Source organism: Rhopalosiphum maidis, chromosome 1 (genome assembly GCF_003676215.2).
Source record: "Rhopalosiphum maidis isolate BTI-1 chromosome 1, ASM367621v3, whole genome shotgun sequence".
In the NCBI taxonomy this organism is placed as follows: Eukaryota; Metazoa; Arthropoda; class Insecta; order Hemiptera; family Aphididae; genus Rhopalosiphum; species Rhopalosiphum maidis.
Genome location: NC_040877.1, coordinates 30,285,892 through 30,543,117, shown reverse-complemented (window position 1 = coordinate 30,543,117; position 257,226 = coordinate 30,285,892). Strand labels below are relative to the sequence as shown.

The 257,226-nt window shown below is 28.7% G+C and overlaps 9 protein-coding genes across 12 annotated transcripts in view; 4 read left to right on the top strand and 5 right to left on the bottom strand.

Annotated features, from left to right (window-relative positions):
* The first annotated feature begins 20,826 nt into the window (after window positions 1-20,826).
* LOC113549161 (F-box/LRR-repeat protein 14) lies at window positions 20,827-24,550 on the top strand. Its single transcript, XM_026950340.1, has one exon. The coding sequence runs from the start codon at window positions 21,600-21,602 to the stop codon at window positions 23,001-23,003; it is 1,404 nt and encodes a 467-aa protein (XP_026806141.1). The 5' UTR covers window positions 20,827-21,599; the 3' UTR covers window positions 23,004-24,550.
* Window positions 24,551-68,695: 44,145 nt separating this feature from the next.
* LOC113548795 (myosin-2 heavy chain-like) lies at window positions 68,696-104,109 on the bottom strand. Its single transcript, XM_026949865.1, is given in 21 exon segments — window positions 68,696-69,982; window positions 70,092-70,245; window positions 73,864-74,012; window positions 74,729-74,962; window positions 76,381-76,483; window positions 76,546-76,739; window positions 76,797-77,054; window positions 77,338-79,540; window positions 79,614-79,753; window positions 80,025-80,213; window positions 80,360-80,512; window positions 80,623-81,579; window positions 81,862-82,029; window positions 83,822-83,989; window positions 85,288-85,548; window positions 85,944-86,083; window positions 87,175-87,271; window positions 87,363-87,512; window positions 102,608-102,768; window positions 102,771-102,951; window positions 102,953-104,109. Coding segments are annotated over 21 exon segments (6,708 nt in total). The 5' UTR covers window positions 103,544-104,109; the 3' UTR covers window positions 68,696-69,925.
* A 1,410-nt stretch (window positions 104,110-105,519) lies between these two features.
* LOC113560632 lies at window positions 105,520-115,304 on the top strand. Its single transcript, XM_026966633.1, has 5 exons — window positions 105,520-105,630; window positions 112,780-112,930; window positions 113,735-113,856; window positions 114,062-114,146; window positions 115,017-115,304. Exons 2-5 carry the CDS (start codon window positions 112,832-112,834, stop codon window positions 115,302-115,304), a joined length of 594 nt encoding a protein of 197 aa, XP_026822434.1. The 5' UTR covers window positions 105,520-105,630; window positions 112,780-112,831.
* A 17,490-nt stretch (window positions 115,305-132,794) lies between these two features.
* LOC113559834 (protein Wnt-2) lies at window positions 132,795-197,008 on the bottom strand. Of its 2 annotated transcripts, XM_026965615.1 has the most exons (6): window positions 196,371-197,008; window positions 175,092-175,319; window positions 168,411-168,631; window positions 138,192-138,475; window positions 134,087-134,477; window positions 132,795-133,376 (listed from the first exon to the last, which is right to left on the bottom strand). In XM_026965615.1, the coding sequence occupies exons 2-6, from the start codon at window positions 175,127-175,129 to the stop codon at window positions 133,225-133,227; spliced, it is 1,086 nt and encodes a 361-aa protein (XP_026821416.1). In that variant the 5' UTR covers window positions 175,130-175,319; window positions 196,371-197,008; the 3' UTR covers window positions 132,795-133,224. The 2 variants fall into 2 exon arrangements, with proteins under 2 accessions (XP_026821416.1, XP_026821407.1); XM_026965606.1 differs by lacking the exon at window positions 175,092-175,319 and having other exon boundaries at window positions 132,797-133,376.
* Window positions 197,009-211,998: 14,990 nt separating this feature from the next.
* LOC113560860 (UDP-xylose and UDP-N-acetylglucosamine transporter) lies at window positions 211,999-217,690 on the top strand. The gene is made up of 8 exons (XM_026966969.1): window positions 211,999-212,075; window positions 212,150-212,263; window positions 212,846-212,948; window positions 214,209-214,340; window positions 214,407-214,476; window positions 214,593-214,702; window positions 215,980-216,125; window positions 217,306-217,690. Exons 1-8 carry the CDS (start codon window positions 211,999-212,001, stop codon window positions 217,553-217,555), a joined length of 1,002 nt encoding a protein of 333 aa, XP_026822770.1. The 3' UTR covers window positions 217,556-217,690.
* Window positions 217,691-217,816: 126 nt separating this feature from the next.
* LOC113560859 (proton-coupled amino acid transporter-like protein CG1139) lies at window positions 217,817-227,124 on the bottom strand. The gene is made up of 9 exons (XM_026966968.1): window positions 226,499-227,124; window positions 221,689-221,830; window positions 221,424-221,574; window positions 220,067-220,191; window positions 219,874-219,958; window positions 218,751-219,023; window positions 218,464-218,642; window positions 218,216-218,388; window positions 217,817-218,131 (listed from the first exon to the last, which is right to left on the bottom strand). Exons 2-9 carry the CDS (start codon window positions 221,817-221,819, stop codon window positions 217,872-217,874), a joined length of 1,377 nt encoding a protein of 458 aa, XP_026822769.1. The 5' UTR covers window positions 221,820-221,830; window positions 226,499-227,124; the 3' UTR covers window positions 217,817-217,871.
* An 18,328-nt stretch (window positions 227,125-245,452) lies between these two features.
* LOC113560929 (muskelin) lies at window positions 245,453-252,120 on the bottom strand. 3 transcript variants are annotated; one of them, XM_026967060.1, is made up of 15 exons: window positions 251,780-252,119; window positions 250,197-250,266; window positions 249,968-250,110; window positions 249,695-249,896; window positions 249,435-249,627; window positions 249,127-249,374; window positions 248,938-249,051; window positions 248,700-248,866; window positions 248,436-248,625; window positions 248,162-248,356; window positions 248,017-248,096; window positions 246,523-246,613; window positions 246,259-246,398; window positions 246,098-246,200; window positions 245,453-245,820 (listed from the first exon to the last, which is right to left on the bottom strand). In XM_026967060.1, the coding sequence occupies exons 1-15, from the start codon at window positions 251,869-251,871 to the stop codon at window positions 245,656-245,658; spliced, it is 2,193 nt and encodes a 730-aa protein (XP_026822861.1). In that variant the 5' UTR covers window positions 251,872-252,119; the 3' UTR covers window positions 245,453-245,655. The 3 variants fall into 3 exon arrangements, with proteins under 3 accessions (XP_026822861.1, XP_026822860.1, XP_026822862.1); XM_026967059.1 differs by having other exon boundaries at window positions 246,502-246,613; window positions 251,780-252,118; XM_026967061.1 differs by lacking the exons at window positions 245,453-245,820; window positions 246,098-246,200 and having other exon boundaries at window positions 246,259-246,455; window positions 251,780-252,120.
* A 171-nt stretch (window positions 252,121-252,291) lies between these two features.
* Window positions 252,292-256,464, top strand: LOC113558302 (actin-related protein 3). The gene is made up of 8 exons (XM_026963772.1): window positions 252,292-252,513; window positions 252,642-252,822; window positions 252,893-253,049; window positions 253,484-253,641; window positions 255,154-255,471; window positions 255,527-255,745; window positions 255,804-255,887; window positions 255,978-256,464. The coding sequence occupies exons 1-8, from the start codon at window positions 252,470-252,472 to the stop codon at window positions 256,071-256,073; spliced, it is 1,257 nt and encodes a 418-aa protein (XP_026819573.1). The 5' UTR covers window positions 252,292-252,469; the 3' UTR covers window positions 256,074-256,464.
* A 252-nt stretch (window positions 256,465-256,716) lies between these two features.
* Window positions 256,717-257,226, bottom strand: part of LOC113560562 (armadillo repeat-containing protein 8-like) — a 2,572-nt gene continuing 2,062 nt past the window's right edge. The window contains exon 3 of the mRNA XM_026966505.1: window positions 256,717-257,226. This exon is cut by the window's right edge and continues 579 nt beyond it. Within this exon, the coding sequence (XP_026822306.1) occupies window positions 256,870-257,226 (357 nt within the window). The 3' untranslated portion in view covers window positions 256,717-256,869.

Below are 257,226 nucleotides of genomic sequence, written 5' to 3'. Positions count from 1 at the left end.
TATAACTTATAAGTAACTATAACAATTATAATTTAATTACATATTCCAAAAACTGAATATTTTTTTTTTATTGTAATAGAAAATGTCTTAAAAATAAAAATATAATAACTCTATAAATATACATTTTATATGTTATTAGTAATAACTTAGGTGAAAGTATATTAATGTTTGCAACAAATACATTAAAATTATTTGATACTATACTAAACACTTACAAGTTACAACTATACTAGCCTATAGCCATCTAATAATAACGATATTTTTTTAATTTTAATGATGTACTAATATACAATACATTATGCATAAAATACCCAAGTGTGTGTGTGTGAGTGTGTATTGTATACACATACATATAATTTACTAGAAAATAATATAATTAAATGGGTATGATAAAGAGTAAAAATAAAAATTTAACTGGATTGTTTTGTGGTTTATTTTAATCATGCAATACAACAAGCATATTTATAATCGAATTTCATTATGTTAATAATAATAATAATATTTCTATAAAAACGAGAAAATCTATCGAATATTCATAAAAGTTTTTCTTTTATAAATTTTAATAATGTAATTGTCAATACTATTTTAGTACCGACGATTTAAGTTATTAGTTTTCAATTTATGTCTGTGGGGCCGCATATAAACGAGGAAAATATTCATTTAATTTATTAATTAATTTCATATAATATATTCAACGTGATTACGTAATCATTAACCCTAATAAAATAACTTCTACCAAGTTAAAATAAGATATTTGTATTGTAAATATAGACTTGTGACATAGAAGTTGAAGCATTTATTTTTAATTATTTATACAAATATAACGTTGATATGAGTATAATTCAGGGTATATATTGATTAAACATAGGTATATATTTGTATAGTATAATAGCTGACACTTTATACAATTACACTATACATTTTAATCAGTAATGGAATTATATATTTTTCATAATTTATGATTATGAATAATGATTATTGTGAAAGTGTCATCATATAATATTTTTATACTTAAAGCATATTTTTAGAATAACTGTAATTAATAAAATATCATGTATATATCGAACATGTAAGTATTAAATAATTATTTAAGATTGTAAAAAATAGTTAATGCTCTTTAGATTAATATATTATAATTTAAAATATAAATATATATATATAATATTTTATTTTAATTTATTTAAACATAGTTAAAAACAAAAATCAAGAATAGTTATAACATAGATACTTGTATATTTTGTTATTTAACACGTATTTTGATGTAATTATGTTTATATTTTATAAATTATTCAATTTTCACAAGAAATACATTTATAATACCATAAGAATAAACATAAATCATAAATAATAATTTGTGTTTACGTCGTGTGTGATTGAAAATAAATTATTGTAAAATTACTTAATTTACTTGATTAAAAAAAAAAATGTATAAGTATTCTAAAACTGTTTTCATAAGATTAACAAATATTATTAGGTATTACAATAAAAACCATTTATTCACTGTTATTATTGTATATTTTAAATTTTTAAATAAATGTTGATTCTAGATTAAAATATATAAATAAAATTTAGATAAAAAAATCAAATCAAACATAAAAGTTATTAAAAATTTACTTAATTCTATGAACTATGACGAATACCTAACTTATGAATATTCAAATTAATTTTTGTAAATTAAATTTATGGTTCATTTTAAGATCCTTAACATATTTTACATCTTTATAGGGAAACTAAAAATTCAAATACACTGTAAATGAGTTTCGTTGTCTTAAATTTAAATAAGAATTATGAGCTAAAACATAGGTATAAATGGTTTTTAAGTACTTTTTAACTTTCTTAAAGTTTAATATCAAAAACTAGCAGAGGTAAAAAAATAAAATATTGTGCACGCAATAAAGTTTAAAACATGGAATGTATTGTTTGCTAAAAGGAGTAGGTGTGAGTGAAATTAAATTCAAATTGAACTCCTGCAAAGGAATTCCAAAAGTATGCTCTTCGTTTAGTTCCACTTGTTCTAGCAAAGTATCCTTTTGAAAAATTCCTAAAATAACACGTGCAAGTAAATTGAACTCCCTCCTAAATTTATGTTTAGAAATTACATTAATTTAAATAAAAATGTGCTCAAAATACGAACTCGTTGTAACTTGTAAACCCAATGAAGTTTAAAATGCCAATTTAAAATCGAAACATTGACCTTTTACAAAAACTTCTGAAAAATATTAAAATAAATAAAAACGTGCTTTTTTGACTTTAAAAACAAAGTATTGATATTTAAAATAACATTTCAATTCTTATATACTAATTTATTTTATTTTTTAAATCAATATTAACATACATATTATGTAACATTATTTGATATATTATTATAAATCATTATTGTCGTTTCATCTTACAGCAATGGTATAGTGCATCACCTAATCTTAAAAATTATGACCTCTACATATCGTAAAGACTAAATTTCTTTAAATTACAATATAATAATATTATAATCATAAGTACTTGATCTAACCCAGTCTTGCATAAGTAAATTATAAATATGGTATGAATAATTCCCTCTGCAGTCTGCCACCCATGTTATAAAATATCAATCTATTTTTTTCTTTTTAATAATAGAGTAATTTGTGCTTGTACACCAATACAGTTAGAAGCAAAAAGATCCATAAACAAATATAATAATAATATTAACCTGTGGGATATTTTGGCTAATTTTTCAAGGGGTGTTCAAAAATTCAAAATATATCTCGAAATTTATCGTTGTATCTAACAAAATTAATATAATTAATTATGTAATTTGGTAATAAGTATTTTAATAGTCATGAGTAAAATATTAATACATTTGGGATATTTTTATTGTAAGTCGGATTATGGAGGATACCACTCCAAAATACACAACTGATATTATTAACTATATAAGTAATAATCAACTATGTTTACGAATTATTTTGTTTTTAGTTACTAAAATACATTTTGTGGTTAAAAAGTTTGTTATATTTAGACAACTCAGCGTTTTTAATATAAATAACTATTTAATTAAAGCAATAGAAGTAGGAAACTGTAAGTAGAAATCGCAGAGTAGATCAATTCTATAGATCAAAAGTCCATTTGCAGGTATTATATCATGTACGTGTATTATGGATAGATTTATTATGTATATAAGATGTCTAAGGTTCGCATCATCAAGCATGTGTCCAATATTAATATAGGGTGTATACATTTGGAGTATATAGTATATAATTATATACTTAATTTTTGAACTTTGGATAATTTTATAGAAATAGCTTTTAGATAATTAATAATCAAATACTTCATCATTGTAATAATTTGAAGAGAATCCTATAAGTTGTTTTATTATAATATGTACAATAATACAATAAATAGTAAAATTTACTCGTAAATATTAATATGAAACGTTGAAAACTGTGAAAAACGTGAAACTTTCAAAGAATATAAATATAAATTGAATAAATAAATTATATAATTCATTTTAAATCATGCAACTTTAATAAAGAATATTACTAAAAAATACTTTCCTTCCGACATAGTTATAAATAATGCTTTTAGTAAAGTGTATATCGATAACAAATAATATTTAACTATTCATTTAAACATATTTATCGAAAAATGTGTATTAGTATTTTTTGGTCATAACGACTAACACTCAAAGTATTAAACTATTATCATAAAATACAATAGACTATAGTTTAGTGTAATACTAGATAAAATAGTTAATAAATAAATAAATTCTTTCAAATAAATATAGTTGGAAGTTTTTTTTTTTCAGTTAGAAACGTATGAATCTAAACCAGAATCACAAATATTATTTATTTAGTTTGTATACAGTCCATCAAAAAATGTAATGTTTTACCTAAATATTATGATGCAAGCGTGTTCAATTATGACTTTTAAATTGTTTCTGGGAATTTTTTAAAGAAACACAAAACTATATAAGCCGAAAAATCAATTTTATGTTACGAACGGTTAGCAACATATTAATGTTGTGGAATTAACACACATACCAATAATATTATATTATATAATACTATATATATGCATATGAATAAAATTATAAATTCATCATTAAATTCACATGAATTACAAACTTTCGGGGGATTAGCGTTAAAATGTATAAAATAATATGCATGAAAATGGTATATTAATTAAAAAAACTTAATAGGTTTTTCACAAAATCACGCCCGATTATCAATTGTTGAAACGTACATACTGGGTATACCATATATTATAATGCAATATACTACCTCTATAGCATTTATACGGCTTCAGTTTATGATGGTATTTTTATATTTATTTTTGTTTTATTCGCTAAACTTTAAGCTGTATAAGAATTCAGAGCCATAATAATTAAGGGTATACACCCCGTGAGCAATTAAAAGTTAGTAACGCGCTTGAATGGTCTTGGAGAAATGTGCGTTTTAAATCCCCTTACCAAAAGACTTACACGCGAGCGATAGGGTTTTATATTGACATGGGGGTAAAACGGTATTTGTATGCATAAAAAGAGAAATATATTACAAACGTTATATTATACTACTATAATGCATTAATGTACATTGTGTATACTACATGTGTTCACTAACGTAAATGGCAGGTGCAGTGGGGGTGAGGATTCTCAGACCACCCCTTTTCTGATAAAAACAACGCCAGTTTTGAAAAAAAAAATTAATTTTTTTAAATCAACGTTGTGTATTGTAATTAAAAAGAAATCAGCCACGCGTGCTTTTGTCTGTTATTTTTTCTTGTTTTGTTTTTAAACGAAGCAACACATGGTTCTACCAAATAAATATGTGTGTGTGAGTGTATGTGTATAATATAATATATTATATACTTATATATATATATATATGTATGTATAATATAGGTACGCGTTACGGATAAACGACTTCAACGTACTGCAGTACAATCGTACGTAATGTTTGTTTGGTTACGTGTATTGTGTATATATAATGTATACTCTTGTGCATTAAAAATAATAAACTTCGAAACAAAATCATGCGTTTAACAAAAAAAAAAACTCCCGACTCACGAGGTCATCCAGTCATTGGTTCGTTTTCACGTGGTTGACTAATAGTGTTTTCGTATCGCTGCACCTTTACGCCCGGTTCTCAGTTGGTTCATATTTTTAAATTGTTTTTACAATTCTTCGTATACACGACCACTGTAACTTATTCAACAACACAACTTAGATTTTACAATAATTATTGATATTTTACACCAAATAATCAGACTTCTATGAATATTACGATGCCGGTATTTTTTCCTTATAAATGTGTATATTATACTGATTATTTGTATAAAATATGGAAATGTTTTTTTTAAATTTATAATCTTATGAACAAAAAATTTTAAATTTCTGAAAAAAATAAATAAACTTTTTAAATCCTAATATACGTTAGGTTAACGTTAGGAAAACGATATATGTATATTATGCTAACTGTAGAGAACCGAAGTCTTTATAATATATTCTCTATATGCTGTATAAAATACTTTCAGCACTTCACATTTTTTTTCTGTAGTAATTTACAGAAAAAAAAAATTTATTTACCATTGTGACTAACAAATTATCGATGATCAACATATAACTATAACTGAAATAAATGTTATTATTTTTAAAACGCTTTTAATTCAAACTACATACATATATTACTAAAAAATAAATATTCTAAAATTATGTATAAATTAAGAGCTTAAATTATTATAGTTTATATTTTTATAACTAATATCCCATTATAGGTATAAATTAATACATAAGAAATAATTTAAAAATAATGACCATAAAAACCAGAATGCATCTTGAGAAATTATCAATCTTTTTATAAATATGAATAATCAATAAATTTTCTTCTATCCTTATAAATGGCTTCCCTTGTGAATTCTCTAGGTTTCTTATATTCTTGTACAAGGACAATATAGTATTTTTCATAATTCATTGCCATTTCTCTAGAGAATCCCTATATAAACATATCGTATATTTAGGGCATGATTGTGAGTTTTGTTCTACAAATAAAAGTTTGATATTCTATGTCAAATAGTTCTATACATTTTTTTACACTACTGAAATTATATATGTATTTGTTATTGATAATTTTGATAAATGTATATAATATGTAACGAGTGTCCGAGTGAAGAATGTAGAATAATATGTATTTTGATGGTAGAGTAATCGAATTTCCACATACATTTAAAATACATATTTTATTACTATTCAAGAATTTATCAATAAATTATGTATTACTCACATGCACAAACAGTAGATCTTAGTTTAAGAATAATATAAATAAAATACATTATTTGAACGTTTTATTGAAATTTTATTTTAAAATGTTTTTAAGGGTATAAAAGTTTATATTTTATCAGAATAGAAATACCATATGAACCCATATTTATTGAAGCATTAAATTTATAAACTATAAAATCTTATCATACTATATTTAATCCCCGTGAATAAAATTATAAAACTAAACAATTTTATATAATGTATAAAATAAAATGTATTTATTTTTAAATCAATTTTAAATTTTACTTAAGCAAATAATATTTATGTAGTCTTCCATATTGATTATCTTATGACTTCAATAAAATATCAGTAATATATTTATCGTAAAATGTACAATTTTCACTTAAAGTAAAATTTCAAAAACTTGAATTAGATTACTAATTTTATTGAGTATAATTTGACTGCTTGAATTAGTTTAATATAATATTATGAAAACTCTATATGCAGTTTATTGTATAATGATGAGAAATGGATTGACATGCATATTTTATGTTTGATCTATAGATATAAACTACTTGAAAATAATAATAAAAAATATGTGTCGAACTAAAATTCTGAAAGTACAATTATTAATTTTCAAAAATATTTCAAATCATGTTTCCTTTACTAAAAGAAACTAGTTTAAAACTGTTATACGGTTAACCAAATAGTTATGCATGACAGACTAAGCAGAAAAATCTTACATTGATCGAACCCTAAGACTTGTGCAATAGAAAGTAATCATACAAGCGAGTAACGATTGTAATTAGACTCAGTGCCATATAGAATAAAAAAAAATAACATTATTGGGAAATCAAAAGGAGCTGCAAAATATTATACTAGTACTTCACATGTAAAGTATAAAATATGATGCTAATTTATTTTAAGCTCATTCGAAATATTGTAATAGTTCATAATTGCATTTTGTATTCAACTTTTTAACCATTAAATATATTAATTAAGAAGTATAGATTATTTTGAGTTCCATAAATTCAAAGAAATTAAATACTTTGAACTAAAATACTTACATGTAATTGTATATGTATGTGAGCTAAAAATTATTGAGTAAGGTTCTTTTAAAAAAAATCTTAATAAGTTTATGAAAAAGGGAAATAATAAATTAACAATTTTATGTCTTTCAAAGTGAGAAGGAAAAATAATATAAGAAATTGAAATTCTATTCGCCGAACCAACGCCCCAGCATTACAGATTATATATTGCGTGATAAATATTGAATCTTAGATGAGATTTTAAATTACATTATAAATACATATTTTTTATTTAAAAGAAAACAAATAAAGCACGCACGGCCTATAAAAATGTATTTTTAATCATATTAACAGCCAAAAACTTTGTACCAGGTGGTCCAGGTGTATTTTTTGATAATATAATTTTAATGGATAATCTTATAATTAGGAAATATTTTAGTGAAGGTATATTATATATGCATTTATACATAATTATATATAGGAATTAAATTATTGCTGTAAAACTACTTTCAAAAATTATTATGCGTCTTTTTAACAGACTATAATATAGTACCAGCCTACCTACTAGTATTTTCCATTCATGTTTTATATACATGTTATTTTAACACTTTCACAATACACTAATATAATATCATATTTTATTATCTGATAATAATTCATTGATTAATAAGAAATAATTACTATACTTTTTTTTTTTTTTTGACTCATTAAAGTAGGATTTTATTGAATGACTGTAAAAGCTTAATTAGTGTTAAAGGAGTATTTTGATTTTTATTTTCTTAAAAATTAAATAATATTAATAAGTTGTTATATGTAATACATAATAATATTATATAATATATACTTATAAAATAAATAGTAATTTAAAAGTATTTGTAGATATTTTCAGCTGACCATACATTTTACATTATAAATTAATTCTGATAATCTAATTTATTTAAAATTTAGAACTTCAAATTAAATATTTCATACATATAATAAATTATACATACAAGTTATGCACGACATAATATTATATTGTACAAAATAAAAATATTGATACAATAAATTATTATTTTTAAACAAATCGAAAAAAAATTGTACGTAATTAACAGTGGTATGTTATATGTTACGAGCATACATAGTTGTCACCAAACTTATTTTGGTAAAACTGTAACATCTTAAATACTATATAATATTCAATATAAATATTATCGTTTAAATATAATTAAAAATAATTAAATATGCATGAATATTTAAGTAAGTGTAATAATATTATTAGGTATAATTTTCATTTTATGAATTATACAATTTAGTACATTTAATCTTATAAATATAACGAAAATATATTTTTGAGGTGCTACTATATACATGATTAATTACTATCCTTCCACCTGCAATAGTATACCAATTAGATAAGGTGTATAAGGTGTAATCGTGTAGATAAAATCCGATAACAACGATAAATTTACTACGTGTGGTCAATAATAATCGTAATAAAATTTTACGACGTAAGTTACTCCGATATTGCCCAAATGAAGTTGGTCACAATTAGGTTTATATCAGGGAAAAAGTCGAAATACGACATTTTGCCCAAGTTTCATGGGCAATTCGTGTTTTACACAAACATTTCTGAGCTTTTCCCGTAATTAATATATTATACAAAACAGATATTTTTACAGAATATGTAAAAATGCATTAATGTATATAAATCAATCAATCAAAAATAAAAAGAAAAAACTGTTAAACAGTTAGGCCATTACTTTTTAATTTCGCTCTACACAAAATTTTAGTCCCCAGATATATGTCAGACCCAAAAACAACTATTTAATATATAATATCTAGGTCTACTAAATTTTTATTTAAAAAAGCTTTTTTAATTATTAGTTATTAACGAATTAATATCTGATATGATATTCAAAAACATTATATTGAATAATCTTTTTGAACAAAATGAATACTTAACAACAATTCTAAGAAATTTCTATTTTATAAAATTTAATTGTTTAATTATTTAGGGGAAAAGTTTTAACTTGTAGTATAAAAATCAATTATTTAGTAAAACATACTCTAGGTTTGTAATTTATATTGTAATATTTGAGTAGATATAATTTAAAAAAAAAAGAAATAATGAAAAGTTATTAACTAATCTTATTCTTATTACTAGGACCCGGATTTAAATGCCCTAATAATTTTCAAAAAATAATCAAAAATCATTTCATTTCAAAATTGTTAAAATATATAAAATCAAACAAATATAATATATTAAATTGAGTTTAATTTTTAATAATTTTTTTTTTATTTTACAATTCTAAGTCTTATGATGAATTTTGATACTTTTAGAATCAAGAAAGCCGAATGGTAATTAAGATATAGGTACTAGGTATGGGTAAAAAGTGAGGGACGTTAAGAAGATAACATTTTGTAAATGTAAATATGAAGAGGTTTAAAATAATGAGTTTATAATAGACTAATATTGGGGAACCGATAAAAGGCAGATCCCTGATAATAGTATACACTATATAGTATATAGGATAAGATCAAAAAAAAAACATGAATTTATAATCATATAATCAACTATATAATTGTTCATTCGATTTTGTATAAATAATATGTATATTGTACCTATATACTGCATAATGATAACTGTATAAATTATATTTTATTTAATTATGTAATAAAGACCAATCGAGTACCTGTCATTAAATAAACAAATTGCTGTATGATTTTAAATGATTTTAAGTAAGGGTCTAACTAATAAAATCAAGAGCCTTACATAATATGATTTAAATCATATTTACAGTTAAAATCTTAAAATAACATTTAGATATAAAATAAATTTAAAAAAATGTATTTCTTACCTTTTAATTTAATTTTCAATTATTAGTGTAGTACTGAATATTTTTATAATTGTACTAATTTATAATAATATACCTATAGGTACAATTAAATAATTTATTGTTAAAATGGTTCTGAAAAAAATATAAATATTTTTTTTATTATATCGGAACTAAATCTGTTAATTTTATGTAAACAATGTCAATATTAAAAGAACTATTATTACATGTAAAAAAATTATCATTAGAGGATTACTATATAAATATATATTTTTATATTTGAATAATAATGTGTCTTAATATTAAATCTTTATTGTAAATTATTGAACTACTATTTATATTTATAACACTGTATTTGATTGCTTAAACGTTGTATCATCTTAATTTATTTATGTTAAAACTTTGTTTCATTTTTTCGTTCTTTGTTTTTTTTTCTCTTATTATTATTATATTTTTTGAAAGTAAAATTGTTCCTCAATCTTCCTTTCAATAGCACTAGACAAATAAATAATTAATGTACCTAATATAATAAGAAATTACTTAATTGTATTATTTTATCTGTAAATGTTATAACTCCCTACCTCCAACACAAGTTTTAGGTAGGTAATCAAAACTGTATTTGTTTAACTTGTTAATTTGTTATTTGTAACCATTTCTTTTGATTTCTAAAAAAAAAAAAAAATTAGAATTTATAGTTTCTTGTATATATATATATATATATATATATGTTATTTTGTTTTTTGTTATGATTCGTTCAATCATAACAATAAAATAAATAAATCAGAATATTGAAAAGATAGGCCGGTTTTACTGTATAGTGAATTTTGAGAAGGTCACTGTGGTAAATGTTTTAAATTCAAATTCAATGATAAAAATAAAATTAATTGATTTTCTTTTAAATTCAATTTTTGAAAATTTACATTATTAACATATATTTTAGTTATACTTTTTCATTATTATATAAAATTAAACAAACATAAATGTATAAAGCTAAAGGCTATAAGTATCTGAACCTGACAGAAAATGAAACTTGTGTACATTAAACAATTGTAAAAACTATGGACCTATTCAGACTAATCAAATACAGAATATGTCGTACCTTTTGACTATCTACAATTTATATGGTTAGGGAAACAAGAATTATGCGGGATAAACATTCCTCTTCTTCCTTCATGGTTTTCGGCCTTCAAGACCATACCTTACAGCATATTGGCCTACAGCTTTCCCTTTCTAACGAGAACTCCTTCCAGTCCTATTCTGTTTTTACTTTTTTCACGTCTTCTTTTAGCCTGTTTTTCCATATTAACCTTGGACTCCCAATGGCCGTTTTCCCTGTGGAGCATTTATTTACAGATAATCATTATTATGGAAAACGAAAAACATTTAATAATTACAGAGTAAAATAATTTCAAGTCTTGAATCACTCAAATAAAAAATAATATTATACGTATTACACATTCGACCAGTATGTGTATTAAAGACTGCAATGGCGCACTGTTTAATTGTTCATATAAATTCGAGGTAATAACATGATAAAGTAGTCTGCAATAAAACTACAGCTCATACAAATTAATGTTTCCAATACAAAAAATCTGTTCATTGCACAATAGTATTTAGCACGCATCAACGTTAATTATAATCAATTAATTAACGGCTTTATTATACATGGTTTATTGTAGTTATATATGGTACAATCAATAGTAAACACTCAACAATTTTATTAGTTATTGTCGTTATAACATTGAGTAGTATCGATTAATAGGCCAAAATATTTTTTTGAACATACACTATTGAAAAATCTTTTTGAATGATAGTCAACTATATATTATGTAAGTTTCTCACGTGTTACTAACGATGTCAAGTGATGATTATTTCTTAGGCATTACAAATTATTATAAAATATATAATATATTAGTTATTGCTATTAAATCATACGTATTGTCACACCAAACTAAATATCACTCAATAGTCGGTCAACGCCCAATAATATATTTTGTGAAGTTGATATAGGTAAATTACTGAGTATTACCTAATATTACTATAATTATAGACGTAACTAGCTCTTTAAGTAGTGGGGAGCTGGAGTCCTACAAATATTTTATAGCAAACATTTTTTATATTTATTTATTGTTTCTATTAATGTTTACAGCTGACTCTTGAATTATTATTCGTTTATATTATGAAACATTATATTTTTTACATTGAGAACAAAAATTAAGTTAATACTAATATGTTTATAGGCACATTTGCCAAAAAGTTCTGGAGGGGCTTTAAGAAATTTTGGGAGACTGAAGCCCAACCAAGCCCCCTCCCTAGTTACGCCTATAATATATAGTATACATATATTACTAAATTATATTATACATATAGTAATGTGTAAAAAAATATACCCACAGTTTACTAAGATACATAAATGCTGCAATAATTAGTTTAATTTTATATTCTAAATTCTAAATAATTTTTATATAAAATAAACGTTGAATAAAAATATTGAACATAAAAACGTATAATTTCCTATTTACAAAAGATCGAGTACGATATTACAATACCAACTAATTACATTAAAGAATTATTTGACACAACTCGTATACACTAATGGACTAAATACTGAGTGGATAAATGATGATAAATTGTTGATTAAATTATAAAAATGTTTAAAAAAACAACATTTTGTATCAATATTCAGTCATTTTTAATTTTATCTATAATTACTAATTAGTAAATATAATTATTGAATTCTAAAATTATTATTTTCTTTTTTCACAGGATCACGTACAATATTTTTACATTATTTTCTACAATAAAATAATTAACCGGCTACACAGCTTTAACAAATAGAACAACCAGACCGATATAGGTAATAAATTTTATGTAAATACGATATAGGTTAGATATTGGTTTTTTTTTAAATAAAAAAAAAATCAACTTTATCAACGTTAGCCATTTATAAATGTATTTACATTCAGCAAGTAAATCGCTGGACACTAAAATAATAACACAATATAATGCAAATTTTTAAGATCAGATTAAATCACTGACATTAGGTCACACGATCTTGTCCGGCCGAACAAATCCTATGCTTTAGGTAAAGTTATAAATTTTTCGAAGTAATTCGTAATTTTAAAAAAAAAACATTATTTCTGGAAAAAAAATTAATTGTTTTTAAATGTAACAGAAAGGAATTTTTTTTTAAAGTACTCTGTAAGAAATGTAGGTCGTTATGTGCCATATCATTTCGTAATAACAACATATGTAGTATGTACATAGACGCCGAAACTTTTGCCAAGAATGTCAACCATAATAAACATCAGTTCACAATAATAATAATTACGCAATTTATTTACAATTGCAACGAATGTGTATGTGTGTGCGTGTGTATGCACCTATACATAAGTATTCACAATTAATCGAGTTCACAAAAACAATAAGTTATCTGCAGTCATGCGAATAGAGTTTTTTCCCGCATAATATAAATTAAATTAAAGTAACAATAAAACAATGAATAAATAAACTATTACCGCATCCACTCTGGATATCTTCAACAATACTGAATGGAATGGAACCATTCGTGATTGTCAACGTATCTACTATAGGTATATTATATGATATATCCAACATGTATAGGTACGTATGATCATATAATATATTGTATTATTGTATTTTTGTTATGGAATTCTTCTAGATTAAATATGTAGGTAGAACGGTTGTAAATTTATAGTTTGTGCCTATAGTTTTTAATTTTTTAGAATAAATAGGTATTATAAAATATAAAAATTGTATAATAACATGACAGACAATGAATGATAATTTACTAGTAAGTCAGTAATAATAATATTAATAAATTGAGATCAATAACGACAAACTAGTAACAATTTTAACAAACAAAAATCACAACACTAGGGTTTTTTGTGTATAATTATCAAAAATAATACCATACCATATTGTATAAAATAACTCTATACGACATGTTTAATACCACATATTTGATACACGTATATTACTATAAATAAAGACGTATCATATGCCACAGAGACATTTAAATACAATCCGAAGTAACAATAATTTCGAAACTAAATCGGATACACCACCGTATATTTAATACAGCCTCTATTTTAACTATGTGTGTACATGGTGGTAGAAAGAAACTAATTTTTTTTTTACTGTCATGTTAAAATAATATTATACTTGAAACATTAGTTACCCCGAGAACTCGATGTATAATTGGATCGAATATGTGGTACCTGAAGAATTTTCTGAAACTAACGAAATGTAAGTCGACTTATGGTATATAATGATGAAAGCAAAGAATATCTATAAATAACAATAAATCAAAGAAACCGAAGACAGATAATACTAAGACAGTAAGATGCGATGCATTAACAATATTGGAATTTTGTGCGGTCTGCGGATCATAGTACAATATAATAATATACTATATTATATTATTACATCACATCCTAATTTTATTTTGTGTAAAACGCCCTCTTACTGACGTAAAATATTACTACTGAAGTCAATATAACATACTAGAAAATCCATTAGAAGAACTAATATTATTTCAGCGAACAATAACATTTTTAAAAATATTTCTTCTACTTGATTTCAAGCCATATAATTTTTTTTTAATTTCCGAACGACTTTAAAAAGTTCATATTGCTATTTAATAAACTAAAATAAAATAAACGTATATACATTATAAGTACTTATACCATCTTACTATAATACTGTAATAGTATGTATTGTAATTTTGTCTTTGGACATTCTATTATAATGTAACAGTAATAAAAACACCGAAAGTCCAAATAAACACTTATATATAGCCTATAATTCAAGGTCGAGTCGTTAGAGTCATTTTTTTATACTATTATTGACATTTTATAGAATAATATCAACTACCTATCTACCTATACTATTATAAACTGTAAACGCTATTCAGTAATTATTTTTCACATATTATTAGTAAAATTTGGTACTTAAACTAATATATACGCTACGGTAGCTTTTTTGCAATTGCTACTTATGTGTAACCGGTTTATTATATTCCTAATAGTTTAAAATTAATTGTATTTAATGTTTAAACATTATTCATAAAAAGGGTACCTACAAATGTTGATTAATATCTGTAAATTATATACGCATTGAGTAACTTTAAATAATGCTGCTTATTAGTGGTTAAATAAGTAATGCAGTCAAAAAAATATTACCACTGCCGTTGTTGAACGCACTTGTCTATTATTTTGACCTTGTGAGAATGTAAATTTGTTTAAAGGAATGTGTATTATACATTTATACAAATTCTATTTAATTAATTCAGGTCAAAAATATTATTATTGTTATTAATTTTTCTAGAAAATTTTTTATCTTATTACTATTAGTTATAACAATTACTTATTTATTACCTATTAAATGATTAATAGAATATATACTAATATATGATCTAAGGTACATGTCATGTTACAACACGTTCAATTATGAAATTTGAAAGTGCTTTTTTTGCTTTTTTCAATGATTTTTAGTCTTTTTGATTATTTTTACTTTTTGTACCAGTTTTTCTACTTTTTCTAGTTTTTTCAAAAAATCCCTCGGAAAATCTATGATCAATAAGGCAAAATGTCTTAAAAGTGAAATTTAATTTTTTAATAATATAAAGATTTATTTATTTTTTTTTGATTTTTTAATTAGAAACTTTTCCTAATCATTTTGTTTCAATATTTTTTATAATCTTTAATTATATTATTTTTAGTACAGTTAAAAATTATGTCTAGTACCTATATTTTATCATGTAAAAAGAAACTTTTTTTTTTTGGTTAAATATTTTTGCTCAAATTTAAATTTTTTAAATGCTTATTTGAGTGCTTATATATAATGATATTTTTAAGCGCTTTTTTAAGGGTTTATTTTAATGATTTTAAGTGCAATAAGTCCCTAGCCCTGATTATTACTAATAAAGTAAAATTATTAGATATTAACTATCTTGTAAGTATAATTGTGTATTATATTTATATAGGACATAAGTACTTAACACATATCACTTCCCTGAGCCTTCATTATAAATCAATCTAGTTCAATTTATTAATTAAAAATCATTTTTAGTTCATTACACATTTAAATACTACAGACTACAGCACGCATTATAGATAAATTAATAAAATCATACTTCATAAATTAATTAGTTTATAATTTCACGATATTTATATTATGTATTACTGTATTAGGTTTATGATTATTGATTATTTACAAAAATAGTTTTTGTAAAGAACTTATAGTTCCTTCTTATAGTTTCTTTACCAATAGTAATAAACCCACAAAGCAATATTTCACATTTAAAATTGATATGATGAATCATGAATATCCATTTAAAATAATATTCAGATAGTTTAATAAGAAAATATTAAGTTTCAAAGTACTACTTAAACTATAATTGGTTATTTATTAACTTTTTAAGACGAATTTAAAAAAATGAATATTATTATAAACTGTTATTTACATATTTATTCAATTATTCATTTTGATGTAAATTATATAGTGTTACGATAAAATAATGAACTAACATTGATAATAACAGTCATTATATAATATTAATACTATTGTTACATTACTATAATAACTATAGTAATAGGTACTCACTACCCATACATTAAACGGTAGATTTTTCAGATTATTATTACCCAGTATTATACATTTAATAGACATAATTTACAATTATTATTTTTTGGTAGTTAATGTGTATATTGCAATTATAGTGATTTTATATATAATTTAAGAACATAAAATAAATTATAATTTTTAAATTTAAATATGTATAATTTATATTTTAGTAGTACTTACCAAAATGAAATATTTTTATATTTTTTAAATTTTAATCAAAATGAGTTTAAAGTTTAACGTTAATAATGTTTTTTTTATCATTATTGTATATATATATATTGGTTAAAAAAAATGTTAAGGATTTATCAGTATTTTAGAGATTTAATTTTAGATTTTGAACGGAGCGATGAATGCATTGGTTTTATATTGACGTTTTTTTCTTAGTTCAAGTAACACTTTTTACAGTGAAATAACCAATCTTAAACTTTGACTGGTTTCTCGTACAAAAACAGTCCAAATGTAAAAAATTCTGAATTATTTTTTATACAATAAGTATGATAGGGAAAAGTGAAAAAAATACGAAATTTTTACTCAAAACAAGTTTTTGGCAAGATCGATTTTGTTTATTATTTAATATTTTTAATTAAAAAATGAATAACCGTAACCTTTAAATTTTCAATATTTATTAATATTAGCAATTACTACAGAGATAACATAAAATGATTAAAATATTTTGATTCTTTTTGTTTTGTCTTTTTTTTTTTTATGTAATATAATTTATATTATAATGATTTTTCTTAAGGTGATTTTTAAAACTGTTATTAATCAAAAAATAAAAAAAATTTTCTTCACAGAATGACATTTTTAAAAATATTTTTACAAATTTTAAGCTACTTTAAAAAATTAAAATTTATTTTACGATAAAAGTATTATGATTCGATTAATAAGCTTGAAAATATAATATAAGATTCTATACAAGTTATTTGCATAGAAATTTAAAAGTATCGTAAATACAAAAGCACAATTTTTTTTTATAAATATTTCAAATTAAAATCTCAACGGAATTTTGATATTTAAACGTAAAAATAAATAACGGTTTAATTATAATTTTGTTGTAACTTGCAGTAATTTAAAATTGTTCGTTGCTATACACGAATATTATCATACACACAATTAAATTTTCAAAATATTTTAATAATAAAAATAATATTTTAAATATTTAAATCTATTATATAAAACCTATTTGCCACAGCAACATTTATTTTGTCCTTCTATATCCCACACAATACAGGAACAAAGACACAACGTATTTCTACGATTACGACTTTCTAGTTCAAGATAGGGCAAAAACACTTATTGTAATATATTTTATAAAGAAGAATATTTCCTATGAATTGACCGGATAGATTTTTAATATTTATTATTTTAGTAAGTTATTTATGCTTAAGAAATTATTTTAAATAAAAACGTGTTTATATTTATAAAAAATGTAAACTTTAAAAATCTATCCGTTCAATGCACATTGCACAGAGAATATTATTATTTTTTATAAATTATAATATAATAGGTGTATTTGCCCTATCCTGAACCAGAGAGTCGTAATCGTGGAAATACGTAATAGCTTTGTTCCTATACTGAGTGGGAGATTGTCAGATAGACAGAAAAAATAAATGTTGCTGTGGCGGTCCCTTAACGGTACGTCGCCACGTCGGTATAGCGACTTAAAGTTATAACTTACAACTTATTAGTTAATAACAGCGCAAGTAATATTATATGAAATAGTATTATTATATCGCCTGTCGTGTAATATAATAATATGTGAATTTTATTTTGGTAAAAATTAGTTCATCATATCATATAAGTGTATAACTAATAGAAAAATAAATTACTAATTAGTAATAATAAATAATAATATAATTAATTAACCATATAGAAATATAGGCTGACTTCTATGCTCAGAATCGTTTTTCGAGCCTATTCAATAATTATTATGGATATGAATATATCCATTGAACTATTAAACCACATAAAGTGACAATTTCGAGCCTTCGAGGTACACTCAACACTTACTATTTTGGATTTTATACAATATGTTTAAAAACTACGCAACAAACAACTACATAACAAAAAAACAAAAAACTCAAAGTTATATGATATACCTATATAAAACATATAGAGGAAACTTGATTTCACGGATAATGTGTCTGTTGACTAACCTAACCCTGCAACATTTTTAAAACTTTATAATCATATAATATATTCCTAATTTATAACAATTAAATAATAAATAATATAATAATTTATATTTTCATTTGTGGATATATCTAAAATTATGAACACTTTAAAATGTCTTATAATTGGTTTTAATTTATAATTACTTTAATTTCAATGACCTGAAAATTTAATAGGTACCTTTAGGTACTATTAAATATTATACATGCTGTTTTAATGCAAGTTTAAAACTTATTTCTACAGGTCGTAAGAGCATTTAACGTTTAAAAATTAGTAATCAGAGGTACATCGTTTTATTTTTATGAATATTCTATAAACTACAAAAAAATTATTGTTTTTTTATTAAATTTCTTATATACCTAATATTTACTATTCAGTATCAGTATTACTATCCCGTTCGATTGGTTGCCGTCGTTGACACTAGTTGTATCCAGGCGCGGATCCATGGAGGGGGGGCAAGGGGTGATCCCCCAGTTGACTCTGCCACACTGGTGAATTCTAGGATGTCTGTTTTCGACAGCCGATAAAATACGATACGTGCATGGCATCAACCCCCCCCCCCTCATCGTAAATATATTTTGGATCCGCGCCTGGTTGTACCTTTATACCTATTTAACTTAACTTGAATGTTTATAATATAAATACGTGCGATTGTATTTAGGTAGACACTATAATAATATAATTATGAAATTTAGAAATCTCGATTATGAATAGGCACTGCAGTGGTATTACCTGTTTATCACGTAAAAAATACATTATATCGACGAAATATAGTGTTGATAAGTAACGGCTGAAAACCAGGAACGAATATCAATTTTCAGGAGTTTTATACGTAGATAAACGAGTCGTGTATTTCAAACGACGGAGTAGAAAACTGTAACCGTTGCACAAGCTATATTATAATATTATATATGTACAAGCAGCTGTGCAATGTTCCCATTACAAAACTACACCTATAATATTCGCGTATACATAATTTACAATGCGGGTACAGGTTGTTTCGCTTGGATCCTACTCATACTACCTGTAATTTACTGCAGGCACCGCCGTACACGGTATTCTGGAATACATTATAACATATTTATGTTATTATCATTGTGTACCTATATACATGATATTATTACGTCGTTTGGTCATGTCGATTTTTAGTAAAAATATCGATTTTTCGGGCAACCGCATAGATTATTTTTTAAAACTGTCGATTTGGTTATCGTCTACTCGCGGGTAGCGGACAATTGGAATCTTTTGCGCGGTGTGTCTGCAGTCTGTGCCCAACACATCGACATATATCGTCTAAGATTGTCGGGCACTATTGTACTATCTATATGCCTATTGATGTCTCTATCGCCATCGCGAATTCCACGACTAATATTTCGCTATTTCTCACGATTATAAACACACACACACACTACCCGTCGTAAATTTGTAAGCCGCGAGACCTCTTCACCGCGACGACGGCAATCGCCGCCACTCATTCGTACGACCAGTCATGTGGGACCCGATGAGGGAAACCGTGACGGGGCTCACAACTATTGTACCCCTCCCCCCTCCGCTCTTCGCGCAACTCGGCTAACAGGAGACCCAACTCGACCCGTCCGTAGGAATTCGCTGGAACGCAGACGACACTCGTCGGTGCGCCGCCGACAAACTACACGTCATACGCGGCTGTAGCACACGAGAGCAAGTCGAATACGGTAAAAAGACCAAAGACGCGCGCGCGGCAGTGGCCGACGTAGTGATGTCCGGACGAAGCGGTCACAAAAGTGGTAAAGGCTGAAAGACGACGTCACGGCGACGACGAGAATGTCGAGAGACGCGCGGTTGTCGTCGGATGGCAGCACCGGCGGTGCCGGCGACTCTGGCCGAACGGGGCCGACGCTGCGTCGGCGTCTCTCTCACCCACCAATCCGCTACACCACTCTCACACGCTCGCTACCAATCCCGCTTCCCACTCGTTCTCTCGCGCTCTCGTTCTCTATCCCACTCGTTTTCTCGCACGCTCGTTCCCCGTCCCTCGCACACGCTCGCTCGTTTCTCGTCACTCTCTCGCTCGTCCGCGGTCGCTGGTCCCCTCCACTATTCGAGCGAACACAAACACCCCGCGCCCGCTCCGCACCATATGACGACGACGTGACGGTCACCCCCCACCGCCGAGACCGTTCGTTTGAAATATCGCCACACATACACACACACACACACACACACGCTCGCGCGCGCGCACACACCCAACACACACATACGCGCACGCACACACACGCAGCGTAGTACACGGTTTTTTTTTGTCCGACCCGTTCCCCCGTTACCGCCGTCAGTACGGTATACGCTCTCGTGACGTGCGTAACCACGATACGATAAACGTTCACATTTTATCTCGCGATACGGTCGCATTCTGATTGTGTGCGCGATCGCGATTGTAGGTTTATCAATATTTTTTTTTTTCCTTTCCGTATTGATAAGTCTCAGTAGCGAACAGTATCGTTGTTCTTGCGTTTTTCTCCTCACGCCGTTCGTTCGCTCCGCCATGAAGTGCGTTGCCGCCGCCGTCGTCTACGCCGATTTCGCGATGCGTTGCTGACGCGGCCCCTCAGAGTTCGCGGAAGGAACGCGAGCCAACGCCGTCGGTGCGCGCCGCGGCACACGCACCGCCGACGGTGACGACAACGCGTGAGACCTAACACCACCGCAGTGCACGCGCGACACGCCATGTCGGCGGGGCCGTACGGGACCATCATGGACGAGCTGGGCGGCTTCACGGAGGTGCCCATCTCGTACAGGCACATCTCGCGGTTCCAGCCGTACCGAGTGCAACCGTACCAGGCGCACGTACAGCCCGTGGCCGCGCGCAAGGTCAAGTCGTCGACGACAGTGGAACGGCGGACCATGGCCGGCGGATGTCAGTACGACGAGAACCGGCCCACGCACGTGCACCGGCTATACCCCGAAATACTGGCGTTGATCTTCAGCTACCTGGACGTGCCGGACAAGGGCCGTGCCGCTCAGGTGTGCACCGCGTGGCGCGAGGCCGCTTGGTACAAGTCGGTGTGGCGTGGCGTCGAGGCCAAGATCGACATGTGCCGGTCGTCGCATCCCATGTACGAGAGCCTCAAGCAGCGCGGCATCAAGCGCATCCAAGTGCTGTCCGTCTCACGGTACAAGTGTCTGCGCGAGATCGTCCAAAACGTGCCCAACCTGGTGTCGCTGAACATGAGCGGCTGTTACCACATCAAGGACGAGGACCTGCACCAGATGTTCCTCGAACACCACCCGAACATCACCGAACTCAACCTGTCGCTGTGCAAGCAGCTCACCGACGGCGGTCTCATACGCATCGCCGACACTTTGCGCGGCCTCACCCGACTCGAAATCCAGGGCTGCTCGTACATCACCAACAAGGGTTTCTCGCACATCGCGCGCAAACTCAAGAAACTCAAGTATCTCAACTTGCGGTCGTGCTGGCACCTGTCCGACGTCGGTCTGTCGCACATCAGCGGCGCCAGCAAGGACTCGACCGACGGCAACGCGCAACTCGAGTTCCTGGGACTACAAGACTGCCAGCACATCACCGATGAGGGCCTCAAGTATGTATCTGAGGGATTGCGCTCCCTGCGCAGTCTCAACCTGAGCTTCTGCGTCAACATCACAGACACCGGTCTCAACTATGTGTCGCGCATGAACACTCTGGACGAGCTGAACTTGAGTGCGTGCGACAACATCTCCGATATTGGCATCGGTTACCTGTCCGAAGGTTGTACCAAGTTGGGCAGCCTCAACGTGTCGTTCTGTGATAAGATCGGCGACCAGGCACTTCTCCATGTCTCCCACGGGCTATACGGCCTGCACACCCTGTCCTTAGGTTCATGCCAAATATCTGATGATGGCATACTGTACATATCGAAATCGCTTCGCAACCTCGAAGTGCTCAATATTGGCCAGTGCAACTCAGTCACTGACAAGGGTCTGGAGCATTTGTCAGATTCGTGCAAACTGTTGCGGTCCATAGATCTGTACGGGTGCACAAAGATCACCAAAGAAGCCAAAGAGAAGATTCTAAAAATGCCCAACATCAGGAGGGATACAGTCAATGAAGACTTGTGGCAGCTTAGATGACCGAAGGAATATTTTGTTTTTTAACATTTCAATATGTGATATATATTTATAATTTAGGTAAGTTAGTAACATATTATGTTTTGTTGAGAATATCGGGTTCTGCCATCATTTCTATTTGACAACATCTAATTCATATATTATTAGGTATTATTATTATTATCATGATTATTAATTATTATTATTATCATTATTATTATTATTATTATTACCTATATTAATAAACATTACATACCTAATTGAGAAATTTGTCATGCTTTCTTGCAGTTTTTATGTTTTAATGACATTATTTTTCCTTATGAATGAAATTTAAGCATTTTACTTGAACTTGAATCATGTAAAATCTTGAATTCATTTAACAAAATGTATTATCACTATTATTATTTTGAAAAGCTATAAATCATAAAATCATTGTTAGTTAAATATTCTCATAGGTCAGGTTCCTTTTCAACTTCATTTAGTTAATTCTGTATTACAAATTGTACAATCGTTATTTCATTATGTTTTTATCTTAATCTTGACCTTCGATAACACTCTCCAAAGCTGACAGATTTTGCAATTAAACCATCCATCGTTGTTGGCTTGTCTATTATTTTTTTTTATTATAGGTACTATTCATTTTACATTTGAACTAGGTACCTGACTCATCTTATTTTGTTATAATTCAGATACTAGTTTCACCCTGTTCCGTTCAATTACTTACATTTTGTACATCAATGTGATAATTTAGTTTAATGCTCATCATGTAATAAAAAAAAAATATATTATATAAATAATATAACAAGGTAGAAATCTACTAAGTATTTTATTATTATAATAATATTTTTTTACCCGTTTATTATATTTTTCTTTGTAATTAAAATTATAACCAATATTTTTGTTTTGTTTATATTTTTATTATTATTATTATTCTTTTTTATTATTATATATAAGCTCAACAGAGATCAGACAATCTATATATTTGAACGTACTTATAAAGAAAAAAAATTACCAATACATTGTTTAGGTCTCTCTTCTTTTTATATATAATGTTATTTTGTTTAACCGCACGTCCACTATTTGTTGAATAAAAATGCTTTTAATTGTTTGTATAATGTTAAATCTATAAACGATAAAAAAAGAAAAAACATCAACTTAAGACTTACCTATGTTTGTTTTTTCGTTGCGAATGAAATTTAGACTAAACGTTTTTTTGCTCAATGTGTGAAGCCAAACGGATTGGTTATTATTATTATTATTATTATTATTATTATTATTATTATTATTATTATGATTACCTATTATTAATTTTTAATTGTGACTTGTGTTCGCGAAAAACTATACATATAGGTAGGTAGGTAAAAATAAAAAATATAAAACAACGTAACATTACGAGCCTTGACATTATTCCTAGTTACCACTCACTAGGTGACCTAGATGGAATCCAGATGATTAAAACACTGTAGACTATTGTCATTATGAAAAAAATTTGTATATAAAATATTTTTGTTAAAAAATTGATATATATTTAAGAACAAAAATTATACCTATTAACCATGGTTTTTATTTAATTGTTTTTGTGTTTTTTTTTTTTTTACCCAAAAATCGATCTTAAATGTCGCTATGTTTAAGTCTAGAAATTAAGAAATACTGTGCAGAGAACAATAGCTGCTGGGTTCATAAGTAACCTATATGTATAAATAGCCAGTTTAGGTAGGTATACCGGTACGTCATTTTAGTTCTGCCAAATGTGGCGAATTGTCAAGTATAATATTATATTGTATTCATAAAGGTACAAAAAGTGTTGCACTTGTTTTGTTAAACGCGGAGTTGCTTGACAAAGAATTAATTACTCTTATTATTATTAAGTCTAATACTTATACAAAAATTAATACGAATGTCTGAACGTGTTTTCAAAGTACAGTATTCGTGGATATGAAAATTTTTAATTAATTACGAAAAATTCGTGTTACGCGAGTATCATTTTTTATAATTTTTTTATTATTATTATCGAGCATAAGTTACGGATTATTATTTTTCCATACAAAAAAAACAACCCTTCATATTATTATGGAATATGGATCATATTTATATTCAATTAATTATGGTTCGTTCATTGGTATTTTTTTATATATACACCCCGATGGCTGATGTAGCGATAAATTGGTAAACTGCTGCAGTTATATTATTGGACACGATTTCTTTTCTCGCATCACACAGGTAATTTCAAAAACATCTTTGGTTATTTATGTTCAATTATAAAACGGTATAGTATAAAATACGTCACCATGAGTCAGTCTGACAAGAAAAACAACCGGACATCGATGTGAAATACAACTACATGTGATATTATGTTTTTCGCATTTGAAAAAAATGTATACTATACATTTTTTTCATTTTAAGGAAAATGGGCCCGGTGTCGGGTAACCGAATAAGAGTCATACTTGTTAGGAATGTCATGGTTCTCGCGGTGCCCTCCTATATGTATATTCTGTGTTATAATATCATTTAGGCGGATAGAATAATATAATATTATGCAATTATAGCTGCAAGAATTCAAAGAAATAGAAAATTGTTCGTATAATTTCCGTACCTACAGACGACCTTATTCTTTCACGTCATCAATCTACACGCGTTACTATTGTAATGGTCGCGTATAGGTAAAGTATTAGAAACATGAAACATGTGAGTAATTACTAAACGGAGCTCGTGGATTTTTCCGATATGAAATGCAATGACCGTCGATTTCGTTTGGAAATTTGTATCATCCCCGAACGCATGCACGTCCGTCAATACAAATTAACATATTAGACGTACAAAAACAACAAAAATAAAACGACGAAAAATTATTTTTCAAAACTATTTAGCATCACGCAAGCCTTTGTCGTTGTTTTTTTCTAAAAGATTTATTAAATAATTTATATTATTCCATAATAATACATAAACACACAGACGCACACAAGCGCGCGCGCACACAACAATAATGGTACTCCTATTATGCGTAATTATAATGATTAAAATAATGGGAGACCGGTGGTGGTAGGTATATGTATGTGTGTGTGTGTGTGTGTGTGTGTGGCAGGTTGAAACGGTCTTTGTGTGTAGGGTAGGAATGGGTGGGGTCGGCACGTTGCGGCGGTGGAGTGGTTTCCACGGCGGGCGGATAGGGAAGATTATAGTTGCGGTGCAGCTGCTTCTGCCAGCAGGTATGTACGTTTTTCTGTCTGTACCCACCGCCTCCTTGTGCGCTTGTGTGTGTGCGTGTGTGATGTGCGTTTCGTGTTGCACGCCAATTCGGGCGGACCACTTGTCAACGTTTGACAGGCTCCGCCGCCGCCGCCACGCCGTTGCATGCGCTGCGACGGCGGCTGGTCGTTTTTAGGTACATATAAAATATTGTGCGTGTGTGCCGACCGTGTCGCCGTCCCTCCGCACGTCGAAGAGGGGAGACTCGGGGTCGCTAGCACCACATATTATTATTATCGTTATTATATACGAATGGAAAGAAATCCTTACGACTTACGAGTTGTACGGCCGACCCTCAGTTGTCGTCTCGGCAGCCGCCCCCGGGCCGTACCACCGGAGGGAGAGAAAATAACATACCTGTTTCAGACACAATAACGTAAACACATCGCAGCGCGCCCGCGGACTAAGAGAGATTTCTCTGTCTCGCCCGAGTAATACGGTCGGACATATATAAGACAATGTAATATAGCCTATATATATATAGGCGCGTAAGATAATCCCCGAACAAGTGATAGTAACTGCACTTTCTGCACTTGCCCATACTTGATCGCAAGTCATGCGTAGGTATGTATAGGTTCGCTATTCGCCGTGACTCAACAGAGTTATTTGTTTTTGGGGGAGAACAATAATTTATTTGTCGACTATCGCGTTTCTTGTGCGGAATAGAGGTCGGACCAGTGCTAAGAGGACCCGCAAAACAATTATTACACCAGCTCGCCGAGGTGTTCAATGGAAGTTTCTTATTTCTTAAATCGTCAACCGAAAAATAGGGTCGAACGTATTGCAATAACGACGCAATGCGGTCTTCCGAGGTTACGTGGCTACGTCCGTCATGTTATTATTATTATAATTATAATATAATGTAAGCTTACACTGTTTTTTTGCACCGGTCCTGGACCGCACATAGGTGCTCACTGTAGTATATCTTTTATACACTGATATTTTCGATGTTTATAGTCTGCGGACTGTGGTGTGCCGGTGTAGTAGCTTACCGCAGATCCGATTCGGTCACACTACTACAATATTGTATAGGTAGTAACTAGTAAGTATACCTTGTTTGTTATGTAATGTATTATATTATAATATTTAAATGTTACCATATTAGACATTAGTCTGTGTAGGTATACACAGGGGAGGCTGAGAGGGTTGCAACTCTCCCTCCCCCGAAATATCAAGAAAATTTAAAAATTATTTCAATTTTTAATGGTCTATGAAAATCACAACAAAAATTGATCAGCCTCCTCGAAAAAAAATCCTGGCTACGCCACTGGGTATACACTATATTATAATGTAGCTTACAGCTAGGTGATCTCAGCTGTAGATCCGTCGACAATTTTGTAACGTCCGAAGTATAGGTACCTATACCCGCGAATACGAAAATGTGTCCAATTGATGCGAGTGTCTATACCTCGATAAATGTCGCCAAAATGTATAAATGTATGTAACCAGTACACGGCTTTAAATATTACATATATACCTATATAATATATATAACGCATCTATACCTACGAGTAACTGGTAAATTGTATTCAATTGAACGAACACAATATGGCATTCAAATGCGAAAACACTTGCGTATATGCCATAAAGTATCTACAATAGTGTATGACACGAATCGATTCAATTTTTTTCCCGGTATTTAGGTAATCCCTTTTGAATAACAGAATACGTTTAAAAATACGAATGGTTGTATACAATTTGAAAATGACAAAAGATCAAACACGCCATCACCGCCACTCTTTGCTTACCAGAGACGTTGTTTTCAATCTACTGCAGCTCTATTATTATTTTTATAACCGTATATTATAAAAAATACTCATTAACAACACGATTAATTAGTCGTGAAAAAGTCTGTAAAAAAATATTTCATTACGAGTTAACATTTAACTGTTTGTCTGCATAAGTATAATATTATATTGTGATGTATCGATATATTATGCCCATGTTATTTAGGTTTAATACTAATAATACTATAATATGAATTTATTGTTTCGTGTCAAATTATACATACCTATTTTACAACACGCCTAAACATAAACACACGTATACTGTATAGTTTAACGTTACACGTAAGAAATCGTATCACTGTATCAATAGAGACTAGAGAATAGTATCTAAAAGCTGATAAATCCTTTTTTTATTTCCTGCAACAATTTGTAGTCGGTATTACATTTTACGATGCTTTTAACTCAAAATTCTCTGTATCTAATCATATAACCAACAATAAGAAACATTCTTTTGTACGGTGTTATCTAAAAACAGTTAGAGTAAATAAAATGATAACAAAAAATGCATTTTACACTAGTTAATATATGTATACATTAGACTCGTAGACATATAATAATAGCTAAGTATTATAGCGAGGTGTGTGATAACTGATAATAAACATAACGGTGAGACAAAGTTGTTTATTCAGTTAAAACGCTTTTAAAATATCGTGATATTTCATAATATGATAAATCTATTGTGAAACTACTGAAACTTAATTTTAAGTTATGCATAGATACGACTTGGTTCTTTGATCATCATTGATTTTCATTTAACGCATTTTTTTGTATAATTATTGTTTTTTTTCTGTATTGTAAGTATGAATAAACCTGTTTCCCCGGTGTTATATAAATTCAAAATTTGCTGATGAATAATACCTTACACGGTTACATCCTATATTATAATATAATAAGTAACAACTAATAATAGCATAAGAAATAAACACTTATTTTCATCATATTATATGTGCATAACATAACTATAATGTGTTTAACCATAGTACATTAATACTACGTCATAGTATAAAAAGTATGAGCTGTATTATATTATTTATATTTAATGGTGTTTATTTTATTCACCATTTATCTATAACCATCATTTTGTATTACATTTAACTATAAAAATTAAAATAATATATTAACGAAGGATCAACGTAATTTAGTTTACGCAGACAATTGTCGAGAAATGTATTCTATGTATATTACAATATAAGGCTTGTTAAATATATTTACATTGTTTTCTTTAGTTTTTTGATATGAACATGACAACATCCAATATTATAGAATAATTCGGAGGCGGAGTAAAAACTACACTTATCAACATTCAACTAGTTTTTAGTGTTTTTACTTTTACGTCTTCTTTATTATATATGTTAAATTTGGTAAAAACAGTTTTTATCAAATTATATTAAACCCTATTAGCGACATTACAATATTAAATAATTTTTTGAAAAGTATTAAGTAAAATAATAACAAGAACGTATTTTATGATTTTAAACACATGTTTAAAAGAAAGCTAAAATTTCATTTGTCATATTTTGATTATCAAAAATTTCAGGTCACTTGACGAAGAATTCAAATTTTCAGTGATTTACTTAAGTCTTTATTCTATCAAATATTATATCTTATGTAATATGTTATTGATCGTTGTACGTATAATATCTTGTTAGATTAGTTAAAACATAATATTATTTTTGGAGATCATAAATCATATAATTTTCCTGACAAAATTATTAACCAAAAACTTTAAAAACATCAATTGAAATAATATTTATTTTTACTATCAGCGTCGTGTTGATTTTACATTAAAATGGTGTTAAAATGTCTGCAATATTTTTTTTTAAAAAAACTTTAATAAACGTTTCGCATAAAAAAAATATAAATAATAAATTGTGTAATATATAAAAACAATTTTGAAAATTTTCTAAGAGTTAATGGAATTCAAAACGACGTTACATCTCTCTTGGGAAATAGTATAAAATCGATACACGAGCTTTTGGAAGCAGATATAGCTGTTATAAACTCTACGATGCATTGCTTGGTCGATGTTTAAAAGTCTGAAAATTTTACTTAGCCCAGATATGTAAGCTTTTCTTGTAAAACACTTAATTTTAGTTTTCATTTATACGAATGTATTAAAATGCATTATATTATATTCTGTAAACGAATGTAATAATAAATTTAAATAACAGAAAATAATTATTCAAGTACACTATTAAAAAGAATTTAATTAAAACCGTGAATACGTGAAGTATTTTCGCTTAAAACTCTATAAAAATGTCTATAAAACATCAATTCTTTGATTTAATTTATTTTGATTATTTTCACAATGAATAAAATAAACAAAGTTTTAACTTGTTCAAATAAGTGAATCCAGCAAACTAAGTATTAATTTCAAATGTGTTTAGTAGCATACAAGCAGATTATAAAATGTATGGTTTTGAAGTTTTAACATAAAGTTTATAAAATTGAATATATTTGATATTTCGTTAATTGAATTTATATTGGTCAATTTGTATTCTATTGTTTGTGCAATAATGTGCACGCATTTATTAATATTTGCTTATTGTTATTGATTTTCAGTATTAAATAATTGCTGTTAGTATATATATAACCACACGGTTCATACGGCATACAGGCCATATTTGGTACATATAATTGGCCATTTGGGAACACGAAGGAATGGATTACGGCTTGATATGATGAATATCAAATGGCCCTTTCCAGTGCTTCGCGTAACCTTCCAAAACTTTTCGTCAAATACTTAGTCATATTATACAGGGTTGTTCAAGGGTTATATAACAAAAGTAAAAGGAATTATCTAAGAGTCTGATAATAATATAATGGTCATATATATATATATCGTCTACCATTCTTGTGTGACGTAAATATATATGAGATGCCACGTCTCCGTTTTCATCAATCAGAATTACTTAGCATTTGAGTAAAGTTTTAACTCATAAGCTGATTTTCCTTTGAAACAGGACTGTTCAAAACAATTATTTAATTTCAACAAACGGCCATACGGTGGCGGCTGTTTGTATAACAACTTTTCAGTGTACTGTAGCTGCCTAACGGACGTTATCCATGTGAGACCACGTATTATAGTTGCCCCAGAAAAACCGGCTTCGCGGAAATCCGGAACTGATTATATCTGTTGTGAATATTTTAAAATTATTTAAATAGCTTTGTGGAAATAATGTCGCATAAAAAAAAAAGAATAAACAAAAAACGGACAAAGCAAAAACTACGCTTAAAATGTACATTTGTTTAAAAGTCAACTGCTACAGCGTGCTGTGGACATTGATATTCGATTCATATGTTCATCGAAACAATTTCCATTCTTGTGATAATGTTATATTATAATAATTAATAATATATAGTTAGGTTAGGTTCAAGGACTCAAGGTGGTCTTAGGATTGATCTACAGCGAGCTTATGTAAAAGCTTATTCGCTTATGTCGCCTTGTTCTAATTTTAATGATTTGAACCTGATGGTGTACACGCGACCGTAAATCCGCAATGTCATACTCGACGATGGCGTTTATCATGAAGTGTGTTTTGTCGTCGTCTAAAACGTCTTTCCAATAGTCACACCGGAACCGGTCGTCCCGGTCCAGACAACGGTGACGACGATCAGTTGGCACTGCAGCAGGTAGCAGTGAGTTTTGCGTTTAGCGCATTAGCGTGCAAGGAAATTGGCATTCGTTTTATATCCGGTTCGTGTTTAAAAATGTTATTAAAAAATAAGCTACCCACAATATTGCAATAATAATATATATGTATATATCGTCGTAGTACGACGTTTCTTGCGTGTTAAAAATCTCCCAAGTCCGAACCTCATACATAATATGACGTGGGCCCCAGCGAAAGGGATATGGGAAGGAAGGGATGACGAAGCGACGGACTCTTTAGAACTAGAATGTCGGTATAAAATTATATTATACAATACGTACATGTGCAGGATATGCGAGTCATAAATATATAAATATATATATATATATAAGTATGCGTATACAAAAGGGCTCTAAAGATATGCAATGGGTGGCACCCCGTCGTGTTGGAGGGCTATAGTGCACACTCTCTCACACACACACACACACACACACACACACACACACACACACACACACACACACACAAATACACCCGTTCACGCACACGTGTGTATAGTCGGTATAGGGGTTACCAAACGGGCGTGCTCACACACACACAGACGCACTCACATACGCGGCGCGTTATATTATCGAAACCTACTATTATATCGACCGAGCCGGAGGATTATCAGTCTCTCTGCCCCCGTTCTCCACCCCATTTTAAGAATTTTTAATGCCCTCACCGAAAAGCGCCTGCACTCCGTCACCGGCTGACCCTTGTGTGTTCAGAGTGGTTCCCAAAATGTACGATTTGTTGCACCGATCGTGACGGGTCCCCCTTCCCCTTCAAGGACGACGACATAACGCTGATGACGATGACACTCGTGAGAACGACACACACGACTGTAATATAGGCGACAATTGTCGTTTAAGTTTATTTCAAGTTTCCCGAGTATGTACCTATGTTTTTTTTTTCGTTTCATATGTTCAAAGGAACCGCAAGACCTTTGAACCGGTTTACTGGATAGGTTTTAAAAAAATACATATTACTATATATTATTTATAGGTCGTATAATATATAGTTATTGAACACTGAAAATATATACCGTTATTATTATGACTTACGAAGTTACGAACAATACACCTATATTATATTATTATAATATGGGATACGGGTATTATGTAAGCGATAGGATTATAAACGGCCGGTTAAGACGTGAAATGTAGACAAAACATAAAAAGAAAACGGATTAATGTTGGCATTTTACAACGGTCTCATACGCCTAATAGTTTTTTTTCATTTGAATATTATTGCATTTTTAATCATATTTAAGTATTAGTTTAGTTTTATCTTATTGTTTGTTTACGGTTTTAGACACAATATAAGAACATTGAGGTTAGGTACTATATTTTTACGAATAGATCAATGACGAGTTAAAAAATATTCTTGATAACAGTGTATTAAAATTTAAAAAGAAAAATAAAAGAAAGAAAAGAAATAATGAAATATTTTACACTAATGAATTCATAATTAATGTAAACCGATTAATTTAATAATTGTATTTATTTATTGCAAATTTTTATTTTGTAAGACTGTAAATATTCATTTCCGTTTCTCACTATTATATTTCAATACATTATTATATTTTAATTCACTAGAAAATTAACTAGAAATTAGAATCATTTATCTACTGCTGGTTAGGTTAATATATTTAATTTTAACAAAAATAAAGATATTTCTGACAATATGTAGTACAATTATGAGACGAGCAATTTTATTATTTAAATATTATTAAGTCAAAATAAAAATTGTCCTTGATTAGTTGATAATGTAATTATATATTTGTTTTATGTTAATACAAATTTATTACATAAAAAAATTGTGGCAATAGGTACCATAAAACTAGTATAGAATATAAAAATACAGATTATCTATAACTGTTACGAATGCATACATATTATATATTTTACTTTAATCCTTACAAAAAATAATAAATGCAGGATGATATCTAATATAATTATATAACTTATTTAATATTGTGTTGCGTGACTAATAGCAACTTGACTATGGTTTAAAGCATATTTTGTAACGGGTTTTAAGTTCAACTATAATCTTAGACATTAAGACGGTGTAAGTACTGAGCATTATACACAGCTATATTTTAAACACAGTATTATATAGGTGCATACTTATAATATTATTCTCTTTTTTTTTTGAGAAGCAGAAGGAAATTTTATAAACAAACTTGTTATCAAAGATATGATTTGAAAAATTCACTTTAATTTTCTCTAAAATGCTTATATCTACGTTTATATTTACGTTAAATAATACATGGTTGTTCCGTTGTTAAATACTTAAATATTATATATGTATAGTTAGTAGTTATATGTAATATATATATAAAGATACCGACATTATGCATGTTTTTTTAATCATAAAAACAGCAAAACCGTAGGTAACCTACATACATGTTCAGTTGCATGTTAACAACTGCTATACGTTATAAAATAATACATGTGTAGTGTGTATCTATATACGGTATATACTTTGATAAATTGCTCGTGCATTTTAATACTCCGCCATATACCTCTTACACAGGTAACTTGCCATTAATTATCATTTTTTTCACGTGTATAAAAATTCTTGCTCAAAAAAAATTATTATCAATATTTACGTTATGCATACACAGGGTAAAATAACAGATTTCTTCATGAATCTTTACTTAGTTTTAATTTAATTAACAAGCTAACTTAAAAATTGTAGTCTAATATAATTCATAAATTTGAAGTATTTTAAGTAAATACTGCATTACGATTGAACATCATGACAAAGAAATCATTTACCTATATTATAGTTGTATATACTCATTAAACAGTATACATACGCGATATGCCTTAACCTTACAATATGAGGTTTTTTTATTTAATTATGATGTGTATATACTATATAATATATCTTACATTTATTTTAGATTCTAATAATTGGAGCGATGAGGTGGAGTGTTTACAGGGTAGGCCGACTAGGCCCGGGCCTGCCCAATTTTTATTTGACTATTTGGTTTTTGTTATCACAAATAAAAATTTCAGTATTCATATTTATTATTGAATATTATTATCATAGCCATGTTGCATGTGATAGGACCAATCTTCCCTAATAGTTATAAATACACACACTCAAAGACATATTTAGGGTGAGGTGAAGGGGGGCAATCACCCTGGGCGCCAAATTGTAAGCCTCTTAAAGGAGCGCCGCACTAGAAATTACATTTTAAGTTTTTTATAAGGGGAAAAAAGACGATAATAATATATTTTTGCATCTAGGACGCCAAAATTGCAAATACGCTTCTGTACACATTACAGAACAAAACAAGCCTACCCAATTATTTTGTGCTGGACACGCCACTGGGCCACTGGATCGAGAATGTATTAATTTTACAATGATGTGTGTTTTATTTCTATCTATGATCACCTTTTAGGGCACTAAAAATACGTCGATTTTCAACTTTAGAAATGGTTTTGGATAGAAAATTATATCTAAAAATTATCGAATATTGTGATTGTATAGATTTCAAAATCTCGAATATGTACAAATTATTTTGTAGTTAGAAAATTATAAATTTTTTTTCTTCTTTTATCTAATATTTGAAAACTTAAAACAATAAGATTCCTTATTAATTTTTTATGACTATTTAAAGTTTAAATTTTTATGACATTGAAATATTCACCTGTATAACTATTTCTTCTCAAAATGATTTTTGTTTTCTGTTATAATTCAAAAACAAATAACTGTGGATACTTAACATCTTCAACAGATGTTATATCTGTATGAAAAAATACACATGCATAATTTATTCTTGTATACATTTGAAGTTAAATTTTATTCAAAATTCGTTAAAATTACGAAAATTGTTAAACTACAAATATTTTGTAGTAAAAAAAATTATAAAATCTTTATCTTTTATAGCTATAAGATTTGAAAATATAATAAAATATTCCCTATAAGTAGTTCATACTGAACCTAACAATTTAAAAAATACTTAAATTACGACTTTATAGTATAAGGTATAAAAATAAATATAAACTTGAAAGAATTATTAGTATTAAGACTACAATTGAAAGAATAAGGTCTTAATATAGAATAATATTTATGTATCTAGCGTAGTAAATACAATACATATATTATAAATAATTAATTAAATACTAAACTTAAAGAAAAGTGAAGTACTTATATAGTTATATTATACATGTGAGCTTATGAGGTATAATCAGCATTTATTATTGATGAATACATTTTTTCTATGAATCTTTTTCTCTTGTTTAATATAATATGAATCTTACATAATAATAAAAAATTAGGTAAATATATTACATAGGTTTTATAATACTGAAATATACAGAGGTAGTATAAACTAAATGGTATACACCTATCATTTCATTAAAAAAAAAGTAGTATTTAAACCTTATATTTACTCGAATATTTGATAATTTAAGAAGATGACTAAAATATAGTTTTATATGATGATTATAGGTGTTTTTTGTTATACCACTGCAGATCAAGGCATAGTTGTATATAGCAGGTGTCCGAGACGCCAAGAACGTATATCATCTACTTCCTTAGGGGGATCACAATGGGCTCATTTTATGTCTGGTTAACATTTTAGAAAAGTACTACGAGGGGTGACTTACATTTTTACATTTTCTCTGTATACTACAATATACGTATTATATATTTTACACCCCATTGTTTTTTTTTTTTTTTACTATACGCGTAGGTACAGTATTTAAATAATTAATACATCATGCAATATATTTATACTTTAATGATTAATTAATATAATAAATATACATGACGTATTACAGTTTTATAAAAAATCAATTATTTGTGAGTAACGAGTGAGTTCTTGTAAAATAAAATTATTTTTATTATTTTATTCTAGTTAAAAGTTAGAACTGTGTGATATAGTAATATATAATTACTATAGTTTTGCAGTTATTAACAGTTTTACAGAATTTCTCTGCATATATAATATACAATAGATGCAAATTAAAAGTAATAATTCAACAAGTGTACAAATCTGCACATAGGTAAATCATTTTATTACTTATTACCTATAGTTATATTTTTATAATTCAATTATAATAATATAAAACGGATAATAATCCATTTTAAAGATGTAAACGTGCTGATATATTAAATGCTTACCCATTTTATTAATATATTATTATGTTTTTATTTTTATACTTTTATCCTCGAAACAGTGAAATAGCAGCAGTTTTAAGCAATATAATAATTGTGAAAATGCAATAAATAGTGCCTAAAAATCAAATACCTGATAATATTAATATGTATTTGATATATTGGTATATTGAATTATTATTATTATTTAACATGTTTGTTGTATAATATTTATTAATATTTCACTATATTTGACGATTTATCGTAATTATATTATGATAAAATATACACACTTTTATATTTTAAATTTTAATACATACATAGTATAAATATATAATAGTATTCATAATTCATAGTTTATGTAGTACATACGAGCGTTTATAGTTAGAAAATTAAAAATAAATACACCATCGTACTATTTCCAAATCCGTAATTGTATATATATATATAATATATGTACAGTGTATATTAAATGTATAAAACACACGCTGGAACAGTTGAAGCTGGAAAAAGTCAGACGATTAAAATTGTTTACATTAAGAATACGTGAGATCGTAAAATTAACTTTTTCAAGGAGAAGTTATGAGGAAGCGTATATTATATAGTGAAACAGATGTCGATAAAAATGCGTTACTAAAACAAATACAAACGTTTTATCGCGAAAAAATATGTATCAAATAGTAATCATAGCTTCTGCCAATTTTTTATTTTATGATTTGAAATATTTTGCAATGTTTTACGCTAGAAACGCTATAGTAAAAAGAGTGTATAATATAGTAGTAGTCGCAGTACCAGTAGTAAAGAAATCGATAACTCGCTACGAACATGGGGTCCAAAAGTATTCGTTCTTTTTTTTTAAGCGGAATGAAATTTGCCAAGACCGCCAACAAAAACCTATGCGATTTTTTGTCTTTTCTTTTTGGTTAACTCAAAGAAATAGAAACACAGCGTTTTTCTGTTGGTGGCATTGGTGGTTTGAAAAATCCATTACGTTGCGCAGCGTTGCATATCGTAAGTTATGCACCTCAATCGGTATTTCAGGTCGACCCGGGCCTGCAACCAGCCAACAAGAGGAAACAAAAACGGGTTTCCATTCGGTCGATTTGCCCAAGAATAATTGGAAAACGATCGTTTTGTTCTGTTTTTTCTTCCATCCTCCCTTTCTAACACCAGTTTTCCATTTTTCAAACACAAAAGGCAGTACAATGAAACACATTTTTGGACGAAAACCACTGATGGATGCTATGTGGAGGAGTCAGTTGTGTTAGTGATCCAGTTGAAAAACTGTTTTTGTGTAGATATTGTATAATAAACACCTGATATACCGCATGGTGCAATGGTTAAGTCAGTATATTATTTAAACACTCCAGCCTATTACGTATACATATTGTACACGTGTTTTGTTCTATCCGCGTTACACACTTAATTTATATCATATTACTCGAAAACGCTGATAAAGTAAAGACATTCTCTACGACTCCAGGAATCTTTTTTGTGACCTTTGTGATTAAAAGACTCGATGGGAGTGTAGGGTAACAGAGATTATTAGGTATACTAAAGAGGTTGCCCGGGGCTTTTGTAAAGAAATATTCGCTCTCCTGAATAACACTCTGTTTGTACGAGCGTTTCGTATCAAATTTAATTTTTATATTACATTAAAGTTAAAAATATATCTTAATTTCGGAATAATTCATTTCACATGTGTTTTAAATATATTTCATGTGATATTTAACAGCTTGTGAAATATTGTTTTGAGTCATTCGACATAATGACCTAGAGAGTTAATTGTTCTATTAAAATTAAAATTAGTTAAAATTATTATTTTTAGTTAAAAATAAATCCTATTGGTTAATGGATATTGCAATATAATTTTAGTAAAATTATTATATTTATACTTTTATTTTTGAACCTATTGTTGAATAATCATACATAACATGGTTAGTGGTTACTTATTCGTATATTCACTACAGAAATTAATGAAAAAAAATACTTAATTTATATTTCATTTCAGTAATGATATTTTTAAATTGTTATTGAAATTTGAACTGAATCTTAAATAAGATAATCATTTTTAACGTGAAAAAATATTTAGGTTCGGCACTTCCTAAATATACTCCATCTTAAAAAATACAATTTATTATTTTCTTAGTTATTAATTTATTATCCTATTTTTCTTCTTAAGGCAGTTAATAAAATATAGTAAATAATATGTCATATTTGTATATGATAGTGTACTACAATATGTATATTTATATTGCTTATAAATTATAAGTTATAATTTTGGTAGTTTGGTCTTTGACTATTTTTTTAGTAGATTCTATCATGCATACAATTTTGATAACGCTTATCAGACTGTTACAATTACATTATTATATTAGAATATGGCTTACGTTTCTGGTTAATATAACTACAATTGAGCACCTATTTGTTTCTTTATCATTTAACATTCACTATCCGTGTGAACTGTCAATAGGTCATAATAGTGAATACCAAGAACTTATACATTTATAGTTTATTCGATTACATGCAGGCGCTATAAATTGTTTATTTGGGGTGTTTCATGAGAACTTATACAGTTATGAATAAGCGTCAAGCGTGTGATGAATTTACATGCCACACTTAACATACTTAATATAAATTTATGTATATATAGAAAGATATATACATTACAATTTTTTTTTTTTTGTTAAATTCTTAGTATAATTTTAATTAAATAGTCTAGATATTTTACCGTTGACATTATACTTATTATGTATTATTAAGCATAAAATTGTATATTCATATTTTGTACAATGAGTTTTGGAAGGAATAGCAATACCTATAAGCATAAAAATGCGCTCAACTGTTTTTTGACTCGTACAAATATTTTTAAACTCCGAAAATTTTACTCCCAAATTACATTACTGTTATTACCGAAAATAATATCAAAAATCACATTAGGCAAATAAAGACACCGAATAAAGTTTTTAAAAAGATTTTTTGATTGGTCAGTCAGAAATATCGTAATATAATATGTACCTACGTAGTATATTAAATATATAATACATGTAATATCAATTATTAAGTCCATAATTTAAGACTTAAGTCACATTATATATATTGTGATAGTATAATATTCAAAACAATATTTTGTTTTAACACATTTAAGAAAACTGATACCCTACCTAAAAAATGAAAATACCTACTTATTTTAACTTCTAAATAGGTACGTGTAAATATAAATAGTAATAATAAAACTAAAAATTTTAATGTTATATTTTTATTTTTTATATTTAAGAAATAAAAATTATTTTTATTCATTATTCATTACTTCATTTGGTATAGATATTAATAATATGTTTTGTATAATAGATCTTGTTCAAGGTGATTACATTCCGCACGTTTGCTTATTTCAACGGCCAACCAGCAAACAGTTTATATCTAAACGCTATGCATTAAAACAAAAAAATACAAACATTTTTAAGTTATACAACGCATATTTTATTATGCACTAAATATTTGTTATAATAGACTACATAACTATTAATTATATATAATAACTTACTATTTTAGCTTTTATTTATAGCCTACAGGTGTTATTCAAAAAAAGTTTGATTGTATTTACTTATTGGCTGATGCTATACATGTCGTTTTCCGTTGCGTTTCATTCGCCACATTTCCCGTCGCGTTTTTCACTGCATCAGCTATACACGGGGCGTATTCGTCATAGTACTACAACTCGTAAATTATATACAATTATGGTATAAACGTATCGTTTTCCTTCACATATATCCCAACTTAAAAACATATAAAATTAGGATTTAGTATTTTTATAATTTTGGCGAATGTCTGGAAAAATTTGGGGTGGTCGCCGTATTCGATTATATTACATTTATTACAGCAAATAAAAATATACAAAAACAATTTTACAATGAATCCGTCAGAAAACGCCATGAAATACGTGATTAATATGATAAATTAAAATTGTTCTTACACTTTGCCATTATTTATTTATTTAATTTTTGAACAAGAAAATATTAAATAATCTAAATGACCAACATCGATCCTATATTTTTTTAATAATATAGTATAAATTATCCTAATCTGATTTATAGGATTTTTTATAGTACATTACACATAAAAATATTGTAAAGTGTAAATATACTTATTTAAAATCGTGAAAAAAATTTGTATTGAGTTTTAATATTTTATTGATTTTATAGATATAATTTAATTTTTTTATTTTTATTTAATTTAATTTTTGTAATTAAAAATTTTTTTATGTATAAGCATATTAAATATTACATAACTTATAAATTATACCAATCAATTATTAATAATTTTAGTATTTGACGTTTATATTTTTAAGAATATACTTCGTCACCTAAAAAGTAAAATCATTAAAAATTCATTTAGTAAATTAATTAACTGTAAAATATTAAGTATCGTACTAAAATATAGATTTAGTTTATAGATTATAACCAGTTATAGATATTATTCATTTATCATTTACATATTTTTCGATCTACATTATTAAAGTTCGTATGCACCAACCCCACGAAGCCGTACTCGTCATCGTGTCGACGATGCATATACGAACTTAAACAATACTGCGTATATACCGTATTCAGCAGATACCTACTTATACGTCATATTCTATTTTATTTAATATTGTATCAAAATATATTGCTATATTTTCTGATTATTATTTTGGTAATAGAATAAATAATACCATGCTACTCGCTATGTATACGTATACATATATATTAAATACAATATCAAGACTAAGTCTTATACATTTTTCAAAATAACAAATAAATAATTAGTTATAACTTTATAAGTAGTAACTAGTAAGTAGGTATGGTGTTATTATGGTAATATTATATTTTTTTTAATTTAAATTTAATTAATTTTATGTAATATGGATGTAATATAACATTTTATATAATTAAAAATCATTAATAACTATATGTAATGATTTTTTTCTCTGAACCTATTTAGGTAATAGGTATTATCTTGCTACTATTGAGAATTTGATTTTTACTTTAGTTAATATTTTAATAAATTAAAAATGATCTTTATTATAAGTCACTTTAGAACTATTATTGATTTAGGTGTAAATGTAAAGTATCAATAGAGAATTACAGTTAAACGTTTTATGGATTTGAAGTTATTTAAAATTTAAAATGATATAAATTGTATTTACATTTATAGATACATATATTAATTCCCTCGTTTTTATAATTTTTGTAAAAAATGTGTATTTTTTTATACTGTTAAAATGATTCAGTGTTATAGTCCCCTGTAAAAAAAAAAACTAAACTCTGAAATCTAAATTATAATTAGGAAATATTAATCCAGCTAATCCAGGTATAAGAAATTGATTTAATAAATAAATGCTGTCTTTAAAAACTGACTGGTTGGAACCCTTAGTACTATGTATCATACAAAGGCCGAAGGGTCATTCATGCTGACCCGTTCTATAGTAGTATTTCTGCTTTGTGTGTTGTGCTCTATTGATCCAGAACAATTCGATGGAAATTTTGTCAGCCATAATCCTAGTTCCTAGTTAAAAGTTTAATATCATTCAAATATATTATAAAATAAATCTAAATAATTTATCTAAAGCTGTATCGAATGTAGCTATATCTATCGGATATCGATTATGAGTATTACATAACTGTATTAGTATATAATATTATAGTACTTATTAATAATATGTTTTACTACATTTTAATGGGGATTAAAAAATATAAAAAACACAAAATAAACGTTTTATGAGTCAGTATATTAGTATATATTACATCTCATAACTATATGACATATATGTATTCCAATACTAAAATATACCTGAGCGGTAATATAAACATGTTACATAAATATAATTTTCAACATATTATACAGATGCATGAATTATTGAATTGATATTTTATAATAAATTACGATATTGAACAATGTATATAATCAAATTAGTCTGTTGTTAAAATATTTTGTATATTTGTATAAATATATACTACCACGATATAAAATAATATACCTATAGAAATATTAATATTTATAAAATTTACGATTTTATTAGAATAATAAAGGTTTATTATCGACTTTAAGTAGAACAATTTACAAATGTACCAACATCTTAAAACCTACTTTCCTTACAAATTCCACAGAAATACATTATTTTTCATTTAGTTATACCTACTCAATATCTATAAATATATTCACTTTACCAATTTACCATTCTATTATGATTTTATTTGATTTCTTTAACTTCCCAATAATAATATTGTTTTTCCCTGTTATATTTATTATTTAATTTAGGTTTAGGTTAGGTCCATGCATTTTATTAGAATCTATAATAAGTTAACGTTAAATTTAATATAACATAATATTACGTTTTCTTGCATTTCTATAGAGGGCATTACATAAACGAAATTTTATTTATTCTCAAAATAATTATTAAATATAATATTATTAATTATTATTGTAAAGTAAACCAAACAGAATGTTATATCCGTCAATAATTAAATTTCGAATATTTATTTATAATATGTAGGTACTTATATATACCTAATGATATAATAATGAATAAAGATTTATTATTAGTTATTAGTTATTAGTTTATTACAATACTACCCATCTAATGTTACTACAATAATGGTTTATTATTGTTTTATAGTCTGTCGAATTATAATAAATTATATAGTAGGTTTTCCAACCTATTAGCATAGATTATCGTTTGCGATAGACTGAATAGTCAAATAATAAAAACATAAATCGAAATACAAAACAAATATCTACGTATTGCTGTATGATTTAAGCATGTTTCAATGTTTGAATACGTATATATTATATAAAATTGTAATATTGTTAAAAAAACGGAGAAAATATCAGAAATTAAATAGTTAATAGTAAATACAGTAGTTTTCTTTGTTGTTTTACAAATTATTTATAAACTATGTCGACAAGGTCTGAAGAATTGGTTTTCAATGTATTTTTATTATTATGACGTAAGTGAAGACTGAAGAGTTGCGAAACGTTTGACTAACGTTGCAGAAAGAGAACTTTACCACCGATCACAGTTTTCGAAATGCAAGGTACCCATTTGAAGACGCACAGCGGCAGCGTTTGTATATAATAGGCAAAACAGCAGTGAGTTATGTATATAAGTAATAGTATCGCATCAAATAAAACATTCTATTGTTAAAAATTGTACCCTTTGTGTAAAAGTGTGAATAAGTAATTAAACAATGTATATATCGTCTGATAGTTGACGGCGATAAAAAAATATCTTGTAGAATACAAGAAGAAACAGATTTTCTACAATTATTCTGTATTCATATAGAATCGACAAATATTCTCAGTAGTGTAATATTTTTTTGGTTTGAACTTTTTTACATTGTCGACAGTAAAATATGCGAATTTTAATATAATGTAAATAGAATGATTTTTGTACTCATACTGTTCCGGGTAAAAGAAAGCACTTAATTTTACGTTGACGAAATGTTTTTCTAAGTTTTTGAAAGAATCGGAATGGCATACTCGGCGTTTTATATAGTTTCTCTCGATAACAATTTTTTCCCCTTTGCATCATCTATGTGCGCATAATTTCAAGGAAAACCCCATTTTTTCGGCCTCCACGTGCAACGCGATTGCATGTATTATCCTAATCGTGTTGTGTGTGTGCCAGCGGTCGAGGACGAATGCTAATGTTATATTGCATTCAAAATTAAAATATATTTTTATATCTGTGGTGCAGTGTAATTATATTTTACAAAAATTGAAAATGTTACGATAGAAAAACGTAAAAAACGAAATGAAAAATCGTTTCGAATGGCGACGATGATCAGATGATTGAATAAGAGTGAAAAAGAGAGAAATAACGATGCAGTAATGCAGTATGCACAGTGGCACACCGCACTACAATATACCTATAGTATATCATGACGTCTCGTACAACGTCGTGCAACGCGGTCCATAATAATATAATAATGGTAAAATATAATACCAATAATAATAGTAATACCAATGTATAATATATAAATACACAATATTATATTATTATAACCGAGGAACGTGGTGCGTGTTTGGCGGCGACGGTGAAACGGCAACGTCGCGACTGCGTTCCTCGCCCGGTCCGTCGGGAGCGCGCGGCGTTGCCGGATCGCTCACATACACACGCCGCCGCGACTCCTTCGACTTGTCAAACTGTCAAGTTTCGGTGGGGCTTCCTAGACCCCGCGCCCGCCGATGGGAATATTGCTGGCGTGGCGCGGCGAGCACCAGTTAGGGAGGGAGTCGGCGGCGGCGGCGGTATGCATGCCGTATAGAGTCGGTGGCCTGCGGGCTTCGGGTCTTTGATTAACGGAGGGTCTGCTGTTCTGCTGCCGCGACTGTTTATGTGTGTGTGTGTGTGTGTGTGTGTCAGTGTGTGTCGGTGTGAGTGTGTATTACGGAGGGGAACGCATGTGTGTCTGTGTGTGTGTCCGCACACACAAAAACGACGCGCCTGCAACACGCACACATGTACACGAAGTCTGCTCCGTTTGATTGTGGGTGGGGGAGGGTATACAACAGGTTTTGGAAAAAAAAATATATATGTACATAAAACATAATAATATATATGTATATGTATATATTATATGTGGTACACAAATTATGTACAGGTACAAAGATGGAAAAAATTACTCATCCCGAGATGAAATATGAAAATTATTCTGGTCCAGTTTTTATTTTTTTTTTTTAAACTTATATTTTTACAATATTTTAACCGTGCGAGCAATGTAAAATGAGAGGGCCCTATATAAAAAAAAATAGTAAAAATAATACGTGGAATTCCTTCGGAGAAGAGAAGACTAGGTTTATTTTTTATTTTAGTATTTATATATATTTTTTTGTTTCGTTTTACGGGGAGTAGGTGTCTTTGGGAATTTGAACGAAATGAAAAAGAGGAAATAACTCAGAGATTTCGGTATCCGGCAAAAACTCAGAGACCTAAACCTAAATACAAAAATGCAGACGTGTATACTTAAAATATACTATTTCTAAATGCCAAATCCAAACTAATTTTTAATGTTCGTGCTATATAGTTAGACAGTTGGACGTGTACGTGCAGGTACGTCTACAAAGAAGACAATGTTATTAAAAACATTTATAAAAATAAATAATGAATTTAAATATATAATTATACATTATTAAAGAAATCAAGATTAAAACTTAAGTTGAAAATTGATATTTTAAATTATTGTCAAGTTCGCGATAAACTAAGAGTATCACAAGTATTCTAACATTTTATGTATAATGTAATATTACGCATACCAGCGTATAATACATTTATATAAGTTATATCAATAATAAGATCACTTTTAACATACGCATATATCAAATACAAATTAAAAAGTTGCACACAATACAAAATAAAATTCTCAGAATAGCTGAAATTAATAGCTCTTGCTGGCCCACGCGTGTAATAACAAATAAGGAACTCACGACACTGGAGTTCTGCAAAATACTGTACTTGGATAATATTGGATCAAAGACTAATTAAATAAATTGAAAATCCTAACTCCATCTCAGGAGTTCTTCACTTTAAAATTGGGGAAAAACGAAAAACAGCCAATTGAAACCACGCCTCCTTCAAGATGTCCCGATTTCTCCTTCATCGTTTGAATAAACACAATGTAGCTTATTTATATATTTATTCAAACTATAGAGTATAGGCCAATACTTTTTTGTGCACTAAATTTAATTACATTATAATATATACTTTTCTGCACTAAATTAAATTTAAAATTACATTAAAAAAAATTAATTTTTGTTGAAACAATTAAATGTATAAACGAAATACATTTATGGATATACACTATACGTGCCTTTAAAATATTTATCAATACCAAAAAATTGACGATCACTTCGCTTGAAATATATAACTTATCTAATGTTTCATACATGAACAATTACATTTTAAATACATTTTAGTACTAAATGGTTTAATGTTTAATGGTACAAATAACATTTTTTAATTTTAACTCGGAGATTAGAAAACAAAAAGTAACATTACATTAAAAATGATTAATCGAAAACTATACAAAAAAGAATATTATTAATTAAAATGTAATGATTTATCAACTAAATGTTTAAATTGGAATCTTTTTATTTTTAATCTTCCACTATACCTCGTGCGTGGCCTAACAAGCACACTAAAAATCATTAGAAATGGCCAATAGGAGGTACGGTTTGCACTCTTAATAATTAGTAAGTAAATGTAAGGTAAAATATAATCAATTTTTATCCTGATTATTTTAAATTAATATACTGTTATAAAGTTAAATAAAAAACTAATGATTATATTATAACTATTATTGTCTTACTTAAGTGAAGAATTTAAAAACCATTGAAGAAATTACATTTGTATAAGTAATTTAAACAGAGATAAATTTATGTATAGAAATCAAGTATCGAAATGTGCTGTTATATTTTAAAATTATTTAAAAAAATGATTATAGATAATATTCATTAACACAATATGATTAAAGTATTTCCCACAAACTTCTTTTATAGGCATTTATATCATTATAATATTTTTTCTAAAAATATTATAATATCATACACTACTAAATAAAGGAGATTGGAGATCCGTTTGGTAATACAATTATTACAGTTTGATTTTTAAATAAGATACAAGATACAACTTGTGCTATTTGTTTCGGAATTTTATTAATATTTGAATACCAGCTATTGCGTTGTGCAATTGGCTATAATATTGGTTTATACAATTAACTGTATAACTAGATTATAGCAAATATTCAAGCCAAAACGACTATAAAAGATAAATCTATTTTTAACAATTTACTAATAATCTACCCGTGTCACATTTCAAAATAATAGACAAAAACTAACAAAAAATCCAACATTATTCAAAATCTTATTGTAATGCAAAAGCAATAATCATAGAGCTTTTAAATATTCATCAAATATTTAAACTAGCATTTTCTAACCTTTAAATAATTTTTAAAATATGTTTAATAAAATATTATTATATACAAATTAGAATAATTTAATATAGAAATATTAAATATTTCTTATCGAATTTCAAAAAATCTATTTCTTATTTTCTAAGTCGAAAAGCTTGGTAAAATAATAAAAGGTTTTTTTAAGTTAAAATTACAGCAATTACAACAGTTCATAAATCTAGCCATAAAAATTGATCAAATTGATCAAATACACGAAGTTATGTTTGGTTATTAAAAGTTCATAATTTATTTAATTTTAACACCTAAGGCTTAAAAATATAGTAAAACATTAAAACATTTAAATATTTCTCATAACTTGTTCTTACAGCAGTTAAAAATATTGAAAATTCTAATAAGTACTCAGTCTTATTCAAATTTTGATGAAATTAGATATTTAAACGAGCAATAACAATTTTAGTTATCTACGTAACTATTGTTTAGGATGTTTAATAAACAATATAACTACAAGTTATTACAATTAATAAGGATTTACATGTAGGTACTTAGTGATAAATATTGGTACCTAACTAATATAGATATTAAAAATATACTGAATGACGTTCCCTTAAGTTTCTTTAATTGTTTATAAAAAAAAGTGATTATATGTTTATATATGATGGGTATGAGTCTATATTATTTTATACTTTTGATAAGAAATGAAAATCGATTGGCACTATCACACCCGTTTATATTTATTTAAAAAAATCATGAAACTATATGTTTCAAACTAAACAATAGTATATCGATGTGCTACTGAAATATTATTGTACATTTTTAATATAGGTATTTGGTTACTAATATTTGTCTATTCCATTTACAACTTAGTACAACTAGGTATACATCTACAGATTTCAGGATATTTAAAATAATACAAATAAACTATATAGTATGTTATTGTTCATTATTGTGCTATTGTTATGATTATTATCTGTAGATAATTTTGATATATTGTTATTTGTTACTTATTCACAATTAGTGTTGTTAATTCCGAATTAATCAATAAAGTTTATCAATAAATATGCGAATACATTTATCAATATTTATTATTTTAATCAATTTTTAAATATTTCAAATAAAAGATAATTTTATAATAATATCTAAGTATTACTGTACTAGTATCTAAAATATACTAAACTATTTACTAAATTTATTAAAAAAAAAGAATATCATTAAAAAATTAAAATATATTACATTTTATACATTATATTTAAAATATACTTTATAGCTTAAACAATACAATTGAATCTCAACATGAGTGCTATATCAAATTACACGATGGGATTTAATATAAATGTTAAAATGTGTATAAATATTCATAAATAACATTAAATTATCTGCACAGAATTAAAACATAGATTTATACATGTTAAAATACTTTTTACATACATTCACCATGTTTAAAGTAGAAACAGAACATTACTATTATAATAACTCACGTACAAAATGTCATGTTAGAGAATTTATTAGTAAAATAAAGGCCTCGTAGATAACGAATTATTATACATGTAACTTTTCTTTCCTAAGACAATAATGATAAGTTAATGTGTGTTTATTTATTTATTAAAAGTAAAAAAAGCATAAAATGACAATTTATACACCTATATATTTTAGTATTGTTCAGAGAAAAAACTTGTAATTATTTGATGTTATGATCTATGCTAGTGAACTGAACAATGTTTTCTTAATGTTTTATAATAACTTTTTATAGCTTATGTATGTGATATGATTTATTTTCATCGTTATGCAGTGATCACTAATGTAGATCATACCTAACCTAACCTTAGACCTATCATAGTTATTAATTAATATTGGTTTAAAAAAAATAGTTTTATTTTTCACATTTCAGATTACGTTTATTGTATAATATTATATCATTTTTACCTAAAATAAAGAATCGTTTTTTACATTTAGGTAAAATTACCTAACTTATAATGAATATTTTTCTTTCAGATTGATACAATAATTATATTTTGTTTTATTGTATTTAGAATATAGCCTATAATAGTTATAATTACTTAATATTACATTTAAGAACATGTCAATTATTATTTTAGTAACATCTTAAGTTGTCTTTTGTTTAAGTTCATACATGAATGGATGGCATGCTAAATTTTTTGAATTCAACCATAAATTATTAGGTACATACGAAAAATAATTCTATGCAGCGTGCCAGTTTATATCTATTTTTAAGGATATTTTCAAATTTTTTATTTTTAATCCTGTAATGTCTAGAAAACGCAATGTGTTATTTCAATATGAAATTTTCAAGTATCTACAGTTATTCATTCTTGAAATGCAATATAAAAAACAAAAAAACAAAATCAATTGGTTCGAAAACTGCAATTCCGTAAATATTCTTGTTTTCCCGTTAGTATTGGAAATTTTCTAGTTACAATTTGATCCAATTTACTACCAGAAACCACCAACAACCACCCTCATTTTTAGAACTGAAGTATTTTATTGTACCAAAGGCGATGGCAGACTAAAAAAAAAAAAAAATTAAAAAATAACACACGTCACTGTCAAGCTATTAACCACTAAGTACATTCACCGATTCGTTCAGTACCTATATGTACAAATTAAAACAACAGATAATGAAAATGGTATGTAATATACTTACTATAAATTATCACATTTAATCTTGATTGAATATTATAAATATCACAGTAATTATAAAAATTGACGGTCAATAACTATATTTCATAACTATAATATTTATTAGTTAGAATTTATTATTAGATTAAGTTAAAATAGGATATTTAGCTAAATCTAATATTCCAATAGATATATTTTTTATACTTGATATAAAAAGCCGTTGTAGCGTAGTTATGTTTAGTTCATTGACATTTCAGTCGCTTTCTATACACCGATATCCATAATAGTATTTACTACACTATGGATGAGTATTGGCGAATGATCTTGCGCTATGATCTAAACTCAAAAAATTATAATGTGCAATATCATTGAATCGTATTTGACAGTTCACATCCAAACGCTGACAAATGTGTAAGTCAATAAGTCCCATGTTGAATTTTGAACTTTGATGTGACATGTGAAAGTGACTTTCAACCACATGTAGCTTGACAAAATATTGTAATAAATATATTTCACTCAAATAATGACGAAATGTATAAAGTAGAAAAATCCATAAAGTATTATCTATCGTGTATTATTTTACGCCTAAACATATTTTATTAATTAAAAGCATTATATTATTTTAATTATTATAACAATTATATATATTCTAAAATTTATACCTATTTTAATAAGAATATAAGATTATATTCTGCCTCAATTATTCCATTACTATTATCACAAAAAAACATCAAGTTTATAATATATATTATACATTTCACAAATTAAATATAATGATTAAATCCTTTACATAACTGTAAAGAAAAATTGTAAAAGCTTACATTTTAAAGAAATAAGAATTGCTACTATAGTTACATCAACAGGTACGTATACTTGATCGTTTCTACTTATAAAACATGATAAATTAACATAATTTATATACTTTTTATAATAATGTATTTATCTTTTATGTAACGGGTATGCTATGTTTGCTTTGATGTAATTTTTGTTTTTATAAGACTTCGTATTGGAAATTGATTTTGTTGTAGTTGGGGTTACATTCTCAGAATACTGTAAATAATAGCTAAATATATTTTTGTATTTTAGATTTTGAACCGAACGATGATTGTATTGATTTTATAATAATATATTATGTTTTAAAAGTGTGTCTTACATCAATTTTAGGAGCAGTAAAAATATTTATTAACCAATTTTCAACTTTTAAGGCAGTTTTTAGTAGAAAATGAATCAAATCCAATTTAATGTGTACAATTTTATTTATTGTTATATTTTGTAAGTTAAAATGTTAACAAAATTAGAAATTTTAGCGATAAATAACGATTTTAGTTATTTTTTTTTGAAACTAAAAATTATATTCGTAGGGGCAAGAAAAAAATGAATTTATTTTCATGTTATTTGGTGTTTAATACATTCTTTTTTAGAGTATACTTTCTTTCCGAGAAACTTATTGTAAATTGTTTAATAAATTTAAAATAATTAATTTTTTTTTAGTTATTTAAACCTGAGTAGTTCAATGCATATACACGTATGTCGTATACGTATACAGCTGATATTATACATAAGTACGATATCAGGCGGTGCTCAGGTTATAATATTCTCCATAAAATTAGAAGTTTTTGGAATATCCAACTCAAATATTATTTACAACAGTAATACCATTTAGTACGCTTTCTTCCTCTGCGGCACGCCTTCTGCAAACATTTGTTGTGTTATTACTATAATGAATTAAATTCTAAACTCACTAATCTTAAATTTCTTCAATGAAAGTATGTATTTAACTATAAAATACTAGATACTTTTGGCTGCATTGTTGAAGAATAATATAACTCATAGAAATCCTTAAATATCACTAAATAAGCAAAAATATTTGAAATTTAAACTTTCAGTGTTCTGATATACATTTATATTTCATTTACATAGTTAGGTACAACCGTGCTAGACAAATATGCAAAATGTGCAAAAACTAGAAGTCATTGGCTTTATTTGACTAGCTGTTATACTATAAAATTGTATAGTATTGTAAATGTGAGCAAGTATTTTGTTTATGTATTTCATAAGTAGGCATATTGTTTGTATAATAATTTGTATAGATTAACTAGAAATAATATTAATTATCATACATTTGTTACAAATCGAAGAGGTAAATCTTTTTATGTGTTTTTAAAAAATATGAAATCTAAATAATAAATAAATATTCGTTTCATTTTTTTTTCAGATTCATCAATTTTTGGAGAATTTAGCTTCCAGGAATTTTAAGAATGTTCATTATAAATTTTATTTTGTTCTTTCATACATTTAATTTAAATTGTTTTTTATATTCATTTTGAAACTAAGAAGAACGTCATTGTTTTAAACTTATTATAAATAACTTTTATTGTTAAAATATTTTATTTCCTTCTTTTTATTTTATTTTACATAATATGTTATATTCGTATGTATAAACTCGTAATAAATTAGTATGTGAGGAGTAGTGAGTCAGTGAGCACTATTATAGTAAAATAGTTTATTTAATTTTTTGTTGCTTCTTTTTTACTTTTAATTTTTGTTTGTATTTTAAAAATTAAATTGTTCAACTGTAGTTTGAATCTACACTACGCCATTGTTTTAAAAATATTTCATAATACCTACCATGAACACACCTGCCGTCCTCGAACATTTTTTTTAATAGGTGAAAGCATGGTTAGAAAAACAAATTAAATTTATATTTATAAATTTAAATAATAATTTTCATATAGAATCAGTAAAATAACATTTCAAAAATAAGAAAAAAAATATAAGATATGTAGGTCGAAATTAAATTTAAGCAATAGTTAGTTCATAGTGCATATATATGCATGTATAAATTTTTTTTGCAATGCGCACTTAACGTTTAATATACTGTTTATTATTTTTGAATACGAATTATTTTTTATACTTGACTTGGCATATATATTTCACGCGTGGGTATTGGTCCCTGTGGGAAACTACCCCTTTTACGGAATTTAGGGTGGTTGAATTTTTTTGAGGGAGGAACAATTGAACATACATGCAAAACGTATAGAGGGCGACGACTGCCTAGGCGGGAAAATGACATTTGAGCTCTCATGATAATTCGGAGTACTATACAGAAGGGAATGAAATCGTAGGTACTTTCAACCATACTAAGGGGTTGGAAAAATTGTATGTATATATAGGTACGTTTGTAGAAAATATATTGGATTGTTTTTCAGTTTATTATTATTATTATTAATTAGTTTACTTAAGTATTTATAACATGTTTTTATTAATTATGCTTATTACAATATATATTTTTATAATTTATGTTGCAGCAAATATAATGGTTAATTACTAAATTATTTAGCTAAATATATATATATATATATATATTTCAAATAATATTCCTTTACAGTAATCAAGTTCATCTTTTTAGTTTGATACCACATATAATAAAGATAAAATATAAAAGTTATTTTCGAAGCAAATATATAATATATATTTTACGTATACTGCTGGTTCACCGCTGTCTCAGAGATAGGGCTCACGGAGATCCGATATAAACAGAAAATTTCAAACGATTCATCACTCAACGGGTGGCCGTTGTAAAATATAAAATAAGGTTGGACTTTGGACGGCATACAACGCCTGATTCGGTACTAAAATTACATTTAAAAAGATTTTTTAGTCCAATGATGCAGCTTTGCTGCTCCACCCAATTACTATAGATGTATTGGCCATTAATATCCTTTTGAAAAAACCGAGGAAATAATATTAGTTATTACCAATAGATAGTTATAACTAAAAATGATTTATAATAGACTCGGTTCTAATAACGAATATATAATATTGTATAATGACAGATTATAATCCTTGATGCGAATATTGCGAATAGATTGTAAACAAAATGTAGTTTATGTAATTATGTTGTTATTGCTATGAATATTTTATTAGATTAGCATAATAATTATTCATTGATTAGGTAGCCATTATATAAAATGAAGTGAATTTTATTTTATTATTATATTTATATTACGTGATCGAGTAAATTAAGATTCAAATGTTTTTTTTCTGTATCTAATTAGACTTAAATACCATTGCATTTATTTTGCACTAGTATCATTGGATTCATCGACACTATAGTTTACAACAGTGAATTGAACACTTGTCGTCCCTGAAATCTTATGATCTACATTGGATACCCAATAACAGATGGACGATGTTTTGCTCGCATTGCAGCATAGACTCACCGAGGACGCGGAAATAATCGTAGTTACCCGTTTGTATATATTGTATACAGTTTATGTTTGCCATAATGTGAATCGTAAAGATATCACTGAGATTCAGACGCCCACCTGGAGTCTTTTTAAAACTAACCAACAGATAACAATCGTGGTCACTGATCGCATATATCGTTGTAATTATAAGTGACAACATTTTAAACTATTCGGTTACTGTGTGGTACATAATACTAAACGATATACTCGTAAAGTCGTAACTGTGATGATATACGCCATACGCGTCGTCGATTTGAGGAAAGCACAGTCATTGTCAGCTTTTTTCTTCATGTACGTTCTAGCTGCAGTCCTCCCTCCCCCGTCGATGTTATCCATTAGGCGTTAGTATAATATTATACAATTAAAAAGCTGGGGGTATATAATCCGTAATTCCGTACTGATTTTAAACGATTTTGCGCTGTACCAAAAGTTCGCTGTCCTTTCACAAAGTTGTGTGATATTTTCACATCGTGCGGTGTGCATATATTTATGAGTATTTTAATTTTGTACAATTGTTGTACTTTTTTTTTTAAATCGGTTTCATGATTTCAGGAACCCACGAACCAAATTATACCGACACGCTTAAAGATCTGAAATATTCCCCTAACTATAACACAAGAGCTTATAAGATTATAAATTGTCTTAATAGTTTATTCCCCCATCATACTGCAGGACTTGGTCGACCGTTCCATGACATACTGCCGCATTTTCCACACTGTCATGTAGACAGAATTACATCTATTAATTATGTATAATATCTTTATTCTATTTTGTCGCCTATTCAAGGAGTTATAATTATTTTTATTTATCTTTAAAATTCCCCGAATGAAAAAGGATTATGTTTAGGTTATGCAATTTCATATACATAAATATGAATAAAACTTTAGAATTTTTTACTTTTGTTTAAGTGTCTGTCATATTGTTCTCAAAAATAACTTGATTCTTGATTAATTTATTTCAATAATCTTTAGTAATTGACAATTGTCAACAAAGTATATTTAAATATTTAATAAATTCTAATTTCTGATATTATTATAAAAAAGTAAAAATTAATAAACAGAAATTGCTAAATCAATTTATTTTTTATGCAATAAGGAAAATTTTAATATTCCAAACTTTTTGTTAAATTTATATTTAAAAAAGCACTGTACTAAAAGTACTGCTTTAAAATATTAGGTTTAAAATGGGATGTGTAGATTGTAGGTATATAATGTACCTATACTGGTGGAATCAATGGATCTATATTTCTCTGATTTACGTATTATTACATCAATACAAAAATTAAATTACTTTTTAATCCAACAATTTTTGTATAACTGTTAATGATAATTAAATTGAATATAGTTTATAAAATAAATCAGTTTTTTTTTGATTTATTTTGAACAATTTTATGAATTCAAAATTTTACTGTTGAATAAATAGGTATAATAAAAACGAGAGAAATTGCAGAAAGGTATTAAAAATTATCAAATTCCACAATCCACATTTATAACAACGAATTATATTTTTAGAACATATCAAAATCCTGATACAGATTTATAAGATATACATTCCGATCTTGATTTTTTTCCATATTATAACTTTTAATTAGTGAATAGAGAAAATAAATGGAGGTAGCTATATACAAAGTTTATGTCAATAGATATTTCGTTGGCGTTCCTAATATTACGATAACCATGAATAATTAACAAAAACAGTCGTATGAATAGTGTTTTATTTTTATTTTTCCTCTATTCTTCTTAAAATCTAAAAATTATTTTAAAAGGTTTCATTAGTAGTCAAGTAGTATATAATAGCCATAAAAATACATACTTTGAACCAAATTACTATTTTTATCTGCTAAAAATATTAAATGTACCTAACATAATTATAAATAATTATGCTGTACTAGTACGATTTTACAATACATTTTTAATTTACCTACTAAAATATATAAAATTACATAGCTATTTATATTTAGGTAAAAATACCTAAATCAAGAGACGTGACTGTGCATAATAATAACTGAAAACAATTGTTTTTGACAATTTTATTATTCCCGATCCTGATATTTTCAGAAATTCCCAGAAACTGTATATTATTTCCCGGAATTATTCCAACGAATATCCGGGAGCATCAACTTTTGTTCTACTACGTGTTGATGACAAATGTATTTAATGGTTTTATCTTTACATATGTCCATATAAAGTGTAAGCTGCATCCATTCCCCGAGTTGTAAGTCAGCCAAAATGATTTTGATCAAAATTTGTTCGCGTCAATATGTGATGTAGTTAGTCGATGTCATTTTATTTAGAAGGACCACAATACCATATGAAAAAAAATAGTCGAATGGATATCTAAATCTAATAACCATATATCATACAAATATAATAAATATATTATATATATATATAAGTATACACATAGTAATATATATTGTTTATGTAATATAAAATACAACATCCACTTCGATGGCTAAACAATTGCAGTTTTTACGATGTATCGCCGTTTGTCTTTTTCGTATTGGCTTTTCTTTCTCACTCTCTCTCTCTCTCTCTCTTCTGCAATCTCAATCCTGCCTGGTTTCTTTGTTTCTGTTGCAAGTGTGCGTACTTACTTTCAAGATATCGTATTGTACCGACCCCGCGAATATAAGAATATCAGCCAGAGACGATAAAAACAAACAAATTCAATAACGATATGTTTGCCGCTCTTATGGTCCAATAATATTCGACGTGACAATGTTCAGCCAATAACGATGAAACGTTGTGCGAGCGTACACTATAGCATTGAATACACAGCAGGAGGCTTGGGCGTCAGCGATTGTTTAGGGGGAGGAGCAACCAATATTATTTTTTACAAATACAAATTTATACTCCAATAATATTACGGTTTTTATTTAGATAAATGTATATTCATTGTTTATATAAATAAAATAATAGAAATATTACATAATAACATAGTATTATAGTTATAAGAATTGATAAAAAAAAATTTTTTTTTTTTTAAATTGATATAAAATTAATATGAATTTTTAAAAAAATCATAAATTGAAAACTGATTTTGATACTATTTAATATTCATGTTTTAAATGGTAAGATTATACACTATAATTTATACTATTATTATGAGTTATGACCATTGCTCTGACATATTAAACAGTAAATATACTGTATAGGTATAGTCTATAGAAAAAAAGTCAAGGGGACATCTGCCACAACTTGACCCCCCTACGGATGCATATTACAACAGGTATATAAAGTATAAATAAGTTGTAGGCCGCCTATATACAGGTTTATTATAGAGTATAGCTTCGTATTTACCTATATTATGTTTTTACAATAATATGATGTAGATCGATGTTTGGGGGCTTGACGCTTAATAAAATTAATTTTTACTGCTACATAAAATTAATTTTATTTATTATTTAGTCTTTTAAATGTTTTAAGACTAATTTTTTTCTTTAAGAATTTATTAGATCAATTATGATTGATTTATTTAGTGAACTTAATTCACACAAAATTCTCTTTCTTATAAAAATAAAACTAATCAATATGTGCTCATGTATCATGTCAATACTGTTAAAAGTAATAAAATATATTCTATAAAAATGACAAAAACACACTTAACGTCTTGCCAGTGGAACTACTGGAACTAACACCAAAACTGTAAGTATAGGTAAGTTAAACATACTTAAATCTTATATAGTTAATAGTAGTTATATTGAAATAATATATTTGTTAACTGTTATAAATTTATAATGTCTACAAGATTCTGAAGGTAGAGATGGATAGCCTACGATTACACAATAATGTTTTTTTTTTTAATTTACTTTTACTTTCATTTTTGAGGGTGGGTTATGGTAAAAATTAGATACAGTTAGTATATTAAAGAGGTCAATATTAGAAATTACCAGTATCCTAAAAATAACTGTGAAAAACAAACAAAAAATTAAAATTAAAGAAAAATTGGAATTTTTATCCAAAACCTTTTTTTAAAAAAAAAATCAATTTTTAAAGAACTTAAAACTGAATAACCTTAAATACTTAAAATGTTCACAACATTTTTATGAAAAATTTTCTTATAAATAATATTATTTTTAAAATATTTTGATTTTTTTCAAACTTTTACAGATTTAAACATATTTTTTTTTTTATAAATGTTGATAAAAAGTTCTTTGTAAGATTAAAATTTTCTTATTATATCTAAGATTCGAAAATTTAATGTTATATTCTTTTTAAGTATTCTTCCTATAACAATAAAAAATGTTTACTGGAAAATCACATTCATTTTTTTTCGAGTGTTTTTCAAATTTATATGACATTAACTATTAACCTGTAAAATTAATTATTCTCCTCAAACAATTTATAATATTTTGTTGAATACGTAGATATTTGAAATGTTTGCAAAATGTTTAAAATTATAAAATTTTAAAAATAGGAAAGTAGAGTCTATTTGAGTTATTCATAGATATTTTTAATTTGTTTTAGTTTTATCACTATAAATGTTGATCAAAAAATGTTCTCCTTGTCTAGAAGCAAAATTTTAAAATGTAATATTAAAAGATCTCATTTACTTCTTTTTTTATAGCAAATATTTAAAATGCATAAGAATTATTCATTTTTTAAATTACTTTAAGTTCAAATTTTGACGAAATTTATCAAAATCATGACAATGTACAAATTGTTTTGTAGTTAAAAATTTGTATACATTTTATACACCTAGATTATAGCATAATGTAGTAAATATTGATAAATACAGTTGGTAAGAAGTATATAATTTAAACATTAGAGACACACCCGAGGATATATAAATTTAAGAGGACTGTATAGAACTTTTGAAAGTGGTGTAGATATTATGAAAATAATTGTGAATGATTATTATAGTCTAGAATTTTACAAACAAGATATCTTAGGAAAAAATACCTATTATAAAAAATGTCTAAACTTTAAAAAATACATGACAACAAATAACATTTCCAAATCGAGTACGATTTAAATTTAAATTAATACTTTTATTTGAAAATCGGTTTACATATTACGTTTTAATTAGTTTAATTCATTAATAAATAAATAAAAATGTAAATTACATAAATATATACTATTGATGTTTGATGATACAACAATAATTATAGATTTTTTTAAATGTGAAAAAAATTAAATGTAGCATTATTGAAGTATAAGATACATTTAACTATAATTAGCGTATGTTGTAAACGATTTTTAATAACGCGTATTTTTAAATGTTGTCTTATGTAATTTTTGATGCTATGGTAGTCAAGCGTACATAATGAATAATATTATACCTATTCCATAATAATTTTATTTTATATTACGTTCAAATTTTGTTAATAATCATTTTAATAATTAAATTTTTAAGAAGTATTAAATATCAGCAAAATGTTATACTACAATAGTTCTAAATATATATATAATTTTATATCATAATATTATTAGTATCTATTTAAATATTTAAATAATGTTATATACTACATATTATATTTATATATTAAATTACTTACATTATTTATGAATGAAGTATGAACAATTTTTGAATATTTATTTCACTTTAACATATATGATTTGATTATTCTTTTTTTTAACATATATTTTTATAATTATTTGGATTTGACTGTAATATATAGTATAATATCGTAAAATTTATAATTTCTCATTTAAAATACTTCAATGTACATACAATAATCATTTAGGATTTGACCGAATTAATTTATAATGTAACTTAGAAATTATTAAGATGAATTGGTAAAATTTTAGGGTTTATTGGTTAAATCTATGTTTTTCCAGTGTTCGTTCTTTTACCAGAACATATTTACTAGAAACCATTCAATTAATATAAAATCAAAAATATTGATAATATAAGTATATAACGCATATAATATCTGGTTAATACGTATAATACCTATCATTATCATAAATATTATTATCATCATCATCATCATCATCATTATTATAGGCATTATAAATTTGTTTAGTATATTCTAGTATATTAATTGTTGTTAAAATACAAATTATATAGGTAATTATATAATTATATATAATTGTTTAAATTTATAATATCTATGTATAATGCGTAGGTATTCATATTGCAACTTTTTTGGCCAAAATTAATATTATTAGTATACTGCAATTGCAAGTCTGCAGTAAAGATAATAATTGAATATGTTTTATTTACATGGTAAGTATAGTGTTATTAAATTTATACTTTATAGACAATAGTAATACTAGAACGCGGATATTTATTTTTATACTTTTAATATATTTAGGAATGTTTAAACTCTAGGTAGGCATTGAATTATTATTTCTGAAAACCAATCTAAGTTTGTTGAACGTTTTTATAAAACTAGTATAAAACAATTTAAGTATCTAACTTTTTACCCGACGTGAATGGTTAGAAATATATATTAATTTATTTGAAATCAATAAATGTTTTTTTTTATTATGTTGAACAATAGTTTATCGCAGAATTTGATTTTACTACTAATAAACCAAATGTTATACTGGCTATTTATGTAGTAGACAGTAATAGGTAGCTAGTAGTTACTCAATAGATTTTCTATTATTTTTTTTAAATTTTAAAGTATTGAAGTATATTTTTTATTTTTAATATATTATTTATAAAACACATACTGTAGCTTATTTTTATTATTGTATTGTGAAGGTATTATGAAGTTTCAAATATCATGCTTATTTATTAGATGAGTTATCCGATAACGTATTGTTTGTTCAAATGTTTGTAAAGCTTAATAAAGTAAATTTAAAAATATGTTTTATTTAAATGTATTTGTATAAAATACCTTCAAGTATGGTAATTGCAAGTTAAAAGTATAAATATTTATATTGATTTAAATTTACTAAGTACTTTATAATCGTCTTATAAATCACATTTTAATATTAAAATAGTTAAATTTTCTTTATTTTAGTACAATATGTTTTATATAGTATACCTATTGTAGTATAGTATATCAATAATAGTGTACCTATTACATGTTAGTAGGTTAGTATAGCGGTAGCAATATAATTCGAGGAACGGAAGAGACGAAGTTCTTGAGCTTTGACTCTCGTAGGTGTAAGTGTAAATATATAAACGAGTACCTATTATTAATAAATAAAAATATATTTTTTCTAGTGGTTCAAAAACTCGAATGAATAATAAATAAACTATATACTTGTATTTTAATATTATGTGTTATCAATTGTTAGGACACGTTATGAATATATTTTTTTAAAGTCACGTAAAGTATGCCGACGCGCACATTTGAGGTTTTCCAATTGAAATCACATAAAACAATTCTCTTGTAGGTAAGTAAATCAACAACAATACAACATAAACGTGCATTCGCTTCAATTGTCAATGTTTGCTTTTCATTATTTCGAGGAATATATGCGTGTGCTGTAATATTTTTATATTTCTCTTTTAAGTTTTCTACAGAATATATTATTGTAATATATGTTATATAGAAATTATGTGTTATGTATATTGCATAAATGCATAATACGTAATAAACATATTATAATTTCAGCTCAGAACAGGCATATTTATTAAAATTTCACTCTTTACTAGGCAAACATTTAATTATGGTCTAAACCGTTATAAGCTTGTGCCTATAAATTAATGGTACAGTAAACTTATTTTTTTTTTAAATACCACTGCAATGCGATGCTTTTAGCTTTTGCATACGTTATAACGTGAATTGTTTTGTTTTTACGCCTTTGAGTGTGATTTCTCCCCCCTTGTTTCATCCCTCTATTTTAAGCGCATCCCTATTCTACATTTTTATACTTGGCAGGAGTTTACTTCCACTAAGACACCCTTTTTCCCCGAATAACCATTAAAGATGCCTCGTTCATTTTTAGTACTAGTCAAGTCAAAAGAATCTAAATGTGAATTTTGAATTTAAATTTGAATATATTTATATTTTCATTTTGTCTTCAATGAACATTTATGATCATATGATCCATAGGGATCTAATAAATTATGTATATTATTATCTTTTCATTTTGAGAGAATATTAATTCCTTGCAAGGATATTATCTGTAGGACTTACTGTTATATTATCGCATAGTAAATAGTAAATATTACGAAGTTTTTGATAAATAATCATATTATTAACAATACCATTTAGATAAAAATCAACACTTATCACGAAAAGTATAATTGTTTGATATGATTTTAGTTTATATAATATGATGTTTATTTTTAACCGTTGTAGACTCTTATTCTTATATGAATCGATTAAAATTTTCGATTAAATGAATACTTCCAACTACTGTAGCTTAATAGTATTCATTATTTCTGTTCTATGTTTATATACCTAACTGTAGCGAATGTAATAGGTATAAACTAATTAGTAATTAGCAATAACTAATAACTTATTAGTACCTAATAATTAATAAGATGGATGTAGAACTCTTTGATTAAAATTGTTTTTTGTTTAAACTGAAATTAACATATAGTTAAAATAATAAAAAATTAATACTTTAACGTTCTTCACCATAGCAATATTTTAAGTATGTAAGTTTTTAAATTGTATGTTATTAGATTTACTAACAATCGGGTTAGGAGTTAACTTAAAATACTACTATTTCCACCACTCCGTAGTGTTGCGAACAATTATCGAGATAGTACCTAATATGGTATTTTATTTTTATATTAATACGTCTGTTTGTTTTTCCATTTTATATTAAATTTAGTGATAGTGATGGCTCGTAGTAAAATAAAATATCAATTTCACTTATTTAAATTACTTATTGTAATTAATTTTAGAAAATATTTTATATTTATAAATCCACCAGATTTTTAGAATTCATCCGTCGTTGTTTATATTTATCAAAAATTCAATTTCTTATAGAAAATGTATAGCAAAAATTATTTTAATTTAATTTTAAATCGTATCAAAATATTATATTTTGAAATTTTGAATAAAAGGTATGAACATAGACAAAATTTCTCCAAAAAGGTGTATGATAAAAGAAGCCACAGTGACAGGCTGTTGTGTTTTTATGAGGATGTCAGCGTGTATTTGTTATCTCTCTCTAATCCACACACAACATAGCAAATTTCACGTTCACAATAATGACTACAACCATATAAATTTTTTATATTAGAGTTGAATTGCCTCTTAAAAAATTTAAAGTTAATAATATTATCTAGGGTATCTCATAAGCATTTTATTATATTTTAATTTTAAAACGATTTATGAGTTTTTTAAGATATATAAACAATTTACAATTTTAAAATACTCATAACTCGCTTTAAAATTAAAATATAATAAAACGCTTATGAGATGCCTTAGATAATGTCCTTAACTTTAAATTTTATAAGAGGTCATTTCACTCTAATTTAAAAAATGTATGGTTATAGTCATTACTCGTATTGTTTGCTATGTTGTGTGTGAATCAGAGAGAGAAAACAAATGGTGTGCTAACATCCTCTTAAAAACATACATATACACTTGATATACTTCGTAATTTGGTCTCATTAACAAAAAGGTAAGTTAAATAAAGAATTTATTAGACATTTATAATTATAGCTGAATTCTGTCGCATAATACACCTGATTGAGTCGGATAAGACTGGTCACTGGTATACTCTGTCCATCGAGAGAACACTGTATTGCCTGATGACAAGGTGTCGCGTACTCGTGTGGGAATTCATAGTTTGGTGTATTCTTTAGCAGTATAGAGACATAGAGTATAGCCAGTATCCACAGGTGATTTTGAATTTTTACTATTGTTTTCTTATCTACGTGATAAGGTATTATTTTTCAAATTCAATAAGGTTATATTTTGTTGAGCCAAAATAATAGGTATACATTTTGATCCGTTAGACTAAGTGTAATACCTATACATTTAGTGGCAGTAGTTCCAAATGGATTTTTGAGAGAAAATCCGATTTATTAAAACTCACCTTTGTTAATTTAATATTTATTAATTAAATCTATTTTTATATTTAATTTAATAAACTGATTTTTTTTATAATTTTTTTTTATAGGTTTAGGTTATTTGATTTGTGATAAAATACGATCGTATATAATAGTTGTAATATATACAACTATAGGCTATAGTAATTATAAGCAAGGCCGTGGAGAGGGCCCTACGCACAATTTGGGCCCTTCTCATATGAGGTATTAAACTTACCACTGGCATCCAGTGACGTCCTTTGAAATGTATATACCAAAAAGAAAATGTAAAAATATTAAAAAAATATGAATCATGATACTATGTAAGTGTTGTTACACAAATTTCGAGACTTAAAAATATATTAATATAATATGTTTTTATTATTCATATAAACATTTGTTATTTTATTGTTATGTTGGTTTAAGTTTTGTGGTATAAGATATTTAAAAACAAAAGTCATATTGTAACTAACACATATAATGTGGTATAAAGTAAATATTATATAAAGTTTCATTTTTATAGTTTTAAAAAATAGCTTTTCTAGCTTTTTTGTTTGCAAAAGTATCAATTATACTATTATAATCCAGCTGTCTAGCAAGAATAGGTTCCATTACAACATAGACGTAAGTAGTCCTTTAAGTTAGGGGGGGAGCAAATTCCAAAAAATGTTTTATAGCAAAATTTTTTAAATTTGATTATTTTTTATTGTTTCTATTGGTGTTTACAACTGATTTGAATAATTATTCGTTTATATGAAATATTATATTTTTTTATATTGTGGGCAACAATAAAGTTGATACTAATATGTTTGTATGCTCATACATTTACTCAAAAATTCTTGGGGGGGGGGGGCTGAAGCTCACCCAAGCCTCCTCCCTAGTTACGCATATGCATAGCAAGTGTGCCCAAACCTAATATTGTAGTGTTTCAATTCACTTAATTGTCGCTGTTATTAATCACTATACAACATATGCTATAATTATTTGGGTAAATTATTGACACGATTCATATCCGTGGTTTATAAATAGCTCAACACCGTGACCGAGACGTATTGAACTTGGTCAGGCCCCGGACGTTTTTTGAAGTCCGGGCCCTTGGGCTACAGCCCCGGCTGCCCCCTCTTGTCGTGCCTGATTATAAGTACATACATTAATAGATTATTTTATACTATTAATTCTATACCTATTACAAAAATGTTCTTGCAAGAGAAACTTACACTAATCTACACTCACACATTCATGAGAGCACATGTAGTTGCATTCCTTGCCTCCTTGGTCATCTATTTGGGCGCCACTGATCTTATAGGTTTATATGCAGTTTTATAAAGTAGGTACTTGAGTAAAAGAATTCAAATACTTTTTAAATACTCAAATACGTATTCTAAATACATTTGAAAAAAGTACCCGCGTACAGTATTTGGATATTTTTTTGTAAGTATTTGTATTTAAATTCAAATACCATTTTTAAATACTTTTTTCATCTTATTTTATGTACAGGGACGCTCAAATTCAATTTTAAATTGTACAACATTTTTATTTGTAGATTGTTCATTATTGTGAATTGGTTTATTGTTATACTTTTAGAGGCCTTAACTATTCCTTTAACTGAATGTGTACAGTCCGTCGATTTCATAATAAAATTGTAAACATCTTAACTTGAATAGTCGAATTACCTATATATTACACATTCAAATTCTACATTAAAAACAAAAAAGTATTTGAAACTTTAAAAGTATCTATAAACATTTTTAAAAAGTATTTGTATCTGTATCTGTACTTGAATACTTTTTAAAAGTATCTTTTACAAGATTGTTTATATGAAACGAAAATCAAAATTATTATGAAAATGTTAAAACGAGGCAATTATGCAAGTGTTATCGAAAATAAGCGAAAACAAGTTAGAAGTAGATACAAACTTCTAAAAACATATATTATTTTAAAGAAGAAATTAACTACAATGTAAGTGATAAGACAAGTTTTGATTATAATATTGTAGTAAATTTTAAACGTTCATTAGAACTACATATTATAATAAAAGGGACGATTGTAAAAATAATACAAAATTAGTCATTTCTTATTTTGTAAGTATAATTATTTAATAATTTGTGTGTTGTGTTAATACTGCCGTTATCAGTTTTATGTTAGAGTGCAATATATATCTGAAAGTTTTCGAATACATTGAGGTTCAAAAAGAATTGTGCCCTTGCAGGAAATCTTACAATATAATGTGTTTGCGAAACAGGCCATTGTTTATTGTCTTAACAGTACATCAGTTTGATTCGCTTCAAAGTCGAAACTCTGTTCTATTCACGGCAACTGAAATACGGAATCGTATCGATTTATGTATTATAATAATAATACACCACCCAGCACCCTATATGTGCGACTTATTCGATCTGATAAACTATCGCGATAATAACGCAATGCAAGTAATGTAACAACTGCTGGTTAGGTATTGGCGGAAGTATGCGACGGGAACCGTCGTCAAACACGTGTAATACAATAGAATATATTATATTATTATATAGGGTAGTCGATTTCGGAAAATTGGTTTTGAGATCTTCGAGATGATGAAAAATAAAATCGTTTGGGGTGAACAATTTTATTGCGCGTTCACACACTGCTGGCGGCGAGAAAACGACGCACAGACGGAGAAAAAACAACGAAATCGTTGAATTGGAAAAGAAATCCTTCGCGTAACATACTTTATAGTACATACAAGGAGCGTGTGTCGGCGCACACGCGGACACAGTATTAATGATTTTTGTTTCGGTTTCTACTCATTTTTTTTTTCGCGTATGCAGACAAATAGACAATGCACTACGCGCCACTACGATACTGCATATAGGTACGCGTATATTATGTTATAAATAATATATTGTACACGCAGATACACGCACAGAATCGTCGACTCCAACACCATCACTTCCTTTGCTTTGTATTCGGGTCCGTGGATAATATATAACATTCTTGAATACGCGTACCTACCTGCAACACCCGAAATGCATACAAGTGTGTGTGTGTGTGTGTGTGTGTGTCTGTGTGCGCGTATACGTATATTATGCTGTGTCCGCGACCAATATAATATATAATAATAGTTATAATAATAATGTATGATGGAAGACTACACCACCCCCGCACGACACCGCGGTCGGTTCTTTTTGTGTGATTTTTGCACGAAAAACGCATCGCCGGCTCCATTATGCGGAGTACAAGAAAGGAGAGGACGGAGACGACGACGATAATAATGTAATATATTATAATAATATAATGGATCGGCGGTGTGGGACGCGGGCACCATTGGCAGGCAGATAATATATAATATACCCCAAATACACACACACACATACACACACATACAATATAATAACGAGACACGACCCTGCTGTTGCAGCCAGTCGTCGTCATCGTGGGAAAGCAAAATATACAGGACGTAATATACGGGTGGAAAAAATTTGAAATAAAAATCGTTTAATTTTTTAACTTTATTCATATGAACACAATTCCATATTTTTATGATATAACAATGATTCATAAAATTTTAACCATAACATATAATATTTAACATAATCGCACATAGTCTCCCTACTATAATACCTATATAATATTTTGTATAATATAATATTGTGTATAATATAAATTATTATTGGTTATTTTTTTTTCGCCGTAAGTCCCAAACGCGCGCATCTCCCACAGTGGTCATTACAATTTCGTTATTATACTGACAATGTACACGAAAGGCCGATACGCAATACGAGATGGATTTTTCATTTGCAAACGAATTGTCTTGTGGTTTTTGCGTCAGGCAATAATAAACGAATAACAGAGCGGTGCGCGGGCGCCCGCTGCACTCGTCGGTGGATAACACACATCTCACCTACGTAAATATTGCTTGCACGCGAGGCGTGTGTGTGACTGAGCGAACGTGTATCATTTGTGTTGGTCTAAATATTATCGCTATACGTCTGTAACCTACGAAAAAAAAAATAGCCTCACGACGATTCTATAACAACTATAAATATATGTTTAATGCGTATATAATATATATACGTTTCAATAATACACATTTCTTTATTCGTGCTGGTTCGACAAAACGACACTATATATATATACTGTATTATTAATAAAGGTGGACAAATTAAAAAAGAAAAGTACAAACAATCGATTGAATATGAATTACACTTCTTAGATTTTTTTTATTGATTTTTTTTTTTTTTTTGTAGAACACAAGAGTAGGATAAAAAGGCCAAGCGATGGAATATTATACTCGAATGAATCTGTGTATGACAAGGTCGGGAGTGTTTTTACGCGATAAGTTATTATTTAGTAGTATTATATTTTATTATATATTATTAATTATATTCATTAAGCTAACCGTATTATTTATAGTATAAGAAATAGTTTTAATAATTTGCATACAAAATTATTCTTAACATTGTGGCTTATGTATCATAATATTATATTATTTTGTGCTTGTTTTTGTTAAAAAAAAAAAGATTTTATTCGATTTCGTTTAGCGAAAAACAGCAACAATTTGTAATAATTAATATAATTTTTGTTTGTATTTACAATCCTTAAACGCACAAATAGATTGTGTAATAAAAGACGACGATCTGCGCGTGTAAAATTAGAAAAAGAAACGATCAAGTGTACGATTATTAGCAATTTCCACGAGTCATTCGTTAAGTATATCAACAACAACGTCCAAATTTATAAATTCAATAATATTAACGCATTCATAATAACATTGTTAAATAGACGATTAAAAACACGGTGAAACGTAGGAAACATCATATAATTCGTGGACGTTTCCATAAAAAAGATCCGCTTCAATACTGAGTATAGATGTCTTCGCGAGGGACGTTTTTTGCGCAAATCGCGGGCAGGTAAGTTTTACAGGTATTATAAAATATGTATATAAGTATATCTGTTAGTCGATTTTTTGCAGGACCTAATCGCCATAACAATATTAAAAATTAATTGTTTTTCGGTAAAAAAAAAAAAAAATACCACGGAATAAAATCGCGACCGATAAAAATCATTTTTCACTTAATGGCTATAGTAATAATTTATCTGAAACACGGTTCGTTACGGTCGAGAATCAAAATGCACGTTAATAAATATTATTAAACATAATTTTAACTTTTTCGAAAGTGATGCATAGTGAAAAATAGAAAAAAGTATAAAAAAAATATACATAATATTATATACTAATATTTGATATAATAGTTCAATTCTAAAAAGTATTGTATTTAAGTAGACATTTAAAAATGATAATTATAAATAGGAACTAATGCGGGACAGGTTTATAGTTTTTGGATAGACTAGTCTGAAATTAGGTAGGTAAACAAAGATAGTTTATCAACCAAACCTAATATTCATAGTAGACTAACCTAAACGACAACATTATAATTCATAACAATTACGTATATTTCAATAATTGTTGCTTTTCGCGTTCGCTGTCTCCTGGAGTTCAATGGCCGTTTCGGTCTGAAACAAAAATAATATATAGTTACATATACTGTTTTTTTGTAAAGAAAACGCGTCGACCAGGTGCATATTATTATTTTTGTTTTTTTTTTTAATTATTTAAACTCACTTCTTCGTGTAGACGTTTTATCAGTCGGGCCTTGTCGGCTTTTAATTTGTCGATCACATCAGTCTGTTTGACCGTATAGCGACGTATATCATTGAATTCTAATAGCGCTAGATGTGCATCTTTTTCACTTATGGCGGATTCCAAGGCTTCTTGTCTGAAAAATGAAAATGTTCAATGTAATAATAATAATAATATAACATATCAGATTGAGTTTAGACAAAACCTAATTATTAGAAGGTCATTTTTTAACATGTATGTGCTTTGAAGAAGTCAACACAGACATATATAAGGTGTTTTATTCGTCTATTTGGAAATATAATAATACTATACATAAGAATTCCGACGGTTGTAAATTCCACCCGAAACGAATAGGTAAAAATAAGGTCTATAGCTAGTAAATTCCTCCTGAGAAAATATACAGGTACAAAAAGTAATATGTAAATTCCACCCAAAAAAAAAAAAAATAAATAAATATTTTTTCAATTGTGGTATAAAAAGGTACTTATAATGTTCAAACATTAGGATTAAATGTAGAGTATAAAACCAAAATCTTGACCATTGAAAATTGAATAGGTAATTAAATTTTTTGAATTAGTTTAGATCCCCAGTTGGTTTTTTTTATTACTTTGAAGTATTTTTAATAAGTTTTAAGCCAAATGACCATAGATTAACACATTTTCAGATTATTTATTAAATAATTATATAAATAATGACACAGTTTTTTCTCCAAATATGTGGGCTACTGCTACAGCAGATTTAAACAAACCAATTAAAATTTGTGAATAATTTCATAAACTTAGTAAATTCAATTAGAAAATTACATACAAATAAAAAGTATAAATTAACAACATAAGTATGAAAAATCAAAATCAAAATATATAATATATGCTAAATATATTTAAAAAATATAAAAACAACGAAATATTTAAAAATGAATATAATATATGGAAAAAGTGGTTTATTATTATGGGAATTTTAACAAAAAAAAATTTGTAATAATAATAACTGAATGATTATTAGTCTGATAAAATTTTGACTCATCTTTATTATTATTATTAATATTATTTAATTATACACGCACACAACTACTATGATTTTTACGATTTTTATTAATTATGTATGACATATGTGATAATTATTGACTTGAAATTTATATTCGTTTAAATACTTAAAATGATTAATCTATGTTACGGCTATTATTATTATTATTGATATCATATCAATAATAATATTAATGATATATGAATATAATACTTATTTTATAATTTGTGTTTTAACTTAGAGTAATAAATGAATTATATTAAGAACTATAAAACTACTATTTTGTAGAAAATACACGGTTTTGATTGTAAAATACAAAATAAACTAATTTAAAACTTTTGAATTTCACCAATAAGAACTCATTATATATACATAATATTATGTGCTTATTAACTATAGATTTTCGCGGATGGAATTTATATGCGCCCAAGTATTCAGTTTACATCACAGATTGTATGAATCTTACGGTTTATTCAAAAGTATTATTTTACCAAGTTAAAAATTAGGTGCGGACATATGCCTAACGGCTAATAAAATTGACTTGTAGCAAGTTTTGAAATAATATCAAAACACTACTATTGCTATATATTATTATATTCTTAAAATAAAACTTCCCAATCGGCTGGCGTTAAACAATAGATAATTTATCTACCGATTCGGCCATCTGAATAATGATATTGTAACGAACATAACACCTATAAATAATTTATCATTCTTATTATCCGACGATATCGACCAAGCGAACGATGATGGTAATAATAATACTACATGTTTCTCACAACCCGAGTGCTAAAACAATATTCTACGTCTGCAAGGTCTATACCGCCGTGCCGCCCGCGTATTTGGCCGAGTTGCATTATTTCTGATGTACAACGACAGTACGTATTAGGTGCGTATACGGCGACTTTATTATTATTATATTTATTATAGCACTCTATTGTCGCGTCGCAGCACGCGATCGTTGGAGATACGTGGCCGCCGAACAATGGCGAAGGGTCACGGTTACAGAATATTCCGGACATTCCGTCACCACACGTCCGACTTACGTTATTTCTCTTTTTATTATTTATTTTTGTGATTTACCGATAAGGTCAACGATAACGTCGTCGCCCCGACGAGTGTGTTGCACAGTCGCACCAGGACCACTATATACAGAATCGTCAAAGACTGTTCTATAAAGATTCGGATCTGTATATCGATAGGTATATAGTAGTCGTCCGAGTATGTCCTACGTCCGGAGACCTTCAAAGTCTTTGACTTTTAAACGTCGAAATATTATCCTTTTATAAATGTATAGTATAGAGAAAAGTGTGTCAATGTTTCGAATAAAAAATTCATTAAAACGTCAAAATTGCCAATTAAACATTCATCATTTTTTAGTAAGAGGGCGGATAATAATCGTTGAACGGCAATTACTAAGTAATATTCACTTTTCGTTAAAATCCAACCACGAACGGTATATGACCCTTCAAAATCGTACACTGTATCGCGTGTGTCTCATCGTTCCCATTTTTGTTATAAGTATAGGTACTTATAAAGTATAAGGCATACCTAGGTATACCTTTAAGAGGATATGCTTACAATTAATGTAAGACATAGCAAAAACTGTTATGCACAAGAAAGAACCGAGAAGGTTACAGTCTCAATTAAGAATGGAAATTTTCACTACAGCATACAAAAAGGAGAACTTTGGTTGTGAAATATAGTTTTTTTTTTTCGATATCGGAACTAAAAAAAAGTTATTTAAGTTTGAAAAACACAAAAATAATAGATATTGAAACAATAAGAACTTTTTTTTAGTATTTTAGTAATTAATAATATTTCGGTGGGTATACTTAGGTATATCGTAAACCCATCTCACCATTTTAATAGTTGAGTTTTGGATTATTTTTCGAATTTGCAGTTGTATCATCAATAATAATGGACAAATGCGGTAGGTTGGGTATTAGGCACTATCAGTCTCACGACGATGAATCTATGTTAAATCTCGGTTCCGATATGCGCGAAGGGTACCCAAGGGATATTCTCACCAATTCACGTGTGCACTGTTTTCAAGATCGATAGTGCCGGTTGCGAGTCGTATTTTCATTATATGCATGTGTGTGCGAGTGTCAGATTTCATTGCAAGCTATGCATGCAGCTACAGTAATAATAGTAATAATGAATTTTATTATTATGACCGCATTATATTATACGCTTGTATACACCTACTACAGGATACGATAAAATCTAAACCACTGTATGGCAAGCTCTTAGACTTTAAAATTAACGTTTTTTTTTTTATTTTTTGAGTATAGTACCGAAAAAATGTAATGTGTAGTAAATATATATTATTATATATATAAATATAAATATGGATTTTTTAATAAATACTATTATAATTTGATGAATAGATTTTATGAAACCGTTAAATTAAAATAAAATGATTTATCGTTTTTTTTTTTAATCTTACATATAAGAAACGTTAACATATTTTGTTTTTTTTACATTTTTCATGTACTACATTGTTTATATTAAAGAGTGAGATAAAAAGAAAGGCGTCAGTAAAATTTAGTAAAATTAGTATACTGGCTCTAATAAATACTAAATAATATTCTTTTACTATTTTTACATTTTTGAGCTATTTTTAACTAATTATTTATTTCATACAAGCTACAACTATTAATTTTGTAGATTGTCTTATGTACATTAAAACATTGAGGACAAATATTTTTTTGTTTTACTCAATTACCTCAACTGTGATAACTCTTGAAGTTTCTTTCGTCTTTCAGATTGGAGACTGAATAGCTGTTCTTCTAACGCCTCCAGTCTTTTGTACAGCCCACGACAATTTTTGCATTGGTTTTCTGCCAAAGACAATCGCTCTTCCAATCCACAGACCTATTTAAGACAAACAGCCGTTATTATTTGTCCATGTATTTTTAACTTATTATGATTGCTATATAAAGACAATCTTTTTAAAAAATATTTATAAAACCTACTGTTTAATTAGGATTGAATAAAAAAATAATTATCGTTTCAGAGAAAGTGTCATTGCACTATTTAAAAAAATTAAATAAAAATATTTTGTTAAATTTAACAAAAGTATAATATTATATTATAATATTACATTTTGTTTATGTCTAATACACCGTAATAATCCGTCACGCCGTAATACACTTGTAATAGGCAACTAAATATACTCAAACAAATATGACGTGTTAGAAAACCATCATATTATAAAATGCAACATTCATAGTTATTTAAATCTACTTCATAATTGTATTATTTGGACTCGAGTGATTTAAATGAAAAATACGATCGTTATTATACCATTTTCTCATAGTTGTATTTTATTGCACATAAAACACTATTTGGGTCTATTTATCGACAATTATTATTTTAGCTATAGACGTATTATCTATTACGATAATATCATTTAAAATGTGTTATAATTATTTCTTGTGTTTGATAATATTGTTTTTAACAATTTGCTCAAAATTGAAAATTGAGAAAAACAATAAGTATAGGTACCTTAAAAATAATAGGAAAATTTTTAATTTTATTATAAATGGACCACTTCGTGATTGTCTGTGATAATTTATTGTAGTTAATACCTGATCCTGAATGTCCTTTCGTTTGATCTGCTCTTGGAATAAGTCTTCCTCGCGTTCTGATATGATCGTTACGCTCTCTTTTAGCGCTTCCTGAAGTTCTTCAATGTGATCGTTTTTAAGTTGTATTACGTCCAGCAATTCTTCTAGTTCTTCAGCGAACTTACGTTCTAATTCACATTTAACGTGTTCAAAGTTACCGAGTAGCGTTCCGGCATCCTCTGGTATATCTATATTCTACGGGAATGGACGTATGGGGATTGGAGTAATAATAACAAAAAAATAAATATAGAAAAACAAAACAATGGTAACTACAAAAATAAGAGTTCAACAGCTGGCCCATCTTCTAAAAACAATTATCCGGATTATAACACTTTCTTTCCGTTGGATTAAATAAATATTTACATTATTATAATATTATAATATAATTATTAAGTATGAAATTAGTTCAATATTAAAACCGCAGTAGCGAATTCAACGAGGTAATATTTATGTATGTACAATTTTTGTGATATAAATAAAAATAAAAACACAAAAAAATAAAATGAAACGAAAACAATTATTTCATAATAGTTAGTAAATAAATTAGTTTTTTCAAACTTAACTAAATTGTGACAGCACAAACGGTTTACTTTTTATAATTGAAATAAGTCTTATAATGAGATATGATTTAAGTAAAAAATAAAACAAATTAAAAAAATAATTATTTGTTTTTTTTTTTTTTTGGTTTTATTGGAATAGTCCTTTTAAAAAGGTTGCTGGGCCAGGCTGTATACGCAAAAGTAAATAAAACAAAAAAATTAAAACAAAACAAGTGGAAAGATCAAGGAAAGATAAGATAAATAATTTTGGGTTAGTACAATTGTTATCATGTTAGTTAGAATATTTAAATTATTGTAAAACGACGCCATACGAGTTATTATAGTTAATGTGTGTCTATGAGTATATTTAGAATATATTATGTACTTTTCATCCCTACATTTTATGTAGGTTATTTTGTATTTTATACTTGATTTGTATTAATAAAAGCAAGAAAATGAAATAAATTTTTAAAGATGTTTTGAAAAATGTAAGTTTTAGTGCTTATTAATTTTTGAATGGTTTGTGTTTGATATGATTAAAAGTGTTCTAATTAATATTGTTTTATTAATTTTTAAATAAACATTATTTTATTGTAAAAATAAATTTGCTTTCTTTTTTAAAAGTTCTTACCATAATACGTAAAAAAATATATATTATATATATATGTATAAATATTTTGAATTTTTATTTGCCAGCTTACATTATAGATGTGATATTAATGAAAGAAAATAAGTTTTATGATTTGGTTATCGTGTAAACTTTTATTTATTTTAAAAGAATAGTTTTTATTAATAATTGTATACTTTAATTAAAATTTAAGAAAAAAAGTTGCGGTTTTGTACAAATTAAAAAATTACCATGGTAAGTAATATAATATCCGTTTACTTTTATTTCCAATAAATTCAATAGTACCTATCTTAAAAAGTTATTAGTTTCATTAGTTGTATAGATTTTAGTGGTAATAAAATGTAATTTTAAACTTAAGACAAATGGCCATTTTATTAGTAAAAGCATTTATTATGGCCATCATCTTACAAATGGCGTCGTTTTCAAATTAGCTTATTCGACGTTACCTCTTCGTCTTTTTTAGGCTGTCTTGAAGTGTGTGATTGCTGCTGCTGCTGTTGAGATGACGGATGTGGAACTCTCATCTTAGGTTGTGCATTTTTCAACGCTCTAAAAATGTTTGAATACATTTAAATATGATCACGAAATAAAAATGCGTGTAATGTACGTACTCTTGCAATTCTCTGATTTGTTTTTCTTTCGCATTTTGTTCTTCCTGGCCCATTTGCACTACTTGTAACAGCCTTTCCATGTCTGTCTGCGATCTACTCGCTTCGTCCTTAGATTTTTCCAATTCTTTTTGTAAGCTTTCAATTTGGCTTTGCAGTCTTTTAATTACATCACTGTCACCGGCTTGCGATTTGCCCTGAAATATTATCATTTTAAAAATTAAAAATTACCTTGAGACAGTAATACAACTTACTTTGTTTATTTGAGATTCCAACAGATCCAAATTTTCTTTTCGTTTCTTTAACTTAGCGTCCAACTCCGCTACGTGTTTTTCTTTTTCTTCTAACTGTCTCGATCTGCCATCGACACTTTTTCTAAGTTCTTCAAGTTGTCGACGTTGTGCTTCTAATTGTCTTTTCTGTTCCTCTAATTGTGCTTTTAACGAGTTTGTTTCTTCGCTCGACTTTGATGCTATTACATGAGCTTTTTTCTGGGCTTCTTGTAATTCAAGCTAATAATAATAATAATTAAAAATGCATTAATAAGTATAAAATAATATAAATTATAAAATATAAAATAGCAGTAATAAATGGGGAAAAAAATAATAACGAAGAAGAGTAAAAAGTTTATTAAAACAAAAATAATAATAAATAGGTACATTCAAATATAATAATAATAATAATAATAATAATAATAATAATCATTATTCATTTTTCATTTTTCTAGTAAATTATAAAATTGTATGATTGGGTTGAAAATAATAGTACAAGGTAGATATAAACCAGTTGGCCAACCTGCTTCTTCTCAAGTTCGTTTCGAATCTGTTGATTTTGATGTGATACTTTATCTTTTTCCAAAGCAAGATTTTTGAGCTCACTCTGAGTATGATCTAGTTCGTCCAAGAGTTTTCTTACGTCTTCTTTCAGTGCATTATCGTTCGACGTTGCAGATATTTGAAGTTGTTTTTCTAATGTTGCAACTTTAGCAGTATATTCGTCTGTTTTTCGTTTACTCTCTGTCTGAAGGGCTTGTAGTTGTTTTTTGAGTTCGGCCATAGCAGTTTCTTTAGTGTTTATCTGTTGTTGTGCTGACTGTAATTTCTTTTGGAGTTCTTCAGTCATCATGCGTTGCGCATCCATCGATTTCTGTAAATTAGATCTTTCACTATCGACACCTTGGTCACGCTCTCTTAACGCCACTTGCATTTGTTGTATTGCCTGCTGAAGAGTTTTCGTTTCTTGTTCTTTGATTGCTAAGTTTTGTCTACAAGTATCCAACTCTTTATCTTTTGTTCTTATTAGATCTCTTAGACGGGAAGAGTCTTGCTCGTTGTTCTGTTTGGCACTCGTGTCTTGATTTCTGAGCTCAGCCTTTAATCGTTTAACTTCATCCTTTTCTATTTCCAAACTTCTTTCAGACGCTTGCAACTTGTCTTGGCATTGTAACAACACTGACTGAGACTTCTTTAACATGTTTATTAACTCATCTCTTTCAGAAGTTACTTTTTTCAAGTCACCGTCAAGTTTGGACATTTGTTTTTGTGATTCTTCCAAACGTCTCTCACTATTTTTCATCTGTTTCAAAAGCTCTTCTCTCTCTGTTAGTATAATACTAGAGCTATCTAGTCGCGATTTCCATTCTTGTAATTGTTTTTCTTTAACTTCGAGTTTTTCTTTAAGAATTTCTTTTTCTCTCAACGCTTGATTCAGATCTTGTTGGACCTTAACAATATTTTCTTTTACATGAAGTTCAGAATTAGATAAAGACATTTGCTGTTGTTCTAATGCTCGTTTGACTTGATGTAGCTCAGTCTCTAATTTTAATTTATCTTCAGAAATCCTATGACATTTTGCTTGACTTTGTTCAAGGCGGTCTCGCAATCGATCTTCAGACATCGTACGGTCGAAATCTCCAAAGTCTTTACATGTACTTTGTGACCTTCCTAACACTGGTTTATCTCTCATAAACCTATCGTAATCTCTTTCTGGTTTGAATTGTATTAATTCAGCTTCAACTCGAACTAAATCGGTTTTCAATTTCTCATTTTCTTTCTTAAGTTTATCTACATCCATTTGGGTTCTATAAAGTTCCATTTCAGTTTTCTCTTGTGACTGTTTTGTTTTTGCATAACGGTCTTTAGTTCTTTCTAGATCAAAACTATTTTGCTCTCCAACTGTAGCGATTTCTATCCTTAATTTGTCATTATCTGTTACTAGTTTGTCACATTTCATTTGTAACTTTTCGTGATCCAATATAAACTTTTCGTTTTCTTTTTTAAATTTAGAATATTCTGATTTACTCTTTTCTAATTCCAAGTTTATATCATGTATTTTATCTTCTAATTTTTTACACGTTGACTGCAGTTTCTCTGATTTTTCCATTTCTTGGGTATATTTAGTTCTAAACACTTCTAATTCTTCTTTCATTCTTTCTTGTTGCCTAACTGAATATCTTTCAGCTTCATCTCTAAAAGTAGATGCCTGTGTTTTATACAATTCAATATCCGATTGTGATTTTTTGTAATCTATCATTAGTTTGTTATACTTTTCGGATATTTTTTCCAATTCAATTGAAAGTTTATTTACATCCTTTTGTTGGTCTTCGAGTAACACTTGCGTTTTAGAAACTTGTGAATGAGCTCTTTCCATTTCGTATGCGTTATTCATAGCTTCTGTCTGTAATTTATCTCTTTCTGCTGACAGCCTTCTTACGTCCATTTGTAATTTGTCACACCGTTCTTTCATTATGTCCAAGTTATTCATTAAGTGATCTTTTTCGTCTTTGAATTTGTCTTCTACGTCTTTAGTTCTTTCTAATTGTATTATTAGTCTGTCATACGATTCCTGTAACTCTTGTATTTCTGATTTGGATTTTCTTTGATCATCCCTAGCTTTCATTGCATGTAGCTGTAGTTTTTCCATTTCTAATTTAACATCATCTCTTTCATTCTCGACAGTTTCTAAAGATTTCTTTACTTGATATAATTCGTTTTGTATTCTATTAAAAAAAAAAAAATATGGAAATAGTATTATTTTTTATAAATGTATAACTATTACTATATAATTGTTACCTATCGTATTTTTCCATAACTCTATCCAATTCGTCTTTAGCACTATTTTTGTCTTGTACTGCTTCATACATTGCTTTCTGACACTTTTCTACTTTTTCTTTTTGCAAATCTACTTCATTCATAGCATCTTCCTTTTCAAGCTGAAAATAGAAAATAAAATAAAAATTGGAACAGTTGATGATAATAATAGCTATTAAAAAATGCAAATTAACTAAAAATCAATTTTTACATACATCTAAATTTTTATACATTTTTAAATTAATTAAAATTTACTGGTATATGGATTAATTTAATTTAAACCAGGAACAGAAATGTTTTAATTCATTTGATTTTTTGATTGACTTTTAGTTTGAAAAGTTGTGTATAAAAGGGTTTGATTAATATTGATTTCTTATTATACTAAATAAGTACCTGTGTTTTTTTAAACATCGATTGTGCCTTCTCAAATCTTTCTTCAGTGAGATCAAGTTCAGCTTGGATTTTTTCTTTTTCCCTTTGGTACTTCATAATTTGTGAATGGAACAGATCAGCGTCATTTTTATTTTTCTCACTGTCGTCTAACAGTTGATTTTTCTCTTTTTGCAATCTAGCTACCATCGACTAAAATAAGACAGAAAATATACAAAATAATTTAAAATAATAAAATAATAATAATAATAATAATTATATAATATGATATTATTATTTTTTATTATTATATTATTATTTTTATAATATATTTATTTAATTTACTACATCGCATTTACTTGGCTGATTTCGTATTTAGCCTTTAAGTTTTCGAACTCGCTTTGAATAGTTTCCTTGTCTTTTTGTAAACGCGCTGCTTGTCCAAGTGCTTTGTCTAGTTGTGTTTGAACATTAGTAAGTTCAAACGTATTTTGTTCCTTTTCAATATGCCACTAGATGCAATATAAATAATTAATATTGATTTATTTACATGTCTAATATTTATTAAAAAAATACATATAAAAAAGTTATTATTGAATGTGTATTATTTATTTTGGATTACCTTCCTAAGTTCATTCGTTGTTTTATTTAGCATATCTTGCACACGATCGGTTTCCCTTTGTGCATCGTCTAACATCATTTGTAATTTCTCTTGTTGAAGTTGTGCTTTTCCTAGTGTGCTCTGAGATCGTTCCAAATCTTCTTTAGTTTTTTCTAACTCTACTAAGGCCTTTTCTCTTTCTGCAAGGATTCTAGTTACACTTGATTGATTGCGCTCGTATTCATCCTTGACATTATTTATGTCACCTTGAGATTTTTCTAGTTTTGTTACTAACCTATATATTTCGCCTTGAGACATCTCATGTTTTTCCTGTAATGCCTTGATTTCACCCATTAGTTTATCATTATCAGCTCGAGTTATGCGGAGGTCAGCTTGTGCTGCTCTCAAATCTGCGAGCGCTTTGTCGGCTCTGTCTTGTACTCTGTCCATTTCTTGTGATTTAGTCAGCGTGCTTCTACCGAATGTCGTTTGTGATAACTCCAAATCTTGTCGTAGTTGGGCATTTTCTAGTTCTAATCTGGCGAACTTTTGTCTTGTATACTCCCAATCCGCTCCACTTCTATTCACTTCACTTGACGCTTTTTCTAATTCAGCCTTTGATTTTCCCAGTTCGCTTTGTGATTGTTCCAATCGTTCTTCTAAACGACTTTTCTCAGAATTTGCTCTATTTAATCGAGTGTGAATCTTTTCGACTTCGCTTTCTAGTGCATGAAGTTTTAATTTGAAATCAGCAATATCCCTTTCATGTAAGTCCCTTTCTTCTTGTCTATCTTGTTCAGCTCGATCTCTCTGTTCTCGTAATTGGTTCATTTGTTTTTCTTTGTCACCTATTGCCTCTTCTAAACTTGTAACCGCACCTTCAGATGAGCATTGATGCGCTTGAAGTGATGCTAGTCTTGTTCTAGCCATTTCTACTTGGTTGTCTTTCTCTTTCAATAAATCTTCTAAATTTTCAATCTAAAATGTTATATATAAAAATAAGTTGTAGTAATTGTAGTAATCATAAGCGTTTTAACAAATCTACTCACAATAATACAGTGGTGAATATAATAAGCCGAACAAAATAAACCTTTGCACTTTAATATGTAACAAAAAACTAATAACGAAGAAATAATAAAAAATACATACAACAAATAATAATACTTTTAATAATAATACTGATTTGTGATAACTAAATACAAATTATACTAAAAAATAAATAAAAAATGCATAATAAAAAAAATATAAATCTTTACATACTTTTCTTTGCAAAACGTTAATTTTTCTATCCTTAATATCAACGTGATCTTTGAGTTCATTGATTTCATTGGTCACTCTATTTTTTTCCTGAGTAGCTTGCAAAGCAGTTTGTGTTTTTTTCTCAATTATACGGTTTTTTTCTTCAAGTCGTGAACGTAATTCTTCAACCTGTTAAAATTTAAATAATGTAATTATAAACGCTTTGAATAAATATATTTATCTCTGAAACCTACTAAAATATTGTTTACGAATAATCAAGTTTATGTAGTGAAATTTTTAGTCTAATTCCTACCATGATATTATTATATACTCTAAAACGACTATAGTAATGCTTGTCGTAATATTATTTTGTGTTGTAACTTTAATATAATATAATAATTTTGCACAGTGCAATAAAAATTGTATGAGAAGTAAACAGAGATAGAAATAGAGTAGTACAATCATGCATAAAATAAAACCATTACAAATTCAGATTAAAAGAAAACCGATAAAACTGAAACGAAATTGAAAATATACAAAATAATTCATTAAAAAGTCACTCATTTTTAATTTTATTTATTATTTAAGTACAATTTTTTTTTTTACATTATTTAATAGCTAATATAATTATTTTTTTCGTATTATTCTTATTAAAACTCATAGTATCGACAAATTAAGACCACGTTTGATTTTTAAATCGTATAATTTATTTTTTGGTATCCGGTGAATTAATCGCAAAAAATTGATCACCGATGAATAGATCGCAAATACAATTTTGGTTACCAAGATAATTGATCGTCGAATAAACATTTTTAGTTTTTTAGTTATTTTATTACCCTAAGTATATTTCCGAATTAAATTTTTATTTTATTTCTATTCTTATTTATTCATTTTTAAATAACAGACAGTTAATCAAATTTACATTATTATAATATTTGTAAATAAAATGTTTATTTGTAAAAAAAAAATTTAAAATTAATTCAAATAAAAATTATACATTATATTAATACATATTTTATTATTTTATATTTTTAATTATTAGTTAATAATTGCACATACAATAAGGTATTTAATAATAATGTAAATTAATTAAATTTAAAAAAACATAATTTTATTTTAAAGTTGAAGTTGAAAATTATGAGCTACTTCTTTTAAAAAGTCTAGTTTATTCTTCGTATAATAGTTGTTACATATTTTTATAATTCTTTCTGCGTTGCCTTTGAACTTCCGTTTAACACCCATAGTATTTCAATTCGCCGGCGACCAATTGTTCGCGACCAATTCATCAGAATCCTAGTATTTTTATTTAAAAATCAAATACAAAATATTTTTTGTCGTTATCGAAATTTTATAATATTATATTTAGTTGAGAATTTTTATGTTAAATAATACGTTTGTACAATGAATCATAATAATTTGATCTTAAACTTATTTTTTTGTTGTAGAACTAATGAATAATAAGTTTTAAAACTTGTATGATTTTATATTTTTTCAAATGATTAAATAATGAATTATATTGTGTTTGATATTGAATAAATTATGTATTGATATTCGATACATCTATATGTACTCATAAAATACTTTGTACAATGATTCAAGTAAAATACATAAGTTACATCGTTTATAAATCAAAATCTATTGTGGTTTTTAATTACAACAAAATAAGAAAAATATAATTTATAATGTACAAAGTAGATATAAACATAATTAAAAATATTTGGCAATTTGAAAAATTAGAATTTCAACTATTAACAAATGTAATATGAAATACCTAAAGTTGTATTATTGATAAAATAATATATAGTTAACCCTGGATATTTTGTACAACGTGATGCTGTATGTAGTTTTAGATGCCCGGTTTACCTTATAAATATAACTATATAGTTTTTGATTTATTTCTTCTTTTTCACTTTATTCTATAGTCAGCTTAGTATGCATTTGGAAAATAACCCAAATGAGAAATTGATTTGATAACACTTACGTCCGCTTGTAACATTGTGTAATGTTCTTCTTTTGCACTCAACGACTCTTTCAGCACTCCGATATGTCGCTGGTAGTCGGTGTGTTGTTCTTCCAAAGTTTTCATTTTGGCACTCATGGCCACAATCTCTTGATCACGTCTTTGGATTTCCGACCGGAACTCTTCTAACTGTACACGATACCAATATCACATTATGCAACTACAGCGGGTTGTCATATCCTCTCAATGTCACTCAAATTAACGCATTAGATAATATTTTGTTTTAGCACACACCATTATACGGGGAATTTCTATTATAGTATTATAATGGTAATGACTTCAGGATGTGAACATCGATGAAAATGTTTTATTCATTTTAATCATGCATGGATACTAAATAAAAATTGAGTGAACTTTAAATACGTCATGTTATGAAAGGTCAGGTTATCTAACATGCTTTTGATAGCGGTGTTGATTATTTTTTACGTGAATATTATGCTTTACATTATACTGTGATGAATACGATTTTATTCTCAATAAATTATGTAAAGTACCTACACAATGTATATTTGTATATTATTATTTTGTTAAAAGAATTATCGTGTTTTTCTATGGTGTTTTTAAATATACACATTTTCAGATCAGTTATCAAACATTTTGAATATATTTTATCCAACAACATATACTAATAAAATGCATTTACGTTAATAAATGTCATGTCATTATATTTGTTCATAGCATTTTTTTAAAGTTATTATTATTTGTATTATTATCATTTAATACTCAACTATGAGTTGGGATACATGTTAGATTTTTTTTTCTTTTTAATAATCTATTCAAAACAATAATTAGGTACTGATATAAGTTTTCCAAAAGTTATAAAAATAAATATGATTTATAAATTTTTATTAATTACTGAATAAACTTGAACAATAAATGAGTTTATTTAATTTATATTATTATTAATTATTTATATTGATATAGCTATATTTGTATATATTATAATATAATATATCGTTGTATATACATTATATTTATACAATGTTATCTATTATTAGTTTTTTACGTTAAACAGGTCCATTATTGTTATTAGATTGTTCTTACCTTTTACCCGATGAAGTATAGCACGTTAATAAAGAAGCAACAATCTAAATCTACTTATGTGCTTTACAAATAATAAATGTTATTGTTATCCAGTCTGTTTATAGTTTAAGTCACCTATCCTACTACCCATCCATTATTATACACCATACACGTTTTTTAATCGGTGACTTTGGGAGGAGGAACACAACATCTTAAGTCCAAAAAGCATTCCAAGGGTGGTTTGAAAAGATAAAAAATAGTTCAAATATTCAAACCAAGAACGTCACATTATATTGCTGATGAACCAAGAAGTTGAAAAGTGCATGACATACAAATGGTGAAAAACAAGCGGGGTCAAGAGATGTCCGCCGAAGTCGCATGCGGTCAGTCCGTTGGCTACTCACTTGGTGCTTGAACGCTGGCGTCGTCGCGTACTGAACGCCCCTGTCTAGCGCGTGCCCCGGTGACCCGGCGTACAATCGCATCCTATCCAGCTCTTGTTCAAGGAGACCGACTTCTTTTTCCAATGTCGCTATGCGAGCATCCTTTGTCTCCAAAATAGCCGTCAGCGTGCCACTGGAAGCCACCCCCACGTTTTGTGTCTGGTACGCTTTTTCTAACTCCATTTGCAGTGCTTTTAGATTGTCATTGGTAGCCTTTAGGTCCTGTGTTGTCGAATCACAAACAAAAAAATACGTGTTTCACAAAAAAGGGTTTTGGCTCAGAGTGGGTATACATAATTGTATCTAACCACCATTCGTCCCCTATCGAAAAAAAGAAATGTCTATTTCAAATGTCCTCATGCAAGTCCTCGGACTGTTGGACAAACCACCATTATCGGAGGGACGTATATTGTAGTAGGTGACTGGTATCGAGAACAGGAGCCCATTTACGAAACACGGTCTGGCATGCAAGACCCAATAAGAATCAATTTATTCTTACAAAAAATACATAAAAACTATACGAAAAATTGAAAACAATTTCTCGAAAGTATTCGTAGTCATTTGTACGTTTGGGTCGTTTTTTTGCAGTGTGAGTGTGTGTCTGTGTGTGTACTCACGCGCTTCGTACTGTTGAGTTCCTGATCCCGATTCCTGATAACAGACTGGAAGTGGTGGACAAGGTTTTCATTCTCTAACAGTCGTGCCTCTAAATCAACTTGACGGGCCTCTAATTCAATCGCCTCTACCACTTTACCACCTACAAACATCCAAAGCAATTACATATAAAGCCATCGAATTACACACTAAAAACAAAAAAAAAAAAAAAATAATAATAATAATAATAACTACTTTGAGGTTTTGTCTTTGAGGGGTGTTTTATAAAATAAAAATAATTATAAAATGCGTTTATAGTGCGAATCTACTACGAGTTCTTGGGCTGGTAACTCTAAATGTTATGACAATGTTATCACATATTTTATGATGATGACTTTTTTTTTTTTGATTCGAGATAAGTGAAGCAGGAGAGACGAGACATAAAGACGCAAAACATTTTGGCACAGTTCTTTCGGAAAAAAACGTAAGCGTATGATTTTGTCCATGTATTGTTATATACAACTTGTTTCATATACATTTATTAAACCGATTCAGTGCGTTAGACCTTGGAGGCCTAATAAGTTGTCCCGTCTTAGTCTCATCGTGTGAATAAAATAATTACAAACAATAAGTGCGTACATATTATTATGTATTAATGAAAACCATATTAGAGTTGCCAACCGATCCGAACAAATAAACGTACAGCGAACATTACAACAACAACATAAAAATAAATAAAACGTCTATTAACACAACTGCAGCAAGCTTGGTAAATTATTATTAAAGTAATAATTGAATATAATAGGCGTTTCGTGTGGTATATTATACTATATAATAATTTTGGAAGTAGTGCATGTATGTATATATATATATAATATATATGTGTTTGGTGTGCTTAAGAGAGAAAAAGAGAGAATATTTTTTATGAGAAGATACAACAAGGCAAAACACACTGAATTGGCTGTTAACTGAAAGTTCTGATTGCGAACGTTTGAAACGACCTGCTTTTGTGCCATCAACTGCATTTGCTGAAATAACTGTCTCTCCTCCTCCTTGCCTGCTAAAACAAACGCATCTTACATTTTGTCGTTAAATGTTTTATTTGTTTAATAAAAAAAAGAATAAAAATATCAAGTGCCATTTATGTTGTGTTGTTATTATTATCACAATTTTTTTTTTGTTTTTGGACGTTGAGCTGTTTTCAAGTGAACAGTCTTAACAACATAGTAATGCATACAACATATTACTACTCACCAACGCCTTTGTTCTGGAGCATATCCAAAAGCTTCTTTATACTATCGTCTCTAGACTGTAAGGTTTGCTTTTGTGTCTCTATCCTGAGCTCTAATTCCTGCAGACCGAAATTAATATCATTATAGGGAGACTCGTCGCCGGTTGTCCGGACAACAAAAAGGGCTGCGTCCCGTGTTTATAATAGCTACCTTAATAGTCTCTCTGAGGATGGCCACTTCTCGGGTCAAGTGGTCGTTTTCGTTCAACAACAATTCTACTTGCTGCTGTAGTTCCATATTTGGCCCACGCATTCGCATTCTCAACTCTTCTTCCAGCTGACGCACCAACATCGATTGTTTCTAAAACGAAAAGTAAAAAGCGTGTGTTAAGGCGGTCGTACAATAGCAATAATCGATATTACATATTATGCAATTGTCATCCGTACACTCGTATTGACTATTGTACGCGTCAGTTATTTGAGCGTATCACTCAAGCGCGTTTGTGTAGAAAATTATAATCATCTAATTTTATAAAGGAAACTATAATATACTACGCCCAATAAACCTTCTTCGAACGTTTGTCATAAGTAGCTGCACTATATAGTCGTTGTCTTTTCGATACAACACACTTTCAATGGATGTCTAATCCGATTTACATGACGCGTAATCCCCGGTATACAGTTTTATAATTGCCGGTGGAAATCCGGATTTTAAACCACGGTTGCGGTACTTTGCGTTTATAAGACTTTTACTGCCCGTGCCCGGCGAGCCATTAGTATGCCATAATAGTGTGTCGCACCATTTACCGGCGTTCACATCGTTTTCAACGCGATTTGATACAAAAATACGGTACGGTACGGTATGTGTGAGGGTTGTTTTTTTCGTCGAGACGTTTTATCCTGAATATAACATGCACATATTGCGTTAACGATGTTTACATAGTATTTTAATACTCCGCATAGGAAGAATTGTAATTTATTTTATCGCATTATGATATCAATCTCTAATATGGGAAAAAAAAACACGATACGTATTATTGTGAGCTGGTCGGAGAAGACGATGCGTTCCGCGTGTGTGAGAACTAATTCGACTTGGACGCACTTGACTAATTTGCATCTATAGCTATTATACGGTAGCGTGCAGCAGTCCGCAGAAGTCTAATAATTATTTCATTTTTAATTTCACATTGTTTGCGCGTTTGACCGGCGAAAAGTTCAAGGAAACAATATTGTTATATTTGCACGAGTCTCTCGCGGTACATCGTGAAATAATAATTATAGGAAACGCACTTAAACAGCACATACGCGCACACATCATTCGATCGAAATGAATACGAAGTTATTACATTATGGACGACAGACGATAATAATATTGTATTATCCCTAGTCCACTGCACTCACCGTCGTTCGCCGTGCGGAATAGTTGCAGTCGCTCATCGCCAAAAGACAACAATAATGATCGTTAAAAGTTTGCCCGTGTTCGCAATGATGGTATAATATTATTATCACAGCGAAATGTCGTGTTATCGTCATAGTTTAGTTTGCGAGTACATTATACGACGGTGCGACGACAACGCTGCGATGTTTCCGCTACTCATCGTCGTCGGCAAACGCGTATAGAATACATAATAAAATAAAAAAAAAGGGCTACGATTTATATTTATTGGTTTTTTTTTTCTTGTTCGACGAATCGGTTCGATAGTAAGTTTATATTGATACTCGTGATGCATATTTCAAGTACATACCTATATTATTGCATATTTTTACTATAAACACAATAAATGCATATTTTATGGTATAATATTTAAACAAAATTACTGTAAAAATCGTATATTTTTATTGCATATTTTTTCAAAAACAAAATCATATTTTACTATTCTATGCTGCATATTAATCCTAGCCCTCTATAATAAGACTAATAAGTAACAACGTAGTATATACTGCAGCGTATCGGCGTATACAACGCGTCTTGCCCGCAGTTAAAATAATTGCTCGATTATTAATGGGCCCATCCTCGATATTCGGGCGCGCCTGTTAATATTATTCTTTTTTATGTCGACCGCGGTTTTCTACGGCCGGCCAGTCGTATCGTTCCTTATTTCGTCGTACTGGCGTGCGTCCGGACGAATTATTATTTACTGGTCTTGCGGCGGCGTGGGGGGGGGCGAGGGGGATCGTTGACGGTTGTGCGTGGGAGCGGCAGAGCGAGAAATAACGCCGAACAAAAATTAACTTTTACATATTGTGTTAACAAACACATCGAAAAGAGTTTAACGCGTAAAGTGCAATTTGACATTTTGACATGTGTTTATTCATTCGTATATGCGCGTGTATACCGCACAGCAGTGAACACGGGAAACGCCTGTGCTCGGGACACGTCGTATTCGCGCAAACGTCTTCCCAAATGCGGACGGATGTTTTTTCGACGGCTTTGTTATTACGTTTTTATTTTCAAACGCTGCGCGCCACGTGTACGCAATACATTTGCGAGTCGTACGGAACCGGGTCAAAAGTAGTACGATAAAAAAAAAAAAATCTATACCACTCGGAGGAGAGTAAAATGTAAACGACATGCACAGACTGCGCGCGCGTACGCAGAGATGCGATATATTATTATACAGCGATGCGCATACGATTATTCCCGTACGTCCTACGTTGGCTCTCCGCCGACGGCGATAATGACGAACGAAATACACCACCTCTTTATCATATCGTTGCATGTCGTGTGGTGTGTTGTAATTTTCCAAAATCGCGACGAGTTCCGTCCTCTTTGAAAAAAGGCAATTTTTGTCCCAAAAAAATCTAAAAATTTGCAGTCACACGTATCGTCCGAAGCGTAACGTCGTCGACGACGATGGCCAAGTAATTTTGTCTATAGAGCTGCGGTTTGTAATATATTCCACTTTGTCGGTTGTATACCGTTCGGAAAACGGCGTTAATTAACAACACACACTCGTCAATCGTCCGGCGGTGAATATATCGAATTAATAGACGGCCCGATGGATGGACGAATTAGAAGTTAAAACGTCAAAATTCGGGGTTAAAGTGGCCGTACGTTCGTCCCGCTTTTGTTTGTACACGAGTCCCCGTTAATTGCCTATTAATGCGCGTCTGGTTAATTTATGGCAGCTTCCGTCGCCGCCAACCGACCGTTGTTCACGGTGAGCGGCTGTGGGGATATTCCAAACGCGATTCCTGTATTGTATACGCTGTTTCGCCTCCGTCCCGTTGAATAATAATATTTAATAATGATAATGCTCAACTAGGGGACTAGGTGTAAGCCCGGGCTACCTGAATTGCGGTCTGCAACAGTATAATATATATTGTGTTCGTGGTCTGTACGTATAAAATTATATTATATGACGTTAATAATAAGGAAATGGATGGGACCTGCCTATATAACTTATCCGAGGAAGTAAAGAACGAGTGTACTTGAAAAGAACGCAAGATACCACACAATGGTTATACCTGTGGCACTGTGGCAGTGTGGTTATATTGTATTAAGCGGGTTCACATAGCTACATAACTTCCGAAACTCGAATTCGACCTACCCTTGGACATTTTCCAGTAGATAATAGTTAATGAACTATATATACTACGAATACTGTGGCCGAGCAGAATACGATAAAAGGCACACGATACGACAGGCGACATGGATGTGACCTGGTTTTAAGTAGAAATTGCTAGTGATAAAATTGATAGTAATTTTAATGGGTAAGGTTCATCTATTTGTTTATTATCTATGAAATATATTATACCTATAATAGGACATTGCTATCGATTGCATCTGAGAAAACTTTTTATGTACTCCTATAGAAGCTATTATGAAAAATTAATGAATAATTACGATCGTTAGAACACAGCTCTCTCTGCCTATTTGTCATTGTTTCTCTCTCTCTCTCGAAAAAAAAAAATAATAAAAATAATAATTTATAAAACAGCTAATATGTAAACGGAATAAAGATCTTTATTTCATGTTTATATAAATAGTGAAATCCGTTTTATTCGTTTCGATATGAACAAATACGATTTTAATTCAAAAAGTTTTTTGTTTATTCTATACTTTTGAAATAACATTATAAAATGTAATATACCTGCGAAGAAAAATCAGAGAATGTGTTATGCGTATCACATAATCACATATAGCGTATATTGTATACTTCAGTGTAGTATATTGCATTAGCCCACTTCATATATAATTATATTATTGTTACACATACACTTGGCTTTAAATGTCATGTGTGATTATGTTATCATGTGTATTGTGCAAGTTCCTATTAATTAAAAATCCCAACTGTATATTTTCACAAACAAACAAATAAATAATAATATAAGAACTTGTTATGGCTACAATTATTTCTGTATTTAATAATTTATATGTAATGCGTTAAAAATAAAATTATAAAAATCCTTTTATGTATATGATAATTATTAAGTATTAAGTGTATAGTTAAGCGTATAACACATTTAAATTATTACGAAAACGTTTAGAAAACGCCATACTATTATATTTTCTTCCGTCCTACAAACTTAGAAAATTTGTATTTAGCAAAACCGATTTCGTTGTGTTATTTTTATTATTATTCAATTGACTCATTGTCTAACTTAAAATTAAGAATATCAACCATCTGTGTGTTTCGTTATTTTTACATTTCGATTTTTATTCGAGTTATGGTTATATCAGCTATTGAAAAAGCTCATAATGTGTAGTTTTTGTTACTTTTTTTTATTTACTATGTTGCGGTTAGAAGGTGTATGTATACTTTTACTACCTTAATAAAAATATATTTTCATTGCAGATGGTATTGGTTGTAATAATACGCTATTAAGGAACAATACTGCAAGGATACATTGTTATTTATAATTTATATTATATACGGGTAATTGATTTTATACAAAAAAGAGGTTCCATTTAAAATCTGAGGCCCCTATTAATAACGGATTCTATGATATGTATAGAAAACTGCCTGTGGTACCTAACGGTCACTATTTTTATATTTTTATATTTTCTATGTGGGTAACCTAACATATACTGTATTGTAGTAAATATATTAATTTTATTAATACGTATTAATAATACAATGCAATTACTGTAACGATGAAACAGTGATCAAAAAGTCATATTGTCATCTTATTAAGACCGACATCTTCGCAAACGCAGCGTCATTATCGATACGCCATACGCGTTATTAAAACGATGCGTTATGATTATCGGGAGTTGGGAAGTATAGAATGGATTTAATCGTTTATAACATGAATATAATAATAATAATTAGGTAATATAGAGTTTTAGAGTGGATTTAATAATTTGATATTTGACGACTGCGCATAAATATATCTACTATATATAGCAACTATGTTATCCACGTGAGCATAAACTGGAGGGTTGAAACAGTGACTACCCCCCAACCTAACCCTGAAAAAATAAAAAAAGGACAAAAATGCTCCCTCAACTTGTTAAAAATTAATTTAAAAATAAAGCGACTTACAGTGATTATAACTAGCCAACTAGGTATATAATATCATAATTTAAACCGTATCTTTTTGTGTTGTACATAATATAAAAAATATTGACGATTAAATTATTACAATTCAATATCAATCAGTTTACCTATAGGTACTTGTGATTAGTGAGTACTAATAAAATAGTAATGTTGCTAAGAATTAATAACAATATATACGTATATAACTACATGAGTTTGATCCTCCTCACTTTCTATTATTACAATTGAGTAATCGAGTTACACTAACACTTATCGATTTTCGTTTTTTCGTTGCACGAATAAAATTTAATTATTATTTGTTTTCGAGAACCTCAGAAAAAAAATCCATTTTCTACAACTAATTTATTATAATATAACGTCACGTACTTTTTAAACGAACAACTATTGATAATTTATTCGCATTTTGATGCAAACCATAATCAAACCGACGACAAAAAGTATAAAATGTCGTATACTCGTATTATATATATATATATATATATGTATAAGTACGTGACGCATTTTAGCATGCGCTAAAACGACCATTGTGTAAAGAGAATAAAAATATGTTTTAATGCGTTCCGAGGAGCTTTGCCGATGACGGCGTGTCTGTTGGATCGTCTGTCGAGTATACGTATTAATCATTATACACATATTATATATATATATAAATATAATGTATATGTATAAATATATAGGTACGCGTGCCTATACATTATTATACAAAACAATGCGAAACGGTGTAAACGCCACGATTGGACCAAACCCCAACAAATAGATTTTAAAACACGAATAAAAACTTTGTTTATACGTCTTGTACGTGTACAGTGTACATTTAAATATTTAAATAAAATACAGTATAATATATATATATATATTATGTTATTTTCAGTTTTACCCAATTTTGGCCATCGTGCACTGAAATTTTAACAACGATAATTCACGTATTCGTGTATTTGTTGGTCGCCCTTAGTTGATAAATTTCAGACGACCCGGGAATGGTCGACGAGTTAGTATATAAATATATTTTTTTTCATAAATATTTTTATGAAAATATATATTACTTAACTAACGAATTTTTATCGTTTTTATAATCACTGTATATAATATGATAATTATCGAGCAAACATTTCGGACATTAAGTTTTATAATTTGGAATTTAATATATTTGGTAAAATTACTATAGTTCTATGTCTTCTGCATATACAGTACACTCATTTAATATTGTGGTCTTCTCGAACTATGTGTTGGTTTGCACTAAATTGTTAATGTAAATGTTAAAACCATTATTTAATATTTAATGTTATGTGTGACCGAGTGGAGAACATTATTTGGCCATTCATTATTTTTTTTCACGTCACATTATACACGAGAAATATTACTGCTGTGGCATAATTATGATGAAAAGATGTGATCGAGCCTTTTTCAAATAATAGTTCATGTTTGATACTGGCAATTCAATTACACAGAAATTATATACAGTGGTTGTTTAATGATAATTTTTATTTTTATGGAATAAAAATTTGATATAAGCTAATTAATAATAATGAGTTGATCTAATAATAAATTTCAAATTTCAAAAATTGTTAGCCAAGTTTTTTCTTTTAAAGCCACGCGTATTGCGTATTTATAATATATTATAATAACATCACAACCATTATGTATACAAGAAATTTAAAATATAATATATTCGCTGTTAATAAATGTTTGTAGTTTTGTGCAAATAATTATATTAATTAAATTTTAATTAACTCTAAAAATAAATTCAAATATTTAGAGACATATCCTGATAGAGGGGGTACGGTGGAAAGCGTATAAGGCTCTAGTATTTTACGGGACAAATTCGAAAGTATTTACTATAATATCTCTCCATAAAAAAAATCTAAATTATTAATGTCTGCAATAACGTGGTAACAGGGTCGCTGAATAATTCTGCATTTTTCTTTATAGACTTTTAAATTTATCTTTATAAGACATTATTACTTTTTTTATTTGTCTTAGAATTTTAGATTATCGGACGCCGTTTGTAGTTGGCGTCGAATCGTGCAAAAGAATCGGGAAAAAGACGGCGGTGGTCCACTGCAGTGGTGCGACCTTTTTTTGGCCACTGCGCGCACATACACACATATACACAAACACGCATTTTATACACAATACTATCTTCCCGCACACATAATATAATCGATAGGCCAACGTCGCCGCTGTCTAAGGCGTGTGGCTTTTAAAGGCAAAACCGCACCAACCCTGTTGTTTGATGCCCTGCCAGCCCTCTTTTCGTGGCGTACGGTTCGCTGTTGTGCGTACCAACGTAAAACAACCCTTACACTGTTATGCATGTGTGTGTACAGAGTGAATTACTATTTTTAACGTCTAGGGAGTAGAACATAAAATATATAAGAGGTAATAAATCGCGTACCTATTATCAAGAAAAAATAATTTGTGTAGTTTTAAACTTATACGCATTCATATATTTCTAAAAATAATTTCTACGAGTAATCGTGTAAATAATATATTTTCATACTTGACCAATATATATATATATATATATATAATTGAATTATGTAGAAACATAGAAAAATTTCGTATTTAAATAGACACCATAATAATATATAATTGATTATTACAATTCTATAGTGAAAAGCTAAACGTTCGTTCAAAATGTAACGTGAATATTACGTTCCATTTTTTTTTTATCAGCTATTTAACTATTATATATCCGAACTTTAGTGACGAGCGACTGCGATTTTTGTATTGAACTTCTTTTAAATCTATATAATAAATTATTATTATATAATAAAATATATGCGTATTGAAATATACGTATAACCAGCTACAATAAATAATCGAAATTTTTTAGCGATATAACGCGAACAGTTTACCGACACAATATTTTACGCGTTTTATATAGGGTTGATTATATATGTATGTGTATATACGGTTTAAATAAATGGGATAAACTAGGTCAAATGGGGTAGGCAGTGTCAATAACTTTGGACGACTTATAAAAGAGGGGTCCCTGAAAACGACTACTCGGCAGTCGGCATACACGGTATTCTACCTATATGTGTATAAAATATATATTAATACGTATTATACAAACATATAAATATGCACGTTATTTACATTTCTAAATTTCTGTTTAATGTTTCGAGTATTAAACGTCGTGTATATTGTATACATATATAATATAATATGATAAACTATAATATTAGTGTCCAATTAAATTGTAATAATACAAATTCAATTAATAATATTTATTCAAATACAATATATTAATATATTTTAAATTGTTATACATAACAACGTTAATCGTTAAAAAGTAATAACACGATAATGATAAAAATGTTCTTTAAAAATATATCCGTATCGAAATTTGAATTAAGTATAGAGCGGATTTTGTAGCAAACATATTTTTAAAAAAGCATTTATTGTTCCCAAAAATTCATTTAGAGATTTAACCTAACCTCGGTAAATAGAAAAAAAATTTATTTTTCATAAATTAAAACGGCTACCTTGATAAATCTACAATAAATTGCACTATTCCGATAATTATTAGATCAGCCATCTATATATTATTTCGATTACCAACGAAAATCAAACCTATTTCTGTCGATTACATATTACCTAATATGGCTTATGTATGTAATATAATTTATTTATTTCAGCCTATATTTTCATGAACATTATTCAAAAATTATGCAAAAAAAATATATTTATAGGAAAAAAAGCAAAATAAAGTTTGCTCATCGTTATACTCCTACTATAAGAATTATACGAATCGAATTCATATCTATGCGAGAATATAATATACTCCCGCCAAAAAAAAAAAAAAAAATTGGTACAAAATTCAAGTCTTAGTGATCAGATAGTGATGACTGATGATAGTCCTATTGGATACAAGAATGATATAATCTCCAGTTATCATGTATTTTAGTATCTTTCGTCGGTAATTCTCGACAATCGCCTGCACCGTACTTTCGGAAACGGGTATACGAACTGGAACTGTCCACATAGCTGCTGCACATGTTAACAATATAATCACGACGGATATCCTGCAACACGCGGAAGATTGGACGAAATCCCGTTTCCGTTTCGACGCTATTTATCTCGATCGCCCGTGAGTATCATCTCGTACCTATATTGGATATAGAGGAAGGGGACAGTCCATAATAGAGCTGCATGTGTGGTAAAATGCAATTTCCGGCTTCGGCGGGGACGTGTGCGCGAAGCGTGTTAGACAGAAGTCTAAAACATCCGTCACTGGCCTACACGCCCTTCGTAGGCGCCATCTGACAACGTGCCCCGAAAAGAAGTTCATTTTTATACGCGTTTCCGAAACAGCGTTACTGATTGTAGACGGGAAGTAGGTAGTGAAAATAGAAACAGACAAGACGACGAAAACGAAACGATATACAAACATTATATATATATATATATACTCGTATATTATAGTTATTATACATTGTTATTTATTCATGTTGTAGTAATATGAATGTTATTAGTTATTACCTATCGTACAATGTGAACCAATATTTCGTAACAATTATAATTAAACGTGCATTGCACGCAAAACACGTCCAAAACGGTTTATTGTCGTTACGATTCGGTGTCGTCCCAGTTTTCGAACGTTTATTTATTTTTTTTTATCTCTTTGCAGTGTATTTATTACAATTTTTTTTATACCGACTTGTCGTGTGATCGAAAGGTGTGCTACCTAACTGCGCCAGTATACACGTTGGGTCGTTTACGACCATTAATCATTCTACGTTGCGGGGGGAGGATATCCACACTAACGGAATCAGCCTCGACCCAGGCGGTAGAACTTTTGCAACGGGGCGAGGAAAGGGACCCGCGGTGCATTATCAACGCGGTACATTGTATTGTAATCATTTTTTTTATTATTTTTTTTTATTTTAATCAATACTTTGGCCCGTTGGGTGGCTTGTGATGAAAACGTAGTTATCCGAAAAATCTGCGTTTGAAATGTAATATTATAATGATTACATTAACTTTCGCATGGGAGTAGATCACAATTACATCAATTTTATAGCTCATACAACGAGTTTGAGCACCTACGACTTTTTGACGCGTATAAACCACGAAATAAAAATATTTCAAATCGATACGTTCTGTTCCAACCCACTGTATTATATTTTGTGTATATTTTAGAGATAAGTCGAACTTTAATTTTCACAAACTTAATCTTTATTATCTTCTCAAAATGAACAAATGAACTGAAATATATTCGAACTTTTAAAAAAGTAACCATATTTTGATAAGAACATAACTTACCAAAAGTGAACATTTTTTTTCCACAGGGCACCAAAAAATAACCCACCTCCAGTTTTTAAAGCTATAGGAATATTAAAGCTATAGGTATTACTTAGGGGTTTTTTAAAATTGGAAAATTTGGTCTTTTGCCTAATTATTTTTTTCTAAAAAGTATCTAAGAAAATTAAAGCAGTTATAATCATTTGTTGTGGTGGACTATTTTATGGCATTATTTTTTATTTTTGGCTGTGGGTGTTACTTTGATAAGGGATGTATAAAATACCGTTTGAATTATTAAATTTTTTAAGCAATCGGTAAAAAAAGTTGTCATTTTCCGAGTGTTGTCCGTTTGCGATCATTAACCTTATTTTTTCAATTCGTTTGTGTACAAATGCACAACTCGAAGCGCACGCAATTTTTTAATACCTATCTATACGCATTTAAATGATCCAAACGTATAACTCGTTTGCGTACATAATAACTATAGTAAAAGTCCACCAAAGTTCAAAAAAACTTACAAAAAGTGCTGCCAACTTGTGCTTATTTACATCACGCGTTCAACTATAAAATCACATATAGAAATATACAAAAGGTAACTCAAAACGTAGTCGAATCATCGCCGGAAAAAATTGTAACTTGATTATATTCGTTCCAATTAATACGTAAATCTTGGCAAAATATTTAAGATAACCCATTTCATTATATTACATTAGGTTCTGCTAGTAACAATATTAGTCTAAATTTGGAATGAGATTTAATAGTTATGCCCTGCAAACGAGTATTACCGTCATTACCCGAACCCTGCCATAAAGACTCGTAGTAAGAGTTACCTATTACATTTTATACAAATACAAATTATACAAATTTAATTTTTTACACAAATTAATTACAATGTTGCAGTGTGTGTCTATAATGTATAATGTACCATAGGTACTTACACCGACACGCCGTCGGTTGTACTTATGGCTTGCGTCGATCAAAGGATTTAGGTCGGTATTCGTATATCTGTTTTCTGTTTCATGATGCATATGGATAGAATGATTCAGATGTGTTTACTTTAATATCCCAAACATATAGCTAATCAATAAAATGTTGTGTAGTTTAAGTGTGTGCCGATCAATTTGATATTATCATGTTTTATTTTCTTATATTTTTTTAGGACATACATCAGTATTTAATTTAACGTGTCTATCTAATATCTTTTTACAAAATATAAATAAAAACAAAGACCATTGACTAATAAAATTATACATAGAAACTATATATTAATACTGTAAGTTTAATTACAAATTAAAATTGACCATATCACAATTTTTTTTTTCGAGTTGTTAGTGTTTTTACATAATAAGTATATAAACTAAGTATTAAATAACATCAGTAAGTTATTGTTTGTTATTTTATTATTATACGAATTACTATGTTATATTTATAGTTTGATCACTTTTATAATTAATATATTACGTTTAAGATTTTACTCGTACTTTATCGTGGTGGTAGGTCATGAAAATTTAATATGCCTCCGACAAGTTCCTGTTTCCATTGACCCACCCTTTATGAGAGCTACCCCTCAGTAAAATATATTATAGCCAACATAAATATCGTTTGGGCACTTGCGACACGTGCAGTGTCATGTAGCAGTATTATTATATAATATTATAAAAAAAAAAAAATCTCGAGTTAATATGCGATATTTTAATAAATTGGCTTCTCGTCGGGTATATGATTGGAACGATATACGTGGCACTCAATCTTACTGTAAGTGTTTATCATAATACTCGTATAACGACTGAGTAACAAATCATTTTTACTAAGTTATTTTGAATTTTTAGTGTATATAATATTATATACAAGTGACTTAAATGTACATCCACCTCATCGATTGGTGATGTATAGTAGTGACATACCTAAAATGTGTTGGCTTATGTGCTGTACGTACCGTGGGGGGGCACAGATTTTACGATTTTCGTTATAATAAAGTGTCTGTCATGTGACTCAAAATGTCCTTACTGTTTTGACGTTCTCCACTGTCCTGTTCGCGTAAAAATTTAAAACCTGCAGGCCGAGAGACCAAGGGAGATTTTTGAGAACACACCACCGTTGGGATGTTGTGGATTTCGTTGCGTTTAAACTTTAAAGGTATACCTATTTTGAAAACCAACGAGAGTTGAATAATAGAATTGTGTCGTTCGTTTTGTATGACGATGGAAATAATAATAACATGTATGCCGACGCATGCATATCAATGCTTATATACGCACAACCATAATAATATATAGCAATTCTATTATGTCGTATCGCTTAGAATTTCATTCAAAACTTTACGGGACGTGATTGTCATATCGTACAAAATAATAACATCCATACACGGTGTATACCTATACGTCGAGGGATGTCCGGACAATCGACCCCTAGCACGGTCTGCGGCCGTAACACCTGCTCTGCAAATATATCTCGACATGTTTTTTTCACGATACGTATTATATTATACATTATATTGTGATGTTATTATTACTGTATCTCCGCGATCACGCGCGTTGCATTATTCAGCCGAGTACGGCCAGATTATTGTAACGTTCTATATCGCGTTATACTGCAGGAGGAATACCATTTCACCCCCTTCGGCGGGTTGTTGTGCGGCACCCTTAACAGATGCCTACTTAATCTCGTCGAGTTATACTGCGAAAGTGGAAATAATAGTAGTAAGTGTAATATATATATGCGATGACCGAGCGTCTTTTTTTTTTTTACTTTTTTGCTTTTCCGTTCGTCGAAAGCCGATTGTCGATTTGCACCAAGTCGTTCCGCGTATTTTTCGAAACGTTTATTCGGATTTTAACTGTTGTAAAACGAATGTTATTCGCGATGTAAACGTATAATGTTATTGTGTTTCGTATCGATTATGATCTTCTGCAAATTACTTGTTTTCGTGAATGTCAACGCGACGATAACATCGGTTCGTAAATGGTAAATACAATAATTAAACGGTTAAAATTACAACTTATTATAATACCATTTAATATGAGTATTACATAACATAAATGATTTGGTCATGTTGTACGCCCATTTTATACTTAGTCAGTTTTTCCACACCCACAACTCACGCGCAGTCACATGACGTGCCATAAAATATACCAGACAGGACAACGTACCAGACGATTATTTTTTTTACGCGTTTGTGCAGACCAAATAATTAAAATTTGGATCGAACGACAACATCGCATAATTTTATCGAGTTGCGCATAATGCTTCTGCATACCTTACATCTGTTGAAGGAATAGCGTGCAGGTTTAACCGGTTTACGACGATTGTCGAGTTGACAAGTCCGCGATCGCTTGTCGCGGTCATGTCGTTAACATGTCAACAAAGGTCAAGGTACGCATTTACGATGGGAAAAAAACGATTTTTGTTTTTTTGCTACTATAATATGATAGGTATAATAACGAGAAGACGTGTAGTGCAAGCACGTGTAAACGTGCCGAACAAATTATAATACACGGTCGGCTGAAGAATAAAGTGGTATTAAAAAAAAGGGGGAAAACTTTATCATAAGCACAAAGTGCCAAAGTAGTACTAAATAATTCGGAACATTTTCCGGAGAACGTGGAAAAAAAGCTGATTGACACTTTGTATAAGTTGTTAAACAGATCGAAAATAATAAATTTAACGCGAACAAACACGTTTTCTTGTAAAATAAATATTAATAGAGTACACGGTGAAGACGAACCTACCCCCGACCTTTACACGTACAAGCGACCAACACGCCTGTCACCAAACATAATGATAGCGTTACGTGTAAGCGTAGTGATATCGAGTTTGAAAAGTTTTGGCTGTACATAGGTGGTATACGCGGTGCGCGAAATAATAAATTATGCTCGGATGAAAAATGTCGACAACTGCCTGCGCGCGCGTTTAATATTCACGTCAGTGATATCCGCGTGGCGGGGGTGTGGGGGGGGAGAGGAGGATTTAGTGGCGTATTGCTGTATTATTGTGCGCGAGTAATCGTGTGCTTTTAAAACAAGACCGGTTAAGACGGTACGGCTTATTTTCCGACCCTCGTGGGTGTGCCTGGTTGCAAGAATTATGGGGGTACGGGCCGCGTGTGTTCAAATGGCCCGCAGTAATCCGAACGTTTCGGCAAAAATTCGTTACGATGGCGGCGCGAGAAGGAAACGACACTCGTCATCCCACCACACACCACCGCCACGAAGACGTGGACAGGTAGGGAGCGCCTAGGTGATTTTTTTCGGTTGATGGTTTTTTTTCCTCTTCTCCGTCGATCAATCTATTTCATTGTTTACCTTTTTTTCCTCTCATCTATTATTTCGTTCAATTTTCGTAGGATGTAGTACAAAAAAAAAAAAAAAGAAAGAGAATAAACCAAATACCTCGTCGGGGCTGTACACCGATTACCGGTGACGCCGTCATACGCATAGTATAATATAGTCTCTACAAATCGATCTAGCCCGGCCCCATATAATACCTATGCAACACACACGCCACGTGCCGAGTGTATTCGTTCCGCCGGGGCGTCGTGTCAAGACACCTAAATGACGTCCCGAGTTTGTTCGCAATCCGCTACTCACACCCCCACGCATCCCACCAATCAAATATTAAAAGAGTGCATAATGTCTATATGTATTGTTATTTGTGATAACGTCCGATCGGATGCCGGAAAATATGACGCTATCACAGTCCTCACCTGGTTCTCCGAGTGAAGCAGTTTCAGTTGGTCATTGATCAGCGAATACTTGGCCGACTCCTCTTTGCGCAGGGCCCGTTCCTTCTTCAGCTCCGGGCTCCAGAACGTTTTGATGCTGTGCATGCTGGACCCGAGTTTCTGGTTGGTCAGCTCGAGTTCTTCTTGAGGTTCGACAGTTCGCGATGCAGGTCGGTGTTCTGGTGCTGGAGTTCGCCCAGGAAGTGTCCGGTGTCGCGCGCGTTGGACATGAAGTGTCCGCCACCGACGCCACCGCCGCTGATACCACCGCCTGGCGACTGTCTGGCCCTGGTCGACACCGCGCCGTACGGATCGTCGTCCAGCGACTGAAAAACCACCTCCATAACCGCGGTCCCTGTCGAACGACCTGTAGTCGCGGTCGTAGCAGTATTGGCCGCCGGAGTCGGATAGTATGCCACCGCCGCCGGTGTTCCGGTCCAGCGACTGGTATCTTGACGGCGGCATGACGCCCATCCGGTCGACGGGACGACTGGCGCTCCGGGACCGGTGGGACGCGCCGCCGGCCGGTCCCATGGCCCGTCCCCGGTCGTCGAGCAGCACCGGACTGTTCAGGTCGTCGTCTCGGTAGTACGACGACGAGACGCCGCCGCCGCCGCCACCTCCGATGCCCAGACCTCCGCCCCCGATGCCGGTCTGATGAGCGCCGCTGCCACCACCGCCGATTCCGCCTCCGCCGTGGTGGTCGGGCGACCCGGCGCCCGGTCTGACCGTTCTCCGGCCGACCGGGCTGTTCCGCTGGCCGCCACCGCCACCTCCGCCCGCCCCTGTAGGATACGTCCTGGACGGCGACCGGTCGACCGTTGGAAGTTCAGTGGCTATGCGCCGGGTGCCGCGTGGTGAACGCGTTCCCGTGGCGCCTAACGACGATCCAGGCCCGTACGGTTCCCTGGCCGACATTCCGGGTCACCGTCCACTGGTAGGCGTGTATCCGGGTCGGGCCTACTGCTGGCTACCACTCTCGCGGGTCGATGCAGGTGATGCTGTTGGTGCTTCCGCTGCCGATGGTCGATAGCTAAAAACACACGCTGGAGCGCACCGTTACGCGCGGCGAACCATCGTGTGCAGCGAACGTCCTCTCGCCCGCTCACTCGTACTCGGCAAACTAACAGCCCTGCGAACTTTAACGTCGACGACCGTTGTAATGGTAATAATAATAATAATAATGATAATAGTAATAGTAATAGTAGCGGTAGTAGGCAGTGGCAGTAATATGAATACGCGTATTACAGAGCCGGCGGACGAACGGACACGCGCGCTAATCGGTACGGCGAACACTCGCGGCCCAAGGGGCGGCGTGGTAGGGGCGTCGTACGCGCACCGCGACACTGTACAACATTCGGAGCGCACGCGCACCACCACCGCGGACGACGTAACACGCACACAACACACACGCGCGCGCACCGACACAGAACACACTCGGCACACGGGCGGCGCGGCAACGGACGACACACTGAACGCGTTCGAGGCCAGCTGCTGCTCCCTGATCAATGAAGACCCCTTCGAGCCGCCGCGCCGCCACGACCCCCCTCTAACCGCGGTATAATACGCCGCCTGCGCGTTACCATTAACGTCATCGGCCGCCGCCGCGGAGTGTATACAGAGTGCGCGCGACGGGGCGAGTAGGCCAACGCTGAATTCGGCCGCGCGCGCACCGCAATGCGCGCTTTTTCCCGCACGGTTACGCCGTCGCTACACACTCGGGGGTCCCGGACGACCCCGCCGCCGCCGAGCGGTTTTTTTTTTTTTTTTGAGCGTAATTTTTTGTTTTTGTTAATAGGACTGTTTTGCAGGCGCGAGTAGGATTTTCGTCCGCCGATCGCCTCGCCCGACCACACATAATACTCAGTGCGCCGACCGCGACCGATTTTCGTCGTCGTCGCCGTCGCCGTCTTCGTGCACGAGAAACGGCAAAATGTTCCCCTTAACCCCGCGCCCACAGGCCGTGTGTATGTGTGTGCGCGTTTGTTTACCCGGGTCGACCGACGGCGCGGCGATGAGAGTCGGAAATCAATACGCGCCGGCAACGAGTGCGGCTCGTGTGTGGGTGTGTGTGGGTTGGGCTTTTATACATATCGATATATTATAATATCATCACATCATATATGTGTGTGTGTGTGTGTATAGTAATAATTATTATAATAGGCGTATAATATTATAATACACACACACACATATATATATAATAGTACGTGTTACGCGCATATAACTATGTGCCTCGGCCGCGGGACGTGTGTCGCGATGGGACGGGGATTGGTGGGCGCGGGGTGTGTCGTGAGCACGGTTTGTTTATTTGTTTTTTTTTTTTGATTAATAAGCGATCGGTTATTATTTTTGTGCGCGCACGTGTTCGGAACAGCGGTCTTTTTTTTTGGATTTAAATATCCACCTCGACCGTCAGATTAAAAGCTTCGAAACTTTTACGTTCGGTTTTACGGCGTGCGCCTCTATACACCGCACACGTACGTAACGGGGTTACTTTTCGTTTTATAATCACGCGGTAATGCGATTTACACTGTGTGGTCGGCAATCAGTGCGTGAACGATGTACAAGTGCGACATTAGTAACTGTGGCCGTGCGCGTTATATGCGTGACCGCGCGCGTGCACCGGTGCCGTCATATAACGTACAGCCGTTTACGGAACACCGATAGAGTAGATTACACTTATAGATAGGTGCGCTATTATAATATTGTTATGCACCTGTGCCGCTGCAGCACCGCTGTATAAGCGCACCTATTTCGCGCAATAGTGCAACGGTAGCCCCGCACGGAGTTGTCCGGCCACCGACGACGGACTCACCGCAGTCTTTGGCCCCCGAAATCACTTATTGCACAGGACAAGCGATATTCACCCTCCCGAAAAAAACCGTATAAAACCGTAATAATACGTCAAACTGTCTGCGTGACACGCGCTATACCAGTGTCGAATTCAGAAGTTGTTTCAGCGGAGGGGTTTTAAAATAAAAAAAACATATTTATGTGATGTGGTATGTACGTTTGCACGTGTTAAATTTATGCGAGTGATTTGTAATAGGAGAACGTTAGGATTAAATAATAATAATAATAAAAAAAAAAAACACTGCTCATAAGTGTAGGACGATCGCTCTTTCGTTCCAACCGCCCCCGCCCCTTCGTGACCATATTTTTTGCGTTGTTCTATCATTTTGTGACTTATCGACATAGACATCGATGTGATTTACAGGTTCCGACATTCAGAGCACTCGCTGCTCACAGATAACGCAGAAGATTTTTGGGAATTATATTTTCTGTTACCGTAGCTTTGAACCGAGACGATTTTTTTTTAAAAATGAGCATCGTATTAATTTTACAATTTTTCGTTGTATCATCCAGAATTATACCAACAATTTTACGCTCTGTTTTTCGATCAATCCCTCCCGGTCCTCGTTTTTTATTGTGTTACATCTATAAATATTTAGAGTTCTAGACATTTTTCAGTGTTGATCTATGCGATAACGCAGATTTACAACCCGATTACTGTCTCCGTTACATCGGCTCTGTTGTTTACACTGAACAGCACGGGTCCCGAAATTTTAACAATGTGACCTGGACACTAAGTCGGGCACTCCAGTGTTTTGTCCATTACGTCCTAGCTAAATCGTTTGCAAATAATAAATATACTAATATCCGTACCATATCCTGCAGGAAGATTAATCGATAATCCTTCTTCACAAATAATAGCTTTGCAGTTCGCTCTAAATAGCTTTCTCTAAACGTTTATTGAACATAAATATATACGGAACATACGAGATAAAAGAGTCTTCGTAGCTTCAGATCGATCACAATCGAAACACCCTGAATCGGGTCAAATTAGGAAGTATAAGTAGTTTTTAATTCACTATCTATTGAGTTTGTCGCACAATAGTAAGTAATTACCGTATAACGCCACATTAAAATACCGTAGCACAATTTTTGAGGAAATCAAAACCACTATTTTTTTTTGAAATTCAAATAATCAATCAAAAAAAGGTTGAAAACAATGTAATTGTATCTGAAGAATGATTATTTTATAGTTATTATATTTGAATACATAACCCCGAGTTATATACATTTTTATATACTATTCCATGGTGCTAATAATAATCAGCTAACAACAGTTATGTATAATAAACATTATAATAAACGCAACACTCCTTAATCTTTCTAATTTGTGTTCAGCAATTTATGTTTACTTTCATTATTTTGTGCGCTTAAAATATGAACGAAAAAAATTGAACGTAGTGATCGTTATCTTAACTATAAAAAGTATATATAAATTACTAAAGGAAGATAAATATAAAAACATATTGTAATAAAATTAATTTTTTTATTGTACAAAAAAAAAATGTAATTTTTTATTTTTATAAATTTATTTTTTAAACACTAGTTGTCAATTAGACAGATATAAAATAACAATTATTGCTGCTCCATGGCCAGGGCAACATAATATTAATATTTAAAATTTGAAAATCATTTTATTATACGATATTCTTTTTATATAAAAGCCAAAAATGTATGAAATTCAGCCACTAAGGAACGTACAGTTTTCTCTAATAAATATAGTTTGTACTCCATAGTATATACTCCTCTGAAAATAAATCTCTTTTGTGCCATTGCACCTGCCCATATATAGTCCATAGTGGTCTTGATAGATCTGCAGCTGTGTTATTCGAACAGCAGTTGAAATAAAAATGACGATTTGATGCACGTCGAATTTGCAACTGTTCATTAAAAGCGATGTATTATAAAGTTTAAGATTTGACATAAAATTATTTACTATTTCTTCAATTATTGACTTTTATTATATAACATTTTATGTATTGTGATGATGATTTATACATATAATAGCATAAAATATAAATAACGTATAGGTAATTCTAGATTACTGGCAAGTCATATATTATATGTGTTAATCTTGATTAAAATTCAATTTGATAAAGTGTACAGAATGTTCTCCTTTAATTTGATTACAATTTAATGCAGTTGTAATAGCGCGTTTATACAGTTTAGATTTCTCGCACATAATCTAAATGGTAATATAAGTTTGTTTGTGTTTCATGACATTCCAAATACTTTTAAATTTATATTATTTTAAATTAAAATATCTTATGTATAGTATTTCCAAATTTGGGGTATACGTATTTGTGTAATTACCAATGAGGTATCTACGTATTTATACGATTGTACGTCATTAAATAAACTGAAAACACAATGCTATTATAACTATTAATTGCAGTTTGTGACACGTTACGCATTTTTATAACCTTTGTGTTAGATTATTGTTATTGACAGCTCGCATTTTTTTAAATAAAACATTTACTTAAGGTATGATTATAACCAAAGTCCAATGTCCAATTATAAAACATTCTATTATAATATTATGTAATAGCTATACTGTCAATACAAAACAAACATTTACTGTAAATCACGAATTCACGAATCATATTTAAGGCAATTAAATTAATTATGTCTTTAATATTAAGACTTGTTTCAAGTTGTATATCCAATTACTTTTCATAGCCTAAGTCTTGGTTATAGCTATATAACGCTTAGATTAATAGCAGTTGACACATCTGCAAAATGTAAAAACTAAATGGATATTTTTAATTAGAACTTACAGGCATTAAAATCTATCGTTTGAATAACAGAATAAATGCGTATAAATTGCATTCGGTTTAATTTGATCTAATCAGTGATCTAAATTTAATAGATTGCTTAGTATCACCAATTACTAAGTATTCGACGATAATTTTATTCAAAACTGAATATTCAACAAAAATATATTATAGGTTCATTCATTGTTTATTGGCAAAACGGTTACTTTAACGTATTTATTTTTTTTTTTAATTTAAAATAAGATATCCCTTATAGTTTATTTACCATTTTAATCCATGGACATTATTCTAAGCGATACAGTTTTATTTTTATATAACTCGATGGCTATAATATAATAACAATGCAAGGATGATGTATAATACAAAGTAATTAAGTAGACTAATAGAAATAATCAAGACAGATAATTTTATAATAATATACGAAAATTAACTACCTAGTAACATCGAATGAATGTTGGGCAGATTAGGATTTAAAGATTGAAGTGAAGTTAACCTGTTGATTTTGTAATGAATTATGGAAACTTTTAGCGTTGGTACCTACTTAAGAGATGTGGTCTTGAATTTTTTTTAATTTGGTTGAAATTTAAAGTCTTAGTAAATATTTTTATTTTGTATGAACCATGGGTGGCATTTTTTATTATTCTTGGCACTTAATTTCAAACATTTAATTTTTTTTAAATTAATCAGTGTTTCCACTTTTATATTCTATAGTTTAAAATATTTAGCATATCATAATAGATTTGACGAGTTTAACGTATACGACTTTCTTCGTACACAATAGTCCAATTATTATGCATTTAAATATTATTAAGTAAAATGGTTTTATATTTCATATTATTAAGTAAAACGAACATTAATCGTACTACTGTGGATAGTGAATATAGAGGTCAAATATTGATAAAACGAAATTACGAAGGTATATACATAAATAAAATAAGATAAGAGTGGTTAAGACCGCAAAAGAATTTAATAAAAAAATCCTCTCTACGTTATTTTTCTTGCTTTTGTAACATAAAAGTTATTCAAAAACACTTGGCACATGAACGATACAAAAATCTACTATCAACCGAACTTTCCCCTTGTGCTTTTTCCTGTAAATATTCTAGAGCTTAAATTTAAAAAAGGTGAACTAGAGGGTACCGTTCTGCTACACAGTAAGTGTCGAGTAGTTCACTGTAATGAGTGTATTAAATTGTAATTCAATAATATTTCATTACATGCAAAAAACGATTCTAAACAGAGACGGTTGACCGTATATATATCAATAAACATATTTAATGATATGTTATTTGATATTGCCATTAGAATAATTTAGTTTATTTTATTAGTATAATACAGTAGGTTGAATTAATTTTTGTCAAAAACATTGCATTTGAAAATGTCATTGTTTGTACAAAATATAATACTGTGAGTTAAAAGTCTCAAGTACCCATGAACAATTTTCTTAAATTACAACAAAATCATTATTTTTTGTTTAAAATGTTTAACAATTTAATTTCGTACAAATTTGAATTTAGAATGTCTAAAAAGAATCAAAATAGATATTTAGAGAATTCTACTATGTGTAGAATATGATAATACATTATTTGGTAAACATTTCGAATATCTACGATTATTATTATTATTTTTTTTTAAATTAAAATATAATATTATAATAGTTCGAAGCAGAACATTTATTTAATGGATGAATAAGTAATATCGTAAAAAAAGTTCAGACGTTCATAAAAAATGTTTTTTTTATATTTTTACATATCTATAAAAATAAGTTATGTGGGATCTTATATTACATTTTCCAGCTTATTGACGGAGCGAAAAATTTTTTATTGATGCTTGTAGGTATGTGATTTCCTGTAATTTTTTTATATTATAGAAGAGAAAAGATTATAAGGAATCATGTATTACTTTTATAAATTTATGGCATAAAACAAATATTACAAAATTAGAAAATAATTTGCAAATATTCACAAATTTAACGAATTTTGATTAAAAGTTTATATAAAATAATGTGGCTTTGTTTCAATATTTTTTAATTGGTTAAAGCAGCGATTTTTTAACCGTTATAGAATAACATAAGAATACCATGTACCTATTTAATTTTTAATTTTTTTGCCCCATCAGATTTTTTATAGACATTTTAAGAAAAAAAATCAAAAAAATTGGAAATGTCAAATACCTTTAAGTAGCTTAAAAAGAGTCAAAATATTTTGAAAATTATAGGTAAAATGTGTGTAAAATACATAAATACTTGATGAAAATTTTAAGTATCTTTGGTAATATTTCGGTTTTAAGTTGCACAAAAAAAAACAAAATCGATTTCATTGAAAACTGGTTTTACATAAACATTCTAATAATAATTATAATTTTTACAAAACTTTTTTTGTTAGTTTTTCTTGGTTATTTTGAAAAATATTTAGAATTTCTTAAATTTGTGTTCTCAAAAATATAAACTAAATACATTTTTTTTTTTTTTAAACATCCTCAAAGTTAAACATCGAAGTATGTTTTAACTAATTATCGTGTATATATAGACATACACAAAAAAAAATACTCTTATCATTGTAAAATCAATACATTCATCGCTCAGCTCAATATCTAAAACATATATCGCTTTTATGCTTCTAGGTACATACGTCATATACGTATAATATTTTACTGTTAACGGCATTATATTTTTTAACTTTTTTAATTGTTCGCTTATGTTTATAGATAAAACAAAAATAAAACTGTAAACACCAATAAAATTTAACAAAAACTTGAGAATACTTTAATTATACAAGAATAAAGTTATATAATATTTTAACTAACCCATTTATAAAAACAGCAGTACAATATTTTGGAAAATATAAACTACTATTAATATTAGTTAGCCAACTTTAAGGGGTTTATATCTATATATAAGGTTAAAAAAATGAATACAATTGAAATTATGGTCAGTGTCAAGGTTGCTTAGCGTAAAATACGCAAACGATATTTGTAGTATGTTTTTTTCATATTGCTCAAAATATATATAATGCCTATTAATAATTTTTAACTATGTTTAGTGAGATACTTTGATTTTGGTATTAGAATTTTTTGTTTTTTTGTTTTATTTTTTTAAATATGTTTCTGTTTAACGTTATAAAAAACGTTTTAATGTTTTGAAATATTCATCGCCAACAAGACCCACTCGAACCAATTATACATTCCTTGTTTCACTCAGAATTTTAAATAACATTTATTATTTATTCATCGAATCGTCATCAAGAGAATAATTATTATTCATTTTACACGTGCATGTGTATTCACGGCAAAAGTCGAAATCGGCAAAACCGCGAACTGTTCACAACCGTTTTAGGTACTTGGGCAAAATGTCATATTTCAACATATTATATTATAGTATACAAGTATATTATTACACAGTAGTGTTGTGAAACTATGTTTTGGGGCGATGTGTGATTTATTGTTATGCTTCAAAGTAGGTCATTGTAGTTTAAAAATAAAAATGAAGAAATGCCATGTACTACTGATCGTATATTAATTTAAACAGTAAATTATTGTTATTAATAATTAACCTGCAGATACGTTTAATTTAATAATATTCAATTCATATAATTAATAATTATACTTTCGTATGAAACAAATCTTTCGGCTCACTATATAGTTTGTGGCTACAAACATAGTGTCTGATGGTATTATACTAGAGCCCCGTAAGATCGGTGTCGAGGCGACGGTGTTTCGTTCCTAGGAAACGTACAGTTATCGTTTAGCACTATATATTATACGACTGCAGTTAGCAGATATCTCTCTCATCACCTAGTGCTGAATGCGCGTGAAACCTTTATAATATTATACGCGTTTTAATACGCATTATCCCGTGTACCACTAAATATAGCTATTATACCTGTGTATTCCATACATATTATTTTAAACCGTCCGTTGGAAAATGTCGGATGGAGACGTGGATACGAGCAGCAGCGCCGATACGTCGTTCGAGTCGAGTATGGTAAGCAAACCACCGACTTCAACATTAGCATTGGACTTGCCGTCTACATTACAACCGTCGTCTAGCGCGCTGATGTTTAATTTCATTAACTACGATCCGTCTTGCAACCGTAACAGTTCCAATCTCACGTAAGACCCCGTGGAATGTAATATATTATTATATAATATATTTTATTAAAATTCAATGCAATGGCCAGTATAATGCTGCCTAACGTCTACAATGACTTAAACAGTGTTGGTAAACTATGAAGTATGAGAGTTGGCCACCATCGGCACAATCGTTTTATTTAGAATACAGTTTTCTTTTTTTTTTTAATTTCTTTAAATTAAACAATAAAACACATTATTACCATTATTCATACGTTTTTAAAAACTGTAAAAGGTTAACTTAATTGTCTTTTTGTTAAATAAATTATAATAAATAAATGTTTTATAGAGTATAATATTATACTATTTTATAATGTTTTTAGTCTTCTGGTGGTGCTCATTTTTCGATGTATCGTCTCAGTACTTATTTTTCATAATATGTAATATTTTTTACAGATCATATTCGTCGTTCACTTATTTCGTTTGTCGTTCTCTCGGGCTCGGGTCCATGTGCATGCCGTACGCGTTTAAGCAGGTGGGCGTGGTCACCGGCTTGTTGTTGAGCTTTATCGCCGGATTGACATTTACATACTCCTTTATCCTCTTGGTAAGCGCACAAATATTTTCGTTAGAACTAACACGAAAAGCTATACATACGTAAGACATGTGTATATATTGTGTGACGTGTGCATGTACTGCGAAATAGGGAAAAACCGATTTCGTTTCTTCGAGTTAATAGTGGCCGCGTAATCAAAGTCGGTTACCCGGTTGTAACAATGCAAAGGTTTCGTGATAAATCAACTTCGTTTTTTATGCAAACATAATCCTTTTTATGCTTACACACGATCATGTATAATACATAGGTATACGCTCGTAGATAAATGTTCGCGATTTTAAACGTCGAGGACGTAACTCGAGGTTTAAATTGTATATACCTGAGCATACGGTAGCATTAATCAAATACAATTATTTTAATCAAATGCATATATTATTGAATGATACATACGGTTAATGTACTTAAATAATACCTATACCGTTATAGCGCTACAATGTCGTACTTCATAAAAACTGCTACGTAGGTACAATATAGAATAGAACACGCGATTATAGCCAGTAGAGACATTTATTATTTGTACGTACTTGTTACACGCACGGTACGGTAATCAGTAATTTTCATATAGAGAATAATTATCATCTCCAATGTTTGTATTTATACCTATTACACAAACGTAATAGTTGTATATATTATATATGTCGTGTCGTTGTCTTTTCTGATTATAAATCTCATCACAGATCGAATTGTTTCAACGGTCCTCCGAAGAAGCTTTATATTATTATGTATAGGTCTTGTGTAAAGGCGATAGATCTTCTGACAAAAGTCAAAATTTCTTATTTTAAATGTATTTTAAAGTGCCGTCTTAGGTATAAAATATGTCAAATACACCGAGTGTCGACAGTGCCGTTTCAAAACATGATCGAGTACGGCTTGGAACATGGCCCGAGAGTAATCAGACATTTTTCAACATTTTTCAGGTGAATATTATTATATATTATAATGCATGCGATGATTATTTTTATCATTTAATACACTCAAAATGCTGTTTGTTTATATACAGTTTGTAGAACAAATCAACGAATGAGACGTACATAAATATTATATTACATGTATACATAGGTTTTTTAACTAATGACTTAATTGCTTATACTGTTGTACATTGTTTTGTTTATATACCAAAAGGTTTATGTTTATCGTCATGAACCTGACGTTGAATTTCGGAAAGAGTTGTCTGTACACGAAATTCGCGTCGTTGGCAATTCAAGAGGTACCTTACCTAGATGCACTAATATGTATTTATGTTACCGTCAATGCAGACATTATTAAAAATGGCTAGTCAAAAAATATGTTACCTGGGTATACGTTAGTCAATATCTATTTGTAATGTATATATTTTATAACTTTGACTTGATAAATCAGTACAGTGTACAGTTATTTTAACATTTCCGATTGTCACGCATATAATGCTAACTGTGCTATCTGTTGTGAAGTATCAAGTTTGAATTATTGAATTTTAGAAAGACGACGTTTGTCCATTTACTGCTGAGGATAATTATAGTGTTATGGAATTTCAGATATTCCAACATTACCACAGAATAAAATTCAAATCTAAATTAATAAGTAGATACTTATCGTCCAGCTTAGTGAGTGCACACTCAAAAATAACACACCATTATGCCATACCGTGCATTAATAAATTATTATTATTGTATAAATTCTCCTGAAATTACAATAATACATTTTTAAAATACAGTTAATTATTTTTAAATCATTGTACCCACCATGGATTTTTTTTTCTGTTAAATAATTAATTTGCGAAAGGTGAACTGTTAACTTATTATTAGTTTATACAGTTCTGTTTTATTTTATTTTTGATTACAACATATTTATAGTTAATCACGAAAAATATTATTTTTATGTGATGTTATCTACCTTAGTTAGGAGTTAAGACGTTAAGACGACTAGCCAAAGATGCATCTAAAAAACCGTTGGGAGTTTACAAAGCTTAACTATTTTTAATAATGTCTGAATATTATTACTTATGTTACTTAATATAAATATATATATACTTTGCAATACTTCTATATGATGAAAAACTCAAAAAAAAAATCGGACACGTTACTTCTATGTTATGCAGTTGTTTACCGAAATGGGACTTGCCGTGAATCTTTTGAGTGTTTCTCTGAGCTACGAAGTCGTGTGCTTGTCGTTCCTGCTATTACCGTATACCGAACATATGAAACCGATATACATCCTTAGCCGTATTGTATGTACTGTTTTACTGTGCTTCACCTGCTACATTATATTCAAATCGGACATGCATATTGACAGTCAAACGTTGAGTTGTGGCGATTGGACGGACGTTTTCCAACTCTTTGGAACCCTTTTGTTCTCTATCATACCTGTTGTCCAGGTAGATATATAAGCAAATATTTAATTCTTATATTAAAATTGAAATATATTAAGACTGTAATTTAACTTTTTTAAATTGGTATCATATTTTATTAGCCAAAAATAATAAATATTTTTAAAGTTTGTTATCACCATATTTATTTATCTTTTGTTATTTTTTAGAAAGTTTGATTAGAATACTATTCACTATTGTAGGTGTACAAAATTAAATATTATTATTATATTAGTAAATCAATGATTATAGATTTTGTTCGGTCAAAAGAACAATTTCAAAATGAATTTATATTTAACCGGATTTGTATTTTATTTGACCTATTTGAAATTTTGCTTGATACTATATATATGCAGCATGATAATTTTCCATGATTATAATTATCATTTTTAAACATTGTAATCAAAAAACTAATGTAAATATTTTAATAAAATAAACAATAATATAGTAAATAACAATAACGGCTTTAATAATCATTATATATAATTTTTTTTTATGATATTTTTATTAATTAATATTTTTAAAAGAAAAAAAATGTAATTATATGCTTATTTTATTCCTAATCCAGTATCATTATCCAAATAACTAATTGGTTTAGGTGTTTAGAATCGAAGACGGATTGATCAAACCAGTGAATTTCGTCAGGCCATTGAATCTTTTGAACATGTCAATGGTTGTAATGACAAACGTGTATATTGTAATTGGACTGTGTGCATATTTGGATAATCAAGACATACCAATAGTTATTGGAAATTCAGTATCTATATTGAAAATCATACCAGCTATCAGGTGACAAAATATTGGATAGGCGTAGGTAACTAATAATATATTATAATTTACGCTCATGACGAGAATTTAAGTTGTTAAACGTATATTATAATTACTATTATGATTGAGTGGGAGAGGCGTTATCGAGGCACGGTTTAAATGGGTAAAACATGTCGTTAATAATAACGTAATAACATATTTTAGACAAATGTCGACAATTCAAATTGTTTATTAATCAACAAGTATTCTACGTAAGAATGGGTAATGATAACAGTATATTTATTTGTGTATACAATAGGTGCCGGACTATCGTCAAGTCGTGCGTCGCTGCAAATATCATATTTTTTCACAGAGAATTGTGTTTAGAGTCGGTGATGTTGTGGTCGTCGTCCATCAAGGTGACGAAAGCTAAAAGTCATAAAAAAAAGCAACAACAGCCGTTTACCGCATACTTGTCACCGCCCTTATTTGCGGGACTGATGGCCGTCTCCAAAATCTTATACACGGTCTGCTCGTTTTTGGGTATGATCATCATGTCAATATGTCGTATTATATATATATATATATATTAAATACTCAAAATATAGCACGCACAGCAGGAAACCACGATCGCCGAAAACGCCATCATAATCCGCTCGATAAGCGTTAACAATTAACAATTAGTCTGTCACACATGTTATATGTAATTACATGGTTCTCGCGAGAAGTTCATATGATTTAACCAAATCGACTAGGGTCGACGGCGTTTCTTTTAATCGACATTTAGACGTTTGGTTATTTTGGTATTCTCGATATTTAGCTATTTCCGATTAATACACACACTTTTAATCATAGTATTCCAATAGAATTAAAGTAGTATATGAAGTAATAGTATGAAATATCAACAATTCTTTGTAAAAAAAAAAAAACAATTTTATTTTGACGTATATGCGTTCACTGTATGGGCGGGAAAAGGTTGGTAATCAAATGAAAAGTAAGAAGTTAAATGTCCTGTATTGTTATTAATACCGATTATAATGTAATATAATAACTAATATAATAACCACGACCGTATATAATTTGGTTTTATTTTACGTTCGTGTGCATAGGTATTAAACATTAATTTTGCTTAAACAGACTTTCCGAGGTCTGGCACACACACACACACACACGTGCGTGCGCGCGCACGCCCCACTCGTACACACATGACTTGTAATATTATAATATGTATTATTATTATTTATCACAATATAAAACCCATTTAGATATTATACCGACTACCACCGGACACTGATTTTTCCGCAGTTACCACGTCAGTGCCGTCGCCGGCGACCAGCAGCTTCCAAGCGACGGTGGCGCTCGTCGGCTACCTGGGTAACGCGTGCAACATGCTGGTCTACCCGTACGCCGTCGAGCTGTGCGTGACGTACGCCCTGCACGGTATGTCGGCCAGGCCGTACGTGATCGCCAAGGACGTGTGTTTCGTCGTCGTCGGTTTGTCGGTGTTCGCGTGCGGTACGTACGCGGTCACGGCGCGTTTAATTCGCGACGGTGACTGAAAACGGACGTAGTTGACACCCTATAATATAATATTATTCACATGACGATTATTATTCCTCGTCTACATATTATATTTTCATTATTTCACCACCCGAATAAAGATTTTTAGCGTGACTACACGATAAGAAACAGAATAAAACAGAATTTCAAAGGTTTCCATATAAATACGAGTGCGTGTGATAGTATATTATATTATCTTGTTATATATATATAAATACACATTACACGCGTAAAGCTATTACTCTCGGTTGAGTGGCCTAGCCTTAGCTTAAGAATCTTATACTAAGTAAATTTATGGTCGTCGGTGCTTTAGGTGTCTTGATTGTAGTGGTGGAATTGCAGCCGGATTAATGTGTTGCGGTTCAGCCTTTACTCGCGTTTAAAGGAAAACTTGGTAATATCGTCCTCGACAGAGCGCATCCTGGCGGATAAAGTAATCGTACCCCGGTATGGCGATACAATATAGTATGAAGAACTACGATGTTTTGACAATGCTTAACAGTGTCAATGTTGCACTTTGTCGCACAGTTGTATTCCATAAGTCCATATAGGCCCTATATATTAAAATCACTCAATCCGTACAATAGCCGTCTCCTCGTAATAATTATAAGTTATTTCTTAGTGTCAATTTTTAAGATTTTATAATGGATATACATCTACTTAATATACAGTTATTATTTTGGCATTCTACTATACATTAATTATGTGCATACAATTATTATTTAGAGAAGCACTTAACCTTTTTGGTTTATACAATATATAATATGTATTACTCTTCGATGGTATAAGATATACAGAGATGCTGATATTCCTAATTAAAAATAAAATCCTGGATGAATACTGGGTAAATGTAACAAAGAAATTGATTGAGAATCCCGGGTTTGAAAAGGATGTTTAACTGCAATATTATTAAAATGTAAAAAGGTATCTAATCAAATGAACTACTGCAAGCTTTATGTTGAAAGTTATATATAGTACACGAATAAACTATATTGATTATTAATAATAAGATATATTTATCAATATAACGTACATTGCGGCGTTTACCCGTGAATACTTAAGTGGCTTTATTTTTGGGTAATGATCCGATTAATGAGTGAGCAAAGTAAATAAAAATAACTATAATGTCAACACTGTGTTAACAATGTTATTAAAATCATACTTTATTATCTACGCGCACATAAAAGTTATACCGTATGCATATAAATATTACAAACTGTTATGTAACTGCGTATGTGAAGAATAAGTTGTTGGTTGTTGCTTGTACTGGGGGTTGAATTTAGGTCAATACTCAATTGAGGGCCCGAGAGCGCGAAAGTTCTTTGGCGTTCTGAAATATACAATATTATTTTTAGTTATTACATTTAGTTCTACTTCGTTTGTAAGTAATTGCCAGTTTTATCGATTCACGTTCAATTGTTTGAATTACATTGATATTTTTATAATTATTTTTATTAATTTTTCAATTTAAACGAAATAATGCTATACTTACACTTTTTAAGCTTTCGTTTTATTTTTTTTTCCTTTTAATATGAACAAATAGCAGTGCCGAAACTACCTACGTTACAACATTATATCGCCTATATAGCCTCAAAATTATGGGTAGGTAATAGATACGTTTAAAATATCGATATTTCCGATTTTGTACACAAAGGCACAAAGACATTTTGATTAAAGTACAGACAATTTTAAGAATTTAAAAGTATGGTCTTAAAAAATATTTAAAAATTTAAACAAACCAGATATTGAATAACTACGTTATTGTAGAAGAAAAAGGGCATGAACATACTTTGTGAATTACTATTTACTAATAATATTATGTTTATTCGTTAAATCGTAAGACATGATATTATGCAAAAGGGATATTATTTCCTTGTTATCATTATTATTATTTGGGCACAGATGTTGTAGTACTAAAAAAGTAGTACAATTGATTGCAGTATTACGCTTAAAATATTAAAAGTTTCACTAAAAAATAACGTTTTGTTATAAATGTTTTAAATTTACTGTTATAATCTAAAATTTTACCAAAAATATATAATAAATCCTTGTACTCCAGGGTTAATGTACGTGTTCATTCTTATTGTTACTCGTATTCTATTTTTTTTTTAAATCCATATTGAATCATATTATATGAATTGTGAAATTGTATATCATTATAGTCAGCTATTTTTCGATATTTAAATTTGTTTGACAAATACAATAACAAATCTTGATTGAAAATTCGAATACTTATGTTCAAATTTAAAATTTAAATTAAAACGAAAAGATAGGTATAATATTCACCATTGCATATGAAAAATATACGCGTAAGCGACGGAGTAAATAAACCTCATTGTATGAATATGATTTACACCGAAACGTAAATAAAAATGAAAATAAAATACCATAATTTAATATAATGGAATATTCTTGATTTAGACTCTAGGAAACTATCTAATATAATTATCTTAAGTCACACGGTTAAATGATCTAATGAAAAATAATAATATTTTGTAATCGTATTAACCTATAATTATTGCACGTGAAATCACTTCGGCTGACGCTCATATAAGTTATACAAAAATCGCGAGAGGAGAAAATATATAATGCGCGTTGTACCGTACCCGTACCGTATCGACGTGGATAAGTGGCGTGCCCACTAATACGAAAACTCGTTACGACAAAAGGATTTCGTTTGCAACAAGTTTTCTCGACTTTGCTTTATCGGTAAGTATTCTTTTGTGCCGGAGTATCTATAAACGAGTTATGATTTTGTTGGTTACAAGGGTGAAAACGAATATCGTATCATAATAAGCATTCATGTATACTCGCGTAAATGCGCAATTCAAAAGATGAGTTGTAATGCTGCGACGATGGTGAAAAACTGACGACTTGGGTGGAATTTAGGTGGTTATTTCTATTTTATAAACGGTAACGTCACAAATTTGCGTTCAGCAATTTCGTTTTTTGGTTGTCAGGTATAGATTTAATTTTAATAGTGAATTGAGTTATTATAAAAATATAAACTATGATCGGACTAAAGATAAAATCATTATGTACCTCATTGATTTCTCGTTGGTTTTATAAAATATTTTATTCTTTTTAATAATATTTTATTTATTGATAATACATTTATGTATTATCATATATGCATTTTCATATGTTTTAATGAAATTGTCAATAAGAACTAGTCGATCTAAACTTACCGTGTTAAAAACAACAAAATAATTTATTCATAAGAATATTAATATTTAAATAAATATTTTTAAAAATGCAAGCTGATGAAAAAAATTCGTTCAGAATCGTTTCATGTATGCAATGATTTTTAATGATTTAACGTTAAATTCAAATTAGCACATCCATAACAATGATCATTCAATCACTATATACACGTCGTTTTATTTTATAATTAATATTTTATGCCCCCACATAGGTATTATATTGATTGGTGTAAAAAAAATATACTAATTATTCATCAATAATAATAATATTATACTTTCGAAACCATTGTAGTATTTTGCGAATGAGCGAAATTATTAAACGATATTTAAAGGTGTAAAAATTTGTAAGCACAAAAAATGTATGTCAAACTTGCGGTTTTACGTAAGTTTTCACTAACAAAAATAATGATTTCCCCCCTTTTTTTTAGTTTTCTGCACACGTGTGTACTCAGCACGCAACTTCTGTTATTATATTTTTCACAAACGCATAATCATTTTGACCGATCGGCCACTTTTTACAGTTATATGAATATATTTTAAGTTATTTATTGACCAGATTCGGCGTGTATAATAACCATTATAATATCGTACTCGTTCCAAATCGAACGTATTTATAATGAATCACATTATTATAATTATGGTATTTACTATTCAATAGTTATTACCTACTTATTAGTAAAAACTAATAAGTCATTATCTATAACTATATATATCTTATTTTTACAAATAAAAGTTCGATTTCATTAATACACGACTAATTTATTTGGTTTGAATATGGCAAAAAAGTTTTTTTTAATTTTTATATAAAATAATCATATTCTCGTGCATCATGAAACTACCACTTTTTTTTTTATGAATTAATTTATCACGACCCATACGTACAGATCACACTTAGATTGTCAAGCTTTGAAATATTAAACTAGTGACTGTGATATTTTTACTTTATCATGTTGTTTCATATTTAGAAATTGTTAATCGTTGGTCATATTGTATTGTTATATTTCATGAGCTGTTTTTAAAAAGTTTTATAGTAATGTCCAAACTTTTGTTCATTTTGGTTCATAATATAAGTACCTGTTATACTTATTATATATTTACATTGTTCTTCTTACGTCAACATTATTGTAACAACATAACGAACATTATTCAAAATGCTGAAAAAATCATCAGTAAAATGTAAACTTATTATTATTTTGTTTTATAATCACATTATACATTATATTTTGATTTTAATATTTAGATTTTAGGTGTTCGGTATCAGATTCATTAATTTGCAGATGCCAGATTATTATTAGTTTTTGAACCATTACATATATTTAAATTTATATTTCACAATGTATATTTTTTATAAAGCTATGTGAGAAATTATTTACAAAATTTGAATTTGATATTTTATCATTAGTTGCCTTGCAATGTGTATACAAATGAACAATCATATTATTTTATTAGCAGTTAGCACATATTTAAAAAAATATTTCGCAAACGTAATTTTAATATATAAATTAAGGTAAAGAGTAATTAGGATGGCCCCAGGTAAATATTTGTGAGCGGTCACGGTATGTACTGGTGGAATCAATGTTGGGTGTAGTCCGCGCGTTTAGGTGAATCGACCTTAAATCGTTAAAACAAAATTCCCTACTTTTTGGATAAACATTTACAGAGGGACATGTACCGTTTTGACAAAAACAACAGCACACGGTACATTGTTCTTGACGTTATTGTGAAAAAATGTTACTTTAATTTTAACAAAATTATGAAATATTTGATTCGCTATTTAAAGTTTTCGCGATGGCGACATTTCAGTTTTTAATATTATCAATTATATTTTACTACAGTAGCTGTAACTATAAAACACTTTGAGTGTAAAAAAAAGGTTTGCGACTTAAGATAGTCTAAGCAGTAATGCATACTTGTAATAAAATATAGGTATTACAATTTATAATTAAAAAACAAAAAACCAGCTAAATATGAAATTGTAATATGATTTATTAAGGACAAATTCGTTTGGGTACATTTACCAAAAATATAATTAGAACGAATTAGTAATTTACGCATTCTCGAGTAGGTAGGATTTTATGTAATATACGAGTATAAACATAATATGCTTGGGTACATTTATTCTCGCTATTATTTTATAAAGTCCATTAGCACACGACCTGGTAGCTGAAAGACAACATCATTAATGGGTGGTTGACTGTTAATCGTAGTTCGAAAATGTTCATATAATTTGTCTATTTGTAAACATATTATGTTCATATGTTAGGCTTTGAAGATAAGTTTAAGTTTTGAGCTGGCAGTATGCGACAAAAATATATACTTCAATGTACTAAGTAATTATTCTGCTAACTGACCAATCAACGTTATGTATATTTCTATAATTTAGTATGCTTGTTATAGAAATAAGCAAAATGGGATAAGAACGAATGAAGTTGCACTTAAATATTAACACGAAAACAGTATATATTTGTATAATATCAGTTAAACGACAAATAAATTAATTGAAATTATTGATTATGAAAGATTTTTATTTGTGTAAAAACTGTAATATAACATATTTAATTGCTATACATTATATAAATGAAGCATACTTTCACAAATCCTTTGAAAATATAATATAGAAAAGAGCAGATTGATAATTAAGGGAGGATGAGGGATCCCTCCTAACGCCTAATAAGTTTACAGTTTTCTACAAAAAAAAAAAATTTGTTAGCCCCCCCCCCCCACTACCCCAAGATAAATTTTTAATTATTCTGAAATATGCTCAGTGCGACCCATTATTTTGTTAAAATAAATAAATTAATACTATATATAGATATTATATTATTATTTGTTATGGTCTCACGGAATAGATCTCTGTAATGTTTAAAAATGTGTAAAATTTGAATTCAATAATAAATTGTAGTACACGTTATGTACTCGATACTTAATTTATATACCTTTCCTTGTTGTACCAGTCGGTGCTGTATTCTCCTGTAAAATTTTTAAACAATTTCTTGAAATATTATATAATACTTATTTAGTATTTTTAGCATATGCAGGTAGATGCATTAACTATAAACATGTTCATATTGTTCGTGTAACTTTATACAAACGAATCTTCTATTAAGTATACATAATAATATTATATATTAACGATTTTATTAGTCATTATTTCGTTAATTAGTTATTAAAAAACTAAAAGTTATTTTAGTTAATATTAGTTACATAAGATACGTTATTTTGGTATTATATCCTCCACAATATAAAAAAGAAACACTAATTTTTTAAATACACAGAGAAATCTTATTAACATTGCTTCAGTGACGTTTTTTTCGTCGATTGAGGAGGCCATCTTATTGTTGTAAATGTGTTGTATACACGTCTTGAATTTTGAATTGCAAATTAACTTAATTGGAATATTATCGGACACTGTGGCCAATAAATTCGAAAATCTTCCAGACAAACGAGTACAGCGTCATTTATTAATAGCCAGTGATGAGTATCTTCGTTCATCAATTCTAATCGGCTGACATTAGGATTCCTTGGTCCCGTCTATTTTTCCAAACACTGCTTTTATTATTATTTATTGATATATTATATTATTATTTAGTAGTATTTTAATAATTTAACGAGGATTTCGAATATTTCGATTCATATATTGTACCCGTTTTAAACTTGTATGTGATATTTTTTATTTTATTTTTACAATACAATATTATATTTAATTTTTAATTTATCTCTATGGGCACATTTTTCCATTAAAAAAAAATTACAATGAGGAACAAGTGTACATATTATTATCATTATGATGTTATTTAATAACTAATAATTATTTTATAATTTAATTAATACTACTAATGTTTAATAAAATAATATTATGTATATTATTTTACCATGTTCTTAACCATTATATTTACTCCATATATTAAAATAAGTTATACATAAAATTGAATTTATATGACTTATAATAACATGTATGTCACCCCCATTCCATTTGAATAAACGCTTTTTATTGCTTTTGTGTATTGTTAATGTGATTTTGATATTTTCTTTCCAACTGTTATAAAATAAACCGACTTTTTAGTTTTTATAAGAACTTTTATTATTACTTGTTTTTTTGAATTAGAAAACAGATTATCATATTTATCTATGTATCAAATTAGAACTCGTAACTGTTCATTAATTTCAAGTGATATTTACTATAAATCACTTTTAAATATTACATAACCAGTACCCCAGGAAGGGGAGGTGAAGGGGATAGATCCCCAAGTCTTATTTTACTAATTAACATCCATGGCCCACCTTGCAATTTGGATAAGCATGGACTAATTGCGTCTAAAATAAAGTTTTTGCTTAGGGTCAGCTGTATACCAATTGTGCTTGTAATCAAATTTTCCTACTTTCAGATTTAAAAATATTGTTGTTCGATCTAACGCCATCAACATTAACATAAACAATCTACATACTAAAATGTTATTTTTATAATTATTGATTAATTGATTAGATACTGGTTATAATAATATATTTTATAACAGTATCGGTAATTTTATGAAACGTTATTATTATTACGTACATTTGATCACGCAAGTAAAGTAATTTGTTAAATGTGAAGAAACAAATTATTTGTTTATTTATATTATGTTATGTATTAATACTCACAGTAAAAAAAAATCGTCAAGTGTATTCATTTATTATATAATAATCACTAACCAATACGTTTTCTGAAAGTATTGTAAAATATTTTGAGCGCAATTCATCTATCTACCCTAAAATGTATAGCAAAATAATTGCAATATAAAAAAATACTTTTAAACGCGATTAGTAAACTGCCTTGCCCTTCCCAATAAAGAATCCTAAGAATATCATTGTTTATGAGAGCAAACATAAAATATAAATACTGAAAGTTTTAGCAAAATTTTATAATGTAGGATAAAGCGTATCAACCAGCTAAAAATTAAATTATTATTATTTGTCAATATCACTATAGTCTAGAATTGATTTTATTATTTTTCCGTTCCGGCAATATTTAAAATAGATTATACTTAATCAAAATGCTTAATCACTTGTCTTACGATTAAATACTTAACTAATAATTAGTTCCTATTCATTATAATTTATGGTTGTTTATAAGAATGTTTTTAATAAAATCAAATATCTTAAAACAATAAATACCATTAAAATAAAACATAGCATTATACAGTTAAAATAAATGTTGTAGGTTGGAAATCGAAGATATGCCATCCACGTTAGTAAATTATTTAGTAGTTTATACTGTTTAAAAATAAAAATGTTTTTTTTTTTTTTGTAATTGCATTAGAATAAGGACTAAGGAGTTTATAAATATTTGTCTTGTTTCACATCCGCTTCACTCTCACTATTAAAAGAAAGGAATTGTTGCTAACATGTGTTTCCGACAAAAATCAGTTTTCTCTGGAGACAATAATAACGATCAAAGAATATTTTTAAGCTATCGCAATGTCTAAGTTTATAAGGGAAACGTGTTTCAAAAATATGAAATTAGCTACGGGTCTCGGGTGGGAAACACGTGTAACATAATTTACATAAAGATAAATCATAATATTATAGATATAGGTAAATAGTGACAGCCCACGTTGTTCGGTTTTTTGTTCGTCAACGGTGGTGTTAGTTGAGTTTTCGTGAAACCCATTATATGGAGATACTGAACGCCATTGTGGAACCCTCATCATTGCGTGAATACAAATTAATCAAAAATTGAAGATTTAATAAAAAAAATAAGTCAAGTGCGCCTGCGGGGGATGCCATTATAAGTTGCAGAAGCGACGCCTTAGTATGAGTCAAACAAAAAATGAAGTATAGTTAAAAGTGTTATTCAAATTTGTAGTAGTAAGATTAACTAAGCATATTGTAATATAATTAACAAATTAATGTTTAAACAAACATTATATATAACGATGTCGTACAAATAAAATATGATATATATCTATAGATGTGTAAATTATTATCAAACGTGTTATAATTTTCTTTATCTATGTTATTGGAAATCATGTTTGAGACAATATGAATTAATTCCTTATAAAGTCTTTTACATATGGCGTTTAGTATTATACTCTTGTTAGTTTTAACAATAACAATATTATATAATATACATAAATATATAGATTACACAAATGATTATTTACGATGTAAAAATAAATACGTTTTTTTATTTTTTGTAGATAAAAATTAAAAATTTTGGTTATTTAGATACACGTTAATTTTAAATATTAAGCGAAGCAATGAATGTATTGGTTTTACAATGATGCGTATATTTTTTATCATTATTACTTTTTTTTTAATTCATCACTTTACGGTCTTTGTGGGGTAGTAAAAGTGCTTTGATTTTCATCTTTTAGAACCGGTGTTAATACTTTATTAGAAGCAGTCAAACGTAAAAAAATTCCTAGCATTTTTTTAATAATCGAATAAAGATAATCGAGAAAAAGAAGGAAGAACGTGCATTTTTACATTACTCCAGTTTTTGACATTTTTGCTATGATTTCTTTAGTTTGTTTTAATACAAAAATAAATAACTATAGATACTTAGAATATTCACCAAATATTTATGTTAGCATTTTCTACACACGTTATACATTTTTAAATATGTTGTCTCTTTTTGAACTATTTATAAACATTTAAAAATTGAAAAGTTGTTCTTAAATCTGTATTAAAAATACATTGTCACATTTTTTTCATGTAATGACATAATTTATTTTAAGCAAAAGTTTTATTAACGGTAAAGTGTAGGTATTAATTTAAAAGAGCTAATAAAAATAATATAAAATAGTATAAATATAATACTATATTACTATGAGTGATGTCTACAATATTTTCGGTAAAAATAAATCAACATACTGTAAAAATAATGGTTAAACTTTAAATAAATTATGGTGGATATTTTGTGAAATGTATTTTTTAATATCATTAATGAAAAAAACAACTTATTTTTCGTAAAGGAAATTTCATGATATTATAAATTGTTTGAATTATATTTTGACCTTAAAATTTTATCTAGCTTCAAAAAATAATATATAACAATCAAATAATATAGTAATACAAAAATAAAACACCCAGTACCATTTATACTTATTAAATTATTAGTTATTGATTATTACTTATTATATGTTCAGTGTCTACTAAATTATTAGGCTATTTTTTTTCTCAAATAAGCATTATAGTGGAATAATTAAAAATAATCCAACGTAACACAGATATTATTATTAACGCTTATTTTTACTTAGCTTTTTTATGGTATTTAGTCTCTAACATATCTATGATAATAATGTACTGAATAATATTTACATAACATTTGTTCTTATCGCATTACAATAAATGACTAAAATTAAATGAAATGAGTGTTTTTGAAACTATGTAGGTGTAATCATATTAGTTAAAATCCGTTTTTGACTATGCGTACTTTATGTATATTAATTGTAATTGCATGATATACGTATATCCGTATATAATATTATACTTATGTCGGCTTATTAACGATCTTGTCTTCACTCATAAGATTTATCAAAGTCCTCGAGTTGTAACTTTAATCTACGAGTATTGAATACTCAAGTGTTTCTATCGAGTTTGAGGTCTTAAAATCACGTGACATGGCAGTATACGAAAGAATTAAGGACATGAGACGACCGATGCGGTAAAATAAAATCCACTTGTTAGTTTTTTCCCAGTCATCGTTAACCCTTATACTCATTAAATTAATTCCGTGTAATTTTATTAACTCTGTTAATTACTCGTCAAAATTATATAAGCATTTACAAAAATGAAAAACTGGAAATAAACTAGTGGAGCAAAACAAAACAAATATTAAAATAAATAAAAAATAATTTTGTAATAATTAACAAATCATACACCTATGTGTGTTTTAATTAAGAATACTGAATAATTTGGTTTTGCAAATTCAATATACTTATTTTTCATATTTAAAAGTGTTTCTTTCACATATTATCGATTTTAACGTTTATAACTTTAAAGTACCAAGGCTTAAAAATAAAAATTATAAAAAAATATTTTAAGTTTAAATAATTTAATTAAAATCGTCTTCTTATTTTATGTTATGGACTATGATAACTAAAATTTTGGTATGTTAAAGTTGTATACGTATTTTTAAATTATATTCTCAAAAAAATTTTAACTAAATAATAACATGACAGTAGTATGTATTTATATGTTCACAGCGGTTTTGAGCAGGGAGATTTTAGAAGTTTAAGCAAGAGTTGCCGGGTAAAATTATTTTTTTCCCCTGTAACACAAAACTATAATAAGTTTTGTATATCCTTACACACTTTCAAAAAAAAAAAAAAATTGTTTTAAATTGAATGAGTACACAGTTTGGTAAAAATAAAAAATAATTTATTAATATCTATTATTTCATTAAATATTATGTAACCAATTTAAAACAATTATTTTTTTAAAAAAAGTTTGTATTAGGATATAAAGAATTTATTATAATTTGTGTTACACAGAAAAAAATTGGCTTGAGCAGTATACTCCCGCTTGAAATTTAAAAATCTCCCGCTCGAAAAGTGCTGTGAACTGAACATACATTATAGTTTTTGAAAATCAGTGTTTTTTAGTTTTACAGTGAAAAAAAATTGGCTTGAGCAGAAAACTCTTGCTTAAAAGTGCTGTGAACATATATTTACATACTACTCATGATTTTTACTTATTTATATTTATTTGATTGATTATTAATTTTTAAAGTTGTCCTTGATTGTGGTGTATGTTCCTTCATTCCAAAAAATCTAGACACGCCTTTACTTATAAATACGTATATATATAAAACATATACAGTGTTTAGACCAAAAATGAATAAAAATACACATATGGATACACATAAAATTTATTTTAGTCTATTAGAAAGGAAATCATATTAACATTGGACCTCAGTTATTATGGATAATAATAACAGCAATACTATAATATTAAAATAGTATACCTATATGTGTTCCAGTTATATTACATTCAAATGACGCGTTAAACTTATTTAGAATATTTGGATTAGTGTCCAAACAAAAGAGTGTATACAAAATTATGTGATTTTATTCTATTCTTTATACAGTTTACTGTTTGATCTTAAATGGCTAAATGTATTTATCTATTCATTGACATTAAATCTTTTATGTCGGTACAGCATTTTGTTCAGATATCAATATCATAATTTATAGGTATTGCTTACTTAACAAAAATAATTAAACTGTGATACTTAAATAAAATACACAAGGGTTTTAGTGCATTAATAGACCCATTAGACTTATTGTTACGGAAAACGCCTTTTGTATTTTCATCTTTATTTTTTCTTGATATACGATAATATAATATGCTTGCCAATAAAAGCACTGCGGAAAAGATCTTCTGTATATATATATATATAAATAATCAGTGGGGTATATTTGAGGGTAGGTCCTAGGGCTTAACGGCCCCATATAAAAAAAAGTTCACTATACCATTTACGGTATTGATTATAACTTACGACTAAAACCCAATATATAATAATATTACTTTTTAACCTATCGTACTTATATTTGTGTAGAAAACAAATAACGATTGGTATGAATATTAAAAAATATATTTTATACAGATAGAAAAAAAATAGTGAGTACAATATCGTATAAGATCAATTGTTATAAATTAAATCGACTTTATTATTACTTATAATTAGTTGCTTGATTGTTTTTGAATTTGATATTTTCGTTAATGGACACACACTGCAGAGACAACCACCGCCACTCAGTCGCTCACCATACCCGCGCTCCAGATTGTAATATACATGACGTGTGTTGTAAATATTAATACATACATGTTGTATAATATCAAAGCTAATATTATAAACAATATTCACGATCACGAAATATATAATGTTCCAATAACCATCAATCGCATCAAGTATCGCCAAAATATTAATTATTTAATAAATAATATGTAACAATAATTCATCGTGGGAAGAGTACTCGTTTAAATATGCATGTAATCGTGTATTTCATATAATTGTATACTATTTGTATATCATATTATTGTATCTTGTGGTTTCTATTAAGGTATGTTTATATTAAATGTTCATGGTCGGTGTTATTTGGTGGTGTATTTTGCACGTCATATCAGACATCCGCATTATAATATACACAATAAAAATCATAATTGCGCTGCTCTCTACCCAAAATCGTTTAACATTAAATACGTTTCTTTTACGCTTTATAACATCTTGTAATATATTATGATTCGTTTAGATTATAACGGTGAAATCTGTATACATTATATATTACTTTGCTATTTATGTAGGGAAAAATATACAAAAACACGATGATAAAAAACTAAAAAGTACATATTGAAAAATAAAAAGAATGTTTGGTATCGCAATGTAAATAAAGTATGTTACACACTGTCACACTGATCAGATGTGTATCTGTGTATTTTATAATCATGGTGATCATTTATTTATATTTTACTATTTTAGCATTTAGCATAAGGATTTAAAATATTATTTCTTATGATAACTTATCCTTAAATTTGCCTAAAAAAAAATTCGGTTTCTGATGAGAGATGGGAAGATATAAGCACAAAAAATATATTTATTGATATTACGCCACTGCTCATAAGTAATGTGTTGGTTATTTAATATTGTTGTTTAAATATCATAATAATATACTTTTACGTCGTTAACACCCTACTACCTATATTTATTATAATATGTAGATATTTAATCATCCTCATTTTTTATGAATATAGATATTCCTACGATCTGCTTTAAAAATCCTTCCAACCTTGAAATAACCAGACGTACATTAATTCATAGGCAAAAGTTGTGATTTCTAACTCCTTGATTGAAAACAAAGAGAATAATTCAATAGGTTAAAGAGGTAATAGATTATACTAAATATAAATTAATAATTTCTGGTTTTTAATTATTATTTATCGCCCAAATGACTACGCATGATACACTTGGTTTACACGAAGGTATAGGTCAATTGGTGCATCCAATATACATTTTCTTTTTTCATAAAAGATCTTAATTAATATTTTATGCAACTTATTCTAAACACTAATGTAATATATATATATATATAAGAATAAAAGTTGAGTGGATTTTTCTTAGTAAAAAATTATAAATATAAATATATATACCTTATAGTCTTATAGGTATATTTTTTCAATTGAATAGTATTTATTAGTAATATATATAAATTAAAATTGAACAAATATTTGTTTTTAAATATTTGATTTATATTTTATAAAAATATATTATTTAAAAAAATAATTAGAATAGGTACGTATATTTAAATATGTATTTTAAAAAGTGTTTGGAATATTATCTGAATCTAAAAATATAATTAAATATTTTCAACGGAATAAAAGTATTTGAATAAACAAGACTTAGGCTGAGTGAAGTCCTTTGACGCTCGTCAAGTACAGCCAGCACTTAACCCACGGGCTACGGTGTGGCATGTGTATATTGTGTAGTGAATTAACAAATATCTCATCAATTTTCGGAATAGAATTTAAATTGTATGAATGAAAATGATTTAAGTTCATATATTGTGTGAATTAATTTAATCTGCAAATTATTCAAACTTTTGGCATGATCATACATTATTTTAAAGTTACATTTGCTTCAAATGTTGTGTTTTGTTCAAATAGGAATATTGTGGAATTAATTACATACTTAGTTAAAATAAATATGATAAAAAAATTTTTGTTGAAGGGCAATTTTTTTTTTTATATTCACTTTATGAGCTACAAAGAATTTATTTGAATATAATATAAAGAATTAAAAAATGCAATATTAACTATAATAAATAAATTAGTTCCAATTTTAGAACTACATTTTTATTTCTCAACTATTGAATATCGACTGGTTTTTATTTTTTTAATGAAAATTAATTAAGTAGTTTATACATTTATTAGAGTTGTTAAGGTGAGGAAAAACATGTTAATTTTATATGATAAAATGGACTATATACGTTAATTAATTAATTGCTTGAATGAAACCAGTAAATAAGGGAAATTGACGATTTTATGAAATTAGTTCAATTTTTTTATTAGTTATTACTAGTTTATACGTTAAAAGAATTTATCCCAATTTATTTGTACCTCACTACATTGGCTGCTTAAAAAATCAACAGCTATCGGTCAGGCGGTCAATTCCGATGGTTAGAGGGAAAAAATGACTCGCTCGGTCACACGACTGCACAGTGCATATTATATTATTGTACACAACTGGAACGGTAATTTTATTTGTAAAATTTCAAATTATAATATATACCTATAAATTATTATAATATTGTGTTGTAATATAAATTAAAATATCGTATAAAATATTATTGGAACATGTGGACGATACAAAAAAAAATAAAAAAAATACGATAAGTTTATAAACAGCGTAACAATTACACGTTATATTATATAATTTACATAATGCGAGCACGTCATTTACAACTGTATTCTTCGGTCCGTTCCACGCACGTGTCGCACTTGACGTAACAGCACCAATAGAACGTGCACCGGCACTGTTTGGTCCTGGTGAACTGGTGCGTGTTGTACCCGCGTCCGCAACACATCAGGTCACAGCCGTCCGTGCCTATAGAAATTCGAACGATATGATTACACACGAAACAAATAATAATAATAATCGATACAGTGACTGACAGATTGAGCTCAGTGCGTTGGAAGAATAGTATTCGAGTGTGAGAGGACAATGTCAATAAACATATATATATATATATATATTTTAATTGCACAATGGTAAATCTATAATATGTTAACAGTTGGTCACATATAAGTTCAAATTCCTTCTGCCAACTACCAATACAAATTACATTGGCCAAATAACGTCCATTTCCTTTGAAAAGTGACATTAGCTCTTGTGCTTTGTGGTGCAAAGCCACAGGGTTATGAATTTATAACATAATATAACAGAAAAATGGGATAACGTCTTCATAGTATTTACTTTTTCTCGACGAGAAACTTAACATAAAAAAAAAATTTTCCGGCACTTTTTTTTACACGGACTGGTCAGTGTCGCGCTGATAATTTGAATTGCAGAAAACACCTTTCAACGTATATATTATATAAGTGGTATTATATATACATTAAACAATCTATTAAACGTATTTATTTATTATTGCAGAATAGGGATATAAGTCTCATAATGTCAACGCCAATCGACAAAATAACAGGTATGAGATAAGTATATAAATAATATTACAATACCGTACGCAACGCTCAATCATTTAGTCAAATATTCGATAAAAGTAACTGTGCAATCTTTTATAGTTATTCTAGGCTCACCCTCAGAAGTCCGGTTACAGGAACGGCCGTACGTGCCAAGCGACCCGGTGCCAAAGTCTCGGTCGCAGTAGTTTGGTGACTGTTCCAGGTAGACGAGTTCGGTGATCTTCGGCTCCTCTTCGTCTGCTGACCCAGTCGCCGCTGACCTGGCTGACCTGAGCCTGAGCCTTAGTCGTCTTGACGACCGTTTGCCGGAAGCTCTCTGTGGATTACCACCGCTGACAGCGGTTGTAGTCCCGGCAGCCTGGACGCTACGTGCCTTCCGGTACTTTCGCATAAGAGCTTTGCCGACTTCCCGGAAGTGTGGCAAACTGTGCCAGCATGTCTTCATCGTACAACTCCCGGACACCCCATGACACTTGCAGTCTGTGTTCAACAACATCTTGACAATCTGCGAACAAATAATATGATAGCGGACCACGTAAATATATATACTCTCCGTGGACGATCGTATAACAAGAATGATACGGTTTAACGATTGATTATTTTAAGTATGTTCGATTAAGGTTCGTTCGTTGAAACATCGGAAAAACAATACGATATAATATTATGTTTTAATCTAAGTCCTAACTCCTAAGAATCTGCGCGATAAGTAGCCAAGTAGATCATCATTTATTATGGATGTTATTCGCATACATCAGTTTCACATAGATTATAAAATAAATACAATTAAGTAATGCTGATAATAAAAGAAATTTACTTTAGTTTATTAACTCGTACATTAACTTTATAGTGAAAGTATACTATTGTTTTTATTAATATTAAAAGTGATTATTCATAAAATATTGAATGATGAAATATATAAGCACATCACGTAAATAAAATAAATGTAATACATTTAAAAATAAATGCTACAAAATATCGGTAATTTTTATGGAATGAAATAAATTTAAAAAAATATAACGAAGTTATAAAAAAAAAATGCTAACTATTTTATTTATTTTTAGATTCGAGCAATATTTTTAATTCTTTAGAATATTATACTATTATAGTTGGTATGTTGTAATTTGAATAGTAAACATAATACATATGTCATATAGTACGTACAGTTATTAAAACGCTAAGCATTGATAAATGTGTTATACAAATAATTTAATAATAAAAAAAAATTGGAGAGTATACTTAAAAAAAATTATATACCTTATATGTACAAATGTATTATACATTTTTAATTTAAAAAGATCAATTATTTTTGCATTATTAAAAGCGAAAAACAAAATTGTTTTTTTTTTGTCAGGATAGTCTGTTCGTGTTAAATGTATGTAAGTGATAAAATCATTAAAATTACAATTACGTAAACCTGCAGATTTTCAAATAAACAAATATTTTACGAAATCCTGTAAATAAACATATAACTGAAATAATCAAGTATACGTATTCAAGATTTATAGTAATAAGAAAAACCAAAAGATTTAAAATACATTACGGGTATTCGCTTAAATAAATTATTACTAAAAACGAAGTTCTTGTACTTGAAAGCAATTCACTAAGAAATGTTTTACTAGCTATAATAATACTTTTGTTGTCCTCAGTCCCCGGTTTGCTCTTAATTTATTACAAACAGAAATAGCATCGTAGCATTCGTAGCTGTATGCCATAACGTGGTATTATAATAAACGTGATGGTGTGTGTATGTACTATATAATATTATACAGGCAATTTTTTATTAAACACACGCACTATTTTAAAAAACTATTAATGTTTTTGAAAAACATTTTTTTTTACATGATTTCCGATCAAAATAAAACAACATTTTTTAACTATAAGCGGTTTGGATACTTCGCTCACCTAAGTTTTAAATACTTATAATTTATAAACTACTTGTTAAAATGTCGATGTTTGTGTATCGAAATACTTCGAAAGATATTATGCTTTGTAATATAAAATTAAAAATGTTTGTTATCGTTCAAAAAAGTAAAAAAGCTTAGAAAAATTATAACGATAAATAATATTTAAAAAATATATATTCTTTTAATATTGTTTAATTTCAACTTTAAATTTACAAAAGTTAATAGATTTTTGAATAATGAGTATTATTTTATAAAAGAATCATCCAGTATATTATTTTACATTACAGCGTCATGGTATTATACACATTGTGCGTACAGTGTAGGTAATAATGGAGGTTTTTGTGCGGCTTATACTTTTACGTAAGTATTATAATGGTAATAATAACTTCGTTTGTAAAATAGCCTTGGTAACTTGGCATATATTAACCACGGCTGGGAAAGTTAAAAAATAAATTTTAAACTAGCTAATTTTATTTTGATTTTCGTATTTTCGTATTAATAAACATTATATAATAAAAAAAACCCAAAATCTATAAAATTTTAATTTTTATGTCTTTAAAGTTGATGACTATAGTTTTAAATAGTTCAGTTTACAACACTAAATATACTAATAAATTAAAAATCATAAATTCGGTAAATCCTTATTCGCATAATAATATTACCTATAAATTAGAGTGGAACGATCTCGGAGTGTTTATATTTGTTTAAAATATCAACCTATTTAACGTAATCGCAGTGTTCAATTCTAAACGAATTAATTATTAATATTAACAAGTACACATATAAATAATACTATACAATTATATCTAGTTTGAGCTAAGAAAATAATTATTATTACATATTGGAATGACCAAAGTTAAGTTGTCAACTTATTGTATAATAGAATAAACCATCATTAACGATAGAATTATATAATCCTCTAGGCTAGAGTATCGACATAGAGTATCATTATTATTATTGTTCGAGTCATTATATCGTTGTCTGCAGATTTGACATCCAACCTAATCTAAACGTAACCAATTATTATTACATTATCTGCACGTATACAGATTACAGGATGGTTTACTTTATACAGGTAGACATATATACCTCTAACATAACTCTCACAACACTAGACAAGAATTTAATTTCACTCTTATTTCCTACCTAGCCACATATTAGTGTATACAAGTTTTTATCTCTTTTCAATGTACACGCGTTGTTACGTTCAAATTTGAGTATATTATTCATTGTTATTTGTTACATATTATAGTTGTATGTACTCTAATTTCTACATCTCCCTCCATTCATAGGTATTATAAAGTTATTAAAGTTAATTTATATTTTTAGAATATAATACTTTAATGGTTCTTAAAAATTATGACATAACTACTATAAGATTTAAAACTGTTATAAACTCTATGTCTTAATGACTTATAAATAACTATAGAAACACTATTTCACAACATCGATGTACTCAAATAGCCTATACAGAACGCCGTGTGATCACAATCATGATAATATTATTGACAATGCGTATATATAAAAAAAATGTCTATTCTTGGACGTTCTATATTATAAAGAATCATTCTGTTATTTAGTTGATTTTATTGCTATCTTTACATAATTAAAAAATCAGAAAACATATATGTATTTTATTAAAATAGAAAATTTATTTTGCATATGACATGTTTTATATAATGAAAAAATAAGAAACTTTATTATATTATATACCTAGGTTATTTTATCGATAAAAATGTATCTATCAATTTTAAAAACTCAATAATTATTTATCTATTTATTTAAATATTTTAATTGAATAGTTTAAAAAGCAAGTGTGATATTTAAATGGGGTAATTTTAGTTTTACATATGGCTTATAACTTATAATGTCCAATAAATATAATTAGTTAATATTCAAAAATAGATTACATAGATCGAACTTGAAAATATGATTTTAGAATATTGGTATACGATTATTATAATATTAAATAGCAGAGACAAAGTTTAAAAAAATTATATTTTTACTATGTGATTAATATGATTTATTTAATATGATTAATACACGATCGTCAAAATCTGATTTACAAATTTGGACATCATTTTAGATACCTATATGAACGCCACGAGTAAAATGAACTCAATATAACACCAACAAACGAAAAAAAATTATATCAGGCGAAAACATGCACTGAACTTACTGCCTTGGAATATTTGTAGCAAGCCACAGAGCCAGTAATCCGACGTTAAGTTGTAACAGAAAATCAATACTGTCGTTATACGATATTATCGTAATTACTATAATATTATTGATATTGTATATTTAATAATATATACCTTTCTGCCGGCCTTGTTGTTGTGCAAGTTCATCAGACTCCGAGAATCGCCAGCGTCCGATTCCTGGGCGTCCAGGAACTTGCGGGCGAATCCCATGCCGAAGCCCAAGTCCACGCTGCACCCACCCCATTTCCACGTGGAAGATGTCGGCCCGTCGTCCAAGGCACTCGGGTAGTGCGCGTCGCACCCGCATATGGATATGTTGCCCCGGCTGCACGCGTCCATCAGCGCGTACGTCACACCGGCACTGATCACAGCGTACATGTACGCCGCTTCTCGGCTTGCTACGAACAAACAAAAGATGAAGTGAGTAAATAGATACTACGAAGATAAAAAATAATAATACTAAGATACAGTAAACAATTAGGAGGTAGGTATTATTATTAATAAATAAAAAATAAGACATTTTTTAGTGCATTAGTATGAGTGAGTGTAATTATGACAATGGTCGACTACTCGTCTATTTTATTATTTTCTCACACTTCGATTTGGTACCCGAACTAAAGGAGACATTCGAAATTGCACCTTAAGCTTACGTATATTTTACATATAGCCATACGCCACGGCCCGTATTTAATTTGACTATAACATATAAGTTTATTTGTGATTAGTCTCAGAAGGTAAACAGAGGAGAACTTTAGATGATAGTATTAGTATACTGTATTAAGTATTAGTACGTGACTAGGACACAACGACGGCTTTATTCAGCTGTCAGATGACAAAAATCGATAACTTCAAAGATTTTAAGACGTTTAAAAGTTACATAATTGATGTCTAAAATCCAAATAATTCAATATCAGGGTAGATCTACTATGTTGTAGTTTTGTTTTGATTAAACTCTCCTCAGCTAAATCAGTAAAAAGTTATGTATGCCATTATTTTCACCATTAAACAGATAATTTTTATTTCTTTCTTGTCGACGTGTTTAAACCACAATGATTCACATATATTAATCGACGCACTTGGTTATTTAAATAGTATAATAAGTTATAAACTATGTATATTAACCAAATATAATTTTCAGACTTATCAGTAAACATAATTGGTACCTTAACTGCAATTTTTTCTTAATATATTTGTTCTCGTAAAAAATATATGTCAATGAATCAAAACGTGTAAATTTAGATAGATTTCTTGAATTTAAAAGTCTAAGTTCTAGCGGTAAAGAGGTGACTACTGACTAGTGATTTATGAATAAAAGCAAAAAATAAATATCCGGTGAATGTTTGATGTGAATAAGTTTAAGTAGATAACATAAATCATTCATATTAAATTTAAAATTTTGTGGAAGTCTTGTACGTATAACACTGCAAAAGCACAGATTTATACATTTAAATTAAATATCCTTTCCATAGTTACGTTTAAACACGTACCATGGTCTGACAAATGAGAAAATGTGTGTTTTAAACTTAATTAAACAAGTGGTTTATTTTTATTTACAATATTTCATTTCGAAATTGAATTTTCATAAATTATATATGGGTATCTATAGTATCTAATATTTTATGTTCAATAGGTTTGCACATTGCATAAATAACATAAAATATACAATTTATTTCCATTTGTATTAAAGAGATTTTTACTCGCATTATTTATATACAACATGCATAGCATCCATGATGAATTGTTTGTAGACTGGTTCTTTTTTTTTTTTATTGAAATGTGAAAATGTGTTTGTGTTAACACACATAACAAACATCCATATGAAACTCATATGACTGATCAACCAATCGATTAGATATGTTAAACTTTGCATCAGCGTTAAAAATACATTAAAAAATATAGGTGTATTGTGCTATTTTAAATTATAAAATGTATAGGAACTAGTATTTAATACTAGTAGTTTATATATCTTAAAATTGTACTACAAAATTACTAATAAAATCAATAATCACCTAGTGTTTCAGACTTTAGAGTTGGAATATTTATTTCGTTAAAATATTAAACATTTATGGAGACATTAAATAAAGTATCCATTTTTTCAGTAAACAATGAGTTTCGTGTTCATTATTATTATCGTACTTAAATCATTTTTCCTTTGATGTTTGTTATAAAGAGTTCTTCTTTCTCGTATTCCCTATAGAGATCGATAATACAAATTTCAAAGGTCTTAAAAGAGATCATTTCCACGGCAACTCAACACTATTGTTGGTTATTTTTGAAAATAATATTTTCAAATTTATGTGAACTAAAGAAATAAACAAGAATAAAAAAATGATCATCAGTTCGAGAAAAAAAATATAATGCCTTATATCAAGGTCGTATAATGTATTACTCGCCATTCGATGAAATTTAAGTCCAATACAATTTCAGATTTCAAGTCTTAAATAAACCAATTTATATTCAAAACGCATAGGTGATAATAGTATAGTACCAAAGGAAAAAACCATTCCAAATTTTAAGTCCAAGTTAACGATTTACAATTAGATTTAAGAATGAAGAAAAAAACGTGCTCAATAATGGGAAATAATCAAATTTTTTTTGTCCATTATTTTATTTTTGTAAAATGTAAAAGCTTTGAAGTTATGATTAATCCTATAAATTATAACGCAAAATATTTGCAATTTTTGCTTATGAAATATATTTCGATAATTGAAATATCACGTGTCGCAAACAATATTTGTTAAAATATTGTTTTTCTAACAACTCTCAGAACAAAGTGTTTTTTAATCTTTTTCTCACAGGTTAAGTACCCGAATTAACAGGAAACTGTAATATCCATAAAAACATTAAAAATAGTCCAACACCTAAAATCCGTATAACCTAAATGATTTTTTTTTTTTTTTTTTTTTTTTTTTTTTTAATCTAAAACTCGAATAAATTATTTTGGTTAAACCAAAACTCAAATTATTTTATTATTTTAAAAATTATCAATCAGTTTAGACAATTTAGTTATTAAATATTTCTCGTTATAAACATATTTTAACAAAGTTTCGTTCCATCCATGTATTCAGCTGTAGTAATATCAGAAATATTTTATTAAATAAAATAATATTTAAAGGAATATCCTATAATCTAAAATGCTCAAGTACCAACAACATTTTTAAATTAAGTTTTTCCAGAACTTTTTAACATTCGTATCAACCTAAGTTATTATTCCAATATTCCAAATGATAATGGTTATGAGCACCCAACGAGTGTTTATTATTTTATTTCTACGTTTGAACAGCCGATTACATCCAGCATGAAAAACCTTAAAATTATAATTCAAGCATATCTTTAATACACTTAAATAATTGTAATATTATTATAAGACAAACGAGAATCGTAATAAACTAATATGTTTCATTACATATTGTTACCAAACGTTTTAGACTGCCACAACAAGACCAATAACAATCGATCATCATTATCAGTGTACCATATTTAAGTGACCCGCGTTGAACAATAACAGTATTGTACATAATGTACGTAATTTGTGTATATTAAATATTACGTATAATATAATGTTATGTTTATATAGTAGCACTATATAATACTAGTTATCTAGTATTCAAACGTTATAATAGTAGTTTCGTATAACATTATAGCAATGATACGACATTTCGTGCAGCAAATTACTAGTTGTACAACATTCAATGTATAAATTACAGGGGTTTTGCTGATGAAAAAACGCTATTCGAGTTCTTCGATTTAAATTGGATTACGCACCGTGACATCATTATCGGTGTGTCTCAAAGTTCTAAGACAGACACACGTTCTGGATAAATTGTTGATACATACAACACATATCTAGGATATATACATATACTACGAAAAAGAAACCACAAATATACTAAAACGAATATAATATAGACTATACGATACGACAGGGCAAGTAAAAAATCGTAATAATAATATGATATACCAAAACTTAGCGTATTTCTCTACGAGTAAAAACAATTCAACTTCTATGTATGTTTCATGCATGAACTTATAAGTTGTATTATACCTTTACCAAAAAAAGTTTGTTCGAAAATGATATCGGACACGTATAATATATAAATGTGTTTATGGTGCGATGCGAGAGGATTTGACAACTGCTGGCATTCCGGCGTTCCCGTGGCGTATTTAGATCGTAGCCACAGATCAGAGCCAAGGCTCGGAAATCAAAGTTAATGCTCAAGTTGAAACAGCATACGTCCCTTAACATTAAATTTTAAAAAAGGTTGTCAAGTTTACTCAGATGAAAGCTCTCAGAGTTAAATTTTAAGTACCTAGATATTATTTTATTATATAGGTACAGTGTTATTTCTTTTAATATTTTCGTAGTAAAAATACATATCACTATATATTTTATAGCAGGGGTAGCCAACATGTTTTGGTCACGATCTACTAAAAATGAACTTCTCCTTTGAGGATCGACTTCCATAGAAAATTTTTTATCATTGAATAATTATAATTATACTTACTATAATTACTTGCATAAAGTGAATATATAAACATACAACAAGTATTATAAACGAATTACTAATTACTAGTAATAATATAATAATAAATAATAATTTCTAAAATCTTCGTGTTAATTAATTTTCGTGCGCGTGGCCCTATAATAAATTTTAACATTGACTTTGAAATTGTCCGCGATCGACCGTTTGGCCGCCCCTGTTATATAGTATATAATAAAATAATTAATTTAATAATTTAATCATGTATAAATTAATTTATGTGTATGTAAAGAAGTGGCCTATGCCACTGATGTAAGTTATATGTACAACAAGTTCCACGCGACGTCACCGTCACGGTCGTTTAGCAATAAGCCAATAACATTATAAGTATTGAAACGATTGGACTAAAAAATTATAAATGATTAGAGTGCATGTGATGTACGCGCAAAAAGCAGGGAGGATCGCATTATTACGATTAATGTTAATACGTTATAAAACACGGTTTAGCCGCGAGTCGTCGCTCAAAGCTCGTGTAACGTACATTTAGCATACCTAATATAATGACGTTCGAAGACGAGATTTCAAAGGTTGCGTATAAAATATACGTAATATATTGTCGATAGTTCAGAAGTTCAACCAATCGAATTTTGAGGACGGATACATCCCCAATAATTAACACTCGTATACACGCATGTACATTGAGACCGCTTGTTTCGATAATGCGCAGTCTGCGTGGCCCGTCGTTTTGCGATTTTAGCACATTCGTTTAGACCGTTTACTGTTTAGTCATAATTTTTCGACCCAAATTTACGATTAGAGACAATAAACAAGACGTTTAACATATCCACGTGCCGTTTTCAAACATACGTCGTGGGATGGCGATAACCTATTGCCGGGTGCTCGATTAATTTAAAATCACATCCCAACGGCAATCAATTATGCGAAACTCTCCGTTGCGGACACAACACTCTAATAAAATGGGTTTATAATGTACTATATTATATACATATAGTTTATACGTTTCTTATATTATACACTATACGGATTTCCAGACTCGGTATGAGTTGATTTATGGACAGCGCGCACGCCGACTTCTAAAACATAATATAATACGTAACGATTTCGAAACGAATCCCAAGTCTAAGGTTTCTATGTTGTTCAGACCTTATTATTGTGCCATAATTATTGTTATTAATATTTACAAGTGCACAAGTTCCATCATCAATCAAGAGATACGAACAAATGTTTTTTTTTTTTTTTACTACCATAAACGTTTTTATCATAATGCTACTGCGGCAGGCTGCGGTTTTATCCGCATACGACCTAATAATTTAATAATTTAATAATAATATATCGGTCGAGATTGATCCAGCGGAATTTTCGACCGTTCTGGCTTGCGCATATTGTAATCGTAGAGTTGTATTATTACTGAGCTTTACGCGCCCAACGGAATGCAGTTGGGAAAAATTAAATTAACGAACATCGTTGAAAAACCACACTACACACCGTACCGCGTGGTACAGAATAATAATATGAAGTGCGATTATTTCGAATATTCTCTCTCTTTCTCTCTATCTATCTATCTATCTATCTACGGTGAGTCGACCTGACCAAAATTCTTTTTCAAATGGAATTCTGAGTTTTTTTTTCATATTATGTACACCTACATCGCAGCGGCCGCCGCCGCGGTCAGCGCGCGCGCCCGATCGATAAAATAGGACACGCCGCCGCGGAAGCAACATTTTACCGCGTAAATACAATATCATCGCTGCCCCGCAACGGCAAGATGTCGTCGTTTTTCAAAGTTTTTGGAGACTCTGACGATGAAATATGGAATATTGATTTGGTCTGGATATATAAACACACATTTTTGGTATTCTTTTTATCCATTTCTCGTGGCCCCACGCCCGCATTAATACCATAGTTGAATTACCAAAATTATACTGCAGTTCTATATTATAGGTACACCGTTTCAATTAACAATAAATAATTTTATGGCAGTAACCGTTCGCATTATTAATATCAGTTTTTCCATTCATAGTTCACGGATATTGTCTGTTTTTTTTATTATGATTAATGCAAATGAATAATAATGTTAAAATTGTATTTAAAAAAAAATATAACGAAAAATCTGAAATGATTTATTATATTATAATTATTTTTTAGCAGCAGCTGTACAGCAGTGACTTTCGTTTATATACTGTTAGTATAACAAACAACTTATGCGTTATATGAAGAAATCATTACAATTATTTACAATAATATTGACCATAAATTCTAAAGTATAACGACGAACGTAATTAAAACTTGAATGTCGTTTGTATTGTAGTAGTCATAAATTTTAAACTTTATGTATACATAACATTATGTATACCTATTGGTACATTTAATAATAAATTGTCGTATCACAATAATATGAATCAAATATAAAGTATACTTTTTTGTATTCCCACGAGTAAAAACCAATTATTCTGTTATTACTTATGAGTGAGAATAAGGCTATATCGTTGTACCAAACTCAGAAACTCCAATATCGCTCAACTCCCACCACATCCACCGTTGAATTTCCATATACCGAACACTCATCGCTATCGCACGTTATTAATTATCGTTTTTAATATTCAACAGACGTTTTAGTAGTGCTATGTTGAATTTCCTAATATTATAATAAATATTATCAATTCACTGCGTTTTGTGTACACGTATGATGTGTAATCGCGGTTATCGTCGAAAGTGCTCTGACCGGTGGAGGGCCCACACGATTCGAGTCTTATATATAGATGAACGTACCTACACTATTAATGATCGGACACATTCGTGAGTAGCCGCATATAATAATATATCGTTATGATCACAACATTTGAGTATTCGACTGGCGATCTCGAAGCGATATATTCAATGGTTTACGGTTTCGGTAAGACACTTAAAAGTAATCGTTTTCGTCGTGTACGCGTTCTATTTTAAACGTACGCGCCATGCTCGATACGGATTAATCTGTCCGAAAACGATAGCCGCGCGGCAGTGTATTCGTTATAATAATTAATATTATAACACTACTGATCACAACGTTATTATCGACTCTCGGCCTAAGAGTGCTCCCGTTCCGCGTTCGGGACGCAACCGAACGTACTGCACTCGTTTGACCGGAAACATCGCTTTATCGACGTCTGTTATTTATACTATTTAGTTGCACGGCGTGTCGATTATTTGATGCGTTAATAACCACTAGAACAGTGCTGATTTTTAACAAAAAACACAATTACCAATAATTGATCATAATAATATAACGGTGTTATCGTAATGTTAACTATTTCTCGATTCGATAGGAAAAAATGTATACATGTGTATAAATGTATGCAAGATATTATATTTACGTGTGTATCATAAATATATATATACATGTATTTGACCATGTGTATTGAGCAACAGCTGATGCGGCGCTTATCGCTTATTGGTTGTTGGTAGAGAGGGATATTTTACATTTTAAGTGTATGCTGAACGTGAGCAAATATTTGCAATCCTTTTCTTGCGCGCGTAACGTACTTACAACTCTGCTCGTTCTCATATTACCTATATAGTATATAGTATATGTGCTTATCCGTTGTCAAAAAGTTTACATTTCGACTACTGTTCCGTACGCCCTGCAAGGAAAGTATTTGATGTATGTAAAAATCAAGTCACGCTGTATCAAAATGTGTACCAACGTTCGTGCAGGGGCGTAATTAAGGGGGAATAGATTACCGTCAGAGCCTTGTTTTACTAATATCTTTCAATATTTATGATTTAATAGTAATTCAACTATAATATTATAAATAAATGTGTTCTTAAAAGTGTTTAGAATATTTTTTTTTTTTTGTGACACGAATTTTACAGTTTTCTACTAAAAAATTACAATTTCCCCCTTCCCTCAGGAAAATTCCTAATCATGCCACTGCGTCCGTGTGCAGTGTGCACACCATAATGACAAGACGTGAAAGGTGTAACCAATCTAAAATATAGCCATAAAATTCATACAACGTGATGGTACATATTATTAATATATTATGCAGGAAATTCGGATTATCTATTTTCTAGGTATAGTATAAGGGACGTTATTTTAGTTTTTTCTTGGTGTGCCAGCTTCTAGGCATGCGAATTTTAACATTTCACAGTTCCGTATAATGTAATATAAAATTTAAGGTATGTAAATATCCTCTCCTTTTCTTTTCTAATCCTAATATTTTATGATTTTATATTGATAATATATTTTTTTTTAAAAGAATATATTTAAAACTCATATTCCTATCATAATAATATGGTATATGCATTAAGTTATATAATTTAATTATGACGGTGTATTGGATTATTAATGGAATGCCAATTAACAATATCTTGAATTTTAGTGATGCTGTCGTACACCTTTCGCTTTATGCACAAATGACGCCCCTGCTGTACCGAACTCTTAACACAATAAGTACTTTCGTCTCGCTGCAAGTGTGTATACGGCCGCGTACTGTGCACTTTGTGCGAATTTCCAGTATTATTTTTTGAGTGGCTGGTACCATTTACGGGCTGTCGGTTTCATCGATTTGGGTGAACGCTATTCGCTTGAATATTTTTTCGTATACGAAACGAGAGAAAAAAGTCATTGCTTTGACAAATATGCTAATTTTAACGTAAAGTTTATGGTAATTATTATTATTATTATTATTATTTGCAGGTAAACAAAAGCCGTCCAGTTTTAAGATTCCTATGTTTTTAAATTGTTATCTTATATATTTATACACAATATAATGTAAATTAAATAAAATATATTATACACTTATTCACTAAGTATCGTGATTACTCACTTTTTTCTTTATAATAATGCAGTTATTCAAAATTTGATTTTAGAAACGTTTAAACATAGGTACTCAAAGACCATATTCTCGAATTATTGAGATTTGTTGTACCATTTAAGAAAGTGTACTGTGATATCCGTTCCCAATTTCTGTTTTTCAATTGAGAACAACCCATTTTAACTTAAAAATTATTCAATAGATCATTTTTTATTAAGTAGCTTCTGAATTATTAAACATTATGTAATATGTACTAAGAATAATTTATATACTTATACACAAAATAAAATATATTATTTTATAATATTTATTTGTTTATATTTATTAATAAATAGTTATATAACACATACGATAAAATAAAATGAATATATTGTATTGTTTTTTTTAAATTTATTTTAAAATTATAGTAGGAAAACTGTATTCATTTTTTATTAGCATTTTACAATTATTTATAATAGCTTTCTAAATAATATTTCATAAAAATGACTAAACAAATTTGTATTTAGATACATCGACATTTTCAAAAAAAAAGTATTTGCTGAAGAATTTAAAACAAATAATGGTGGTTTTCATTTGAAAAACAGAATTTTACAACGCCACATCTAGAATAGTTCTTAAACAGTACAAAAATGCTCAAGTATTTGAAAATAATATAGTATTATTAACTCTTGAGTAAATTTAAACATTCTAAACAATCAGATTTTGAATTACTACAGTCTACAATTATTGTAGAGAAAATTAGGTAGGAGGCTAGCATACATGGTGAATCGTTCCGTTTATAAGTAATACATTTGTAATAGTTATTGATCGCGCGTATACATACAATTAGTTTTTTATAGATCCCGCTAAGCATATTTTAATATGGTCGGGATAAGGTTTTTGCAGTTGCGCATACTGAACGGAACGAAAAACAATTGAAATGTTTTCATTCTTAAACTATATGTATACTGTATTGTAACTACTCGTATATTACAAAAAAAAAATCTGAACTCATCGCGGGCGATGTCTTGCCCACTGTGCTTATAGTGCGCCATATAGTGCGCCTTTGTCGATGTGCCTGGTCCATTTATATCACCGTCAATATTATCTGTTTGAAGAGCGGCGAAGAGAGAGTTAAAGAGAGAGTGAATAAGACAGAGAGAATAGAAAAATAAAAAGATTTGGACGGATGTTAAAGCCGAGTACCTACGTATAATATAATATTATAGTTCTGAACGCGTATCGTGGATTGCAGCTGTACTTATATTATTATTATTATATATGATATAGTTTCAGTAATGCAATAATATTTGTTCGCAGCAGACTACGCGTACGCGTATGGCAAATACCCACACACTGATTTTATATATAAATATATATAGCAATGCGAGAATACTTGGAATTCGCCGCTAATGCAATATTAAATAGTTTTATCGTGAAAGTTCTACTAGCTGTAAACGTCAAGTTATATACCAATTCTTAAACCAATCATAATGAACATCGGCATTCCCTAACGCATAGTTATTTAGAACAAAACAGACTGCGTACTTATGAGTTATGAAAAAATTGACTATTTTGCTTTTCATCGTGTAACTTTATGAATTTAATATGATAGTGTAATTGTTTTAATTTTAAGAGTTAGCCCTTATTGTTGGATAAAAATAATATTTAAAAAAAATAACTTCAACACTAAAGCGACTAACTTATATTGTTATCATTTTGAGTTTCGAGTTTAATATGGACACAAATACACAATATGGTGCATAAATAATAATTATATTTTATTATAATTTAAATACTTGACAGTTTAGGTATTAATGTGTTATGCATTAAAATATTAAATACAATTTCGCATTTGAATGGATAAATTAATACTACCTGTATAATGTGTAAGTACTTATATTATATTTATATTAAACGACTATTGAGACTTGGGTACTTAATTTTATCAGAGCTTTAAATAAACACATAATATAATATATTTTGCACTTACACGGTTGCATGTATATCAATATTGAACTCCCAAATTGGTTCTTAACGAGTATACAAGAAAGAAATCACATTTTTATCAACTTAGAATTTAAAACTACACACGGTTTTTATGGTAAATCATATTTTCATCCGATGATTCGACGATGGTGTTATGTATTTACTGTTATATTGTAAAACGTTAAATAATTCGTAAAAATTAATCATACGATTCAAATGTCTAAAATCGGATTGTTATAATATTGTATTGATAATATGTGATTGTGATTGTTCATGGATTTTGGTTAAAATATTTCAATGGTATACATAATACATATTGTATAAAAATATAAAAATCACGATTAAATATTTTTTAATGCTTTTGAAAGTACGGTGGCGTGAAATAATTTATATGCAATAATTAATGTACGTATTTACGAATGTAATTAACGGTGGTGTCCCGGCGTTATTAGTATGCAGATAAACTATTAAAATAAATGCATAAAAAAAAACGGCTATAGGAATTTGCAACCGATGGGTGTATTATAAATATATTATATATGCATTATATAAACCGATATTTGAACCATATTATAATAGTTGATTCTACGTTTAAATTAATTAATTTATACGTAGGTATGTTTAGGCGTTTACGAAGAGTATGTATATACTGTCTAGTTAATAAAATTCAGTATAGTTTAGTTTTTACATGGTCGATGCCGATAAATAATCGAATCATGTCAACGCCATTAGTTATATAATTGTAAATGTGAACAAAATATATTATACTCTATAGTATATATTAAATATACCAGACATAGTTACTAAACATTATGACATTATATATTGTTTGAAAAGTAAATTGAGCATTTTATTTAGTGTTATATCGTCGAAAATACGTATACAGCTGCAAGTTAGTACCTGTCAGGTATAACAAATTGTTAACCTAACCGCTCATAGATTAGTTCAAATGATGATACACTACAAGAATACAGAAAATACAGAAACGTGTACTCGTAAACATGCAATAAAAAAAACAAAGTATTTATTTTATAATATCGCCATAATATTATTATTGTATTCGTGTAATGGTTTTTTCTTATTACGCTGATTTTATCCTCAATGACATTGTGCAATTATTCGTTTAAAGTTTTAAACTAAACCTTTAATCGTATAAATAATAATAATAAAAAAAAAAACATAAATTATGAATGTGGAAATGTAGAATTTATGTTATAAAAAAAAAAAAAAATGTTTCTGTTACAATATATTAATAATCAAAATAAGACGAATACGAATACAGAGACTGCAGATGGGACTCGTTATGCTCACTTCAACGCAGAATTTATTATATTGGTGTGTTGCGTGCAGTCATTCAGTTTAAGAACATTGAACAATGATAAATTATAGCATTCACTGCTATAAACGATTTTGAGTGGTATACATTTAACTGGGTTAAAACCACATTCAATGATACTTCTTCACAACCGTTCAACGGTTGGCGGTATTTTTTTTTATATATACGTTTGGAAAACTATACTGAAAAAATGGAAAAATAGAAAAATTATCACTCCGTATTAGTGACTGTAGGCTTGATACTCACGAGCCACGAAAAAGTAAAAATTAAAAATAAAAACCGTTCCACCGAAAGACAATCGTTTTTGCGCGAAACCGACAGCCGAATAATTATCGTTCTACAAAGTCAAACATTCAAAGATTTTTAAGAATATATTTTACAAAATGCTAAATACTGCTGTGCGTAAATTCATCAACCTCGGTACACTGAGCACTATGCATGACATATTATATTGACGTACAAACGCACAACATACCGTATAGGATATTATCTTATTGTGGATCGGGAACGTTATTACATTGTGTACTAAATACTAATATATTATTATCGAATATCGGTCGGAGGTCTGTTTCGTATGCGCTTAGAATCACAACAGTTTGTCGTTCGTTATTGTGGAAACGTACGCGGCTTTAACGGACGTTATTATTGTGTACACAGCGTATCACGATTATACATCTTTAACCGAGTTAAAAGCATAAGTGCGTTAAAACGGTTACAATTCGACCGCATCATCGCGCCGTCCGTCCCGTAGTGGTAATAATAACGTAATGATAATTGAGACAAAACAAATGGCCTTCTCCCTCCCCACCCCCACCCCCGACACTTTCTCTGCCATCCCCCGCATCTGGACGTGTATACTGCCGTACAGTGTATATAATGCACAATAACAATATAATATATAGTCATGCCCCGCGTCTTGAAAACACACGTCCGCGTCGTCTCTTTTTCGATCGGAGACGATAAATTTGGAATTTTATTGCGGCCTAGTTATAATAGCGGTTATATATATATATATATATATCACGTGTACACGCACGAGCGTGCGACCCCGCGGAGAGGATATTACGCTCTCGCGCGGCCGTTCCGTAAAGAGATAATAATATTATAGCTGCCACTATTGCGCGCGGCGGACACGATGATGCGGGAGACGCGCGCGGGGAACGCTACGCGGACGGTCCAGACTTTCAATTACCGCGTAGATAATGAAAAACCAGTTATACACTACTATGCCATGCGCATATACATAAAATAATAATAATACAATACACGCATCGAATGTGTGTAATTGCGTTTTTGTTTTGTTTTTCGTTACTTATCTCTCTTTGTGCGGGAGACGATGACGCGCCCGACAGAGAGAGAGAGAGAGAGAGCGAAAGAGATTATGATACTATAGCTGATGCCAGCCGGGGGGCCCTCGCGCGCGACGTTCTAAGTGCTCTCGTCCACAGTCCATACAATATCATGCTGTCGTCGTCCAGCCGACTTCCGAGTGCAGTACATAATATCCTTTATAATGTACGACTCGGCTGCTCGTGTTTAATATCAATGTAATCGCCATTATTATAATATATTAATTCGCGTGCGGATTGGAATTTTTTGTCGCATACTCGACGTTTTTATCCATATCGTTTGACTTGATGATTTTGGTCCGCGAACTCGTCCTGCAGCACTGCAATATGACCAATGAGCGAATACTACGCCGAGGGCTCGAGTACAACAGTTGTCTCGCCGGCAGCTTGAACAGACGCCCCGTCGCACCAGCGAAGTCCTAGGGCCTACCGGGTGGCCGACCTTGTAGGTTATATTATGCTCGAAACCGTCCCAGGCAGTCGGTACAAATCCAAGCTCGAACTTTGTCTCCATCTCGTTGACGATTTCTGCCACGGTACGATTAAGAAGCGGTTTATTAGGTCATGCGTACAATTCTAATATGATGTTATAGGTTTTTATATTATACCGATAAAATAAACAGTAAAGTTCTGTGGCGGTTTCCCAAACTGTGAAACGGACTTCCCTTTGTAGACGGCATTACGTATTTAGAATAAAAGATACATAATAAATATGTAAATAATACAGTTACATTGTCAAGTTAATTCAATTAACTAATTATTAGTGAAACAATTAGTAATTTATTTAGAGCTCTTAGCGCACTATGGATGGATGGGATTTCAGATAATTAAATTGCGTTATTCTAGATACATTTGTCTAGTAATTTAATAATGTGTTCTGGACTACGTGTCCGTGGTCTGAAACTTTAAGCTATCCAGATTCTATGACCTATATTAAGTATGATACTTTACCATTAGATCGGAATTTACTAATACATAATATTATTTTTTATTACAACATTATAGATTATTATTGTCATTTTCTGTACTTTTTCCAATTTCCATATCGAATAACTCAAGACTTATAATTTTAAACATTTGGTAGGTAAATATGTTTGAGAATAATGGATAGTTGCAGGAATTTGTGGTAAAACAGAAACTTTAGAAACTTTTTCGCCGAACATTCCAGATAAAAAAAGTAAACTCTTCTTGGTACAATAGGAAATAATATATTAACGTTGACTCCGGTTTGCATTATACCCGACAAATTAATAACTATTGTACATCAAAATTATACGGTTAAGGCTGCCGGACCCATCTAATTATTAGGCGGAAAAAATGTATAGGCGATTTCCAGTTACGTGGCGCGATGGCCGTGTACAATGAGTCTTATGGAAAAAGAATAAAACCATATAAACAATTAAAACAATTTTACAAAAAATTTATTCACATCTCGTAAAACTGTTTGATTTAATCTTTTTTTTTAAAAAAAAAAGAGAAAAACTTAACTTCGGGTAACATTAGGCTTAGATTTTATAATTACCTTTAAAGTTTTAAATAATATCAGAAAAATATATTTCAAAATACTCTAAAAAGTACGACAATATATAGTTAGACTCAAACACAACATCTGAGTTTAGAGTTTTTCGAAATCGGTGTGTATAACCTACATAAAGTCATCATATTTCAAATATAAAAACAGATATTATTAAAATCTGACTATTTTATAAGGAGCGTGAGGCAAGTTTTTATATAAGTGATCTGTCCGTTCCGATATCTATTTTACTATGGTGTATAATTTTGCACGTCTGACCACAGAAATACGCATATTCAAACTATTAACGGCCTTTGAAGGATCAGCTAAATATAATAATAAGAAATAGCTGATAAAAATGGCATGACATTATTTGAAATCTTACTTAGCCAAATTCATTTGACGTTAATTAATAAATCATTCATTTCGAGGATTATCATATATATTATAGCAACCAGCCACAAAAAATAATAATACTATTTAAATATTTTTCAATTGTTTTATAACTTTTTTTAATTTTTCTAAGGTAACTAACTTCACTATTTATTATTTATAATTGTTAACCTCTTGTTAACGTCTTTAAAAATATATTTTATGAATTCAAGATTGTTATAAATTATCTAAATAAACTATAAAAGTAAAAGTACTTAGGTATATTCTTGGAATTAAATAATTTCCGATTTTATGGTAATTGGTAGACGGTAGTCTCGTGATAATCAGGAAGTACTTAGTATAGTTGTATTTATACAAAGTAAAACAAATATTTGAATATTCCTGATTTCAAAATTAAAATACGAGAACATAAATTATTATCAAAAGTATGCAGCGTTGCAGCTGATATGGATTTGATTGTTATTATACTATGTCCGTAATTTATTTTGATACATTTTAATCTGTCTACAAAAGTACTTAACAAACATTGAAATATCGTGTCGTAAAAATAATATTCGATATAATTAAAACTTTCATGTTTTTTGAAAATTAATCTATGCAATAAAATTAAACCAATAACGGCTTCCTTTGATTAACAGATAATTTCTTGTAAAATCATTAGTATATTTCCGAATACCGATTTTATGTTTAATTAATGTTAATATTAATTAAATGGTTCTTTTAATTGGATCAATTATAATAACACTTGTATTAATATCGTCTATATTTTATGACTGCGATGAGTTATAAAGCTTGAAATTAAATAACCTTTTTGGGCTTTTAATGTTTTTGAGTAAAGCAATATCATCATATATTATTTCAGAATTTATATTTCAACAAAAGTAAACCCATTTATACAATTATGCATATTATATAATGCATATCAATTAAAAATTACACTCGCTGTGCTTATACGTCACTAAAATTATTAATTTCACTGTTACACTAATACTTTTATAGAATATATCCACAGCGGAAGTAATGTAATTAAATTTTGTTTTATGAATATATCATTTTGTTCAATGTAAAAGTTTAATGAATGGTTACGAATTATGATAGTCTTGAACTTACCGTCTCGAAGAATATTACTCATTGAACTTTTTAACCATAGAAAATGATGATATAAAACACTTGAGTAGTTGAGTATATACCACAGCCAGCCATTAAAACTTATTCCAACTCAAAACACTAAGTTTTGAAACGTGTACTGATATGGCCACTAGCTAGTAATGGAAATTATTTTTATTGACATCTAGATCATGTGTGAGAAAATAACGATACAAATTTCTTTTACAAAATTTTATAATTTTATAAAAAATGTTTGAATCAATAATAAGTCATTGAAATTTAAAAAAAATTCTTTGAGATCAATTAGGTTTATCGAAAAATAAACTAGATTTTTTTTGAGCAACTATACAATTTACGAGCTTTTAGCGCTTTCCAAAAATCACTGAAAACCCCTCAAAAAAGAAACTTTAGGTGTTTTTCATTACGTTTTCTCGAGAAACAAATACACACTCACTCTGTATATAATATGTATTTTCCCTCGCAACAATACGAAATACTTTGCTGGCTGTTTGTTCGGATAACATCGGCTGTGACTGTCAAATCGACTGCGTTACGATAACGAAATAACGATTTACTGACAAGTAAAATAATATGATTCAATAAAGTATCGTGTCTATATATACACACACAAACGACGTGCGTATAATATATTATGTACATACATATGAGGCCTATTATATTATAGTGTTTGATTTCATATACGAACATACGAAAATGTAGGTCATCGCGTCTGGATGGTATAGTTGCATATTATAATTATTATACATAATGTCGTGTTATACTAAAAGCCAAACGACTTTTAAGATGACGTTGTCGGATGGAATCAAATAACGATGCAACGGCTTTCACGTACTCGTGACTCTTAGTATATAGTAATGATATAAGCGACGTACATCTACATGTTATATAATAGTATGGGACGCTTAAGTTATTATTTATATAAATGTCGTGGCGCGTCGGCGGGCGAGTTTTCGAAGCGTTTTATTCGTTAACGCCGGCGAGTACGCGTGCAGTTTCGTGTCACTTCTTCGGACTACGGGTGTCCGCAATCGGGATTTCATTAGACGCGCGTGTATCGTAACGACCGAGCTTCCCACCTCCCCCCCCTCCGTGAGCATCGGTCGTGTATATGATGGCGTTTACGGTGTCGGTCGATATAATACAGTGTCCCGCCAGTCTATGACCCTGCACACCACTACAATCTGCAGATACGCGTGATAAATATATTTAAGTCAACCACAGTGTTTAGCGTTTAATCGATAATCGCATTTAAATCATTCTTTTAAACGGCATGTCATAATTACCGCGGTTAATGTAATTTTTTACTTTTTATATTAAATTTAAACACAAAATCGTAATCGCATTTAGTTGAATAAAATATAACTCTTGTAAATATAAATATCGTGCACATAATATTATTATCTACAAATCTAGATAAGGTTCGACAATTGACTGTAGGTTGCGCGAAACGATGTACATAATGCGTACTACGGTAATTTAAATATGGAAATAATGATAATCAACGAATTTAAAAAATCATTCCTATAGAACGGTGATTGGTCCGTGATAATATTTTTTTAGTTTTTAGATTCTTAGCGGAGCGATGAATGTGTTGATTTTTCAATGTTATGTGTGCTTTTTATGTGAAGTCGAAAAAAAAATGCATCAGTTTTCAACTTTAAGGGTGATTTTGGTTAGCAAATTGATTCTTATATTTTATACATACAATAATATTTTTAGCAAAAACGCATTTAATTCGCTATTTTATTAATGGTAAAATAAATTACTTTACCTAATATAAAGTAATATCAAAAACATAACATGAAATATACTTAGAGATGGACCGTTTCTGATCAGAACCGTTTTTCGCACGCAATATGATATATCTTTGAATTCTAATTTAATATAACAGCGGCCCACTCAAACTTACCGTACAGCAGAGAGGTAACTACGTGCCACAATTTTATTTTATTTTAAAAATCTAATAAAATAAATAATAAAATATAGGTGATGAATATTAGTATTATATGTATAAATGGGAAATAGTCGTTAAGCAGTAACCTATTTTAATTGTATTTTTTAAGACTATATATTATTTTTTTTAAAGTTACCTATTATAATGTTTGAAAATATTAACTATTAACTATAAATTGTAAAGGTATATCTAATAACTAACTGAACTAACTCGAAAATATGTCTAAACATAATATATAATATGTTCAAATAAAAACAAATATATAAATGCAATTTAACAAAATATTAAAATTTATAATTTATTTTTAAAATAATAATTATATACAAGTGAATTTTATTTTGTTATTGATAAAGTACATTTTATTGAATTAAAATCTAAGCTTAGTAATACACAAATTTCATAATTTTTAAGTGGATTATCTTTACGCTAATTATATTTATATTTATATTGCATGTACAGCCTGTTTGGAAACCTCAACTGCATAAAAACTTATTTGTTTATGAGCACTCCTATAAATTGTATTATTAGTGGCCACAGAAATTTTATAACTAAAGAAAAACAACATCTTTCTAAAACCAATAAATATTTCTACTTCCTTATTTTTTTGGTCAAAGTTATATATTACGTATTTATAGAATATGTATATATTTAAACAAGACAATATATAAGTCCTATATATATTGATTATTCATATGTTTTGACTGGTTATTTAGAAATTATATAAGTGTAAAAACTAAACTATTATGATTTTACAATTTTTAATAGATAAATAACATCATATAAATTATTAAAGTCGAGTTGAGTATGACATATTTTACGAATACGCTTCTTTAAAATGTTTGGACTTAGCGTACGTTTTATAATAGACACGTACTAGGTAGGTATATCGCTTATGTAATTATTATATTATTATACCATAGTCAATAAATTAAAGTCAACGACCAACCACATTTCACGAGACTCGATACGCGGTCACTCTCACAGTTGATATCCTATTGATTGATGTGATTTGATTTGTTTGATGTGGTTGCCACTTGCCACTCGAGTCCACAATTATTTGATATACTTATATACATCGTGTATGTGACGACGGTAATGAAGTCGAATCAAGCAATACATTTGGTAAAAATTAACAACGCGTGGGGAGAAAAATATCACGGAAATCAAATGATTGCAAATTCGTTCGTAAACGGTTGAGTTCTGACCCGAGGTGTAAAAATTCAAACAAAGTTAGCTCGCATACACGTACGCAAACTGATTAGTTATCAGTTTATTATTACGCTTACTGTGTAAATATTGATATAGTATATGTATAATATAGACTTCAACAATCTAATCAAAATACACATACCGATAGTTTGGACAAGGATAAATTAATTTCGACGGAAACCTGTTGAACACGATTTTCTAGACGAAACTCCAATACTATAATATATAACCTATGACGGTACTTAGGTTAGTATCTATGTACCGATGTATGCTTAAATATACATATATACATTGCAAACGTGGTGTTTTGTTTTGTTTAATTGAAAATATTGCCATTATCGTTTGTCGGGTCAATTTTTTTCCTCTTTCAGCCAACGCGGTTAAGCCATTCTCTGCAGTGGATATCGCGAGCGATCAAGACTTTAGACAATGCTTATTGTTGTACATGTTATTATTATTACTATTATTACGTGCGGCTTATATTATATAGCTCGTGTTTATCCCGCACACACCATACCTCGTGTATACTAAATAAATGGGTACACAAACGCGAATATATTATAAGTATATATGATTTTATTATTATTATTATAGATATAAAGAACAAAATATTCTTTAGCGACGGTCCAATTAAAAAAACACGCGATCCACGTGCAATTCGTGTATCCAATACACCTACCTATATTACACAACAACACAAGCAAGTATAATATAATGTATTGTTTAGAACACATGTCGTTTATAAAATTATTTAATATGGTTTCACGACAACGGACGGATGCTAATATAAAAATCGTAAACGCCGAGACAAACGGATCGCTGATCGGGCGCTGTCAATATTATCAAAACAATTAAGATGTACATAATAGCTATATACTATACGGTGCTCAAAATTTAGTAAGTAAAGTAGACTCACTTAGAGTTTTAATTTTACATAAATATTAATGTACATTTTGGTGTGTTTAGAATGAATACCCCCAAAACATATGCATGTCAACATCATAGCAGAATCAAGTCAATTTTTCCAATTTTTATTTTTTAATAAAATGATAAATAATAATCATACCTTATCTATAAATTCCAAATTAAAATACCGAATTGTATATAAAAAAAAATACATGGCATTTTTAAGGTCATTTTTGTGGAAAAATAAATTTTTTTTAGGGAATTCATGGCTATTTTTTAGAGCGTATTTGTATGGTTTGAAGTGCATCTAAATCCGGGCCCTAGTCATAGGTAATAAATATATGCACCGTTGTTTTAGGACTAAAACGTCCCGTGTTCAACTTTCGTCTTTCGTCTCGACAAATCCGCACAGTATCTAATTTTGTCGGTCACAATAATGCGTGTAATACGCATTATAATATAGCTGACAGCTGTGTATGTAGTATAATATGCAATAAACGCGATTAATACTATGCAACGATTGTGCACAACAATACTGAATGATGAACAAAACGGATGGCATTGTATTATGGGAGTCCAATAAAGAAGTTCACTAAACTTATTGTTGCGTTAATAAAAATACTTTGAATAGTTTTATATCAGACTTGTAGATTAATAATAGGAACGTTTGATGAGATTGAATTAAAACGAAAAGGGATGTGAGGGAAAAGCCGTATAATATCAAACAACTGTATTTGTATTGTTTATGTTCATGACAACATTTTGATATAGAACGAATGAAAAATAATAATAATATAGTAAAATAAACTTTTAGTTGAACCGTCCACTGTTATTGTTCAACAAATTATGGAGTTCCACGGGAATAATATCTCCATCGAACACTAGTGCTCTACTTATAGTCAATTTTGAACGGTCGATACGCCAACAAGACGAGCTGCAGAAGGTAAGCTACGGTCACAGGTCCGCGGCAATCTGTAGCAGATAAAATACGTCGTAATCGAAACGGTTAGAAGTTCAGCCGTGATTTCACTTCCAGGAAACTCTGTCCGCAGATTCCATTCGAGAAAAGAGAAACAAAAATCTTAATACAACAAAGAAAAAAAAAAAACAATAACACAAAACAGCGGTCTGGAACGAAAACGAATTTTAATAGCACGCGTGTATTATGGGTATAAAATATATAACACCTGTGAGGGAAAAAAAAACCGAGTCGAAAAAAAAGAGAATATACGAATAAAAATTACGTGAAAAAAATGTATATATAGGTACCAACAGAAGTTTATGGGCCTTCCCGCTTCATCGTAGCACACGGTGGGAGAAGACTATAATATGTAATAATATAATATAATATAATATATATAGCACGCACGAGAATCGAACGCAGAGACGCGCAATCGACAGAAGTGCTAATGGATAAGCCGCGACTTTTATGACAACCATTAAAAACACATATACATCTATATATATATATATGTGTGTGTATACACGACTCCGTATAATTCCGTTGTAATAGCACACGAGACCCATCGATATTGTATACATGTATCGTATACTAATTTAGCACCGTAAAATACCACGTGTACCTCTATGCGCGTATATATATATAGATATAATAATAAATAACACTAATATTATAAATCTAAGACGTACCTGCGCCGAAATTCAAACGGCGGAGGACAGCACATTTTAGTGTCCGTACTACACCAACGCCGCCGCTGCTCGTCGCGGTGAACACCGACCCAGCATAAAATATTATTAGGCATAACAGTGCACGTATACGTATATCATTATGTATTATATACCATATACATAATATTACGGGCCACAGGTATTTATTTTATACTTAACCGTACTAGCGAAACGCGGGTAGGAGGTGTTAATACGACGCAACACACTCGTAAATGACCAGTCGCGTCGAGTGTTTTCTCGGCGGAATTAGGTTGGTAAATATTGGTCGAAAAACTCGAAAACCATTGTGTCGTTTCGAGAGTCCCGCGTGGAGTAGAGGAGTAGGTAGGTACAATATAATATCATCAAGTGCTGTACGCGTGTGCTGTGTGCGCTGTAGTATGTGCATGATTGTATATAGACAGACACTCGTGACGTGATACATAATACGTCCTTCATTACGACGACGAGGTGTCTTATAAACGAATGTGTGAATATTTGTAGCCGGCAGATCGTCACTAGGCGGAAATACTGCCGTTCATACAAATTTCATAAATATATAGTACATACTAAAAAAATGTTTAAAAACCAACGCCAATACATACATAGATATTTTCCGATCGATAAAAAAAAATTTAGGTTATATAACCACTCCGACCGTATATGATGACATATATTAATACACATATTATAATCATTGATAAAATGGTCTTGTCGTGATGAGAAACGTGTAGAGCTGGTTATTTTTTTGACAAACTTATTGTAGACAATTTTTATATACGATTTTTTTTATACCGTCATTGAAAGAATTTTCTAAAATGGTAAAAATATTTTTTTTTCTAAACAAGTCTCTAATTAATAGATGGCAACGAGAACAATCTCCCAGGAGTCTCGTAGATGAATTGTCCAATATGATTAAATACAATTTTTTTATTGCGTAGTCACTGTATTCGTCATAACCAATCATAATAGATACATTTTAAGACAAACTTAAGAGATAAAAATGTATGTAAAAATAGTATGTATAAGTATCGCAATACCATTTACCGATCGTTACTAAACCGTACTTTCGATATTTGTCTGCTTTAAAAATATTAATATTTAATACTATTTTTTCCATAAAAGATGGCGAGGGTCGATGATGTTATATAATCATTTTCATTGTATCAAATATTTTGATCATTAACATCATTTTAGTCACTAAGTAATAATTAATTATTCCAGATATAAGCATACGTACATTTTTATACAATTACTTAACTATTATATTAAAAATAATAAATAATTATGTTGAATGTAATGTCTAAAAAAAAATCAGAATTATAATATATTCAGATATTCTATATGCATTATTAAAGGAAAGTGAACAATGAGTAAACTAATGGTGACTCGTGTCTCATAATATTTCAATAAATGATAATACTATAGTCTTTGGATAAAGTAATAAGGATTAATAATAATAGAGTACAAAATAATATATTGTAAAATGGGTATTTAAGCCGAATTCGTTTCACACACTATTAAAACTGCAGGTAAGATTAGGTTTACTATTTGTAAAAGTATTATGAGACCCTGTGGATTTTGTTCTTAATACAAACCAAACTTTATTAATGCTACGATTAAGGTTCATACAATTACGGAAAAACTTAACGACTTTTAAAATTTTTTGTAGTAAAAATAAATCTGCAGATAACTGCAATTAAGAAGTAAATATATAGTAAAATTAAAAAGGCCTACGTTATACCTGCAAAATATCGACGATTACTATTCGGATAATAATATTTTTATGATTTACGTAATTTGTATTTGACCACATTATTTTATCATGAGGGGTTTGTATGAAACTGTGTAATATAATTATGGGATAATAATTATTATTTATTGCAATAAACAGATTTCTAATTTCCGAATAAACACACTTTATTAACGATTGGATACTCGATATCGCGTATAATGTGTTTATTTTGTTAAAAACAATTTTATATTTTGTTTACACAACGACTAGAGAATTATTTTGTCATTTTAGAATTTATATTTAAATATCTAAAAACACATACACTTTTCTTAATAATTGTTCATTTCATCCTCTATTTTGTGTAGATATAGCTAGTCTGTTTATAATTTACACAATGCTGTTATTGACACGAATTTTACATTTTAACCTAATGAAGTTATTAAATAGTAAATAATAATAATTAACATATTATATTACATAATATTCGTCCCAATAATACAATGAAAAAAAAAATAACAATTTATGAATGATATGATAAATAATAATATGAGCGGTGGAACCAACGAGAAATAACTTAAAGTGAAAATTAATAATTGGGATAATTTATTATCAGATACAAATAATTTATTTCTGTATTTTAGTTGGTAAAATATGATAATATTATAAGTTATTATTTAAATTTATATTTTTTGTTTAAGAGCATATTTTCAATAAACATTAATAGTTAAGTTATTTTATTCATCCTACGTTTTCTATATTCTACTTTTTTTTTCATTTATGGCAATCTATATGCGCATGAAAGTGTAAACATAAATTACATAAATACAGACCATTAAAAAGTAATATCATAAAGAAGATATATATCTAACGACATTCGAAACTTTCAAATGCTTCTATATTTAGAGCAAATGACACTTGAGTTATAATTCTTTCGTCAAAATCGTTTAAATACACAAGATATACGACTATTAAGTTGATACATCGTAAACCAATTCTAATTTAAAAAATAAAATGTATTAAATCGTAAATAATAAATTTAAAGAGAATCGAATTTATATTAAATTATTTTAACCTATTCTCCTCCGGGGGAGTTAAGTATATTGGCTTGACAATAATCTCGTGTCCTTTTCTACGGATATTTTTAAGAAATTCAACTTGTGATAGTAAAAAAGCTTAAAATTTCTCAGGCAGTACTTAATATTATATTAAATACACAACAGTAAAATACACATTATACTGTAAAAAGGTATTTTTTCGAACTGCAATATAGGTGTTTTCGATGAAATTATAATAACGAAAAAATAACTGTAATAGTACGAGTATAATGGAACGTTTACAATTTTAATTTTAAGTTATATCTTAAAAATTGTTGGGTAAAATAAGCTCTACTCGGAATTCATTTTTTTAATATAATATAATTTATCACTATTTCCAAGTATAAAGAATAAAGATATCAAACTCTTGGGAACATCAACCAACCCACGTCACACCCTACAGCATATTAGGAGCTATCAGTACCATGATCAGCACTCTTCACTAGTAAAATATTGCTGAGTGTCAAAAATTTATTAAACATTCTTTTTCTATGTCCAACATTTTCATCGTGATATAATTATGATAATATTGTATAAGCATTGAATAATTTGTAAAATTTGTAATATAAAGTGTATATTATACAATGTCTATTACAGGTTAGTAAATAATATAATATACGTATTGTGAAGTATAAATAATTAACTTTTAATCTAACTGGGAATTGAGTTTTCTAAAAAAGTTAAAATACCGAAGAATATAAAATCCCGGTATTTCAAATAACGATTTTTATGAAACGTTTACAAAGACAACTCAATTTACGTTTATTATAAATATTTTATTAGTATACCCACTTAATCATTTCGAGAACAACAACTAAAGCAAAAACAATTATCTATGTATATAAAAAAAAATATTGATGGGTTTTTAAAATTTATTTTTAACTGAAAAATAAGCAAACTATGTTTAGACAAACTTAAAACATGCCAATTTTTTTAATAGTATAATAAACTTATTAATAATATTATATTCATTAAATTAAATATTTCATGAATACAACATATAATATCAACAGTTATAAATTAAAGTTCATTTCGGAGAGGTATTATTTTTATTATTATTGCATCGACAATCGGTATAACAATCGCAAATTTAAGTACATTTCTAATAATATATTGTTCCCAAATATAATTATACTAATCATAAAATGATATAGACTATTTTAAGGTGAAAGATCATTTTGCATTTCATTTTAAAACTTTATAAAGCCTATTAAAATTCATATAGCTACTTATAGGCTATAGGTAATTTATATGTTGTTGTTTTAAATATTTTATGAAAATTTTATATAATATTTATTCATTTATTTAAAAAAATATTAGATATTTCTACTTTCTAGTAATAAAATAAATAACTTACAATTAATAAAAACAATATACTAAAAACGTATTATATGATTATATTATAAACTGTTACTTGCAATTATATACCTGTAAATCATAGTAAATGCTTATGTAAATCATAGAAGTAGGTTTAATTTACTTCTAATATTTAAATACATTCGGAATGATATTTATTTTAATTGCAATAAAGATAATATTTGAAAAAATAGTTAAATTATTTATATCTAAACGTTTTATTATTCTAACATTCGTGTTTAAGCTATTATATTATAGGATATGTTAATCAGTGTTGTTGTAATTAATACAGATGATATGTTTATCGCATATTTATCATACAAACCATGGATGATTCTGGCTACTTAAACCAATAATTCCGTTTGACTTCACTTTTTAATATATTTATAAAATGTATTTATTAACTGATCACTATATTATGGTACCGTTTAATCATAATGAAATTATATCAAGTGACACGCAATAGTTGTTTTTAACTATGAATAATGTATCTACTCGAGTAAGTTTTCGATATTCGTAAATAATTGACCACTGAACGTGAATCGGTGCGTATTTTTTGATAAATATTATGTTATAATGAGTATAGTGACAAGCGTTATCAAATTAAATACAAATAAAAATGTTTCCGAAAACATTTAAGAAAATGACTGTTCGGTGATAGAATATTGCACACATTATATATGTATAGTGGTATATTTGAATATCTTGAAACGATGTACTTAAACATCCTTACCCGACCACCACAGCGTATTTATTTTAATAAGACGAATAACAGAGATTATTATGTAACGTCTTTAATCTTTATAATTATGATTATAAATTCAACAAATAACAATGAATAACGTACCTATGATGTGTGTTTATGTAACAAAAAACATAATATTATTTTAATAAGCGTCGTATAATATAAATTATTGCTTAATTTTACCAGCTGCTTAGGAATTTGTTTGTGGGTTGTTTTCACAGAATATTTAAGGGAATATTCGTTAACTTTAGAAGTCGTTTCAAAGTATGCAATGTTTAAACTGATAACACTAAAGTATTATGAAATTTCTACCTCCTTGGTGTATTAAATGCGCAAAGAAAATATTGCATTTAACCTTGTACGGGTGACTGAAGGAGAAAATATTTAGCGTCTTGGAATATTATTATTTTATTTTTACTAATTTTTATTTTCAAAAAAGATTTGCATAGTCTGCGTTTCCACCGCATAATACATATTTTTAGAAATACGTGTTAGAAAGACATAAAAAACAATAATAAATTATCACCGTCTTGCATACAGAATCTTTTACAAACACTATTACGAGATACTAATAAACTATACTGTGATCTATGTTTAATTGTATACGTGCACACGCTGCCTATATGTACATAGTATTGCGTAAATACAAATGATTTTATTTCTGGTCGAATTTTAATCACAAACGCATACATAATGATGTACGTTGTATAAATACAATATTAAAGTAAAGTGTCGTTTAGCCGAAACAACAACTTTATTCGCAAAAATATACGTAGCCACGTAGGTGATGGGAACGATTTGGTTGCACTACAATAAGATTTTTTTCCAATATTGACAGATTCCAAACAAGTACATCGATGACGAATGATAATATGATAATAATATATAGTATAGACACGTGTGTGTGTCCTCACCTAGCTATAATGTTTCCTACTTTTATTTTGTAGAGGGAATTTCTGCGTGTGGACAACGATAACGCCCCCTCACACACACTACACACAAAACTTAAACCTAGAATATCGTTGAATATTAAACCGCTTATTATCTGTATATACTCTATACCTATACGTAACAGTAATATCGGCCATAGTTTTGTGTAAAATAATATAAAAATAATGATTTACATAAAAATATTTATGATAATCATTAATTAATTTTGATATTTTTCCGGAATTGCTCAAAGGTATTATTATTATTATTTATTATTATTATTTCTATTATTTATATGTTTATTGGCAGTTGCCGACACACTCCTCTTTACATAAATCAGACACCTCTCACACTCGTTTTTATCATGTTGTTTTTGTTGTTGTTGTTATTATTAGTTTCTCGAACGCGAACCGGTAAGTGTTTAACATTAAACAAGGCTTAAGTATGTTATTTTTTTAATTTTCTAATTTTTAAATGCAACGATACGCATACAATCTGCAAGATAAGCCAAACTATTATAGGTACATATAAACAAAGTAATCACGGCGCGTCATTGCGTCAAACACACTGTTCACGATACACCTTATATAATGTAGACTAATATTATTGTAGTACTATATTGAAACGATGTTGGGATGATGCATGTACAAGTTGATATTTTTCGTTTATATTTTTTCCACAAAAATTTTTATACTTCATTTTTAACTTTTTAAGCAACGCCACATTACGTTTAATACGTTTTTATTTTGTCACATCAATCTATTATCTATATAACGTCAATCCAAAACAAAATATATTCCGAGTGCATCAATAAATAAAGTCATCTTAATGTACGACGATATTAAAATATACGGTATTCATTAAAATTACTTATTCTGAGTAAATACATATAAAAGTGTACACTCGTATGTAAATAAACATATCATATTGTATAGTTATATATACCATATACAATATACTTATATAGTGTAGGAGGTGTATTATAGGTACCAATGTAATATAATATTACAACCTACTCGTCGTATTATAAAACAGGGGATAAATATATATACGATGGGCTCGTGGCGGAACGTCGAAATATTTACATTTCAAAGATACAACAGCCCCGTTAATCTCTTTTAACCTATATAAACAAACGCCGACCTCATCTACAGTCCACTGCTTACGCATATTATAATATACAATATTATATACCTACATATATTAATAGTATAATCGATAACCACTCTTCACGGCGTACCAAGACGTAATGTAATGTTTGTATATTATAATATAATCCAGAGACCTGGTAATCACTATGATCTCGGTATACACACGATATTGTTGTGCTATAATATATTTGACGAATAAACAGTGACAACAGGTATGTATTGTAAGTCTCAATGAATCGATAATAATATTCTGCAGGCTGAAGAGGGTATACTATCGAAACCGATTTCAGTGTAGGTACTTTGGCGGTTTTTTTTTTAGCGCAGCAGCGTATTATGAAATACTGGAAACATATTTATATTTTAGCACTTTTTTACATTTTTCTTTGAATATTATTATTTATTTATATTTAAAAATCCACTGTGCTTTTTAAGATGTAGCCTGGTTCACGATAAAACAATCACTGTATAAGTAATATGTGTGTCAATTTTGTTTTAAATAATAGTGTATAGATAAGACACACGCACACACACACACACACACACACACACACACACACACACACACACACACACATACACATTATAACTCATTAGGCTTACCGGTGATTTGTAAGTGTCCAAACGGGTTGCCTTTTGACGGTCCCGTACAGTTCCACCGATGTGTACTAAACTGTTGTTGGCATTCTTGTTTGGCCATCCGTATGCCGTGACCGACGGCAGCCATCGCGTCAGGTGCAGCGGCGCAAATCCTCCGTTGACCTGCCGTCAGTCCGACTATCTTGTTGCAAATCACTTGGGCACCAAACGCGCTTGCCAATACCCTGCAATCATAAACACTTAATAACTTCCAAAATCACATAAACAATAACGATTTTCACGGGTTGATTGAGAGATATAGCAACAGGAGAATAAAAATCAAATTTTTAAGCGAAAAATATACATTTTTACGAACGCTAAGATCTTATACGTTGATCGCTAACATTTACATATTGTATACCTAAATTTATCAATTATAATAAATACCCTAAGCACTTAGGATAACGTCGTAAAATGTATAATAATGATTAAACAATATCTCTCATTAAGTATTACAATTTATTACATTCAAAATAATTATCGGGCACTATTAAAATGTAAATATTTATTGTTGAACATTAATTATTGTAATGTATATATGTAGTATGATTAATGATAATCGTTATTATTTGTATCAATAATGAATAATTTAAAAGCAAAGTTTTATTTTTTAGTCCTAAATCTTAATTATAGATATCTATATAATAGGTAATAGATATCCGAACATAATTGTTTGAACTTGGTAGTATTAGCTAGGTACCTGTTATTTATTAGTAGGTATATCTTAAATTGAGTACTAAACTATTGATTAGTGATAACTAAATAATTAGTCACCACAATAGCATAAAAATTTAAGAAAGCATTCAATAGGTATTATAAATTGTTCGGACCGAATGTTCAATCAAACCGTTTTTCGGTATCATAAAATTATAATTTTATACTTTTATAAAAGGCTAGAGCGTCAAATAGGTTTTTGTATTTAAATTTTTAGGTACTTATTTAGTGTTATATAAATTTGATCAAATTGGTGCAAGTAAATAACTAAATCTATACTTGAAAATATACTATTGCATAAAACAAGTACAAATTGTGGACCATGGCGGCGTTTATATAACATAATGACTCAAATTGCAGCTAATCAATAGATACAAATTACCGTTAATTCTATATTTCTTCCATACATTGTTACCAGAACAATAATTTCATTATTTAAGACCTAAGTTTTAGTTTGTCTGACTTCGAAATATATTCCGTATTTTAAATTTTAAAACTTTTTGGCTAGATGGCTATATTATGTATACCTTATTTATATACATATAGGTACAATTGCAACAGTATCACACTGCATACATTTCTCATAGAGCATATCAATATATCACAATATATTAATAATATATTAATTTGAAATCAACAATAATATAATAAAAAAATATATTTAATAGTCATTGTTTAACTGAAAGCTCATTTTTTAGTAATTAAAATCCGTAATAATATATTGGAAAGCTACTATTTATTCATTTAAAGCTACATACATATTACATAAAATATATATTAGGTTAGAATTTATGTTTGCTTATTAAAAATGAACTTCGCAAAAACTATCATATGTCACGAGTGGTAATTATTTCATGATAAACATACCTACCTACTCATTAGTCATTAGGTTGTATTATTTATTTATTAAATGATTGAATTCCCTACATTGTTTTCCTAAATTAATTTCAAATGTTCATCTTGGCAAACGAGATTTAATTTTCCTTTCCATGTTTCCTGTTCCTTTTTCCTCTACAAACTACCTTACTCTCTCTTAACACTTCTTATGCAACTAGCTAATAAAGATCCCCATTTTTCCTCCCAAGTCCCAATTATAAACTTTATTTCAATTAAATTATTAGTTACTTTTCATTAAGTTATATTGTATACTTAAATTTTGTTTTTCTCTTCTTCTGTTTGCATGACGAAATAGTCGTTTTAATTTTCACTCAAACTTTTCCAGCGAAAATTTAATACCTATCGATACATTATGTAATGCATAATAACCATAAATAAATTGTATGTGCAATTATATTATATTATGTTTATGAAACCATAATAAGAAAATATCAGAATGTAATTGTAATTAGTAATGTATAAACATTTTTATTTATTTTACTCAAACTAAACAGTCTATATTATTATTTTTAGCTTCTAAGACTTACTCGTTTTTATGCAAAATGTAATAATGAGCGAAGCACTGTGAAAAATTATTTTGAAAAAGTGTTTTATTGTTGCAGTGCATATAGAAAAATAGAATTAATAACTTTAACAATAATCGTATAGAAAACTGTTTTTAATATAAGGACACTCATATCTATAAAATTATGAATAATAATTTTACCTCTGCAGCCTACCCGTGTCACTTTATGTATAATTTGTGTCAGAGGGAGTTAACACAATACGTATATGATACATTTGTATAAAAATCCCTAGTGGATCATCCATCCAAGACATTGTAACTAACGCAGTTTAATTATCATGCAAAATATTTAGCTAGAAGATTCATCACACCACTCTGACCTAATTAAATTATCGACCGATGTACGCGTTTGGAGAAAAAATATATTTTCTGCTTCACTAATTTATATTCTTACCTAGGTAGTTTACTTTATTTTTTTTTTTGTTAAAAATTAAAAATTCAACAACTCTTATACCTACAGTTTATAACATTAACTCGAAAATCAAATGCATATTATTTTTGCGCGTTGTAATTTATAAAATTATATTACGGTGTACAGGTTAAATAATTCAATGATTAAAAGTTGATTTATATTTTTTACTTCTAAAAAATAATATTAAGTGAATCGAATTTCTATTCTGTATTTTGATTTATAAAACTAAATCAAGAACAAAAATAAAAATGTATTTTACAATATTATGGACAGTTGTGAAACCATCGCACGAATTAATTAAAAATAAAAATACTCTTAAAAATCTTGTGACGAAAACTAAATAGAACAATCTTTTTATATAGAATTAGAAATAAGTAGGTAGTTTTTGCAGAACTATATTTTAAAGATTCGATAATATTGCGTTAAGATCAATTTTTTATAAACTTGTAATTTATTGTTGAGCAACAATTCAATATTTCAATGTTATATCATAATATTTTGTAACGAATTAATGAAACTCTTTCAGAGCGTGAAACTTTCAAGCAAATAAAATATAAAAATTATTTTATTAGATATAATGTTTTTTATTTGATGTTTATAAAACATAAATTAGTGTAATTAAAAATATTTTGTGTTTAATTATGTAGTTTAACAAATCATTAGTTCGATAGACACATTTATACCTAACCCAACATAATATACGCATAGTACGTTAATCATAATATGTATATTCGTTGGGTATGACTTTGTCTTCATAAAAATAGTAATTCAAATACATTAATTTTAGTATTGGTTGTTTTTTTTTTTATTACCTTGTATAGTACATATATACATTAAAAAAAAACTATATACTCGTAATAGTTGAGGAGTGAAATTAGTCAGCTGACTAACCAACGTAAAGTTTTTTAATTAAAGTCTAAAATCTTAATGAATTTATTTTTAGAATACATAATTAAATCTTAGTTTTTATAAACACATATTATTCATCTAAATTGTTAAATTGTCTAAAATAAGAAACAATTTACCTAATCGTTATTTTGCACTGATATACAAATAATGCTTTTATTTTAATTTAATTTAATAAGGTTTGAAATAATTTTTAACTTGGGAAACAAAACGTTTAACAATGTTTAACGGTCGCGTGTATAATAATGATAAAAAAAAAAAAAACACTTTTAAGCGTTAAAAATCTGTGGAAGAAAAATCTCGTACCCTCTAAAATTAACGATATCGCTTGATTACAAAACGTATATTTACATAGATTCGTATTAGTAGTGCCGTAATAAACGATTCGAGTATTCCGTGTTTATAATGTAGGTGTACACTAAACGGACAGAGAAATAATAAAATAATATAACAAAAACGACTACAAAACTTTTTTTTTTCTTGAACCGGTTATTATCAGTTCATCGAGACACTGGGTAAAAACTAAAAGGTGTCCAGCGTATCAATACATAATATACGTCTACCGAAAACACCTCGAATTGATGAAGATCTGTTTCTGTTCGAACATATAATATACCTGTATAGTGCCGTGTAATATTTCGTACAACCGCTATGGGCGCGTTTGTATTGTCTATATTATAATATATTATACTCGTACCTATATAAGTTTTTTTTTTATAAAAAGCTATGGGTACCATATAATTAAAATTATCATCTATCCCATCCTCTCCGTGCGACGAATAAATAATTTGTACTTGTTCGCACACGCATTCACCAGCTGTAATATTTGTCGACTTCTCGTTGCATAGATATACGGTACAACGTAGGTACGCTTAAACTATAATATTACTTATGTTGGGTAACAAATGACAACTAACAATAAACTATTATTATCATTACCCGCTGTAATATAATTATGAGTGTGATATTAACATTACAATAATAACTGTATAGCGGCGTAGTGATCATATTATGACTTATGGTCATGTCATTATACTATAATATTCATATTAAAATATAATATAGTCTAATAAATATTTGTGTATGTTTTGACATCAGTAAATACCTAATAATATTCAACCGTTGCATAAATATTTTTATAGGAAATAAAACACATTTTTTATCGCTTTTATTAATTTAGTACAATTTAAATGGTAACTAATTTATAAATATTTTTTTAAAAAAATACAGGCAAAAATTATATTAATATACAGATTAGGACTGTATGTACATAATAAACAAATTATATAAATAAACTATTTTTAAACTATACTCTAATGAAACAAAATTGTATTTTAGACAAATAAGTCGATTATCAATCGATTCAAAGTATGTAATAAATACTGGGTCGCATTATCGAGCAGAAGTGTAATTATGTAGGTCCAATCTACAGTCGACCAAAATCTGTTTTATACATTTTTTTAGTTCATTCATGACATAATTTTATAAAAGTAAACTAACACAAATAAAATAAAATATTCATAAACATTTTATGCTGCAAAGGAATGCTTTGATGTATTTTGTCAATGTGAAATAAATAATTGTAATCTTGTAGTCTTGTATGTAATGATTATAAGGACTCGAGAGGGTTTTGCGTACAATTCCAATTCCTTTGAACGCACGGTCCTACTTCAATCGGAATAAGTTTTGCGCTAAAAAATGTAATTATTGTATTTCAAAGTGCGATCGTTGAAAGCGTAAATTAGATAGAGAACCCCGATTCGACGATATTCTCAAAGAAATAATCATATACAAGGTAATACTCGTACATTGAATTAATTGCTTATAAGCTAAAATATTTGGTGTTTAATAAAACTAAAATTTTACAATCGATTACTTTCGTCAATAATTTATTTAATTGGAATAATAATATTGTTACATGTTACTATTTAAGTAGTATACTCTTTAGTTATTAATCAATTTCTTGTTATTTGTTAACTATTATGAATATAATTTATTTATATAAAATTCGTAACCATAATTGGAACAAAAGTTAAACCTTAATTAAGATTGATATTGTTTATATTAGATTCTATGGAAATTGAAATATAACTATAAAATATGTACATAACTTTTTTAACCTTATTAACTCTGTTTTTAGATTGTTAAAAATTATCACAAAACTTCTTATTACTAAGGAGATATGAATTATAACATAAATATAACATAACTAAATAAGTAATTTACCTAAAATCATTTAACATTATTTTTTATTGAAAGTTTTGAATTTTACTCAAATTTTGTAATACTTTGGGAAATGACTGTGAGATGTTTACTTGGAAAACCAAACAACTTTATATGATTGAACGAACGATGTTTGAAAAGTAATATTCAAACTCATCTTAAATCCATGCGTTTGGTTCTATTGTTTTCAAACAGAAAAATTTAAAGATTTATATGTTATTAAACGACTAAAAAAATATTCTCTTCAACCGGTTTACATTGCAACAATGCGAAATGTATAGGTAAAAAATCGGTTTAAATTTATCGTATTATGCATCGTGTATTGTTTTAATAAATAAATGTATATTTAAAATAGTTCTTCCAACCACAAACCATTTTTTATAAATTTGTTAGCGAATAAAAAAAAAAGTACAGCTTGCAGTCGTACTAAATAATAATATTCTATTTTGTCAAAACCAAATATATTTTATACAATGACATTTGATGTGCAAATAATAATGTGGGTAATATTGTTAATAGAATGCAGTATTCGTTGTAGGTATTTTATAGAATCAAAACTAAATCGGCAAACTAAATAAAATTATTGATATCGAATTTGAGAAATATTTTTGATCAGTAGTTTACATGCGATAGATGTAATTCATAAACACCTGTTGGTTTTTTTGTACAACGATATGTACAGTTTTTCTTAACAATAAATTATTTAGTATTTTACTGATTGAATAATCCGAACGAAAACCAATTGTCTGCGTAAACGAATTCAAAATGTATCATGAAAATAGGTATAATAATATCATATCAATATCATACATTGTCTAACACTGGTATTACGTGCACAAACGATCTCGACCTCAGCTCGACTTACCCAATTTGTGAATAACACGCAGAGACAATAATATAATCATATAATATCTAGCTAGGTACCTACCTAATAAGTATTATAGTATTGCCATTTGTTTCTCGCATCGGCAAACACCACACGGACGGTTATTTCGATCGTTGTCCGCGCGTGCAATAATCTATACAGCGAGATTCGTCGAGATATGGCGGATGCAGTAGGTACTTACTTTCGTCGTGATGATGTACAGTATAATTATTATAGTCACCGTTCACGTGACGTTCGCATTTATTCATTTGTTTTTATCACCGAGCGAATCTGAAATAAAAATGGTCGGTCGGCCGGTCTTAAAAGTATCATTATTATTTTTTCTCAGTTAAATTATATTTCCGAGGAGGCTGCAGTGTGTGCAGTGGTGCAGTTGTTGGTCTCTCTAGAACACACACACACGCACAAATAATATCATGTATATAATACGGTGACCGAGCGACGACGTACGTACAGCATTACAGCAATACAGCTTAGGTACACGTAATAATAATATGACGTCTAGCAATTACTATATATTATTTTATATACAAATTTTGTCGTCCGCGAGTTATCGCGCGGTAATAAAACGAGAGAGAGAAAAAATACGAATATTAACCTCGAGCGCCATAGCTAGTCTTGTGGGAATCGTTCGTGACCACCGGTGGGCGTACGGACACGACCGCGGCGACGACCAGGACGTCCGTCGCTAATTGACGTGGAGAGACAGCGGCGCGCACCTTTTTACAATAATATCACATAATAATAATATATTACGAACGCTGCCGGATTAGTGCCACCGGCAGTTGTACGTAAAATTAAAAAAATAAACAAAAACAAACGCTTGACGGTGTATGATATAATCGTCATTATTAATTGTCATGTCCGAATGATGTCAGTGTGATGTCACCGACCGATATAGGTACTCGTAGTCGCTCTCGTCGCGCTCGAAATCGAATTCCTGTAGATCGATTAATATTCCGGAGCATACATAACACAAACGGCCGAAATGTCATTCATGATATCATCTCGCGAAAGGTGTAATACGAAATATTGTACACCATTCACATAAATAATACGCATATTTCCGATGCTAAATAGATGTTTGTGAGCAGTGTATATAATATATAATATATTAGATATACATTTTCGTCAAGTTTCGTACTCCTCTTCAGCCACCAAATATAACATATATATATATATATATATATATATATATATATATCTAAAATTAAATTATGCTTTTTTTAAGCCTCGTAAAATCCTTTAATGTACATAACTTCGAGACGGCCATACAATCGACGTGCGTACGCATGTATATATATATTATGTATCCCTTGATACGGCTATATGTCTCGGAAAACGATTGTAGTTTTTTGCTTTACATCGTTGGTATTTTGTTTTATTGTTTAACATCGTGGGCATATTATACACTTCTTACTCTTTTGCGATTCTAGAATAATTGTACTACTAAAATCATAAGAACTAGGTATATGACTAAAAACTTTAACCTATAGCTTCAGTACTTCGTCCTTAGAAAGATTATTTTTTTCTGAAAATGCAGTTGATATATAAACGTACATTCAATATTAGACTACATAATATAATTATGGTTAGGTTAGGTGTATACATATCAATATGCATTACTTTATAATATTATTAATATTGAAATAATATAGAGTGCCATCTTAATTCGAAATGAGATGCTGTATATATATTTATCATAGACTATAGTATAGTACTCGTATATATTATAATAGAGAAATACAAATATTTTAAACTCGTAGAATATTTCCCGACGTATTGACTGATTCGTGTTAAGCTCTTCGCTATATTCATACCATCATGCCTAGAAATTAGAACAGCTATAATATTACTGATAAATAAGATTATTTTTCAATAACTCACTTGCAGTGTGCGTAATTTTTGAAAATTTCATTCCATAAGTGTAATATTTTGTTTTCAACATACTTTTGAGCTAAGAAACACAATATTTATCTATGAGAGCGCAGTTGTCTTAAAGCGATCAGTAAATTATTACGATATAATAGATACCTATTACCTATAATACAATCTATGTAATTTTTAACCGATAGCATATTATAATATATGCACCGTAATAGATACATGTGACGCTGGCTAATAATTCCGACCGACAAAATTCATTGGAAATTGGTAAACAATACGTATTATATATATTTAATGGATATAGCTTAGCCGTTAATAAATCATCGAACGTTTTCCGAACTGCTTCCAACGTATTTACCGATTAATCAGAAGGCGGTCGACCACCGAGCACAGCTTAATCTCTCGCGGCTCCCGGATGATTCGAGCAATAAATAACGGGATAGTCGCGGCCGCCACGCGGTATTATTATTAAAATATCTGCTACACGCCGGCAAGTCCTAATCAACGGAAAAAATTTTACACAAACGACAAAATTAGTTTTTAGACTTTTGACATCAGAGGAAAATAATACCCGCAATAGTGACTTATTATTATGTGCTGATGCGGTCGTTCGCTGCATTTACGCGTACGTACATTTACTCAAGTATAAAATTCACCACTTTGTCTAGTTAATGTGGTGCTTGAAATTTTCGTGGCAAACAAAAACTATTACATTCGCGAAAGAATAATGGAAGAAACGCCGGGTATACTTATATGAGTTCGTAACTCACAAACACAGAGTTACTACGATAATATATAATATTATTATGTTTCGTATCGTTGTTAAAGATATAGACACTCCCGAACACGAATTTTTTAGTAATGTCTGTTTGTGCATTATATCTATGCGAAGAGAACTCAGACGAGAAATTCTATTTTGTTAATTAATTCTGTATAACTTTCAACCGTACGCGTATATGTATACGTATACATTCACATTAGTAAACCACGAAGATTTTTAGTTCTCAAACTCCCAGCGCAAGGCGAGGTACCCGCATGTATTATAACATTATGTATGTTAGTATATAGTATCTGCGCGTTAACGTACAGAGTGTTCATTTTAACAATAACGGGCACTCACTCGTTATTATCGAAAAGTGTATTGAACTTTTTCTCAAAAAAATTCTAACGTTTTATATTCCTCTTATTTTTTTTTTTTTTTAAGCCTCGTATGTTTATTCACAAATATACTATGCATTTATTTTTATTTTATTTCATAATCTAAAGCAGAAAATTTTACTTTACCATTTCATAATGAATTTTTATAGACGTATAGTTTGCTGTAAATAATAATAATAATTATTATTAAAATTCTCGGGATTGATGCAACAACAATTTCACAAAGTAATAGTCATAGTCTTGTCAGTTTAATTCTTGTAGGTATCTAAACTTTAAATACTTAATAAAACATAATTTATTCAAATTCTTTATTTATGCTCAAAAATATTTTTTTATTATATTTCCTTCTTTGAATTATATAATAAAAAATGTCGATTTCTTTTTGTATAAAAGATATTATTTAAACAATATACATAGACATAGACAGGTTAGATATATATATATATGTGTGTGGATGAAAACAAAATGGAACTTTATTAAAATGTATGATTGTAGGACAATAAGTATATTATTAATTATATAACGTTTTACAACCATATAGAATAATTGAAACTATGCAATTTTTTTTTCTGCAGTGTCTATAAGAATATAATACGTAAATCATTAAAATTTTTCTTTTAAAATTTACTTTATCAAATCCCCCAAAAATTGTATATAATATTTATGAAGTCTACCCACAAAAGTACTTAGAAACCACGCTGAATTTGTTTCGATGGCGTTTTCAAAGCCAAGAAAAATACGCTGTATGAAAAATATACATAATATCGTAATATATAATAATATAAATTATTGTACACGATATACCATGTTACTATTATAACCTAAGTTTACGACGTTTTGATATCGTTGAAAACGTTCCGGCGGCGTCTCGTCGATAACCACATTTCCATACATATAATACGCTTGATATTGTATTATTCATAATATCCGCACTCTACCATAAATGTTTTGTACACAGCATTATAATGTTCGAAATAATATGCGCTATGGGTATGTCGTATGTGTACCGATCAAGTATCGATATTATAATAATATATTGTATATATTATTATAATATAACATAGGTAGGTAGGTATGAGGTTTTTTTATCATTGATATAATCATGGTTTTATTCACAATACCCGACGTTGTTCAAGTATTTACAGAAATGCATTATACATATACAATGTAAATTTTGTGCGCATAGTGCGTGTATATACCAATACACGATCAAATACGCATATTAGCTATAAACTCCCGCGATAATAATTAAACGGAAATCATTAACGCTTGGGTATGTGCGATGATAGAAAAAAAAAGCACGGTAAATTAATTTTAATTACATATAATATGTATCCTTCGTAACATAATTCATAATTATTTTTATTGAAGTACAATTGTTAAATGTATGCTCCAATTCTATAACATTGAAATACTGAAACACTGTAGAGTGAAAATAAAAGTGTGAGGGTTTTTTTCCTTGGATAAAAGTGGCTAGTCCCATATCCCCCCTCCCCCACCACACACACACACACATACAAACCTTAGACTTTGTGTTCTTGTAAAATTATTATTGATTCAGTCGTCTGGACCAGCTATATGTTACACGCGCAGATTGGATTTGGACGATACTCGACTAAAAATGTTTACGATCCTACTGAGTAAACGAGAAAAGAAAACAAAAAAATTTAGGTATTCATTGACCTTCCTTCAAAGATTGATGCGCTTCATTAACAAAAAATGTATGGAACTCATAACGGAATTCTTTTATACGGCATACGAGAGAGACAATGGCATCAAATACCATAGACTCTGTTTGGTGTGTAGAATTTTTTAGCAATTAAATTTGAGTTATTGCATTGATATTTGGTATTTCATTACCAAATAACTTTTTATATACATTTTTTATTGTTTAAAGTTCTCAAGTACTTTTAATTTAACAACAAGGGGAAAAGGTTTTAAAATACAGCAATTTATTATATTGTTTATTTTTCGGTTTAACGATAACATAGTATGTACATGCAAAATAGAATACTCTATAGCGATGTAGGTATTTGATATTAAGTTGTATTATTATTATTATTATACCGTGTCTGCTCGTTAATTGATTCTGAATTCTTCTACTATATACATATATAAATTTCCATTGAAATCACCATAATTCATAAACGATTCGCCGCGATGTTCGATAGGTAGTTTGATTATTTCCCAATTAATTAATTTAAATATATATATATACATACATAAAAACAGGTTAATTTTAAAAATATATATATTCTTAAGTCATGAATGAAATTTACGATTCTTTTAAATGGCCTTGCATAAGCTGAATACGACATGTATGTAAATATAAAAAAATCTATAGTAGTATTCAAATATTATAGTATACATATTATTACACTAAATTAAATAATATATTTTTCTATCTAGATTCTGGATAATTCAATAGACATTCAAATTTCAATCCTGCTAATATGTATATTATAAATTGGTTCTAATTTATAAAATTCGTATGATCGAGTGATTTACAGTGAATTGAATAATAGTTGTAAATACAATAGATATAAATATTGTCTACAAGACCATGTTTGAAATATAATCAATAGTTTCTGGAAAATACGACGTTAAATTAGTTCATAGTATACAATATTACATGAGTATTATTTAACATGAAAACAGTAGGTACTAACAAAAATTTAAACTAACTCGCAGATGGTAAAACATTGCTTAATATTTTTTTTCATTTATTTCTTTGATTATTTTACTTATCTTATTTAATTCTATTATGGAATTATTGCCTCAATATATATTTATTTTTATGTAAAAATCATTTAAAAATATTAAAACATTAATCACCAGCAACACTTAGCACTATCACGTAATGCTTAGGCATTTATTATATTCTTAATTACACGTAATATTACTACCTATAAATAATATATTATACATTTTTTTTCTATTTTAATAAATAATAGTATAAAATCAACTTTTTGTTAAAACGTTATTTATCAATATACTGCAGACTTGATGGTATTTGGTAATTATAAGTTTTGGGTGTGAAGGCAAAATTAATTAAAGCTTAGTGTAAAATAATGTTTACTTTCTTCGCGTTAAAAAGTAAATAAACATGGACGAGGAATGAGGACGCAATCTAATTTTGACACACTCAGTTAGTCCTTTACCCCATTTAAACTGTTTTCTTTAAAATGTATATACTATTCTATGTGTGAAATATGTATGCATTTTAATTATCAGTTATTATTTATGTACAAGCATATGTAAAATTTTTTTTTTATATTGTCGATATGATGTATAATGCATAAAACCTAATAGTTAAGTATTTAAAACCAGACTGTGATCATCGTATATTACAACATATAATACAATTATTAATCATACAATGGATATAAGAATATATTATTATTGCCATCATATAAATATGATATAGTTAAAATATCCATAAAACTATACAAAAAAATTAATAATCCCAAATAACGATTATGCTGTAAAATGTACTATATTAAGGGTTAAAAGTTTTAATTATTCACATAACGATTTGCAGTTCCGCTATTTATTATAAATATAATATTGTGAGCTATAATAAGTATAGTTTTAATTATTGTTGTCTACGCATAGTATGAATTTAATGTGACAAAGATATGAAATATATACACGCTATTTGTAATCTTTTGAAAACATAAATAAATTGCAATAAATTAGATCAAAAAGTTAAACGTAAATAATTATGAAAAGATTAAATATTTACTTAATTAATATTAATTATTTTAAATATGTACTCAAACAAACATTAAATATGAAGAAATCGTAATATCTTCATCTATCATATGGTTAGTATACACGTCTACCTATATTATTTTAAGATCAAATCAGGTTTTACAATAATTCAATTTTTTTTTTTTATCTGTCAAGATTTTAGATAAAATAATTTTTCACAATCTTCAACGTCAATGATGGTTTCAAATTGCAAATTTAATTTAGTTGGTACTTAAGGGGAACAAAATCGGAAATCCTAATAGTTCCCTAGTTTGAATTATTGTCATAATAAATATAATATTGTTTTAGTATTATTCGCAATCATTTTATCGACATATTTTATGTTTAAACTGAATAATAATTATGCCAAAAATCACACTAATTTCATTTACAAAAGAATATCTTTAGATTGACTTATTAAATAATAGATATCTTATAACGCAATTGTACTACGACGTTACTATATTAGATGCCTCTTATATTTTAAAAAAAAATGTATACTTATAATAGTTATAACTTAAAATAATAAACTTCCGTTTATATTATATAATATAATTTTTGGATTAATATAGAATACTAGTCTATATAACTTTAAAAACTTCCAATGGGGTTGAAAATAGGTCAAATAGAGAAGATTAATTCATTTATGTATAATCTCTTACTACTCTTTTTATTTTATTTTATTTATTTTTAATGTTTAAAGTTGTGTTATTATTTTTTTTTTTTTATATTTTACAATATTATTAATTTTATTAAGTTTTTCATGAAGTAATTTATTTTATTTTGTTAATTATTATTATATTAACTTTATTAAAATATATTATGAATGTATACATATTATTTTTTTAGTTAAAAAGTGGCTCATAAAATTATATCTAAATAAATCAAATAAACTTCTTAAAATTTAAATAAATAATATTATTTTTATAAAAAAAAATTAGAGTCCTTCAATTTTAAAAATAACTAAACTACTTATTTATAAACTATAATATAATATTATACTAAAATTACCTACCTAAATCTTGAAAATTAAAAAGAAATTTAGTCGAAATAACATAATATTATAGAAATATACTTATATATTCTTATACGAATAATAGAATATAATATATCGTACATTATTTAGTTGCTATTGATTCAGAAGTTTTTGGCAGAATTGTATAAGAAAATGACATGCGTGTTTGAGATATAATTTATAATCAAAAAATAATACATTATAATTCTCAAAAAAGGTAAGAAAAACATTAAAATTAAATGGAAACAAATTATGTAAGAGTAATAAGGTATTACAGACTGGATATGGAAAATATATGTTGCACGCAGTGGATGTGCAACCCCGTTACCACAAAAAATGTGTACCTTCTTGAAAATGTTGCTCTATAAAATTTCCTTCGTATCAGTAATATGTGATTTCGGGAAAAATGTTATTGGCATAAACTCCTCCATAAACAAATCTTGTGTACACTATTGCAACAATTGAGTACTATATGGGTACGGTGAACAAGAAGGAGTCTTTAGTTAAATACATTGTCATGATATAACGTGATTAGAATATACTTTAAACAATACAAAACATACCGTAGTCTAAATAGTATGAGTTTGCTGTATACGTATACCTATATTTTATAACGCTATAACAGACAGTAGTACATCGTACATAACATGTATATTACTTGTACGATATTATGGTTGAAGAACGACTACAAATCGATGCATATTTTCGTCTGTGAAACACACATCATTTACCTTCAAACCAATCAAAACGAATGAAACACATTTCGTTCACGTGATCTAGAAACCATGACATCCATATTTGTTTCCTTTAATAGCATAATTATAATTTATATAGTAGGTGTTACACTGGTGTATAGTGGCATTGTGTGAGCAAGTACCTCCTACTGCGTATACTTCGGCCATTCCCTATCGTACACGGTTATAAATACATACATACATTATGATATAATATCGTTTTTTATCGATCGGTTATTACGTATTAATAATTTATTATAAAACAGGTAGTAGCGACAATAAAGATAGTCCGACTAACGCTGGCGCGATAGTAGCTTTTGCAGAAATACAATATACCGACGACAGCACACACGACAGACCGGCAGAGAATATTCAAAACGCGATTTATTATATTCATCAACACAGACTGACTGGAAAATATGCCGATAACATCGGCAATATACCAATATAATATCATGTAGGTATTTATGTCGTCATTAATCATCGACTAAACGTAGGCTGCAGGTACTATAGTTTTGCAATATATTATTTCGCCGTGCAATCGATTAATAATTATTTATTATTGACCTATTTGGTACATATATAATAATATTATTATTTTGCCAGACGATAAAATACTGATCATAAAGTATAATAATATACTATACATTATACGTACGTATTATTGTGTATGCACCCGTGCGATAATTTTCCCGATTAAAAAAAAAGGGTACGCATTAAGCACTTATTATTAAAAGGCCACACACATGCGAAGACAATAATTATACCATTCCGGCAGATAAATCGGTCACGTCTGCTACCGAAACTTGTTATGCATATCGAACGGCGAGTGAGCGTGCATATGATTATAACAACAATTACGGTGCGTGTAAATTTTATATACCTATATATTATACGTGGTATGTGTTTACGAAACAAATCCGGTCTCATCTAACACAAATAACACAATAATATATTATTGTGTTAACCTGTATGTTGGTTTTCCATTTATCGTTTTTCAATTAATATGCGATTTGCCCAACTGCCGGGCGCGCTGCAGCCCACGCCCGACACCGCGGCCGACGGTGGTGACAGTGGCACGATGTCGCGCGTGACCTACGAATTTGTCTGTGTTGTTTTATTATTATTATTATTATTTTTTTTTTTCGTTGACAAGGACGATTAGCTCTCATTACGTATGTACAAATTCTACACATATATTTTTATACATACACGCGCACACTATACAGTGATTGTAGCTTTAGTACAGTAAAATATATATTATATATATAATAATAATTAATAACGTCCATTAGCGTATCGCCCGTGTGAAGGTGTACCCGTGCACGACAAGGGTCGACGACGATAAAGTCGCATATAATATATATATATATATATTAATAATATCATATTATTAATATATATATATATATTAATAATATCATATTATGAAAAGAAAAAACCACGTTTATATCGAATAATAATAATAATAATAAGAACGACGGCAGCAGCAGCGACTATACGTCTTGCCACTGCGGCTCGGGTTTGGAACCAAGAAGGAAATTTGATTTAGAACCTGTTTGATGTGACTGATAGCTGCACTGGCGGGTAGGTATACTCGGTTGATGCGCTCCGAGTATTATGATTGTTTATTAGAGAGACTGTATATTATATTCATGGTATGGGATATAATTTATAACGAGTTCAAAAACGTGAGTCGCGTGTGAAATGAGCTGAAATATTCTCCGGGGGGCAGTGTGTGTGCAGTGCACACACATTCACATTACTCACACACACACACACACACACACTCGCGCGGACAAATTAAGTAAAAATAAAAATCACGTATAACATACGACCGAGTATACGGTGACGGTTCATAGATACCTGCTATAATATTATGATGTTTATACAACATGTCGGGTGCCTCAGAGATGCTGCGGCGGTGGTGGAGATCGTTATAACATATTATATATAACGTCTGCGCGTAAACGGATATTGTCCGTTTGGTGACACTGCATGAATTATATATATATATATATATATATGTTTACCTATACTTACCTATTATTCACTATATTATATTCTACTCGTATTATATACGTATCGCGCGTTCGGCGAGGCTTTTGATGTTGCCGAAAGGCTGTTAGGGCCGATTTTGACTGCGTCCGTGAATGTACCCCACGGGCCACGACTATACGACTATACAAATTTTCCCACGCCCGGTTTCTATCTTACGTCATACTTTGTACGACGTTCGTACAAGTACAACGACCGGATCTTGAAATATCACAATAATTGTTCGCTAAAACTGCCAGAAACCATTAGTTTCAAAGTTCACACAACAGCGGCACAACACCGTTTTAGAAAATATATACTTTTTTTGATCGATAACTTTTATGTGGACATAAACGTATATATTATGTTTGTTTTCGTATTATATCAGTTCTCGGAAACGATGCACGCTACGATGATCTGAAGGAACGCAAAATTTACGACTAGGATAATCAATCGCGGTGTAGTCGGGTGAGCAGTAAAATATGACAAGTATGAAATAAACAAAAGCCATAATAATGACGAACGCTGACGTTAATAGTTTACGAACGTTACCCATACATAAGAAGTAATAATGTGTGCACTCGATTATTAAATATTACATTATATTTTATAAAAACCGTGGTATAAATGTATAATTATATTAGTTAGGTTTTCGTTTTTAATCCTGCAAAACAAGTTTGGCACAATGTCCGGTAGCTATACGCCGATACGTATATCATTAATTTATTATCATATCCGATTACGAATAATAATTCGGAAATTAAGTTAATCGATTTAGTATGAAATTCAGAGAGGTTCAGTGGTTATAACGAACGCAGCACATAGAAATATTTAAATAGAATATTTTACGATACTATTACCGACGGTTATAGTAGTAGCCGATCGGGCAAAATATTGTATGAATAAATTACTTCGAAAACTTAAAAAAGTTAATGTTATTACAATGATTGGGTTTATAATAATTCGTGCAGTACATAATTATTATATTCGTTTATTAATTAATGAAAATACCTGCAGGATATACCGATACCATATTAAATTATTTTTCGTTTTAAATTAAAATGTAGATAGTTCGACAAATTTTTATCTAGCCTAAATTTATTGTGTTCACGAATTCACGATTAAACCTTACCGCAGTAAAACAATAAAATTCTGTAACTGATGTCGGTAAAACAACTACGCGAGTTTAATTCTGTTTTTTTTTTTACGAGTGCAATAAAAACGTTAAATTGATAGAAACATTAAATCATTATTTTAATATAAAAATGTTTTGGAGTGTTTCTAAGTACGGTATAAATATATATAGGTATATCTATTAAATACAGCATATTACATACTTTAGGTTAATAGCACTTAATGATAATATAGTATCTGTTCATTGTATATAATGGTAAAACGGCTATTTAGGCACAGTCTACGGAGGAACATCAATCAACTGAAAACGCCAAGTTCTTAAAACATTATTGAATCATCAAACGTTAATAACATTCGTATTCATTTGAGACCGTCATCCTACAGATGAATGAGATCTTTTTCGATTAATAATAATTTTAACCGTTATAAATATATTCTTTGTTTACGTTCCATAGTTGTTGTAGGTCTGTTGTAGTGATCAATTGTCTGTTAGATTCAACACGATTTTGTTCAGTCTTCAAATATTATTTCAATTAATACCTGTTTGTTTTTAGTTCAACGGCAATGGAATTTAATACGTCATGATAGTATTATAATATAGCTTATGATCTCTTATGATAATATGATATACAATACTACAACAGTATAATACCACGTTTTTTCGCATTGAATATCTTAAAAACAATTTGGTGACAACTGATTATTTGCCATTTTATTTCTCGAAGTCTGTGAGAAAATAATTATTAAAACTTAACAGACTGACGATATGACACATTTATGTGTAATATTTGCAACATTACTTACTTTACTTACTTTGCATTTAAATTAAATTATTTTCTAAAAATAATTAAAATAATAATTCACCATTACCAAACCGTTCGAAATCTATCTAATAAAACACTTTTTCTACTAATTCATTATACCTTGATAAATGCATTTAAACGGTGCTTTTTTTTTCAGTGGTAGATATTTTACATGTGGCAACAAAAATCCAGACTTTCATTTTATTATACACGTACTTTATGGCATGGCGGCGTGGCGTCGTCTCTTTTTGATGTTTCAATGTTTCATCTTTATGTGATGGTCGTTTATAACGATATTTTATAAATAGAATTATTACATTTTTCTCAGATAAAAATCGACTTGTATAGTTCTATTTACATATTATAAAAGGACGTGCGTGCACCATAATATATAATTCATAGATTACGTCTTCTATGCATACTGTGTATAATAAATTATTGATTGGAAACCAAATGGAAAAAAGTACCAAAAAGACAGTCTATAACTACTCACCAGTCTACTGGAGTACGTGATACACAGTAGGAATATTATATATACCTAGGTATATAGCATATACATATTTGTGGACATTTTGTGTTAGAAAATCTGCAGAGAATACATTAAGTTCTTATTGAACACCCCTCTGATTTCGTAACATTAAATTTGAATGAGAGCGTATTATACATTAGGTTCAGTTATACTATTATTATTTATTATACATTATTACATTAATATAGTTGTCCCTTTCGCGATTGCACTGCGCAGCATCGTCGCTGCTGTCCGATAATATATAAATTGTATACATATACGACGACTACACACTGCCGGATAACGCTATACAGACTGCACCTGGTCACCTGGTGTAGATCGCGGTAACGTTATCCGGCTACCGTAATGGTATCCCGCTGGCGCTATACTGCACCGATATACATATTACAATACATATATATATCATATATGTTCGCGCACACCGCACGAATATCTCCGGCACCCAACCGAGATGTGGACCTCCTAATATCCCATTCACGGGCGTACTCTAATTATATTGTCGTTACTGTTTATTGCCGCTTTTTGACCCCTCCCCCTCCCCCCGACACCGTTCCAAGCCCGATCGTGTGTCTTTCCGCGTCTCGTCAGACACACGCTCAATACAATAAAACCATACGTACAATATATAATAAAATAAGGTATATATATAGTGGTATATAGTATAATAAATATAATAATGTTCAATTCGCACACCCCCAGAGGGTTTCGTGGCTGGGAGACAGACCGTCTGCAAGAAGAGGAGGAGCAGGTTTGCCCGAAAAATCGGACGAGAAATCGGCTATACACAAAGGCCCGTGCGGCGGTTGTCGTATTTGTCGTTGTTGTTTTTCCTTTTTTTTTTTGTACTCGAAAATGTGTAATCCTCGAGTGCGTGGTGTACATTTGGTAATCTCTCGTCTTTTCGCCACGGGGCCACCAATATCAATAGAAACGGCTGCTGTGGTTTGTATATGCCACCCATTGAAATACAATATAATAATATATAGGTAGTATTATAAGATAATATTTATAATATATATAGTACTGACCGGTTCGACTATCGAGAGCAACCAGAACGACGGCGACGAGTCTATTATTGTGAAAGACTCACCGAAAAAAACACAACACAAAACAACTATACTATTAGGAAATACGTATATACCTAAATACGCATGTAGGAAACGATCGATGATGCTGGAATCACAATAAAATGTAGCATAATAATATAATACGTATTATGCCGATATAATATTTTTTACGACAGACGCGCATCAGACATCGCTGTTGTATTTTGTTTATCAGCACACGATTAAAATCGAATTTTAAATTTGATTCCGCGGATGTTACAGATTCCTATCGTCGGCAGTAGGTATAACTAACGCTCGCTATTTTTTCATCTTTTTTTGTGGCTAATCGAACATTTGTAAGAACCAGTTTCCGTAACGTGTTTTTTATGATAATGAAAGATTCATTGAGGAAAATAAAAAAATAAAATTTAAAAAAAATACGCTTCGATAAACAAATGTAACATACTGTTGTAACGGTGGAACCACTATATTTAAAAAAAAATGTCTTTCATCGAAATAACAAAACCGAAAAATCGAAATAGAATCTGTACAATAATATCTACATGTGTTAAACACTGTATAGTGAATACATATATTATATTATACGCAATTCGTCGTGGCCTAGGCACAGAGTTGTATACAGGTATATCTTGTACATAATGTAATAATATTATGTATCCTTATAGCTCTATATATGTATATACCTACCCTATACTACTACAGCCACCCTTTGAAACGTTTTGCCGATTACCTTACTCCTTACTGCCCACCTTTCATAAAAGGAGATTGTCTTATATAATACGCTTGCGAAAACACCTGGACGCACGTGTATACATGATCCGATATCTTTACATACGTACGTATGTATGTATTATATTTACCTTGGGTATATTAGATCGCTTTCCACCCTTGTAAGTGTACCCCATCACGTTATGTTTTAGGTAGTGTTTTTTTTTTTCCCGGACCAGATGTTCAGGTATAACCTACTCGTAAAAATAATAAAGAAAATCCAATTCGTTTTACACTGAATTATTGAGAAAAAAAACTAAGATAATTACAAAAATAATAACAATAATTATAACCTTACACATAACTCATAAGCAAGTTAAAAATAATACTATAATTTGGCGTTTTCGCGGTTTTTTTCATTTGCAGTCGATGACTAGCGTTTATTTTCGGTATTAAGTATTTTATATGCTGCACGAGAGGTTACAGTAAGTGTAACAATATCGTCGTCGCAATAATAAGCGTTGTAAACAATACGCACAACATTATAATAGTCTTCTTCTCACGGCTTCTCGTGGTGTTGTTGGGGGCTAGAAGGGGGAGGACGGGAGGTGACCGCGATGCACCGTCAGTTGACCACTATACGTGCGAATCATAATTAGATAATATTATACGCATATAATTTACTATTATTATAATATATTATAGTAGTGTACCTATTACTGTCGGATCGTCGTTGGTCGCGTTGAGTGAAATATCACGTCACGTAGCGGATGCTTGAGAAATCTTTATGGCTATAAACATAAATATATTATATACGAGTGATATGGTGTTGGGTCTCATATTTTACAACCGGCCGACATGAAAAAAACACCCGTCCGATGGCTTTTCAACGAATAATAATAATAATAGTACAAATAAAAACTGTGTTCGCCAATATATAACGATATAGTATAAGCAGCGATGGGTGCGAGAACTACTCGAATGAGTTCTCAAAACCTGTACCTCTGATTTGCGGTCTATCTCGTTAAAAATGTATTTATTACGACTGGTGCGTAGGAATAAACTATATATATTTCGGACGTAATACCTACTTATATTATGGTTTGTCGTTGAACACGTAAAAACTGCAACATATACTTGTTATTATAGTACGTCATGGTAACATAAAATTCAGAATTTTTACAAAAATAATAGTGATGAAAAAATCTATTTGGTCAATTATAAATTATAATTGAGGTCGAAAAAGACAAATCTGTCCCAGGGTAAGATTTTTTTATTAGTCATTTAAAAAAAAAAAGATTGTATATAATATAAATTGATTATTTTTATTACAGTTGCAAAATAACGATAGGAAAATATAAATTAAAAAAAAATACTATCATTTTTTGTTCTTGACTTCTTGTTCACACTCTAGTTAAGTATAATTATAGTCGATAGTAAATGTTAGTTAATAATAAATAGAATAAACTAATGATTATCATCTAAAACATAAACTACCTACTGACTATATTAGTATGTAGTATCGAAGAGTTTTTACTAAAGAAACCATAATAGTATGCATACAGATATGTATTATAAAAACTGGCTATGATAAAGTTATTTTGACAAAATTAAAAATTTTTAATTTCAAAAAAGAATTATTGTGCTTATAAGTAATAATTTAATAATCAAAGATACATAGTATATTAAGGAGTACACTATAGAAGTTGGGCCCCTATTTCTCGTGGGCCCCGGGGCTACGGCACTCCCTACACCCCACAATCCTATAGCCTGATTACAATACGACACAAAACACTATAACAAGACAACGCAATGAAGTCACGATATATGGAAAACTATCGCGCGCGATCATTTTTCAGTAAATCATTTTGGTTCAATTAGTGTTTAATATGCATTTCACGTTTAGGAATAAAAACTTGATTTATTAGCGAAGGTTTACGAGCTGTATCTCGCTTAAATTAACAATGCGAATACATTATACATTAAGAACGAAAAAAAAAATTGTATGTGTAATATATTTATACTTATACACATACACAGGATACACATGTATATATAATAATATATTAAATATATTTGTAGTCATTACGAACCTAATTTACCAAACAAAACATAGAGCTTAGAGTTCTATTATGGTCGTCCAACCCACGAGTTTTCGAAATACGTTAATTGCGCTGACATCAGATGTTTGCTATAACGTGGTTCCTATATAGTCATAGAGAAATGCAGTGGAACCTTTACACACTATTTGGTATACAGCTTAAAAAATAATAGTTACTCACCGGAATATCTGCAATAATATAAGATGATTTATCGTCGTCAATTAAAATTATATTTATTTTGTGCTATAAGTATCAACCGTTTTGTTTCGCCAAGTCGTAAAGGTCATAGACAAATTACAATTTAGCGTTGACAATCTATACGGTAATCGCTTATATATAGTGCATTTGTGTCATATTATATAAAAAGTAGAAGGCTTCATGGTGTTCACCGTTCGGATCAAAATTATCATTACCAAAGTGTTCAGTTTTTTAACTACAGAAAACTGTTAAATTCTATTTGAACATGTAGTTGTTTAAATAAGTCCCGCCGTACGAGTCTTATTTTCAAATTTTGGATGTATTTTTTAATTATTATAGGATTCAATGATCAAACTATGTTTCAGACTGTCTGATACACAGGTTTCATAAGATAGGTAATACAATTAAATAATAACATTATGATTATATTTAAGAAAACCATAAGCCATACAACTCCAGTTTTGGTATTCTCGAACACCGATCACTGTATATTTATATATTATATAGTATATACATTATATTATTATTGAACTTTTCTGGGAATTATACCTCGATCACTACTCCATTAGTTATACATTATTGTATACTTATTGTCGACGATACATATATTATTAACCTTTTATGGTGCCCATAATAGTGTTGTATACGTACGATATGTGTTCGATATAAATCGTAAAAAACGATTGTAGGTACGCATTACTATAAACGAATAATGACCGCGACTACTATCGATTTCACGTAGGTAGATATATATATATATACATGTATATATATATAGTATAACATATAATAAAAGAAATGTTAAGTCTTTTGACAAAATATTTATAGCCCGCGGACGGACAGACGTCGTACATTATTGGACATCGCAAAGACATAAGACGCGGTATACAATAATGTTATATAGTAAATTACTGCCACTTTAATATTATTATTATCGTACACATATATAATATGACATTCACGGACAGTCTGCGGAGGACGCGCGTAGAGTACGGTTATTAAGTACCTGCATCATACAGGCCACAGATAAGTCAAACGCATGTCTCCGGAGTCCTGCAGCATCATCATTAATTCGTATCTTGCATGGCATATTATGGACATGTATATGCGTATAAGTACGTAGTACTATAAGATTTAAAGTGTGGCAAGTTTACCGAAACTCATCGTGAATATCATAATAATAATAATGACAACAATAATAATAAATATAATGACTCATGTCGGTATGAGCAAAGAGATTTAAACAATTCGACAGGAAAATCAATCGTCAACATTATAATAAACTGTGCTAATATATATATTACGTATATGGTTGGAGGTAGATGTTAAATTTTACTGAGTGATTTATTTAACGTAAAACACTCATCATTTCAGAAACCAAAAAAATACTAATTTTGAAAATATTTCTTTTACATAACTGTAAAACATAACAAAACAACATTTTTGAAAAAAAATATATTCCACAAATTATTATCATTGTAATCTTTTTTTAAATTTTTATTCCTTAGAATAACAACATACATTTTTAATTTCATATTCTTAGGAATAATACATAGAATATTTTGATGTATCCAAATCAAATTTAGGACAAATAAGTAATTTAAGTTAGCATACGAGAGCCAAGTAGTATACCAATGTTTTCAGTGTACCTCTTCACCATTCCACTCCATTCATTAATAATTATATAAGTTTAGATACTTATAACTCATTAACTATAATTGTCCAAAATTTAATTTTTATGTATGGTATTACTCAAAAAAATGTTCTACTTTGGAATAAGGAATTATAAATATACATAGTTGTCATTAAAAAAATCAAAAAAAATCGAAAAATATTGCTTTTCAAGTCTTAAAATAATATGTAAAAAAATATTTTTAAAAATTTTAACAGTTTTAGAAATAATGAATGTCTTACGTTAAATGGATCACCCGGTACGTTTAAGTGGTAGATACATATTATTCTAATACATATATGAGCGGCGTTCGGTGAATGTTTATTACGTATTGTTCAAAACCGTATATATTATTATAACATAAGTATTATAATATATATATACTATATAGTATACGTTAGGTATTTACTTTTGTATATATATATATATATATATATATACAGAGAGAGAGAGAGATACAAATAACTGCGAGAGTTTAGCGCTTACCATTGCCTCGGGACGTACCTATATACACACGTCACGTATACATATAATATGATTTGCGAAACGGTTTTTAGCGAATTTGATTTATAATCGATTTTTTTTTGACAATGAAACGCCAATAAATACATAACAGGCGTTTGACTTTTTCTTTTCTCTCTCAATTTCTTTAAATGGCGTAATTATTTACGACCGACCGAGTATTTCGAAGATATTTTCAACTGGTTGTTGTAATATTATTATAATACTGCACTGTACAGCGACGGCGATGTGCGCGTAATGCCTCAAGCGCCTGTCTGCTGCAAAAATGCATGCCACGCGCATTCAGTGCGCAGCATTCTCCGGTGGACTGTTATCCGCAGCGGTCTGCCTGGACACAGCGCGTGAACAATTATACTTGCTCATCTTGGGCGTAACAAAAAAAAAATTAATAAATAAATATTGTTGACATATGACATTTTAGCGACAACGTGTTATTCTTTTTCCAATAACCAAATGTTTAAGATACGATACATTATTTTACACGGGATATATTACCGTCAGGTGTTATGCGAACGCGACGATCGTTATTCTTAATTTACAGAACTTTGTAAAATAATATATTATAAGTTTTCGTGTACATGCTAGTCGGTGTGAACTGATACCACATCTAAGCTCGTTTATGTTTTATTAATAATATAGTTTATTATGTTGGTGACATACTACACACATATTACAAAATAAAATAAGATAAAAGATAAACGATCGATTCCTATTCGGTTTAGTATGGCAAATGGATAGAGTTCGACCGTATTTTATTACATCACAAGGATGAAAAAATGAAATACGTCCCACGATAAGCACACGATAGTGTCCATTATAGATTTTTGTTCATCGAACTCCCTTTCGTATTGGTGTAGAACGAATAACAGAAAGCCCTCCGGGGTGATTCGTCGTGGTTTGGGGTCTGTAGGACGGTTATCGCATTAATCACACGGTAAAAGGGGATGTATATTGGTTCGGTTTATAAATTGGATTTAAGAAGAACAAAAATCCGGAAAATACGATTACCTATAAGCTCTGTTTGAATGAAATTATATACAGTGGTATTTTTTAGAGCGCACCGTTTTCTCAGCAACGTTTATATAAGTTTATTTGTAATAACAATATAAGCAATACAATTGATTAAAATAATATAGTACGTTTATGAAATATATAGGATTAGTGTCATTGTGTACTGTGTAGTCTGTAGAACAATAACTTATACTTGGAGCTTATATGTATTATCTAAATATAAAAAAAAATATATATATACTAATTTTTTTCGTTTCGACTACAGTCCTTAATGATTTCAATAAAACTATATAACATATACACTTAATGTTTAAAAATAGATAAAATATGATTTATACAGTTAAATCAAAAAATACATAGTGTATACTTGAAAATTATGTTTGTAAATTATTTATAATTTTTAGACTGGGATGTAATATACGATAATAGTAAAGTTCAGTGAATGCCTGCAAAAGTTACTATTTACTATTAAGACTGCTATATAATAATATAAATTCTATTGACAAAAATCAGCGTATCTTCAAATACACATAACGTTTATATGTTATAAACGAAAAACTCCTCTATAAGGTAAGCACAAATTAGATCATATACAGAGCTTATACACGTCTTATACTTACACTGTTATAATGTTTAGATTATATTTTCTTGCAGATATACAGGTAATACTGTAATTTATACAAGCCTGTGGGGTAGCCAGAAATTATGCGTTATATTATATACATTTATAGACTAAACACGAATTCTAAATAATATGTATACAATATATATTAAACCTAACCTACATACTATACCTACAGTTCTAATTAAGTGGGTTCGATTTGTTATTTTGTATTGATTGGTGCGGTTAATAATCTTTATTATTATTTCTATTTGCCGTAACTATATATGCATATTACTGTAACTACGGAAGCGATATTGACCTGGTACTCTTATAAATTTACCTAGTACACATGTACAATATAATATATGTATGAATATTATAGCTCACCTAAAGTTGACGGCCAACAAAATGTTCCAAAACAACGCCTTGATGATGATACCCGTCCGGACTGTGCGCATAATGGGCCGGTGGAGCCCTACGAAACCGGCGGCATGCCCCCGGGGCCGTCCCGTATGCTGGTAGCCGCGGTCGGCTGTTTGCGTGGCGTTATTATCACTTAAACGTGCTTCCAGCGCCCGTCGAGGGCCAACGGAATTCGCGCGCCACGGCGACGCAGTTACCGACCGACGACGGGCATCGATCGAACGAGACAAGACGCGGCGAATCAAAATATTATCTGCGCGATAATGCGTATAATATTATATTGACGGGGATCACGACGCATGCACAATATTAATACGATTTACGACTGCAGCTGTAGCAGGTCCATCAATATCTTATGAATATTAATAATCTATTTTATACGCGTCGTAATGACGGTATGGGCGTAAGGCACGGCGATCCGGAGCTATTTTTAAACCAGCCCGGCGTAACGCACTTTTGTAAAACGTTAAAAATTTCGTCGCGTACGATTAATATTGTATTATTATCATCATTATTTTTACTATTAATTATCGCACACTGACGATGTACGATCGCGTTACGTTTACGCGCGTATACGGAGGAGAGCGCGCACACGCGAACTGTTCGACGTCGGAGACTTTAATGCCCCGCCGTCATCGTCGTCGTCGTTGGCGGCGGCACAGGCATCGGCCAGAGGGAAACACGAACGGCCGGGAGAGCGAGTAATATATATATTTATATACATATACTACTGAAAGAGAGAGAATACGGCCTCCGCCGCCGACGACACGACACGCCTCCCGAACCTCGTAATTGGTTATACATCGAGTGTATATGATGCGATCCTCGGGCTGACGTGCACGCCTAATAACCGCAGCCTATTATGTCACGGGCCCCGAGACCCCCGCGGGTCATCGCCGCGAACGGTCGCGCCACCACTGCTGTTGCTTTAGTCGTTCGTCGTCCGATCGGAGTGTTTTTTTTTTTTTTTTGACGGTCGTGCACGACATGCTGGATCGACCTGCTATAATATACTTACATACGATAATAAATAATATTTAATTTAGCCGTACAGTTAGGTTAGGTTACATATACATATGTACATAATTATTATATATAATATATTTATATGATAATTTAAAATGGATTTTCATTACTTTTTTCTCGTCAACACGCTATCTTATATATATTTATTTTGCACCTTGAACGACGCCCCTTTTTCGGTCTTTTGTCCGCCAAAAAACACATAATATGATGATATATTATTATTATATTATATAGGTATACACTCTTGTATGTATATATATATAATACTATATATCCGCGCGGTGGTATATTGTGGTGATGGAGGTGGCGGCGGGAGTCGTCGTCCCTCGGTGATGTATACACTGCGCATTATAAACCGGCACGATGTGTGAGGTATTAGGAATTATCCATCGGGCGAAAGGTCTCAATTAAATCCGTCTCGGTCTGCAATAGAATCGCAGAAAAATAGTTGGTTAATTATATCCCACAAGCGGCACGTCTTCATCTAACGTCGTCATCGTCTCTTTGATCCCAGCGGCGTATGTATACGTTTGTGTGTATGTATGTATATATATATATATATATATATTATATATACACTACATATTATGTTTAGTCGAACCGCGATTTCGCGTTATAAGCAGCGATTTTACGGTTTACCGTTACATACATATATATATTTTTCACTCACTGTAATCCATGAGTGTAGGCCTTTTCGCGTGCAATTATTTCTTTTTCCATACACACATATAATAGGTCTATATCGACATAATATAAAATAAACGTATCTATACAATAATATATCCTACCACTCGTCAGTATTACTTTTTCTTCTTTGACAATTATATATTTTTAGTAGCGGTTAATGCGGTACAACTATTTATTTATATATACCGTTAAGATAGTTTTAATAAAATGCAACGGATTCCGATACAATTCTGAAGTTTCGAGACGTGAATTTTTTTTTCCAAGTGAATGCATACACTATAATATATATATATAATACCTTTAATTAAACTTTTTATTGAATATCTACCACTACCATATAAGTAAACATATTTTTTACGTAAACAATTTACTAAATTTAACGAAAACATGAAAAACTTTATTTTCTGAAAACTTATCAACAAATACTAGTGGAATGTATCGTCCTAAACCCTGATAAGTTAATATTTATTTAATATTTTGTAAACAAATATAAATAGCAGCATGATTATAAAACGATATATATCTTCTTTTTAATTAAATAATAAAAAATATATCATTGATAAATCTATTATTAAAATTTATAAGGTAATAATGTATTTTTAAATAAGATATCTCATTTTCCTGTTTAATCGTACTTACATATTTACATCACATATCTACACGCTATACCTACTTTCATAAGGTATACAACCAGAATTATTTAGTTTTCGGACACCTACTCAAAATAAAGTAAGCTTGTAATATTTCATAATTCCATCATGTCATTAGATTAAATGTAATATTGTTTTCTTTTCAAATCGTATTATGTATAATGTGTAGACGCATTGGTATCGACATCATAGACGTAGATAAAATATATATCTACGTATATAAATGCATGTGTGTTAACATAATATTATAGGTTGTATTTGTCATTTTTATTTAGTATCTCCAAATAACTAACCAATACCCAATAATATTTCGTTTTTTGTTTGAATTTGAATTTGAATAAAAAATAAAAAAATTTAATTGATTCGAATTCAAAATGAGAATAATTTTAAATATATTTGCTCATTCAGAAAATTGCCAATAATTTCAATAATTATTTAACAAAATGCATCATCAATTTTGTTGATAATGTACTTATTAAAGCCTAAATTATAATGCATTTCTTTCTATAAAAATAGTGGTTAAAAACATTATAACACACACAATGACAATTTAAGTATAAATAAATATAAACCAAATATTTATTGAAGCTATTATTAATGATTCTAATGCATGTTTATTGTTTAATAATTAATAGTTTTACAATGAATTATATAGAGATTTAAAATTTCTGTGTATACAATATGTTTTTGTTAAATACCTACTCATTATTAGCTAAATGCCATTGTCCATTTGTCCCCCATATTCAGAAATATAAAATTACAACTCATTAAGACAACTAATTCTGCGATATATTATAATATTGGTTATGTCTGAAAACTGATTACTGTAATAAAATACCATCTTTATTTATTATTTGAATATTTGTCCCTGTGATTTGTAGTGTATTGTCATTACAAAAGCAAGAATAACGGGAAACAGTAAAATCTGTATTCATTGAAAATTGAATGGCAAAATAGTATTTTTGTGTAAGTCTATTCGATAATAATATACACCATTCCAATGATATACTAATATATCAATTTTTATTCTACTTTAAAACACGACAAAAAAGTGCTTGCGTATTATGGATATAATATACTATACTCATGCTATACATTAAGTAATAAATAATAACTTTAAATCTTAATGAAAAATATTTATGACACTAATATTTTTATTTTAACTAAAAAAAATTGTATAGAATAGATATATTTAATCATACAACTATATGAAAAGTACCTAATCGCTGCATTATCATTTTTACCCTCGATCCTTCTTTACTAAAAAAATATCTTGACTTTCGTAGATTTATGTATAGTAAGGCTACTATATATAGTCCTATTATAGTTAAATCTAGATTCTTACATTCAATCTTCCCTTGTAAGGTTTGTATTGATATACGTAGACTATATATATATATGTATATCCATTATTAAAGATTATTTTCCTTTTATAGATATTTACATGTATATATAAGTTAGAGGAACAAATTGAGTTTAATTACATGAGGTAGTAAAGACAGTAAAGTTTATGCCAAGTAAAACTTCAAATTATGGTTAATACACTAATACGTTGTTATATTAGTCCAATATCTATCTATATAATTATAATCATGTATACATATATTCTATGGTCTATATACTTCACGTATATTTTATATATATTCTATATAATATATATTTCATGAATACATACACCATCATATTATACAGGTATTCATATAATCATATGTGGTAAATAATGAAATCACTATAGTCAATATAATAAATGATTAATATGATAGAAATACATCTAGCTATTTAGGTACTATATAGGTCTGTCTATTAGTATTTTTCTTAATGAATAATTCAAATTATATTTCTAAGAAAATATTATTCGTCGTAGTAATGGCTCATGCATGTACTGATCGTATGTATATTAGTGATTAAATCATAATTAATGAGAAAATGATTAATAGAACATGTATATTAGCCATTAGGTGATTTTACAACCAATAAATCAATATAATTTCACTTAAACAATAAAATTATGCACTTACGATAATTTTAAAATAAAAAGTGCCTACATTTTGTTAAAAATTATAATCGATATATTATATACCATTATATATGCGTACAATACTTTATAGATATATTTAACTTATCATACACAATATTACAATATTTTTATAATTACACGTACATATTGAAGATTTTTTAATACATTACTATTTTATTTTACATAATTTATAAATTATTTTATCAAAAATATATTCATTACATCAGAACGCCATGGGTCGATGCAATTTTTAATTCCACCCTTACAATGCCTGAAATCAACAGTTGAGCTTACAATTAATATAAACGTAGTATCAAAAAATATTACGAAATAGACCACACGCGTAGCCATGTACAAATATATTATAATAATTAATAGTGTAATAATATGTTGTATACTCAATGCAGGATCATTTATTTAAAAGATCGTTTTTAAATGACGATACTTATTTATGTTATTATTTATAATAAAAACATCAAGTGATATAATAATAAACCGGAAACGTTCTCGCACATTCCTTCATACGTAGTACGTAATCAAAAACTGACGTGAGCTTCTTCTGCAGCGTGAACAAGACGAGTATGCATTGTACTGCTATTATATATTATTAAACACGATGTTATTACGTTTTTTTTATTTTTTTTATAGGACAATATTGTATGCCATCAACTTAACCAACCGAAACCCAAACATTAAACGCACACAGAACACAAATTATAGAGTATTATACCTGGCAGTATTCGTGTGTATGTATGTGTGTGTGTGTGTACGGTATATAAAATAATATATATGTATACTTATTATACGCATCTCCCTCGGTCGACCACAATGTTTATCCTTACCCGAGTTAATGGCTATTCCTCGACCCACTGCAGCAGTAGGGTTTTCATTTACAATCATCTCACCTCCGGGGCCACCCACGGAAGGCGAAATAAAAGGCTCTCTCGGTATCATAAGTCTAAAAAAATAAAACTATAATTAAGTAAAGGGTCTCTCTCTTTTTATCTCCATTTTGCTCTCTCCCTCTATCTCTGATCTCTGATCTTTCTTATTCGATTTACAAAGCTGTAATTTTTCTTAGCGACAAATAATTAAAGTAACGCATTTATTGTGCAATCCGCATATAAAATCTGTATTATTAAGAAAAACAAGTAATAACGTGATATTATATTCATGTAATACCCGTAGTGGCAGCGTAGGTACAGCATCGTATGATAAAGGGCGAAACAATTTCATTATCCATATATAAGAACAGATTGGGTGATAGCGAGGGGGATAATCTTCCTCGTATAGATCATATAATAGTAGGTATATAATACACACGTATATATGTATAGGCAAGTGCTGCCTCGTGGGCGAAATCGTGGGCCCTAGCCCGCGGCGCTGCCGTAAACCCATATTGTAATAATAATATTAATACAGACAGGTATTGTGCTATTATACAGCTGGTCACAAATATTATATCGCATGCGTGCAGTACGCAAATAAACCTACTTATGGTTATTATAACTTATAATACGTGTGTGTAGGCACTGACCGACCGAATGTCGCACGGTACAGTCGTATGGCGAGTAAATCACGGTTAGTAATAAAATCTTACTATTATGCTCTGCAGTTAAGACATGTTGATGGTAAAAAGAGAAGAACATTGACTGCTTGAATTGATATAGTGTTTATTATTTTTCGATATCGTTTAAACTTAAAAAGTTATGATTATTTTAAAATCTGTTATTTTTATGTTCTTCAAACTTCAAACATGATTTTGGAAAATAAATATAATATAGCACTACAGTCAAAGTTATTTTCTTACCATGGTGAAATTTGGTTTATGATGGCTTAAAATAATAACTGTATCCTTCTCGGTTCTTTCTGTTAACGAGATATTAAAAAATATCTAATTTCAATAGATTAAAAATGTTCTCTATCATAAACCAATATCTATAGCCGCATATAACCATTATAGTGACAATTGACCATAGTAGACTCTTCGTTCATGGTACACCCTGGTTCAGGGATATCTTATCCATTTATATACTATTATCTATGTATGAGATCACTTATAAATTTCTTTATATTATTATTTAAAAGTTAAATATATTTTAATTTTAAACAAATTGCCTGCATAAAACCCCTTAAAAGGTGATTTTTGACGTCATCGACGTTAATATAATAGACAAGGTGGATATATTATAGAAAAACTTACCGAGAAATCTAAATCAACTCTGTGCAGTGTGCAGCTATCATACTCGTTTGATATTTTTTTACGCCAACAAAGCCAGTGAAATATTCATGACATAATAAAACTTTTAAACTTTGAATTATAATGATCAGCTTAATATGTCTTCTATTCATATTCCATTCCATAGTAGTAACATTTATTGTTAAGTATACCTACATGATATTAATTAGTATGTAACTTATGTCATATTTTAATAATTACTCAATTGAAAATAACCATTAAGAAAAACCCATAATAATAATTGATATTGGGTTTGACACAAAGTTCATTTTGACTAAAATAAAATAATTGGACATTATAGAGATGCTTCAATAGAACTTTGAAGTTATTTACAAGTGTGTGTCACTTGTGTTAAAAGTAGGTATTTTAGCTTGTTATGCAATTGTAATATTTATAAATATATGTAATAGAAATAAATATTTCTAAAGTGTTTTACAAATTTACGATTGTATTCTCTAATTTTAAAATAATTTATTAAAGGTTTATTTTTTAAACAGTAAAACAATCTATCTTATAATATGATCTTATGAATCGTAAATAAATGTATGCAACGGGGAAGATTTGGTAAATAGGTAACTTATAACTATTAAATGACCCACTGGTCATTGATGATTAATAACAATAGATTTTAATTAATCTGTTTAAGTAAAATACATCAGGGAATAGCTATATATACTCTTGATAGTTTACATTATAATATTAAAAAGAGATGATTCGCATGAGTATATTTATATTATCATCGATAACTCGGCGTTTCTTCCGACATAATAATCCCTCGCAGATTTTCTCAGTTCTATGAAATCTTCGTGTAAAAAGAAAAAAAGCACAGACCTTATTTTGATATTTAGTTAAGCTTAATACATGTACAGTCTTCCTTTATTAAACCTTTTTAATGCGGCACGCCGCGTCATGCTTTACGAATACAAAATGCGAAATTACCATCCATAGTTTGCAAACTACGGAGATTGAAAAACATTTTCAAAATTACAAATCGCAGGTCAGTGTCCTTAGTCAACGACTTGCATATCGACATCTACAGTTAGTATAATAATATGTGCTATGCACGACACGCGTTTTATGAATTTATCCTACAACACGTGACACGTCCTATGGATTATAATCCTGTAACTAAGCGTCGTTTCATAATAACAATTTAATTGGTAAGTTTTGAATTCAATTACTAATTACTATAATATATTTATGAGTACTTTGGTTTTTAATAGTTATGATTCATAACTTATGATGTATTAATAAACGAACAAATAAAACGGTGCTAATGTTTCATACAAAATAATCAATTAAAATGATGATTAATTACATCAAAATGTCTACAAAAACGACATTTACTTAAAATATAATTTAGATCCCTATTAATTACCATATGAAAAATAAAAATATCGCTTAGTGTTAACCATAAGTTTAGTTGACCTACACAGCTACACTCTCAAATCAAAAAATGTCTAATAATATGAAATATATTTTCAGTTTTCTTATATAACAGCTAGTTTGGATTTTAAAAACACAATGCTGATAAGTTGTGATGATGTTTATTTTATAAGTACAGGCCAGTTTGAAAATAGTGTTGGATTGACTAATGACTATAACATCGAAATATAATATCAGTTACTATTGCATTATCATCAAATATTTAGTAGTAGTTAAAATAAAATATAATATTGAATAAAAATGTAGTTTAAAATATCCAGAGCTAATATATTATCAAACCCATTAAGTTTTTCTCAGAACTCTGTAAAATATCGTTTTTCCGACATCATATGTTCACAGATCACAAATTATCTGTTGAAAATATATTTCTAAAAAATATTGATAACACGGACATTTTAGCATCATTGCGTATTTACGATATTTTATTAAGACAAGTGTATAACACTTTATAAAAGACTAAACAAAATACAATTTCGCACATTTCTCGGAAAACCGAAAGAGAACGCACGCGTGCATTCAAAGAAATTTATTGTAAGCCTAATTATTAGATATCCATCAGCCAAATACAAAATAAAATTTATTATAATAAAATATACATACTTAATACCATATACAATAATTCTATCGCTATGTATACTAATACTATACACCGAAGGCTAAAATGAATATAAAATATAATATATATATATTATAATATGTTATGTGTATTTGTGCATGTCTGTAAAAAATAAAAAAAGATGTAACTTTAATGAATGGGATAACGATAATTAGTCGATGTATTCGGACTTAATTTATTTCGGTTGCGCGCGCGCAATATACAAAGGAAAATAATAAAATGTGAAAGAAATAACTATCATCACGACTAGAATGCAGCACGTCTATTAAAAAAAAAAAATGGGGGGAGAGAACACAGAGGAATAAAAAAAAACGTGATCATCACCTCGGGTGAAACGCGTTCGGCGGAATATAGTACGAGGGGTTGAGCGGCGGCGAGGAGAATGAGTGTATAGGTATTAGAGTGAAGACGCGGACGAGAAAAGTAAAAAAATAAATAAATAACCGAGTGCGATCGAGTGTTTTGGTTAAATTGTTTAATGATCCTTTATATAATAATATTATATACAAGTGCTGTATGCGTAAGACTCGGTGTTCAATAATAGGGCTCTCGGCCTCTGGGGTCGTATTGTTAATGTAATATATATATATATATATATATATATACATATAAATCATACGTATACATAATAATTGTACGCCTGGACCTTAGCTGTTTATAGGTATATACTCGTATTATACGTACGCGTATTCAATGTCTCGTTTTAAACGCGCGTCGCGTATAAAACAAATACAATATAAAATGTATACCGAGTGATATGATGTATGTGTTGGTATATACGTAGAGTTCCTTGATCAAGGCAATGTAGGTACTATTGTGCATTATTTACGACGGTGTTTTATTTATTTTATTTTACCATAATTATTGTTTCGTGTGCACGATTGACTTATTAAAACCGACCAAGGGATATATACTATATGCGCGCCCGGAGCTGTATTCTGCGGTGTCTGTATTTCGTTCCGTGTTTGTACCTACAATCTACATACATATATTATTATATTATACAACATACCTACATAATAAAGGTGATATTATTTAGAATAACCCATATCGTATACATAACTGTTAAATATATCGAATATGATATGTAGTATGTACGTATAGCTACTATGCAGTATATTATATAAGTAATAATATATTGGTATTACGTGCACAAAAAAAGTAGGTTACTGAGAAACCTGGAAAATCCAGACACATTACAGCGATGAACAATAAAAAAATCTGTGAAAATATAAGAAGATATTCGACTGGAATACATCACTGTAAAAAAATTATAAAACTACTTCTAATAGAGTTATAGAAGATGATTGATCAAGATAAAAATAGAAGTATTTTTATTTACTAATGATTTTTACATAACAGATAAACAGAAAATAATAAATAATATCATGAATTTTATTTAAGAAAATGTCAACACCATAACATTTAATATTAAAAAAAACGGAAATGTACGCAGCAGTATAATACTCGTATAGTATTATAATATTATTACACAAACGCAATAATAATTGATATTATAATTCTATATTTATATACCTAATTAAATATATCGTATCCATACTTATACATGTATTAAAAAATAGAAATATACATAGGTCAGAAAATAGAAATAATAATAATTATACGAAATGATACATATAATTATCATAATATTGCAATGAACATAATTTTACTTTTTTTTATGATTATTAAAATACTTATATTTTCATAATTTACTCATACTTAACGACTAAACTGTACTACCTTACTATGCTATTTATACTACAAACTTATTCATACTCACCTTCGGGCTATAGCCCACAAGCTCAAAATATAATCCAAACGCAACTAAAAAACGCAAAAAAAATACTACCAAACCATAAGCGCAAATACATTTTTCAAAAATAAAATGTATTTTATCAAAACCATAAAATTATTAATTAAGTTTTTACAGTAATATTAAAATGAGTTAAAAAATTTAAAATAAAAATCACATATTTGTAGTAATTAGTATATTAAAGTATAATTATAATGAGTATCTACCGTAAATTTGAAGTCCACAGTTTTTATAAGTAGTCCAATCTGGAAATGTTTTTTTCTATTTACTAGCTTCGCGCTTTTATATTGGAGTTGACTTTAACAAATACCAATTGATATAATTGTATACTGTTTATATACAGTTTAGTCATCTTAAATGATTATCAACCGTCACCGTGATTTATTACAATAAAATACCATATGATAATTATAATACTAAACTTCAATTAAACTCGATCACTGTTGCTTTTGAAATATAAAAAATACCATATATTTTAAAAATAAATATAATAAGCATTAAATTTTATACTGAAATTTTTAGTGTAAGAGGTATAATATTGTATCTATCAGGTAAACAATTTATTTTTGTGATTTTATCTCACTACTAAGGTATAAAAGCGCAAAACAAATTTGCACTTTTGGTCTATCGAAAAAAAATAGACAATTTGCGCCTCGGTTTTTACCGCCACCTGTGGCATTGAGTACCTAAATTAATAACAGCTCATAAAAATACATAAAATAATATTATGATGAAACTACTATTACTATACATATAATATATAAGAATTTTTTCGAAAAAAATTAGTTTCTAATATATAAAAATTTCTAATTTCTAATATAATATTATTACAATTTTAATATGGTCTGTGTATGCCACAATATGGATTGGTTATACATACTAACATATGTATCATTTATAGAAAACGTCTATCATCCCTTTATATTTATCAGAGACATTTTAATGAAAAAAAAATAAATCAACCAATAATAGACAAGTCGATAAACAATACTTTACTATATAACATTGTTTTACTCACATAATATATATTTTCGTTTCATTCAAGTTATTTTATAAAATATCTCATTACTTCCAATTTGAAGCGCGATGAAGACGGATTAAGAAAAGCTATTCTTTCGTCGGTAGTTTACTGCACATCTACGCACTATATATAATATGTTTCATATAGATCTTAGCATAAGAAATGATGTTTACTTACGTTTGTTTTTCTATTTCTTTAAGGCTTAAATTTATTTTTTTAGACTTAAAATAAATAATACCCTTTTATCGTAAACGTATATTTTATTTCCGAGCGCAGAATGCATGAAATACGCGTGCCCAACCATCCCAATCGTCGTTGTCGTTTCGCCGTATCCAAGTCGTAAGCTGTAATATAATTATATATTTATTTAGGTATATATACTTGAAAATTTATAGTGTCTTACAGATTTTTAATCAACACAACAGAAAAATAAGCAGCCCATATCGCCCCGTTATTTCCCTCATTATAGCATAGGCAAAATACGCGCAAAATAAAAATATTAAACATAACTGGTACATAATAATTAATATATGTATTATATTATTATAGGTGATATTATGCACAACGTCCGGAATTAACGGCTATAGCCTGTAAATACTAAATACAATAATATTTATGATTGTATCTTCTTTCTTTGTGTGTTAGTTATACAATTTTTTATTATTATTTTTATTGTACACGAATGTTTTTATTAGTCCATGTTTTATACTTTGGATTCCATGACCAAATTAATTATATTATTTTATAATTTTACATTTTAAAATTCCCGCTAAAATATTAATTCGCATTAAAGCGTTTAGTGTTTACATGCATTTCAGATATTTTAATCCCGGAGTGAGAATTAATTCATTCGATTTGACGAGTCGAATGAAATAGAAAATGCGCATTAGTTTAATGTGAATTCAAAATGCGTTTATATGCACCTAACTCTCGGACTAACTCAATGCACATTAACTGCTGCACATAAACGTGGTAATAATTGATACATAGGTAATATCCGGAAAATGCGTCGGTGGTCGATCACGTTCTAATATTTCGGAGAAAAAAAAATACAAAATATATAATAATAATAATAATATAATTGTCCATCTTTCATCGATGTTTATAGGTTTCACATCGATGACTCCTCCTTTTATTTAAGAATTTTCCTCTCCGAGGATCCTGTAAAATCTTAGGAATGCGATTGGCCACAACCCGTCACCCATAACCTGATGAACGATCGAACAAGTAAAATATTACGGTCTATAGTTCTACACTCTATGAACTATAAATTTTCTTTAATACAAACTTCAAGCTCTTCCGTTTTACATTTATATTTTATTCTCGGCATCTTGATTATCTACTACTATCGTCAGTCGTTCATTTCGATCTCGGTAAAAATCAAATTGTCTATTCACTTTTGTTTCGTCCAATTTGTTTACAAACTTCTTAGGTTTCTATAATATTCCACAAGCCTTTTTCCTGTATTCAACAATAACTTAAATTAACATGTCCAACAAAAATAAACTACACACCAAAGTGATGCAAAATACAAACAGTCAAAAACCATCGATTATACTGTTGCCTGTAAGTATACACGACCGTTTTATTTATAATATGAATAATAATTAATTGTATCATATTATTTATTAATATATAACATTTAGGTTCCTATACAATATTAATTAAATTTTGTTTTTATTGAAACTAATTAATATAAGTTGATATTATTTTGGATACAATTCGTTTCAAAATCTATATAATATTAGGCTTGATTGTTCTTATGAATTAATTTGTAACATGGTGTAAAACAAAAAACGCTGTCGATTTATATTTTGTGAAACGATATTAATATGTTAAATCGTTAAGAATCGATTCAATAGAAAATCCTAGGGATATGATCTTTACTCTTATGTATAGCAAGTTTCAAATATACCTTGTCATTGAACCACTGAGGAAGTGTCAAACTGTAGAATGGACGTGATAAATTTTAATTCAATAATACATCATAATATCATACGATTCTTAGCGGACACTAAATATTAGCCTCTATTCCCAAGGATATTTTATTTATGTATGTTAGATACCAACTATTATTAATCTATTTTTATGTTAGTAATAGGTACAGTAGGAATATAGATTGTCCTGCATTTTACCAAAACATCACATAATTATTCATAATACAAAATTTAATACATATTAATTTTACTTATTAACTTAAACAAGGTGGATTACTATGAATTATCCAAAGCACCATCTAGATCCAATTTGCTATCAGAAACCATCTCATTATAGAAAATGTAAGCATTTGTTTTGTCTCCAAAGGCAATGACAGATAAAAAGAAAAAAAGAAAATAGGATATATACTATGTGTAGACATAAAAAACATATTGTTACAATTCATTTTTGAGTCTGTGATTACAACAATTAGTAATGTGGCAATGCAAAAATGTTGAATGGGTATACTGATAGATAACGGTGGGTATGAACACTATATGAAAAACAGACCGCAGTGACCTGCAAGTTAATTATTTGTGTCCGCGACTATATTAAACAATAGACTAATGTTATTCGTAGTTTACTAGTTAAGTACTAATTAGCTATTATATGAAAAAAATTATTATTTAGTATTTACTAGTAAACTAGGTACCTAAATTAACTTTTATTTAGATGTATAAATTATTGAATATTCACAGTTAGGCATTAGTTACGGACGCATGTCGCCTGTGTATTATTTCGTTATTGAGGCATCGTAATGTCACTTTGTAGTAGGACATGGTAGGTACCATGTTTTATAAAATCATGGTAATACAATTTTTAAACAAAATTATGTTCTACATTAGTCTATTTATATCTACAGGTACATAAAAATGTTAGAAACTCAAAAGTCAAGTTGAGTCCAATCTCAAAAATGTCTCAAGGTTCTTCAAAAAAACTAATAGATCGAGATATAAAGTAGGTAATATAAAATTATATTAGGTAATGAGTAAACTTTATTAAAATATGGTATTTATGAATCATAAAAATAATTAATAGATATAATGAATAATTATAATTATAGAAGGTAGGTAATATATCCCAGAATTATATGAGTATAGATTTAATTAAGTATATTAAACATTTAGACTGGTTTCCACTTCGGCACTACGGCTCATGATAAAATTTACATGTTAATTATATCACGGCACAGTACAGCTACAGGAGGCGTCAGGAGCTATATCTAGACAGACCGTAACTCCACAGTAGTGCATCCAAATAATGGAATTTCCCTCATCGGCCTCAACATATTATACAGTCATTAGTTCATTATCGTACGACTGGCGATAGGTAATACATTAATACAGACGATACAGTAATACGACGCGTCTTGAATTTTGACGGTCTCCTGACCAATGACACGGAATATTATGTGTAGTGCGTACTGTTGATAAATAATTTACCCTATTTACTACTAGCGCTCAACGGAAGTGGTGAAATTTCGTACTAAACCCGTACCGCATTCTGATAGTAGCTTTATAACGTCGTCGCGCGTCGTGTTTAAAACATTATCAGTGGACAATCTACAAAACTCGAGTGATTACTGAGTGAATCATAGATAATACGTTTACCATTATCTGACAAGTGCTATTAATCCAGTATTATTTTTATAGTGTACATTTACATAAAAAGATTTTTCCGTCATAATTTTTTAGTTATACTTATCTTAAGCGTTTGATAACGTACACGATTATAAATTATATAGTAGTATGTGTATGTACCTAAATATAAATGGCCATGAAACGGCCGGTGTATAATCATTTACGTAATTACTATTTATTACTCGTAGACCGCAGCCGAATGGCTTACTAGTATGATATTAGTATTGTTAAATTCTGTGTTATAACTACTATTTTAGTAATCATCGTATTTTTACGAAGAAGGACAATTTTAATTTAATTTTAATTTTAAATAGCTTGATTCTTATTTATTTTTACTTGTGTGACTATATCGACTTAAGGATAAAACGTTTGTGCAATTCAATATAATAATTTAGTCTAAAGGTTTATATCATTTATCTGTGCAAAAAATTGAAAGGTTTTAATATATTTTTGTAAAATGAGTGTACCTGTAGCGATTGGGTCTACGTTTTTTGGATGTATGAGCAATGTTGTTTTTTTGGAACTTTTAGTCAAGTATGTATTGATTTCATAATATTATATTATTATCTATACAATATTTAGTAAAATTTGTATGTTTTAAATTTTAGAGAAGATCCTGGCATAGGAAATTTGATTACATTTTCCCAATTTTTTTTAATAGCATTACATGGATTTATATTCACAGCTAAATGTGGTACCAAAAAACCGAGCATTAGTGTCAAGTATGTATTCATTGATATTTAAAAAAAATATAAGGATGATATAATATTTATTATAAGTGTAGGGTTAAAAATCATTTTTTTGCATAACAGTGTTATTTAAATATCTTCTAAGTAGACCATTTTTTTATTAGTTTTGTTTTATAGTTATTTAAGTACTAAGGTAATTTTTATATACTGAATGATAAGTAAAATATACTAAGCACGACTTTTTGCTTTTAAACGTTTTTAATTTGATTGTTAACTTACAATTTCAATTAATAAATATATCTGTTCTTTAAATTAAATTCATATTTTAAATCAATTTTTTTTTAATTTTGAATTTTATGTATGTTATATTCTTTCATTACATTCTGTACTGCTAATGTAACGATTACCGTCTACTGACAAAGAGAGAATGTTGCATTAGTTAAGTATTTTTATCTTTGTTTATATATTTTGTTATGCTGTCCAAGGCAATAAAAACAAATTATTAAAAAAAAAAAAAATAGTTATTATCTAATACATTAAAAGAAAAAGTCAACTCTATTAAATTAATAATATAGTTTTGAATTTAAATTTTATTAATTTTAAATTGTTTTTCAGAGGGTACATGATCTTAGTAGCAATGTTTTTTGTCACTAATGTTTTGAACAATTATGCTTTTGATTTGAACATTGCCATGCCATTACATATGATCTTCAGAGCGGTATGTTTTTTTTAACAAATATTTATCATTTTTATATGACCTTTTTATGTAACCAGAGATCAAAAATTATTATATTAATAATGGTGCTTATTAGTTACATTATATTATTGATTCTAAATTTATTAAAATTTCAAGAATTTTTAAATTTAAATTTAAAAGAACCACATTAAAAAAAAAGAATATTTGTTTATTTAAACTGTTAAGATAAAGTTTATTTACATAATTTTTATATATATGTTTGTTTGTTTGTTTTTTTCTATTTATTTTATAACCAAAAAAAAAATAAACTAAAATTATCCAATCATGGCTAGGCCAAGCTTTAAATAATGTAATAAGTAGGGAGAGGATGTTTATGTTCAATAAAATTGAAAAGTATGCATGCAATTATGCATTACAAAGTATAGAAATATTATTAAAATTTATTTAAAATATGCATTAGTAAAATTATTTATTATTATTTATTACTTTATTTGGTAATTAAAAATTTTAAATAGTATATATAATGAATCTTAAAATAAAACTTTATAAAAATGTTGTTGAATATTTGTTAATGTAAAAAAATATATAGATAGGTATATATTAGAAACCAAGTACTAACTAAGCATTGAAAAATTTGAAAACACACCTATAGACTGGGCATTGCACCGGATAATCAATGTTTTCTTTAAATTATCAAAAGTAAATTTTCTCCTGTAATCCAGTAACAGCATTTTGAATTTTGTAAAACTATGTTCTACATCTGTAAATGAAATAGAAGCATATTTGAAATATGGTCTGTCTAATGTAATTAGTTCTTTCTCAAAGTCTTGAATAGTATAATTTTTGAAATTGTATTCAAAATAATCGTGGACTATTGGTAATGATTAACAAAAAACCTCAAATATGCACTAAAAGCATGATGATTAAAACAATATTATGATCAAGCTAGTAAAAATGAACAAATATATAAAATTAAATTAATAATTTGAATTATTTGAGTGATGAAACAAATCTTACCCCCCATTACTTTAGATGTTATAAAAAAATATGATTAATGCATTATTATCTGCTCTTTAGTAATAATATAGAATCCGTTAAAAATCATACCCCGTCCAAGACGGTTCCATGTAAAACCAGATAATTAAACTAGTTACTTAAATTGTTTGATTATTTTATACTATACATTTAATCAATAATTCACCAGCTTATTGTAATAAGAATATAAAATTATATATTTGTTTATATATTATCGTGTAAATAATTAAAACCTTTGTTTTTCAGGGCTCATTAATAGCAAATATGGTTATGGGAGTGATTATATTAAAAAAAAAGTATACAATTGACAAATTTATTTCTGTGGGAATGATAACAGCGGGTATTACAATATGTACAATTGTATCAGGTCAAGATGTGGTAAGTTCCACTTAATACCTAATTGCTATGTAAATACTATCAATTTTCAAATTTTTTTATTGATAGAAAAAAACTGTTGTACATGGTGTTGTTCAAAACACATCAGAGCTAGAAGACTTCTTTTGGTGGTGCTTAGGTATATATTTTATACTATTGTACTCTGGAATAATATAATCTTTAGTTTAAAAAAATATTGATCATATCTTTAGATATATTCAGTAAATTAACAAAATTAATGAAATCATATTTTAGGAATTGCGTGTTTAACTATTGCATTATTCATTTCTGCTCGCATGGGTATATACCAAGAAACATTATATAAGCAACATGGTAAACATCCACAAGAAGCTTTATTTTATACTGTAAGTATTTATAATTATGATAAATAAATGTCTTAAAGGGATTCAATACCGACCATTTTTGTCTTTGTTTAACTCACACGAAACATAGAAATTTAGATATGTTTTTTGCCAAATATGCCAATTGATCTAGTGAAGCAATAAGAAATCTGAAAACAGATTTGAATTAGTTGTTAAGTCTACTTAAGATCAACTTTTCCACATTTTTTTTTTGCGTATAAATTGTTCAAAAATTGAAGTATGACAACTTTGAACTTCTATTTTTTTAATACAACTTTTTATGGATTTAAGGTGATACAATCAAAAATGTGGGAAAGTAGATCTCAAGTAGACTTAACAACAAATTCAAAGCTGTTTTCAGATTTCTTATCGCTTTCTAGATCAATCACTATGTTTTGCAAAAACATGTCTAAATTTATATGTTTACCGTGTGTTAGATAAAAATAAAAACGGTTGGTATTGAATCCCCTTAATTAAATAATATTATTTTAATAAATATACTATTAAAAAGAAATCTTAATATATTTGTGAGGTTTAAATTAGTTTGATAGTGTTCAATGCAATTTAAAATGAATTGTTACCTACTACAAGTAATATAAATTGAGAAAATTAAAAATAGAATGCATCTAATTTAACATTTTTGTTACTCAGCATTATTACACTTCTAAGTTGTATAATTAGTATGTTTATCTTCTAGTGGCATTTTATAAAATATGTATTGAAGCATTGAACAATTATTGTTGTCTGTAATACAAATGTATTTTTTTCACAAGTCACGGTAAAAACAGTATTGTTTATAAATTATTATTATATAGTGAGTATCACTCAATGAATCATTAATTAATTCAATTAATTGGTGTTTAAAATAAATTACAAAATTTATAAGAAATTTTTCATTTATATATTTTTATGCTTAAATGTTAAATATTTTTGCTTTTATAAAATTAGCGGCTGATTTTAATTATATCTTCTTTGCAATAATTAATCATACTACTTAATCAAGCAACACAATGTTTGGTTTCAGTGGTAAAAGTTTAAGTTATTGTCTTATAACTTATAGCTATTATATTTTTATCTATTATCTTCATAAATTCAAAATTTTTTTAAATTATAAATTCTTGAGTTATTATATTATATATAAATGCATTGCATGTAAAAGTTAATATCTTATGTCTTATTGTTTTATACTTTATATAGTATTTTTATTTTTATCAACAATTAGTATCTAAGTCTTAAATTAATCGTACAATTGTAAATAATACAAATTTGATTAATTTTAGCATTTGATACCACTTCCATGGTTCCTGTTTTTGTACTCAAATCTTAAGGAACACGCTTTAATGGCTTTTGAAAGTGAACCATTGCCATACATTGGATTTGGTATACCAAGTACCATTATTTATCTTACTGGAAATGTTTTTACTCAGTATCCTTTAATAATATTTTAGTATTTTGATAATTGTATTTTTTGTTGACAAGATAATTTGTTTTTATAATAGATTATTAATATATTGAATACAGTGGCATAGGCATATTAAAATAAGTAGGAGATAAAAAAAATACAAACTTTTTTTTTAAAAGAAAGGAAAGTAGGTAACTCTACTCTGCTCTGCTCTACTGTACAGTAGGTGTCAAGTGTACTTCGTCATTGAGAAGTAAGTCACTGTCATGTATGTCTTAAATTTGAATTTAATGTTAAATCATTGCATATTAAAAACGATTATGACTAATGATAGACTATCAATGTATATTGTTAAATATGTTTTATGATATAATCATACATATATTAGAGTAATTAATTTCACAACTTGTAATACAGTAGATTAAATTAATTTTGAAAACTGAAAACATTGCATTCAAAAATATTGTGTATATACAATATAGTAATATAAGTTAAAAGTTTCAAATACTAACATATAATATTTTTAAAATACAAAAAATTACTAAAATTAATACTCCTCATCTACATATCTAATTTTACTTATTTTAAAAACTAAAATAAAAAATTTTAATTTAAAATTTTTTTTTCCTATAATATTAACATAATATGGTAAATATTTCAAATTATCCAAGGGTTTTAAATTATGACCAAATAAGAAAATTAATTTTGTTGAATATTATTTTTTTCTTTAAATTGTATGTTTTGAACAATGAATATATTGATTTTACAATTATGTGTGCCTTATAAATAGAAGGAAAATGCTTGACTATTAATAGATATTATAGAAATAAATATTAAAATATAGAATATGTTCATGAATTTAATTTGGATGTAGTAAATATTTCATAAAATACATTTAAAATTTAAACAAAACAAAAAAATTATCTCGAATTTGTAATTTGTTATAAATGCTATGTTGGACTGTTTTGAATCACAAATTTAAATTCTGAAACAATTTAATATATTTCAAGAATATAAACTCAAGTAGAAAATATTATAACTTGTGTTTTAAAATTTTTAATTTAGCTTTAGTTAAAGTTGGTTAATTACATTTGATGTAAAAACTTTAACAAATGAAAATACATATAAAAAAATTATGTATTAAAATAATTTATAAATATTTAAGATATTTTGTTTAAATTTTTCCTTAACCAAATTTTTATAGATATGTATGTATAAGTTCAGTTTACTTTTTGACAACTGAATGTTCATCATTAACAGTAACACTAGTTATAACATTGCGAAAGTTTGCCAGTTTATTGTTTAGTATTTTGTACTTCAGTAATCCATTTACTCTGTACCACTGGATTGGAACTCTTTTAGTTTTTGTTGGTACAATCATATTCACCGAGATACCGCAAAAAGTACAACAAATGACAGCGCCAAAAAAGGCAAAGAAAACAAAAACAAATTAAAATTCTATTGTTATGATGTTGGATTAATGGATATTACAGGATTATACTATATATTAAATTAATTCTTATTTAGAATAAATAAAAACTTATTAATTTATTTTATTTGACAATAAACAGAAATAATTTACAAACAAAGTAAAAGTCTTTTATCTAAATTTGGTGGAGCGTTGTAATGTGATTTCCTAGCTTTTAAATATATATATTATATACTTAACTCAACAATAAAATATATTTAGGTCATAATAATAAAATATTTAAAAATATAACAGTGCATTTACTAAGTCTATTAGGTGATTGAGATTTGCAGCCATTTTGATTAATGGAAACCAAAATCTTTGCTAAATGCAACAATAATGTCATGTAAACTAAAGTATGTACCAGTTACAAATCCTAACAAGCCTAAGACTATTGTAATGATGTCCATGTGGAGTTTCCAGTTGAACGCTCCAAATCCTTCATCCTTCCATACAACCATGTGGCATATAGGTGGGAATATTAAAGCCAAGAATGTGCTGGCGATGGCTCCGACCAACGATATGAACAGTGCTAAATGAGGTATCACTTCTGCTGCTAAAACTGTAGTCAAACACAAAATGCATACGCATGATACGGTTGTAAAATCGTGATACAATGATAATCTATTATAAAATGAATATTTACATGTGGCAAACACTAGTGCTGCGCGCAAAAGATATTCGGCGAGTGCGGGCGATTGGAACGGTCCGTATTTTTCCTGTACCGATGGCCATAAAATAGCGACGGGTACGTAAAACTGCAGTGTGTAAGTACAGATGATTGCAAACACCATCAGACCGACTACGATTTTAGAAAGGCTGAAAAAATACGGTTTTTATAGGTAGGTATAAAGGTAGCCACTACTATAATGTATGTGTTGTTTTTATTTTTACATGAGAGTGGGCGGGAGGTTGAGCGTGAGACTGCCTTTGACGTCGTCGCCGAACCGCCAGAATCCCACAAAGCCCATGGTCAGTATGATAAATGTCACGATGGTCATGCCAACGTTCAACACTCCCATGGTCGATGCAAATCTATTAGGTGTTTTCATTTCCAATTGCAGGGGTAATACCTAAAAAAAAAAAAAAACATTGTTTATGAAGATCAAAAAATGACCAGACCTATATATGGCGACACCATCAACTTGGTTGATCGTGTTATTTAGACAGCGGACACTTACTAGACTGATGCCTTCGAAAGCGTAAATGGCCGTACCGAAAAACAGGGGTATTTGCGACCAATGGGCCACGGCAGTTCTGGAATTGAGGGTCGGTAAGTCAACCAGACAGTATGACAGAATGATTCCCAGACCGATAGCCATCGATATGTTGGCGGCCGTCGACAAGGGTGCGATGAATTTTAAATTTCTAATCATGGCGCATGACATTATGGGCACCAAAGCGAATATCATGTGGATGTGGATGTCCAACACGGTTCCGTATTCGTCACAAAACTTAGGAAAAAAAATAATTACAGAAACATAATTGGTAAAAAATATTCGAAGTATTAAGTCGAATTTAAGGCGGAAAGCTTATATCTTTCAAATTAAGTGTACCTACTCGTACATTTAAATTGGCAAACAAATAATTCTACTACTATTAATGTTTCAAATTGTTTTGTTACTTTAATTAATATTATTAATATTAATTTAAAAACCGTACTACTTAACTAATTATTGTACAATGTATATACACATTATGATAACAGTCAAACATGATATTTCTATAATCTATATTATACATTTATAACAGTATAAATATTTCTGACTCATTATAAAATATAAGTACATTTAGTAAGAAAATTGTATGACTGGAATTATGAGGTATAAAATCTATATTGACAATACATAATTTAAATATTTCGTGTTCTACTAATGTTGATTCTATTAATTTATATCCTGGATTTTTTTTTTCATTTTAAATTGAATAAAATATTTATAATATTTTTGCATTTTGTATGTAGGACATACCTATTCTATTAATACTGGTTTCAATCTGTTTCAAACTGTCAAAGAAAATAAATACGATTGCATATAATTATTTTACATTTTAATTATATTTAAATGATAAATAATTCGTAATTTTGAGACATTTTGTGAGCGAAGCGGTCGTTTCTAACTGACTATTCCGTGTAAAATTCTGAAATAATACACATAGCTTCTTTTATCTTTTATGAGGTGTATATCTAATGTTTTTTATTCAAATAAATAGTAATACTATCGGCAGTATTGAATATATAGTCTAGAGCACCAGCATTAGAACTGTATTATATTATATAATATAGCCTATATAGGCTATAGATACCTGTTTAATGGAGTTAGACACAAATAATATGTACACGCAGCAAAATCCCAACTGGGTGATTATGACAAATACGTTGACCGTGGTCCTGAAAAATAACATATTATCATGGATATTATATGATGCATTTTATCCTTTAAATATTCACAAGTTAATAATAACTCAATATGTAGTGGTTACTACACTACATGCATACCTAAACAAGTCTGCATGCTTCTGCAAACTCTTGGGTCCAGTTGCGAAGGACAGTTCGACAGTCTCTGAGAATGTCGGGCAATGTTCGAGTTTCAGTCGGCTCTTCAGTTTATGGGCGACGTTTAACTACAGCAAAAATGCATGCATTATTATTATTATTATTATTGTTATTATATATGTTATGCATAGCGTAAATCTTTTACGACAATTAATTAAATATTCTGTTAAATATAAACTAAATATACATATTTTTAACACATTCATTTGCAGGGTGGTTTTGACCAAATTTTAAACATGTCTAAAATTATATGATATTATAAATATCTAATAACTATTTTATTTTCAGTAACCAATAGAAACCCAATAATACAAACAATCAAATATTCGTTTTTCATGAGCCACAAATCCTTTGCATGCTGTGCGTCGTTCGAGTCCCTTTTTAAAATGCAATTTGCTTAGAAGAACATATTCTCGAGTATAGAATTGCCTATGTTCTTAATCTTAGAATTATGAGTGTGATAAAGTTGGCTATGGATCGTTTACATACACCGAAATATATTGCATTTTATTAATGTAAATAGTTTAATTTAAAACATAATTTTAAATAGGTAACACAAAAAGAGATGAAATATTTTGAAAATAATTTTACAAATAGTTTTTGCTAATATTATTAAGTAGGTAGGTTAATAAACAATTAAAGACTACATTTGGATATTCATTTTTAAATTGAGTACATGAAAATCTGTTTTGTCAAAAACTGGTTATTCATGAAAACCGTTTTATTGTTTTATTTAAAATTAGATGGATTCTCAAAAATATTCTTTGAAATAAATATTATTTTGAAGATAGTAACCACCACTGGGCATTGTAGCTGACAGCTGCAACCCTACATCATTCTCCAAATTGCAACAAAACTAATTGTTTGCGTGTCATAAACCACATAAACATAATACATACCCATCACGGACTATTGCAACTCTAAATGTCTTGTACTCGTATGATGGTCGCATCATATCACACCATAAATATAAACGTATAGTAAATTATATTATAGTTCAGTGTTTATGTGCCATTTCAATATTATTTTATGACCCTGTATCTTATAGACTTCAGTTTTCATAAATTGTATTTAAAAACTTCAATTATCGAAATACTTTGTATAAATACGAATGATATTTTTAAATAATATGAAATTTAAAATAAAATTTATAACAATGATACATATATTAAAGGGAAATATAACTCAAGCCCTATAAATTATATCACCCTAATATTATGTTATTAACAACTACCGCATAATATTACAGCAATATAGGTAGTATAGTCATCATTATACTTATTATTATAAATCGACTTACCAGTATGTGATTGTTGTAAATGCACACGGTTCCAATGAAAACCGTGAGAATCGGCGCCATCAAGAGGCCTCCGTTGCGGAAAGCGTCTCCCATGGCCAACATACCACAACCGATGTTCCCTTTTAAGAGATGCATTAGCGTCTCGCAATACCTACAAACAGAATTAAATTGTTTTTCCAACGGTAAATTTGTTATAATTTTCTACGAAAATTTTTTATTGGTAAGTAATTGGCTATGTGACAATAATAAAGAAAATAATGCTCACGTGGTCGGATGTTCAGATACCGGGTGGCCGTGCACGGCTTTGGCCACGGCTTCCACCTGCTGTTGTTGTTCTGACGTGCCGTTAGCCTCAACATCCTGAGTGGCGCTGTTCTTACGAGATTTGTCTCCCATCGTTTAAGTCACTGAAAAAAAAAAATAAGATGAGTACGGCATCATATACCTATTATTATTGCACTTTTCGAATTTAATTGATGGAGTACTCGTTGTGTTTTAATAGTAGGTATAAATATTTGTAAATTGTATTTCCCGTTCGTAAATTGTTTTCTTAATAATTGATGGGCGTATATATAAAAAGACACAATTGAGCACTTATAGGCTATGATTTGATTATTATTGTCATTTGCAATACATTTTTAGCATGCAGATATTATTCATTCAATAAATAGATTATAGTCTAAACGATTTTCGAGATTATAATTTTTAAAAGTAATTTTTATTTCTTGCGTAATAATAACCAATAATATCATGAATAATCAAATGAAAAATTAGAAAATTATATAAACGTTACCTCTGGCTTCATTTAGTCAATATTAAATTGACTCAAATGTAGTAACGGCCTAACGGGTAGATGGTATATATCTTAATAATTTGTTTGAGACGCTTGTGCTATTTATTTTATAAAACATTTAAGTGTTTTTACGATGTTGTGCGTATGTGATGTGCTCATTGCCATTTGCAAAGATATCCCTCCTCCATACCAACAACCTCAATTAATAATATTTAACATATTATACTTGCAAAAAATCTTCTTTAACAATAAAAGAACTACTGTAGGTTTTGTTGACATTCCCTCCAGTTCCTATTATTGCTTATAGATAGAGTCAGTCCAATCAGTTCTTTCGATCAACAACGATTGCACTTTAATTTTCTGCGGAGATTTTAACCTTCGAGTCCAAACCTAATCTAAAAATGAATAAATTCTAGTTCTTGTCCTTTTCCGTGTCTTTAATTAGATAACTATATCTATTTGATTAACAACATCAATATTACCTAGGTCAGTCATAAAAAAAACCTGGGAGTCCTTTTATCTATGGATCACTTTTTTCACTCTCACGTTTTATCAATAAGTTGCAAGGTGTATAAGACACTATAGAGGGTTCGTAAAGCGAATATAGTTCAATTTTAAACTTACTTATCCCCTGAAAGTTATCTTTTGTCTATTAGTGCTATTCTGCGATCCCCTGCGATCACCAAGCCGCTTTCAACAATGCAATCATTAAGCTAGTCCAAAGGCACTCTATCCTATTCTGGCCACGTGTTGAATATTCCCCATCCGTCACATAACTACTCTCTAGTTCTCCAAAAGCTAAGTCTATGTCAACATTAGACGAAAGAAAAGTTGAAATCAACTTGAAGTTCTTCCATAATCTTATCGACGGTCTTACCGACGCATTTCCCTCTACTTTCCCTTATCAGCTTTCAAATCCCTCAACGTATGACCCAATCGCCCCTTTTGCGTGCCACTAATTATAGTTCGAATAATCCAATTCACTGCATGATGTACATCACTAATTTTCACCCATCTTTCTTACCTCAAATTTGCGTAGTTCCGTTTCACATCTAAGAACTTACCGCTTGCATGTATTATTTACTTACAGATTACTATACTTTGAGCCAAGCTCGCATTCAATAAAATAAATAAATAAATATTATTGTTTCAATTGGTTGTTATACACGCTGTTATTAATTTACAAACAAATAATTTATTAATAAAAATATCAAGGTCGCTAAGAAATATCCAGATTTTACTCATAAATGAAACATATATTGATGACGATTAATAATAATATATATTTAAATATTATTGCTTATTAAGTTCGGTGGACTAAAATTTTTTTGCATTGAAAGTTGAAATGTATTTTAGTTTCTAATATTTCAAATGTATTACTATATGGTTTTATATAAAAATTATACAAACTATAATAATAAAAAATGTCGTAAAATAATGTTTGATAAAATGTATTTTATTTTTATTTCATTCGCTGTTTTTAATTCGATAATCATTAAACACCAGAATCAAATACAAATTTATTACTTGTGCGTATAAAACAATAATAGCACAAACGAATCAGTTTATTAATATAATTGAGCGTGTGTGTGTTTAGATTAACTGGTTCACGAGGTCCTTTGGTAAGTGAATCTATTAAGCTAACCTATCCAACTATATCATTTTATATTTAGATATTCACATATACGCTATATGTAAATTTGTTATTATTTTCTATACCTAGTATGTTGGTATAATTTATTGAAACGTCGTTGAAACTACAAGCCATTACGCAAACAATTAGATATTTCCGAAATCCTTGAACTTTAAGTTCGTGAATAATTTGTTGACAATATATATTTAATCAAATATATTTAAAATTGTTAAATAAAACTTTTTTATATTTAAGTATTAATATTATTTATTTTTTTTAACGTTCTGCTTTTAACCTTGGAAGATTTATTTATTATTTTAGTATTATATGTACCTACTCGCAGATTTTTATATTTATTTTTTCATGTTTTAGTGTATTTTAACAAAGGTGTTACAGGTACACATATTACATATATGTTTACCAAAAAGTGAAGGTACCTATAATCACACCGCCTTTAAAGTTTTTCTATTTATGATCTTTATTACATAAATTACATTATAAAATAAGCAATTTGCAAAAATCAGGTCTGTAAACTATTTATGATGATAAATCTTAATACGTACATCAATTGCCGGTTAAAAATTGTTTATAGACAGATTATTTTAGGGACTACAGGACGTATATTATCTGTATATGAATCTTTTTGATTATTTAAGAAGTTAAACTTTAACTATTATTTTTAATTGATTATGGTAATATGAATTAATTTTTTGTAATGATATTTAATAATATATTTATTGAATTAGTCTAAAACCAGTACGTCGCAACCAAAACTAAGAACCCAGTTATATTTTAATTTAATATGAAAATTATAATATTTTTGATCTTTATAAATTTCTTATCACAAAATTATTACCAATTTTTTGCTATTGTTCATGAAACAGATCCAACGTAAAAAAAAATACGATTTTGGCGTTCTATTTATAAGTTATAATGAATGACGCTTTTTGTTTTCGGTCTAGAAATAAATTATACTTTTGAAGGAATGGCAATTTTCGTCTATTAAACTCTAAATGTCAGTTTCGTTGAACTGCAATTTATTTTATTCCAAAATTAAAAACGAATAAAACTTATTTTAGTAATAATTTATTCAATATATTTATAAATATAATCATACTATAAAATTGATTATAAATACTAGAAATTGTAATAGTTGTAAGTTATTACTGTATCATTTTTTTTTTAATTTTATGGGATTTTTTAAAGTTTATTTTTTTTTATTAACGTAAATCTTTAAAAAAATTTTGGACGTTTATAAATGATTATAACCATTCAGGTTATTTTTATTTTAGCTAATTCATTATACGCGTGAGTTACAAATAGCTGAACATTTACATTTATAATTTTATACTGTATATTTATTGTGTCTATAACGTTCGTCACCATGTCATTGATATTTTCATACAAATTTATTATTCCATACTCGAGTTGATTAGACTGTTTAAAATTCAATCCATCCACTCACATGACCGGCTTACGTTCTTTATACATAAATATAACCTATATGCATCATATTTTGAATTGTCGATTTTATAATTAACATAACTGAGATAAAAACAAAATATAAATCTAAAATCATTAATAATTTGTACTAATGTATTTACACGTGTTATAAATCATTAATATAAGTATATGGGTAGGTAATTATGTAAACAAATAAAAACTTAACATTCATCTGTAAAATTTACTCGAAATGTGCGTTGACTTGTTGTTATTACTTATTAAAGTTGTTAATTTATAACTACGGAAAACAATTGTATTAAAGTATTTGAGATACCAATAATATTACATGCTTATTCAATCTGTTCAAATATATTGTAACAAGTACACCTACCTATAATAATGTTTTTTCTTGTTATTATTTGTTCATTTGTTATATATTTTATTTTATTATCATTAAATGTGGAATCTTATTTATTAAAAAATGAATAAATCAAAAATAACAATTATTTTATAATACGTACATTTATTTCGATTTCTAAATATAAAATGAATACCACGAGTAGATAAACGATATCGAGTATAGATATATTATAATGGTAGGAACATGTGTATGATAATATTGCCTAGCATGTATATACTTATTATTGATCAACTCTAACATTTTGAACACAATTAATTTAAATAAATATTGTATACTTAATAGGTACAATTTATTATTGTTCTAGGAATATTCAAGATCGACCATTATGTTTAACTACTATCATCATCTATTCTAACGGTACCCGTGTATGATGTCTTGTTTACTCAAATTTTAAAATGGGGTCGCGTACCACGACATTATTGCATATTTTACTTTTACGAATGGAATGATATCCACTATTCACTATATAGTTAATATATTATTATGATCATAAATACATATAACTTCTACAGTAACAGCAAAAATACTTTGAAATTTCTATGTATATATAAATAACCTGTATTTTAACATTATTGTGCTTATCGACGTGTATGTGAACAATGCGATTGTTCGACATCAACAGACACGGTCGACACTCGATCTACTACCGGCTCCGTGCTGCGAGCAACATTACAATCGAATATAGAAAAATAAAATCGCAGTCTAATTACGTTTAATGTTCATTTATTTATTAACACACCGTCTGATAAATGATAATCTACGATGAGGATAATATATCTACTCACAGGATAAGGCCGTGTGAAGTGAAGTATTGACGAGTATATGGTAGGCGATCGTAGGTAAATATGTAAGGCACGGTCGGAATTCGTTAGTTTCCAAAGATCGAGCGGCAGTGACGTTTCAAATGTAATTTCCTGGTCCCAGAGGTGCGCGCATTGTTTTTCAAACGCACACCATTAATTTTTATTGCGCGAGCGATAAAAAAAAAGAAAATTAAAATTCTAAGAAAAAACACCGACCGCCACGCGATGTGTTCGGGGGGGGTTTAACCGCGGACCGATTGAAAAACAAACAATATACGCAAATCGAATGGACGACGACGATGTGTTTATTCACATTATTTTTAAGAACTGTTATAGAACGTAGACTGTAAACGTCGAGATTTCGCGGCGGACCCGTTGTCACGTGTATTTATGTTTTATGTATAAAATTTAATACGATACATACGTGTAATATACGTGTGTGTGTGTGTGTGCGTGTGTGTGTGTATGTGTGTGTGTGTGTGTGTGTGTTGTGTGCGTGTATGTATGTATGTTTTTACGTGCGTAAAACTAAAATCGCACCGTCGCGGACTGTACAGCGGCGCGTCGTAACGATTTATACACGGTGTGTGTACCGTCCGCCGTCGGGTTTCGAACTAGAATGAATTGGGCATGGGCGCACACGTCGCGAAACCAGTTCAAGTAAGCTTTCCGGCGACGTGCGCGTGCGCGCGTGAGTGCCACGATGGTTTGATTTAATTAGCAGTAATTCACACAAAATAATAATATACGATATATACGTATGTTGTATCCGCGCACGGTGATTTATTGCCATAATGATGTGTCCTATATCCTCATTCCTCCTCACTTCCGTCCTACCGTTCATCGAGGGACGCCGGAAGAACTCCGCGGTCGTCACACGTTTTCCAGCATCGTTGTCGCCGTTGTCGGTATACCGGTGCGCTATAAAGAAACAACGACATTATAATGTATATCAGGTATGAAGTACATTATACCAGTGTAGCCCGAGGGCCGAGAGCGAGAAGAAAGTTTGATGATGACACGGATTACCTACCTATACATATAGGGTTGCATATTATATTGCTTGCGTGTAACCGTAGCGGAACTGAGGAACGCAGAAATATCTTTCAGCAATACTCGAAGGACATCCATTGAAAACTTAAAAAACTTCTAGAACGTTTAACGGACAGTAAATATAATTGTACTTTAAAACTCGAAAATAGTTGGTAGTTTACGTCTTTACGTGCTCGTATATCCATACATTGGTCACGTTCCCACTTACCATATCTGCAACAATCAATTATGATGGTGTAATCAATGAGTCTGCTCACCTAAAAATGAAAACAATTCAAATTTTATATTTTACATGTCATCACTATTTACAAATCAACATTTATTTGTAACACCTATTAATATTATGAAACAGAATTTTGCAGTGTTGAAACTTAAAATAAAATATTGTTATACATATAATTACATAAACTATAAATTAAACATTATACAATTCTCAGTTAAATTTATTTTAATTCAATAAAAAAATGGTTATGGCTTGATATTTTGAAATATTATGGATACTATTATAGGATAAGTGCGGTATTTAATAAGGTAGGTACCTATTGGCTATTTATGGACTGTATGTATAATAGTATTATACGTTTTGTTCAATAGTCACATTAATAATCAAAAATGATTAAAATATAATATAATATAAACATAATATTCGTAATAAAAGATAAATACTAATATAATAGTGATTATAGGACTTTGACAGAGATTTAACATTTTGTCTATTTTAATTAAACATCTTAAGTAGGTAGTTTTATATTTTAGCATTTTAGATAAAATATAAAGTTATTTGAACTAATTATTTATTTTTATTTTTTAAATCTTAACAACGAAGAACAAAACCATTATATTTTGTAATAAATCATTGCATACGAAAAACTATTGTGATAAAAAAAAATCCACTTATAATACTGAGATATACATATCATTAAAACTTATTTTTCCAGAAATGTATTTTAAATATAATTCTAAATAAATATGGTTCCAACAAATAATTATCCCGATAGTAAATTTTCCCACAGAATACATTCCGACAAAATATTTTGTGGGTCCATCAGAATGATTTCCTTTAAAATATTTTTCCAAGTTCATACTATTCCTGAAAATACTTTCCATTGAAATATTTTTCTAGCCTAGTACAATTCTAAATAAATTTGGTTTCAATAAGTTAATATATTCCAAAAAAAAAAACGTCCGGGCAAAATATATATGGCTTATGGCTTATGGCTTCCTAAACTATAAATTCAATTTTTAAATCTTAGGTATTTCATGAATTATATACTATAAAATCATTTTTGAATTTTTGTTCTAAAATTTGAACTTCAAAAGTTCAAGCATTTATAAAAAAGTATTATCATAATAATATATTATATAATATTTAGTTGATATATAAATAAGTAATTCATTAAATTTTCAATTTAATCAAAAACTTGTAATGATCCAATTTCGATAATTTGTGTTTGTTTTTTTTTTTTAAGAAAGACACATCTTACGTGAAAAATTGGACTGTTTTTAAAAATTATAAGTACCTGTATTTCTAATTTCAATAATAAAAGTAAAGTTTACCAATTTTCAAAAGTTTTTAATTTATCTATTATTTTTAACAACGTAATCAAAAATTCCTATGCACTCTGTAAAAAATCTCTCTTCCAAAAAACAAAAAAAATATATTGAAAGATCAAATCGAGGCATAAAAGTTTTTTCTGTAACGTCTATTTTGAGCTTAAAATAAAATTTGCAATTATTTTTCTGACTGGTGGTAATGTTTGCATGTGCACCTCACAGAACAATACACTATTTTCTTCTTATAATCATTTACCATTAACACAAAGGTATCTACCGAGCAGCGGTGACGATTATAGAAATTGCCTAAATATTACTCCTAATGAAATAGTCACATTAGTTGGCCCCTTCATCCCATATAATAATTTTATTAATAACTATTACTCCTAAAACGTTTTTGGTGTTATTTTGTTAATTCTAAAACGAATAACCATAGACACTTGAAATTTTCATAAAATATTTATGTTTGAGGCCTTATGGGCATAAGAAAATATTGATAACTTCAATAATTTTTTTTAGTTTTCCTTCTACAAATATCAATAAAAATTATTCGCTCAGTCAAAATTCTTGAAAAATTAATGCGAGATCTCACATAAGTTGAACCTATATCTTTATAAAATTTTAGTTATTTACAATTTTTTTTTTAAATACATTTAAAGTTCAATTGTTTACGAAATTTGTGGAAATCACAAAAATTACAAGCTATAAGTGTTTTGTAGTAAAAATTTAGATTTATTTATCTACAATCAATTATTATAGCTAAGATTTAAAAATGTAATACAATATTCCGCATATGTAGTTCACAATGGAACTAAAAAATATATAAACTCGATTATTTTTTTATAGAAAATTGAAGTTTAAGTTTGAATGAAATCACACATATAAGCAATAATTAATAACGATATTCATTATTTTATTATAGTTTATAAATATTATTCATGAGGATTCAACATTTTTATGTATAAATGTTTATATATTGTATATTATAAATTTTAGTTAACGCAATAACATTTAAAAAATATATAGATTACTTTTAAGATAGTATCTATTGGTTCTATATACCTTTAACCAGTTTAACCTAATAATATTCACACAGTTTTACGGTAAGGCAATATTGACTCCGGGGACGTATTTAAGGGAGGTCCTCCCATTCACCGTATTTTATACTTATTTTTATTGTATGAGATATTTTACAATTCTATGCCCCATATACGCAAATTTAAACTTTTTGTTTGCGCCCCCCTCTCATAAGACATTTATAAATACGCTCCTGGTTGACTCCAAAGTTAATAAAAATAATATTAATATATTCAATGTAATATTTTATAGATTTAACCCTAAGCCTATAAAAAATATACAGAAATAATAAATTAATGTTCAATAGAAATAAATTTTAAATTTTAAAATCTTATTATAACTTATATCCGTTTTTTTTTTTAAATTTTATAGAAATAATTATGCATTTGTAAATACGTTTCACCACATTACAAGACAGTGATTTCCAGCCCTTTTTTTCGACAGACCACTTTAATTAACAACTATCTTTGAGCGAGCCAACAAAATATAAAAATACAATTAATCATAATATTACTTACCTATGTCGGAAAATAATAATGGACTTGTTTTTCTTAAACTTAATTCATAATTGACTATTAGGATTAATATTATTTAGATTACAGATTGTATATACACTTTTATAGAAATAAACAAGTTATATAGTTATTTAGTTTAATCAGTATGCTCTTATTAGTACAAATTAGTGAGCTGATATTAAATTGCGAATTTTCCATATTTTATTTTAGAAATTTGTAAAGGGTTACATTGATCCCTTTTACACTCAATATCTTCACGTATCACATCATGTGTCCCGCGGCTGTTGGTAAGTACCTCTGACATGATTTATTTTATTAGCTTGTTTTTTTTCAAACTTACATAGGTCGTTTTTCAGTTTCGTATAGGAGATTACTAGAATGAAAATATTGATTTTTAAAAATATTTTATTGATTAACAAAGACAAATTGGTAATTATCTATATAAATGATAATTGTATTAAATCTATATTGTGTAAAAATGTAAAATTGCACTACCTCTTTTTTAAATTCCATTGTAAATGTGAAGGATACGTTACAATATTCATTGTAGCAATTAATGTCACATAAAAATCAAATAAATTAGGACCCTCTTTCTTATTATAATATACTTGTATACTTTGAAAATTATATTTCCTGAGTAACTAAGTTATAGTAATTTAACAACTAACACGCAATTCAATATTAAAGTTAATTTGGTTAATAAAATAATATTTTTCAGTCGAGAACCTTCTATCTGTTTTTGTTTGTTTGTTTTTTTATAGGCCCTTATCTATAACTTTGCAAATATTTTTTTTATATGGGTAGGTACACATTACATATAGTACAATGCACTGCACTCAGATTGTTAATTTACAATGGCAAGAGGGGTTCTTTTCTCTAAATTTATAATTGTCTGTAATGACATACATTATATTTTATATTCGTAAATTAAATGTTTTAGGTAAGTATATACAGTTGTTACTAGTTTTCATTATAATGTGTAGAATGCATTCTTCTTCATTCTTCATTTTGGTATGATTATTTTATGATTTAGAGCTTTTAAGTTTTAATAGACTATGATTCGGTGGCATAACCTGAGCGCATATAACATATAAAAATTAACCCGATTCATCTGACTTCGAATATTAAACACACTTTTAAATAAAAATTCACGCACAAACCTCTGAAAAATTAAACTGCTAATTTAAATTTCTTTCTTAAAATCCATATTTAGACCTATGGACTTTAGCTACAGTAATCCTTATAAAAAATATGCAAATAAAATGCAAATCTTCCAAAATATTACCCTCAGAAAATTAACTCGATAAGTATTTTTGCCGTAGGTATACGCTTCATAAAGATCTAACAATAACACCCATACACGATTAAAGAACATATTTTCATAATGACAATTAAATGGGTCTAGGACTTTCGGCGCGGCCATTTTGGCAATAAAGATAAAATACAAACTAAAGTAAAAATTAAATCTCCAGTAAAACTATTTTAATTTTTAAGTGAATTATGAGTATTTTCAAATACCTATTATTTAATATTTTTGATACTCATAACTCACCTAAAAATTAAAATATCTTATAAAACCAACGAAAGAACACAGATAATATTTTCTTACCTAAAAGTTTGATAATAAGTTATTCACTCTATATAATATAAAAACTAAAAGCACACTATTGAAACTGGTGAACGAAAATTTACTATGTCGTATACTCATATGTAAGACAGAGAGAACACATGCGGGTGCGACGTTCTCTTAAGATATGGTATATCTTAATATCTAATATCTATAAGTCCTAAGTCCTATATTTATATTGTTAAAATGTGGACTCTAATCTTAGATATTATAAATTATAATATAAGGTTAAGTAAGTTTAATAACATTTTAGACAAAAAAAATGCACGAACTTCATGAATTTCAAATTGCATCTTAGTTTTTTTTAGAATAGTCATATGTTATTTATGCAATTTTATATTGATTCCTCCGGCTATTGACTCTGCCGACTACTGTTTATAATATCTAAGATCAGGAGTCCACATTTTAACAATATAAATATAAATATAAGACTTATAGATATTATTTAGAAAATATCTATCACAGAAATGGCAGCACCGAAAAGTCCCATTCCTCAATTAAATCCGTCTTGTGATATCAAATCTCATTATAATATTTATAAATTATAGGTTGTAGAAATTAGCAATACAAAATTATATTATTGACCTCTCCCCATTCTTATATATCTGGGTGTCTATATAGATAAACATCAACACGAGCATTGATCGTCTTTTTTTGAAAAAAGTTGTACTTGCAGTATCGTCATAGCCCATAGGTATACAGTGTACACTATCCACTACATCATTTAAAATGTTACACACTTAAACCAATATTACTTTTTCCGTCACTTATTATTTTTATTATATATTAAGACATCCCTTATCTCAGTGCTAAAGCAGTAAGTATTCTAATATATATTAGTATATTACACCAACCAAACATTTTCAATGATTCGAAAATTTATAAAAACATTAATTCTGCATTTCTGCATCATATGTAAACATGTAGCTAATTTATTTACAAATAGAATTAGATAATTTCTATATCTGGATGTATCTATAACGGTATGAGTGCGTAATAAATTACCGTTAAAGTTAATAAATATTCATCTAAATACATTTTCTTGAAATCTAAACACTATTTTAAATTTTTAACATAATGTAAATAAAATAATTGTTTTATAAATCGCATATTTTTTGTTAATAATTTGTGAATTACATTTAACAACATGTATTTTGATAAATACATCTCCAAAATTAGAAATAAATATTTATATAAATTAAGCTTTATCAAACGATGCTTTGATTTCAATAATCAATTTGTATTAAAAAAATTTACCTTTCTCCTGACCGTTTCACTCTCTTATGGTCTACTATCACTATTACTTTGATAAATACACTAGAATCAGCTCAAAACTCCGTCGTTTGATTTGTCTCATAAATTTCTCCATTGTTATAATGGAATTTCAAAATGTCTTAATAGACTGCCAGTGTCTTATCGGGTTAAGATAGGTTAAAAAATATAAAAAATAAAGACACTAAACACTGGAAGGCGAACAAACTTAAAATTATCTTTTTTTTATTATAATAAGTTTGTAAATAATAAATAAATGAAAATTTTTATAATTCTAAATAATTATTATAATTTATAATATATATAGTTGTGATCTGCGTTCAACAGCTAATATAGTTTAATGGTAACCGCTACCTATAACTTTATTAATATCGATATAATTAATTGTGACAATACCTATACCTGATATTACAATCTAAAGCATTCTTTAATGATCATTATAATATATTATTACGTACCAATATCACTATTTTTAATAATACTGATAACATTCAATGGAGTTTTTATTTCGTGAATACATAATCTTAAATTTATAAATACATATTGTATATTGAATGAAGACTCTCGTAAGATCATTTTACTTTCCAAATTATCTATGGTATTTTATACATCTCGTCACAAGTTGGTCGTCAATCTCGTGACTTTCAATAAAAGTGTGTCAATGGCATTATTATAGGTTTCCGTTGGATCTAAATTTATTAAACAACGATTTCCTTTCTAAAACAAAAATAAATGTTTAGAAAAAATTTGCATATGAAATTATGTGATATACTCATATATTTTCGTGCCTATACGATTTTCGTTTACAGTGGCAGTATAATAGCGATGGAGTTTTGACAGCACGTGAGAATCACAGTGTCACACATCCAGAACGCAATAATATGATGGACCGTTATTTAAATGGTCGGTATTCTGTTTAAACTAGATCGACCGGGTATTAGGTGTGTGACATATAGCATATCCTTTTCGCGCGCGTTTTAACGTCGCCCTTTATATTATTTACTCGAAACTTTTGAAGAGAGGGCCTGACGCGAGACTTGTGGCCCGGCTGTCGGCTGATGCCGCAGTAGCCGTGAACGAGTATATTACCGTTATTATTATGATTATTATTACTATTATATTATACATACATATTATATCCTACGCGAGCCTGCAGGATGAGGAAATGGCCAATCTGTGAACCCCGCATGCGAAAAATTTAAATCCCACCCATCTTAAATGGCTATATAATTCCATTCCACGCTCGCGTAGTAATGTCGTCGTCAGTTAATACGTTTCGACGAAATGCCACCAGTATACTTTTTTCGGAAGTGCACGATGCTCCAAAAAATTGATGAACTTACACTAGAATAAAATAATTAATAAATTACTATACCTATCTAGTATTATCGAATGATATAGATTTTTGCGTTGTACCATGTACCTACCTACCTCTAGGTACACGTTATGTTAAATAATCGAACGTTTGAGATCATTGAGGACCATCTTGCAGTTTATACTGAAGTCACATATTGTGTACAGTGTACACGGATACTAAATATGCAGAGTACTATATGACAGTGTACTACGTTTATATATATATATATATACGTCAAATGGTTAAATATATATTTACCATAAAATATTCAGACATTTCATTTTGTACCTAATTTAGTATATTGAGTACCTAGTAGCACGTGTAGATTAATATAATTTAATCAAATTAATGTAATTTCTGTAGCCCCGCATCCGACAAATATTTATAATACTATACCAGGCAACAGCATTGTGCCGTTGTCATTATTTAATTTTTTTTTTTTTTTTTAATATTATATTATTTCATTATGACAAATTGACAATATATAACAGGATATTAATTAAAATGAATCAGCGTTGGAATAGCGATTATATTATAATTTTTTATTGAATAATATATTTATGTGCACATTTGGTCACTTATTATTATTTTTTAGAATCTAAGCGGAGCGATTCAGTATTGATTTTAGTATCATTCAACAATGTTGTGTTGTTATATCTAATTTAAAAAAAAATCATGGATATATGCAATTTTTATCAAATACTTATATATATTCAAGAAATAGAACAATATAAATATATTAATTATTATGGGTGTCACTATGCCAGTTAAAATCGCGAAATGTTTTAACAGTGATGAAAAGAAAAAAATTCCATTCACTATATTTTTCTTAAACTTATTATTTATTTTATTATTATAAAATAAAATTCTAATTTGATGTAAAAAATTATAGGCAATGCCCCTAAGGTATTCTAGTTTGTCTCTGTTTTCGCAGTCATCGACTAATTGTTTAACTGTTTAACTTTATCCCCTTTGCGTTTTCATTTTCTTCCACATTATTTTCGACTAAAATTATGTCTATTTTCCTCCAATATTTTAGCCAGTGTTGTAATGTTGCGTTCCGTATTTTAAAGATGGAGTAAGGCTAGGATCACATTTTGCGTAGTGCCGCAACAATAGAGGACGCAAGGTGTGCATTGCATTCCCTGACCAGGTTTTATGTTTAAATGGGGACCCATTACCAAAAGGAAAAATTAAGAAAGTTATTATTAGAAAAAAAAATGAAAAATGTACCTTCTATAATAGAATGATCTTTCATCCCTTTATAGTGAAAAAGTTTACTGAAAGTTAGTTACGGCACTAACTTTTTTCATTGTGTCGGAGTGCAAGTACAGGAGCCCTATAACATTTTCCCATCAGGGCCCCACAAGACATAGTTGCGGCACTGATTTTGCGTTTATCGATAAATGCGATTTCATTAGTTCTGGTCGCGTTCTTATCGGCTACCGAAAAACGCTAGTCCGAGTGTCCGACAGCATTCACAGTTTATAAGTTTAAGTCGATAAATTAATATTGAAACTTTGATACTTCAAAAAAATTGAAAGACTACCAAGCAAAGAAACGTCGCAGAACAATCGACAATGCAATTATTAAATTGCAAAACGGATATATTTCTAGTTACAAGTTATGTAATTATAAAAAATAAAATAATTATTCATATTAAGTCTAATTTTTCTTTTTTTAAAACAGTTATTTGTTGTTAAAATGTACTATAATTTAAAATATACATAAAACATAATATTATAATCATTTTATTTTATTTATTGGTGGAAAAATGGACAGTGGAGGAAAAAAGTATCTCGTTTTTGGAGGAAAATGGCTGCCGCCATAATTGTTATATGAATGTGATAATATTGGTCTGAATGATTCATCCGCAACTATAGTTACATACTATAGAATGTATATGTAGCCCTTATTTTTCGCTATTATTGCTTCCACTATATCAATTATAAATCATTACGCGATTCTTATTTTCGCTGTTTTTAGTATTTATTTTATTTACACTGATAAATTTTTTTTTGTATAAAAAAGGTCATAATACATGATTCTTCAAAAGTTATATTGCTGGAATAAAGAAAAACTTAGGTTAGGTCAAGATAAGTAGTCTTACCAATCGTCCCGCGGTGTCCCCATTAATAGAAGCTAAGAAAATAAACATTTAATAATATTGTACACTATTTCATCATACCATTAATAATTGTATTAATAATAAGTAATTATTATTATTTAGTATTTGGGCTTAATATATTGTAAGGGCCTAAATAAATAAATAGGAAAATATATTTTTGGCTCATTATGTATAACATTTTATATTGTCTGTAATTCCTACTAACTGTTTATTAAATTTGATGTCCAACTTTGTGCGGGCACTTATATTTAACTTAGTTAATTATAATTTATAAAAAGGTATATGCTTCGGGTACCGCTTTGCTGTACATTAGGTATCGAATGTGTTACTTGTTTGGATGTGTTAAATTTGAATTTAATGATATATTATAGTATGTGAAAAATGATTCTGAGAAGACGGTCGTCAGCCCATATTACTAAGTATAGAATACTTAAAAATATTATTATAAATATTATTTCGTGATTTGCTTTTTTTATAGCTAATAAAATTATTTACCTATTTTAATATTAGTATTAGTATTAATAGGCTGATATAGTTTTTTCCTAAAATATTGCATTTATTATATCATTTCAAATATAATAAAATTATAGGGCTAGGATTTTATACACATTGGCATATTTTTTTGCAAATTATAATTATTGTTTTAATTTAAAATGTATACGACTTAGTTATAATGAAACAAATGGCTTTTATTTTTTGCATAATTTTCATATTTTAAACAAAATGCATATTATTACTAATTTTAACAATAAATACTTACAATGGCTAAAATGAATGTTTTATAAAATATTTTAACTGTGGTTGTTGGTAAAGGAAGAAAATAAAATATTATCAACTAAAAAATAAGAAAAATACCCAAGTAATAATATATAGGTATAGTCATTTAATTTATATCTTATCTTAGTTGTCATAAACTTGTATAACTGCAACAGATTACTTTACAATGACAGCATTTGAGTTTTGATAATAGTGATTGTCGTTTTTTGTAAGTGTGTTATAGATACCTAAATGTTTGTGAATCTACTTAATTTTTACTTTCATCATTTAAAATTATGAAAATACAAAGCACCAATATAAAACTTTGAAAGTATTTCGATCAAATGCATAATTTACATTTTTCTGCATATTAATCACACCTCTAATTATTAGTACTTAATTATTATAATAATATATATTTAAACCATATTATTTAAACTTATATATCTTAAAATATGATGAAATTTTTCTGTAAATATCATATAACAGTAAAAATAGGTTCATAGTATAAGTAGATTAGATAATAAATCAAAATTTCATTGTGTATAGTAAAATTCATAATAATATAATATACATAAAAGTTTAAAGTTTGCATGAATAATTTTTTGAAATTGTAACAAAATAATTAATATTGTTACATTTATTATTTAAATAAGTAATTTCGTCCAAATTTTAACTTAAAATGTCCATAATATAAAAATCTTTATGTATAAGTTTTAGATTTTATAGTTCTAGTTACATCTTGAATTAAATTTTTAAAACTTAGATATGAAAAAAAGTTTTTATGAATTTCTTACTACAAAATACAAGTAGGTTGCAACTTTTTGTGATTTTGACGAATTTTATCAAAATTTTAACTTCTAAATATAAAAAAAATGTGTACTTATATGATTTCCCGTTAAAATTCCCGTTTTTTCTTAATTTTATAAATTAACTAATAACATAAAATAATATTGTAGATATATAAGTAATTGTTATATAAACTCTATATAATCATTGTTTGGATAAGGTTTATTTCCTAGATTTTTCACGACTATGCAATCTTCATGATCATGATAGAATAATGATAACCAGGGCTCAGGACTTATATAGTTATATAGCACTTAAAATCATTAAAATAAGCGCTTATAAGTAAAAACATCATTAGAAGCACTCAAATAAACATTAAAAAAACCTTAAATTTAAGCAAAAATATTTAATTAGAAAAAAAAATCTTTTCATACAGTATAAAAAAAATCAAACTTCACTTTCGAGACATTTCGCTTTATTGTTTATAGATTTTCTGATGGATTTTCTGAAAAAACTATAAAAAGCAGAAAAACTGGTAAAAAAACAAAAATAATCAGAAAAACTAGAAATAAGCATCTTTTTAAAAAACCATTGAAAAAAGCAAAAAAAGCACTTTCAAATTTCATAATTGAACGTGTTGTAACATGACATACAATTTCATAGCACTTTACTACATTTTAAGTCAATCCATCAAAATAAGCAAATGCTTTAAGTCCCGAACCCTAATGATAACTTTATGGTTATCTTAACCAAAAAATGTAGTCTTTCATGTAGTATTACTGATCGTAATTAAATTTTTATTTTATTTAAACTGATATCGAAGGTTCATGGTTATTTGAGTAAGTGGCTTATGTTGAGGAAATATTCAAAGTATCGTTTCAAAACTTTGGCCTTTCATCATAATATTAAATATTTTATTATTCATAGAGTATACTTTTTTAATTACAAGAACCCAATTTATAATTATGACAATTAAAAAACATAATAGTAAAAAAAAATACTTAATCAATGTATCTATCTACTTATAAGTATTATATGTTATTATTTTATAAATTAAAAGTTGTACTTATGCGTTAAAAAATACATTTACATGTATATAGGTACTAACATTTATATCATGATTCCCGGAGTTTGATAAAATTAGTCTAATAACATAGGGTTTTATATTCCGGTAACTTGAGTCTTAAAGTAAAGTACAATATATAAGCTTACAATAAATTATTATTATTAGTGTTCTAACATTATCTAATAAATAATAATAATATATTATGTAATAACTAACAGGTTTATTAATTTTCCATAAAAATCATTTAGGTGCATACAACATAAAAACAACAATTAGTACGAAACAAAATTTCTAGGTCCCTCTGCTCTGTAGTGGTAAAATTCACTAAACACATTAGGTATGTTTTCTATTTTCTCCTCCAATTTCAGACATAGTTTAGGTTATTATTATTATTATTATTATTATACAGTGCGATATCTCCTGAAATAATGAAGATATCATAATTCTGGTTTTATAATAAGATTCACGGGAACAAGAACTACAAAATATTTCATGTTATAATTTATTTTAATGTTTGGTAAAAAAATTATAATAATATTTAATTATATAATATATTTTTTTATTTAATTATTTTCAAAAAAAATTGAAGATTTTGTAGAATTCATTTTTTTAAAAATATTAACGTTTCAACATTTTAATTTTATTAATCTCCTGGTTTTTAATTTTTTTTCTAGATTCGAAAAAACTGTGCATTATTAAAATGATATAGTAGTATTGTATCAAACATGTGGCCCGCATGTTCGTACCCAGTCATACGTCCAGTGAACGCTTACAGTGTGACTCGCAATAAACATATTTTATTTCTTCAACAATGTTGAAATTTTAAAAATTAATAACTATTATACAAAATGTCAATGTATACATCTTTGTTATACTTAGTATTAAATACGGTTGTATAATAATAATTATAATCAATAGACAAAATTAATTTATTTTATTTACTTTGGATTTAATAAAAAAGGTTTTTTGTCCGTGAACGTATAAATAAATAGTATAGATAAATGCGTAATAGTTAATATTATATGGCCTGTTGGTAATTTAAGTATAGCATAATCCACAATTTAAATAATCCACCATTGATTATAATTTATAAATACATACTATTATATAAGTATTTATAATCAATGGCATCACTATCGTATTAAATAATTCATATTTTTTTTAGAAAACTTGTTAATCTCTTGAAAATAATTTAGTAAAAAAAAATATATTTTTTAAGTTCTTTAGCAAAACATTAAAATAAATTAAAACATGGAATATTTGTAGTTCTTGTACCTGTGAATCTTATTAAAAAATTAGAATAATTATGATATATCCGTTATTTAAGGAGATATCGCAAATCCTCACGGGACATCCTATATACTGTATAACGGGGATGGGCAACTGAAAGTTATTAAAGGGCCAATTTTTAGAAAATTAAAATTTAGTGGGCCAGAGTATAAATAGCAAAAAAAAAATCATTCAAAATATGCATTTTAATTTAGCATAGAGTATAGACGATTGACTTTGAAATTGTATGATGTAATTTTAAAATGTAGCGCGGGCCAGATAAAAAAGGTTCGCGAGCCGCCAGTTGCCCACCCCTGTTATATAGGGTACCTATGTGCTGAAATCGGGGTGTCCGAGAAATAATAAATATGTGTTATTTTATTCCTATGGCTTATAAATCGATAACGTGCTTATCTATGCATGTATTCCTTACCTTAAATGTTGTAAACTGCATCCTTCTCTATTTTTTCAGATCAAATTAAAAACAAAAGGCCTATCCATCGACAGTTCTTCTTTCTTATGAGTTATGATGATTGTGAAATGCTATCTTAAATTAATTATAAACAAATAATAATTAGTGTCTCATTTCACATCCAACAAATGTGATACTAGAGCCGTACTCAAAAAAAATTTTGTGGAGAGGTTGAACCCCCAAAACCCATCTCTAGGTACGGCTTTGGTGACAGCTATATATATATTATTATCTACATAGAATCATAAAAAATATATCAAATTTATTAATATTTAGCGAGTAAATCAACGTTTAAGTGATAATATATTGGTAATAAACTAATAACTATAATAAATATAAGCTGTAACAACAAAACCATTAGCAAATTGCAATTATTAAATCGTGTATCTAAACCGGTAAACACTGCACCGAAACCATTGTCCATTAATTACCAATACATTCTTATATTAAGTATATTACTTTTTAGGTTTATCGTTTGTATATACGAACCAAAACAGTGTAATACCTACCTAATAAATATCAATAATGAGGTACATCCTCATTCGATTGTAATTATTTTCAATTTAGAAATCAAATTATGTCCGATAAAAATGCGCGAAGCAAAACTAATGCTGAAAAAATAAGAATCTCTGAACAGACAATATTTCAAGTTATTTATTCATTTGAAAATAAAACCAATACGGGAAGTTGGAACCGTTTAAATCGAATAAAGTGTTGATGTATTATGTAGATAGAATATAATCAATGTGTCTTATTTTACTTTTAAAATAAACGGTGTTTTCCGACATTAACCTTATAGTAAAAGATTTAGTATGTAAATAGATAATTAAAGAATTTCTTTCATAGCTCACCACTATAATTATTTGGATTTTAAATTTAGTGCCTACACGTTTATTTATTAGGTAATAAATCACTCGTTTTAAAAAACGTATACACATTTCATTTTCATCTTGAATGATATGTCAATACAAATAACTTTTACAACTTATAGTTCAAATATTCATAATAATAATTAAGAAATAATAACATAAATCGTTTATTTGACTACTATTTATCTTAAACCACAGTTTAACCGCGTAGATTTGATGACACGTTACGATTACAACGACGGACAGACAAACTATTACCTACCTATAACCTTGCAAAATGATAAAGTATTAAAGTCTTAATTTGCAAAGTATAAACAGGTGTAATGATATTGGAAAGAAGCCTAGTCTTAATTTCAAACTGATAAATAAAATAACATTACATATAATACAATTTGATAAATACTTACCTATACCTCGTTATAAAGGTATTTTAGGTACTCGTAGACCGAAGTCATAGACTATGTTTTTGAATAATGGATTTTAGATGGGTGGATGGGTGGGATTTTGTGAGAATTGAACCACCTTTTTGAACTGAATTCGGCGCCACTGGTCATATGAACCTACTAAGTACCAAACCAGCGGTCATCAACCGGTGGTTCGCGGGAAAATGTTGGTGGTCCGTGGGTAAATGTTGTTTGTAGGCAGAACAATTTGAACATTTTTTGCAATCTTATTTTATATCAACCAACCTAATAGCGGGCATTTGTTTTACAATAAATACAAACAAAAGTGTAGTATATAATTTCATGTAGGTTCATATTAGGTAGTAAACGTCAAATAAGAATAAGCCCGTCGTAATAATGTAGGTAGGTAATCATAATTTATGTAGTATGTACAATATATAAATTTATAAATAAATAAGTCTTATAGTACAAAACTATTAACTATAAACTTTGTATGTATATTTTTTTTTTATATACCTAGTATTATAGTTGTATAGTGACACAGACACATAGTGTATAAGTGGTCTGTAAAATTTTGAGTTATGGACTTAGTAGTCCATGAGTTCCAAAACGTTGGCAACCGCTGTTACTAAACCACCAGACGTGCGGTAAATAGCATATTGGACGAGTAACCACCAAATTCAACTTATTACCGCATTATTATGTACCTATAGAAAAATAAATTATCAATAGATTTATAATTAAATTATAATATATCCTCAAACATTTATACGATTTTTCCCTTTAATAATGTATTTATTTATACTTTGACTTTATAATTTTAAGTATAGGTACACACATTACCACCGCCCCGACCGGTCTATTCGATCATTAGATACTTGGACCGAAGGCCATAATCTATTAAGGACGGTTAGAGGCTTCCGTCTATGTCTAACGCATTTAAAAGTTGATGAATAAACAACACTTTACCGGCTGGCAGTATTGTGGACTTATGGTTAACAATTCTCACCCATTCCTGGTTTTAAAAAAATTTATAAAAAGGTAGATAAGCACATACTTGAATAATATATTTTCAAAAATGTTATTTCAAAATAAATACGAAAAACTATTTTTTGACTTATTGAAAAACTTATAAAAAACAAAATTTGTATTATATAAATATATATTATAAATTTGTAATATATATTTAGTATTTTATAGGTTTATAATCAATTTATTTTTATAAATGTACTTTTAATAATGAGGTGTATGCGAAATGTGTAATTGTTTTCTGTTATGGTTAATAACATCATTGACATCATAATTCAAAAATTTGTTCGCGACCCACTAAAAATTGACTGACGACCCGCACTTTGAGAAACGCTGATATATACAATATTAAGTCTGTTTGCCTGTTGCTTATATTGAAATATTAATATGCCAATAAGGCTAAATAACTAATGTTAACAGAAGGTTGGTAATAGAACTACATTTATCTACCAGCTTCATATAAAATATTAGCTTAACTTTTACTACCCGGAGATTGGGCCACAAATTAAATTTATATTTTTAAAGTGTATCCAGAGATTGGGTCATACATGTATAACACAAAAACAGATAAGTATGTATGTAGCGTTTATTAACTAATTTTTTTTTATACATAAAAATACAATTATTTTTTTAAACAATATGATACGGATTTTAGAAGTTAGAATTAATCTTTTTCCCCTTCTTTGTATTTTTTAATTTCATTAAGAATATTATTTTTTCAAATTAAAATTAATTTTCTGGCTTTTAATGTTCCTACACTTCAAATTTTAATATACACTTTTGATTGAACTCTCAATAAAACTTATATTAAATATTATTTTACATAAATTTAAAATTTAATGATGGGCCAATTACAGGATAAAAAATAATAAAAAAATCATTGAAAATAGTGGCCCAATTACTGTAGACCTTTTAGAAAAAGGTTAATTATGGCCCAATTAGCCAATTCCCGGGGTGCCCATATTTAATTGTATGTATCTATACCTGTAGTTGGGCTCATTAATTATATTTTGAGTTATAATAAATTGCGAAAACTGAAAAGCTTATAAGTACAAAATCAAATTATTTTATTTTAATAAAATTATAAGTAGATTAACAATATAACATAAACTATATGCAAATAATAAATACATTTATTTTCAATAATAAGAAATAAGAATCAATGTTTAGAGATCATATAAATAAAAATAATTGTCATGAATAAAGTTGGTATGACTCAATACAAACTATTTTGGTAAACATTTTAATCTTATGTAAGGTATATAAAATTAAAATTAAAAACATTAGACTAGTGAACATATTTTTAAAATTAAGATTAACAATATTTAAAAAATATTAATTTAAATTTACACATTATCATTATAATAATTGTAAAAATCAAACCGAACAGTTAATTCTTAATAGTACTTTCACATACAAATTTAACCTATTTGTAATATAGGCATTATACAAATAGTGACTAATTTATATTAGTGACAGAAGCAATGGCGGAAATGAAAAAAACCATTTACAAAAGTCTAAATTATCCAACTATTATAAATTAATTTTCAAAGGACACTATACAAATATTTTACTCAAGTTTCAAAGAGTATTATACAAGTTAAATAATATTACTTAAAGAATTATTATTGCTTGTAATTGTTCATTTGATTAAAAAATTACCAATTAATTTGGTAATTAACAAAATATTAATGTCAATTTCATTTTTGAAAAAATGCAGTAGCATTCATTTTTAATTTCAATGTAAATAATAATAATGGGACAAACTATGATGAAAATAAGTCGTATTTTCAATTAAAATAATACAAACTTAGATTAGAAAAATAACACGTGAACAAAGGAACTAATAATATAATAAACAAAACAAATACAGTCAAAACTAAAATTTTAAACATGGTCTAGTTATAAGGAAATCAAATCGACTAAATTTTCTTGGGGTTGAACCATTGATTTAGGAAAAAACTCACACAATTTTTCAAACAAACTACAACGCCACTTGTGTATTTGATCATTAAAATCACCGGTTTGGTTGTCATCTTTAAACAATAAAGCTGCAGTTCCCTGAAACTATTTTTCATTTGTTTAATTGGAGTTTAAATTTTTTAAATTCAAACATCAAAAGTATTTTTTAATTATATACTTTTACATGGGATGATATATGAAGCGAATTTATACAAAATAAATAATTAATAGTTTTTATACAACTAATATACTAAGTAATATTAGTATATAAATCAATAGATAATATGAAAAAATGTATGACTATACATTTGGATAAAACAAAAATAAACTAAATTTAATATACTTAAATGTTGATAATTTATTAGCTATCACTTTGGCTTACTTCTCGAGTTTGCTCCATGTCGGAATGATTAATTAGTTCTGATACAGATGTTTGTAAAAATTGCATGGCAGCTACTTTATCTTTTTTCTTAATTTCTTGAAACCTATAAGGATCATGATATTAAGGATATCCATTGTAGGAATATATTAACAAAAACTTACTTGAATTTCCGAATTAACAGTCTGCATTGAATGCTGATTTCTGAGTTAGTGCATCTATATACTTTGAGCTCCCAAAAATCGTCTAATCTTAAATTTTGAGCATCAGCTCGTCCAGGATTTCCACCAAATAAATAGTGTGTCTTGATTATATGAAAACATAATTTTGGTTAATTCAATATAATCAACATTATAGAATACTGGGAAAAACATAATTAGTTAATTGTTAATGATAGAAGCATCAACCTTATTCTTTTGATCATATACCAATTGATATGCAAAACGAGGACACGGTTCTAAATGTTGCATTCTATTCCAATATTGTTCATCAGCATTGTGATTTTTATAGATACAGATCCTAAAAATTATAAAACTTACATTTGATTATTTTAGTAATATAAAATGTATATTAAAACATGTTTATTCATTTTAAAATACTAATACAGATATCAGTCTTGTAAAAGTATGATTTTTTAAGATGTTCTAATATTTTCCTTTTTTTGTTAAGCCATGTGGTGGTAGTTAATTTATTTTAGATGTTAACATAACTTAATGAGATTTAATGTAAATGTTACTTATATTTTTTTTTTTTTTATTGACCTAAAAAATATCGGCTTCTTTGGCCATTAGTTTGACATTAACTTAAAATTAGTTTACAGGTATGTTTAACTTTATATTTATTTTATTTTTAAGTCTATAGTTAAATTATCTAGAGTCAAAATATCAAAATTATATCAAATTTTAAAATATAATAAATAAATAAAGTATAAAAATAATTTACAACGCCGATAAGTTGGACCTGGAATTCTATACAATTATTTTTATACATTTAACCTATGAGAATTCTAATTAAAAATATATAAGTATATTTTTTTTATGTGTGAAATCCATTGATAAAATGTATGTTTACATATTTCTAAATAAACACATACCTATAAGTTGCAATGTTGCATATTGTATAATAAAATAATTGAAACTTACTTAATTTGGTTAAAATATAAATATATTTTATTTTTTTACATATAAGAAATAATGCAGTAGAATATTTTTTTAGTATCTATATTGTTTCATATATGAGATAGTATCATACTATGATATTAAACATAACCTTATTCGCAATTTTTTTCAAACATATAATACATTTTTTTATTATACCTACACAATGAATGAAATATAAAAATAAAATAAAATAGTAAAAATCAAAGTAATGATATAAAATAATATTTGACGACGTATATTTACTATATAGTTGGTGATATCTGATTATATCATTAAATTTATTTACTGTAAAAATATTAATTCTTTATTTATATTGAATATCATAATACTTAGCTACAATAATAACAGAAACTATGTTTGACATTTATACTGTTCTGCATCACTATAACCACATTTTCAACACTAATTCAAAAACTTAATTACACATTTTATCAAATTTAACTGATTTTGATATTAAAAGATTTGATACATATTATTGACAAACATTAAGTTAAATTATGTAATAAAAATTTAAATAGGTAATAATAGAAAAGATAGTGAATATTTTATTAAAATGTTTGAATAACTATTAATTTTTATATTCATTTTATAAAAACATATTTAATGCATATTAATATATCACTAAAGCATATTTAAGATTTTTAATGCACATATTTCATTACTCTTTTAGGGCATTAAGTTGAGAGAAGATTTTCTGATAAGTACAGAGAAAAGTATCTTAGTTGTTATGGTATAGAATTAAATATAAATATATAGGTTTACCATTTATTTTGTTGAATAAAATATACCCAGAATGCATTTTGAACTTTATCCTCTTTGCGATCCTTGTCTTTACTAAGACTCTACATTAAAATAAGTAATAAAAATATAATTCATATAAGGTATAAGAAAAAATAACTATACTTACAGATAAAACATATATTTCATCATGATCTGTGTCAATTGTAGCACGCTGTGTATACCCTATAGGTGGCTTATCAACAGTTGATGGAATTGGCATTGATTGTGTTATCCCTGTTTCAATATCATACCATAGGAATTCTGGACATCTCTGTGCCCATTTTAGCCGCTGACCACCAAATATATATATCCGTCTCATTTTCTGTTGATAAACAAATTTCATTAGAGTATGTTTAATTATCATAGGTTATAACTATCATTAAAAATAAAATAAAACATACTGAATGTAATAATAAAGAATGTCCTCCGCGTGATGCTACCGACTGTGGATTGTGTGTCACAAGTCCATTTTGGACTTTGATTTCGTGGAATGTGTCTGGCAGAATACAAGTCCATGTATTAGTTGGAACGTGATATTTGTAAAAACCTGAAAAATCTGGATTGTTTTTTTGAGCTTCGTCAGAACTACATCTAAATTAAATAAAACAAATACTATTTTTTTTTTCTTTAAAATGTTATTGTTAAATTTTATAATTTGTTCAAACCTAGAAGAAGATGCTACCACCCTACCACCAAATACATAAATAGTTGATGATATAGAATCCATAACCATTTGGTGGTCAAACAATAATTTGGGTCCACCCATTATACTTGTGTCAGCACATATTAAAGTCCACTGATTCTGTTCAATGTCATAGACATAAAAATCACTCTAAAAAAAAAAAAAGACATTTTATGAACAAATATAGATACAAAATATTAATAATAAAATGACAATAATACCTGAGGGTAATCACCAATATATGACTGAGCTTCATAAAATCTTCCTAAAACGAAAATTTGTTTCCTTTCCATGTCAATACATACTTTATGACATGACCGTGGACTTGGTCCACCCTATGTAAAATACATTTTATTGGTTCAATAATTGTACACATAATTATTTGGCTAATAAAAATTAAATAATTTTACATGTTCTTCTACATTAGTTGAAATACAACGCCATATACCAGTTGCAATAGTAAAGCACCATAAATCGGATAAATCTTTATGCCCATCCCACCCACCAAGTAGATATATAATTCCAGTGGCCGAATCAATACACATTTGATGACCTCCACGCATACACGGCCTTTTTTTAGCTGCATTATCATGTTCTTTAACTAAATTCCAAATAGGTTTGAAACTTTGACTCTTCATAAAACCTTCTAAAAAACCATCTAAAACAAATCATTGATTTTTATAGTAAAGTTTTAAATACTCAAGGAGTAAAGACTAACCATTTATTGCTTGATCTATTAAAATCTCAGTCATCTCATAATTTCCATGTGTAACTATTGTATCATATAGTTGTGATAAAAATGGGTGTTCTAATGTTACATGTGAATTGTGTAAGAGAACATTGGCAGCTAGGTCATAATGATTTTGACGAAAATGTTTGAGACATAATCGAATTAATGTTTCTTCTCGGAACTAATAACATAATATTTCATAATAATAACAATTGAATAATAGATAATTATATAATTTTAAAACATACTTGATGGAATCTAGTGATTTCATTGGCTATAATATGAGAATCATCAATGCCATGTAACTCGACATACCAAAGACTGTAATTAAAATTTGAACCCCAGGATTCAAGAGGTTCTAATCTGATATATCTTACAGGTATCATTGCGCTATTTTCAAGAGTATGACGTAAATTAAATGTTTCTAACTCGCTATTATTGCTGAGACCACTAAAACAAAAACAAGAAAAATAGTAAAAGTATAAATAACAAACAAATGTTTAATACAAAGAAATTATCACCTATAGAGCAATTCAATCTTTGTATCATCTCCTAATCCACCGTAAACTTTAAATCTTTTTAAATTGCATACATGTGGTCGTTCATACTTGCCAAACTTTATATACTTTACAATGGAAGTGTTTTGTAGTTTCAAAATTAAATACTGTAAATTAATAAATAATTATTTTAAGTAAATTAGCAAAATAGATCTAATTTATATAATATGATGTATAATATTATTAATTGTACTTGAGGTGGACTATTGGACATAGAAGACCATCTAGAACTTTGATCTTCTTGATTATTTTGTAAAATATTTCTGTGAACATATAAAAACATCAAATTTTATTTTAATAAAAGCTACTCAAAATAAAATAATAATTTAAAAAAATCAGTTTTTTTAATTAAAATTAATAATTTACTCTACAAAAAATATCATTAGAACTACATTGGTTAATCTGGTCAAATTGGATTGATAATAACAACTTAAAAAATAATTTATTATCTATATGACATTGACAATTTTATAGAAATTAAAGGCTTTATGCAAGGTAAAAATATTGGAACAGTACCAAGATAAATACATTTTTTAAGGTTGAAACTTTTAGTACAATATACCTACCTAATAAATACAATGTATTTATCGAGTTGTTAATCAGGGTAAAATAATAATTTTAGCTAATAATAATCAATAAATAAACATTAAATATTAAAAAATATAGATTATATATACAAAAAGATTGCTTTATTTTTTTAGTTAAAATTTAAATAATAATAAAGATATAAATTATTGTTTATAGTATATACCCCTCAACAGGCAAGGCCAGTCACCCATAACCAAAACTATTTTTAAAGCACTCCTCTCTATAAAATACTATTGATAATCGGTTCTCCCCCTCTATACCTTTCTTTTTTTTATTCAAACCAAATAGATTCTTAATTTTTTTTATTATCAAAATTAAAAAGTTTATAAATAAATTGAATACTTTTTTTGTACATAAATGTTTGTATTATATACCTGAGTAAAAATGTTTTTAAGGTGAAATATGAAATAAATAATACTTTTTAAATATTTGTAAAAAATGGATAAAAAATACTTGGGTCATCCGTGACCAGTTTTGTCTCTTTCTATGAGATTATAGCCTTGCCTGTCAAAGGGTACAAATATATTTAAAACTTATCAAATATTACTATAATTTGAAACTAACTATACAGTCTATTATGATGAGTCAAAACGTACATTTTTTTTGTACCTACTAACCTTGAGGTAAGAAATATATGATAAAATACAGGATATATATGATAAATACATTATTTATATAGGTATATAAATAATTTATTCAGAAGTAAATTCATAAAATCAGGTAGGTTAACAAGTATAGTAGGTAGGTCGTAGGTACCTAAGAATTTAGAAAATTCTATAATATTAGTATATTTACTTCAAAAGAAACATTTTTTTATAGCTCAACAACAATCAGTTGATTTATTTATTATCTACATTTATAATAGATAGTTAACAATTATTATGACAAAAATGTGACCATTGCTGTGTCAATTTGTATATAATTTTTATACAATCATAAAGTACATAATATACATAATACTCTACAGTCTACAGAATATAATTCATTGAAGCGAGCTTATTGAAAACATAATCGTATTATCAAGTTGAAACAAGTGTTGAAATAACTATTTTCTGGTAAATACCTACATACCAATAGATTTTTAATGAAAACGAAATGAGAAAGGGTAATGACTTAAATATATATTATGGGCATCGGTTAATATTATTTAATGAATAAACAATAAGTGTAATGGTAAGCTGTCCTTACTCTGGTACATAAGTCGGCAAGTAACTCGAATAGGAATGTATGGAATACGATAACTTCTTGCACGAATTGAAACTGGTAGAAGGTTCGTCCATTTTCTGAACACAAATGACGACGGTGGTGATAGACAAATTCGGAATATCTATTAGTTGATTTTATTCAGGAACACTAATCAAGACTCTAAAGAAGTTACGTCAGTTTGAGACGAGTAGATGATCGTGCCCACATATTCTGTCTATTATAATGTACATAGTATTTCATATTTATTGTACTTTAATAATAGACAGTTAAGTGTCTTAAAGGGTAATTCCGTCAAAATGCACAAAAACAATAAATAAAACTGATTAAAATACTATCAATAGTTTTTTATGATAATGGATTTGTGGTATTTCGCTTTGATAATAGTCCTTTTTACTCATCCATGACCAGATAATCATGGTACTGTGCGGTATTATTACTCTGTGGTATTAACAGCGTTTATCAGTAAAAATGTCATTCGGGCCCACAGATATAGATAATGATTATTGTTGGACTTGTATAGTCCAATATACGTGAAAATAATCAAACAATCTCAACAATTATACGACTTACGACTCGTATATTTTATTATTATTTAGTTTCTTTTACAATATTATTTTCTTATTTTGAGGTCACTATCTGTCAGAGCAATTCAATTCAACCGCCACCGACGACATGCTAGGCAGACTTCCACCATGCGTCATCGATGTGGGAACTGGGTGAGTACCGGTTGGCCCATCCCTTAGATCATAAAAATATTATTTCATTCTGCCGTATTTCCCCGGACATCATCGCCCTCTCTCATACTTAACAATTACTAGTTGCTAATAATATTATTAACGTTCAGGTATACCAAGTTGGGATTCGCTCCCAACAAAGAGCCGCAGATGATAATACCATCGGCGATTGCCATCAAAGAGTCAGCCAAGGTAGGTGATCAGACAGTTAGACGGCTGACAAAAGGTGTGGAAGATTTGGATTTCTACATAGGAGATGAAGCATTTGATGCCAAGGGTTATTCCGTTAAAGTACTTACATTTAAAAATCACTGTAGAAAAATAAAAATAAAATTTTAACTGGTTTAATTAAATTTCATAGTATCCAGTGAGGCATGGTTTAATTGAAGACTGGGATTTAATGGAAAGATTTTTAGAACACTGTATCTTTAAATATTTAAGAGCTGAGCCTGAAGATCACCATTTTTTATTAACCGAACCACCATTAAACACACCAGAAAATCGTGAATATACTGCAGGTAATTAAACTTAAATAGAACAGTTAGTTGTAAACTATTTGTTACTAAATTACAAATATAAAACATACCAAATTTGTGTTCAGTAGCATCAGTTTTGTATTGTTAGATTTAATATTAGAGTAACTTGACCTATAATAAAAATTAAAGAGAATATCTGTGTCTTAGCATCAGTACTTTTTTAATATTTTAATGTTTAAGTTATTATTACTAAATATTACAAATTATAAACTTATATCTAACTTAAAAATTGAAATATTGAAAAAAGCCTATGCTTGAACACAAATAATGTTCTAATCTTTAACTTTTATAATAGGTCAATTCTTACTTATAACACACAATGGAGACAACCATTAGGATCTAGCATCCTCTTAATTAAATAATAATAAATACTATGAATTTTTTATAAATTAAATTACATTTTTACTTTTTGCTAGAAATAATGTTTGAAACATTCAACATTCCTGGTCTTTATATTGCTGTACAAGCTGTATTAGCATTATCTGCTTCGTGGAAATCTCGGCCACTTCATGAACGTATACTGACAGGCCTTGTAGTGGATAGTGGTGATGGTGTAACTCATATAATTCCAGTAGTAAGTATTTTATTATTCTTATTAGTTATTACTGCAATACAATTGATAAGGCATAGTTAATTTTGTCTTTTATATATAACACATTATGTATTTATTATTTGTTTCGTCTTTAATAATTCTTTCTAAGATTCATTTACTTAATTTTATTTAAACTAAAAAGTAAAAACGTGTATGAATATTTTAGGATAACTACAACATATTTAATTTTATTATGTGTTTCTCTGCTTGTAACCCAGATATTAGTATATGATGTAGTGTTTTAATTAATTTAAGAAAATTGTTATAAATTTAAATAAAACAGTAATTATTGAATAAAAACAAAAGTTCAAGTATAATGGTATAATATTTATGTGGTATGAAGATCTTGGGATTCAACATTGATAGAACTTCTAAATATTCTGTACTATGGATTCCCTTCTTATTGTGCCCCACATACTCCTTTTTCTTGACAGTCTTCAATAGTTTTGCATTTTAGCCAATGCTTTTGTTATTTTTCGTATTAGCAGCCGTTAGATCGTCATTCACAATGCGAGAGGCACTTCAATGAGTATTGGACAGATTGGAGGTTTGCAAAGCCAATTATTACTTCTATTTTAATCTACAACCTTTTCAAGATAAATATTTAGTAATAAATATTATTTTTGATTTGTTGTTTATTGTAGAAGTGTTGAGTGTGTTTACATACTAACATAACATTTGTTAATCTTAAGTTTCTAGTAAGTTCTGTGAAACCATGAGTCCATAATAATCTTAGACTATATTATGTATTGATTGTATATTTCTCATACTTTTAAAAACATTTTGCATTATAGGATTTATGATAAAAAATTTGATTAGAAACTAAACATCTTAAATTAAAATCTACATTAATTTTTACCTTATGCTTGATTAAAGTGACATTATTGTATGAAATATTTTACTAAGTTTTTCTAATTTTCATTAGTTACATTTTAATAGCAAATTGTAAATAAACATTTTTGGAATATTGTATTTTTATTATTCCTAAATAAATGTGGTTTATTGATTTGATATATTTCCATATCTTCAGTTAGACAAATTTAGTCTTATATTACATATATTTACAATGAATGTCTTGCTTGCATTTTTCTACATTTAGTAATTTTATGTTTATATGGTAAATTATCCCAAGAAAAATAAACTGTGATGTTTTCCATTTAAACAAAATAATTATAATATATTTATCTAAAACCTAAGTGATAAAACTAATAACTAATACAAGACAAATAAATAATAAAACGTTATTTAATATATATCTTACAAACTTTTGATAACTTACTGTTATATAACAACCAAGTTCACTTACAATTATTTTAAATCATGAAAAATATTTCTTATAGTATTTTCTGTGCACTGAGATAATATAAGTACGTAGTAACTGAAACTGATTTTTCCCTATCTTAATTGAATCAGAAATAGGTTAAATGTTGATAGAAAAGGGAAAGATTGGTTTTAGCCAAAATTGTATGTATTAATTAGTTTTTATGATTTCAGGCTGAAGGCTACGTAATTGGTAGTTGCATTAAACACATACCAATAGCTGGCCGTAATATAACATATTTTATTCAATCATTGTTGAGAGAAAGAGAAATTGGTATTCCACCAGAACAAAGTTTGGAAACAGCTAAAGCAATTAAAGAGCGTTACTCCTATATATGTCCAGATATTGCCAAAGAATTTGCCAAGTATGATTCAGAGCCATCAAAATGGTTAAGAAAATATGATGGCATTAACAGTGTGACTAAGCAACCATTTTCTGTAGATGTTGGATATGAACGGTTCTTGGGACCAGAAATTTTCTTCCATCCTGAAGTATGTATTCTTCTTCTTTTGTCATAAAGGAGTTTATAATTCTGTTATTTTATAGTTTTCAAATCCCGATTTTACTACTCCCATATCCGAAATGGTTGACACAGTTATTCAAAATTGTCCAATTGATGTGCGTCGTCCATTGTATGATAATATTGTTTTATCTGGAGGTTCAACTATGTTTAAAGACTTTGGTAGACGTCTTCAGAGAGACATCAAACGTGTGGTTGATGCTAGATTGAAACGTAGTGAAAAAATAGCTGGAGATAATTTAAAAGTAAATATTATTAAAACACTATTTATACAAACAGCTCATAATATCTTTTAATGTTTAGCCCAAACCTATTGATGTTCAAGTGTATACTCACAACATGCAAAGGTATGCAGTTTGGTTTGGCGGCAGTATGTTAGCTTCTTCAGTACGTGCACATTTTTAATTATATCTTTTTCAGTTAATGTTTCATAAACACAATTTATTGATTTTATTTTTTTATTATTCTTTCTCTTAGCCTGAGTTTTATACAGTGTGCCATTCGAAAAAAGATTATGAAGAATATGGGCCGAGTATATGTCGACATAATCCTGTATTTGGAACAATGATGTAGTCTTTCTTCATGACTGGGTTACAATAATTTAAATTTATAAAAAAAAAAAAATCATATATTAATTATTATTTATTTATATATTTATATATATACATATAATTTTTTTTACTTATTACAAATAAAAATTATTATAATTTACTTATAATTTATTATAAATTATTTTCAATTTATGTGCATTCAGTAATTGATTATAGGTGCTCAATACTAATTTTGTATTTTTTTGTATTGTTATTTGCAACGATCATAATATAGGCTAAAATATAGCCAATTTATGGACTTTAGGATTAAATGTTCATACAGGATTTAACATAGGATATTCATGTATATGTAAAAATTTCTCTTCCAAATAACGATTCCTTAGTTGAAATAAATTATGGATATTATTAATTTATATTTTGTCTTTTCATAACCTCACACTCAAATAATGTTTCTTAAACATAAATTATCTCTATACATATTATACTGGGCAAGAAAAATAATTAGAGTACAAATATTAAATTAGATTTAGTTTAATCATATGATGAAAACAAAATATTTATCAGCTAAATTAAAATAATTAACAAATAATGAATATGATAAAAAAAAAAAATATACAATAGATTTGTAAGAATCAAAAGAAATTTTTTACAAATGTTTATAATAACATTGCCTTTCACAATTTATAATTTATATTAAATAAAATAAAACAAGATTACAATAAATTGTTGTTGAAGGCTTTATTTTTAATGAAAGGATGAATAAATAAACATTTTACTTACACGCCAACAGAAGGCGGCAAGTTGTAACAGCTGATTTGTCAAGAGTCTGAAAACTGGGTCAATGCAGTTTTTACTTTGTCAAACAACAATGAATCCGATGTTGTTATCAATTGCTGCAAAAGTTTAAAAATGCCCATTTCCTTTAATTTGGCTTGTCTGTCAGCTGCACCACTATCTTCTTTCCACACAAGATTAGAAACACAAAATATTGCTGCAGCTTGTAATTTTGCATTACAATTTGTCATGTATTCTTGTATTTTTTTCAGAATTTCATTATTTCTCATTATGTAATCTTTAGCAATGTCACCATCAGCAATGTTGGCTAAAATACACAATGCCTGTTCCTTTACCTCCGGCAAATGATCGCCTTCGAGAATCATCATCACTGCCTGTAT

Bases quoted from the DNA above. Each gene is read 5' to 3' on its own strand.
- LOC113560860 (XM_026966969.1), top strand. From the start codon at position 211,999: ATGAGTGTACCTGTAGCGATTGGGTCTACGTTTTTTGGATGTATGAGC. The intron at 212,076-212,149 runs GTATGTATTGAT...TTTAAATTTTAG, and splicing joins TTTTTGGAACTTTTAGTCAA to AGAAGATCCTGGCATAGGAA. The intron at 214,341-214,406 runs GTAAGTTCCACT...TTTTATTGATAG, and splicing joins TTGTATCAGGTCAAGATGTG to AAAAAAACTGTTGTACATGG.
- LOC113560859 (XM_026966968.1), bottom strand. From the start codon at position 221,819: ATGGGAGACAAATCTCGTAAGAACAGCGCCACTCAGGATGTTGAGGCT. The intron at 220,192-221,423 runs GTAAGTCGATTT...TTTTTGCTGTAG, and splicing joins TTTACAACAATCACATACTG to TTAAACGTCGCCCATAAACT. The intron at 218,389-218,463 runs GTAAAAATAAAA...GTATTTTTTCAG, and splicing joins AACCTCCCGCCCACTCTCAT to CCTTTCTAAAATCGTAGTCG.
- LOC113559834 (XM_026965606.1), bottom strand. From the start codon at position 196,441: ATGCGCACAGTCCGGACGGGTATCATCATCAAGGCGTTGTTTTGGAAC. The intron at 168,632-196,370 runs GTGAGCTATAAT...TTATGATTGCAG, and splicing joins TTGTTGGCCGTCAACTTTAG to GGTATTGGCAAGCGCGTTTG. The intron at 138,476-168,410 runs GTAAGCCTAATG...GTTTGTTCGTAG, and splicing joins TGGACACTTACAAATCACCG to CAAGCCGAGAAGCGGCGTAC.
- LOC113560632 (XM_026966633.1), top strand. From the start codon at position 112,832: ATGTGCATGCCGTACGCGTTTAAGCAGGTGGGCGTGGTCACCGGCTTG. The intron at 112,931-113,734 runs GTAAGCGCACAA...TGTATTTTAAAG, and splicing joins CATACTCCTTTATCCTCTTG to TGCCGTCTTAGGTATAAAAT. The intron at 114,147-115,016 runs GTACCTTACCTA...TATGTTATGCAG, and splicing joins CGTCGTTGGCAATTCAAGAG to TTGTTTACCGAAATGGGACT.
- LOC113558302 (XM_026963772.1), top strand. From the start codon at position 252,470: ATGCTAGGCAGACTTCCACCATGCGTCATCGATGTGGGAACTGG. The intron at 253,050-253,483 runs GTAATTAAACTT...ACTTTTTGCTAG, and splicing joins AAATCGTGAATATACTGCAG to AAATAATGTTTGAAACATTC. The intron at 255,472-255,526 runs GTATGTATTCTT...GTTATTTTATAG, and splicing joins AAATTTTCTTCCATCCTGAA to TTTTCAAATCCCGATTTTAC.
- LOC113549161 (XM_026950340.1), top strand. From the start codon at position 21,600: ATGTCGGCGGGGCCGTACGGGACCATCATGGACGAGCTGGGCGGCTTC.
- LOC113560929 (XM_026967059.1), bottom strand. From the start codon at position 251,871: ATGGACGAACCTTCTACCAGTTTCAATTCGTGCAAGAAGTTATCGTAT. The intron at 249,628-249,694 runs GTATGTTTTAAA...TTATGTTATTAG, and splicing joins AAATCACTAGATTCCATCAA to TTCCGAGAAGAAACATTAAT. The intron at 248,867-248,937 runs GTATTATTGTCA...TTTTTTTTTTAG, and splicing joins ATATTGGTGATTACCCTCAG to AGTGATTTTTATGTCTATGA.